The sequence below is a fragment of the Rhamphochromis sp. 'chilingali' genome (genome assembly GCF_963969265.1).
Source record: "Rhamphochromis sp. 'chilingali' genome assembly, chromosome: 22".
Taxonomy (NCBI): domain Eukaryota; kingdom Metazoa; phylum Chordata; class Actinopteri; order Cichliformes; family Cichlidae; genus Rhamphochromis; species Rhamphochromis sp. 'chilingali'.
In genome coordinates, this window is record NC_137950.1 from 13,520,600 (window position 1) to 13,807,626 (window position 287,027).

The following is a 287,027-nucleotide window of genomic DNA, read 5'->3' on the forward strand; positions in this document are numbered from 1 at the left end:
ATGTCTCTTAAAAATATCAACAAAACAAAATGCTCCTTCCTCACGAAGTGCTCGTGTTCCCCTCCGAAAAAAAATGTCAGGGTTGAGAATAAAATATGGTCCTGGTTCAATTAGAAAAAATAGCTGCATTTTTCTTAAATATGTACAATGTTGGTATTTCACTTAAAATGCTATATAAAAAAATAGATTTGCTATGGTGCCCACCTCTGTAGAGAGTTAACAGTGCAATAGAAACCGTATTTCCAGTCCACTCCCCCGTCGACCACCACCACCGCCGCCACCACCACCACTACTACTACTTCCTTCCTTAGAGAGAATCAGCACGAACACTTGCACTCTGAGATGATTGGGTATTGCACCTGTATCCACGTACAGTATTTCTGTTTTAGAAAGCCTTGACAATACCACCGGAGGAAAACCTTGGTGATTGACTTGACGGGTTTGCAAGACATCCCCTCGGGGAAGGAGCACGAGCGCTCAGAGAAACAGTTTCCCTCTTTCATGTAACGTGGCCAGAACCTCACACCCAAATCTTTCCAGGTGTACACAACCGGGCAGTGCGTATAGGTCCACAGCCACTGCAGGAATTTCCTACGGGCTTTCTTGCCCACTTTTAGCCGCTTTCCATAGGGGGTCTCTGTGAGGTCCAGCTTTTTAATATCGTTGGGCATGGGCCCCTGCAGCTTCACCTGGTTATCTGGCGCGGAGAAGTTCACCAGCATGGGGGGGCTGATGGACATGAAATTGGGGTCAAAGTTACTGCCGAGTCTTTTCCGCAGAGTCCTCTCGACCAAGTCCTGCTCCCGGGGGTCGTACTCCGGGTCCGGGTCCTCCTTCAGGTCGGGCACGGGGAGGTGATCGCTGGGCGAAGGGCGGAAGTGATCGCTGGGCGAAGGGCGGAGGCGAAGGTAATGCTGGGAAACTCCGAGGTGAACGCAAACCAGCGCGTAAACGAACAGCGTTTGAGAGAAGCCCATAATTCCTCTTGTTCAACGCACGGGCTCTTCTCGCGTGAATAATACTCAGTTCTTTTCCCGGTTACTGTGTTCTGTGGAGTCACCAGCCCGGGGCTTCATAAATAGTAGAAGTTCAGTCACCAGCAAGGCGATACTTTTAATAGACCACGTCGGGTTTGAATGACATGGAGCGGAGTGCTTTGCTTTTTAGGGCTCCTTCAACTTTGCAATTTACCCGCTGATGCAAATGTGCAGCATGGAAGCGGGCTACCCCGCTCTCTGCAGAAAGAGTTGAGTCAAAAAAAAAAAGAAAAGAAAAAAGGGAAAACTCGAGCGCCTATTCACGCTCTCTCCTGCTTCACCCCGCTCCTCAGATTCACTTCGGGTTTCTCTCGGTTGTCATGGTTACCCCGAGGACTCGAAGCCACGACGAAACTGTCTGCACTGGATGACAGCGGCCGAGGCGAGAGCTGCATGGACTGAAGTGTTTTCTGAAAGGGACAGAATAGATCCGGAGCTCCCGGGAGAGAAGGGCGCACAAAAGAGCACTTCACCAAGTTTTAAATGTCACGCGCCCGGCAGCGATTGCCAGCCTTGGCCAATGTTATTTTTACGCACGGCTTTTAGAAACGTGGCTTCTCTTAACGTCGCCTGGCGCTCTCAGGTTTGACAAGGTCCCAGAGCGCACAGTCCACGGACCGAGGAGAGGGGGGCGGGGAGTGGGGTAGTCTCTGCAGCCAGTCTCCTGCGGTATTCCAGCCCGTCGATGCGCACTTTCCCTGAAAATGACAGAAAACTTGGAGGAGCCGTGTGGCACAATCTCAGTTTTTTTTTCAGGACGCAACAGCCGCTTATCTTCCCAGAGGATGTTCCAAATCGCAGAGCAGCTCGGTTTTACATGTAAAAGTCTCGCTTGTAATATTCCCACAGAACTCTGGCTTTTGCGTGTAAGTAGTAGAAGTAGAAGAAGAACGATGAAAACACAGCTTTCCAGCGAAATGCAGCCTCACTGCATGTGAAATGCAAACTGCGTAAAGACAGAAAACGTGGTTGGGTCAGAGATCCTCTCAGTGTGGCATCGCTGAATCTTCACAACACCAGCAACAAAATAAAAAATAATAATAAATACATTCAAATAATATTAATTTCAAAAAGAAAAAATCTTCTAATCGCAATGTCGGTGCATGACGAGAGAGTCCATAATCTGCTTTTTTGTTCCCCGGTCTATGAAAGCGGTCAATTCCTTAGGGAGCCTCTCTCCTCCTTTGATAACTGGGTACAGCAGCTACTAAGTCGCTCCTACTTCAGGAGTGTGAGAGACTTGGCGCTGGAGCATTTCTTTGCTTAGGCACACTGTGTGTGAGTGTGTCTGTAGCGAGTGGTGCTCAGTCCCAAGTTAAATATCCCCCTCCGACGGTACAAAGTGTCAGAGGGGCCTGCCCACCCTGGCCACTTTCACTATGATTGACAGCCCCCCCCCCCCCCCCCCCCAACCCTCCCCTCACAACGTGGAAAATATCAGCCACAATGAGGATCAACTGGGTCCTAAAGCACCAGCCTTTTTTTAATCGCATTTAAGAGCAATATTCCCAGACACACAGGATAATACAAGATATTTTTTTAACCCCTCTCTCTTTCTTACACACTGTAAGTATAACAGCAGCTGCTTCTCCTGCGGTTTTCATCAGCAGAGTGTCTCTGATGCACTAATAGGTTCAATGCGCTGTCAATACTCGGCTGAAGTGTAAAAGAGTTTCGTGAACTTTACCATGAAAATGATGGGAAACGTTTGGTAGCTTGTCTGCGGAAAAGGGGCATCACATTCCACCTTTGTTCATCGGGATTTGGGTCTACACAGGAATTGGCCCGTTGAACTCGGGGGTCACAAAATAGGCGCATAATTAAGGGGCTATAAATGGCCGTGGATAACTAAGCGGTACCTTTCCCATGCTAAGCAGTCATTAGGGGAAAATCAACAGAACGTTTTTTTCTTCTTACTATTAAACTATGTTTATTTTCCCATAATCCAAATTAGAACTTACACAAACAAGTGAAATTTATTGATAGTCAAATCGCTTAAACATGTTCGGTAGACGCACTAAACTGATTCAGGAGTCGATCTCCATTCCAATGAACATTTAAACATTTTCAAAACTTTAATAGACTTAAAAAAAGAAAAGAAAATGTAAACATGCTTTGAAATTAAACTTTGCATCAAAAGCTGGTCAAACTCCATCAGCACGCGCTTGCTCTGAATTTAAACCTGACTCTTGGTTTCATTTACCTACGCAGTCTGGATGGGCTGTGATTGTGCTTGTCTTTTGTAGTAGTCACTAGAGGGCGGTGAACTAGCATGGTGAGGACATGAAGCCAGGGGCTCCCCAGACTCGCCCTCACAGTTTGACTACTCATGTTTGAGTCCATGGGGAAAGAATGTTCACTCGTAGTTAGGGTGCAGCTCAAGTGAAATTGCTCAGCAGCTCTGTAATCAAACTTCTAAAAGACTCCACTGAGGGCAAATGAAGTAGTTAACTGGAATCATACTCACTAAGAGTATAATATAAAAAATTCCACAGTTGTGAGATGGAATCATTTTTATCACAAGAAGTGCTGTAATTTCAGTGTCTTGCACAGTTCTTCAACTTCATTATCCAGGTCTAACCAGATGGAAAAAGTTGCCAGCAGTCTTTGGCATCCTGTGAGTAAATTCCCTCTGACCCCCTCCTAACATCTATCCAGACACACAGAGTCATAATCTGGTTAATGATTAGGGTGCCGGTGTAGACAGAACTCAGTGGGCTGCAGGGACAGTGAGGCTGAGCCGGCTACTGTAGTACCGGCTATTCCCATTGTCTTCCTCCACAGCTCTTGGTGTGCTGGACTGAGAGAGAAACCCCATGCCGGGAGAAACACTTCCTGAGTCCCACGCCCAAATACTCTAGAAACCCAGCAATGAGTCAACCCCCATTTACTGGCTAATTACTGGAGATAAAGACAGGGAAAGAAGAGAGGAGGGGACCGGTGGACACAGTGGGGAAGGGTCGAGGTGATGCTGAGCATGTGTGGTGGTGGTGAGTGGGGGAGATGGCAGAGGGGTGGTGGTGATGAAGAAGATGGATTCACCAATGGGGTAAGGGTGGGGGTGAGAGGGTAGTTTTAGTGCTGGATGACAGTTTGCTGTGGAATGGCTAATTAAATAACGGCGTTAAAGGACCCCGGCTCGCTTTAACGAAGCCCGTCAACCTCTGAGGAGCGGGTCAAACTATGGAGGAGAGAGCGGGGAGGGGGTCTGGTGCTGAAAATTGGCCTTGTATAACAAGGGGACTTAGTCCTTTGGTTGTGCAGTGATTGTTCACGCTCCCTTAGGCCTCAATAGGGCGCATGTGAAGGGGTGCTGGGGCAGCGGGGGTGCCCTAAGGCATAGATTTGACTCCCTTCTCCTTTTTCTGCTATGAATGCTATACAGACATACACTCCCACACATAGCTCACCACAAACACTTACACACACTAACACACCTACAGCTCCATACAAAGGCCTTTACCCAAAGTCCAGACAGGAGCTTATGCACTGCAGGGGCACAGCAAGGGGCAGCCCAGGCCAGACTGGCCGACTGTGCCCACTGAGGACTGGTAGAATGGCACAGATGGGTGGATGGAGATGGACAGATTGGAGAGGAGAGAGAGGGGGGAGACTAAACATAAGAAACTCACAAACTAAGACGACAAAATATTACCTGTCAGAAGATTAGTTAAGGAAAGTCATGGAATTTGGCAAGCTGCTGTGGCTATCTGTGGCTTGAGTGGCAGAGATAGAACAAATCCCAGAGGCCACACCCCATCAAATAAAAAGATATGCCCGGAGAACGTCTCATAATTCATTTTGTGTTGTGGCATCTACAGCAGAACACTCTCTGATGGGACTTTGGCAGTCTGACAGATTTCAGAACCAACCAGAGCCTGAACATTTTGTTTTTTTGAGCTGTCAAATCAGTAGAAGCATTTATCAGTATTTCAGATAAATATTTGCAGAAACGTTGAGATTAGAACAACGTCTAATGTGTTGGAAAGTCATTTTAAAAGTGCTTGATGTGACATATTATGTCCTTAGACTTGCGAGACCTGCCTTGCAGCAGCATACACAGAAATGCTCACAATGCAAATACATAGCTTTCACCATTGCTTGTCAATATTGCATATCCCTTTATTCCCCGCTGCCCTGTCATCTTCTCCAGGCTTACTCCCCTCTTCCTTCTCCCCCATATTCGACTCTGTCTCCGAGCTTTAACTGAAAGCAGATGGCTTGGGAAGCATGTCAAAAATCTGTCTCCCGTTAACACTACTTTTGAAGCCCCCCTCCCCGCCTCCCTTCTGCTATATTTTTTTCCCTCTCCCCTAAAATTCATCATAAAGTTATTTTTGCAAAAATATCCAGTAAACAGCATCAAAGTAATATTTTTCCCCCTTTTCCTCTAAGAGAAGAAAAGAAAGCTGAACTAAGTGTAAGGCTTGTTATTGAAAGAGCGCCGCGCCACGCTGTTGTTCAGTCTGAAGTCAATCTGAGCAGGGCCCCGCATCCTTTGTGTCTATTACGGCATTCCAGTCGCGATGGAGAAAATGCTGCTCCATGCGTGATCAAAAGCTGTGATTAATGGTGATCATATCGTAGACAGCTCATTGGCTTTGTGATGTGACTGCGGGGCCCACTTTGAACTCTGAGACTGAAGAACTTGAGCTAAGCCAGGAAACTTTACTGTGGCACAAGCACTGTGAATATGAATGTTTTTCTTTAGGTTTTTGTACGTGTTCAGTCACTCATTACCGAAGCTGTTCAATACCTGAGTTTTCCTTTTTATGAAGATTTCATATGGCGGTGCACATGCAAAGGACGGGGCCTGAAAGCTGAAGTCACATTTCTGTCGTATTGACAGCTAATCCTAAAAAAACAATCCTATGATCGGAAAGTGAAATGAAATTGGAAAAATGAATCTTCTTTTACTTTGTTGAATGCAGTGTTGCTATTGAGGAAAAATTAAGCTCCAGCAATAACAAACACAATGCTGGTTTTCAGCTGTGATGTCACCCATTGGCTGGTGGAATCCCGCTTCTTTGGAAGAGACAAGGTTGCCGCTCACTAATGCAAAATACTAGAACAAGAATAGGCAAACTTAAATATTTTTACATTTGGTGACCAATTACAAGCAGCTGTTGTGACCAATTTGTCACGGATTAGTTGAGCGTGCAACACCCTCGACCTCTGAGCAACCATGTTCAATCTCAAGGTGATTGCACAGGTCGCCTGGTGGGAGGCAACCTGTCTTCTGACAGGCTGCAACCGCTCTGCTATCTGCGTACAGATAGCAAATTAACTCTGTCTTATTTCCATTCAATCCGATGTCATGGCACAGCATGTAATAGACACCGGCATGTCTATTACAAACATTATTAACATATTTACATTGACATACATATTAGCTGCCCAGCTTAATTGTTTCTGACAATTAAGGAACCTGGAATGTACGCCATACGTTTTTTGGATACTACCGACTTTTTTGCTTTAAATATATTATCTCCCCCTGCTGGTAATGCAACTTCTGCATGCATGTCCATTTCATATTCTGGAAATGCAAGCATGAAATGGACACGGTGGACCTGCATGTCTATTACACGTTTTGGTGTGATACCGAGTTTTTCCATTTTATTGCCATCTTTACACAAAACACCTCTGAAGACAGCAGCTGATCACAAGTTGATCAAAGACCTCAGAACCTTTACCAACCTCATAAATCAAGAGAGAATATTAGACTTCTGTGCAGTATTACATAGAGCAGTCGCCCCCTGCTGGGCCCGATAAAGAACTTAGCTTCCTTTTTTCTTACCAACATAGTAAATGGAGCCAACAGCCACATAATCACAGTCTGATAATAATGTCATTCGCTTTTAAAGTAGTCATAGACCAAAGTATTTGTGATTACAAGTCATAATGATTTGATCAAATGTCATGGTAACTTAAAAAAAACAGCTTATTATAAGAGAAAAAACACTGGACCTCAGTGTGGCATCTGTGTAATCTTTAAAGAACTTGCCAACATTTTTCACACGACCTGAAAACGTGTTTGTTTCGGCGCAACAATGAAAATAAGGAGATCGCCCAGTTGGGGCAGCTGTAGCTCAGCATCTACTAATCAGAAGGTTGGTGGTTCAACCTCTGCCTGCTCCAGTCTGCCTCCAGAACTCCTTGGGCAAGATACTAACCCCAAGTTGATCTCCAATGCATCCATTGGAGTATGAATATTTGTAAATGTTAGAGAGCACTTCTGCATAGAAATAGTGCTTTTATGAATGGGTGAATGAGGCATAAGGTCTTCTAAGCAACACGTTTCATGCTGCTAAAAAAAATTAAAAGCTAAGTTTCTATGAAGGACCTGTTCACAATAACTGAATATAGTGTTTTCACAGTTATGCTTTTTATTGAGTTTATAATTACTCATTATCATCATTATTCTGTTTTTATTAGCTTAGAGCAAACCCTTCAGATCTATATGGAGAAGGGTTACTATAGTTTGAATTCGGTGACCTCACATCTACATCAAATCCTACAAACTCCACCTCTGAGTTTTCACCATCCATGAAAAGTTTGAGTATTATTGCTACAGATGACTTTAAAAAAATACCTCTTTCAAGAAAGACTTTATTATTATAAAGTAGCTGCAGTTAAGCAGTGAATAAAAACATGTATTTAACTATTATGTGCTTGTTTCGGCGTTTGTAATGGCCTAGCTGGGTCACTTGGAAATAAGCATTGTTGGTTTCCGTAAGTCATTCCCATTTTTCTTCATGAATCGCTATTTTCCTGTAATGACGCCTGGCAGCTTTTAATTGGCTTTGGCGTGCCCTCACAAAATTCCAGGGTGATTACCCGTATTCACATCATGTAAAATTGAAACAAAAAGAGGATCTCAACAGTTTGAAGCATCCCATGGTCTTCATCTATCCCTCTCCTTTTATATTTGATGCATCCCCTTTTGGAAAACCCCAAGAGTGCCCCCATCCTTCCTCTGTCATATCCTCCTCCTCTGGCTCTCTCACTGTCCCACCCTCCCTTCTTGCCTCCTCGGCCCCCCTCAGATCAGGGAGTGATGAGGGCGGAATTAAATTGATCGCCACCTTCCGGAAAACAACAGGAAAAAACAGCGCATTCCAAACGCCAGGAGGGCGTTCCCCCTGGTCTTCCCTATGGCAGGATGACATCATTGGCCGGCCGCCAACAGCCTGGAGAGAAGGAAAGGCTGAGAGAGAGAGAGAGTGCAAGACAGAGAGATGAATAAAGAAAGCGAGGGGAAAATAAGTAGGATATACGAAATGTCAAGACTCAATGGTGTGTCAAGTGGTGTGTGAATCGGATGCCATGGCAGAGATATGAGAGCCGCAACAGTGTAGTACAGCACAGTTTGTTTCGACACTTAAATAATGTATTTTCAATCTCTGTGAATGCTAAAGCTTTAATCTGTTATTCTAATCTCCTTTTCCATCAGTGAAATCGTTGTTGGCACACTCTATCGATCACCCCCTGGATGCTTGTTAACGGTCTCGATTTACATGAGAAGAGAAATGGAGAAGCAACTACAATGGAATAAAGACTTTAAATGAAAACAATTTGGGTATTTCAAATTCTGCTGTCCCACTTGAAAAGATTACATTTTGAAAAACAATTGTGTTTCAAAATGTGCCATTACCCCCTTTTTTTTTTTTTTATCACTAACTAAAGAGTAATTTCATGTAACCACATGTCTTTCAGAAGCTCTGTCCAACTTAGGTAAACCCTGACCACAAGTAACTGGCAATTCGTTCATTCTCCCGACCACTAAGCCATTGTGTTGCCACAGGCCATCTTGTCGAAATGAAACAGTTTGCCCACAGCCACTGACCACAACAGATGTTCCCTTGCCCGACGCTCTCCGCAGCATGTGTGTTCTGTTGAGTCTAGAGCCAAGATACTTCCATGGACTGGCACTGGGTAACAAAAACAAAGGGAGGGAAATTCTACGATGGTGTCTCCACCAGTCTGTGACGGGCTTCAGAGTGAGGGCGTCCCATTGCACGGACGTGACGGAGCGCATCGGTGTCATGACCCGCTCTCTTTTGGGCAGTTCTCCGAGTGGTAGTGCTGGGATCCTGGTGCCCTTTGGTCCTCTAGTGTGCTTGTGGAACACGCAGGAAGGTACAAGGGTGACGGCCTGCCCAGATGCCAGGAGGACTGGGAAGGCTTTGGGAAATGTCTCGCTGGTGTGTGAGCGCGCAACACTTCTGCTTGGGGGGTTGCCCGCTTGGTTGGGAACTGGACGGAGAGGGATGGTGTCTGACAACAGCCCAAGTGTGCACTCAGTAAGCTCATTTGTGCAAAAGATGTACCAAATGTTGACTCACACTGGTTTGCTAATCAGCAGCCACAAGCCCCTGGAGCCATGTGTAAACAGGAGCGTCTGCCCTTTTTCTGTCACCTTAGGGGGGAACAGAATTAGGCTTGAGAGAGGCAGGTAGGCATGAAAAGTGAGAGTAACGAAGTGCCAGAGTTATGAGATATTAAATTGGTGTGGTAGAAGAACAGCACATCAGTAAAATTCACTTCGACCTCATTAGAGCTAAAGCCGAAACACTCTTAATGTCTTAATCAAGGATTCAAGATCCACCCACCCACCTTTCACTGTAAATAAGAATCTTTTCCTAATTGACTGCCCGCTGAAATAAACATTAGTGAAGGAGTAGCTACAGACAGCAGATTCCCACAAAAATCATTTAAAAAACTGACGCAATGAAGCCGACTTTAGGTAGGAAAAACTTTCTATATCAACATGCTAGAACTGAAGTTAGTGTAAAAATGGTGTGAGATTCTTGTTCTTTAATTCTTCAACTCACACTTTTCTGGCTCAGTTAACCTTAAAACTAGTTTCACTATGAAAGAGGAATCAGAAGAAAAGATATCTCCCTCCATACACTGAGCAGGAGGCAGAAGCTGTTAAATGCATTTACACTCCAATAACTTTCACAAGTCAGAGGGACGTGAAGGGAAAGAGAAAGGGAGAAAAAGTAGATCCATAAAGAGCTACGGATACTATGGATCTGTGCTGGTGTCTGCTTGATAGCCAAACAGGACCGCAGTTGTGCCAATAACCTTGCTGACCTTACTTAAACTTGAATTTGGCCTGATGACAGGTCATGCTTGTTTAAGTCTACTCTTTATTACATGTCCAGATCAAGACACCCTTAAATTCAAAGTGCCACAGCAAACAGTGACTTCAACAATTTTGGCAAAGAAGAACGTCGTGGCATGTGCAGAGCGCTGATCTCAAACCCGTAAATATCTTTGGGATGAGTTGAAGGCCACATCAGTCTATTTTTTCCAGAGAATTAGATTCAAATGACTTCATACCTTGTAATTCATGTGCTAATATTCATTTGTATTACAGGAATTTAATATCGAAGTATAAAATATTATCGTAGAGGTCAATTCATTTTATATAGTAATGTTAAGACCCTATAATAATAGAAAGAAACCTCAACGTTCAGGCAATTGTCTATGATCATGCACTTGGAAACAGTGGGAAGTTCCCTTTTACAGGAAGTAGGAACCACATGGCCGTTTTCACACCTGCTCAATTCAATTCAGTTTTATTTACACAGCACCAAATCACAACAACAGTCACATCAGGGAGCTTTATATTGTATAAACCCTACAATAATACAACAGAGAAAACCCCAAGAATCATACGACCCCTATGAGGAAGCGCTTTGGTGACAGTGGGAAGGAAGAACTCCCTTTTAACAGGAAGAAACCTCCAGCAAACCAGGCTCAGGGAGGGGCGGCCATCTGCTGCGACCGGTTGGAGAAGGAAGACAGGACAAAAGACATGCTGTGGAAGAGAGCCAGATATAATAATAATTAATGATTAAATGCAAAGAGGTGTATAAACACATTTTGAGTGAAAAAGGCTACAATGTGTTAGCAAAAGAGAAAGATGTCAGAGGAACGTGAAAGGAAAATTTACTCCGTTTACTGTGGTTTGAATCAATTGATGAGTTTGTAAACTTGTAGCCAAGTTTGTAAACTTGTAGTGAAAAGAAACCAAATCTCCATGATTTGGTTTCTTTTCACACAGAAAAAAATACAAGTGAACTCCAAGCAAACCAAAACCTGCCACTACAAACCACGTGAGAATGTTTAGTCCGCTCATTGGCCAGATGTGTGTGGGGTGAGAGTGACAAAGGTAAATACAGGAATAAGGTACTGGGTTCTGCACTACTGGAGAACACAGAGAATTAATTTCACGGCAAGTTGCTAGCCTGCACAGACCTTTGCACAATTTTGCACATAGTACCTTACTGCATCCCAGAATACAAACATACGTGGACGTTTTTTAGGGTTCACACCATACGTGAACCACTCTGTAGTTCATCACAAACAGGACCGAGACCAACTCATTTAAAGTGTATCTGTGCAGTTGTTTCCTGGTCTGCACCCTAGTTTGATTACTGTGTTCACATCTGCACAAGTGAACCGCACCAGGGGGAGAAACAAACCAGGGTTCAAGTAAAACGGACTAAACACTGGGCCTGAGCGACCCAAGTACCATTCTTTAGTAGTCCTGTCCAGCATTTCCTTTAAAAAAAACAAAACGATTATAAGCTGTAGTTAAGTTTTACAAACTTTAGTTATAAACTAACTAAATTCCTTAACCTTAAAGTGGAACTATTTTATGTTTGCATGATTTGTACCTCAAAATAGTCCTTGCTTTTCATATACTAGGCCCTGCAGTTCATCCACTACTTGAAACAACCTACGTTTTTAAATTTGCAGTTGATATAACACACAGGTATCTGTCTAATGCTGCTTTTCTCAAACTTCTTGCCAGTATAATTCTGAGACTGTTAAGGTGTTCGATGGAGGATGTAATTGTGAATGTAAAAGTGTAATGAGACAGAGAGAGAGCGAGACAGAATTCAGGAGCCGGGCACCTCTCAGCGTCTGTCTGTTAACAGCGTGTGCATCGTGAATGTGTGTGTATGTGTGAGTGTGCGTGCGTGCGTGGTGTAATTACAGCCAGGTCTCCGGCATGGAGCCCAGTAGAAGTATCGTCAGTCTGTCTGTGGCATGTGGTGGTGGTGCTGCTGACCTCTCCTTTCCTGTCTTCTCCTCTCCTCCTCGCTCACACAGGTGATAAGAGCAATGCTGCTTCTCTGTCCACGTATCAGAAATTAATTGTATTTATTTTTAATGAGCACTGACGGTTTTTATTTTTGTGGACTGCATGCTTATTGCTTGGAGCATGTTAGAAAGGCAAAGAAACCAGCAATCGGTCAGCTCCAGTCACTATTACCTGACACAGTGTCCATGGTGGTGTCACTGTCAGCCATTTCTAACTTGCTGCTCTCTTGGAGTCAGCCTACATTTCTACTTTAAGGGTTGCTTGAATAAAAGTCGGTTATTTAGATGTGAAAGTGAAGTCATGTTGGATAATTTGAAGGCGTCATCTGCAAATCATATGTGCTTCTACTGTTTGTTCCAACATTAGGCCGAGAGGTTTTAGTTTTTTGTTGGAAATTTGCGGAGCTGGTTTTACATGTATAGCACAGATTATAGACTGGAATAGAGGTGAATATCAGCTTTTTGTTTAATGTTTGGTCGGTTGACATTAATGTAAGGTTCTGGTTCTCAACCAGGCCTTGAAGTGAAGCTGAGATGGAGGTGCGTGCCGCACAGCTCTATTATTTTTGCGTGAGCGTACTGATAACAGCACCCAAAGAAGCGTGTCGGAGAGGCCGTCTGTAAATTGTGCGTGTCTTTGTTTGCGTGTACAGTCTGTGTGTTCCAGCAACCGCGTCAGTGACGAGGAATGTCACAAGACATCGCAAATCCTAATGATCAACATCGTGATGCTGTGTTACATGTGCTGCGTGGTTAGTGCACATTAACCCAAGGCTGCCTCTGTTGTGGTGAGACGAGGGTTTCGTGCCAGGCATCGGACAAAAAAGGAGATGAAAGTGCTCAGAGGTGACATTCCACGGGAAGTCATTTTATTCCTTTGAACGTTGAATCAAAAAACGTGTCAGTGACAGTTTGCAGTGGAAACATTTGAAACCGCTTAAATGTCTAAAAATGCTGATTCTTTGATGCTTTTGAAATGCGATTCTTTAATCACTGTGGAAGGCGGGGGGAAAACACACACACACACACACACAAGCACAAAAATTAAAGTTGACGCATCTCCAGAAACCACAATGTGTCTAAGTGTGAATGGCAGATAGCTCAGGTAAACATTTTCAGAGTGTGTGTGTGCATATTTGCGCCCCCCCTTTCCAAACCCCCTTCCCAAACGCATACACACTGCATCCAGGGGGATTTATTTGACCCCTTATTGCCAGCGGTGAGCCTGTGGTGGAGATGAAAGCATGCCTTCCCAGTGTGGCCCCAGTTTCTATAGCTATGGACACAGGCTCACACTGGTCAGAGACAATAGAGGGGCCCTGCCACTCGCCCCTTGCCAGAGCCCTCTCCTCTCCCCACCCCATCCGTCACCGCAATCATATTTTCAAAACAATAACACAGCCGGGGTGGGAGTGGGGAGAAAGCATGATTGAAGTGTGTGCATGTTTGATCTGCTAGTATGCGAGTGTGTGTGTCTTTTGTGCGTATATACATGTGTGTTGTTATTTTTAGGCACGCGTTCGGTTTCAGGCCGAGTGCGAACATGCTCATTTGACTTGTGTCTGTGGCTCCGTGCATGCAGTTTAAAAGCAACTGCTTGCAGGCATGCGTTTGTGTGTGTGTGTGCGTACAGATGCAAGCGCGTTGGTGAGTGTGTGAGCTGGGCCTTTGATGGCATGGCCGGAGCGTGCCTAATGTGACTGCTTGCTGGGGTGGGGTGGAATCAGAGGGGTGGCAACGTTGAGCCTCTTGCCCTCATACTGTCTATCCTGCAGCAGCCCAATGCTCCCCCGCAAACTTGAAAGGACCAAAGGAATCCCCCCCCTAAACCCCCTTGACAACCCACCACTCCCCCACCCTGTGTTTTCAGAAAGCATGACATCATCCTTTGCACAAAGGCGGCTGGAGAGGTGGTCAATATGGATGCACAAACGGGCTACAAATTAAAGGAACGCCAATCTAAAAAGTTTTAGTAAGTTTTTGGGTCATTGGGTGCCACCAGAACAAATGTTTGGAGAGTCAAAGATTAACTCACTGTAGAGTTCAAGGATTGTTCTTGCTTCTAAATCCTAATATTTACTCTTTCTTTCTTTCTTTCTTTCTTTCTTTCTTTCTTTCTTTCTTTCTTTCTTTCTTTCTTTCTTTCTTTCTTTCTTTTACTCTGAGATACCTTTCGATATATCTTTAATTCTGCGGACCTTCTTTTTTCAGTAACCAAGACTGATAGGAAATATATTGCTTTCAGGTCCAGACATAGGGTTTTGAACGGAGCACAGAATACGTCTTGACAGATTCTTTTGCTGCCCCTTCCTGCTCTCACCAGTGTCTGCATTTCTTTTTGTTTCTGTCCACAGTGTTGGCTTTCCTCGTACCAACCTTCTGGCAACTCGGAGAAAACCTAAGCTGTTATTTTCCCCAGGGAGACGAATGCTTGGAAGACAAACAAATTGCTTCAGGTCTGTGCAGTTAATGACTGAGGGTGAATGCTTAATGAATTTTCTTTTTTTCTTCTTCTCGTGTGACCGGAAGTTTTATATTAAGATGTGACCCTTTTTCCTTTAATGTAGCCATATTATTAACTAGTTAACTAGTTAATGACCAAGTAATTACAATAATAACCACTACTTGATGAGCAGTCTCCTGGACTGAAAACTGAATCTGAGCAAAGTGCTAAAAAAAACTGCAGTTCCTTAAATGTCCACTTGAGACTGGCTCTAAAAAATGAGTCAGTCCCATAGACTCCAGTGTTAAAAACGCCCAAATTTAAACATATTTACAACCAGATGATGATAATCCATCCATTCCTTCAAAATATAATTAAGGCTTACAGTTATTTATGCTTAAAGTAGCAAAATTAGACAAAATAGCTAGCTGTAATCACTGAACTGGACTTCTCATGATTTTGGTGCCATTTGGAGCAATTTTGCTGAACTCAACTAAAAAATACGTGTTTTTTGTTTTTTTGTTTGTTTGTTTGTTTGGCCTGTCCACAGAGTTTGTGCTGCAGTTTTGGGTCAGTGAAACTGCATGTGTTTTTTAATTAGCACTAATTAGGATGTTTGTGTCTGTGTGATGTATCTATACAGATGACAGCTCAGCCTAAAAATAAGTTAGTGACATTTGTGGTGGATACATCCATATTCCATCTACAATCCGTGGTTAATATGGGAAATTGTTTATCATTTCAAGCTCCTTGAAAACGGTGTTAACACAATTACAACTTTTTCTTTGTAGAGAAAGAACTGAATTGGAGTCAGATGTCTGAGAGCATAAGAAGAAAATAAGATATTCTCCTGTCATGACTTTGTTAAAAGGAGAGAATACAAACCTTTGTGACACCGAGAGCTGCAGTGAGCTCAATCAAAGCCACCTGCATGCCTAATGTCATGGCCACTGACTTGTGACTGACACACACACACACACACACACACACACACACACACACACACACACACACACACACACACACACACACACACGTACGCAATCCTGCAGTGACACTTCGGAGGTTAAAAAAAACACAAAATGTGCACACACAAATTCTTTGCTATTCTCTCCTTTCCCTGCGCTCTCTCTCTATCTCTGCCTTTGTCAGACACACTTTCGGCTCGTACAAGTGCTGCTTAGAGGTGAGGGCCCGTCGCCCTTGCCTGTTTAATGGGCCGTCCGTTTGCCAACTGTTCCTTTGAGGGGGCCAGTGCGTCGGGCGTCGGAGCAGGGATTTGGGAGGGAGGGCCGATGCCGCTGGATCAGACAGATGGAGGGGGGTCCGGCTCCATTCATTTAACTCTATGAGAACAACAGAGCCCCACTTCAAACAACAAGAACGCAACCTGCTGGCCCCATCGTCTGCCATGCACAGGCACGCACATGCTGCAACACATGCACACACGCACATGCTTTTATTAAAGCTTTCTTAATGCGTGTTTGATCTGATGTGTCTTAAATCTAAAATCTATCCCGACTCAATACCTCAAGATAAAGTTGTCACCACTGCTGTTCACAATGCCTGTGTAGCTCATCTGCCTCCCTGACACACAAGCACACACACACATATGCACAGCGGGCAGGCTCCGCAATGCCCATCCCTGTTCCCAGCCCTTCTTTTCCTGGGACTCCCTCCTCTGCTACCACCCAGCCCCCCCGAATTCACTGGCACTTCCAAAAAGCTCCGAGGCGCCAGCGGAGCGGGGCTCATCTCTTGGGAACAATAAAGCCAGATCTTCATAAAAACTTCAAAAAGGCCTCGCCAAGTGTTTTATAGGTGCTTTAAAGGTTTATGGGCCCTGGGGAGGGAGGGAGGGAGGGAGAGAAATGAATGATGCAGTAGTAGGCTTCACTTTTCCCACCCACTGCACGCATACACAACACAAGAACACACACACATGGCATCATGCACACGCATATATGCCACTGCTGATCTGCCAGTAAGTGCCGGGCTGAAATCAGCTGGTGGTAGGCAGGGCATGGCAGGGGGTGGTTGTGGATGAGGGAAAGGGTGAAAAGGGGTGGGGGTGGAGGGTGGAACAGGTGATCATGGACTAGAAAAGCGCTATACAAATGCCGGCCATTTACCATTTACCATTTATCAGTCGGGGTAGAAAAGGAACATGAAGATGAAAGACGGATGCCAGTGCAGCAGCGTGCATTTCAAATACTTGCAGTTAGAATTTCTATTATTTTCAAGCTCAGACACTTTTGTATATATTCAATGTCACATTTGCAGACAGTGAGAAATTAACTGACTTGTTGGACTGGTACGCCCACTTGTACTTCATGTAAAGCCTGCGTGTTTATGTGTAGTTGTCAGGCTGAGGTGTAGTCCAAGCTTAATCCCCAACGACCTCAGGATGGGTTAAGAGTCAGAGCAGATTAAAGTCCACAGTCTGCACACCATCAAAATACACTGGATGCTGTTTTTTAGGTGGACCTCTTTTAGCCGCACAGAACAGGAGCAGGGACTCACATGCAATTAGCTGTTTGAACTCTTCAACTTCCAGTACACAAGCTTAACAGAGTCCTACTTCTGTGCCAGCTAAAGTGCTGATGAAATCACCTATCAAATGATTCCCCCTAGATACATAGCTTCACATCGCCACATGTGGATGCTTATATTTTGATGAGTCACTGGGCCTGTGCTGAGCGCATTGCACATTCAGTCTCTTTTATGAGCATGAATAGGCACTATTCAAGGTGTTTTTGGAATGTTTGGGTTTTTTTGTAGTTATTCAGATATACGCCAGGGGTTATATTTAGCTCGTGTCTTCCTGGAGTCAGAAGGTTTAAAATTAGGAGGTGTCAGAATTCCAGCACAATTCTTAAGTTACTGTCAATAAACGGTAAGGGGCTGCTCTTAAAGGCGTAGCGTGCTGGCAAGGGTGAATTATAGCACGATATAGGTGTAATAAAGTGCTTGGGAAAGTGTGTATGGATTTGTCATAATATAGTGTAAATCTGCTACATACATGCACATACATGCACAGTTACACATCTACACATCTCAAGATTCCTGAGTCTTTGCTCTGTGTGTGTTGTGCATCGGTGTGGGTTTGTGCGTCCATCTCCACATTAGTGTTTGTAGGATCTGTTGACAGCAAAGCATGCAGCATTTTATTTGCTCAAGGGCTGAAAAAACACATGGCGTTAGCAAGGGAGTGCTGTGATTTGAGCCTGCTGAAAGCAGCCTGGCCAGCCAGAATTCAACCATGGTTCAGCTGCACATATTAATACACTGTATGAAAACACACAAGATTAATCAGTGTGCATGTATAAATGCATATTTTACTGCCATGCAGATGGGCTTTAAGGTTTAGATAGATAGATAGATAGATAGATAGATAGATAGATAGATAGATAGATAGATAGATAGATAGATAGATAGATAGATAGATAGATAGATAGATAGATAGATAGATAGATAGATAGATAGATAGATCAGGCAGACATGGGGGGCAGTCAGTGGTATCAATTCCTTTATCCTCCAGGCCTGTATACTTTTACCAAATGCGGCCCAGCATTATTGTGCACCAGGAGGAACCCAGGACCCACTGCACCATTATATAGGGGCTGACAATGGGTACAAGAATTTCAACCTGATACATAATGGCAGTCAGGTTGCAGTTGCCTGTAGGGGCCTGTGCATCCTCCATGGATATGCCTCACTGACCCAACAACAAACCCATTGTGAATGATGTTGCAGGACACATAATTCTCCACGGCTTCCCAAGACGCTTTCATGTTTGTCACATGCTCAGCGTGAACCTGTTCTCATCTGTAAAGGCACAGGTCCAGTGGACCTGCCAATTCTATGGCAAATGCCAATTAGGGTCCACAGTGCAAGGCAGTGAGCACAGGGCCCACTAGAGGATGTCGGGTGCTCAGGTACCCGTCATGAAGTCTGTTTCTGATTGCTTGGTCAGAGGCATTCACACCAGTGGCAGAGATCATTTCGTAGCTCTGGCAGGGCTCATCCTGTTCCTTCTTGCACGAAGGAGCAGATACTTGATGGGTTAAGGACCTACTTAAGGACCTTGATTTCTGACTCAACATTTGAGTGGCATTTGACAGACTTTAAGAACACATTAAATCCACCTTCCCAACATTTCTAGTTCCCATTATCTACCACTGCTCTGTCGTACAATCCTTTGGTTCCTATTGGTTGTGGGGTAGACCCTTGGTGGATTGGTCCTCTTGCACAACTCTTGGTCGTTCAATCAAACTGGAAATTTGGAGCCCAAAACAGCACTTTAGCCATGTTTCTTGAGGTGTTACTGTTCCTGTCTTGTGCTAGGGTGTAGTTGGCTCCCATCAGGAAATGCTATTGTTACAGGGGACATCTATTCTGAAATGCATCACTACTATAAAGCTTATGCTTGTAAATGGGTGTATGAAATTTGTGAGTCTTCTCTAGGGCAGCCGAATGAATTTTTCTTACAGTCTTTCTTCACAGAGAATACTTCTTTTTCATAAAAGACATATCTGTCGCTGAATTTGTTTTAATTTAATTCAAAACGTGATGCTTGCGCTTGAATTTGGATTATATAATATATGAGTGTTCATCCATGGAGAGTTTACTCTGTTTGCCTTATATGGCTCTTCCCTCTCCACTTATAGGCTAAGATTCAGAGTGCAGCTGCCCACCATTCAGTTTTCATCAACTGGGTGGCAAAGAACGGTGAGGTCATTTCAATATAGCAACAAGAGCCCTCTATTTGTCACCCTCATTCATATCAGATGAATGAATGGCTTTTGGGAATGTATCATGCATGTGGCTGAAACGTCAAACTAAAAGAATAAGCCCCACAGAATCAGATCTACACACACTTGAAATACAAGCTTGCTTGGTCCTTCTAGCTAAAAATGTCAGTGACGCTGACAGAGTTTTCAGCTTTCACAAACTAGTGCAGTTCATTTGTAGAGTGGACAATCTGTGAAACAGGAAGTGTAAAAAGGTAATATCACATAAAAGAAGTTGTTATTGCTCAGTGGGACACACATGAAGGTCAGAGGCTTCCTACACTTGTGTGCGGCAATAACAAGAGAAGAAACCACAAAAACAACCAAGGCTTTCATTTTGTAATATTCATTTATTGTTCAATAAAAATAGATTTTAAAAAAGTGACGTGATGTCTCCTTCATGACTTTGCCTGATGCATCTGCCAACTCCTTGTAAACATGGTGCCTAACTCTTTTTTTTTTTTTTTTTGGACTGGAAAGGGAATTTTTTCTGAAAAGAAAGAAAGAAAAACAACAACCAGCCTGCTACTTCTCTGATCTTTGACCTCTGTTATGATAACCCGTCTTACATTTACTTTCACATTTAGGGCCGATACAGTACATTCATCCACACTGGTCTCGTTCGTCTATATACATAGTTCAGTTTCTGGCTGTGTGATTTGTTTTTGCAGATGGCCCTCGTAAAAACGGCTTTATACAGTTCGAATAAAGAAGACATCTAGGCGCTAACACAAGAGTTCAAGCCATCAGTAAAACCAATTACAACTTATTAGAACAACAGTTTGTCTTAAGACATCTTTATACAGTAGTTACAAGTAAACAAAAGGAGTACGGAAAGTAAGTTGAGTCTGTAAACACTTTGAAAGACACCACTGTTGGCTCCCTCTGTGAAAGCTTCAATGGCATCTTGTGAACCTGGAATGCTACAGTAACTGAGGCCAGGTCCACCGACTTCATCAAACTCTCCTCCTTTGGACCTTTCTGGTGCTACATTTGAAAATTCTGCAGGTCACTGTGACGGTAAGACGTTGCTGAGCTTGGCTGACATTTTAGAAGAGGAAACCTATTTATCATAGGCTGAAAATAGCTGAGAGGGGGGAAAAACTTCCTGTTAGAATGAGATACTGTAAACTATGCACAGACTGCTGTCTTTCAAGTGTTTCAGTAGTTTATCTAAAAAAAAAAAGAAGAAAGTGTAGATTGGTAAGAGGCCCAATTCATTAAGAATGAATAGGGGTTAATAAGAAAAATACAGGTCTCCATGAGAATTGCCTTTGCTGAGACAATTTATGTGTCGTGGGGAATTTCTCGATGGAGCTTTATGTATAGCAAGATTGCTAGCATTATTGCTGGTAGCATCTCCGAGTTACAACAAATGGAATTATAATTTTAAAAAAAAGAAGAAGAGATGGTGTTTTGTACCTGTATGGGATTCTAAAAGTCCCAAACGCTTTCTACAGGAAATAAGGCTGAAATTGTAATGTATAATTTAGAATGAAGAAATCTCCATTCTGGCTTTTAAGTTCTGATTGATAAGAAGTTTGAAGGAATATTTTTGATGTTATATTTTGGAGGTAGAGTAGATTTAAGAACATTATGTAACATTTGCCGAGGATAGGCAACAGTGACCTCTGTGGCCACAAGTGGTAATTACAGTCAAAGCAACAATATACAAATTCCCATACTTGAACTGCTTCTTTGGTGCAGTTTACCAACATACAGCAGAAGCCAGTATTAGAAGTTATACAGTAAGCTGAGTGAAGCAGATGATTTTTTAAATTTAACTGAGATGTGAAAATGTTTCTGATGTGGGCATCTTCAAAAACCAGTGAGTCAACAGCTTTGCTATGTGCACGAGTATAAGTCATAACAAGCCAGCCATTACTTTTTAACTGCAAGACCGAGAGCAAGAATGTGCGCTTGGCATCAGTTGTTTTATTTAACTGAGCGCTTTGCCAAACCCAAATTTACTTTTGATGTCAAAGTTGTCTTATGTGCAGCGTGATTCAGTCACACTAGAGTAAAAATAGGATGGTAACCTCCTTGTAAATAAAAAAAAAAAAATCAGTGGCTACCGAGTGATTGTGCTGATTGTTTTCTTTTTTTTTGTTTTTGTTTGCAGTGACAATGCTTGATTGCAGGCTAGGTTGCACACCTGGTCACCTGGTGGAGGCAACTTGTCTCCAAACAGTTGGTGTCTGACTCAGACTCACTGTAGTCACTCTCATACAGATTGTCAAAGGTTTGCAACTAGCTGGCATGTAATTTATAAACAAAGACAGACCATCAATGCGTTGTCATCAATGCGAGTCAGTCAGTGAGTGCAATTTGCCTGTGACGCGTCACCAAGCACGTGTGTCATTTTGTAGTTGAATTGCCAACCAGCATCAACAACATTATTGTTTGTGAAGGAATCTGATTTTTTCTTTTTGTCTATGAGATTCTGGCTGAACTCTGAATGGAAGTAGCTGATGTTAATTTCTGTTTAATTAGAATTTTTGTGCATCTACATGTAACAGATATGCGAATTTTGTCAATTTATCGCAGTAAATCACTGTGTTGTTACTAATAGATTCCGTATAGATTCCTAATGACTTTATCTTATTGCAATTTTACATCTTTGACATCATCAAAGATGGCGACTGACTCCAAGTGGTTGCAGACCTGGGTCTGATCTCAATATTGTAACATTAGTCTATGACTCCATGATGTGACTACCAAGCTACCTTGTGTTGGCTAGCTGAAGACCCAATTGGTGTTGCGTGATGTAGTCCCACAAAGTGTTACGCAAATTTTGTGGGAGATTGTACCTGATCAACCAGAATTACAGTGCAAGAACAGATGGGAATACCACTATACTCTTGAATTAAGTTGAGAGCAGCTGTTCAATGCAGAATTCATGGTCCCGTGTCTGTATCCATTTGCGTAGGTATTTGGCTACGCAGAGTGAAGAATTTTGGGCATGCAGCTTATGCAGTCCACCAGAGTGTGCTATCCTCTAAAACCCAACAGTGTACAGCCCAATGGGGATATAGAGTGAATACTGAGCAGCTGAAAAGTGGGCACTCTATTTCATTTCAGCTCTTCATAGGTTATAGTGTCAGTCTTACCCAAAACTGGCTGGTGTACCAAGCTGATGGAGTAGTCTTATAGACAGCATAAAAGATGGAGGTAGTTTCTGGTATTAATAAGTAAAACTAAGATAAAGTCCTTTAAACCTTCATTCTTTCTAACTGCCACCAGGGGGTGTTACCTGTGGTTGCAAAAAGACTTCTGGTCCCATAGAGGAGTCTGGGACAACTCTCTGACTTGACTTGACCTCTGTAAACACTTTCCAGCTGACTTTATGGTCTCAGTCACTGATTTTGGTTAGAGTTCATTTTGTAAATCTTGGTGGTACGGTGTTTCAGAAATGAATATACCCAGGGTATGTTTATTGGCGATGGACTTTTTATTGACGAGTGCTTAGCAGTCACCAATCACACCTGGTGGCAGACCCATGGCAATGGTGGCAGGAGACAAAACTCGTCGCGCGATCTCCAGCTCCTGCAGTCTGCATGGAGAAGCATTTTTGGGCAAAATACTGAACTCCAAGTTTCCCTCGATTAATACATCAGAATGTGAGCGTGCATGTGAATTTTAGTGCTTAGGCACTGAATAATAGTACTGTATAAATGTGTGTGTTACTGGGTGAATGATTTAATAAAAAGTATAGTAAGTAAAGTAAAAAAGTGCTCAATTTGAGTAGAGTGGTCTTTGAGGTTAAAATGTGATGTTATGGTAGCTGTTTCCATCTTTTATACTGTCTATGAGTAGTCCGTGGACCAGGTGTTCCACAGATTTTTGACACTGCCCCCTGGTGACAGGAAACTGCAACAACATGCAGATGGTGGTCTGATAAACTGTGTGTAGGACCAACACATAACCTTAAAGCCTCCTATTAATACAAATACGAATGGCTCGATCAGTTGGCCACGAGTCTCGCTTTGTAGAAATGTAAAAAAAAACAAACGAGTCCCTTTGCTGGAGTCGTTTCATGTGTAACACAGTTTAAAGCAGAGTCAGACATGGTTTGGGATATACTGTGTAGTGTGCATCTTACAAATGGTGGGCCTCTTAACAACCCTTTGGGATAACTTGTTCTAGACTGAAGTGCACCGTTTTCTGTTGCATCTGGGAACACCACTGAATCAAACACAACAAAACACTGAACTAGTTAACTCTGAGCACAGCATGACTACAGTACTTGAAATGTACTCGGCACAAATCTGGAAGGTTTGCATGCTTTTTTTTCTCCATTAATTAGAATAACAAAAAAAAAGGAGAGAGTAAAAAGTATTGCTTGTTTTTTCTCTGTTTTGAAAACCCAAATCAGCTGGTTTTATTTTGTGTTTCTCCACAAGATGATCATATCGGTTAGCTACACTGTGACTAAGTCTACTACACAGCAGACTTGTTGCTGCAAAAGGGAGAAAAGGAGCACCGGAGTTAGTGCTGGGGTTTATGTGATGTAACCTCCACCCTCCTTCCTATTCACTCTTTTTTCCCCCTCACTCTCACTCTCTATCATGCTCTCAATTCCTTGGCTGCTTGCTGCTAGACAGTACAGTGGCCAAGAGCAGTTGAGTGACAAGTTGACGGGCCAAATCGTCGGGTCCATTGCATCCCCGAGCAGAGACGCCAGCCACCTCTGTACTTCTCCCCTTCCTTCCTGCCTCCTGGGCTAAGTCCAGAGCCCACATCCTGGGAACATGGGGCCGGACGGCTGGAGCCGACAGCACAATAAGAGGGTTCATAGGAAAAGCCGTGTCCGCGTGTGGCTGGGAGGCGCTGATGCTGCCCATGTCATTTTGGCAGCTCGCACGGCTCTATCTGCTGGCCTCAATCACGCCAAAAGTCAAAGAGACGCTCCATTAATCTCGCTCAGCATCACAATCTTTTACCCAATGACTTCTGACAGCACAAAAAAAATAGTTTCTCTTTGTTCTACTGTTATTGTTCATTTGGTGTCCATATGAGGGTCTCTGATGTTCATCAACAAAAAAAGAAAGGTTCTACGTATGGGAGAACAGATTTCATGGAAACAGATTCTCGGAGTAGCATTTCAGATAACCAGAACACAGCAGAAAATATGACAACATGATATAGCTGCAGCCGAAGACAGTATCAACACAGTGAGAGGGAAAAAATTGTAGAGTTTAGGAGCCTGCAGACAGCGTGACAGTTCAGTACGTTTATCAAAACAGAATCTCGGCACGGGGTGAACTCTTAAGATTTGCCCCTCTCACTTCTGGGAAGTATCACACTGTGGTGGCCCGGCTGTGTTTGAGGGCTAGTGGCGAATACTCCTTAATACGAACACACAGTTTGCCCCTCAGCCAGGGGTTTTGAAGCTCCAGGGGACAGAAGTCGTCCTGTAACCACTTCTCTCTGTCGTCCACAACCAGCACGAGGCCGAAGTGCTTCAGCTGTTCAGGACTGTAGTAAACACACTGCTCCTGTTCGTCACCGTTTTCACTGCTTCCCATCATGCGCCGGGACACGACGTTCATCTCCTGCACCACCAGCTGGACCATCTCCCGTGCGGATGTGCCTGGAGTTACACAAAGCTGAAATGTAGGAGGAGATATTAGCGTTTGCCAAAACAAACACAAGGCGCTCTGAGTGAAAATCCCTGGAAAATGAATCAATACCTTGACGCTGGTCTCCTTTGGCAGACCTGTGCGGTACTGCGGGTAGACTCTGAGTGTGGCATGACAGCCTTTCCTGAGAGCAGCAGGTGATGGTGAGGCGAGTCTCTGAGTGCCGCTGTCTTCTGATAATGTGCGTGCCGGCGGAAGCCGTGACAGGCAGCGCTCAGCGGAACAGCAGCGGTCTACTGATGAGGGCCGGTGCCATCTTCGCTGCGGTGAGGTGGAAGGTGAAGGGCAAGTAGTGTGGTAGGAGTAAGGCTGCTGGTGGGCGGAAGGGAACTCCAGACTGCTGGTCCTCACGCAGAAGGCCTGCCTCTTCTCTGTGATGTGCAAAAGCTCAATCTGCCTGCTGGGCAAGATGAAGTCACTGTCAAACAGCTCCGGAGCCCCCCTTCGCCTTTCTCCTCCACATCGAAAGCCTCCACCTCCTCCACACCTCTCTCCTTCCCTCCCGTGCTGCGGCTCTGATGCTTGGAGGACGTCTGGTGTGGAATCCCGCAGAGCTCCCCCTCCACGTCCACCCCCGCTGAGATGCATTCCTCCTCCTGAGCCGCCCCCGTCGATGCGCAGGAAACCACGGGGCTCCAGGGGCGCAGAGGACGAGAGAGGTGAAGGGGGCAACAGGTCCAGCTCTCGGGGGCTCTGGGCACGACTGGAGTCATAGTCACTGTCGGTAGTGAGGAAAACTTCAGAGGAGCCTTCCTCATCTGAGAGTCCAGCAAAATCTAAAGGGTGCAAGAAAAGAAAGAAATTTATAAATGAGTACAATAATTCCACAATATCACATTTTCTGGTATAAAAAAAATTGCTCATGTACAAAAAATATCTTTTGGAACCACACGAATCAGACGTCTTTCTGACCTGAGTGCTTACGGCATCGTTCGGGTGAAGGCATAGGAGAGGGCATGAAGTCTGGCTGAGATGAGGTAGAGGGAGGCTTGTCAGGCATCACCTCTTTAGAGAAGTCAATTATCCAGCTTACAGAGATGCCTCCTGTCGGCTGCTTGTAGCGGGCGTACTGCAAGGCATCCATAATCCATCTCACATCCCGCCACACCTCCTCCATTTGCTTTGGGAAAGTTATTAAGATCATAAGTTACAGTGACGTCTAATACTGTGCTACTCTGGGATTGTCCATCATAATGGGATATTTACACCTAGACTATGCTACAGGCTCGGATAAATCACAAATAGCTGACATGCTGACAGTATGTCATACCTGCATGTGTTCCTGAACTTGTTGGTGTTTCTTCTTGGCAACGAGGAGCTCAGCTTCAGAGAAGGCCTCCCGTAGTGCCTGCTGAGACATGAGGGACTCCAGCTCCAGCAAGGCGGACACCCTGCAGTACTGGCCGATGAAACTGGGGCAATAGGCATTAAAGTGCACTGAGGAAGAAAAGAAATCCAATAAGACCCAAAAGCAGAAATATAAAATCTTCTGAAATAGAGAAACACATATAGTAACAGCAGTTTTTCAAATATTTCTTTTATATAATACTGCATAAAATTTTATAAACTAACCCAATTCAAAGATCTGCAGCGGCAGTGTGAGGAAGCCGGAGCGCGGGGAGTATGGATTATTCTGACCGGGAGCCGTGCAGACTTCATCTGAAGGTGGCAGGAGGAGGAGGAAACACACTTTCTCCCCAAACTCCAACACTTCCTGGCTGTAGATACGGAAGTCCTGTGCCTAAACACAAAGAGACAGGTGATCTCTGTGGGTCTCTGGCTCCACAGGTATCGATGTACGCTTAGTTGAAGTCCTTTAGGACTGTAAAAATGTGACATAATACAGATATTTATATTTAAATCTTAAGCTTTCATTTGAATATATATGCAGTGTTGTTTGTGTACAAGAACTTTGTGGCAGAGGAATTGTTTTCAGGTTGTTTGACATCCTGTCTGTGAACATTAAGTCTCACGGACAGAAAATTAAATTTGGCAAAATGTTCAATGCAGTTCGGTTCTATTTACATAACAGTTGCCTTAAGTGCTTAATATTGTAAAGTAAACCCTATGATATTACAGAGAAACCCAACAATCATAGGACCCCATATGAGCAAGCATTTTGGCGACAGTGGGAAAGAAAAACTCCCTTTTAACAAGAAGAAACCTCCGGCAGAACCACGTTCAGGGATAGCTATCTGCCACAACCCGTTGGGGGTAAACACTTTGCTGTGTTGGTTCTGGAGGTCAATATTCAAGGTCGCTGTACCCTCATCCAATTAGATTCTCTCTGTATCTTAAAGAAATCCTACAACTGGGAGGTTGTAATAATTGGTTGATATTCTAAGAGTCATTTCTACTTTCCTTTGATAAACACAGTAAAGATCAAGTAATTGAGCCCAAGTTTATTAAGATTTACAGAGTATGGATCATAGAGTGCTATTTAAATCAATTTTATACGTTTCAGTATTTTAATAGCAGAATTAGGAACCAATAAAAAACCTTGTATAACAAAAAGCGACCTCATTGGGGGTTACCTTATCACACTCTTACACTTACACTTTAAACTGATTTACAAAGATTTCCCTACATGAGTGATTCATACCTTTAAGTCTCCAGTTCTTCATTCTTATAACAGTTAAATAAAAGACTTTGAGCAATAGTCCTTCAAGCTTCCTGAAGGTCTTTCAAACATTTTTTGGACATTGGCTGCTTTTTCACTCATTTTTAGTCCTGACCATTTTCAGAGGAATTTTGTTTTGTTTGTTAAGCCACTTAACACTGACTTGTGGATCATTCAAGCATTAAAAAAAAATCACCAAAGTAAAGGGATAAACCAGTGATGTGTCTGGTGATGTGTGGGGTCATCTTGACAGAATGGAACAAAAAGTAGCCAAAATGCAAAGAAGAGCTTTGAGTGTCATTCAATGTTCCATTTTTCTAGCAAAATACAAAGAAATAGGAGGCGGCTCAAGATTGTGACAGTGTGTATGTATCAACACAGTGCATATTTATCTTCATAGTCATGTAACTTTTAATAGCAGTGAAGTTTATGGTGCTGGCGCTCCTCCATTTGAACAGTTGGTGGGAAAAGTCAAATGGACAATGACTGCCATTGTGCAGGAATTCAAACCATGTTCTTTTAGAGAAATCATGTAGAATTAGTGGTCTAACCAGCGCTGCCTCAATTTCCACTGGAGTCATTTTAAAGAGCTTTCTGCTTCTGCTGCTGCCTGACTCGCTGTATGCTTCCCCAGGTTCTACGCATCAGTCAAAATCACTTTTACTAAACAAATTGTGGACTCACTCACTAAATAGATACAGTTGTCTTGTTCTGACCTGATTGCCAGGAATGTTGATGTGAGCTATCAGGTCCTTGATGGCATTACGCAGGTCCTGTAGGAGGCGATGGGGAGCACTCTGTACATCATGGTCCATTTCCAGTGACTCCTCCAGAGAGCTGAGGGCCTGAAGCCACTGCCACTCCTCTCTGGAATATCACAGAAACAACTCCTTTATTGTTTTGCTAGTTTAGTTTAGTTCTTGCTTTTGAAATTTATCAGCCTAACCAGCAGGACTGCAATTCAATTACACATTAGGTAATGCGTGATCCCAACCTGGACACATTGCTGTTGTCTCGAATTTTGGTATGACAGAGCACGTTGGGGAGTTTCTGGGGCACCAGTGCTCTTATCTGCTCCACCGATGTACACAACTTCAGGTAGCCCAGATATAAGCCTGGAGACAAAAGCTTCCTGCTACGCCTGTGGTACGCCAGCTTCTCCTAGAAACAGCAGACAGGGTGTCCCTTAAGACTTTTCATTGCATTTTAATACCACTAAAACAAACATACACAAGATGGAAATACAGAGTAAATTTAAGACGTAATGCAGTCTGCATGTCTTTTATTAAAAGAAACTAGACTAAGGGGCGTATTCGTGATAGCCTTGTGGGCAAGGTAGCCCAAATGCTCACTGTTTTGGGAATCCTTCCACATCTTCAGCTGGTATTTCAATGTAACTGGCATAACATCCTTCAGCCGTATACCTTGCCTGAGTGGGCCATCTAAGACAAAGTTAGCTGGCAAGCTCTGACCAGCCACATCCTTCTTGAGCTCCATTCTCCTCAATGGTTCTCCTCAGTTCTTTAATGGGAAATGAGGTAATGGCCTCATCAACCAGAGCTTAGCACTTGACTTCCTTCCTCATGACAAGCTGATAGCAATCATTATCAAGCCATTTGCCATTAAATGTGTATCTTCTAACTTCTGTCAACTAGCATTGACTAGAACTGGCCAGTCTTTACTTGACCTCCCTGCTGGGAATATGCATCAGTGAGTTTTGTATTTTAGTACATTTTTAGACATAGTCTGCCACAATTAAGGTACCAAATGTATTTAATCAGTCCGGTGTTACTGTTAGCTGTTTACAAACTCAAATGGTCGGCCAAACTACGTATAAGCTGTGGTTTTGTTTTTAGAGCAAAAAAGAACCAGGCACATGTTATGGCTAAACACCATTTTTACCTTCAGTGTCTGGTGTCCACTTATGTTCACTGACAGTGCTAGGATAAATCATCATCAGTTCATCTCTGTGATTTGGTGCTCTGCAACTGGAAAAAAACCTCTACCAGACTCTGGACTGTTCCTGTTCCAAAAGTAGCATGGCCGTAACACTGTTGTCACACTGCATGACCTAAAGGTATGCAGGGGGTAAAAATAGCAGCATTGTATGGTGGAATTTCCACCCAAACTGAACTAAAACTGTGGAATTCAGTACCTTTTTCTTTATAGAAGTAATTTTTAACTCTATGAAAGTAAGTGTTGAACGGGGTGAATTACATGATGGCTGTGCTTTTAATTTTTTCTCCGTAAGCATCCTCTCATTCAGTAGTCCTGTTTTTATGTTTCGCTGTTCAGTTAGTCTTGGATGCTTTTCATGTTGTTCCAGCGTGTTTAAAGTGGAAGTCAGTCCTGCAGAATAGCCCATCAGCACATTTTTTCGCATTTCATCATATAATTTGTTCATAACTGGCCACAAAACAAATATTTCAGTGAGCTGTGGTTTTGCCAAAGGGAATCTTCGCTATTGTTTTGGAACCACAGGACAAAACCAGTGTGCTTTAGAGGCCAAACAGCATTGCAACAATGGCATCAGGTTTACTAAGTTATATAGACAAAATCAACTTGTGGTTTACTTCCAGATTGTTTTTTGGTTGGTTTTTTTTGCTGAACTAAACAGCCACACTGAATTAGTTATATAACACTAAATAACAACAGTTACACGGTTAGATCATCATCGTCTCCAACATGCTGAAAGTTTAAACTGCTACTTGCTGAATAAGCGGCTTTAAAACGTGAAGCGACTTCAAGATGGTTACGTTTACATGTTGAGCTGTCACAGATTGACCTGACGTTTGGCATTTTAATTAATCTGATGACAAGTCTGCTCAGTATGCTGAATGGCCTAATAATGACAGTGACAAATGGAAGAGCAGAGTCACGGTGATTAATGTTTGTCTAAATAAAGGGTGTCTGCACAAACAGAACTTGTAATTGGAAGCAGATTTCAATTTAAAGTCCTATTGTTCCTGCCTCGGTGCCTCATGTCTGTCAGGCTGTGTTTGGTTTTCTGTGAATGAGAGCCTCAGCGATTCCACTAAATACATGTTTCGGGGCATTTTGTTGTCGACAAAGCCCTTTATTCGACGTGCTTTGATCTGGCCACATCCTCGGGTAACATAAATGCAACATAAACTGCTGTGGAAGCGTTCTTTGACCAAAACAAAAGCAAAAAATAGCCCAATGTACAAAACTGAGGTAACTCCTAATCACTGCCAGCCCACTTCTCTACAATATGGGAGCCAATCAGCTTGTTTTGAAGAGAGTGGATATCTGGACAACACACAACACACTGACATGAGAGGTAAGATTGTGTAAAATTTCATCTTGTATGTCCCGATTCTGCACATTCACATGCAGATACTGTCTACAAAGATGCCTGCTGTCATGGTCCCATGGTTTTGTGTTATTTCTGAGTTTTGGTTTCTGTTTGAAAACCGCTTGTTGATTTTTTTTTTTTATATTTCTGTGCGAGCCAATTACATGTTACAATTACACAGTAATATCTTAAGACCTGCCGGACTCACATGAAGTGTGATGAGGAGCATGTCCAGCGCAGTGGGCTCTTCGGGGGATGATATAGATTTTCGTTGGAGCTGCAGTTTACAAAGCTGCGTCCAGCGTACCCCGTCAAGGTTGGGAGACGCATTCATGTCCTTCAGCAGCACCAACAGGGCGTTACCATGCTTGTCTTTGATCGGCTCAAAATATACCTGACCAAGATCCTGGGTTCCCAGAGCTCCCTGATAAAAAAAACATCAGATAATATTTCCTAAAATGTTTCACACTGAGCTCATATGATCACAGCCGCCATAATTTACTCATAAAACTATTAGACTACCTGTAGATGGGAGACGGCCTGCAGCATCTTGAGGCGAGTCTGCAGAGTGCATGAACACGACGTCTGGGAAGGACCGAGGCACTGCTGCAGCCACGAAATTTCCTCCCATAGATAGGACACCTGTTGCGGGATAGGAATCATAATAAGGGGCATTGTAATCATTTGTGCAAATGCATAGATATGTGACTGTCAAGTTAAACTGTGGTCCATGCACCTTAGTAAACCATAGAAAGTCCTGCATCAGTGAGCTTGAATACGAATCTTCAATCTCCACAATAGGAATCTGCTCCTCTGGAGTCACCAACACGTTGTCGTCTCTGTAGAATATGGACGCCAGATAGAGACCTCTGGAAGGAAACGCAGAAAAAATGTGTGTATGAGTATTTAATACAGCTCTGAATGTTTAAATGTCAAAAAACACTAGAATCAGTACTTTGCTGTTTTATGTAAATGTACATCGTAAAAAGGTATCTTCCACAGCGTGTCTTTTATCCTGTCTTCCTCCCCTCAACCCTATAAACGGTCACAGCAGACGGCCGCCCCTCCCTGAGCCTGGTTCTGCCGGAGGTTTCTTCCTGTTAAAAGGGGGTTTTCCTTATCCCTGTCACCAAGTGCTTGCTCATAGTAGGTAGTTTGATTGTTGGGATTTTCTCTCTATTACTCTAGGGTGTTTACCTTGCAGTATAAAGGACCTTGAGGTGACTGTTGCGGTGATTTGGTGCTATATAAATAAACCTGAACTAAAAATCTGGCGGGAGAGTGTAAAAATAAAATGACAAATTACACACCAGATTTGTTAAACATATAGTTAAAAGCCTAGGACATGGAGTGCTCTAATTTTTACGCCACGGTTCAAGGATAAACTCTCTTCTACCTTTTCAAACTTTTGACAAATTTGTTGGTGGGCTGGAAAAGGTGCCGCAGGCTCTTGGACACTGAGTGCTTCCTGCTTTGTGGTGGAGCTTTGCATTGCTCTGTGTGAAAAAACACAGGAAAAAAACAGAAAGGATTAAGCTAATTCCATAGCAACAACAGAGTCAGATTACCTGAATAACTATTCCAATGCCCTTGATGCTTAAAATCACAAATAGCATACCAGACACAATAGAGCCGTGACTCTGACTGGTTTTCTCTCTAAACTGGTGTCTACTCCTGTCCTAACTAAGCCCAGTGGCAGGCTGTTACCAGAGTTACCTAACTGACAACAAACCTGACACATCCAACATCGCGGTCAGAGTGGAATATTTCTTGACATGCTCTCCAGTGGTGCGGTACCATTTGACAGTCAAGCTGGCTGCCAGCAGCAGAGTATGGGCCTAAAGGGAACTGCTTACTCTCAGGTCCCAGAGGAGCTGTGTGTACATGTGTGTGTGTCTGTGTGTGTTTACCTGTACACGCTATAGCTGCTGGAGCATGGCAAGCCTCGAGCAATAGCCATACGCGCAGAGTCAAGGAGCTGTCGTAATTTGTGTGTGTGTACGTCTGTATGTGTCTTAAGCCTTCGCCGCTCACCTACAGGGGAGGTCAGTCAAGTCTGTGGGGACGTGTTTATTTTTAGTGGACCAGGAGGGGGTTGGAGGCCAGAGCGAGAGAGGTGAATGCATATCTATATGTGTGCGTTTGTAAGGGTGCTTGTTGGTGAGATAACGCACCTCCCCACTCATTAGAAACCATGAGTCCCAAAACCCTTTACAGACCCCCCCTGCCCAGCTCCCCACAGGTGAGGTAACTCCAGCCCCAAGCCACTTAAAGTCAATAAACCTCCCCATTCAGGGCCCAAGAAGAACTAATTTTCTCTTCAGGTGGATGAGTTGAGGTGTAGTAACCAGAAAAAAAAGCACCATTCGACCCTTCTCACCTCCCCAAATTTCGCTCCACTCGCGACTCTGTTCAGCTCCAGCCTTGCCAGGCCTCAGTCGCTCTTTGACACTGAGTAAGAGAGACAAGAAGGGCTGACTGCTGGGGTGCCTGGGTTAGTCAAGACTTCTTTCACAGTTTAATTAATAGTGTTTGGACAAGAGGGAGAAGGTGGTGTGGGCTTTGAGCCGGGCTGCGATGGCGGGGGGGTGCGTACATGGACATGTAGGGGAGTCAAGAGTTGAAAGCGAGAGCATGTACTTGAATATTTGCGTCTGCTCGTGTACACGCGTACCCGTGTGTGAGCCTGTCTATCTTTATGTGTGTGTATATATGTGAGGACAGTAGACAGGGCGACTGGTGGGCTGCAGGGGGCGAGAGGGGGAGGCAGCAGTAGTCAGTGTTAATTTATGCCCTCTCCAGACTCCAGCCCGGGACTTGTCTCTTACAGGAATAACAAACATGACCCCAGGACACGCCACCTCGACTACCGTGTCTGAACTCTCAAACTCAATCAGCCACCGTCTGAAGAACCAAGAGCCACTCAATACCGGCTATTATATTGCATCTTGCCCTGTTGCAAATATGGTCTAGCCACAGTGGACAATAGTAAGTGGGTGAGTGTGTTTGGGCGTGTGGGTGTGAGAGAAAAAGAGGGACAACTTGCTCAAGGCTAAGTGCAGTTTGCCGTCATGTAAAAAGAGGCAGTGTGGATAGGTTTTGACACTTATGGGACCAGCTTACAGCCAGCAGTGTTTAGGGATATAAACAGCTTGAGTGTGAGAGAAGCTGATCTGCATTTTGTCACAGAGAGGGAGAGGTATTCAACCGAGAAACGGCTGAGTCATGGAAAGACTCGTGAGGGATGGGGAGGGGTTGCCGAGACAGACGGGAGGGTATTATTTTTGAGGCGACGTGTCACCTTAATATGTACGGCCTGAGATTGTAAAGTGTCTGTCATGCTGAGATGAAACACAGCAACCTGTTACACCTGTGATTTCAACTCTGCATCGTTGTGTTTCTTTGCGCAGGAAAAAGAATGCTCATGAAACATGAAGTCGTGCCAGTATTAAACACTGATCTTAAGGTTAAGTTTAAAACACCTTTGAAATTTGGTTGGGCTTCAAATACTTCAAGCTCTCATATTAGTTTTTAGTCTTTCTGGGGGAAAACAGCCCCTTCGAATTGGTCAAAAAGTTGTTGATACCATGGCAGACACAGTGGCGGTGAGCTTCTTTTATCTGCCCAAGTAGCTGGTCCAATGACTCCTTCTGTCCTCTCTGACGAGGAGCGCGGCCATCAATGTCCCTCCAACCTTCAGGGAGATGAAATAAAGAAAGAAAAACTGTTATACAACAACTTGTTACTGCAATTATCTAATCAGCCAATCATGTAGTGGCAAATCTATGGATTTAGGCATGTAGACGACCTGCTGAAGTTCAAACTAATAGGAAGGCAACAGTTACTCAAATAACCACTTGTTACAACCAATGTATGCAGAAGAGCATCTCTGTTTGAACAATACACTGGATCTTGATGACAGAAGAACACCCCTGTCAACTAAGAACAAGAAATTGAAGCTATGATTCCCAGAGAAGATTTGAAAAATGTTTCCCAGTCCGTTGAGTTCTGAAAGCATGGATCCAACCTGCCTTTTATCCTTGGGTTATGATGCTGCTGTTGGAGTAATGGGGTGGGAGACATCTTCTTGTCACGCTTTGGGCATCTTAGTACCAACTGAACTTTTAAACACCACAGTCTACCAGATTATTGTTGCTGACCATGTCCATCCCTCTATGACCACAGGGTACTCATTTTCTGATAGCTGTCTCCAGCTGTGTCACTAAGTTCAAATCAACTAGATTCTTTAACATGACAATGATTTCGCTATACTTAAAGGGCCTCCACAGTCTCCAGATCTCAGTCCAATAGAGCAGCTTTTGGGTGTGGTAGAACTGAAGATTTGCATCAAGAGTGTACAGCCGAGACAGCTGTAGCAACTGCGTGATGCTGTCATGTCACCAAAATCTCTGAGAAATGCTTACAGCTCCTTATTGAATCTATGTGACAGGTCTGAAGCCAAAAGGATGTCATGGTGTAACTGACAAAGTGGCCAGTGAGTGTATATTTATCAAGACTCACAGAGCTCATACATAATAGGTGTTTTTAGCGGAAACCAACATGACGAAATTAGGGTACTGGTTCGTTTACACACATTGGTCTAGAGTTAGCTTTTTTTTTAGCATTTTTAGTTGTACCATGATCAAAATTTATACAAATATTTATGGCCCTATGGCGACATTATGTGGTTTTAAGTCCATCTATCCGTCCCTCCGTCCATCCGTCCATCCATCACCTTGACTGTTTACCCCAGTTGGGTCACAGGGTGCTGAAGCCTGGTCAAAAAGCAGGCTGGATGCTCCCTGGACAGCTTATAAGTCCATCTCAGGGTTAACACGGAGAGACAATCAATATACCTACAGGCAAGGTAGAACCACCAGCAACTTATTCAGGCAATCGAAGAACTTGCAAACTTCACTGAGAGAAAAAAAAAGCCTACAGTATAATAGCAACACCAAATGGTAACCACTCCAACACTATGCCACTCAGGCTAACATCTTATTTCACGTTTTTTTTTTTTTAATTAGTGCAAAACTGTCAATTGTACTGTCATGAAATGTGGTACAAAGATTAATGTTCAGCAAGTTTTTTTAATGAAACAAAATTATTGTTGATTTATGAAAATGGTCTTTTTTTAATTCTATTTTGGACACTGAAAAACAGGAATGTTTCTGTCATTTAACTGTTTACCTATTAATCAACTATATCAGTGTAGTATGAATGGCTGTGGGGGAGGTCTTTATCAGCAGGAAAACCTGTAAAACTTATAAAAAGACAGGTAAAAGTCCCAAAAAATATCTGCTCTCCGTACTTTACAAAGCTGTCAAGTGGGGTGGATTGGAGCCGTTGCTGGGCCGATTCTGACCACCAGGCCTTACATTTGACACCCCTGGCTTATAGTACCACCTTACTTGAGCTGCTCGAATGGCAATGGCCATTTTGTCTATATTGGACACATAAGCTGAATGTGCTTAACATAAAAGAAAAATTAGTAAGAAAATTAGCAGAAATGAGCTGACATATTATTATTATTACAAACTAAACTGGTATATAATTGAGTTTTAGGGTTGTCAGCTACTTCATATTTTGTGTTTGAAAGCTCACTGGCTTTTATAACCAGAGGCTAGTGAGAAGAAGGAAACTAAGCTGATAGTAGACTGTTTTAATAGTGGACCGTTATCAGTTATGGAATGATAAAATTACAGGTAATTAATAAACTCTCAGCAATTTACATTTTATTAAAAACAGCACTTATTTTGTATAAATTATACTTGATGTGACATTAATATCCAGGTAAGATCAGACCCATATAGTCACATTCTCTGCTGGACAGGCAGATCCCCTGAGCACCACTGATTTTGGGTTCAGGACTGAACATGTGCACAGAGATTCTGACGTAGTGCTCCTGCCACCTTGACAGCATCTGAGGAACGTTAATGTACCACAAACTTAACTGTACCCCCAAAACGCTAAATATTCTCATTCCTCTGTCTTTTCGTGTTTCGTCTTTCCCTGTGATGGAGGCACACTTACACAAAAACACCTACTTACAGTACACTGTATTACAAACACACACTTGGCCTTCTCTGCTCATAGATGACCAGCTCTGCAGAAATCCTTCTCCCTTATGCATTAGAACCAGAGGATGTGTCAACGATAACCCACCCCCAACCAACATCAACTCCAACCCACCCCCCACTCCCTCTCCTGGAGCCCCCCGGGGGGTGCATGGGGCTGAAACACGGTGAGGTCTATTCCCGGAAAGGTGCCTGTCCCGACAAGACAAGCGGGCCCTTTAATGGGCGTCCACGGCCCGGTATAAGGCCCCCACTGTTGGGGCCGCGCCGCGCGCTACAGCACAGACATACAAATATTTCCAGTGGTAGGCCCAAATGGAAAACACAAACACGCAACATCGAAATTAGCTCTGGGAGAGGGGAGGGAGAGCGGTGGGACAGTAGAAAAAAAAAGGAGAGGGGGAAGCCTAGTTTCACAAACTTGCTGAAAAACACTGTGTGCTGATGAGGACAAACATGTTCATGTGTTCTCCAGATGTGCCACGAGCGTGCCAGTGTGCCCACAGCAATGCTACCTATGCTCACGCTCTTACAAAAGGTGCATTTTGCATCTGCAACAGTCAGAAGAGTCCTTTCACAAATCTCAAAAACATGGAAACGTAAAAATTTCACACAAACTAAAGAAAGAGACAGATGGACTGAAGGAAAGGGAGAAAGAGGGTCAGAGCTGGAGCGGTCAACAGCTCAGCTGTTGCACATGACTCCACGGTTAATTTCTTGGCTGAACCCGGGTGGCTTCTCCTGGCAGCTGGGCCCAAGCAGCATCCCGAGGCTACTGTTACACTCACTAACATCCGCAGTGAGGGTCCCACAACCCGCCCAGCCGCCCTGGCAGAGCTGGAGGAGAGTCCAGCTGTCATCCCTCTAGTGATGGCACAGCAAAATTGGAATGACACCAGCGTGACAAATTCAATTAACAAAATTAGGCGATGCCCGGGTCATTTTATGTGTAAGACTACGAAACAAATCACTTATGCAAGACAAACATACACACACACACCACAGTTATTAATTTAGTGAGGTGAGCCAAAACCTTGTAGAGCAAGGGGCACGTTTTGAAATCACCCTAAATTTGGAGCTTTATGTTTAGCTTTGTGTAAAATTTAGACACAGGCTTTAAAATACTCATATTTATACAAAGAAAATAGACAACTTACTGGAAGGTGCAGCACAGGCCGGTGTGGAAATTTTCCAAGGTCCCCAGCCCTTCATGTTGTACGCTGACACCTGCACGTAGTAATAGGTCCCCTGGGAGGAGAGCAGATAGGACACTTACGACAGAATCTGCTTGCGTGTGGCAACAACCGAAAAGGAAGTGTTTCTGTAAATGACCATCTGCATGCATGTGTGGAGCTCAGTGCATCTCTGTCTCCCAGCGTGCAGACGGCGAGCCCCTGCCTCTCCTTTCTCAGCCAGATCAATCACACCAGCCGCCAAAACTCACTGGCCTTGCCTTGACCCCTGTTCTTTTTTGACAGGAGTGAGCTTTAGCTGGTAGTGGGGGTCTTAAATGGGGGATGGGTCTTCCCTCACATAATAACTAACAACCAGTGGAGTGTCCATTTGTCTCCATGTCCGTTTAAAAAATGCCACCCATAAATCAGGTGGCAGGCTACCAAGCTGCTCTTTTTTATCATTTTGGCAGCTGCCTGCAAATATCGCTTACGGGTGGTCAGGAGGGAATAGGGTTTGGTGTGACGCTTAACATATACAGTAAAGAAGGGTCCAGGGCTGTGTGTAACAATACCAGGGCCCTTCCTGTGAGAGAATAGCTACAAGCTATTCTACAAGCTACAGCTGGAGAACCTGCAGCATAGTGCTGCTTAAACTATGGTGATAAAATGTGATTGGAACATTTTATCTGTAAGTTGGAAGGAATCTGTAAGTGCTTCAGCTCATGGAAATGTGCATGAAGAAAAACAACAACAATGTGCCGGCAGAAACTTACAGATGTTAGTCCAGTAATGTTGCACTCGAGTTGAGTGGCATCATCCACTATCATCTCACCCAGCAGAGGACTAAACGAAGGATTACCGCTCCAGCTCACTTCAAACATACACAAACACAAACATTTTTCATTAGTTATCAAACACTAGTCATTACTTTACAGTAGAATTACATTGCTTTTCCTTGTTTTCTTTAATTAATATGCTTTTACAGTAATGAATGCTTACACTGAACACGCCCACTATGGGTTTAGAATAATAATGCATGCACAAGAAAACCCCTATGAGCCAAAAGCTTCAGGCTGTTGGAGCTTTATGATGTCAAAGAGAGCGGATGTCCTTAATATTGTCATCTCAGGGACAAATGTCCCACCCACTGTCCATTTTACCCAATGGACTGCCAATCAGAAGAAAGCTGTGTCCTTTAAGGGAGAGAAGCAACAACAGCTTGTTTCAGGCAAACAGGCCAAGTAGAGATTAAATAAGGATTTTGAACTGTGGGCCATGCAAAGCTACTCTCCAATAGTCCAAGAATAAAAAGCTTGGAGCTGGAAATGAACCTAATATGTCCACTTGTAACTCTACATATTGTAATACTGAGTGGTTTGTTCTAAATGAAGTGGCTGGTCTGGTGTGACGGCCGACCTTTGTATTTGGTAACCACAGCAGAGTTGACACAAAGAGGTTCCTGGAAGTCAACTTTTAGACTGGTGCTGCTGCTGACAGACAGGGAAACTACACTGGGAGCATCTGGAGGACCTGGAGAGACAGAGGACCAGAGAGAAGGCCGGGTAAATAAGCAGAGTACACACAAGAATACACAACAGTCAGATTACTGTAATGGGATCTTTTACATGTTTTGATCTGTGCACAGTGCACTCACTCAGTTTGAGAGGGTTTGATATGCAGTGAAATTGTGTATGATGGTAAAATCAAAGCATTTAAAGGCAGCGCAGCTTCATCTTTACCCTATAATCTTCACAAACCGATATAAGCTTAACACAAGTATGTCACAGATTCTCACTGTGGATATAACAGCACAGACATTAACCTTCAACCTGTGCTTTATTACTTTCACGTGCATTCACACATGCCCATCAAATTACATGAGTAATGTAGAATTAAAAGGCGGGAAAAGATCTTTTTTACATCAAAATGCACATTGGTGTGGGTACAAGGGAGGAGTGTCTGCTTTCTGAAGAGGGGGGCGGGTTAGCTGTCTGCCACTAAGCGTGTCACGAAATGCCTATAACAAATTAAAGCAGGAATACAGGCGTGTTATGTTTGTGCACACACATACATGCCACATAGTTGTGTGTTCGGCTTCCCAGTGTGGAAGCCATTAAGTCAGCCCAGACAGAATGACAGCAGAGGGGGAAAAGGGGTGCAAAAAAAACAAACAAACAAAAAGAAAACCAAAGATGACTGCTGGACTGCAGGAGTGATTCAGGCGGCAAACTTTTATCGGCTGGTTAGCATGTGAAAAAAAAAAAAATCTAAATCAACTTGAAGCCTTACTGGCATGCTCAAAGCCTGTCTGCATGCGTCGGAAGAGCCGGAGCCTCCACTCCCAAGCTTTTAGCTGGCGCTCACGGTCAGATCCCTCCCGCTCACCGGGACCCTCATTCCGCACCTGGGGCTGTAGCTCCAACACTCGCTGCTCGGCCTCCTGCACCAGAGTGGCCAAATGAACCGCTCGGCCCTCCAGACTCACAACTAAGAGGGAAACACAGTGAGAGGGGGAATGTCAGCAGATAATTTTAGTATCAAAACAAGAAGCATTTTATCACACGAGACTCTTTTATTGCCAAACCAAATACATGATCTCTGTTCCACGAACAGGGGATAGAGATCATTCTCATGTTTGGGTATTATTATTATTATTATTTGATATGTGAATGTTTCCATGAAGAAAAACATGTTCTAAATTATTTACACTGTATTTTATTAAGAGATTGGACGATGCGCAGGCTTAGATAGCGCTAGAAACCCATCTGTCGCCCGCAACGGTGCAAATTTCTTATGAAGGCCGCTCTCTTGCTCCCTTTTTTTAATGCCTTTGTTTGCCCAAAATACTGCGGCAGATTCCACAATAAACAGCATTTAATATAATTAAGCAGTCTCTCTTTTGGGCAATGACATCACCTCGAAAATGACACCAAAAATGGGGCAATGAAAGTGAGAGGGGTGAGAGAGGGAGGAGTGCTCTTCATGTGCGGTTAGAGGGGAAAACAAAACGGTGGGAACGTGCATGGGCATCGCTTTAAAGCGCCATTGTAAAAGCTATTTTTCTGCAAATGTGCGGAAAAAAGTCAACTAAAACTATAATAACGCCACAGGCTGCTAGGACCAGAAGATACTTTCCAAAAAGGGGAGAGGGGTTTCAAAGGCATCGCTAGAGCAGACGAGCTGTAACCCAGGGCCGAGCGGTCGCTCATAGTGACCGGTGGTGTTAACGCAGAGATCAACGGTGCTCCGATTTGCAAATGCATCGCTGTAGATCGTACAAATCAAATTACAGGACAAGTGACGTAAAGCTGCTAAAGGTCAAAGAGGACAGCGAGATACTGTACTCCTCCTGCAAGCGGCTGGTCATTTCTTGGAGTGTTTGGGACCGGTGTGTGTCTATGTTTAGTCTGTGTGGTCTGTGTTTGTTCATTGTAGATTCCACTGTTGAGCGTTAGATTCCACTGTTGACAGTAAGTTTAAAGCTCCGTGTCAAAATGTCCATCTGGGTGTTTAATTCTGCGGCTCTCTCTGTGTCTCCTCGGTGGCTGGGAGCTTCTCTTTTTCAACCTTGAGCGTCTCTTCTGGGTGTCACCTCTGTCGTACTCTGCAGACACTCATGTGAAAACTTGAAGGCAGTTCTTTGCTTTTATTTTTTTTAAAGGGATTACGTGAAGGTCAGGGTCGAATTAGGTTAGGACAGAATTATTACTGAGGATCCTTGGACATGGACTATAGCTTGGATGGAAACAATCAAAATAATAATAATAACAATATTGGTTCACGTTGATTTATAATTCCAGCTCCTCTGGGCTTAGAAAAAGGCCCAGAAGCTGTCATGAATGTGTATGTGTGTCTTGATTTGTCCTTATTTCACATTAAGGCTTTGTCTTGTTGAGAGCCACTAAGGGATTAATAGTGTGAAGATGAAGTTGCTTTTGAGAGCGTGTTTGTCTTTGCCTGTCCTTGTCTCTCTGGTAACCACACACTGTGTAGTCAAGCATGGCAATAACAATAAGCGCCATAATCAATTCCTTTTAAAGTTCAAGGAAAAGTCTGCATCATCTATTGCGTCAATTATCCTCAGATGGCGTTTTGAGCATGTTCTCGAAAAAACAAAGCTTTGACTTTCATTATGTCCCGTCGTTTGCTTCGTTTGTTTCTCTATTTATGTCTTTTTGCGGACAGCGCGCACGGCCCGCTGTCTCGTGAGTTATTGGGGTTCTGGAGAGAGAGCACAATCAAACACTAAACTTTAGTAAACACCACTTTCCATTCAAGTGTTTTCAATTTAATGATACCTTTATAAGACGTCTGGCTCGGTTCTTGAAAAAAATGAAGTGTGTGTTTGTGTGTGTGTGTAAGTGTAAGTACAAACACAAACAGCCTAGGAGCCTTACTGGCGAGTTGTAATCATTAACAGAGGAAGGCGGCGGCGGCTCACCAGATCACAAACAATTAAAAGTGCTTACGCAGATGACTAATATTGCATCACAATGGCTGCCCCTCTGTTGCCTCTAATATGTTTTCACTGGCAGCAGAAAGCAGAAATAGATGTGTGAAACTGTCAGTAGAGTGAGGATAAATCCATTACTGGTGTGAATGAAAGGAGACTGTGTAATGTTTTAACACCTGCAGTTGATTTACATGACGCTGATATTGCTGGTTCAATACAACAGTTCTCCCTTAATCAAACGCCACCCTCTGCCTTGGCTACTTGGCATGAGAGGACACGGAAGACATTTGAGAAACGATAACAGGTTGGTTGTGTCTGTAACAGAAGATGAGAAACACACGGTTTTGGAGCCAGAGGTACCCGCAGAGGTTCAGGGAGAGAAAAGACCGAAACTACAGCACAGCGATGAATGCACTGAGATCGAAAGAGAGAAAAGAACACAATCTCTCATCATTCACACCTTTATGGTAGTTTCTAAGCTTGCTGCAATCCAAAATCAGCAAAGCTGATTAGAAAGCAGCAGTATATTGCTTTCCCCCGGTGTAACAGAGGGAAATCCCACTTTCAGAGTGTCGCTGACTTCTGATCATTTCCCTGGGAGAAGCGCTCCCCTGACTTCAAAGCTCTTACTGAAGTGGCGCTTGTAATTTCCAGTCTCCAGTGTGGGAGCAGAGCACAAATTAAGCCTCCAGAACTAATTAAAACCGTCATGATAAGCTGTCTGCTCGAGGCAAAGACACAAAACCTAATGACAATTGCCTCTGCAGCAGCGTCTCGATTTGTTTTGAGTACACAGAAGTGAGTGCTCAGTTCAAGTGCACGCAGGCAAAGAGGAAGGCTTGAGTTCAAGCTGGGGAAACGCCAAGTCCAAGACAGGTTTATGCTCATATTCTAACTGTAACTGTCTAATTCTTGTTTTCACATGTGTGTGTGTGTGTGTTTAGATCCTATTCCAACAAAAGAAAAACATTCTTCTTATTTCATAAAAAGATCACGTGGAAAATAATGCATAGGTTTTCTCTTCCCACCGTTTAAAAATACTAAATTTATACATTTGTTTTGTAGGTTAATTCCTGCAACTTTAATTTCAGTGAGCACCAGACTGCACGCGCATGTGTTTATGCAGTATTATAACACTATGAAAAGATGAAACTTTATTTGTTTTGTTAACATTATCGTGAGCTTAAACCATCACTACCAGCAGGTACGCTCTGCTTCTCTACTCACAGTGGGGGCTCTCCTTGGCACCGGCTCGCAGCAGAAGCTTAGCCATGGGCACATTATTGGTCATGATGGCGATATCAAGGGGCAGGAGCCCCTCGCTGTTAGGAGTGTTGAGATCCAGCTCCTCCAGACTGTACTGTGAGAGAAGGAGCTGTACCAGGTCCAACTCTTGATGTTCCACTGCCTCAAAAAGAGCTTCATTACTCTGAAACTGTAATAATGAATGTTAGGAATGAATAAAAATGAATAGGAAAGTTCTTTGCAGTGCAAACATGGAAAACGCCATTTTTCTTCATGCTTTCTGTGTTGCTATACAGTAAATAGATATTTGGGTGTGCAACGCCAATACCTGAGACTATTCAAGTCTACGTGTTTTCCCCGACTATTTTTAGATTACAATGTTCCTGGGCTTATTATTTTTTCCCTCTCCCTCGCTCTCTGACTTACTATGGTGGTTTTGCGGAGCCTCTCCTTGTCTCCTCCCCGTCCTGACACCACACTGTCCTCCAGAGCAGGGGGGTTGGTGCCCACGCGGAACTTTCCAGACAAATTGCGGTAAAGGCGGCGAGCAGCACTCGGTGAGGACAAGCTGGCAGACTTGCGAGCCGAGACTGGCTGGTGGGCCTGGTCCCCTCTCATGGGCTGCGTCATTTTGGCCGAGTCAGCCCTATGGGAAAGATGGATGCATGGGAGACATGAGTGATAGGTGGGAGTAAGAAACAGAATCTGACATCTGGTACGATACATCACGCTGTAGGAGAAAGAGGGGAAAGAAAAGGTGCTGAGTACAAAATTCACTATGTGTTCGCTTCTCAAGTCTACCATAATATCTTACATCTTTGGGAAAGGTCACTGAAGTCATGACCAGCTGCTATAGCAATAGAGGAACAAAATACAAGGGAAGCAGAAACAAGCATTTTAGTTTACACTTACAGGTTTATCGAGATTCTACTTTATAAAATCAGTTTCTGCTTATAGAAACCAGCACATAAACTGCACAGCCGGCAGAAGGACCGGCGAGACCCCCATACAGAAGATAGGTCACATCAGTGGCAATGCATGCAACACTGATTGCTTAGAATGAGGGTTGCAAATTGGCTTGCAGACACACATCTGTGGGCAGTGCTAAAGCAACGTAATTAGTGCACTTTGTACGAGATTTGTCTATCAACTCAGAAGCTGATGCCGAGCTTCACTTTGCGGCCTAATTAACGCTAAGCTCTGTTATATTACCCAGTGGGAGTGGGGGCTAAAACACCAACGATCGAAAGCATGGTGATACATTACACTGATTTGCCAGATGGGCACCATGCTGACATTATCAGCTCTTACTCGCAGGTGGTGCACAGTCATCCTAAACTGGCAATGCCAGCCTTGGTAGCCGGTTTGCCAACGCTGCTCTGCAATATCATACGTTAGTCAAAAAGATCATCATCTCTTGCTGATGGTTTCTTGGCATGACTGGTATGAAGATTATACTGTTCCCTCTCCATTTTGCCATGGGAACTATGTGGACGGCAGTGTGTTTCTGGGGAGAGTCTGGCATGTAGCGCTCTCACACACTCAGCTGCTGAAGGAAATGTCATCAGGACTCTCCGGGCGCTGGTGATAAACTCTGTGTCGGGTCCCACCAAAGAGAAGCAGAGAGATAACTGAATTCCTCAAGGACGCCTTTTCAGCAGCCCTAGCTCTTGTTTAGTACACCTCTCCCGATATCTTATGAACTTGTTCCTCCTCCAATCATCTCCTCCCCACTCCGTCTAACGCCTACCCTTCTTTCTATTGCTGTTTCACTCTTACTCTTTATCCCCGTACTGTTTATATTTCCCAGTATTTCCCAAATTCTCTCCACACTGTCATCACCATGATTCAACACTTAATCCCGCATGTTTATAAACAACTAATTATCTGCTAATTGTCCACGCTGATTATTAAATAAACAAGTAGGTTTCCATGTGAGGTGTAAGATAACAACTAAGCAAAAACTTAGTAAGTAGATGAGAAATTTAACTGTTGCCTTGCTTGGTTACCTCAAAAAATGCTCACTTGTTGGCAGCCACACTGAGAAACATCATCAGATAAATACTGGTGATGTTGTTAAAAAGATAATGGTACTGGTTGAAGACACTACTGTAAATAAAGCTGTTAGTTTGGGCCATCTTGACACATGCCAAGAACAGATTTGCAAAGGTGAGAACATCTGTAGGAAAAATGTTATTTATACTCCCGCTCCACAATGGACGTGTGAGCCCAAATGAGTGTGCATACATACACACACTAACCCTCCCCCAACACACGTAGTTCGTACAACAGCTGACAGCGGCCTGCATTGTAGACTTTAAAGCGGGTCCAAGCCCCCGCAACAAGGCCTTTTTCACATGGCCAATACACCTAAAATACCCCCGATCCCCGTCCCTTCCCGCTCCGTCCCATCCATCTCCACTCCATCCCGTAATAGAGGCCTTATTTTAGACATCCTCGTGTTCCCGGCTGGGTCTAACCTATTCCAGGGTTCCAGATAAAGCGCGGCAGGTATTTGGAATAATTTTTCCATGGGCCTGGCCCGGAAGATAAAACAAGAGATATATTTGTAATGCGTGTGCTGGTATCCCATTTCAAAGAGAAAGCCCATTGGAATCCAGCTCCAGGCTTATTGTTATTTGCCTGAGATGGAACAGCCGACTTTTTTCTGTCGGCAGGATGGTGCCCCATCACTCTCTGACGACATTAGGGTGTGTGTAATGCGCTCTGTGTGTGTGCCCTGTGCTTTCAAAGGGATGTTGCATCCTACACATGAAATGGGGATGTCATTCCCCAATGACACAGCGCCCACACTAGAGAGAGAGAGAGATGAAACGTATAATGAATGGAGCCATTTAAAAATTATAAATAAATCAAATCAAATCCTAACAATTAAGCGTCACAGAAACAGAATCTATGATGAATGTATGTACGAACACCCTTGGAGAAACTATAGTACTGTGCAAAAGTCTTGAGCCATCTCTCATTTCAAGGAGCCAGACTTTGTTGTAAGGCTTTCTGACAGTCTTTCAACGTTTTTCTTTGGACATTGGCTGCTTTTTCACTCATTTTCAGTCCAGTCCTCCTGCCTGACCATTTTCATGTTTTTTTCCCCTCAGACAGCTACTTAACACTGACCTAACCCAAGGGATGAACCAGGGTTGTGTCCCACATAACAGACAACCTAGTGGAAAAAAGCATAATTTGTACTTGATGAAACAAAGTTATCAAAGATCTGACATAGGGCCTGAGAAATGCATCTGGTTCTTCAGAAGACCCATCTAATCTTCACAGTGGAAGGGTGGCTGTAAAAAAGCCACTCTTAGGAAAGGGAAGCAGGGAATAGGGCATCGAGGGCCGGTGTCCTGCAGGTTTTAGATGTGTCCTTTTTCCATTGCAGCTGATTTAAATGGCTAAATTACCTCCTCAACCTGTCTTGAAGTTCTCCAGAGGCCTGGTAATGAACTGATTCAGGTGTGTACACCCAGGGTGAGATCTAAAACCTGCAGGACACCGGCCCTCGAGGTCTGGAATTGGCTGGGCTAAGGTATGCCAAACTACACAAGAACAGAAATTTCTGGTTAAATCTGTCACGAGTCTGTATGAAGGAAGGCAGGAGAGAGGTACAAAAGTGAAGGCCTAAAGCCATGTGTAAACACGGTAGAGGCTCAGTCATAGTTTAGGGCTCAGCCAGTGGTGTTGGAGATCTTTTCAAAGTTGATTAAATTATATGGGCTATTTTGAGACTTTTGCACAGTAGTTTAATCATACTGAATACTGATGACCTGTCTATCAGTGACCTTAGTGTTGACTGAACATGAATGCACGTGTTTGGGCAGCTCAGATAAATGCTGAAAAAAAATCATTAAAACAACGAGTAGCATATTAAAACTGAAAAACTGACAGTTAAAGTTGGTGAAATTCACACTGATGCTGTTTCTGTTATAAAGTGGTAAATGCCAGGCATGTCCGCACCTTAAAGACCTCTAGGGCCCGGCAGTATGGCCCAAGAGAACAGTTTCTCCGACAATAAACATGAAGAACCAGATGTGCAAACTCAGACTCACAACACACAAATAACCATGCTTGAACCTACTTGAACTTGAACAAATCCAGACAGCGACTATTGCACACAATTTCCTACTGTTTTACCAGTTTTTGGGAAGCAGGAAGCAGTTGTTCTGGGAAACCAAAAGTCTCAACCTAAAAGCCAAGCTCCACGCTTGGCTCTTGATCAGTGCCACATCAAATACACCGAGCATGCTGCTGTGAACATCTATTAGGCCCACAAAAAAAATTAACACCCCCAAGTTGCAAACACACGTACATGCAGCATCCGCTTTATCAAACCATATCAAAAACAGCTTGGGCCTCCAGTCAGTGAGTCACATGTAAACAGAAACTTCACAAACACAGGGACACGGAGTCTAGACATTCACTTACTGTTTGACCGAAAGTCAAGATGGGAAAAACTATTATTTAAAGAAATGGTAAATAATTGTCAGTTAAAGCATTTGGGAGCCAACCGTAAACACGCAAATACCAGCATTTGTGTGCAGAAGGGCGTTTCACTGAACCTGGTAGCAGAATGGATAAACAGCAACTTCAATGAATCCATCCAACCGGGGGTGACAGATTCACCCATCCTCTCAATAATAATAATAATAATGATAATATATTTTCTAGCAATCAATCTACCCGCAGCCACAACAGCTGTTCTTGTTCTGGTGGTTCAGTCTTGTGAGATTTGGGAATGAAAACACGTTCCCTCTCCCTCACCGTCACCAGCTTTGATTCCGACACATTTTTGCTGTTCCCCTCTCTTCCTTTGTTTCCCCTTCTTTCACACACAATTAGTTTGCCTCCTCTTCTTGTCACATAGTAACACGTTTTTGCCATTAGCTGCGCAAGTAACTCGGGGAAAAATTCAAAACAGTTGCTCGGATGTTTGTAACGAGGTAATGCACAAATAGTTAGGACAAATAGGAACGAGAATGCAAGAAGAAAAATGTTGTTGGCCACTGCTTTGTATTCCTATAAACACAGATAATGTCAAGATAAACTGGAAACAGTGGAAAATCTCTTTATATAACCACAATTTGCTATTGCAAAGTATGCATGTGCGTACATACGTGCCAGAAAAGGACATTACAGAGAGTGCTGCTCAAATTAGCTACAGCAGCACAAAGGAGGATCTATTGACAGTGAGGAGCAGACTACATAATTGCAGTAAAGCAAAGAGAACAGTACAAATAGATATGGACAGTGCTGTTTAAAAGGTTTGCCCTTAAAAGAGGCCCAGTATGCTACCTAAGGAGCAAACAGTCATTTGTTTTCCTTTCTTTCTTAAAATCACCTTAACATCCCTCTCTATCTCCATCCACACCCTCTCCCACTTCTCTCGCCCCCTTTTCCCACTCAACCCATCAAGGCCATCCAGTCCCAGTGTCTTCACCTTCAGTCTCTAATGCCACTCGCTCAAACTCCTTACTATGGCTAGTCAACTCCTACGAGAGCACATTAATGTGATTCCTGTTTGGCGGTGTACTTCTAACTGAAATTACTACGTATTACTCGACGTGTATAAGGTGATTGTCTCGACAAAATAACTGGAGACGGATGGATGGGTAGAGAAAGATGCAGAAATGGCAATAAGCAGCAGCAGAAGGACGGCGCTTGGGGAAAACAAGGTGGCGGGGAGTGAGGGAGGTATACGGGCGAAAGGAGAAAGTCACACAAACTCGTGCGCTCGCTCACACGCGCAAACACACACATACACAGAGTACGCTGGCTGCTCTAAATGTGGCTTGTAGAAGGAAATTCTGAAATCTGAGTCTTGGCACCAGACAGGCTGGAAGCAGCCAGGCTGCTAGAGGGAGAGCGAGAGAGAGAGAGAAAGTGGGGTTGGGTGGGAGGGAGGGTGGGTGGGCGGATTGGGAGGACGAGGGGAGTATTGCTAGAATTGCCTTGGCTCTTATCAGCTTATAGGCAACATGAGGCCACTGCAACACTCAGCCACATGCAGCCCCTCGTGCATACCGCATGATTTTGCAGAGACGATCAGAACAAGTCTACGACTCTTTTGGGTCAGAGTCTGTGTGTGAGGATTTACTGAGGGATGTATCAGGTGTGTGCATCCATTAAAAATAAAACACTTTTTTTTACAGTAATTCTTAAGGCAGAGTCAAATGTGGGTGGAATATCATTCCTGATATGCATTCAAAAAGAGGTCAAGTGGCCTGTAAGCAGCGCACCCAAGATTTGTAGTATATTAGAATGAAGTCATTGAGATGACAAACAGCACTGATAAGTGCAGAGTAAACATTGCTGTGTTTAATGAAGGGCTGCAGACAGCAACACTGAGTCTGGATTCTGCTGCGGATTCTGTTGTTTACATTAGAATAACACTGCAGCTTCAACTTTCCCGTTTTCATAATCTAGAGGCGCTACCTCATATATCACTGTTCTTGTAAAGTGGTATTTATTTGGTATTGTTAGCTCTGAGTGAGTCAGGGCTGCATTCTTGTAACCTATCTCGCACGGAGATAAAATCCGGGAAACTTGACTGTGATGAGCCCAAGTCTGTGCCGCCGACTGATACACGTCTGGTGTAACAGTCAAACAATTACTGAGCAGAAAAACAATTCACCACATGTAACTTACTTTCACATGTGTGCATATTTATTAAGCTGCCACAAAACCGTGCTTCATCCTCCCTCATTTTCTTTTTCTCATTTCTGCTTTTTCCACTCTTTTTTCCTCGCTTTCTCTTCTCCTCCCTTGGGAGAGTGGCAGAGAAGGGCTAGGCGGTCTGCTGTATGTTTAACCTTTGAAGTGGGCCTGCTGTGCCGAGCAAGGCCTGCCACCTGTTGGCTCTGTGTGTGCGCATGTGTTATGTGTGTGTGTGTACGCAGAGGTAAATCTCTCTAATTTTGATGAGCAGAGACAACAGCGGAGTCACCATGGGGATGTGATGTGGCGGGCGGTGGCCGACGTTCTCAGGAGGGAATGGGGGTGGACTTGCAAGGTGGGATCACCCACACACAAACATACACAAAACCCCCTCCCCTGTCAGAGGCTTGGTGACACTGTGTCTCCCACGGCGATCGTGGGTCCAGCCTGGGTGGCTCCAGACCTTCTGTATGTCTCTCAGTATGCATGTGTGTGTCTGAGTGTGTGTGTTTGTGTGTGACACCAATGGGGTTCCTGCCTGGGCCACCATATGCCACCCACCCAGCCAGAGAGAGGCTCTGGGCAGATGGGGGGGGGGGGAGACCCTCGGCGACTGAAGCCACCAGTTGGCTCATTCTCTCAGTCACACGCCGGTCGGGCGCCATGTTTAAAGTCCCACGGCTATTTATCTGGGCTAGGGATGGAGGGAGGTGGTCGGATGGGTGGGGAGACCATTCTTACTGTGATAGATGCTTTGTAAAAAATGATAACACACATTCTCACACACATGTGCACTGTCCAAACTGGATGGACAGATGAATGATAGAGAGGATGGAAACACGAATGACATCATTGTGAGTGTCTGTGTGTGTCTGTTTGAGAAAATCACACATATATTATTATTATCCTTTATTTATCCAGGTGAAAGAAATTTAACTCTCATTTCCGAGAAAGACCTGGCCATATGCGAAAACAAACAAAAATATTAAACGCTGCACTGTACGCACGCACACACACACACACACAACCACATGCAAAGACATTTCCATGACTACACAGTGTGCTGATAGAGGAGGCACAACATGTTTGTGTGAAACAGCGAGTTTGGTTGTGAAACAACGCCACGATGCCACAAGCCGCATCATTCACATTCCACAGTGTGTCCTCTCTCCTGTCTTCCTCACCTCACCTCCAACCAGTCACAACAGATGCGCATCCCTGAGCCTGGTTCTGCCAGAGTTTTCTTCCTGTTAAAAGGGAGTTTTTCCTTCCCACAGTCACCAAGCGCTTGCTCATAGGGGGTTGTCTGATTGTTGGGGTTTTCTCTGGAGGTGGAACACTAAACTGTGCATAGCAGGAACATTATTAAATAACAATATAAACATTGTTGATCATTTAACGGAGACAAAAATCTGATGATGTGAGATAAACTTGGCTACTGCTAGCTGAGTGAGAGCTGGAAAATGAAAAGGAGAAAAAAGAGCTAAGAACAAATCCACTGATTTGTAAGTAAATTCGACTCTTTCCTGATTTTCAGAGTGCAAATTATTTTCCAAGACTACTTTAAATGAGGGGGTATAGTTCCTCAAGACTTGGCTGATTGCATAATTTTATTAACCATGCGTGATTATACTCTAACTCTCTGCACACGTATGCACAAGGAGAAACCAACACACTGACGCTACACATTTCTCTCGCGCTCTATCCAAGCTCTCAGTCTAGTTTTTAGATCTTTTCACCACTCTCTCTTGCTGTCTCTTTCCATCATCTTTTCAATCTGTCTTTTCATCTACTTCAGTCTCAATCAGTCAACCTCTCTCCAGTTTTCTTCTCTCTCCTTCTCTTCTTACCTATTTCAGTCTTCTCTGACTTTCCCAACTTCACCGTTTAAGTCTCACTCCCTCCTTCCCATTACACTCCATCCCTACTCCAGTCTTTCTGTGCCTGCGTGCTGAGTTGAGGTTTGGAGTGGAAACTAGAGTATCAAGTCCGAGACACACAGGACAAGAGGGAGCCAGCCTCATAAATCTCCCTTAGCGCAGCCCACAGCATCCAGTCGGGATTGTGTATGAGTGTGCTGCTGGTGCACGCACGGCTGAGGCTGGACATATATGTTTATATGTATTTGACACAACATTGTTAATCTGCTCAAGTGCATTTTTTTGCAAGCGTGTCTTTTTCTTTCACGTGCTTTGTGTCCGTGTTTATGTATGAGCATGAATGTGTAAGCAACCTTGGACTTATTCAAAAGCAGAGCTAGCAGAAATTCTGCACCTGCATGTGGACCAGAATCTGTAGTCTCATCCCACCAACAACTCAACCTCAACAAATGAACCTTGCGGCTCAATATTCAGAGAAAATTCTTTCACGCATTAAAAATAGTGTACAAAAGTCACTCGCCTTTTTTCAACTTGTTTCCCCTTATTGATTTCTTTTTATGCTAGAGCAAATAGTATATATTTTTTGCTGCCATCTTAAAAAAAGAAAGGAAAACTATCTGGACTTTGACTGGGCAACTGTAACCATGATTCTTTTCTTTTGTCAGCCATTCTATTGCAGATTAGCCTCTGCATTATGGCCGAACATCTCCACTTTGGTCTCATCTTTCTAAATGCCGTTGTTCCAGAAGTCTTGTGGTTTGTTCAGTTACAACTTTTCAAACCCAAGCTGTGCTGCCATGTTCTTTTTAAACAGAAGAAGCTTTCTCCTGGCAACCCTGTCAAACAAGCCACACTTGCTCAGCTGTTTTCTAATTGTACCGTCATGAAAGTTAACATGCTAAGTGAGGCCTGGAGTCTGACATGTAACTGTTTGTTTTCTGGGGGATTTCTCTGAGGATTGGATGGTCTAACCTTGGGGTGAATTTGTGGAGTCCTCACTGCAGAATGATGGACTTCTATAATCTTTCTCAGATTAATGGGCAGCAATCACCACTTCTTTAAGATCCCTACAAACTGGCAAAACCTTTACTTTTATAAAGGTGCTGATGATCAATTAACCAAGTCATCTGATGGCTGCTACTCTTAACTCCTGTGGAGGCAGTAAACCTGTGTTAAGCTTTACTTTGATGCTGATGGCTGGTCACTTGCAAACACTTCAGGCTTTAGTTGCCTAGGTAACAGTTTGTATGTCAATTAACAGTATCTCACATTTTCATTAGTAGTCACTTCAATCGCTCATGTGGAAGCTTCTCTGAACCGTCTTACTCAGGTCCCACCTCTCCAGTGGTTCTTTTGCCCATAGTCACTTGAAGTTGCTCAACATTTCTCGCTCTCTCTGCAAATCACTTTGTGGGCGTACTTAGCTTTGTTTTAGCTTGACTCTAGGCTCTATAATAGCTTCAACTATATGTGTGCAGTCCACACAGGGTTTAGCATAATTAGTTTCCACGTGTCAAAAGCTTTTCAGTGTTTAAAACAATTTAATTCAGTCACAGAGCAGGAATAAAGTGTCACACATTCCAACAGAAGCAGGAGTCCACCCCACTCAGCAGTGATTTTTAACAGATCTTTAACATGTTCCGATCAAAATTTCTAAAGAGAAAAATCACAGGCATTTATAACCTCCTCATTAGTCCGTTTCGTTTGAACTGACAGCTCTCGGCTACAGAAGAAAGGAGAAAAATTTACAGAGAGAACGAAAATAAAAAGGAAAAAGCGAGGAATAATAAATCAAATTAGAACCAAATGCGGCAAGTGGCACAATCTCCAAAACCACTTTACACCCGGGCCCCCTGAGCATTGTCCTCCTTTTACCACTAAGACTTTGGTGATTTCTTAGTACTCTTTTTTTATTCCCTTTGTACACATTTCATAAGGATTAACACTTGGTAGCTCCCATTCACCCCTACACACCCAAAACAGCGCTAAGTATTACAATATGTGTTTGCTCATGTATGTGTGTGAGCATGAATAAGAAGGAGATATTTGAGTTAATATATTGACCGAGGGATAGGGCAGGCCAGTTTCTCTCCTAACATCAAAGTTCAGACGTCATCCTCAGAGTGCCGTCAGCTTGGAGTGATTCCTGAAGACACGGTGGCACCAGGCAGAGCGGAGGGCCTTCGGGGGATTGAGAGAATTTAAGCCTTCTAGCGCACGCTGACTAAAAACACAAGACAATCAAACACTTTCTGGTGTCGTACCAACTGCGCTCCTTCCTTTTCCAACTTTAATTTGTGAAGTGGATATAGTTTGATTACCAAACGTGGATGTTTAAGTACTTATGTATAGAGTTTCCTCGCCACGAGTACTGCAGGGGAAATGTTTTGGGAAATAAAAACTGCTTGGCTGATAGACATGGCTGTTTCTCTATTGCACTCAAGGGTTTTGGTGAAGGGTTAGAACTGCCTCTCTGTCACTATTAGAGAATAAAGTAATGAAGACTTACTTGCCGGCCTAGTGTTGCATCAGAAGCAGCATCCCTTTACAGCTCCAGTATTAACTCTCAGACTCTACCAGATGTCTCCTGTGTTCACGTAATACACAAAAAACAAGATAGCAAATACGCACACCAGTGCTAATCAAGACACCCCCATGCGATCTCAGAGGTCTGAAGCCTGAGTTTGAATGCTGATCTCATTACATGAAACTTTGTTCATGTTTAATATTGTAACCATTGCAACCATATACATTTTTTAAATAACGAAAAGCAGTCTTTTTATCTAAATAACAGATTTCCCCAAAGCCACCGTTTTAATTAAACATTCTGATTTCCATTGTATTTGCAGTGACTAGTAAAAGAAGATCAAATCAATCTTTGGCAATCATAAATTGTAACAGCTACCCTCTTATTTTGCCTTTAACACTTCTTAAAACTCTCACTCTCCACCCTCCTTCCACTATTTTCTCCAACCACATCCCCAGAGGCCATTTACTATGATTACCAATAACAATAACACTGCCATTATCTTTTACTATTGCATTTTCCCAAGGCTCTGCCAGCCTTTACAGACTTTAAGCTACAAAACGGCTCCCGTTTCAAGCTTGTATATGGGCTGCCTTGGCTCAGAATTCCCTTAATAGTCGCAGTTTGTTTGGGTATCTGACATGAATCGACATAAATGGCAATGGCCCACTAAATAAGATAGTAAAGCTTTAAGCCACCTGAGTCAGCCTTACTCCAGAGTGCTGCTGGCTGCTTTCCAGCTTGGTGTTTTATACAACCTTTGTTTCACTTTATAGTTAGAAGTTTTATTTTGAAAGCAGGGGGCAATGAGCAGAAAAACATAATGAAACCTTAATTTAAGAGCATATTTTTGTGGATAAAATCCTACATATTACACATTGATTACGGGGACACACATTCCAGGGAATTTGTTTTACTGCGTCTGGTTAAGAACACACAAGATTCTTCACTGATTAGTAAGGCTTGGAAAAATGGAAAACAATTACAGACTGCTGAGCTCTACTGGAAGATCAGCATGCAAAACATACAAAACGCCTTACTGTCCGAAAATTATACAGTACTATGCTAAATTCTTAAGCTTACCCTCCTCTCTTCGTTTAGCTGATCCCTTTAGGGTTCATCATAGCAGATCAACTCCCACCATCTAACCCTGTCCTTTTCACCCTAACCTTTATTTTTCTAAGAAAAGTGGAAAATTGTAAAGTGCACACATACATTGAAATAAAAAATATAAACGAGCTGGCAAGTCATTATTTTGTATGGCCATCTGTATTCTTCAACACAGCCTGAACTCTATTACGCAGATATTGGGGTAATTTCTTTAAGTAGTCTTCAGGAATAGTTCTCCAGGCGTCCTGAAGGACATTCAAAGCTCTTCTTTGGATGTTTCTGCCTTTTGTTTTGATCTCTGTCAAGATGATCCCACACTGTCTCAATAATATTGAGGTTCAGGCTCTGGGGAGGCCAGTCCATGACGGATAGTGCTCCATTGTGTGTTTTTCTATTCTGGCATGCTTTTACTGCATTGGCAGTGTGTTTGGGGTCATAGTCATTCTGAAAAATGAAGCTGTTGCCAATCACACTCTTTCTAGACTGTACTGGAAGTGACTGGTGTGATTTGGTGCTCCATAAATTAAACTGAATTGAATTAAATTGAGTGGTGTATTAAAATGTGATGGTATGTTTTTGGCATTCATAATTCCATCAGTTTTGACAAGCTCTCCAACACTACTGGCTGAACTGCATCCTTAAACCATGTCGGAGTCCTCACTTTAGACGCTCATTGCTGTACCTCTGTCCTGGCTTTCTCCATCCACAGTGACAAGGATTTGAGCCAAAAGTTTCACATTTGGATTTATCACTCCATCACACCTGCTGATTTTTCTTATTTAATTCAGACTTTTTTCCCTGTTTTCACTTCCTCAAGAATTGCTTTTTGACAGCCACCCTTCCACTTAAGACTATTTCTAATGAGCAGTTAACTGATTAGCTGAAGGGGCATCTCTTAAGCCCTCTCTCAGTTCTCTTTATCCTATTTCTCAAGCACATGACTCCATCGTGTTCATCGGCTTTAGATAGCTTTTAAGGGTTGCAATTTCTTCTTTTGGCTCACAATTATCCAGTTTCATTACATTTTTGGGACACATTCCATGCTATGCCAAAATATATTTAGATTTCTGTGTTTGTATAGACCAGAGGTGGGCAAGTCCAGGCCTCGAGGGCCGGTGTCCTGTGGGTTTTAGATGCGTCTTTGATCCAACACAGCTGATTTAAATGGCTAAATTACCTCCTCAACATGTCTTGAAGTTCTCCAGAGGCTTGGTAATGAACTCACCTCTGGTATAGACAGAACAAAGGTTCAACCCTTGAACTGAGTGTCTTCTTTAATCCTTAAATAATTCATAGGTCTGTGTTAAGTGGCTTAGCAAAAAACCTCAAAATCATCTAAAAATTGTTGGGTATAAGAAATGGACTGAAAATAAGTGGAAAAAGTAGCCAATGCCCAAAGAAAAGCTTTGAAAGATCTTCAGAAAGCCTGGAGAACTACAGACCAGACCAAGCCTGGTTTCTTCAAAGCAAATTACAAAGACATGAGGGGTGACTCAAGAATTTTGCACAGTACTGTATATATGGAAGAACTTTCATGAGTAATTGCAACTCATCACTGCGAACTACGCTAGGCAACATGGCATGAAACCACATAACATCACATACTTAACAAGTACACTGCTTAATCATGAATATTTTTGTGATGACATTTATCCCTGAGAAGTTCTCATTAACAATGATTAAAGCAAGACAGATTGTTTAGACTACAGGAAGTGCTGTAAATGTTGAACACTTTCAAATATGCAACTGACTGACACACATGTTTTCCTTTGGAGTCTGTTGATCACTATGCATTCCAGAGACGCTTTTTTGGCCCTGTCAAAGTTGGACCAACCTTGTTTCACCTCCCTGTAGCATGACTCAGGCCTCAACCTTGAATCTCTCCCCCTGGGGACCCCTTATTTATGATGTCACAAAAGGCCAGTCACACTCCTGTAACAGTGGCAGGGCCCGCAAAAAGTCAAAATCCAGCTGTAGTCAAGCCCCCCCTCATCCCTCTTGTAAATGAGCATGTCCAATCTACCCACTGAGTTTCATTAAAACCAGACCACATCAATCAGGGCCTGAACTTTAAAGGCCAGGTCCCTTCTCAAGCAGCATGGAAGAAAAACATGGAGCTGTTAAAGTAAAAGACCTCACACTGCACATACACTCTAACGCTCATTCACTTAACACCACATTTCTGCTGGCGGACCACACATCGCAATACTAGTCCGAGACCACACAGTTGGTCTCATAAGGCCAACAAAAGACCTCGTAAGACCTCACACCAGGCCCTAGCACGATTCGATAGGACCTCAGAAATTTAACACACCTGTAACTCCACAAAATGTAAAGTAACTGCCGAATAGCTACTGTAGTCCCTGCACAGTAATCATCGACCTAGAAAAATCTGGTGATTGGGGATTTTCTTACTTGACAAAATTGAGTGCAAAGGAAGTGTAAGGTCCTCTTAAACCTGTGCCTGTGCTCCCAAATGTAGGGAAAGCACAAAGGAAGAGCCAAGAATACATAGCAGGAAACTCAGGAGGCATGTCAGATGGACGAAAGGCAGGATCAATGGGCAGATAAATGAGTGTAAGCCAGGCAACAAGAGGGGAGACTGGGAAGGATTCCCATGGGTGGGGACTGGAAGGCAGCCTCGCAATGGAAAGCTTTCAAACTCCTTTCATCGGGTGCCTGAAGACTGGAGCTTTACAAGAGCAAGATGAGCCGGCGCCACTGGAGCATCTTGGCGCTCTTCAACGAAACCCAGACGCAGAGACAGAACAGGACCCTATCACCACTTTGCCCACCCTTTGCTCCCACCCCAGCCCCCCCCCCCCCCAGTTTTCATCAACCTGAGACTTGACTTTGTAAACAGACATGACTCATTGCAGTTGTCTCTCTTTTCTTACATGTTATTTTTATTCAAAATTATACCCGTAACAACACTTAATATTTCACTTTACTAAATATTCTTTGCAGTGTGATACGTGTTTAGACCTTTTGCTACTGCTTCTTGCAATTTTTCATAATTTTTAACAGAAGATGAAAAAAACAGAAGTACAGCCTTTGACTTTTAGTGAAAGCATGTGAGTTCAGAAATTGCGAGACGGTCTTACCAGTCGACACTAAGAGATCGTCTCCTGTAGGATGGAGGCCTTTCTGATGAAGTCTTCTCTGCCTTCGCTGGTCGCTCTTTGAGGGATAGACGATGAGTAAATTTGGAGATTCCCGACTCTGACCTGGGCAACAGAAAAATTACAAAGAATAAGACTTAGTAGGACTGATTTAGACAAAGATCTTGGCCTACTTGCTTGGCAAGTCTTAAGAAATCTTTTCTCTTCTTTGACATGTATTATACATTCTTACACAGAAGTTCAGAAGCACTTAATATACTGCCAGGGTCAGCTTGCCCTGGTGCTTCACTGTTAACAACACCTTTTACTCAGCACTTAATATAAAAAATGGCTAATAAGAAACAAGCACAGGGACTGACATATAGCTGGTTTGCCAAAAAGTGTTCAGCAGAGGTTAAATACTGGCAGAGAGCATGAATATCTGAGAAAGATCGATTCACTCATGCCTCAGACTAAACTAGTTTTGCAGAAAGCGCACAATACTCAGTGGGAATGTAGTCCACGAAGTTGACAAACAGCGTAACAATGCTTCAGCTCCCAGAGGAAACATTAGGTTTCAGGGAAAGCCGCATACTTCCTGCCTCATTTTCTCGAAATCTTTTTCCACACGAAAAAAAAGTCAAACACATTTTAATATCCTCTACTGGGCTGCCAATGTCCCAGTTCAACTTTTTACTCAAAATTAAAAACAGGAAATGTAATATTCCATTCCAGCCCGGACACATTTGATGAGACTCAGCATTGCAATATTGCTGTGGTAACACTGGGGACTAATCAAAATGTAATATTATTCTCTATCAAAGAGCCAGGCTTGTAGAGGAACACCGCTGGAGGAGCACGTCATGTAAAAATTCTCAACAATTATTAAGCAAACTTTTAGATCAACATGGCCAAAGTGGACAACGATCCAAAGATAATTTTAAGGCAATTCAAAACCCTGCAGAAAAAAAAATACAGATGAGACAGGATTACATAGATGATGCCCAGGCGTTGTGCAGGATTATCCCCTTTCCCAATCTCACACACATGCTTTTTCCATTTCATTATGAAATGGTAAAACAATAATAATGGCTCATACATATTCACACACGTACATAGATCTCCTCTCAACCTGAGCCAAAAAGCATTTTAGTCTCCATGGTGAGCTCTGTTGGAGACAAACTACATGAATGGTTAGATCAAGATTTGTGCAGATGACAGAGGCGCTTCTTGCCACTCAAAAACAAGACTTGCATCTGCCATCACTCTTGTGGATTTATGTGAGATGCTTCAGAAATTACTGTGAGCATAAGGCTTTGATAAAAGAAAAGATTAATAAAAGCATATACAACAGTTCATGGCATTACCGGATTGCTGAAAAGTGAGACGTGATATGGATGAATGAGAGTGTGGTGATTCACCCCGTTCCACCTAATTAAACTGCTTGAATGGCATAAGATCACGTGTATTTTTATTAATTTTTTACTTTTGATGAAGACGTCTGAGAGGCTTTTGAATGAGTAATTTGTATGATTTTGCCCAGGAGACTGCTTTGTTGTACAAAGGAGACAGAAGGTCTGAGTGTATCCTGACAAGTGTAATGCATCTATGAGGGAGGACTCAGATCTAAGAGAATGATTACTTAAAAACATGAAATTTGGATCCAGACCTTTGTTGCATCACAGACCTTTACATATTCCCCATTGCTGCAAATGAAAGACTGATGTGAGCTTGAAAATTCAATTCAGTGAAACATTACAAGATAACCTGCCTCTCTGACTTCTTCTTCTGATTTCTTTCTTCTTTTTTTAAAGTTATAATAAGAAAGACTTTTAGTTTAAAAACACAACAGCAATTTAAAAATAAATGAAATACAGTGACACTGTTGTTAACATGCTAACCAGCCAGTAGTAACATAAAACTCAAATTAGATTTCAAACTGAGACAACTAGAATTTGACCGATATAAGATTTCAAGACCAAATCTAATAGTTTGGTGATTTAAATCAAATAGTGCAACTTTTCTTTCTTTTAGACACACGAAACATAAACAGATTTATCTAACATGTTTTATGTGAATTATTATTTGATACGTGTTATGTGTATTATATATTTATAAGTCATTACTTAGATAACATGACTACGCAGTTTCATAAGTAATGCATGACTTTATTGTAACAAGTTGTTTAAGAATCAGTTATTCTTTGTCTGACTGTTGTTGCTTTTGGTGTTCTTGTTGACAAATAGGGAAGTTGCAGTGTGCACTCTGGTGGACAAACTATGTAACCTCAACACTCATAAAATGGTTGAAGGGTGTTTCACCTATCACTTCTTTAGTTTTTACAAATATTGTCATCGGCTGTTATAAATGCTAATGCCAATATTTCGGCAAACAAAGCTAATTGCCCGACCCCCGCCTTTATACACTATATTGACAGAAGTATCCACTTGTCTGCCTTCACATGCATATGAACTTGAGTGACATTCTATTCTTAATCTATATGGTTTAATATGATGTTGACCCATGCTTGACATATAACCAATGTTTAGGAGTGTGTTTATGGGAATTTTTGAGCATTTTCCTGGAAGAGCATTTGTGAGATCAGACACTGATGCTGAATAAGAAGGTCTGGACCACAATTTTCCACTCCAATTCATTGAGGTCAGGACTCTGTGCAGGTCAGTCAAGTTCTTTCACAACAAACTTGCTCATCCATGTCATTATGGACCTTTGCTTTGTGCACTGGTGTTCAGTCATGTTGGAACAGTAAGGGGGCATCCCCAAACCTCTCCAACAAAGTTGGGAGCATAAAATTGTCCAAAATGCGTTGGCATGCTGAAGCATTACGAGTTCTTTTCATTGGAACGAAGGCCGCATGAAGTTTGGCGGTCTGCAGCGATAGACTCTGCAGAACGTTGGCCACTATGAACCTGGACATTACCTGATCCCATTCTGTGATTTTGCATGGCCTACAATCCTAGTTACTGTTGTTTCCAATCACTTCCACTTTTTTATAATACCACTAACAGTTGACTGTGGAATATTTTGTAAAGAGGAAATTTTACAACTGGACTGTCGCACAGGTGGCATTCCACAGTGGAATTCACCGAGCTCCTGAGCGCGACTCGTTCTTTCACAAATGTTCGTAGAAGCAATCTGCATGCCTATGTGCTTGACTTTTTACCCCCGTGGTCATGGAAGTGAGTGGAACATCTGAATTCAGTGATTTGGATGGGTGAGTGAACACGTCTGGCAATATAGTGTATACCAGTCAGGGTTGAGAGACAACCTTATGTCTATTCTGCCCTCAGTATAGACATATTTATCACTTTTACATCTTAACCAGTGAACAAAATGAAAAGGAACTACTGGAGAGCGGCATGGCCAACAGATAAGATGGATGATTAAGGCTTTTTTTTGGCTTAACATGGACAACCACTCTCTTGCTACACTTAACACTCCTTCCCACTCTCTTTTTGACATTTCCTTCCATTAGGCAATGCCGAAAACTAGAGGCCCGGTCTCCTCTGCAAGCCAACGTTAACCCGCAGATCAGATTTCTGTGCTTTGGCAGTGTCTTCTACACTGATGTCAATGTTAAAACTCAAGTATATGAACACCAAGATGAAAGTGATTTCTGCATCTCAGGGCTGATTAAAGGGGTAATTTCTTCAACCTCTTCTCCTACACCATTTTCTACACATTGTGCCTTTAAAAAGACATGAAGACAAACATCTAATGTGACTAATTAATTACCAGTGTTATTTTCCCCCTCATTCCAACCAGTCCACATCCAGGACAGGCACCATTAACCAACAAAGAAAGTTTTCCTTCGTAATTGCAAAACATTTCTTTTTGATTAAAGACAACTTCTGAAAATTTGCTCTGATGCTGTGCAAGTTATTTCTCTTCAGACCAGCTGCCATAAGCTGAGATGAAAATGCAGTTCTTGTTCAAAATGACCTCATGCTATGGCTTATCTAGTAGAATAACAACAAGCCTTACTGCCTGTGTTCCCACTCCTACACCCTCAACTACTGTTTCCTGACCCAACGCCAACATCTCCAAAGAGCTGGTTGACCTCTAAGACAAAGAGACATATTTTCCTGTATGAATCACACAAATGGGGTGTGGGATTTTAGTCATATGGCAGAGAAACCCCTAATTGACGGCATTAAGCTAGGCTGGGCTTCTTCTTCTTCTTCAAGGGCTTTTAATTAAATTAGCACACAGGCTACTGCCAACAACTGACGCTGATGTCTGTTTTCATAAAGTGTGGACTTGACTAGTCTGTAAAATTCTGATTTATGAATAGATTTCAGGAGCGAGGGGTTTGGCTCATCATCGGTTGTTAATGAGTGATTTACTTTTTATGGATCTAATACGTTTATTTGGTGATTTACATAAAGAATTCAGTGTAAAAACTTCAAACAAACCTTTGGATCAAATGCATGACATGTACTGACCGTAGGATAAAAACTTCAATGCCATGAAAACACATAGGATCATGACTTCAAAGACACGGGGACCAGTGGACACAGAAGAGGACTCAGGGAATCCCTTTGAGGGGTTTACAGGAAAACTGCACATGCGAAGCAGGTGGGTCTGAGTGGAGGGGGATCTGCTGGCAACTGGCTGCCCCTTGGCTCCCTGAGAGCGTCAATGCTGGCTCCACCCCATGCAGCTGTCCCTGATAACATCACCACAGAAGGCATATTGCGATGATGCAATCCCCTTGGAGGCCCAGGATATCCCGGTCGATTATCCTCTCATCAGAATTACATTTTCTCTTTCATTTTCCTGGTGTTGATTACAGTTAGAAAAATCAATGATTTGATTGATCATTTTTCATTACAAAATTGACACTGGAGGAGGGTGGGTTATCCACACGCAACCGATGACATTTTTAATCTATACCACGACCATGAAAATGCAGACAAAGGAACGAGATGACGCAAATGCACTTGCTGAGCTTCCCTGTCCTCTTTGAAAACTTCTGAATGGCGTCATACCTGTGTGTCAGTCCTCTTTTGCTTGAAACATAGAACATAGAAAAACAACAAGCACTCCGCCAAAGCAGCTCATTCTTTGGGCAAAATGTACTTTTAAGTTGTTCTGTTCTATTCTTTTGGAGTTTAAGAATCTGGTAGTGCAGTATGAACGTGTAGCATTCATTTAATTGTTTAGTAAATCTGTTTAAATACTTCTTTTATTTAAAAAAAAAAGTTATTCAGGAACATCGTACATGCATTCAAACTGTTGTGTATTCAAAAAGTTATAACCTGTGACTGTACTGTACATAAAAAAGTGATAATAAAATAACATGGCAATAAGAAACTGTTTTAATAGCTCTATATAGCAATTTAAGAACTTTGACCGTCAGATCAAAGTGACAATTTACCTTGAAGGAAAAGTCAGAGGTCAAATATGACATTTCTAAAATCTTTATACAATACTCTCTATATGTTGACAATATGCACCACAATTGTAAGAATCATAGTTTCTAGTTTTTAAGTCTTTTTGTCAGTTTTCAAACAATAAAGCACTAAGTTGACTTTGAAGAACTTCTTGGATATGAGCCGAATATTACTGGATTGTTAGCATGACTCCACTCTACACCCCGACAAACTTTGATCAGAACTCATTCAAAAGTTGTCTAATGACACGCACGCAACCAAAAAAAACTTCTTGGAGGAGCTAACTGAGTTATTTCAGCCTCCGTAAAGCATGGATACAGAACACTCTCTGAGCAAAAACCATGTGTGCGCTGACAGGATCCCCTGCAGTGGATGCTTTCTTTTCTACTGTTGTCTTTGATTGCATCCATATATGTATATTCATATGAATTCTTTCGTTATTATTTTTTAGATTTTATGTGAATCTGTTGTGCAGCAGGTGAAGGTGGAGGAATCCATTTTATCTTTATACATACCAACCCATATACTGTTTTACTTTATATCTTTTACCTGCAATGCAGGGGTGTCAAAATCAGTTTAGCTTGTAGACCACATGCGGCCCCTTTGATTTTAAGTGGGTCAAACCAGTGAAGTTGTCTTTTTCTGTTATTGCAAAATTTAACTACACATTTAATTCTTGAGCTACAGTACATCTCTTTTATACTGTGCTAGTAAATCAAAGAAAACTATCAGCGTGACTCTTTGGGGTTAACGTATAAGAAATCAGTGCATTAAAAATGTTCTGGTAGCTCATTGCCCAGACTGTTCTGTAATTCAGTAAGTTTTTTTTAAAATTCCACATAGGAGGTTATCAGTTATCAGAAAATTATCAGTAGGAAAAGTTGTAAATCTTATGAAAATACAGTTAAAAGTCCAAAAATCTATGCCCTCCTTCACTTTTTCCAAAGCCTTCTGGGATTAGAGTCTTTACCAGACAGTTGCTGAAACATCTCATCAACTGTTTGACGGATGGCCTCGAAAATGTAAAGAGACTTGTGGTTATAAGAAAATAAAGCCTAAAGAATTTGGTAATGCCCTGACTTTTCTTCTAGCACAAAACATTAGGTTCAAATTCTTGCATATTAATGAAATCTCTTGCCAACTACCGGATGGATTGTTTTAAGCTTCACTATAGATATCCTTACCCTGAGGATGAGTCCTAATAACATGTGGTTCCCATATTGATGGATTGACATTAATTTTTGTACAGCCATGCATAGCTCGAAGACATTGTGTTCTAATCACTTTCAGTTATCTGTTGCTTTCCCTCTAGTTCACTATGGGCCCGAAATGTTTCAACAGCTTTGTGATGGATTTCTATAAAATCCAGATACTCGATGCAGAATGAACCGTAATAACGTAGCACCCAGTTTTCTATTTAAACTGCTTACATATAGAGAATTTTAAAGCTCAAATGCTGACAAAATTCTAGTCTTGGTGGTTCTTTAAGCATTAACTGGCTAATGTTAGCATTTTTTTTTTACTAAGATAGTACAGACCCTGGCCTCAAGTGGCTACCTGTACATACTGTAGCTGCTAGTGATCTAATCTCAATAAAATTAAGTACAGGTGGAAAAAAAACATTGGTGATGCAATCTGATTAAAGAAATCTCAATTTTGAGATGAAACAGCTACCAGTAGGAGCAAAGACAACTTTTTTAAGAAGCAACATTGTTGGAACTAAAAGTCCAGTCTCCCAGTTTGTCTGCGTTCCCAACTGCTTTTACCACAAAAATCTCAATAACTACAACAGTGACAACCATTCCAATAATATATTCCTCCTATTTGAAAGCCTACCACTGCCTCACTCCAATGTGACTTAGATTATCCACTCACCAGTAAGTTTTCCCAATCCTGTAGCACAAAAGTGCTTTTGTCAGCACTGAATGGCTTGTGTGATGATACTGAGAAAATGTTGACCTGCGATTACATGCACACCTCCAGCCGTTACACACACATTCATAGTGTCACTGCGACAGATTGCTTTCTTGCAAACAACTCACCTAATGCCACTTTTCAGCTCTTGTTCTGTTGCCATGGCAGCAATTAACCGTTCAGAGGTATTCATGTGCAGAAGCTCTGCTAAAGAACTAATTGTTCTCACTCAGAGTACACAAAGCTACAGACGGTGCACTTTGACCCCCGCTTACAGCCTCAGTAACCCACTATTCGAGAGCAGAGTTAAGACTATATGGAATTCTAAAAATCAATGAAGCTTAAATGTGTTTAACATTGTAGAGTTACAGTGCAGACACTATTAACCTATTTTATTACTTTTAATGGTTAAAAATACATCTTTATAAATTATTAATAAACATAAACAAACCCGATTGACCAAGTTCCCAAGCTGGTTGGCCGAAAGTTGCAAAAAAATCCCCAAAAGAGAACATGATTTTACTGGGGGGTTTTTTCTATTTGAATTTTAGATTTTACATAACATATCTGAATCCTCTAAAGAATGTAAAATCAAACTCCTTCTAGAAATCTCTTGCCTATGTACCCTCTCTAAATAAAAAAGAAGCATGCCATAACTTTAAAGTCCAAATAACTGACACATTGCAAGGCAATAACTGGTGGTACATAAGAAAAAATAACTCTAAAAATGCTCAAATTTATAAACCGCACTGTGGTCTTAGTGGATGTATCTTCAGTGATATATCAGTACAGCAAATTAGTTCTCTGTTCTGCTTTCCCTCTTTTTGAGCTTTGCCTGCAGGTCAGTTCAATTTACCCTTATTTACTTGATAAGCACCACCTTGATGAGTCATTAAGTCACCACTCTAGAAAGTCAAATTAAGGGTGAATTCATTAATAGTGTCAACATGTTTTAACACATGGTCAATACATGTGCCTAACATGCAAAAAAATCCCGGTTCAGGACCAGAAGGAGACTGAAATCCCTGGAAGGGCTGCGGTAGGAAGGTCATCCGGTGTATAAGCTTGTGCCAAATCAAATATGCACATCCATCTGCTGTTGCAACCCCTTGTGAAGAAGGGAGAAGCCAAAATAAGCTCAGTTTATCAATAACTGCACCACATCAGGAAGCGATACAATATCCCCTCACCCAAACAATTTGGTGACTTAAGGTTATCAAAGTAATTTTATTCAACTTATCAACTCAATCTGCCTCATCCCATGCTATGGATATGCTAAGACCAGAAAACTACATTTTTACTATCATAAGCCTGTGCCCTTGCACCAGTCAGTCAATGCAACAATGGCTCTGTCTCACACATTTCCTGCTTCAGGTGTTGACTGACTCTTTGGTGCCATTTTTGCCATTAGGAATTCTTCCACAGACCTTTTTTGTCCTAAAATGTGTTGAAATGTCTCCATCCGTGTAATGTCTCTGGTAAGATTATTCTTAAATACTGTTTTTTTGTATCCGTCCACACGTTTTATTTACATATTTGATAGATCTGATTTGGGAAATATTGTGACAAGCATGCTCTGCATAGCTTCTCAAATCATAAAGAGGGTTTTGTGTGAGATGTGTTTATAAAGGGATCCAATTGAAACCAGCAGAATGCTATGCATTACACAATCTATGTGGTCTGTCTGAGGTTACACTGCCCTTAACCACTGATCTTATGTCAGATTACTAAGGCACAGACACTACAGTAAATCATGAGCATGACAGACAAATACCTGACCCTGTTGGAGCAATTATGGGCAATGGCTCCCTACCTAAAACAACTATTTTGGAAAGTAGGGAAAACAAAGCGCTAGGATTGCTTTCATCTGTGTCTCCCGCTATGGCTTCTTATCCCTGCCAATGGAACACTAATACGCCAAAAAAGAATGTAGCCCCCCCGACCAGTACAAGAGATACAGGCAAAAGAAGTGCATGCAAGCTCAAATGCTCATAAGCGAGTGCGTACACGTACACAAACATAGTTTAATTGATGAACGTACCCCTCAATGTGTTTCATTAGGCAAACAAAAAGGCTTTCAGTGGTCCAATCATAAAAGAACACAGCCAAGCTATGAACATTGCTAATTAAAATGTGCTCAAAGAACGCCTTGTATTCCACTCACCATCCCCATCCAAACCCAAGTCTGTGTGCATGTCTCTCTAACATGGTCGGGGCTGCTTTTATTTCACTTGGACTGAAGTCTCACTAATAAAATACTGATATTTCTTCAAGCTAACAAGCTTTCCCTTTGGTTATATTGTCTGAGTGTAATGCTCAACCATTGGTAGCTGCGATGGTCAATAAATAAGAAGCAATAACACAGAAACTTTTTGAATATTGCCTGATACAATTTGGATAGCTTTTCGTTGTCATCATAAAACTGTCTAAATAAATGCGTCAGAATTATACAAGGGAGTCAAAACAGCGATATGTAGTTTGGAAGCATAATTCTTCGAGCACCCACATGTTCCAAAGGAGAGAGGAGGCCTTTAGGAGTCAGTTCACTGCCTTGACAAATAAATCCTAATGATCTAATCACAACGCTACGTGCCAAAGGAAGGGACTCTGTTATCGTCCTACGTGCATCTTCTCATATGTTGCCCATCCACCCACTGCGATAAACAGAGATATTTCCATCTTGGCTTTTTTCCCTCCATTCCTTCATTTGCACATCTCTGAGTCACAGTCATCGTTTCATCTTCTTCTTCTTCTTTTTTTCAAACGTCTCTCTTTTATTACTTTGCTCTCTCGCTCCTGTTTTCCGCAGAGTCGGCACATACAGAACTCGTCAGGGAGACAAAAATGAGGGAGGAATCCAGCGCTGCTTTTCACTTCGGTTGGCTCCCTGTGGTGTTGGGTTTGATACCATTCCCTCTGTGTCCCCCCTCTCTGTTTGATGTGTGGCATAAGGCTGACTCAACACAGCCAGATATACAGATGATGGATTTGCAGTAGAATTAATGTTGAGTTGAGCTGACAAGCACATGGAAGCCAGCAAATTATTAGAGTCTGTAGTTGGAATACCATGCCACTGAGAAAGGACGGGCAAAGCAAACAGTACCACAGACAGTTTTCACTTTCCACCCGCACTCGGTTAGGTGGGATGAGATAATTGTGAATATAATTTGGGGGAAACTGATCTGGGCTAAATGGCTATCACGTTGGGTAGACATGGTAACACTCAGCCGAACCTCATAATACCCCAGATGTCTGTGCCAGTTACAGGTGTCCCGAATCCAACGTGAGCCAAGGCACTGACCCAGTCAGTCATTAGTGAGACACAATCAAGGAAATACATACAGTACCATAATAATATTTACATGTCTCGGCAGCTGGTTTCATCTGATTTATAACCTGTAAGCCTCATTACTGACGCCACCCTCATCAGTTTACATGACCCACTAATAATGCTGCACAGAATCTTACAATTATCCTCTTAATCTTCATATAAAACTCCACATAATAGTCCAGCTGGCCTCCTGTGAGACACAGAAAAGCTGATAAAACTTTGTGGAGCCTGTATCTTAACCCCCTGTGCTGTTACATTCAGTACTGGAGCACTGCTGCGGGTCTGCAGAGCCTCATGTCTGACTAGTTGACTAATTAAGTGAGGGTTTGGAAAAGCGTGAATATACAGAGTGTCTATGTATTTCAGACTTGGTGTCTTTACAAATTACAGTAAATTGAAGATTTCTAGGCCTAGCCTGCTGGAGATGGACACCCCGCTAGTATCATGTTTAAGGCCTAACACTGACACACAAGCTCACGGCATCCCACTTTTCCCTATCCACCCACAATTGAGCATGGCGTCGAGATTCCAATCAGGGTTGAGCCAGCAGACTGAGAGGATTATTTATGCTGGAAGGGATAAGGAAACCTCGAAGAGGGAGAGACATGTGTTTGTGTGTTTATAGCAATTCTATACTTGTGAGAACCAAAGATTAAATATTTAGGCAAAATTTACCAAAGTTACTTTTTCCTCCAGTCTCCACTTACAAAATAAATTTATTTAGTTGAATATCTGGTAAATAGTTAACACACTGTAGCAAGAGCTAGATATAGAAGCTGGGAAAATATGCATATTAACATCTACAACTAGACAAACCTTGAACATCACGCACGTAGAACGCATGGTGTGAAGGACTATTTTTTGTTTCTAGAAGATGCATTTAGATCTGATGGCTAAACACTTTTATTTGACTGCAAATCGCTTTTAATTAAGAGGTCTGTAGAAAACTGTGAAAGTGAAAGCAGTGGACTGTTGATTACATTTTTTTAATGTTTGTGAGATGTGCAACATACTAGGACCAGTTTTGTTCTGATGCAAAGATTTGTAGCTATAGGAAGATGTGAAATGAGTATTTTGTATGTGAAACAGTTTTTTTCACTGAAATCTGTGAATTATTGTGATGAATAATCGTTATCACATTGATCATTTTGGCTGTATTCATGCAGTCGGGGTGGAAAATTTTAGTACAGCTACTTTATTCTGCAACACAGATTGAAATCTCATATTTAAGCTTTCTTTACATTTCTTTAAGGGATTTCAAGAATAGTTCTCCAGGGTTCTTGAAGAACATTCAAAGCTCTTCTTTGGATGCTGGCTGCCTTTTGTTCTGTTTTCTGTTAAGATAATCCCACACTGCTTCGATAATGTTGAGCTCCGGTCTTTGGGGAGACTAATCCATGACTGATAGAGACCATTTAGATGTTATTGCATGGTGCAAAATGAAGATTGCCACAGCCACTGGCTGAAATAAGCTCTATACCATAACAAAGCCTCCACTGTGTTTACAAATGGTTTTAGACACACTCTGTCGTACCGCTCTACTGACCTCATCCATACATAACAATGACAATGATGATGATTTGAATCAAGAAATTCAAATGTGGATTCATCTCTCCACCTGTTGCCACCAATTTTCAGTCCAGTTCTTGTCTAACCTGGTATCCCTCAGCCTTTTCTTCCTGCCTCACTTCCATAAGAAAGGCTTTTGTACAGCCACTATTCAGTCTCATCAGAGACCATTTCTGATGAGGCTTCAGCAAACAGTAGACGGGTCCCCTCGGGCCATTTGGATCTCTCAGATCCTGTATCAGGTCTTTATTGGATATGTTTGTCTGTTTTTTTTTTAAGGACACTGCACACCATACAAAGATATGCCAAGTTTTCAGCTAACAGCTCTTTGGGAATCACCTTGTAGGTGCTAAAATACAAATTTGTCCCTCTCGACCTGTGTTATGTGTGGTATTTTTCAAATATTGATCTAAAGAAATGGGAAGAAATTATGTGTTTTTGTGACAGTCAGCAACAAAGCACCCAACGACACAATTTAAAACGGGCTCTTTGTCTGTTATATGTAGACACAACAGTGATTCATACCATGACCTGATTGTTCTTTAATGCTTGAATGATTCATAGGTCAGCATTAAGTGGCTTAACAAAAAAACAGCTTTCCGGTGAAAATGGTCAGGCACAAAGACCATATCATGGTCCCCATGTTAATCCTCGTGTTTAGATTCTTAGGGTTATTTAAGGTTTTTATTTTGATTTATATTCCTTCCTGAGCATCATAAGCATTTACTCCTTGTCATGTTGATCTACTTAATGTTTAACATTCGTGGAGATATTATTCCCCTCTGGGTTTCCCCTTTCTGTTGTTGTTCCTGCTACACTTCGGTAATCCTTCGCTTCCTGTGTTTTGGCTTTAGTTTTACTCCCCTTCTGTCTCATTGTCTTACCTTTTTGTGATTATTCTCACATGTCTCATTTCTCACAGCTGATTCCACTCATCATTTAGCCTTCCACGTATAAACTGTCCTGTCTCCCCTTGTCTTTTGTCGATTTGTCTGTAATCTTACCCCGTGTGTTTCCCCTCTGTGATCTCATGCGGATGCTGTTGCCTTGCTTTTGGACTTGCTGTGGAGTTCTGCTATTTAGTTTACTGGACCTTGCTACAGCCTAAATAAACGACTTGCCTTTTGTTGTTGGAGCTCTGCCTCTCTGGGTCCTCGAACGACATAAATCATGACAGAAAATGAGTGACAATGAGTGAAAAAGCAGCCAATGTCCAAAGAAAAACTCTGACAGAGCTTCAGGAAGCCTGGAGAACTGTTGCTCAAGGCCACTTAAAAATATACTTAAAAGTCTGCTTTCTTGAATGCAAAATGTAAAAACATGGAGGGTGGGGTAGTTCAAGACATTTGCACAGTACTCTACACGTAGATCACAAACTAGAGTGCCATTTTAAGAAACTGTCACAATTTGAGGATAATTATGCAAGTCCTGCAGTCTTTTGCATACCCATGCACTCATGGGAACTCAAATTACTGTCATTGAGGAGGTTTTTAATGTCTTCTAAATACTTAACTGGTCTAAAAACATTACTTCTTGTCAGCAGCTAAATTATGAGGGATTCCTGAAAACAGGGGCTTTCATCATGGTCACCATGGTTTCCATTCTGGGAAGAGGTGAGATGGAGAATGGATTTCATCCTACTTTCCTTCAGTCATAGGTCAACAAAGGGAAATTCTTCCATAATAGGAAAACAGAAACGTAAGAAATGCAGTTCGGTTTGGTTTCTTAATTAATCCAGAAGTCGCCTGTTGAGAGGAAAAAAAAAACTTGATGGTCTTTGAGTGACCTTGTATTTGTGATCAGAGTTAAAACGCTGCATTGGCCTATTTGTAGAAAAGAAGAAGAAGAAGAAGAAAAAGCTTAATCCTGAAATGATGGTTGCAGTTGTAAGCCAGCAAACTATGAGAATCCAAAGTGTTGAGATGTTTTTGGGAAAGCTGATCAAATTTTGATGTGTGGTTTCAATACTGGTTGGAGAGGTTTGGTAAAGGCCTTGTTGTGCAACATGACAGAAAGAAATTTTCCCTAAGAACTCCCTTAGCTGGTGTGGTTGCAGGGATGGAGTGTTTTTATGTGAGTTCGTGCTTTTGTATTGAAAGTTAGAATGGAAAAGGCTCTGCTCCGTAGAACAGCAATGTTCAAGTACTCTAAATCATGCTCTCCCTTAACGACTCTCCCTTCGCATTATCTTTCTCTTTCTTTACTTTGCACACTCACCTACATGCAAATACACAATTACAGCCTCGATGCTTTACCAACAACAATGGCTGTCTCTCCCCGCTCCATTCCTTGGCCTGGCAGCCTGTTGTTGGGAAGTTCTCAAACAACCCAACCTCACTGCAGCCAAACCACATCAAATACAACACGCAAACACGCAGTAGTGTAAATTCTGCTAACAGCGTGCCCTTTTCATGTAATGAAACAACACTGGATAAATACTGTAGGTACAAACACGCAGGCAAAACATGTGCGCGCACATATTCGCACTGGATCAACTGTACAAATAGTCCCGAGCTCAGACAGTCAGCCAGCAGCAGTCTCCTCCAGCCCGCTGAGTTAGCTCCCACTCTTACCACCATTACCACTATTGTAAATAATCCTCAGTATGTATTTACTTGGGGATTTCAGAAACCTGAAAAAAAGAAAAAAGAATGAGGCGAAAAGAAAAAAAACCCTGGAAAAATGAAGGAATGTGTTTCACGTCGGTCAGTCAGCGGGAACCCTCATGCCTTATTGTGTTTCTGCTAGAATTTGCTTTGGATTGCTTTGGGAGATGAGATTGAGTCGTGCGGTGGATATTCACTCCATATCTGTGGACTCTGAGTTTGCTCGTTATGTTTTTTGCTTTTCTTTTTTCCAACTAATGCTAAAAGGGGGAATGGAAAGACGTGACGGCCGAGGTCTTTACAGCATGTAGGGCACACTGCGGTGGATCGTGAGATCATTGAAATCATGACCTGTTAAGTGTTTCACTCTGAAGTGTATATATATATATATATGTACATATACACACACATATATATATATATATATATATATATATATATATATATATATATATGTATTTTTTTTTTTCTTCTCATCATAAGTTATTCCTACATCACCTACATATGAGAACAATTGCATGACGTGCTCCCATGAAGAATTAATCTAATCAAATTCTCTCTAAATTCTTCTCACCATGAAGGGACAGAAGTGTCTCCCAGCCTCTATGATGCCACAACTCAGATCCCTTATTATTCCACCCTGCCGTCTGTGTACAGTACGGGGAGCATAGACAAGCTACATAAAACCAAATTTTTGAAAACTATTTATAGTACAAGCTTTCACAAAGCTTATTGGACAATAAGAAGCCTACAAACAACAACATAGTGCAAAATCAGATACCAAATAAGGTGCACAAGTCTAACACCACAAGATGAAATATTTGTTTTGCTTTCCATGCAGTAGCAGATCTAGGGGTCTGTCAAAAGCTCTGTTTTCAGGGACCTAAAATGCCAATTATATGAAAACAAAACACCAAAACTCATACCTGCGTATGTCCAGATAAGACCTAAACCAATTAATATGGTTGGCAATTTCAATGCCAAAAACTAAAAAGGCAAATAACCAAAGCAATAACAGCTAATTGGCCATTAAATATACTTTTACCACTTTTATTTTTTTCTGCTTTGGGCAGAAACCTCCATGCCTCAGAGTTTGTGGAAAGCAGATATAAAAATTAATGTAATGTGAGACATTTTGGTACATCTGGTATTAAGCTTTGCAGAAGGGATCTCAATCACTTGTAAATGATGCAGCGATTACCAGCTAAAGCACATAAAAAGAAGTTTTGAGTGATGCAACATCAATAAGCTTCCCTTCACAAGCACAGCAGATCGAAAGAACATTAGCAAAAGATCTACATGAGATGACTGGTCATGTGGTCCTTTATGGTGTTTAATTAACTATAGAAAAAGAGGTTTTAAGATATTTCAAGCCTGACTGTAGCTTAATGGTAGCGCCTTTGTACACTAATGTTCACATTCACAATGGGAAGCAGAAAAGAAAAGGCAGAAAACAAAGGAAATGATCGTTAATACGGAGGAGGAAAACATAATGCAGGTTTAACATTAAAGAGCACATACTCAGCAACACAGACAATGTCTGTCACATACTTACATTTTTTTTGAGACAGAATGAACGTCTGTTATCGTTTGTGCCTCAGGTTAATGATCAGATTTAGCACAGAAACATGTATTTCATGATGTTGATGTCTGTGCCCATGATGTTCCCCGTGTACTCTGCTCTATCATCACTTCCGCTTATTCGCTTGTTTGTCACAAATCAGTGTGCGGTAGAGTAGAAATCAAGCAGCTCTCTTTCCCTTAGCCTAGGCCAGACTTCTGTCACTTGACATCCAGCGATGGCCATGCTGATGCGTCTCTTGAATACAGCTGCTTGTCTCCTGGCAACAGATGCCTCCAACTCCGGCACACTGAGTGCTCACAGCGCCGGCACAACCGGCATGTAACAAACACCAGATATGACAAACAGTATGCATAAAATCTATAATGAATTAAATCAGCGGTCCCCAACCCCTGGGCCTCGGACTGGTACCAGTCCGTGAGTCGTTTGGTACCGGGCCGCGAGAGTTGAGGCTCAGGTGTGAAATGTATGATTTTCAGGGTTTTTATCGGTTTTCAGCGTTATTTTGTTATCGTTTTTATCGTTTTTATCGTTAACTCGGTTTTCCTGGGTCTTTTCACTTGCGTTATGAATAAATCTTCTTTTTTTTCGGTACCGGTACTAGTTTTATTTTGTTGTATTTATCCGCGACACCTTAAAGGCCGGTCCGTGAAAATATTGTCGAGCTTAAACCGGTCCGTGGCGCAAAAAAGGTCGGGGACCGCTGAATTAAATCACACCTCAAAATCTACTGAAGTGGAAAATATGATACAAAAGTATCATTTATGGAAAAAATAGCCTAAAAAATGTAAAAGATATATTTGAGTAGACTTCTTTATCAAATACTGACTGATATTTATGTGTTTCATATGTAACTTCAGAAGTGCATAAACACATGTGTTTCTATGTGAAGGTATATGCACTGGCAAATGCAAAGATACATAGTAGTGATTGCATTCGATGCATGCTAATATGTGCAGAACCTGTGGCTGATAACGCTCCCTGTGTTTACTTACTGAAAATGGGTGACGTGAAGCTCTACAGTTTATGTAGTCTGATGTTCTCCTTCTTGTAAATTACATTTATTTAGCAATTTTTTTGTCCCTCTCTAAATTCTGGAAAATCCAAAGAGTACAACACTGAAAAACTGGAGTGACTGAGAATTAATATTGTTGTGGAATGGATTACTGGTCACGCACAGACATGAAGGGATTTACTGGCACCTTAATGAATCTGATGAAACTGTCTAGTAACGCTGATTACCTTAAACGAGTAAAAACTCAGCTGTCTAATGTTGTTCTTACCACACTTGGGAATTAAGACAGAGTCAGTTATGTAACACATTGTACCAAGTTCTATTTTTACGGCAGCATACGGCAGAATGTGCGTTCGTGGTTAGACGTGTCCAAACCAGTAGTGCTGATTTCAAGAACTAAATCTAGGAAGTGAAATCTGTAACACAAGGATGCGAGGGAATGGTGTGCAGACAGGTAAAGGTGAAGTAAATGAAGGGACTTACTTCTTATTCTGATTCTCCTTTCGGTCAGCTGAGCCCAGACTCTGGAAATAATTAAAGAAAAAGAGAGATCAGAAATGCTTTCAAGGATTTCCCGTCTTTAAGGATTCAAAGAGAAGTCTCCTGTACATACTGTGAAACAATGGGATGGTTCAGAGGTTCTAAACCTAATAAACTTCATGAAGACTGATTTGTTACATTAGTGGAGGTTTGTCTGCACTGGAGGCATAAAGGGTTACATCAAAAAGGCTCTGTACACAGTTGGCAACCACCTGCTCAACAGCGGAGACTTTCTGGTAATAGCAGTAATAATACAGTAGAAATTAATAATTAATTAATTAATATTATTAGTTAAAAAAAGCATGAAAATCAACCAAAGCATCAGTTGGTTAGTTATTCCCAATCAAGTCACACGTTGAGCTATCTTTTCTGTTCTCTTAACTGAGTTTCGATTATTAGACTTGAAGTGATCCAACTACCTTCTAGGCAACACCAATCAAATGATCATCAACATCCAGTAAGTGCCAATTACGTCAGTAACGACCTGGCCTCCAATGAAAAACAATAAGCTCTCTGGATAAAATTACAAACACTTATCCCATGGATTTGCTTTATTTGCACGCATTCATCAAACCGTGGCGTCTTCATGCAAGGTGGCGCGCGCGGTCGTTTTAAAGGAAGCGAGGGAGAATAAACGTAGAGGGAGCGAGTTTAAAAGCCATTTTCCCGATGATGAAGTCAACCGAGTTTAGAAACTCGAAAGACAAAACGAATACACCCCGCCGGCTTGCCTCAACGGGGGATGTTTGAATGCATCCCTCTGGCAAAGCCACACACAATGACACAAAACACATCTATAGCGGACGTCTATAAACCCTGCTGTCTGCATCCTTCTGAGGTGTATTGCGCTCAAAGGAGATGCATGCTGAGACAGCGCATACACAGAAATACCGGCACACAAACACAAACAACTGGCCTTAAGCTGTAGACAATTTTGGAGTGAAATTTTGTTGCTATTTTGCATATTTACCTTTGGGAAAGATACTAATCTTGACTCTTAAATGTTAAAAGCGCTGTGGAGAAAAAAGTGGGGAATCTGAACGCCCTGAGGGAGCCGACCAAACAAATACTGTCAGTCAACACACTTAAACCCACTGCATTTCAATTTGACCCATCTATTCTCTGTGGTATAATCACAGGGGACTACAAGGAAATGTTTCTGTCTTCTGGGAATTAAAAAAAAACCCTCCGATGCTCAATGGATTACAAGACCATGAGCTTTAAAATTGCTCTAATATCCAAGATCCACTTAAAGCTAATGCTAGCAGGTTAATACACTACAATATTAAACATAACAATGGGTACAAGGCTCACTCTAACATTTTCAAGAATACCAAAAGACTGTAAGTGTGTAAGTTCACCTATAGGAAGAACATTTTACTGTGCATCTTGAGACACTTGTCAGTTGTTTATGTTTTGCTTTTAAAGAGCCAGACTTTCTTGCAATTTTTTAAGGTGGTCTTGAGCAACAGTTCTCCAGGCTTTTTGAAGTTTTACCAAAGATTTACTTTGAAATTTGGCTGTTTTTTCACTCATTTTCAGTCTGGTCTTTGTACCTGACCATTTTCTCAGGACTTATTGTTTGTTAATCCACTTAACACTGACTTATGAATCACCTGGGCATAAAAAAGCACCCAATCAAATGGACAAATAAGTGTTGCGTCTACACATTTGACACATCTTTAGTCGAATCTACATAAACTCAGTAACAGTCTGACATCTACAGCAGATAAACAGTATCTGAAAGTCATGTTATTATTAAATAGGGAATAAAATGCACACAGAAACCTAAGACATCTGGCCCTTCAGTTGAGCCATCTACTATTAGTCAAAGCCTCATTAGAAATAGTAAAGATGGCTGTTAAGAAGACATTCTTAAGGACAGGATAGAGGGAGAAAAGGCTCACATGTTCCAAACAAAAATTCCTCTGAAAATCAGGTCTTATGAAGTGATGAATCCAAATCATATTTTTGGTTTGAATCAGCAATCCACCCTGCAATACAATCTGGAGTGTCTGATTGGCAGCGGCTTCATTTTTCAGCATTACAGTGGTTTCAGACACACTCCTAATGCAACACAAACACCATCAGTCATGGATTAGCCTCCCCAGAGCCCGGACGGACCTCCACATTATTGAAGCAGTGTGAGATCATCTTCACACAGAACAGAACAAAAGGCAGAAACATCCAAAGAAGAGCCTTCAAGAAGCCTGGAGAACTATTCCTGAAGACTACTTAAAGACATTAAAAGAAAGCTAGGAGCTTTCAGAGGCTGTGCCGAAAAATAATGGTCATTTTACATTTTATCTGAACTGTCTTAAATGCAAACAACACAAACAATCAGTTTGCTCTGTGAAGCTCAAAAAGATGCAAACGTTTGAAAAAAGCATCCCCTTCCTTTTAATCTCAACCTGAACATCACAGAAGTGTTTTTCTCTTTCTTTTTTGGAGTGTGTGTGTGTGTGTGTGTGTGTGTGTGTGTGTGTGTGTGTGTGTGTGTGTGTGTGTGTGTGTGTGTGTGTGTGTGTGAGTGTGTGAGTGAGTGTGTGAGTGTGTGCTTTCATGTAAGCAGTGTGAGCTGACATTTTGACCAGCCAGTGACTTTTCTACTCTGGCGCTCAGAGTGTGTGGATATGAGTGTGTGTGCTTTTATGTGCTCACTGCTATGACATTTTGACCAGCCTCTCTGTGCATACATGTTTGCATACAAGTTTCATCCTGATGGAGGGGACAGGATACACCACACAGAGTGATTAACCTTTCACCTGCCAGCTCGCCCACAGTGCCTTCAGGTAGTACCACTCTCCCAAGAGGGATGAGGGCAGGTGGGTGTGCATCATTTGAAAGACAGCTCTGCAGGGGGTGAAGGAGGGCTATTTTAGAACCTTAGAACATTAATGACTCGCAGCTAAATTGTCTGCACACGAATATCACTACAGCATTACACAATATTAGTATTTTACACTCATATTCCTATTTTTAACATTAGATTGCCTCTTTTAAATCTTCAAATCAATTTTCAAGCACACCGAAAGTAAGAGAAGAAGGATCATCCCTCGTATTTGAGCCATTACAGCATCTGTCCCTATTACACTTTTATTGTTTTATCTTGGCTGCTCATTAGTTTTACTTTCAGTACCTGAAATCTAGCATAAGAAAAAAAACCGAACAAATAAAATCAGTCAAACAATCAGTCGCTCAGTCTGCACCTGCTCACCTCTTTCTCCCTGTAGCCACAGAAAGCATCACCAGCAGTCAGCTGAGGTAAAATACAGGATGAGTTATAATCACCACTCCTTTACCAAACCTTCAGCCTACATCAACATGAGCAGCGTGCATCGCACCTGACAACTGCTGACTATTTCTGGAATGTATGGAAAAAATTCATCTGGCTTTTCCTGTCAGCTGTGCATAAAGGTGCTGTAATTACTGATATGAAAGAGACCACACGGAGCGGTCAGGAGTCTGATAGCAATAAATACAAAACAAGCAACCAGTTAAAAAAAAAAAAATCAATATCTCAGCAGCGTGTTTGAATAGGAAGGTGTGTGAGCACATACCTTTACAGTACCCAGCACCCCCTGGTTTCTGCTGGTAAATCACATTCACACCATATTCTAAATGTTTTAAAAGCACAGACATGTTTATCTCTAAATATTTCCTCATTAGCAAAACAAAAAAAGAGTGAAACATGAACTACACATAAAGTAAAAATGCACAGGCAGCTGGCAAACTATATTTGCAAAATCTGTATGCACTATTTGCAAACACACACAGAGACACTGACATACCTGCTGAGTCCAACCCAGTAAACCCAGTCGGAGAACGCTATTCCCACTCTCTCCCTGTGTTGCTTCTCACTTCTTCTACAAAACCCGAGGTTCTCACTGCGCCGACTCCGATTGCTGTTCACCTGTTCAACTTCAACTCTTTAGCTCTGTTTCTCCCCCTCGGTGTTCAACTCTCTCTGTTTTCCTGTCTTGCTGTCTGAAGCTTTTGGTCACACGTAAGGTTTGCGAAGCTTGCTCCAGTGGTGGCTGCTACCACCACTGACTTGTTGTACTTTAATTGTAGTTGCTAGGCGATAAGCTTCTCCAATTCGGCACACAGTGTGAAGGGGAGGATGGAAGGGAGGGGGGGGGGAGTGAGAGAATAGGTGGTGGTGGTTGGGGGGGTAAATGCTCATGACACAGCGTAGCCTAAAGAGAAGGATGGACGATTTGCAGGACGGGAGGTAGTTGAGAGATATGCACAAGGAGAGGAGATCTCACATAGCAGGTGCACTTCCTTGTTTTCTTTTAGCGGCCACTGAGTGCAACCTGGAGCAGCAGCGCACTCAGAGGATTTGCTGTAAATACTCTACATGGACAACGGATTTTAGAGAATTCCTGTGTGCACATTTCCTCACCCTTTTTTTCTGTTTTATTAAGACATTGTTCTTTTCATATAGCACTGCATTATGTTTGAAAGGACAACTGAGAGCTCAGGTCAACAGCAATTAGTTTGTTATCTGTCTGAGTACTTTACCCCAACCCAACCTAAACCTTGCTTTTGAAGTACACAGGTTTCTAAAGCTGATAAACTATTTAAATCAATTGTTTTTCTGTTTGCAATATGTTATCTAGCCTATCTCTATCACAGCGTGGTGCTACTGTTCTGCCTTGTTAACAAAAATCAGGACCTGTCTTTTAATCTATCTATCTATCTATCTATCTATCTATCTATCTATCTATCTATCTATCTATCTATCTATCTATCTATCTATCGTAGTTTGTCACCACTACACATGATTAAAAATATATTTAATCATGTTTCTGACAAATAATGTTTCTGAGTCAGGGTTGAGAATCATAGCTTCCTTTATTGCTTAAACTAAGAACTGGTGTTTCCCACATGCCACTGACTCACACTGAACTTACTGGCTTGTAATACTCTCAAGGCATTCCCTGCAGGGATGATACTCTAGTAACTCACCGAACCCCACTAACTGGAAAGCCTCATTTACTGTGTGTCATCACTGTTACATTATCATTATTGATTTAAAATGAGTCCTTTGGCTTTTATTCTAAAGAATCAATTGTAAGTCACTCACCGTAACCAGCAGGACTACAGAAAAGCACGTATAACTTAAATATTAAGTTATTTGTTTGGTCTCTATTACAGATGTAGGTTATTCTCTAAAAGAACATATATAGTATTCCTTAAATAATGATGGCGTTCTTCTGTTGTTAGATTGGATTTTTGTTTTTTTCTTCAGATTTTGGGGGGAAATGTGTCTGGCAATGCATCATGTATGACGTCTGCAGGACACACAGTGGTGACTTCTTGACCCAGAGTTCAAAGGAATTGTTCAAGACTATTTAGCCATCTTTAAACATGCATTACAGGCCTGAACTTTCAGAAATTACCCACCGGATGTGGGTGAATGTGAGAACAGACGTCTGATGGAATCTTTACCAGCTCTCTGGTACAAAATACAAAGTGATTGCCCATGGCACTGATTTGCACTGATGCGAGAATGGCGAAGATAATAACCCAATGGAGTCACAGTGAGCAAGCGGGCATCATGTGTTCTGTGCTCCTCCGGGCAGGTCCCTAGGACCAATCACATGGAAGTAAACCATTTCCTGCTATGTCTTAAACTCGACATTGTCCAAAGATCTTGCATGGAAATGGCTTTAGAGACATGGAAACCTGCATGTCTAAACAAAATACTATAGCAAACGCCCCCACCATGCTTAAGACTTATCTCTGGTTGATGTTAATATAAGTCAGTACAGTAATAAAATCTACCTTGTCCTTAGCTGTTTTGGTTAAGTTTTTGTGTGTACGTAAAGGTGCATGCAAGTGTTATTCACCACTATTTGCAAAATAGGCTGGATGAATCTGTAAAGCACCAACCAGACTCACAAGATTTTTTGCTTGGTGAGTGTTGGATGGGATAAACCTCTGCCTCCACATCAGTCTGACTTTAGACAGTTATTAGACTGAAAACAATGAATGGTTGCTTTCAATGCCAGAATGGTCATACAGCATTGATTTATAACTTTAGCTACAAAAATTTAAAATAATTTTGGAAGATGGGGACTTGAGGACAAGATGGTTCAGTGGCTCAGTACTGTTTCCTCATAGCAACAAAGTCCTGGGTTTAAACCTGGTGGCTTGTTGTCGACCGTGTACAGTCCAATGACATCCATGCTAAGTTAATTTGTGATTCAGAATTGGCTGTACCCAGCCTGCACCCCATCTGGGGCAAATTCCAGGCCCCATGCAACCCTGAATGGATGAGTGATAGAAAAATTGATGGATATATCCCAAATTATCCATTCAGAGTATCAGTTTGTCCATATTATCAGACAACTTTTATCCATTTGCTGAGCTATCTATTTTTACAAAAATTCAAAGAGTAATAAAAGGACAGGAGAAACACCCTTCAACTATGTTATGAATGTTGATAATGTATAGTTTGACCACTAGAGGGCACTCTACAAATTAACCTGTTGGAACGCCACAAGCGTGCATTCTTAAATCATCAAATATCCATTTCGGTCTTAAAGATTAGATATCAGTTGGGACTTTTTCTTTTGTTGTTTCTTGTGAAGCATTAAGCGGCAGCTACCTGTGGATTACTGATCATGAATAATTGTCAAAAGCTGGAGGATTCTCTGGGAAATTCTAAGACATTTCTGCTTAAGCAGCTTGTTTACCCACATTTACACTTCTAATTCCAGATGCACACTCTCATTAATAATTCTAGCTTTAAGATAAATTTATCATAACAAATATGAGATCATGTATGACAGGACAACACAAAGGGGGTGAGTTTTCTCACCCCCAATTTGTGCAAGCACAGTATACCTTCAAAAAGAGTGGACTTGGTTACAGACCCTGCATGGCTTTTTGCATTCACCCAGCAGAAAACTTGTGAGCTTGGCTGCTAATCTCTACATGTGTGCGAGGGTTGTGCAAGTGGCAGTAAATCCTTGCTCGTGTGTTCGTGATATTTGCTCATGATAATTTTTTATTGTTTGCCTCGCTCATGAGAGAAATTAAACGCCATATAAATGTAAATGTAGGAGACAGAGCATATATGTGCGTGTGTGCATGGTGTACTCTGACTCACTGTGTGTTTTCAGTGCCTGTGGCTGTGGGCACACACAAATCTCTGCCACCTCATTGTCTAGGTGAGCAATGTAAGCATTCTGCCACCCGAGCTGAATAGTGGACATTACTCATAGCTGTTGGAAAAGTCAACCATATTGCCAATGTTCTGAAAGGCCATGCAGGAAATACTGTCACACTTTCTTTTTTTATCCTTCCATTTCCCATTGTGTCCCTCCACCCCCTCCACCCCATCTTGTTTTACTCCAAAAAATAAAATCCACCTGCCAATTTCAGCCTCTGAGACTAGAGGAGAGGCAAGCAACCCGCTCGCAAAACTGAGGGGGCCGTAGCAGGTTGTCCAAACACCTGCCAGTCAAGTGAGGCTTTTCTAACAATAGCTCACACACACAATACACGCAAATGCAAATGCGCACACCTCTCGCTGTCATACTTCTACGCCTCCAAACTCACATTTAGCAACATCCTTTAAGGGCTCTCAGTGGGTTCCTGGTAGCCCTTTAGTAAATCACTCCTGTGCAACCTTGTGGGAGAAAGTGTGACAGCTGACTTGGCGACACACTACATGCCCCCGCAAGCCTCCCAGTGACAGTTTGAAGAAAATACGACAAATAGTAATTAGTCAGACCTAAATTTGGAGTATTTCTGCTGGATTTGTTGAAATGTGTGTTTAAAAGTTGATTCGATTTGCTGTACGATATATTTTGCTGCTGATGGAGTGATAAAAGCACTCTAATCTGTCTAGAGAAAGTAGAAAGACATTCATTACTGCAGCTTTATCACTTGGAACATTTCACAGTGCCAAATGAATAAAAAAAATGCACAAACAGTTTCACTTCCAACGCTGTGTCCAACAACCAATAATTGGCCTTCAAATTAGCCAAGCTGTGACTTTTAGGACATGTAGAGCTGTAACTGCTGTGCTTTTTGTGCGTGATCAGTTGGCAGATTCGGAGGATAAAAATTCTGCATGCTATGGCAACAAGGCACAACCCAATTAGAGGCTCCCAGTCCATTAGCAGCCGGGAGCCTCCTACACATTGTGTTTGGCTAGGGGGGGAAAAAAAGGTCAAGAAGGTGAAAAAGAGGTTGAGTTTAAAACGAAAGGAAACAGCTTAGATAGAAATTGTCAGGTAGGAAAAAGAAGCAATGTGCGGTAAAACTGAGAAAAAAAGGTCAAAATTTTTGGTCTCATTATAACCAGACAAGGGTACAAAAATACACTTTCTGTTCTGCAACACTCGACAGGTGTTTTGAGGTTTAAATAAGCGTCTCATAAACCAAAACAGTTCAAATAATTTACAGGTCTGTTAACAAAATACAAAGAAAAATATACTCAGTCGAATGCAAGGGTGAGGATGCAGAGAGTGCGTTCCTTCTTGTGCTAATCATTTTCCACTGTGCTGTTAGACAGAATTATTAGGGCTCTTAAAAAACTCAGACACTTCTATGACAGAAATAAAAAGGGAAGGGAAACAGATGTCATCGGACAGGCAGATGTATTAACAGCAGGACAAATGGACAGAACTGACATGAAAAGCTAGTTGGAAAGGTACGCATGTGCAGATGGGGAAACATGGTGCAAAATCACTGCTGTTGTTGCACATGTGTGTTGTGATTTCTGATTTCCCTGACCAATCAGAGCACGTCAGCCATACCGGGTGATGAGCGAGTGACAGGCTGGGTCTTCTCCCCCTTTTACCTCACTGTCTCCAGTTTTATAATGTCATTATTTGTATAGGATTCCCCCTCCCAGATCTTGTGGTCGGGGGACCAAAGGGACCAAAACATGGCTCATAAATCAACACAGCAGAGACTATGGATATTTACCCATAAATCATTGCGGCGGAGCCACCTACAATCAGACTAATAGGGCTGGAAGACGTGCTGTCATCCAGGCCATGATGTCATCAAGCCCGAGCCTTATGGTGTTGATGTTGGTAGTGGGTCATTGGTACTGTGTGTGTGTGTATGGGGGGGAGATGCTGAGGGTGGGGGGTGGGGGGGGGGGTGTCTGAGTATGTGGTGGTAGGTCTACAGTTCTGCTTATGTAAGTGTCTGTGGTGAGTGTGTGTGTGGTGTATGTGGGAGGCAGGATGTCTGTTTATATGGGTTTGTGTGTACTGGGGTGGCCAATGTGTGTGTGTGTGAGCACGTGTATGAAGATTTGTCTGTCAGTACATACTTTCATCATGTGCATGCATTTGTGTTACACCGATCTTTACACTGTCATATGCACACGCTCAACTCGCACATTGAAAAGCACTCAAACACTGACATGCAGACACACACACACACACACATTAGTCTTGTGGTTATTGCTGGCTTACAATGGGTGTGGGATTCCATAGAGAAAATCTAAACAAGTCGAGCGGTTAGCACGGGTCTGCCACGTTTCCACACAATGGTGCTCATTGACATAAATAACTGAGGACTTTGTGAAATGAGACACCCATTAACTTCTCCTCCATAGATAATTGTCCATTAGATGTTGGAAGAGCATTGCATTGAGAAATAACTCAACTCTGACGCTAAAATGCAACTTGTAATAATAAAAAAAAAAAAAGAAGTCACATTGTGAAAGCGGCCTGGAATCCGTTAAGATGGGTTGGCTTTTTTTGTACTATCACCCAGCCAAGCACTTGGATTATCAACAAAGAAAATTATGGCTTGTTTTAGGAGCCTGTGCCTATGCCTTTGAACATGGAAAAGATGACAACAAGGGGGAAAAAAAGGAGACAAAGATGAAGAGGACTGCAAATTAGAAAATGAGAAGAAAGGCAAATATAAATTATTGTAGAAGAAAGCGAAAAATGCAGTCAAAGAAACACAAGCAGCAGAGAAAAATGAAGTATTTTCAAATCAAAGAAAAATATGAACAAAGCGCAGGAGTTCCTAGTTATTTCTTTGCTTCTTGAAAGTAAATATAACCAATTATGATGACTAATAAATGTCCGCAACACGTTGAGCACTGACGTCACCCCTGACGTAGACACTGGTAACAATAGCCTTCACCTTTGATGAACCAGCTTTGTTGTCGGACCCACGTATTCTCCCTACCCTGATGTGCCCATATCAGTGCTTCACTTCCACTTACTGTCATACGCCTCACTCTGTGCGCGTGCTCTGGTTGGATGCGTCACAGGAACATGAAGATAGGACAAATGATCCAAAGTACAATGACTCATTCACAAAAACGAAATGCCTCCTGCCTACGTCGCTCCGAGCGTACCACACACAGTAGCAAAGCAGGCGCAGCAATAAGGGGTGAGTCAATTCTGATTAAACTATTGTGACGATAACAATCTGCACGGATCATCTCTGAGGTGAAAAACAGATCTTACAGGCAATGACACGCATCAGTCGGGCCGACATTAGTTGTCAGCATTTCGTCTCAGATTCTAGGCGATTCCTTTGAAGTTGTTGGGAAGCCGTGCCACAGAAACTTTAGCCCAAAGTGAAGCGCTTGGTCACATCTGTGATTTAACATCCACAAACTTGTCCTTCAAACCTTGGTGCTCACACAAATGGGTGACAAATGAAAAGAAAAAACAACAGTCGGTGTCTTAGCGAAGCCACCGGAACAGAAAAATACTCTTACGTGGTCCTCAATGATAGAGATGGAGAGTGCGCTCTAACACTGGTCACGATTTTTCCTATCTGTGTTCATTTCTGGCTAAGATATGATAGATGTGACTCCAAAGGCCCGAACAAATGATTCACATCATTTCCATACTTATCAAACCATTCAGGGACCCTCCTGTGTGCCCAATGGACTGTGATAAGGCCATCCCAAACAAGTCCACTTCCTTTATGATGGAAAAACTTCATCAAAGGATAAAAGTAATCACTCCAAACAAATTTGACCCTTTGTTGTAAGGGGACAGCAGGACCCAACTCGCTCAAGCACAACACTGTGGAGTCAGTTTTTCTTTGTCATCCATCCGTATGTATATACAGAAAACACACTGCATGGTCACACACATGCACTTCGCACATTCCACTTACTCATGCCAATGGCAATGGCTCTATTTATTTTCCCTCATTAGTTTTAAATGGCCCATCCAGACATTACTGTGGCCCCTGCTTTTAATCATGAATGCTGGCGTCGTCCTCTTTGATGTCCTTATTCAGTCTGCTGGCCAACCAGCAAGCCAACGTATCTACTGCCTTCCTTTTCTGCTACCGCAAACTGCAAATTCTGCTGAACTCTTCTTAGTTCTTTCTTAGACTGAATCACACATCAATCAAAAATAATCTAAAGCATTGATGCACTGATGAAAATTACAGGACAGTTTAAGTACAGCTTTACTGGTCAATGTAATATAAACACTCACTGCTTAGCAGAAGGCTAACCTCTACTGTAATTTTACGGCAATCGTGGACGATTTGACTGATCAAATGTTTTTAACTAAACTTTCTCTTGACAATTTGTAGTTATCAGAGATCCATGACAGTTGATGATTCAGGCATACAGGGACTATACTTATTCCAGTAAGTTCATCGACATTTCCAGCCTTTTTCCACATTCCTTTCAGAAATTCAAAGGATAAGGCATCACGAGGGTACAGTGTCCTGAAGTCACCACCTCACAGCAACAAGTCTCATAGAAATTTGGACAACTTGCAACTCTGCCTGACAAGTTTGATTTTAGTTTGTTACATCTGATATGACATTTGAGCGTTGTCAAAGCATGCATGCTAACATAGAGTAAATGGATGAAAGCTGTATGGGATAAGTTGTGGGTAAGATTACACTGCGTACAAATGAATGCGGTTTAGGTTGCTGGCAGTTTCTATAATGAGCACAAGACTTCATATCATCAATGCAAAGATCAGGAGAAAGCATTTTCTTAACTATCCAGTTTATGGTTATGGGGGAGGGCTATCACTATGAATCACTGCATGAGAGGTGGGGTACACCCTGATCAGAATGGTCAACCATTGCAGGGCTAACACATAGAGACAGACAGCCACGCTTACTCACGTTTAAACATACAGCCAATCTGAGACTATCAGTTAATCTAACAAGCATGTCTTTGGACTGGGGGAGGAAGCTGGAGAATCCAGGGACTATGCAGAGGATGCAAACTCCACACAGAAGAACTCCAGCTGGCCAGCAGGTGACAATGTGGAACCTTTTTGCCGTGAGACAAAAGTCCAAACCACTGTGCCACCTGCATTAAACATGACATATGAAAACATGCTGATACTCTTGAATATGTGTGTTCCAACTTGAAGGCTCACTGCGAATACAAAGGAGGCATATTCTTTAGTGGTCTTTGCTTAAGTGGACAAAAAGACTTCTTAGATTTTGATAGAAGGAAAAGAAACTCACTGCTTTCACCAACAAGGGGAGAAATAATTATTGGACCCCTTGCTGAATCTGTGAATTTGCTCTCAAAGAAATGAACGGTTGCTTATTTTTATGGTAGTTTCATGTTAATGCAGAGAGACAGAAAAAGCACATTAGATAAACATAATAAGCTGATTTTCATGTCATTGAGTGAAATGAACATTTAATCCTCTGCAACCCAGCCAGAATTATGCCTCCCGCAGATTGGCTGATTGCAATCAATCAATAATTACAGATACTCCTGATCACAACAATGTGTACAAAGTACACCTGTCCACAGAACCAGTTTCTTCCATTCCAACCTCCACCACCTGCACAAGGCTGGAATGAGCTACAACACCATCAGGAAGAAGCTTAGTGAGAAAGTGACAACTGTTGGTGTGATTATTCAGAGAGGGAAGAAATATCAAATGCCCATCAGCGGCCCTCCAAGATCTTTCCTTATGGGATGATGATGACTATGAGAAAGTTGGTGGGCCAGCCCAAAACTACACGGGATGACCACAGTCCCAGCTGCCTTCAGACACCCACTACACTGTAATGGATTGAAATCTCAAGAAGGCAGCCTGTATTAAGTTTACCATTGAACCAAAGTGGTCTCGGCAGAAAGTGCTCATTAAAATGAAACTACTGAAAAAAAATTATAGAAGTCTAAGTTTGCAAACTTAGAAATTCACAGGCAGGGTTTTAAATAATAATTTCTCCCACTGTACATTTAATTAAATGTACTTTATCCATGTTGATGCATTGTAAAATGAATTTACACCCCCCCTTGTGACATCACCAGTCTATGTAGTGTTTGTATTCAGCATAGCAGGGGGTTGGCCCACAGACACCAGGTCCAACAGCTACTAATTAGCTGTTAAGAAGGATAAAAAAGGCTTTGATATGAATGACAACATCACAGCAGGACCCGATTTTGACTGGAGGCCTAAACACACACTGTGAGCAAAAAGGGCACTTCATTGTGGTGCGTACTTGGACTCATGCCTCCATCTCTGATATGCAAAAAAAAAGAAAAAAAAAAGAGAGAGAAAGGGCAGGTGACTAATGGGAAATTTTGGTCAAAATGGTCTGAAAATAACTAACAATTAGTTTTCATTTAGCATTCATGTCATCGTTGTATTTATGTAATCATTCAAATTCACAGATGGAAAGAACCTGGCTTTCTTCTTTATAATCACCGATTCAGAAATGTGCTGTCCAGCATTACACTATAAACTGCAGGCACAGCCTAACGGGCAGCATCTGCTGCGATGCTGCTAGGTGGCACAGTGCTAACAGCAGTAAGTTTGTGTTCCCTCCTGACCCCAGAGTGATTTATTCAATTTTAATACAGCATGTTTGCTTTGGAGCGCGATATGTATTTGGTCATGAGACCATTAATAGACTAGAAAACACGTTGAAAAATGAGCTCGCTGACGTGTGTGTTTGAGCACTGTATGTGCCGGAGTGTGTGCGCCTTTGTGAGTGTGTGTGTGTGTTGCAAGAGTCTTGAGGCCCATGCTGTCACTCAGCCCAGCTCTCAGGGTGGTCTAAACACTGAGCCTTTTTGACTGAGTCACACACGCACGCACACGCACACACACAGACGTGCATGCACAAACATACGCAGACAAACAAACAAACACTCACTGGTGTACATGTAATAACATACATAACAAAGTATACATAAATATATGGCCATATATATGACCATAATGAAGCAATCAAATAACCTCAGCGCTTCCCCCTCTTCCTGTCCCAAACCGTACGCCTAAATATACCGCGGCGGACTCCATCGCGTAGAGGCAGAAACGGCGAGTCCAGAGGAAAGGACCAGCGCTCTGCACAGTGACCCTTTCATGCTTCACATTTCTTGTGGCGAATGGTTTCACAGGAAGGATGCTAAGTTTGACAGCATGGTGTATTAGCCAGTAAGTGGCTGTCATTTGGCACCTTTTTTTCTGGCAAGTCAGCGAGGCGACCATTAACAACCATTCTCTCACCAGAAGAAGACAGTTGAGGCGAAACCTCTCGATACCCAGTTTTTTCCAAAAGCCACCCAAGCTTAGGCTGTTTTGGCTCTTCAGTCAATTGCATTACAGTGGCATTGATTAGAATCTGTTTCTCCTTAGCCCAGCGAGTAATAAAGCTCATCCCCAAAAGCACGACAATTTCACATTTGCTCGTTCAGCAGTTTTGACGATTTCACAAGTCGGAGTATCTGAGATGACAGCATTTCTTGTAATCAGCACTCAGCCGTGACAGCTTCGAATCTAAATATTTGCCTCCTTTAGCTCCACCAGTTGCCACTTCAGAGACAAACTGCATTATGATTGCTTGCAGGATCGTGGTGTTAAACAAAAAAAAAGAAAAAATGATCAAATGGGAGAGCGCGAAAGAAAAGGGGGTCTCTTTGAGCCTGTGTGTATAATTGGAGCGGGGAAACATGGAATGCAAGCCGTGCAACATGAAAGTGGTGCAAAAGGTCCCGGTGTTGTGTTTGGTGACGAGAAGTGAATACTCCTGTCATTACCAACCAGAACAAAAATGTAGATGTGTAACCAGAGTGTCAACAGACTAGCAACAAAGAGATAGGATCGAAAATAGGTTCAAACGTGAGAAAATGTCTGAGCACGGCACCATGGATTGATTTTTCCATATACTCCAAAAAGACAACAAGCCACAAAGTGAATGCAAAAGTGATTTAGTGGGGCTATTAGCACTGAAGTATCTGGATTAGCTCTACTTTCGTCTTCCAGGTGAGGGGGAAATGAGTCATTAATATCTGAGCCATGCTACATGCTTCTCTTGCAGCATCACAGCTTGCACGGAGGGGAAATGCCCGGCTCCCCTCCCTTTCCCGGTATTAGACAACCACCGAACAAATACTGCAAATGAGCCCCACTTCCCCCACAAAATGGTAATAAGCCATAATTGCCTGTAATCTGAATACATTAGTTCTAAGAGGGTCCTGTTGCTTTTGTGTGCAATCATGGTAGAGCTTGAGCACTAAAATACGATGATAAGAAACATGTATCTTTGTCTGCAGGCAAGAAGGGGTCTGATTTTGGTCTGCCTCATCAATTATATGTTGCATGTTTCATTAACCAACGAGATTAGCTTGCACATAGAACCTTTCCAGAGAAAAAACCCACAAAGATTTTACACTTTCTGTAAGTTAAAGATTTACCAATCAAAGAAAAAACTAAAAAAACACATCATTGTCAGCCTCTTCGGACCTGAGCTCACTTATATTGAACTTAATGTTTTACTTTATTGCCTCCATGGTGAATCCAGAATGGGAGGCAAAGCCTTCAGCTTTCTGTGGAACCCGCACCCAGCTTGGATTCAGGAAACAGACACCCCCCTCTGCTTTGGATTTGGCTTGAAGTGTTCCATTTTGAGAAAGCACATAGTTAGGATGGATCAGGTGACCCTGAAGTCCTCCATTAATTATGCTGCAAAAAGCCTAGGCCGCTGCAAGTTTCCCAGAGTGTTTCTTCTCCACTCACCTCTTTTCACTAACACGGTTTATACACCTCTCTGCATTTAATAATTAGTTATTATTAATCTCTGGCTCTCTTCCACAGCATGTCTTTTATCCTGTCTTCCTTCTCTCACCCCAAGCGGTCACAGCAGATAACCACCCCTCCCTGAGCCTGGTTCAGCCTGATGTTTCGTCCTGTTAAAAGGATGTTTTGTTGCCAAATGCAACGACAGCTCATAGGGGTTAATTTGATTGTTGGAGGTTTTCTCTGTATTACCTTACAATATCAATATTAAGAATCCATAATGTCTGAAGAAAAAATAAAGTCAAACATCAAAAGTCAACATCTGTGATAATATGTGTAAAGACCTCACTGATTATGTACCATATATACAGAGTGTGGAGATCATATACTGCCATCCACATGAAACTTGGATGGGAGTACAGAAAGCCCCCATGGAAAAGCCTTGCTTCTACTAGCAATGGCACATTGTGATCAATAAATATTACAACAGCATGGCTATAGAGCAGAACAGGTGCTAAACTGCTCTTCCTTATCTCCGAAGCAGCTAAAATTATTTCAAAACTGCAGCAATTAGTCAGTTCCCTAATGCTTAGAGTGCTGATAAAGGAAGGGATAATGCAGCACAGCAGCAAACCCGCTCTTGTCCAAATGAGCCTTTGCAAGGTGTTGCATTACATTTCTAATAGCATTTTACAAAGCCTTCCAATCGTTTTGGAAATGTTGCTGCAGATTAACCAGGCTGCAAATTAAAAAAAGAAGAAGAAGAAGAACTGGGGTTTTGCCGAGACACGAGAGACAATGTGAAATTGAAGCTGACTGCCACGGACAAAAGACAGATCGCATTTGACATGATATGCATTCAAGCCTTGACTTTATTATCCCACATAACTTCTTTACTTAGTTGGTGTTTTCCAATGATGGATGGTTGCACTGCTGTTTTTCTGTTGGTACGCAGTTATGCAAAAAAATAAAAACAAAAACACAAAAACAACCTGCCAGCATTTCTTAAAACTCGGAGGGTAAGTACAGGACAGTCAGAGGAAGAACCCATTTAAATTGTAGTCTGCATCCACTTTAGTTATGTTTTTTTAACAAGGCAAGATAACGTCCTGGACTTGCATGCTCTGAGTTGCTGTTTGTTTGGAGTTGTATGTTCCCCTCCGTCTGGAGGTTGGCATGCCTTCTTTCTGTTTCTCCTTTCATTTTCTCATTGCGCTCCTTTCTTTCTCTCCGACTCTCTAGAGTGAGCGGCGCCATTGTGTGCTTGCGGCTTGTTTACGAGGAACACTGATTCACCCGTGAGGTTTGGCTTGCTCGTACCCGAAGTGTGAGGCGGGGAGGGGGGGGAAGAAATATGAATGAATTTACTCCAGTACTCTATTTCTACCCTTTTATTCCCAAATTCTCCCATCAGCGTTCTTCCTCTCTACATGCTGATATCTCGAGTCGCACTTTTCCACTGCGCGCGCGTCAGTGAGTGTGTGTTTGCGCAGAGCCAGACGGGCGGCCAACACTGGCCAGAGGCTCATTTTTGTGGCCGGGCAAGTGTGTATCCCGACGGCTTGCAGGCGTCTCGGGGGCCAGCTCCTCCTTCCAGCTCCATTCCCTCACCCCGGGGCCTCTCCAGAGAGCCTTTGCGACCCAGCCACTGCTTAGTCATTTCGAGATTCTCCAGCACACAATCAGCACTTGGTTTCCAGCATTTATTAAGAGTGACAGACTGCGATTGTGAGACCTGTTGAGAAGAAGAGGATGAGGAGGGGGAGAGGGAGGGGGGGGGGAGGGGGGGGGGGGGGAGTCAAGTATTCAAAAACTGGAAAGAACATTGAGAGCGGGTTTCACGGCTCAGCTGGCAATGGGAAGTCTTGGACTAAGATGTAATGATATCGCTCCAAAAATGTCAAGGTTAAAAATGTCTGCCTGTCTGCCTCCCTAGTTGCTGACGGCCATGTTCTCTATCTCTCATGTGCAATCCCGGTGGTTGCCATAGAGACCCGCAATATCGCCTATTCTGGGACACTAGCTGGATGTTAAGAGAGTAAACCAGCAGAAAGTCAAACACGCTAAACCAGGGCTGAAGTCTATATTTATCCCCACCAGGGAAGAAAACGTGCAAACACCCCCACCCCACCCCAAGAAATGTTGTAACTATAGAAACTTTGTTGGTTATTAATATCCACAACATGTATGACAACAACTGGCAGCCAGCGACTGGGCTCTTTTGTGTCCATAAGTGGGTCTGTGACCGTGTACACGTGGCAAACAAATAAAATGGCACACGGTTTTCAGGAAGTTCAGAGGCTCAGGACATCAACGAAGGAAGGGGGTGGTGTTTGATTTCTCGCTGACACAAGAGGAAAAGGTCGGGGGGTTGATGAGCGAGACCAAAAGGGGGAGCGAGAGGGAGAGACAGGGCATGGAGACAGCAGCATCCTCTGCTTCACACCTCATCTTTCCCACAGTATTTGGTTTGTTTACAAGCAGGAGTCAGTGACAGGTTCATTCCTTGTATCCCAGCCCGATGCCAGGCAGGAGGCAGTCAGCCTGGACTCTGAGGTCTTTCTGCCAATCAGTGGGCCACATGGGCCAGAATAACAACAAGCTGGGATTTCCATGTCGTCACAACCTCCCCCCTTTCCCACCAATGACTGACACTAATCTTTTCCATTTCCTCTTTGCTGTCTCATACTCCAGCTCCCCCCTTATCGCATCCATTTTGGGAAAGCCTTCATCACTCCGAGGGGCAACAGTAACCGTGCAAGATCAGGAACCTTACTGGAGATCTGTCCAACCCCACCCCCACCCCCCTCCCATCTCTTACATCTAATCGTTTCTGCAGTTTGTGCTGGTTTGGCATTAGTGTCCGGATGCTGATACCTAAGACAGCAAACCCGACCCCTGCTGACTCCACACAGCCACATATCCCCAGAAACAACCCCCAGCTAACAGTTTAGCCTGAAATCGCAACAACCATCTCCCTCCTAAGTCTGATCTACTTATCCCCTTCCCTTCAGTTATTTGTTTTTCTTGCCATCTGATGGCCTCTACTATACAGTATCTGTGTGTACGGAGACATCCGTGAATGGCCAGCTATTCTGGGCATGTGGAACATGGCATGTGCCGGATCACATCCATGAGATCTCAACTACCATACCACGCTTACCATCCCCTGCTAAAGCATTTATACAGCCTGGCTCAGGTGTCTTGCCCAGTAGTCGCAGAGTCTGGAAAACATTTTGCTTTGTCACAAAAGGCCAGAAGCTTTTCTGGTGCACCACAAGGGTGGCCCAGGGTGGCCAGACAAGCCCTGGCAGTCTCATCAACCTATTCCAAGTAAACTTCCAAAAAGTGCAATCCTAATCCTCTTAGGTGTTTGAGTGTGGTTTAAAAGTATCTATGATTATGAGCACGAGAGTGATCCAGTGTGTCAGTGTTACGAGTCTTCCTGCTTTGCAAAAACAGATCAAGAGAGCAACAGAAAAACTGAAGAGAAGCACTTGGAGAGACAATTGGGCCTGAGATATTCTGTGTTCTCCATAACATGCCTTTGAATCGTTTGAAAGAAAAAACAAATTACCACAGTCTCTGCAGAGCTACAGCTCTTGTAAATAATCCGAGTCTGGGCGCCACCTCAGAATCCCAGCCTGGTCCCTGGCCTGATGGGTACCATGTCAGTTCAAGAGGAGGGAGTGGGGGTGGCTGTTGGAAGAGGAAAGACTGAGGCGAGGAAAGGAGGGTGAAAGAGGGGAGGAGGTAGAGGGGTATCCGGGCCTGCTCTTGCATCATCGTTTTAGCACTACTTATCAAATGCTGCCTGGGTAAGAGAGCAGGCTACATGCATATAAGTCAAGGAACTGAACAGGCACTAGTCCCTCTTTCACTCTTTTGTCACACGTTTTTAGAGTCAATCAACAACGTTTGCTTGATTACATCCCAAATTCTTGAGCACGCTTTGAGAAAAACATGGAAAAATTCTTCTCTGCATGCTTTCTAAACAGAAACTAATGTTTCAGTACAGACATCGTTAATCCTTACAGCAATTACAAGGACTTATTGTCACAGCTAACCCAGCAGCACAGTGTTTTCCCACCAAAATGAACCACTCAACACACACTTTTTCTCACACCATAACAAATCTTTGTAGGGTTTACCTGCGTCCAGTCTTCTTCTTTCCAACCTTTAATGGCATATTGCTACATATCTTGGCACATTACTGCCACCTGTAGATGACTTGAATTAAAAGTAAAGATGGAGAAGTGGCACCTCAGTGTTTTATGTGCCACATATTTGAAACAAGGCTTATGCAGCTTAATCAAGGTAGAAGACCTCACTGTTTGCAATAAATTCCATTGTTTAGTTACTCCTTGCTCTGCATTGTACTATATTCCAAGTTTTACGTTGCTTTTAGATTTGACCTTGACATTCTTTATATAAAGCACATTTAATTGCTTTGTTAAAATGTACTATACAAATAAATTTGTCTTACTTGAATAATCTGGAGCCATTTGTAAGGCTGAGTATAGCATACATGTGCGTGCGTGCATTTTTGAAAATGAAAATATACCAAAAAGACTTAATACACTGGGTGGGAGATTTTCCCATTACAAGGGATGTCAGAGATTTCAGGTCTGGTCCATTACTTCCAAAACAAAGAATGTTTATAGGCTAGAGAAGGGTCTAGCTGAGTATGAATATGGAAAATTGTCCTGTTTTAAACATGCATGGCTTAATAGAAAGAAAGAAGGCATAGGGGAGACATGAGAGAGAATGTGTGAAAGATGAAAGCCAGTGAAAACCCTGAGGTCATATAAGAACATACTACTAGGTCAATGAGACAAACGGGAAAGAAGAAAAACAGATGCAAATCATACTGTATAGTACAAAAAAACACTGCTCCTGGACTCCAGCTTGCAAGCATGCAGAACACTTGTGCTTATTGTCAAGCGTGTCACAGTGGATGTGACACACAAACATGTGTGTCTCCATCGCACGCAACTTGTGAAATGAGGTTGCAATGACAAGTGTTATAAGTGCTCCACATTTTACAGTGCTCGCAGCAGCAGCAATCATGTCCAGACCAATATAACACAAATGTGGGAGAATGAACTCTAACACAGGGCTAAACATTCAGGAATTCAGATTTTACAATCTCGCTTTCTTGGTTAAACACATCGCCCCAAAACTTTTGCAACTGCTAAACTTTGGAATGTCGTAATACTCGCAAGTTAAGCTCAGCTCATCTTATTATCTGATTCCCAGATGTGCAAATTGTAACCAGCAACAAAGAGAAAACATGTGATGAAACAGAATTTTGTCTCACAGATCAAATTTACACAAAGTAAAAGAAAAATGATGATTTGAACAGACATGAAAACGAGCTAACCTGACATGAATCACAGACCTTATTTGATGGAGCTATAATAAAAGAAAGACACTACACCTTCTTTTACAAATCAGGACCTAATAAAGACAAATGTACTTCTTATTAGGACTACACCAAAATACAGAAGCGGTGGATGAATGGTTAAGTACGCCCTATGATTCAATAGCTTGTAGAACCACCTTTAACAGTAATAGCTTGAAGTAATGCTTGACTTTATCCATCAGTCACATTGATCTCGTCTCTCCAAAGGACATTATTCCAGAACTCAAGTTGCTCAAATGCAACTTCGCAAACTTGAGGTGTGCTGCAATGTTATTTTTAGAGACAAGAGGCTTTCTCCTGGCAACCCTTCCAAACAAGCCATACTTGTTCAGTCTCATCATTTAACATGACGACTCAGGTCTGTAGAGTCTGAGATGCAGATCTTGGGCTTTTTGTGTTTTTTGCACTTTTTCTGAGCACTGCACAGTGAATGTGTTGGGACGTCGACTCCTGGGAAGATTGGCACAGAGCTCCATAATTTCTATTGCTGCAGAATGCTGGACTTCAAATCTTTGGGAAATTATTTTAGAACTGTTTGCTGACGTCTTTCCCCCTTGGCATTGTGTTAACAAACACCTGAATGCTTCAGACCAGCAAACTGCCAAAATGTATGTGTAGTTTTATAGAGGTGCTCACACTTGATGATGATCAGTTTCACATCTTGCTGGCTTGACTACTTTAAGCTACAGAGAAAATGCAAAAGTTTCCTTAACCCAGGTAACTGGAAATGAGAGAGTGTCTTCCATGTAGCCGGCCCTATCCTTTCAGACTTCTCTCATCCAGGCCTCTTGCCTGGCTTCATTCAGAGTTTGGCAGCACAGACTTGAATAGAAGGAGAAAACTGAGTGAGTTCTATCTTCAGGTCGCTACCGAGGAAACGCTACATCATCACTATTGAGACATCCATGATATCAAGTCATTAACAGCATACCTTTAACATTATAAAGCTGCACATACTGTATGTAACATACACTTGTGCTGTATGTGTGAATGTATCTCAGCTCTTGACTTTTAGTAAATGTGGCAGGTGTAGAGGAGAGCAGCAAGCAGACAGACACAGTTCATTTAGAGTGGAGATAAAAGAAAGCACTCTGGCTTTCTTTGTTATATCCTGCTGGTGTGTGGTTTACAATACACTGCAGTTAATTGATACTGTGTGTATTAGTTTATTGTTTGCAGTTAATTTGTGTGGTACTGCAGCACAGCAGTTGCGGTAAAGCTGTGGCTGTTCACAGCAGTTTGTCAGCCTCTAGTGGTTACCTGTAGAACTTTCAGCTGACACTGTAGTAGCAGATTTCAGCTGCTGGAGCTCCTCTTTGGCTACTTACACTGTCTGCAATAAGACTGAACAACTGAGAAGGCAAAGCCCAACTAGTTAGTCCAGTGATTCCTTATCCTTTACTAAAACTGAGTCTTTATTAAAAAGTGTAACAACATTTTAAGTGTGCATTTTCATTAGATGACTATGGGGTCGTCAATAGCAACATGACTCCTATGTGTTTGATTATATTTTTCTTGTCAGCGTCTCCTAAAAGTGACGACGTGTTGCCGATTAACACAATGTTCACTTCCGTTTATGAAATCTGAGTCATACTTCCTGTGCGCTGAAAGGCTGAAACGGTGAGATTCTCTCGCCTTTTACATCATTTCATACACCAGCTTCCATTCATTAAGTCATTCATCTTTCACACTCATCTCTCCTTCTGTTTCATACTTCTGTGTCACTGTCCCCAGCGGGTTAGTGCCTCGAAGTTCCATCTGTCAGCACCATCCAGGAGGGGTGACAGAGCGGATGAGGCCCAGGGGAGACACATCAAACGTTGGATGCTGGCCTTGGTTTTCTCCCCCCGCCCTCCCTGTCTCCACCTCTATTTGAGTTTGCTGGCCCCTCCATCTGTCTGCGCATGATTTGGAGCTGGCTGTCGCAGGAAGGAAAGAAAGGACCTCCACCAATGACAAATGACAATCTCAGAATAAACACGCCGGAGAGGGAGGGGATGAGAAATAGAGCTGAATCACTCTTTCATCATCCATCAGTCTCTGTTGGTCTACTCATTAACCTCTGGTCTCTGCCCATGACTCTCTTCTGGTGCCTGTCACTCATTTTCTCTCATTCTCTCACTCTTGTAATCATATCGGGCAATTTGTCCTTTTGCAGCTAGACTGACAAGTTTGGCACATTTCATCTTGTACGGAGTTATACCTGAAAAGTCTCAGTTTGATTTTAATCACAAAACACTGAAAGTTATTCTACAGCAGTACAACTTATGAGTGCATACCAACAGTACACCAGCTCGCGCTCTACTCTAGCTCTCAGCACTAGCTAAAACCTGTAGCCAAGATGCCGAGCCCCCCTGATCCCAGTGCCGGCTCAACCAAGCACACACATGACAGATGCCTACTCTGCTGCAACGCAGGCATTCAGAGCATCTCCTCCAACACCAAAGGCATATTCCTTTTATAACCAGCAGGGATTAGGGCCCAATGGAGGAAGCTAGCATGTGCACCGGCCTTAAGCGGCTTGCAGATAAAAAAGCATCTCAAATTGAATCAATAACCACCAGCCGCCAACTAATCCTGGCTAGCCCCCATAAACACCACTGCAGCAGTCCCTCTCTGCCAATGCCTTAGCCCTGCTCCACCACTCCCAAGCTCCCCTTCATCTTTTTATAACTGAACCCAAGTGGCCATGCAGGGCTGCTCAGGTGAGGGCTTTTTAAGCAGGGTAGGGTGAGATGTATATTCAGAGCACAAGGGGGATGAAGGGGTACACTTGTTCGCCCAGGTAATCCATGGGCAGACAGGCCAGCTTTGGATTGCACGGTGACGGGCAGCTGGAGAAAAGTGGACAGCTGATGTAGGTCGAGCCCATCCGCAGCACGCCAGACGGGATAAAGAGATATAAGCCCCACCATGCTCAGAGCTCCCCCCCATCCCCCGAACATAGACCCGTGTCATTCCAAATCTCTTTCATCTTCTAACCCAGCGGGTGCTAAAGCAAACTTTCCACATTGGCTCTCCAGGGTCTGGGCATTATGGAATTGCAAAAAGATATGCTCTCTTTTCTCAGTGCCTCAAAGGAGTGCCGCACTCCTTCAGTGATGGAGTCATTCAACGGGTGTGAATGATGCAGACACCGTTTTAAACGGGCAATAACTGCATGAAATTCACCAGAGTAAAAGATCCAATTAATTTTAAAAAACTGCATTGTGTTTACCTTTCACCAAACAGGTTAAGTTCCTTGAGCTCTAAAAACATGGCACTACAATGTAGTGTTTAAACAGGAAAAATCCCATGTTTGACACCAGAAAGAGACACAAATCCCTCAAGCACCGGCTTTGTAACTTCATCGCATAGACGCTTCCATTTGTGTCACCATTACTACCCTGGTTTCAGCTGCACTCAGACCAAACCTCTACATCAGTGCTGATAAATGAGAAGTCAAAATCAGAGGCAAAGACATTGCCGAGCTTTTGTTGTTGTTTTTTTTCCACAGTCCTTTCCACAAAGTTTCATCTTTTCATAGTGTTGCAACATCACCCTCTCTGTAGTCTCTGAATCTCTGAGCTTAATGGTGGAAAAAATCAGACACAAACGCACAATAATGCCGTAAACTCAACTGCGGCTACAGCAGCACAACACGGCAGATTACGAAACTCAAGAGCTGCACGACCTGCAGAAGTGGCCGTCAACTATGTCGTCGGTGCCATTCGCGAGACGCCGCATGTCGGGTATAACGCGCCCCTTAGGGGGTGCACCAAGGACGGGCACAATTTTGCAAAATCAAATCTGTGGAAGCATCTGCTGTAAATTAGGGAGCAACCGAAAGAAGCTGCTGGTTGAGCTCTAGAACACTATTCGCAGAAAAAGTCAGGGCCTCAAACTATACAGACAGTGGGCGGTGTGTCGTACTGCGAAAACATTACTCTATTCACAGAAATTGGAGAAGTGGAAGAAGATGGATGGGATGGACAATACTGCATATTTATCAGTATTACACTTTTCAGCAGAAGCAGTGCTGCACAGCTAGGCATACTAAGTGTGGGGATCCCTGTGTTTCTATTCTAGCCACTTCATGTCTTTTTTGCCACTATCCCCTTTTATCTCCTTGACAGCTCAGTTTTTCATTTCAGACGTTTAGAAAAACTTAGTGTGGGTCACTTAGTCTGTTGGCAATACATCATCAGCTTTTTGCTAGGAGACAGAAATGACAAGAAGGCACCATCATGAAACACAAAGTCAGTGGAAAGCCATGAATTGTTTTTTCTTCCACTGTGGGCAGGACATGAATGTGTACTGTCTCTATTCCCATGGTGTTAAATAAAGACTTTGCTTGCAAATATAAGCGACATGTTTTTACAGTAAAATCAATTTGTCATCTGCTTTTATAGCTCACAAGCCCTCAGTGTCAGCTCACTCACACACACACACACACACACACTCCTCACAGCCTTCTTCTTTCTCCCATCTAAATTATTATCATTTTCCCTCTTTAAATTTTGGGTTGGGGCAGAAGATGCAAGCTAAGACGAGGATCAAGCCGTGGAGTGGTGGGATTTCCAAGCTGTCAGGAAAACTCAGCAAATCCTATCCCCAGGCCACTGGCTCCACACAGGAATGCGGGTTGTCCACTTTAATTGTGCTTTTCTCCCGATCCCCATCTTGCAAAATCAAATTTCCCTTTTCCCACTTGTGCATTCCCTGAGGAGCCTGGTGTAACATATTTAAACGCTAACTCGAGGCCACATATAAAAGTCAGAGAGAGCTTAAAAAGAGGAGGTTTCGATAGTTAGATAACCGAAAACTTCAAAGTCAAAAGGACTATAAGAGACAGTCGGACAGTAAATCAGGGAGACACTTCAAAGTAAGCTATGGAAACAGTCGTGCAGATGGATGGATGGATGCATGGATGGATGGATGCAGGGATGGCAGAAAGAAGAAAGAGAAGGATCACAAAATGATTCAGAGAGAGCACACAAAACCAACACCACCAACAGAACACCCTAACAATAAGCTGCATATGAACTAGAACTATCAATGTAGAAAAAGTATGATCATTGGTCTCTCTCTCTTTCTCACACACACACACACATACACACACACATACACACACGCACACATGCAGCTGTTGTTAACAGCCAGCCAGGGAGGCTGACAGAAAGGCAGACAGACAAATAGAGTGAGAGATCTCCATGTGAAAGACAAAGGAGGGTACAGTAGTGGGTAGCAGCAGGCAGCAGCCAAGGGAGACTTCATTAGTGAGGTCAGTGCCCCAGGGTACTTAGTGTAACACTGGAGGCCTATGCACCCACCCCCCCGGCCCTATGCCGAGGTGGATATTGCATCTTTGCGATAACATCTCCCTACATAGGAGGGGGGCCCCAGCATCACAGCATAAAGACCCCTGTTTTCGGCAAGTTTGAAATAAGGCTTTGTTCCCCCAAGGCCGCGGTCCCCTCCCCCCACCACCTTCTCCTCCTACTCTTTCCTCTTGGGTGGGCCAGAGACTCTCCAAAAAACTGAGCAACTTGTGTCTGGGGATAGACCCCCCCTCCCCAACACCACCAACACCACTACCACCACCCTCTGCAGATATACACAAACGCACAAAAACACACTCACACGGGCGCATATACAGGCATGTGCACACTTACACACACATATCTTCCACCGGCCTCAACCCCCTGATCCAGACAGTGGCGTCCCCTGGCTTTTGGCCACGTCTGTGTGGAGTGGTTGGTGAGAGAGGTGGAGAGCCTAGGCTTCATGGGGGGAACTGCTCCAGGAGAGAGGCCTTGGTGGGCTCATCTCACCCAAGGGAGAGTAGGAGGGGGGTGGGGGGGCACAGAGAGGTGTGTGTGTGTGTGTATGTGAAGGCCTGAGGGGGCCTAGCCCTGGTCAAAGGTGCCTGGCTGCCTGGGCACTCCAGGGAGCTCCAGAGACAGGCAACCTTTACATGGAGCCTCCATTAGTACAGACGCTCCACAGTCAGTTACATGCAGTTTACTGTAAAAGCTCTCACTGCTCATCAATAGCCATACACACGCTCAGACATGCACAGACCATAATAGTAACATTCATGAATCTGCACGTTCATTTTTTTTTTTTTTTTTACCAGCGACTTCACACCAGCTAACAAAACCAAGCAAGCCTCACACGAGTGTATGCTAAGAGGCTTTGTCAAGGTCTTACTGTAGGATGGACAGTATAAATATCCCTGTTGTGATGCTGAGATGGGTTGCCAGGTAGGAAAGACATGCACACCCCCCATTTATACCCGCATCTGCTAGTGGATTTATAGGACCTTTAAAACGGATCAATCATTTTCCACTCCCAGGTCTCTACACCTCTCATCCACTCTCTCTTCACTTTCCTTTTTGATTCTACTGTCGGAGCGCACATGCAAAAAAAAAAAAAAAAAAAAGAAGAAGGAGGGAGTGGGGTTACACGTGTGCATTTTGCATCTAATGTAACATAGCCGTATGTGCGCCCATGCCTGCAACTCTTTGCGTGTGTACGTATGTGCACAAGGCAGTATGCGCTTAGTGGCTCAGTCAACTACCAGCGCTCGGCGCTTTAATGTTCATTATCACTTGTTTTATAGTGGAATATTTAAGTCAGGGGGCCTTGGCGTGGCTACGGCTATAGTTAGAGAACAAAGGAAAGCGCTGGGGGTGTCAGGAGGGTGTGGCATGCCGGAGCACAGCATAGAGCTTTTCAGTAAGTGTTGCACCCCACACTTCATGGAAAGCCAGGGGGGCTGGCCAGACCAGCCATGCAGGCAGACGGAGCTAAATTCAACTCATTCCCGTATTAATGGGAGCTTATGTGCCATTCCACCTCACTGAAGAGGGCATTAGCTAGAGCCAGACAGCCAGGATACACCTCAAAATATCTCATCTCTCTGGCCCACTCTGTCTCTCTTGCATTCTGTATTTTTCCTTACATGTGGGTTTGGCAGCGCGGTCGGTTACGCTAAGTCTGTGTCTGTTCAGTAGACTGCTCTGTCTAAAACTCAGCAATTTCTATTCACTGCATATAAAGCCCTGGGTAAACTAAATAAGAATGTCATCTGCTTGCCATAAAAGTGGTTTGGCAGGACAGTCACATCACTTAAGACATAAATAGAAAGGTAGGCAGGCTTCTCAGACAGAATGGATCTATAATGCAATGAGGCTTGGGCTTTTTTTCCACCTGCAGAAAATTTAGGTAATAGTGATATACTGTGTCTATCTGGAAGTTTGCTTTTGCTCTCCGGTTATGGATATGACATGATGTTTGGTCCCTCTGGCACAGGGTGAGATGGACTTTCCAGGCCTGTGATGAAAACCTCTTGACACTCCTGCAAAGTGCACATACATTTCACTGGAGCTGGGTCAAACTGAGGGCCACTGTCACTTACTGTGTCGCTGAGTATAATTTAAAAGAAGCACATCATTCACTTCAGACGGAGCAATTAAATTATATTTGACACTGGCTCTCTCTGCAATGTGCTTTACAGTGCTTGGCTCTCTCACATCAGTGCTGTTTCTCTGATGATTATGTCCGTGCCAAGATAGTTTTTTCCCCTTTTGCCTCAAATTGTTTTGAAGCGTGTTGTTCTGCTTTTAATTGTCTTCAACTGGTTTGTTTTTTCGCTCTCCCTTTTGTTTAGGGATTTCTGTGTATACATACACATACACTGGAACATCGAAAGACATTCATTGTATAACAGGCAATTTTGTGTGTGTGTGTGTGTGTGTGTGTGTGTGTGTGTGTGTGTGTGTGTGTGTGTGTGCGGTGCAATGGAACGAGCTGAAGAGTTATTAGCTGGCAGGGATAATTGGGCTCTATGTAGGTGGCATGACCCAGCTGTCTGCAGCAGGAAGGCCCAGAGCTGAGCGTGACCTCAACTGCTGACCTTACAAATGCAATACAGTGACCTCTGACCCTCCCCACATTAAAGAGACAGTGTTGTCTTTCTGCAGTCAGCCAGCAAATTGGAGCACAAGAGGCCAGAGAATCTTCTCCTGCTCTGTTTGTTCAGACTGGGGTTGCATCCTGTTGTATTGTCATCGGAATCTCTGTGAGAAATATCACTGCATGGCTGCAAGGTGCATTTTAAAGAATTTTTCCCCCATACGTCTCACCTCTCCTCCTCGACCCACTCCTTTTTTTTAACACAGTGTACCACCTATATGTAACTAACTGTATAAATGAGGTAAACCTGGGGTGGGGCAACGAGAAAGATATCACTAAACTCTTCTACATGGCATTTCATGACCCATGACACTGCTACCACATCAGAATTATAGCCAGTAAAAAGGTTCTTCATAAAGTAGCAGAGGTGCATTTTTCAGGTGAAACAGGTTGTTTTTACATTACACTTGCTGACTCTTGATTAGTACAGACCTATTGACACATTAGCGTGCAAAACTTTTTCCCGTCCCTCATTATCCCTCTTAATATTTGACACATTTTCAGTCCAGTCCCTGTACTTGATCATTTTCAGAAGAATGTTTTTTGTTTGTTAAGCCTCGTCACTTATCACATGAATCCCTCAAGCATAAAAAGTCAAATAACTCAAGGGATGAATCTGTGTTGTGTCAACGCATAACATCTCAGTATGATATGAATTGTGTCCAAAAACAAGAAGTGGCAGGCTTACAAATCTATCTACAGCAGGTGAACAACGCCTGGGTCTTCAGCTGAGAAATTTATTGTCCACTAAAGCCTCATCAGAAATGTTCTCAGTGCAAGATTGGTTGTCAAAAATCCCTTCTTAAGGAAGGCAAACACGGAGAAAATGCTGAGGTATGCCACAGTGAACAAGAACTGGATGGAAAATCTGTGGCAGCAGGTGGCATGGATCGTCTACAACCATGTGTAAAACATGGTGGAGGCTCTGTCAAGGGTTGGGATTACAAGTGATCCAGTAGTGTTGGGGGTCTTGATCAAGAGTTCCATCAGATTTTGATCCACCATGTGATACCATGTGAAAAGCTTCTGACTTGTAACAGGTTATTTTTCTATATGAAAATGATCCCAAACGCACTACCTTCAGAGAACAGAACTAAAGGCTGCCAACATCCAAAGAAGAGCTTTTAACATCCTTCTGGAGCGTTGAGGACTATAGATCTGCCTAAGAGGGTTCAGGATGTGTTGAAGAATAAAGGAGGTCAACACAAATACAGAATTTCAAGCAAATGAGAATTTAACACACTCTGTTTTTGCCTTATTTGATGTTTTTCCATGCATGTTTGCAGAGGTTTCAATAAATCTCTGGATTCTATTTCCCGTGTTCCTACCAAAATATAATGAAATAAGAAGAACTTCGGATTTTTGCACAGCACTGAGCAAAAAAACCACAACGTTGAAAAGAAAAACGAAACATCATAAAGGAACATTCCGCAGGATGTAACTATTATGTCTTTTTTGTTGTTGTTGTTGCTCCTGGAAAAACACAAGAATTTCATCTCTTCTATCATCCAATCATCACAAACAGGTTATTTAGTTTGTTGTGTTGGAAAAATAAACTAAGCGTGAATGTTTCTCAGGGACCAAGCTGAGTGTGGCATCAACAAAATTCCAAACGCGAGTCACCGATCCGTGCAGTGCTCGCACACAAGAAAGACACGCACAAAGACGCAGCCATACACCTACATCTTTATTTTTGGATACAGTCTCTCAAGAGATCACCCCTGTTGCCTCTCTGTGCATCAGTCACTGAGGGGGTAGGTAGGCCTCCCCTGGGGACATTAGAGAGAAAGATATCTGTCAAGATGGAAGCGGTGCTCCCTTAGGCTGCCACTGAGCGACAAGTGTGTCCCTTTCCCTGCCCTCCTGTATCACAATACTGCTGTTGAGTGACTGGAAAGCCCTAATGGATGTAGGTATCTGCTGTTACTCTGATCTTCTATAAAAGCCCCCGGTGAAAAAAAAGATAAAGGAAAAACCAGAGGGAGGGGGAGAGCATGTGTGGGTATAATGTAATGTGTATATGTAGGAACTCCTTTGATGGGGAAATGCGCCTGACTTGGTAGCCTGTGAGTTAGTGTGAAGAAATATAATGAGGACATATGTGGGTGCACAGAAAAAAAGTGTGTGTGTTTCAGTGTCCAGCATACATTAAATGTGTGTGTTAGGTCATTAGTAGGACTTTAAAGGCTTGGCATCGCCACTGAAATGCGCAATAAACCAGAGGAATTCAACAACTCACAAGGTCATCGAGGAAAAAAAAGATTTAACAGCTAATTCATCATCTAGATGACGGGGGGTTTTTAAGCATCCAACCCCCCCAAAAGCCACTTTTTGTTTCATGCAGCTTCACAGAGTGGTCAACCTTACTACAGAATTACTATTATTATTATTTTTTCAGCATATTCAGCATAAATGCTTTCACTGATTGTACAGGCGATATTCAAGAGTTTGCCACCAAGTCAGTCGTCAGAAAATAGCCAGGTCTCCGTCAATTTAACCTTTCCATTGGGGGCCGTCTACAAGAGGTGCAAAGTGTGGAAATTTATTCTGTACCACCCCTCCGAACAAATCAACAGAGAATACTGTTTCCACTCAGGAAAGAACTCTTCACATCTCAGATATTCTTACGGCATCTTATTTTCTGGGTCTCACATGCCCGCTTGCTCGCACGGACCACCCTGGTTCATTCCACCCCATCTTTCATTTCACAGCCCAAATCCCTCTTTCCTTTTCACTTCATCCTGTCCATATCCTCCTTCATCCCAGTGCTCTTCTCTGTCTTGCCTGTCACAGATTTTTTTCTCACCTCCTCTCCCTGTTGTTTTTTCGTTGTTTACTGCACATCCATCTGCCCTCTTGAGCTGCGTACTGTCTGCAGCCTGAATGAGCTACCAAAGAAGGAAAACCATGGGTGCCATATGAAGTGGCAGCTTCAGTGCACCATATCTAGGAGATGTCCAGGTACTCTATGGATTAAGAAAAATTGCAATTCATATAAATAAAGAACTTAAATGCAACTTTCTGTGCAGACTCACATTAAGTAAGAGTAAAACAAGCAGTGTTGTGTCGGGTAGTACATATGTAGAGTACACATGCTACCCATTAAGGGATAAGAGGGGTAAGATGGCATTAATTGATCTCCATAGGGAAACGTTTTCTCTGCACTTCATTCTTACAAAGCGCTGGGAGCAGTCAACAGTCATAGTAGGGCCCACTTTACAGCTCCAGATGAATCTGGAGTGAAGGGGACAACAACAGAAGACTCTATCTAGCATGTTTATCCATCTGATTTATATGAGGATGTACTTCCTGAGGCAGCTGAAGAAATTCAACCTGCCAACACGGACGATGATGCAATTCTACACTGCAATCATCGAGTCCATCCTCACCTCCTCCATCACCGTGTGGTACGCTGGAGCCACTATCAGGGACAAACAGAGACTGCAGCGTGTTGTGCGCTCTGCTGAGAAGGTGATTGGCTGCAGACTCCCATCTCTGCAGGACCTGTACACCTCCAGGACACTGCGGCGTGCAGCCCGGATCTCAGCTGACCCTTCTCACCCTGGACACAGTCTGTTTGACCTGCTCCCCTCAGGCAGGAGGCTCTGGTCCATTCGCACCAGAACCTCTCGCCACAAGAACAGTTTCTTCCCCTCTGCTGTTGGACACATGAACAATAACCACATGATTGTCCCAGCCACTAACACATGACCCTACGCTGTGTCACTGCATCATTTCATGTTTGGCACTGATCACCACCTGCACTCATGTATATATCTTTCTACGTAGCACTCATAATTCTTATTCTCATGTATATATCTCATGTATATCTCATGCACATATCTTTCTTTCTACATAGCACTTTAATTCTTATTGTCTGCACTGAAGCACCGCAGCAATTTCCTAATGTTGTAAACCTCAACATCTGGCAATAAACCCATTCTGATTCTGATTCTGATGCTATGCCTGGTTATAGTATTGTGCAAAAGGTTCAAACCAACCCTAGAAAAATGGGAAGTAGGTGCAGCAATTTATTGAAACTTGTACAAACATTAATGGAAATAAAGTACATACGGCAAAAATATTGCCTTTTAATGAACTTGAGAGTCAACATTTGGTATGGCCGCCTTTAATCTTCAACAGAGTCTGAACTCTCTTAGGCAGCTTTGTTGTAATTTCTTTAAGTAGTCTTCAGGAACAGTTCTCCAGGCTTCTTAGCAAACTTTGAAAGTTCTTATTTGGATGCTTAATGAACTTTGTTTTGTTCTCTGTAAAGATGAGCCCTCACTAAAGTTGAAGTCTGGACTCTGGGGAGGCCAATCCATGAAAGACCTTAAGAAAGGCTGGAGAACTACTGATTTAGGACACTTGAAAAATAACCAGAAATTTGGGTACCATGAAAGGAAGCTTAAAAAAATCTGGTTCAAGGCTTTTGTACAGTACTGTATTACTACGTGAAGATATCTGCTTATACAGAAGCAACCATGGGCATGAATTCTATAGTTCATTGATTACAAAAGGTCTTTCCAAGTCTGTAAAAACAGGCTACCCTGGTCTTTGGTATCAATGTCTCTGCAAATTCACTTCACTTTGGGTCCTGTTTTCTCTGTCTTGTGTCCCTTGCACTAGCTGTAGCATATTTCATGAATACTTCATTATAATCATTATTTTTGCGCTCTAAACGGAGGAGGAGATGTGACCTTTAATAAAAACTGTTGACTCTCTTTACTACCTCTCCATGCCTCCCTTTAGTCAAAGATGATCTTATCAAAAAGGGGGATAAAAGAGTGAAGGAGAGGAGAGTGGAGATAAAGTGTGAATGGCAAATGGAGAAAACAGAAAGGTGGCTGTAAAATAAAAAAAAAGAAAAACAAAAAGGTACAGGTAAAAAAAAAGAATTAAATAAAAAATACTGAACTAAGGGGTGGAAATAAAAAGACACTGAGCGATATACAGATCTGACAGAGTGCAGCTAAAGGCAGAGTGGATAGCTCGGCCTATTGTTTCAGGCTAATTTCATGGGATCAAACCAAAGCACAGCCCCAGACACAGACAGAGCTACAGCAATCTGCTAGGAAATCTCCCCTCTAATTGGCCCCATGGAAAAGGCAACTGCCTGCGCACTGCTGCTTGCTCTTGACTGCTGCACCTCCCTACATAACCGACTACACCAGCAGCAGCTAGGCCTTCCAATCAATCAGCACAGCGACAGCTAGCCCTGTGTACCAATAAAGACATCACACAGGGCTAACAGTAAGCGATTAATTTGTAATGCTGGAACACTGTGTGTCAGTTTTAGATGAGAAAGGGGGGAAAAACAAGGATTTCACTGTCTATCAGCCAGTCTGATGGATGAAAACACTGCCAGACTGGGGGACAAGGAGTGAAAACTTGACAGGGATCGACTGTGTCTCTTTGTATCTCTATGTGGATGCATGGGTGGGACAATAAGGGGGAGAGAGGATTTGATTTGAAAGGGTTTATTTTGAAAGAACACAGCAGCTGAAGGAGGGAGATCGAACAGAAAGCTCCATACGATGGGTTTACAAGTATCTTTCTCTTTGTCCGACTTCCCCTCGCTCACCTACACGTCATTGTTGTTCCCTCCATCTTTCCTCACACTCTTAATCTACATCTTGATAATGTGCAAGTTTTTCTTGCATGTGTGCAAGAAAAAATACTTTTACATTAAATCACTCTGCCGAACATCAGCAAAGATAGGCAGGCAATACAGTGAAAATACACGACAAGGAAAAGTCAGAGGTTAAATGGCGAGCTTCGGCATAATCTTGTACAGAGAGCCTGCCAGGGCCCGATAGAGGCGACAGTCCCTTTCTGGGGTGACTCATTGTTTCCGAGGCGTTTCATATGCATCGCATTAGGAGACAAAACACAAAACAGAGTCCTCTGCTGCCTTCCTCGCTCCTTTTTCCCAGGCTTCTATCTCATCCTCTGTTCCTTCTCAGCATTCTCCTGCTCTTATTTTGATTCGGCACTCAGGCAGTCGCATGCATCATCTTCACCTCGCTCTTCATCATGTTTCCCACTTTGTTTCTTCTGCTTCTATAAATGCCAGTCTGCTCCTTTTTCATTTCACTTAATGAAACGAAAAAGGAGTCGGTAAGAAATGTCAAACGCACCAGTTACTGTGCTTGTCAATCAGTTTTATATATTTTTCGACATATTTCCTTAGCTTCGCTCACTCAGTGTTTTGTTACCATTTCAGGAGCCAACTGTTTTTCGTCTGGTATTTCTTCACCTGTCTAGTTGATAGTGTGGCTCAGAGAACTTGGTTATCAGATCACTAAAAGGCACCCAATCTGCCAGACACACATGTATATGTCACATGTTAGGTTATTGATTTTTTTAACCTCTTTTTCTGTGCCAAGATATCGTTTAGTACTTAAAACCTTGCTACTGACAAGCCAGTATTTCTACTGGCCTGTGATCATAATCTGGGTTTTCCCTTTTCCGTTCAAGTCCAGTAAAGTTAAGAAATATACACTGTATATAAAAGATGATTGTAGTCAGACTGAAAGCTTCAGCTGTAGCATTTTGACTGTCTCTATTTTGTTGTTTTCTTTGGAGTCACAAGTGTCCAAATACAGAGGAATGCCCCATTATCAGCGTTCAAGGTGCATCCCAACATCTTATAGATGCATCACATGGACACCGCTTTATATGTACCATATAAATCAAATACAGTGGAACCCCGACTTACGAATACCCCATTTAACGAAAAATTCAAGTTACGAAGGCACTTAACGGCAATATTTCTGCCCGTGTTATGGCAAAATGCCCGCGTAACGAAATCCGCTGGCTCTGATTGGCTGAGCCCAGAATGCCCAGAATGCCCACAATGCCTTCCGAATCATGTGAGAAACCCTTGGCTTTCGTACTTGCGCTTTGCTGTTCCACTTGAACGACGTATTGTTGTTGCAGTTAGCAATTAGCCTATAGCCTATTGTTCACTCAAAAGGCGCGATGGGTGCTTGGACTTACGAAAATTTTCGACTTACGAAAGAGCCTCGGGAACGAATTCATTTCATAAGTCGGGGTTCCACTGTACTAGCAACTAATTCATGATAACAGTGCAATTAATATCAAAGCAAGCCTGACTGATTTTGTATTGTTAAGGCTAATACTGACACCAGTATTTAGTGATCATAAATATATCAAAATTAGTCATGGATTACTTGTTTATGCTGTTTATGCTGTTTGTGGCGTTGCAACAGTGTGCTGCCAAAAGAGTGTCCTCTGGTGGACACACTATGGAACATTAACATTCATAGGATGGTAGAAGGGTGTTTCTCTGCTCTCTTCTTTACTTTTTAAAAATTTCACTTACTGGCTGTTACAAATGTTATATCGATATATTAGCAAACAGCTAATGTTGGCAGATATATCAGCGGAACATTCACACACTGGTGGAGGCAAACCACAGTTGTAGCCACAGCTGCTCTGGGGCAGACTGACAGGGCCCCTCTGGCCATCACCAGTAAGCAGTAGGTGAAGTGTCTTGCCCAAGCACACAATGACCAGGACAGACAGAGCTGGGGATTGAACCAGCAACCTTCCGGTTAAGACGAGCTTCCCAACCCCTGAACCACGGTAGCCCCGAGTGCCAGTTGCAAGCTTGGGGTGGGGTGCATCAGGAATGAGGTCACAACCGCTGTGGAGAAAGATGGCAGCGTAACATCACAGTCAATGACTCGCATTTTGGGGCCCAGCCTCTAGCGGCCACTCGGGGAACTGCAGCTTTTGCTACTCTCGCGATGGTTTGCTGCTTCTTGGCAAAGTTATCAGTATCTCTGACATGTTTAAGAAAACCACTGACAGTAGAAGTGGATGAAAACTCCAGCCAAGTTGCCCAAAAAAACATGCCTCAGTGTGTACGAGTCCATGTGTGCAGTGATATGTGTGTGTGTCTCCGATGACAGGCGCTCTTAGTGACTTACAGTATGTGTATGTGTGTGTTATGAGAGCGTATGGGAGATGGGGGGGGGGGGGGGGGGGAGGAGGGGTAAACCCTTCTAAATATGCATCTTAATGGCTGCTCTGTTCCCACCATTCACATTCACACAAGTGATGGAGAGAGAGCGTGGGGGCGAGAGGAGCGGCGGACGTGGAGAAGAGGTGCTGTGTGTTTTCAAGTGGCCAGCCAAGACAGGGACAGAAAGGACAGAATGGTATAAGCAAACGTCAACAGGAGACGAGCTATGAGAGGAGTCGCCATACCTGACTCCTTCAACCGTGACCCCATTCCATATTGACACACACTCACACACATACACAGGCCTCAGCAGCAGTAGTATTGAGGAGCAAGAGTGGAGAACTACCCTCCTCAGGCAGTGGCTGTTTGTCGCTAAATGAAGGCCAGCATTCTTTGGTTTCCTAGGGAGCTGGGTGCCTGCCAGTCCCCCGGCCACTGAGTGCCATTTTATTAAGAACAAAATGGAGCCCCTATGAAAGGAGCCCAGCACTGAGCCTGCATAGGTCTCACTGAGCTAAGCCTCGGCATAAACAAACACCACCTTAAAGAGACAGGCTTGCAGAAAATAAGGGACGGCAGGGCCCCTCAAGAGGCCCTCTAAGAGACAGAAACAGCTGTGGGAGTGGCAGAGGCCATTATTGATAACCAGGAATCCCCTTAGAGAGACAAGGTGAAGGGTGGAAGAACAGAAGAGGGCTATGGGAAAAAGCCTGTTAGGATTTGAGGGAACTCAATTGTTTTAGGAGAGTACCAGTGATTCAGTAAGTTTCAGTTCCAGAGAACATCCACACCTGCCAACCAAGAGCACTAATCTGGGGTAGCAGTAGGTACAGGCTCACCAGAACTGGTACAAGGGTCACAATTTGTTATTAAAAGCATAAATCCGTAAATCCAACCTGCCTTTTGTACCATTGCGACTGGTTTGTTGACACAAGGCATGTTCAATCCACGGGTTTCTGCTTTTGAAGCCAAGGAACTATTACCATGCATAAAAAAATAAAGAAATATAAACTGTTCTGTCAAACTACACAGAACCGAGGATCTTTTTTTGGGATCCCTGCACTGCTCCTCGCCCTCCCTTCAAATGATACACGACATATTTCACTTGTCGAGGAGATATTTGTTTAAGATTAGTACAGATGTATACGGGTCAATCCAAATATCCAATTCATCACGCAACCAGGAGGGGTCAGTAACAGAGTTTATATTCAGGCTCACTATCTATATATGTGTGTGTAAGTGAAGGTGAGAGTGTGTTTAAATGTGAGAGTGAGGGGAAAGCAGAACTTCCTTTCTGCAGTACGTGTGTGCAGATTTTTTTTCTTAGAAAAACAGCTGATATAATTCTTTGACTTTAAACCTGTGCATTACTGGTTACTGTAAACCATACCTTGCCACTTTTAAGAATCTTTTGTGCATCACATTAACACATTTCTGCGTTTTTGTTCTTGCCATTTCACACTGTTTTGCTCTCATTGTGAGTAAAATAAAATAGACTTTAACATAGAAACACTGAGTGCAAAGACTCACTGGTGCAGGGGTGGGTTAGGAGGTAAAACACACGTTTTCAACACTAAGGTCAGCAGCTCCAACTGCTGGTCCCAACCTTGGCAGGCAGCAACTTTTTGTGTGGTTTTTTTTGTCAACCGAACTTGACAACTCAATCTATCATCCTTCATTCTGAGACACAGTTTAAGGCAAACACTCGAGAAAAACTGATGCGATGTGATGACACGAGCCAAAACACAGAGTTCAAGGAGAACATTTCGAGAGGAGAATGTGAGACTGTGAGAGTTTAAGCTGCTTTATGGTTTTCTGCGTCGGTCCTGTGCACAGTATTGCAGACTGTGCTTTACATGTTGTAGCTGTGTACACTGAAAAAATTGAAAGATTTCTGGTTTGAAACTTTAGATTTCACTTTAACTAAAATTAAAAATGACTTGCTGCGGAAAACAATTTGTCCTTAAATAAAGCTGTACAAATCTGAGAAAGGCGATGGTGTCACGTCACTGTGTGACATCACTGACATCGCTCGCCATAACAGTGACGTTTACCCCACCTCTCACCCCAAGGCACTTGGTACCCCCCCCCCCCCCTCCCGTCCCTGAATTGGATAAGCGAAAGAAGTCGGAGGGATGGATGGACGGATGGATTCTTTCCCTTCACAGTGCACTCTGCTGTCACACCCTTTCCTGTTAAGGTGTATTTTCTTTAACCGATTCTTACCATTTTACCCACGCAGCGCACCTTTTATTGGAGAAATGAAAGCATTCTGTGCGAAATCCTTCATATCTAGCTAGCCAAATACACCAGGGGAAAAAATGTGATACAGTAAAGTTCACTGTGGTTCCCCAGCTGCACCAAGGCCGATCAGCAAGCACTCCAGCGGGTGGTGAAAGAAGCTGGCAGAATTATTGGAACAAGTCTGCCAGAGATCAGTAATATCTTCCCCACTCGCTGTCTGAGGAGGGTGCACAGTATCCTGCGGGACCAACATCACCCTGCGCACCACCTTTTCCATCTGCTGCCCTCAGGGAGAAGGTACAGGTCTATACAGGCCAGAACATCCAGACTGGCCAACAGCCTGTATCCACAGGCTGTGAGGCTCCTGAACTCTCTGCCCCCCTCTCACGGACAATAACCATATCCAACTTCTTAATAGCAATGAACTGGTCTGCATTGGTGCATCATATCTTTATTCTCTTCCCCCTCCTGCCCCCCCCCCCCCTTTCTTAAATAGATAACTATCATATCTGATATCATATCTCACAGTACAATAATATTGAATGGGTTGCATTGTTGTATTTTGTCATGTTTCTCAGGTCTTTGTCTGAATTTCTACGAACATTATTGCTAAGGATTGTCTTATTGCATTGGAGTCACACTGGGTTAAATATGTACACTTGGGTTTTAAGGGGTATTTATTATTTTCTTCTTTTTTTTTTTTTGGGTTGTATGGAAGCCCCAAACGCAATTTCATTGTTCTTGACAATGACAATAAATAAATAAATACTAAATACTAAATACTAATTTAGCTTGCCCACAGTTGCTGAGTATCTGCAAACCACTTTGCAACCCTCATGCACCCCAGTCCCTCAACAAGAAGAACTGTCCAGATGAATTCTATGTCTGTATTTTCCCAAACATTTTTTAATGCCACCAATGAATACCTACATACGCAAAAAGAAACGTGTTCCCAGGGATCTGCAGATCAGCGCTTCCCCTCCTGTTTCTCAATCACAGACACACGATAAAAACACACACACAAAGTATGATGGGACCAGAGCCAACATCTGTCTTTGATATTATTTAACCAACCGCTTATTGTGAGAGCCCACCAGCACCACGGATGGCGTCTAGAGCTGTGTGTGTGTGTGTGTGTGTGTTAATCTATGAATGCGCTCCGGTGTCCATTCAGACGCTTTGGCAGGCCCGGCGTCGTTTTGTTACATCGTTTAAGGGCCGAGCCGCACGCATGTGTGCGTACGCTGGTGCGTTTGCTCGGTATGTGTGTCGGCATTTCTGAGAATGTGACTGCATACCAGTGCGCAATGTGTGTTTCCACAGACATGTGAGAACAGTGTGAGTGTGTGCGGTGGCGATCCCCCTCCACAGTGAAAGCCGCAGCCTCAAACCACATCAGAGAGTGTGTGGGAGACAGAATGACAAGGCCAGGAACCAGCCAGCGTCTGCCTGAAGCCACACACAGGCACACACACACACACATACACTCGCACTTACACATCAACTTATTGACACATACTGTCCCTTACGCGCTCTATTTCGCCGCCTAACACACACACACACATGCACGCAAACACATTTAACACCAACCGTCATTAGACCACAAGTCCTAACCAGTGGTCACCGTTTAGGCCAAGGATGCAATAGAGGGAGATGTTTATGTTTGCATACTCATAGACGGGCATTAACAGAGCGGAGAGGAAAATAGGCCATCTACCGTAAATGTGTTTTTGTTTTCATCAGTGTGCGGGTTAAATAAAAATATCTGATTTACAGCCATCTCGCCGGGCAGAGAAATAAAAAGCAAAGACGCAATAAACAGGAAAAACAAACAGAACACAGATATGCATATTCTTACATGCGCATATTACGCAGGCAAAATATGCAGCCATTCATATTCATGAACACCCCGACAAGCACATACCAGCAGAAGACAGGCGTGCTATGATGGTACTCGCCTTCTTTTCCCTTTTTCTTTCTTTCTTTTTTTTTTTTACAAACACAAACACGTTGCCGTTGCCAGCCAAAGGCCATTCGTGCAATTTCTCACGCTGACACAAGCACACGCACACACATAGACACACACACACAGGGACAAAGATGTGGCGCAAGTGTAGGTCATCCATGGGTGAGTGAAAGCTAGAAGCGGTGTTTTTCCTTGCGGTGGACACACATCAATTTCAAGGAAATTGCTCGCCCCATTATTGGAAAGTGTTACCGGAATGTCAATTAAGGGGGAAGTTTTTAACCTCGCACCACACAAATAAACAGTGCGCCCCGCTCCCCCTTATTAAAGGCGGTGTCAGTGCAGACAGAGAGTCTGGACGGGGGCAGAGGGGAGGGAAGGAGGAGATGAAGGGAGCGAGGGAGGCCCAGAGAAAGGGAGACGAGGAGACAGGAGATTTTTTTTTGGTGCTCTCAAAGAAATGCTTTTGGCCCCGCTTTTGTGCCGGAGGGCCCTAGACCCTGAGAACCACTCAAAACCTGGGTTCTGGCCCTGGCTCAGGCCCACTTAAGGTTGACCTCATCAGGCAGGGATCAGCTTGACAGGTGGTTGGCTCTCGGTAGGTGCAACAGCGGGAGACCAATAAAAAGGAGGGGTCAAGGCGAGGAAAGAGCAGGTCACAGAGACACAGATGGAAAAGAGAGTCAGAGGGGAAGAAGGCAAAACTAAGACAAGTGTGGTATAAGTGATAGGTGCGGAAAAGGAGCGACAGAGGGAAGAAGACCGATGTCAGTTATTAAGGAGGTCAGATGAGATGGAATATGCAAAGGAGGAGCGGGGGGAGGGGTGGAGGTGAAGGGGTAGTTTGTTTTGTGCAGGATTACTTGAAAAATACAGTGGGCACAGTGCAAATAAACATTGCAGGGGGAAGAGGAAGACACAGGCAAAATTGTTGCAAACACATACAGAAAATTAGCTGACCATTAAAAACAACTTCAAACAAGACATTCAAAAGCAGCAAGAGAGCCAATACGACCATACTGAGAGTCAGGCTGGAGTAGATGTGGTAGATTACCTTATAGGGTCAGGCAATTAGGCGATTATAACAGCTACGAGCGGCTGGTTGGGTCCACAGCCAGTTGTTGTGTCCACTGGGATTCTTTTTAACTTGTAAAGTGCAATCGCTGATCAGGACTCGAGGTCGTACCACCTTTTTTTTTATCTTTTTGAGTTTAATTACGAGAGCTGGAGAGCTGTACACTGACACTGACAGAGGAATGTGTGACGGCAGGCGCTGTATGGTGAAAGGTTTCTTGCAGAGCAACGAACCAGTTTAGAAGTTTGTGTGTTTGACAAATTTCTGAGCTGATTAGGTATCTTGATGCATGTCATCCTCGCCCATGCATATGCATACATATATGTTAGTTCCTGTAGGGGCTGTCAGGCATCCTTCATGTGTTTGCTTTATTTAAGTCTGTCCATTCTCCCCCTATAACAAAACACTAGTGCGAACACTAGTTTTTCACAACGGCCAGCTAGAAAACACAAGACAGCCCTATGACCTGTGTATAGGAAAGATAGATCGACACAGCAGCAAATCTCTTATACGCTGATTTCATGGTCCTCACATGACCTGCTCAAACAGTACCCAAATAGTACAGGCTCTTAATGCCCAAAGCATATGAAGAGTACTGACTGACTTTTGAGAATAATCTAGAAAGACAAGGCAGAGACCCGGTCGACATCAAAACAGGTATCCTCGATTGATGCTTTACTGAACAAAGCCTCCAAAGCTGGGTGGAGTGCGCTCAGATGGCTCCAGGGGGTCTAAGTCTGCAAGCTCGCAGGCATGTGAAATGCCTTTACACAGCCAGTGTGTGGGCCTCTGTTTGGAAAAGGGTTTGCCAAGAGCCCCATCACCATAACAGATGAACAGCTGCTGAGAGGCTTTTCCATATAGCCCTGTGAGAACACACGCCGCCCCCCCCCAAAAAAAAAAAACCTGATGCAATTTCTCTTCTCGCTCTGAATGGAAAAGGTATTGAACGAGAGGGCACGACTGCAGAACTACTCGTATCCTGCAGTAATAATAAACAACTTGGGTGGGAGCGGGCATAATCTCTTGAATTATGTTTTACCATCCAGTAAGCACGGCTACACGTTCGGGGAGTCAGAAAATGTTTAAATGTCAAGCTGAGTGAGGGGGAAATCCAAAAAACTTCCCAGAGCGCAGTGTCCATGGTTATAATATTTTACACAACGTAAGCATGGAAGTGTTAGAATAAAAATATACAGAGCATACAGTATTTAATGCTGTGCATGGTAGGCTAAGGGGGATTTTAAGGGGAAAATCTCTCAGTGTAAAATGTTTAAGGAGAACATAATCAAGTGGTAGTAAGTCGGGAGGTGTTCAAGACCACACCCCATTCCCTGCATCCAGGTCATTGATACCTACTGGCAACTGGAGAGTCAGGCCACAGGTTAACCTGATGCAGAGTTAAAGGCTGGGCAACATCACGCCACCATCCTGCTGTAGGGCTGCGGGAGGTTGGGGATTAAGGAAAGACACAAACTTCAGTGTCTGTTTCTGCAGCGGTGAAGGCCGGGGAAAACAGAACAAGAGATTTCAAATCTGGTAAGCACAATGCCTAAAATACAGCCAGTGGTTAGGATGTTTGATAGCTTAGAGGGTTTAAATAGGCGCATGGGAGAAAGGAAGGGAAAAAAATGGGGGGGGGGGGGGGGGGGGGGAACAAAGGAGATTATCATACATCATCATTAGTGAACTACAGACTCCACAGTAATCCGCTGCAAGAGCTCCGATGTCAATAAGGAACCGAAATCCCGGGTCTGAGTGCAAAAAGAACCAAAGAGAGATGGAGATGGGGATGAGAGAGGTTCTTTACACAGGTATTTCACCAAAAAGAAGTCCGGCATATTCAAATAACAGGATGTTTTTTGCTTATGTTTGTAGGTAAAACAGCCATACTGTGGTTCTGATCTTTGGCCATGCTCAAGTGCATGAAAGTGGATGGAAAGAGCAACAGTTGATGCTGTAAAGAGGAGGGTATGCCTGAAAATGGGGATGAATTATATGTGTAGACGTGAGTGTGCACGGGCATCTGAGTAATAGCGTATGAGTGTGTACCAAAATAAAAAGCCAAGTGTAACCAAGCAGACTACGAATGTTCCAGACTCCAGCCACTAATGCAGGTAATTAAAAATGATGTGTTGAAATCAGTTTGCATTAAGAGACACTCCACAAAACCCATTTTGCTGCGGCTGCCGTTGTTTGTTTGCAGTCATTAATCGTTTTACTGCTTTAACCCGTCCCACATCTGCATTGCGGGGGAGAGTGACAGGAAAGACGGAGGGTGAGAGAGGCTCGCAGTGCAAGCACAAGCTCATGAGCCAGACAGTCGCTTTGTGGGGCTCGGCTCGGTGAGACACCGGTAAGCGCCCCTGATTGTCAAATCGGCGCTCAGCGCGGGAATGCTGAGCACACAAAAACAGCACTGTTTCATTGACACAAAGTGGCCAAGAGCTTGGCTTCTCCTTCCCCCTTTCTGCCTGCTGCTGTGCATTCCAATAAAAGTCTCCATAGATAATGAATGCTAGTAGACTGTCCGCAGCCAAAGCTTGGCTCCGATGGCAGTCCACTGTGGTGTCTGTGTGTTAGTCATCTCAGGATGAATGAGTCACCAGAGAGAAACCTCAAGCACCACCCAGGTAACAGTTCAGTCACACAGGCAGTGAACACAGCAGCGAGATGAAGGAGAGACAGCCTGTCAGGCAGGAACTCTATTCTGTGGGATCGTGATGCCACCTTGTGGTCTCCAGAAGAATGAACACAGAAGGCAGACGCACAGAGACACAAACATTGGGGAATGTTATCAATGAGACTAGTATTAAATAGAGCAGTGTGCAAAAACTGTTGAGCTACACCTTGTTTCTGTATATTCTGCAAGGAAAATGGGAAATAGGTGCACTGATTTATTAAAACGTGCAAATTTACACTGTATGCACACAGTATATAAGGCAAAAATAATTCAAACATGCTTGAACATCAATATTTGGTATGACCACCTTTATTATTACAGAGCCTAAAATCTCTTATGTAACTTTTTTTGTCATTTCTTTAAGTAGTCTTCAGGAATAGGTCTCCAGGCTTCTTGAAGGACATTCAAAGCTCTTGTTTGAATGTCGACTGGCTTTTGTTTTGTTCTCTGTCAAGATGATCCCACACTGCTTCAGTAAGGTGTGCGTCCAGGCTCTGGGGAGGCCAATCCATGACTGACAGTGCTACATTGTGTGTTTGGGATCATTGTCGTGCTGAAAAATGACACCAGTGCCAATCAGATGCTTTCCAGACCGTATTCCATGGTGAATCAAATCTAATGACACTTTTCTGTGTTCATAATTCCATCGATTTTGAGAGGATTCCCAAAATCACAGACCCCAAACCATGACAGAGCCTCCTTACACACAGCTATAGATGCTCACTGTTATACCTCTCTCCTCACATACCTCTGTACATACTGAGGATATGTAATTTGGCATACGTGGGGGACACACACAGTGTTTTCGGATCACTCTATGGCAATCCCTTTGTTGGTGTAAAAATGACTGTTTTATGCCTGTTAAGCTGTAATATCGTTGGCATTTTTCCTAGGGTTTCCCAGCAACAAAGTTCCTAAAGATATCATTTTAAATTGTTTCTTTGATAAGTTGTCTGTCATGTGCAGACACGGCACTGATCCTTGAGTTAGGTGGGTTTTTTATGTTTGAATGAGGTCAGATGTTGAGTTGCTTCAAAAAGTTTTCAAAAATCATTGTCAGGTAAAAGCTTCAGAAAGTCTGGAGGACTATTGATCAAGATCGCTGAAACAGACTGACTGGTTTCTTGGAAGCAAAATATAAAGACATGATGGGTGGCTTTATATTTGACGGTACGACACCCCTGGTACTCCAGTGTGCACTTAATGATTTGAGTAAAATATATTTTTGTAGTAAGATGTAGTAACCTTGAGCTGAGTAGATAGAGAGTCAGTCAGAATGAGAGAAAACAGCAAAGGACTGGAGATCCTTTAAATAATCTTTAAAGAGACAAGACAAGCTCTCGTGTGCTTTACAGCTAGTTGATACAAGATAAACTTGAAGAGAGCACCAAAGACCGGAGAATAAGATGAAAGGGCATCTCATGATAGATCTTACAGTGATCTCAAAGTGAAAGAAAAGTGAAGGTGTTTTCACCCAGCACTTCATCTTTTCGTGCCCTCATCGTTATACAGCTGGTTGAGTTTTCATATTGGCAATTTGGGATCAAGAGCAGGCTAATCTTGAAGAAAAATCCTCACTGCACCAGAATCTCTGATCAAAGACAGCAGAGTATGAAATCGTGGCCTAAACCACGATAACAGAACTAAGCCTGCAAAATGTGATGAAAAACCTCCCAACAAGCAAACACGACAAACCATTCTGGATGCGCAGAAGCTGGATTATCTAACGTATATGTAACAATAATTACTGGTGCACATAGAGCTGCAGTTTGCTATAGAGGCAGGCATAAAAAAATTGTTCAGCCATTTGGCAATCATTTTTCAGGGGGTGATTTACCAAGTTACAAGTTCCTGGGGTCCAAATTAAAACTATACATCAAGACAGTTTAAAACAGTATTAACATTACTCGGGACAACAATGACGATCAGCACTGAGTTAAGTTCCACAGGTGCTGCTTTAGTGAACCTGTGTGATTTTATCTGTTTATCAGAGGGCCCGACCTCTGCACACAGCAGTTTATAATAATTGTTTATGAATATTAGAGCAAAACAGGGCAAAAAAAGAAAAATGAGAATTAGCTCCCATAACCACTTCTTCCTCTGCCTCCATGTTGGCCACACCGTCAGACTAATTACCCCAGTAATCACTGTGTTAACATTATAAAGGGCCTTGAGGCTGCACTCCTCTATCCTATTTCAACTGAAGTTAGTCAGCCAGAGGAAATTATGAAGCTCTCAAAGTGCTGCTGCTGTCCTTTTTAACTCCGTCATCTCTGGCTTTAGGTGATGTTGGCACAGTGAATACAAAAATATGACATTATTGCAATCATGCTCACAACATGACTTCCCAGGCTGAGACCCTTACCTACTTTTGTACTGGGTTTTACCCATTACCAGTGATCTATCATTGTGAAATGCCTGGCCCATGCCTAAACCAATGTTCAGAAAACAATTTTGTCAGTGTCTGAAGCCTAATCTGGGGTTTTTATTTTGTTTTTGCTGTTATTTATTCCTCCTTTTGTGCCAGAGAACAAAGAAATCTCATCCTACATATTTATGAATCTGGATCCCAGATATAAAGACAGCAAAACAGACGGGACACGGATAAACATTGGCCTCTGCCACCGGTGAATGCCAGCTTGTTTGCCAACAGGCCAGTGGCAATTAACAAGGTGATTACACACTGCTCTATGAATTAACAATTAACAAAGCTGAGTATCTATGTTATCCTGGCAACTTCATGTGGTACCAGAACATGAAAAAATCCCATGCAGACAATTTGTCGAATCATTACCATAATGATTCGACAAATCGTCTGCATGATTTGTTTTCTTCAATGTGACCTTGAAGAAAACGGTGATGCACTGATTTCTTCAAGGTCACATCTTACCTCTTGTTTAACTCTGGCCTATCATAACGCTGCTGATTTTTCTCATATATAGCGATGGATTCTCTTAAAGTAGCTCTTAAATCTAAGCTAAACAGCAGGTACACAACTCTGGCCCCACCTGCTGTTCAAACCTTCTGTTTGCACAGGGCAGCAAATCAGAAAAAAGTTGCCCAAAACGGAGGGTGGCTTTAATCTAGAGGCCCTTGTTTCACACAGAAATGTGGGGGGTACATCAATGCCCAGTCAGAAAAACAATGACCCATGAATAATGCAAAGCTGCTTTAACAGAGTCCAAAGAATACAAATAAGGAGCTGGAAATGAGCAGAACTGGTCCACTTTAAGCGCTGAAAGCCTGACTGATAAAACACTTTATGTAATAAAGTAAAAACAATAAAGAATCAATTAAGGCTTGAAGAATAAAAGCTGTGAGCTCTGAGGCTGAGTAGCCACAAACAGACAAACAAAAACACACAGTGTTGCCCTTCAGCCTCCTAGCAGACGCTTCTGTGCTATGAATTTGAATTTGAGGTGACAACTTTCTTAAGTTAGATTTTCAGAAACCTTGCCCTAACCCTACCTGCACGTATGGTATGAATTTGAAAATCCTACCTCACTTGCTTCTCAAGTTCTTGTGTTCAAAAACGTGGGTTTTTAGGCCGCCGCCTGCCTGCCCACAAACCTAGCAGGTGGACAACAACATCAGCCTTTTTTACAGCTGAGGGGTAAACACTCTAGGTAGTTATTAAAACAAAACTAGCCCTAAAATAAAGTCAATTCTGGGATTCTCAGGAAATTGTTACCAACAATAGGTGCTCATTCTTGCCCTCTAGTGGACAAGAATCCCACAGACCTACGTCGAATCAGTAATGAGAAAAAAAATGCGTTTGCTGGATTTACGGCTAACAAAAGCATCCAGTGTGATCTATTTTGAGATCACTGAGGTACACAAGCCATCTTAGGATACATCAGATGGTGGCTTAGCAATGAAAACAAATGGAAAGCTCCATGAGCCACGTGAAAAGAACACAGTCCATCCAAACAGGGTTTTATCTTTTTTGTCTGTAGCGTAAATTTGTCTCAGACAGATGGGGAATAAACTAAACGGCTGTCGAGCACGGAGAGTTTCAAACTGTGAAGATGCTTCTGTCCTCGCTTGCTAATTCCAAACACAACTAGGAAGGCTCATTCTTATTATGAACACAATATATTCTGTGTTCTCGGATTCACCAATCACCACAAGTGTTTTGTGAGCAGACGGTCAGTCAGGGTATACACCAAGAGTAGAATAAATGTAAATCAGCTGCTTCGTAGACCCCCCGCACTCACCACCTCAGCTCAATGCTTTTCGTTCGAGGTGTAAACAGGCTGACTTACAAATAGATAAAGTGGCGAAGCAGACGTCACAGAAACACTTGTGGTCTTTATCTAAGCCTCGCCAGTGGCCTTTAAATGTCTGATTTTTCAGAGTATTTCTCATGTGTGTTAAGTGTGTTTTTATGAGCTATTATGTGCGAGCACACTCTGTGCCCGTTTCCTGATAACATAAAAGAGCTTAGCCGCAGGCGGCGATATCAAGTTTCTCAAACCAATCCAGGCGACCCAGAGCCTTTGACCAAAGCAGCATGCTGAATATAATTCGCCTTATTCAACAGTCTAGATACCACTGAGATTCCTGCCAGTACAGTATCAGGACTCCTGCCACCATGCGAGGAGCACATCCACGTACGTGATTTGGTTGAAATCTCTCTTGTGGTGTTTCCTGTGGGTTTCCGGTGAATATGGAAATGATGAAAAACAATTATTTGCGTTCCCTGTGCTTTTTTTGTGTGTGTAATTTTTAATATATTGCTTTAATAGAGAATCTATGTGAGTCACCAGAGGATGTGTCAGACCAAAGTGCAGCGAATACGCACGAACATCCCATTATGTAGTTACAGCCATTCAAACAACAGAAATGATACGATCTGTACTTTGATTATGTGGTTAGTCAGCCTCTTAGCTTGCTGTCAGTAGGCTTTGAGTGCATTTGCACGTCAGCCACACATTTAAATAAATAAAGGACACACAGGCACATACATGCATACATATTTACACTGCATAGGCAGCATGTCAAGAGATGAAATTACAGCAGATAGAAACAATAACTGTTGAAAGGCACACTGCTGTCAGTGGAGAAAATGATCCTTCCTGCAAATACAATTTGCAATCCCTTTGTAATATTACAGTAATATTACTCTTGTACACTGCAAACAGTCCAACTACATCATCTGTGGTTTGCATATGGCTTAAACAGGCTTAAAATGTGTTTTTCTACACAAAACCACAAAAACTGTGCAGCTGTTACCTAATGTACACAGCCTTATGTACTGACATAAGGTAAAAAAAATTCAATTTTTCTAACAGGCTTGAAAGTCAAGGCTGTTTTACCTCTTTCATGACCTCCTACAAACATTTTGACCCATCACTCCATAAGACCTGAGTTTCATCCCAGTTCTTGTGTAATTTTGCGTACCTCCGCCTTTTCTCCCTCTTGACAGCCACTCTTCCACTGAGAACATTTCTGATGACGCTTCAGGGCAACAGCTAATAGCTCTTTGGCAAACACCTATTGAGTGCTAACATACTATTTTATACCTCTCTTACTGTGGTATTTTTCATAAATTCAGTTAATGAAATGGGAAAAAATCTTGTGTTTTGCAACAAGTTTCTTAATACATAATACTCATATACTCATATTTGCAAATTATGGTAGACTGAATCATTCATCACTGTAAAGTCAGATTACTCATGATTTAGCTGGTCACTCTCCCCCGGGCTCTCTCAGCAGAGTGTCTGCAAAGAAAGTGGAGAGAGCTGCATCTGTGCAGCTTTGCTCCTCCAACTTTGCCACATAGCATGCTGTAAGAAAGGTGACAGCTAACTGAGGGCGTTATACAACTGTGGGAAACTCTGGATTTTATATATGCAGAACTGCAGAGTTTCTTGACTGTGTAGCTCAACAAGTAAAAGTTGACAAAAGTGCGAGGTGTTTTCGGTATCCCGGTGAGCGAGACACATTTTCACTCACAAGTGTACAGCTTGTAACAATATAAAGAAAGGTCAATAAGGGTCGTAAAAGCCACGAGCTGCTTCTGTTCTGGGTAGAGCACGTGATTAGTGGTGTTTCAGTCTAAAATACAAAACAGCTTTACCGTGACAGTTGTTGCTGAACAGATAGCACTGCCTGTTGACCTGAAGACCCTGAAGATAGGCCCTCACAGAGTGTGACAGTTTAAAGGGAGATGGCATTGATATCGTTACAACAGGTAATTAACTCGGACCATAATGTAGAGTTTGGCAGCCTTACAAACACGGGTTACTTTCTCTCCTTCTGTTCTCTTACTCCTACCTGAAAAGCTTTAGTCTTTTCTTTTTTGTTACAATAATTACAATTCCATATTTAGTCCAAAGAATGAAAAACACTGAAACATTTTTCCTTTAAACACCTAATCCGCCTCCATTAGTATCTCCGAAAGATACTGTAGATTACTTCTAACATGCGTGCCAGCAGGCAGGCCTTCTGCAGTGTGGGCCGACTTGCGCTAATATTAAGGCATTGTTTCTCTGCTGTGTCACAGTCAACCTCCATAGCACAACACTAAATACTGCAGCACAACAGTTGTTTGCATGAGGCAGCAGGCTGAGGCGTAGTTGTTTTTGTCACGGCAATTTTCGCGTCGCTCTGGAGAGCATACAAGTGTTGAGCAACAACACGGCTCTGAATGTTTTATCTGTGTATCCGCAAACGAAAAAGAAAAGACTGAGTGATACAGAGAGAAGACAACATATTTAAAGCAGGTATGATGCAGTAGTAAAGTACATTTGACATTTCCTCAATTACAGTGTACTAGAAGACAATACAATGTGAACTCTCACCCCAAAACACCCGCGGCAGGTCATCAGATCCAGTGCTGTTCCCATTTCTAGTAAAGATGGCCAACTGTTTAAATGTGATGGAAGTTAATAAAATGAACTTCTTCCCTTCTATTTTCAGCCCGACTATTGTGACCACGAACTGATCTGACACCAAACTGTTGATTGGCTCAAGTGTATGAAAGGAAAATAAAAAATGGCTAATCCCATTTAAAGTTCAGTTAAGTATATTCTTGTGATCCACATCCAGCAGTATGCCAGAGAAAAAACACCCCACACACACCTTAAATTCTCCCACTGAGCTATCCACTAACCTGTCCTGGTCTCCTGTTGCGCCTGTGACACCCGAGAATCAATTACAACGCTTCAGCTGGTAATGAGGTCTCCAATTACCTGATCCACAGGCTAACGGACAATATACAGGTCTTTAATCTTTCATGCGCCTTCAACAAGCCCGCTGCACTCGTCTGGCAGCATTTCCCCCCAAAGATCTGACGCAACCAACACTGTTACATGCAGCTTACGGAATTAAGCTCAAATCAAAACATCATTTTAAGCAGCAAGTGGGGTAATTATACTTTACTAATTACCGTAGATAAAATGAAAAGGACCAGGGACCAGTAATTTTGGAAGCTTGAAATTAGCCAGCAGCTTTGGGTTTCCTAAGCTGACCACTTGATGGATGTCATTTTAATTGCCAAAGCTCCAAAACTGGAGTAGCTACAGTCCTCCCTATATATATATATAAAATAGACTTTATTTATTTTTACCTATTGTTTCAACTTTAACAGAATAAACTTGAGTATATATGCAAGACTAAAGTAAAATAGGTAGCATGTCAGCTAAATTCATTGTGTTTTTTGCGGTATTGTTTCCATTTTTTAGCTGCACTGTGGTGCAGTAGTTAGCACTGTTGCCCCTTTCTGTTTACATTTTGCATGTTCTCTGCAAGTGCTTGGCTTCTTCCAAAACTCATGCAATTAAAGGGGTTAGGTTAATTCTTAATTGCCTATAGGTGTGAATGTGAGTGTGAATAGTTGTCTGTCTCCCTGTGTTGGACCTGTGACAGACTGGTGACCTGTCCAGGGCGTACCTCGCGTCTCACCCTAAAGTAGCTGGGTTAGGCCCCAGCCCGCCTGTGACCCTGAATCGGATAAGCAGAAGAGAACGGATGGATGGATGGATGGATGGATGGATGGATGGATTTTGCACCATTTTGCACCTTATGCTGTATTCTCAGGACTGTCAGCCCTAGATTTTTTCCTTGCACTCTCCTCTTTATCAGCTTTGATCACCATAGTTTCTCTTGCTCATTATCTTTCATGTATCAGGACAACAAAGCTTTAAAGCGATAACTTGTTTTTTGGGGGTTGTTTTTATCATCACATGTTAACAGTCGCCTTCCCTCAGGGTGACGAGCAGGATTTATTTGGTAAAGTTGAAAATAGCCACAGAGTCACAAGCACACAGCTGTATAAATTAATTAAAGATAAGGAAAGAGCGAGTGGGACGAGCTGTCTTCATTTGGGAGCTGCTGTGAATGTCTGCATGAAGCTGCACTCACAGCAAGTGAGAAAACTTAAGTCATGCTCTGCCGAACGGCCATATGTTCTGTGGCCGGAAAAACCTTTAATCCTAAGTGCCTATTTAAATGAGCCGGCTTTGAGATGTGTGAAAAAAGGGGATGAAGGAAACAACGCCATGATGATACAGGATTTAGCTGGACACGGCTGGGTGGGACCGAATCAAATAACAGGAAGTGAAGGAATCAAACTTACAAACTTCCTCTTTAGCTTTCCCTTCCCACGGTTCTGTTTGCCCTCGACCGCAGTCACTGCGCCAAAGTCGGAGCCCATGTCTAGGTGCTCATCGGCTGACATGCTCTTGCGCAGGTAAGCAGCCCGCGCCCGGAAATGGGAGAACGGCGACTGGGAGCGTGGACGGGCCTCGGTGCAGCCGCTAGTCTCATTGTCACCTTCCATGTCATCCTCCAAACGCCAAAGCTCCCCTGGATGAAAACAAAAAGACAAATTGAAAGACAAATTGTCTTTAATTTGTCTTAACTGAAGACAAATAAAGACATCACAGTGGCATTACATGAAGGCAACAATAAGAAGAAAGGAGAAGAAGGGAGAAAAAAGACAGGAGAATAAATGAGAGCAGGACCGACTGGACCGTGCGCAATTACTGGAAACTCACTCTACAAATTCTGAGCTATCATCCCTGATTGCTTCCATAAAACATTTCCAGAAAGTAATTTAGCTTCCTTTATAGGTAAAATACTTTATAACCGCAGCATTATTCTCACCATGCCTCCTGAACAGCGTGATTATGATTTCATATGCTGGACAGAGAGGGCGTTTTTCTCCAAAGCGCTGACATGATGTCTGAGTTCTCACAGTCACACCACAGAGATGGATGAGTGCTGTCAGAAACTGCCTCAGCTCCACTAATCAGAGACAACTTCCATCGCTCTGCATTTGACGGACGTCTTGTCGCATCCCGTCTGCGGCATCTGACCAACGGCATTCAAAAAAAACACGCAGCCATATGCTGAGTAAGCAAAATCAGCCGTCTTCATCAAGGTATTAACAACGACAGCAGTGAAACGTGCTCATGATTCAAATATCATCTCAAATTATAGTAGGAAAATGAGCACACAGTGTACTTCCCAGCCCCCAATGAATCACTGTATAAGGTTAAGAAGGTCAAAGTCGCAGACATTTCTCTGCTGTAAATACTTTTATTAAAACATCAGATAATTGAGTGCAGTCAGGACCACTGGAGTCAAAACCAGAAAAATATATAAAAACTGGTATTTATATGTTTTTCAGTCTATTTGGCTGTAATGCATTTATATGGCTCTGTTCTGGAGAGCCTCCCCGCTCTTCCAAGTGCACCTCTCCTCACATCCATGTGCATATGTGGAAAGCTGGAAAGGTGCAGAGAGCAGCAACAAGAGCCCATCAGAGAACCAAACAGGTATTAATGACGACAGACATGACAGAGCAGAGAGGCTGCAGTGCAAAAACTCCCTTTTTCAGACAGGAGCATTCCTAAATCTGTTTATGTGATATCGTTACCTCATATTACACCATTTCACTCTTTAGTTGGGTCTCTTTAATGCAAATTTTAGTGATTTTCTTTACTGCAGGATTGTGTCGTATGATTGCATTTGGTTTTTACTGTTTCTTTTATTATTTATGTGGATAATTTCTTGAGAGCCTGTCTGTAAACCAAAAGTTTATCAGCAGGGACGATAAATAAAGAAATGAGAAATGAGGTGGAAAGCCACTAAAATCTTTTATATAGGCTTTCCTGTCAGGTTCATTAAGTTACAGTCCAGTATATTTATTTTAAAGAAAAATATATTAGTTATATGCATTAAATGGGCTACATTTATATTCACACTTTATTAGGTACACCTTACTAATACCAGGCTGGATCTCCTCTTGTCTTCAGAACTGCTGTCAACAAGATGCTGGAAACATCCTTTTTAATTGGCTCCTTGGGGATAAAGTGTTTTTGAATTTGAATGTCCTCAGACATGATGGCATCACACAGTTGCTGCAGATTTGTTAAATGCACTTCCACAATGGGAATCTCCTGTTCCTCCACATCCCAAAGGTGCTCAACTGGATTGAGATTTGGTGGATGTGGAGGTCATTTGAGTACAGTCAACTCAGCAGAAGTCCACACCAGGTGGTCTTCCACTGCTATACACCATCTGCTTCGAGCTTTAATGCATTGTGAATTCAGAGATGCTCTTCTGCATACCTTGGTTGTAAGTAGTAGGAATCTTTTCAGTTTCTATTGCCTACCTATAAGCTTGACAAAATCTGGTCATTCTCCCCTGACCTCTGGCACCAGTAAGGCATTTTCGAACTGCCTCTCACTGGATATTTTCTCTCTTGTGTGTTGTGTGGGAAACTCCCAGCAAATACTCAAACCAGCACCAATAACCATGCCATGTTACAAGTCACCCAAATCCGCTTTCTTCTCCGTTTAGATGACGTTTGAACCTTAACAAGTCGCCTTGACCATGTCTACATGCCAAATTGCACCGAGCTGCTTGGCTGATTAGTTATTTGCATTAATAAGCAGTTGAACTGATCCACTGAACATTTCTTATTGGTTACACAAATTTATGTAGCACTTAACTGTATAGATACAGTGGCTCCAGTGCAGTGGTTTTTACATTTGCATAACAATTGAAAGATCCCCAGTTTAATCCTGGGAGGATCAAAGAAGAGCACACTGCTTGGACACATGTGGAGATACCTGCTGTGGTGACAGCTTGTGATTAAGCGAGGAGCTGAAAAGTCATTTTTGTGTTATTTATTTATTTTTATTTTTTGGTACACACATAGCTCTTTTTCCCCTCACGCCCTGGGGCTCAAACCTCTGGAGGCACCCCGCTCTACCTCCCGAGCCACAGCTGCTGTGATTCATTATTCATTATATCCATTATTAAAAGAGTAAAACTGCAGCTCTTTTGGCAGTGAGTGTTTTGTGTGAGCTTATGAATGATCTCCAGAGTGTGAAATATAACCTGTGTATCAGTTCCACAGTCTGAGCCGCAGCCAAAGCCGGGCCAAATAATAAAAGCAACAAAATGACTGAGCCTGATCCCTAATACAGGATGTTGCTTAAATCCACAAACCGAATGCAGCTGGATTATTAAACAACTTGGATTTTTAGAAAAAAGTTGTCTGCATACCGAGACATAAACAGAGGTAGAGAGAGAAAGAAAGAGGGAGGCAGCATCATGGTCGATGACAGTGGTCGCTAGGCAACAAGCAGCCACGTGAGACCAAACTCTCTCTCAATTTGATATTTTCAGCAGAGCAGGAGCCGTGGAAGAAAAAAAATAGGCAGAGAGACAGACACCAACACGCCATCAGACCCAGATAATTAGTCTAGATGTAAAAGGACATAAGATGGAAGCACTTGGACTAAATCAACCAATCACTGACAGAGAGCTGAGTTATTAGACGTAGTAAAGGGGAAGATTTATCAGATCAGAGCAGCGAGGGCTCGGGATTCACTCGATGCTACTCGGCCAAAGTGGGTTAGTGATGACATTCACATAGTTCAAACTGCAGCCAAAATAGGACAGAGAAATGTAACGAGAGGGAGGAAAAGGGAAGCAGGGATACTGGAAGTCTCTTTCAGAGACAATGGATTCACTTCTGCCATGTTCACTTTATTCACTTTAGTCATGAATTTTAACAAATAAGCTCTCTTATTGTATTAAATGTAGTTTATTACTGAACCTAAACATCTAAGTAACTTTAATGCATTTATTAAAAAAAAACCCACTTTCATACCACCATAGATGGAAGTGGCGATATTATTCTTTTTTAAAGTTCCAGATTTGTATTCTTAGAGTAGCTTTTACATGATTCACAGATCGAAATAATCCTCACACAGGCCCTCAGTTCACTCTTTCTGAAACAGGACATTTATTCTCCGTCACTTTTCCTATTACGCTACGCTCCATAAAAGGCAATGCTACCAGTGTAGGAAAACCTTAACTCTCTATATATTAAGTCTCCTTCATTTTAATAGTTCACTTATAATATAAATAGTAAAAAACATCAGTAGGTTAAAGCAGACCAGACTGCAAGCAGACCAGCAATGAACTGAAGAAACACCTGTGAGTTAAAGCTCAGGGCACAGCCGAGCAGTCTCACACAGGAGCTGGTGGTAACTAAAGTTGTCGCCTCGCTTTAGTCATCCGCAAAGTGTGCAGATCAGCTGCGTCCTCAGTGAACTAGAAAAGAGAGCACTGGCATGAGTTGTTTTTTTTGGGTTTTTTTACAGTATTTTGATGTGAATTATTTTGAACACAATGTGAATTTCTCATTTTTAATAATCACGGTCAAATCCAGTTTATTGTGACAACACCAGTTTCTTGTATGTAGAAGGTTTTTACAGATGGGTGGGTCTGCCGTACTCGCAACTAAGGCTATGACCATAATAATCATATCAGTTCTTAATGACATCACACAGAGCCAAAAGTAGAAAACAGCCGTCCGATTATTTTAGTATATTCACCTATGGTATCAATTAGAAACTCCTACATTGGCTCGTTCTTGAGTTATCCCATTAAGTTGCAATATATTTGACCTCTCAGGGCCACCGTAGAATAGTCTGTCCTCAACGAAGTGGCGCACAGGAGGTGAGAAGCATGGAAATGCTGATGTTATCACTGACAGAACCTTGTTCAGTATTTTCTTCTACACCATAACAAATATCATTCGCACAGCTTTCTATGAAATATCATGATATCATTTTGAGCCTACATCTCAAATAGTAGGTCCACCTTAACATAAATCAACCTCAGAAAGGTTTACTTTCAGGTTGCTTGATCTTATTATTTATAATTTTCTGTACACATGTATCATGTGAGGTCCCATTCACATTGATTGAAATTTGTACCAGCACTGACTGCAGAGCCGGGAGACAGCGAAAGAAGACAGAAGCCAATCAAGAAAGAGGGGAGGCAAAATAAAGCCCTTGCTGTATCAGCATCTCGTCCCCTCTAAGCCCTCTCACGCACTCTGAAATGAGCCGCTCCACAATGACCTTCACGGTGAAGAGAACGAAAATATCAGATATCTTCTGGATGAGATTTTTTTTTCATTACAATGTGAGCAGCTGTTTTAGCTCATTTCAAAGTTTTTACCGCCTATGTTGCTGCCTGCGTCTCTGCCAATCCAGTGGGACTGAGTGACTTCAAGAGGAACCTATTTTTTTCTTATTTTATTTAGGTCTTCCTCTCTGATGCTGGCTGCGTCTTTTTTGGAGTTACATACTTCTTGCAGTTTCAGGATGAGCTCCTGTGCAGATTTCTCTTGTATTAAACATCACAAGTGAGAATGATAACGTGGTATTTTCCACCTTAATCCAACATTTGAAATGTGCCAAAAGTCATCTCTTCTCTCAGAGCTCCATGCTGTCAAGCTGAGTGACATCAGTCAGCAGTGATAGTGAAAGTGTATGTCTATCAATACGTGTGAATGAGGAGACAAGCGTTAGGATGTCTAGCTCGATGTCTAGCCTTGATCTTTAGCTTTGAGCTCTGGTTTGATGGTGCTTGGCTTGTTCAGGGTTGAAGGGAAGATTAGTTTCCAAATCAGGCACTTTGAAAAAGTATCTGAGCTGCTTGAAGAAATTAGAAATGCACTGCCTAAATAGCACAAGCACAGATTTCATGAGAAATGATTTAAATTGGCCATAATGTTTAGTTTTTGTCTTAACAGATAATCAAAGGTTTGCATTAATTCACTCGCATTAAATCGAAATTTCCCTGATTCATTTCTCTCCTGCCTTCAGTTTCAGGTGTCTGCTATTGTGGTGTTTCTATAGAAGAGCTCTTTTTGATCTATACAAATCAAAGCCCAACTGTGAAGGGCTTTCTTTCACATAAAAATTCCTGCCACCTATAAATGTTTTCATCCTCAAAAAAAGCCCTCATTTGTCTTTAAGATGAAAGCCTTCGCTGTCAGCGGGCTTACACCGTCAGAATTCTCCATGACAGTTTCCCCTCTCCTGGGAGGGAGCAGCGTTTGATTCCTACACAAGAGGAGGAGAGAAGAGAGAAAACAGTGAAAAGATATACACTGTTTTCTCTTGTACATGCAGCTGCTGAGACAGATGGCTGCTGGGCGCTCTCAGCCAAGTGAAGCATAAGACAGGATATCACAGAACCAATGCAGGTGTGGGCATTTGAACAGAAATAAGAAGACTTTAGCTTAAGCTTTTACTGCCCTTTAAACTCTTGTATCGCCGCCACAAGATCATTTTCAAATAACTAACCCTTTGAGTTGCGCTCAGGCCAGAGACTGCCGTTTCATGGTGAAAAATGAAAGACAGAGCAAAGTTCACCAAGAAAAAAAGAGCACTTCTAGGTTAAACCCAAGTGGCAAATTTCATACAGGGTGCCTTTACACTTGCTCAGTATCTGCAAGCTGCTTTGCAACCCACCTCTGCCACACTTCCTCCTTTTCATGCTGTTTCTTACTTTATCCATGCCAAGTATGTTTTGAGCAGGGGTCTTGCTGCTGCTGCTTTCCTCACCTCCATCTTTCCATAGATACACCATAGACAGGTGGAGAGGTCCTACCACAGGGTCAATTTTCCCTCAAATTACTGCAGATTGAAATTATAATCACCTTTTTCAAACAAAAGTGGTCATGGCCTGACCACAAAGTGGTTAATTGCATCACTTTGATTCTAACAAGTCGCTTGATATTGTTTCTCCAAACTCTGTTAGCTGAAAAAAAATAAGCTAGCTGTGTGGTGCTAGCTTCCATTCTGTCTTTACCTGCAGGTGGCAAAGTGCAGGCCTTTGAGTGGCTGGTGGCAACTGGAGGATTCTTCATGCGCGGAGGACTCCCGCCAATGAGATCAGAGTGGTGGACCCTGGAGACCGTTGGAGACTGGGGGATGCTGGGGAGGGTACGCGACTTAGCCAGTATGGGTCTCTGTAGCTTCCTTTCCAGCGACCTGCATAGACAGCATAAATGGTCAATTACACGGATCGTTACAATACCACAGCCAAATCCAACATCAGCACTAACACTGACTCAGGCACATACTGGTAGACAAATACAACTTACTGTTAATGAGCAACGAAAGCATCTTTGCCAATCAATAGCTAAATTGCTTCCACCTCAGTATAATCAACCCGAAGGTCATTTGGAACACTAGAACAGTAGATCGATAGTGGACTGAACACTGTCCAATGGGACGCAAATCAATGGCTACAATCACAAGATCGGCTTAACAAATTGGTGACAAGCACACATCCAGGCTTACTTGTGTCTTTTTTATGTTAATATTTTCTCACAGGAGACTGCGTTCCTTGTGCTCTCACAGCCGTGCTGCGTTAGACTGCAACAGATGACTGATATTACATACAAATCCTCTCTGAAACATTTGTGTCTCATTTATAATAGAGACTAAGAATCTGAAAACAACAAACTCGGTACTGACTCAGTGCATTGAGTCCACCTCCAACGCCACTTCCGATCAGATTGATGTGCTGAGATTTAATGAAACGTGGCCGGCATAGCAGACATCAGCCTGGTGGAGCTGGAAGACATCTGACCTCCAGACTTTAGCGTGACAAGCCTGGGTACTAAACACATGATCCCCAGCTGAAAATGAGTTGAAGACATGCAAGCTGAATTCTCAGAGGCTGATTTTTCCTGAAAGCTTCAGGGGAAAGTTTTTATCTGTGATTAAATGTGTGTTTTGTTTTAATATATACACAAATGTATATATATATTATCTCATATCATATAATATGAGATAACTGTTTCATTTTGAGCATTTTGAAGATGAAACAAGACAACCACTTGCAGATTTGGACAACAAAACAAGCTGTTAAATTTCATAAGCCGGCATAATGGTGTGTCATTACACCAGCATATGCCTTAGAGAGCAAGTGTGCCTGCATGCAAATTTCAAACCTCTCTGTCTTTTTGGGTGTTTTTCATTTTTCCTCTCTCATTTGCCGTCTAGTCCTGTTTGTTTCATTGTGATTTGTCAGCCCTGCAACCCAGATTACGTTCCAAAAACTAACAACAGTTCCACATTTTATTATGTGGAACTGTTGTTGACAATTAGAATTGCAGTTTTGCAATTATTTATAAGGTCTGAGGCAGAAATTAACTTTACTAATTTGCTGGGAAATAAACACGAGAGTTAAATGTTGCAGTACTGTGCAAAAGTCTCGAGTGACTCCTCATCCTTTTGTATTTTGCTCCCAAAGAGCCAGACTTTTATTGTCATTGTTTAAGAGTTCTTGAGCCATAGTTCTCCAGGCCTTGTACCTGACCATTTTCAGAGGAATCTATTTTTGTTTGCTAATACTTGCCTATGAATAATTCAAACATTAATAAGGCACCTAACTCAAGGGCTGAGCCAATGTTGTGTCTACACATAACAGACACCTTGGCAAAAAAAAACAAAAAAACATTTAAAAATATATCTTCAGGCACTTTGTTACTAGCAGCCTGTGCAAAAACACATTATTTATTCCCATTCTTTAGTTGAATCTATGAAAAGATATGAAAAGAAAAGTCACAGTTTGGCAGGTATTAAATATTTTTGCACCAACAAGGATATCAAATTGCCATATTTCAGTATGCTGCGCACTGTGTCCTCAAAACAACTGAAGAAACCGAAACCATGCAATACCATCTGAAAAGCATCTGATTCACAAAAACTTTTTTCAGCATGGCAGCAATCCAAAACACACTGACAATACAATAAAAGCATATCTGCTTAGAAAAACACAATGCAAAACAATCAGTCACGGCCTCCCCAGACCCCAAACTCATCATTATTGAAGAAGAGCTTGCAATGTCCTTCCTGAAGACTACTTAAAGAGATGACAAGAAAGCTTTCCTAATAGGGTTCAGTGTTTAGAAATGAAGGTGGTCATACCAAATATCGACTCTCAAGCTCAACAGAATTGTACAAACTCTGTGTTTGGCTTATATACACTCTCTATGTTTGCACTTTTTAGTGAATCGCTGCACCTATTTCTCATCTCCACAGTAAAATCTAAAGAAATGAAGAGTGACTTTTGCAGATGACTGCAGATCATTTACTAAGCATGAATGATGACTCGACCGTCTTGAGTTCTTGGCAGGCAACCTTACGGTGATTACAGGACTGCCCATATGAGCTAATGTAAACATCTTGTTTGTAAGTGTTCCCATTCAAAAGATTCAAAAACATGTACTCTACAGATAAATCTGCCTGTTACCACCAGAGCAGGTAGAGTAAGGTAAGAGCTCTTAAAGGGCTGGAAAAAGCAGAGGCTTGTGCAGCATGTACGCATCAATCACAGTCTAGATTCATTCAGCAGACATCAACCAAGGCCTCAATAAACTAAATAGGTTGAGTGAACCACACAATAAAAACGAGAATGAAATTCTGTATTCTGTATAACAAAATTCTATAACCTCTTCAAATGTTTCAGAGAAGCTCACAGCCACTGATTCAAATCATATACCATCTTATTCCATTAAATTTATGTTGTCTCCACTGTGCTGCTGTTTATGTCGTGCTGTTTTTCTGCTTCATGGGACATTTATTTTTATGTATCTGTCATGGTCCTGGGTCATTTTGACCCAGTGTTCTTAGTTTTTCTGTAGTTTTGTATTTTGTTTCTTATGTCCATTGGATTGTTTGGTTTGGTATTTGGATTCCCCCTGTGTCCATGTTTTTATTGTGGTGTTTGCTCTGGTACCGTGTTCCCATCCTATGTGTTCTGTGTTCTCCTCATCCCCTCGTATTCATCCTTCTTCTCTGCCTCTCTCTCTGCCTCTCTCTCTCCGTGCTCATCTCTGTGTACTGTGTTGTGTTTAAGGTCCACATCTTGGTGTCAGTATCGTCAGTTTCGTGTCCTCCCTGCTCGGCCATGAGTAATTGTCTTCAGCTGTGTTCCCCGTGTGTTCCCACTTCCCTCGTTACCTTCTGTGTATTTATGTCAGAGTGTCCCTTTGTTCTGTGTTGCGTCGTCCCTCTAGGTTGTGTGCATTTTCCGTGTCTTCCCAGCGCCTCAGCTTTTAGATGCTCCCAGTATAGTTTTGTATGACTTCTTATGTTCCTGTTAATAAAGACCGGCCTTTGAGTTCATCCCCGTGTGTCTAGAGCCGTGCATTTGGGTCCTCTCTTGCCTTCACACAGCCGCCGCATGACAGAACGACGCAACCACGAAATGGACCCAGCAGGCTCCGCCCGTGAGGGAGATATTCTCCGTGTACAGAGTCTGGTGCAACGAATAACCCACGCCTCGGACTCACGGACAATTTCCGTCGGACTTAACGCCATAAAGGCAATAATCGAGGGAAACCCTTTCCTTCAGCAGCTCACCTGCTATGAAGGCTTTATCGACGAATTGAGCCGAGCTAAGGAGGCATTACAAGCCCGTGAGCTGGCAGACAGTGTCCGTTCCCGGGATTCCACGCCACAGCGACTGCAGACGGAGATCTCCGCCCATCAGCCGCCGCAGCAGCAGCAAACTAAGCTCGCCGCGACGGTACCGCAGCAGCAGACGGGGCTCTCGGTGTCGCAACAGCAGCTGCTAAAACGAGAGGGTTTTTTGGCGCCGCTGCCGCAGAGCCCTTCTCCATCCCCTCTCAGCTCTGACCGTCGCTCTCCCGCTGCTCTCCTAGCAGCGATGTGGTCGGATGATGAAGAGGAGACCGTCACCCCCGCATCATCACCGGTTTCCCCCGTCACCCCCGTTCCCTCATTAAGGAGGAGACGCCGTCGCCGGTCCTCTCCTCAGTCGGATTCCGGGACTACTGGGCAGCCGGCTGGGGTGAGTGACAAAGACACTTTCTCTGTTCACTCTGAGGCTAGTTCTCACTACTCTGAATGCAGGAATGCAAACTCTGTGACTCTTGCCGTAGACGCTAAAGGCTCACGGTCTGTAAACGTTGAATCTGAACCCGAACTTCTTATGAACCATTGTACTGCCCGGAGGGTCAACTCAGAGACAGTTTCTCCTACGTTTGGACTCATATTCGAGAAAGACCATCCTTCGCTAGTGTTTCCTAGGTCTAAAAACTCGAAGTCAGCATTTCCTGAGTTAGAGACACCTGTTTCTGTGCCCTTTACCTGTGTGTCTGCTGAGGATGATTGTTTTGCAGTTAAGCTCACCCCTGGGGCTTTACTACCTGCCCCCTTAGATGGTAAAACAGTAAAATCCAAGACTGTAAATGTTCCTGTGATAGCTCGACCCCAGCTCGTTGCTTCTGAGCCATCACCCCCGGGGATTGTCCATTCTGACGTATGTACTGATTCAAATGTTCTTGAGTCAGGGGGCTCTACACCCACCACTGTTTACCCTAGGTTTACTGCTTCCGGCGATCCGGTGGTAAAAGACTTTGCTTCATCTGCCTCTCCGGTGCACAGACCTATGTTTACATCGGCTATTAACCCCTCCTCTGTCAGTATAAGTACGGTTAGCTCCGAAGAAAGAAGCTCTAAGACTGTTGGTGCATCAGCTGATCACATTTCTCTAGAGTCTGTACACACTGAAGGTGATGCATTAGTGCCTGTAAGCTACAGCTTTAGTACACTTAACGCTACGAAGTCAGAGCGCTGTTCCTCATCCGCTCACTCAGGGCAGGGAATCGATCTCTTGCAGACTGTTCTTTCTAGGCCCGCCTCCCAGGCCCCTTGTGTTCTAGGGATAGCTGCGGCCCAGCACTCACCTGCACCTGTCTCAATTCCCCAGGTGAGGGGGGCTGGCGCCCAGCTGGTCCCTGTTCCGGTTTCCGGGTCAACTGAGGCTCTGCTGGTCCCTGCACCCGTATCGGCTCCTCAGGTGGGGACAGCAGCCGCCCAGTCCCTGCCGAAATCTGTGCCAACCGCTGAGGTGGGGCCCGCCAGGACCCAGCCAGTCTCTGCACCTGTACCTACTCCTCAGGTGGGAGCGACTGGTGTCCAGCAGGTGCCTGCACCTTTCAACTGCGTTGTAGGCCCAGGGGAACTGACACTGCCACCTGTCCTACATCCGCTCCCACACCCATCATTGCACTCAGCTGCACAGGATGCCCCTCAGTCAGTCATTCAACCCATAACCCTGCCATTAATACACTCTGTAGCTGAGCCACTAGCCGCCCGACCCGCAGCCACTTCAGCCACTCCTCCACCCGTCACACCTCCACTACAACCATCACTGCAGTCTCTAGCGCAGTCTCCTGCAGCTCTGCTTTCCCCAGTGCAGTCTCCAGTGTCCCCAGTGCAGTCTCCAGTGTCCCCAGTGCAGCCTCCTGCAGCCCTGCTTTCCCCGGTGCAGTCTCCAGTGTCCCCAGTGCAGCCTCCTTTAGCACAGTCACCCACTCAACCACCAGCACCACAACCGTCACTACCTCTAGTTCGTTCCCCTGTGAAGTCATTAACTCCACCACCTACTGCACTCTCACCACCACCGTTACTACAGACATCAGTTCAGTCCCCTGTGCAGTCATTTACTTCTCCACCGTTAGCAGCTCAGGTCCCCGTGTGTCCAGCAGCTCAGGTCCCCGTGTGTCCAGCAGCTCAGGTCCCCGTGTGTCCAGCGGCTCAGCTCGCACCTGAACCTTTGGCCCAGTTCCCCGTAGCAGTGCAGTTTTCTAGCCAGCTTAACGTTGAGCCCGGGGTCCCAATTCTCTCTGGCTCTACATCGGCTCCTGCTGGAAGCTCGGATGAGCTCATCCAGCACTCCGCGGCTCCCGTGCCGCCATCTACCTCGTCCGCTGGGGGTTCCAGTGAGCCCAGCCAGCACCTCCTCGTCTCCGCTGGAGGGTCCGAGGGGCCCGTTCAGCCTCCTGTCTCCGCTGGAGGGTCCGAGGAGCCCGTTCAGCCACCTGTCTCCGCTGGAGGGCCCGAGGAGCCCGTTCAGCCACCTGTCTCCGCTGGAGGGCCCGAGGAGCCCGTTCAGCCTTCTGCCACGTCAGCTGGAGGGCCCGAGGAGCCTGTTCAGCCTTCTGCCTCTGCTACGCCTGGCCCAGCCTCAGAGTCCTCGTCCCCGTCTGGCCCGGCCTCAGAGTCCTCGTCCCCGTCTGGCCCGGCCTCAGCCTCTGCAGCTCCGCCTGGTCCGGCCTCAGCCTCTGCAGCTCCGCCTGGTCCGGCCTCAGCCTCTGCAGCTCCGCCTGGTCCGGCCTCAGCCTCTGCAACCTCGTCTGGTCCGGCCTCTGAGTCTTCGTCCTCGTCTGGTCCAGCCTCCGAGTCTTCGTCCTCGTCTCGTCCAGCCTCCGAGTCTTCGTCCTCGTCTGGTCCAGCCTCAGACTGTGCTTCGCCTGGTCCGGCCCCCGCATCGCCACCGTCTGGTCCTGCCTCGTCTGGTCCTGCCTCGTCTGGTCCTGCCTCGACTGGTCCTGTGCCCACCAGGCCATGGCCAGCACGCCTGAGACTGGAGGGCCGCCGCTGCCTTCCGCGCGGTCGGCCCCCTGAACTGCTCCGTCGTCTCCTTCGCCATCGCCGCTGCCTTCCGCACGGCCGGCCTCCGGACCAGCTCTGTCACCTGTGCCACCCACCTGGTCGGCCCCCCGACCGTGTGACCCGTGAACTCTTGTGCCTGTGGTCTCTGGGTCGGCCCCCTGAACTTTATTTGACCTTTGGTCTTGTGCTCCTGTGTTTTCTGTTGTTCGTTTTTGTTTTTTGTTCCGAGCCCTCCGTCCTAGGCCCCCGCCGCCCGCCCTGGGTCGTTTTCTGTTTGGTTTTTGTTTTCCTGTGTTTTGGGCTGTCTGGAGCCAGCCCTTGAGGGGGGGGTACTGTCATGGTCCTGGGTCATGTTCTTAGTTTTTCTGTAGTTTTGTATTTTGTTTCTTATGTCCATTGGATTGTTTGGTTTGGTATTTGGATTCCCCCTGTGTCCATGTTTTTATTGTGGTGTTTGCTCTGGTACTGTGTTCCCATCCTATGTGTTCTGTGTTCTCCTCATCCCCTCGTATTCATCCTTCTTCTCTGCCTCTCTCTCTGCCTCTCTCTCTCTCCGTGCTCATCTCTGTGTACTGTGTTGTGTTTAAGGTCCACATCTTGGTGTCAGTATCGTCAGTTTCGTGTCCTCCCTGCTCGGCCATGAGTAATTGTCTTCAGCTGTGTTCCCCGTGTGTTCCCACTTCCCTCGTTACCTTCTGTGTATTTATGTCAGAGTGTCCCTTTGTTCTGTGTTGCGTCGTCCCTCTAGGTTGTGTGCATTTTCCGTGTCTTCCCAGCGCCTCAGCTTTTAGTTGCTCCCAGTATAGTTTTGTATGACTTCTTATGTTCCTGTTAATAAAGACCGGCCTTTGAGTTCATCCCCGTGTGTCTAGAGCCGTGCATTTGGGTCCTCTCTTGCCTTCACACAGCCGCCGCATGACAGAATCATAATGTGTTTCTAACTGTTATGCTCAGCAGAACAGGAGCCTGCTGTAAACCACTTTAAATTGAGTCAGGCCAGTTAAACATGACTTATTTAATGTAATAAATGGAATGATTGAAGGGATAAAAACGCCTGGGCGGACTAAGTGACAAACAGAAGCATCGTGTGTACCATTTTGTGTACATTACCGAAGGATGGGCATTAACTTGTTCATCACAGAATGATTTGCCATCGGCAATCATTCACTGTGGGCTGGCTGAAGCAAATGAATCACTGTATACTCCCATTACTGTATAGTAAAGTTGCCCGTTTAATCCAATTAAACATTTCCTGTGCCGATTTGACACACAAGCAGCTGTAACTGGTAACTGTCTGCCAGGCTTCACTTCCACTAATTCGACTCTACCTCTCGACAGTGTTTGAGGGGCTGGTGCATCTTGGAGCGTTGTTATGCAATTATCAGGCAAACAACATGGTCTGCCGTGAGGTTACTTGTACTAAGAGATTGTCCAAGAAGTCGATGTGCTCTAGTTTCAAGGAGTATTTTATTTGCATGCAATTAACAGGTATCTGTGTTCCTGACAAGCACACATACTGTCATGGTCCTGGGCCATGTTGGCCTAGTATTCTTAGTTTTTGTGTGTTTTGTATTTTGTTCCCTATTTATGCCTTGGTTCCTAGGTTATTTAGTTAAGATGTTCCTTATTTGGTTACCTCCTGTGTGCCCCTGTGTATCTGTGAGCCCTCGTCTCTCCTTGTGTTTTATTCCATGTTTTCCCCAGCCCGTTATGTCTGTGTTCTCCCCGTGCTCTCTCTCCTCCTGTCTGAACCTCCGTGTACTTCCTGTTTTACTTTGACAGTCTCTCGTCAGTATGCGTCATGTTGTGTTCACTCCTGCCCTGTCTCGTTATGGTTATCTGTGTCAGCTGTGTTCCCCATGTGTTCCCACTTCCCTCGTTAACCCTCTGTGTATTTATGTCTGCGTCTCCCTCAGTTCGGTGTCGCGTTCTCCCTCATGCTGTGTGTGATTCTCCCTGTGTTTCTTGGTGAGCTTTATATTTAGTTTTTCCCAGTTTAGTTTTGTATTACCCGTGATCTGCCTTTCCAGCAATAAAGCTGTGCTCTCTGAGCTTATTCCCCGTGTCCCCGTGAGTGTGCGTTTGGGTCCTCTCCTGCATGCCACACAGCCGAATCATGACACATACAGTCTATTGATGCAACTTGCTAACCAAGCAGATAGCTTAGAGTTAATCTCATGTCTTATCCAGTTATGTTGATTTCTTGCTCCAAAAATAACAAGATATCAGCAGCTAAAAAGCTTAAAATTATGCTTTTCCAGCTGGACCTCATAAATCAACTGGCCTCATCACTATGGATACATCCATCTTTCTGGTAAATGTATCCTTTTAAAGAACACTTTTTGAGCTGTTACATTTAATTTGACCTCAAATGCAATGCAAAAATCCCGGGTGTCAAAAAATGTCTCCTATGTGGTCCGAAACAGGGTGAAAGGCTGGTAACCGTGGCGATACAAATTCAGAAAATGAACAAATTTCATCAAATATCATCAATCTGATGTAAGCCAGACATTAAAGCCTTTCTTCTACACACAGGATCATATCTAATCCATTAAAGAGCTTGCCTTTACGAAAGAAGATTATTAGTCATTAATTAATTCATGAGGAAATCCAATGCTGCAGCTTTATTAAGAAGTGCATGCACTCAGCGGTGAATAGGAGTCTTTTTGGTACCAGCATGTTTTTACAAGCCACTTCAGTAAAACTCAAGTGTGCTGTGTTTGAGGGGGGATACTTATGTTCTCTTTTAATTCCCTTCGATCGCTGGCTCAGGATATGCGGCGTAAGCTCGGGGTTTACTCGGCGCTAGGGAGCTATCAGGTAAACCAACAGCGGGTGCAAAGTCAGCACATCTGCAGGTTTGAGAGGCAAAGCGCTGCCGGCAAGGAAACCCCCCCCTCTGTCCCCTTCTGGCTGCCTCTGCCTCAATTTTATCCCACAACTTAGACATTCACATTACTCACACTCTCATTACACATACATATAGGATCTTGGGGGTGGGCACGATACACGGAGTCCAAAGTACCATCAGGGTGTACACCCCACCCCTGGCATCGTTGCCCACCTCTCAATTTTAAATACACGTAGACATTGAGGGCTAGCAGGAGGGACCATGCGCTTACCTGCTGCTCTCTGGCAGGTAGCTCCAAGCCCTCCTGGGTTTTAAATGCACCTTAGAACACACATGCATCAACACTACAATGAGCGGGTGGAGGGAGGTTCGGAGTCTTCTCTCACCCCCGTTCTCTGCGACCTGCTGGAGCAGGGGGGCTAGGAGGAGGAGGAGTTGACCGTCCGACTGCGGTCTGGAGTGTGGAGCCTTCCTGCTGCTGCGGAGTCGGGGTGGTCTGCCTCCCCCCACCGCAGGGAAAAGGGAAACACCACCTGGGTCTGGGTGCAGTTCCCCCCTCCAGGGGCGGGGGCACCTAGACCCGGTTTGTAGAGTACGCTTGGGGAGTGTGATCGTGTGTACAATGTCTCTTTATGTCTGTCTCCACGTTGGTTGAGTGTGGAGTAAGTGCATATGAGAGCATGAGGGTGGGAATGGATGTTTGTATCTGTGTGTGCCTGTATGTCTGTGTCTATATGTCAGGTTGGGTGTCAGGCGCCACCTCTCTGGGGACATCTCAGGCCCTCCAGGGTTTGGAGGCCTATCTCCCCCTACCACCACTTTCCCTGCCAGTGGCGGACCCCCTCAGACATCGGTGCGTTGGTGGTTCTTTGTGTCCGGGGATGGGCGTCCAGGTACACACCGGCTCACTCCTTGGCGGCCGCTTATCGGGGCCTGGAGCCTGGGGCTCGCTCGGGCCACTTCGGAGGTGGGGTGCCCCCGGCCTCTCGGCCTGGGGCTCGGTCACTCAGGCGCAGCTGGCTGCCGGCGGAGCTCACGGGCGCGTCACTGCAACTCCCCCTGGCTTCTGCTCCGCGGCTGCTGAGTGAGCCCTCATCTGGGACTCTCCTCAGCTCTTTCCGGGACAGTGGCGCAGCTGCCCCTCTGTTGGTCTTCCTTGGTCTCTTGTGTTCTGGGGGCCTCTGGATGTCTGGAGTTTTGATCTCCTCCACACCTGCTTCACGCCCTGGAGGACGGGGCTGTGGCCCCCCCACACCCTCTAGCAGATTATTACATGAAGGAACCTTTTAAAAAAAACAACAACAAGCGCGTCCATGCTCACAGGTGTACACACTGGTGATCACACCCACAAACTACACCCTTTTTGGCTCCTACCTCAAAGCACACTGTGTTCTGTTGATCTTATGTGCTGCACAATAATGTTTAACATTTAGTATTTACTGTCATATTCCCATATATCATTGTGATGTTGTTTATTCTATTACGCGTTCTCTTCTGCTTGCTTTCTTTTTTCTTTCTCAGCAGGTGACCCAGGTGATTGATATATGCATTTTTTTTCTCTGCCCGTTCTGTTGGTTTTTGTCTTTTGCCCTTCTCCCCCGTCCCTCTTCTCAGCTGTTTCTCTTTCCCTCTTTCTTTCTCCCCTTCTTTCCCCCAGTCAAGTCTGTCCCGTATTCAGTAAGTGAAAATAAAATAAACAATAAAAGGTGAATCAAATGGACCATTACGGCAAGGCTGGGATGGTCAGTTTGGTAAAGTAAATCCGTTGGGCATCTTTCTTTGCCTTTAGACAACAATTCTGATGGCAAAAGAGCCAAACGGGACAGGCCAAAAAAAAAAAAAAAAAAAAAAAAGGAAACCGAGAGCTAAAAGAAAACACGGGTGGTGAATTTGTGAATGTTTGACACTGACAAACCGCGTGTTGTGTAATACTTTAACGCTGACTACGGTATATACATGTGTGCAGGACTTACACAAATAGAAACTTTGATAGTAATGCAAACTGAAAGCTCTCTTACTCCTCGGCAATCCATACTGACTTGCATGAAAAAGCATCTGCCCGAGGTGCGCGCACACACATCTCTTCTCAGTGAGCATAAGATGAAATAACTCAGAGTCCACGGGTAAACAAATGCACACACATACAACTGCACTGACACACACGTGCGCAAACACAGTTGTTGGCCTCCCACCAGCACATCATGATGATAACACACTGTGCTGAACAGCCGGCCCAGGCCACTCTGACAATTTGGGCTTCACTCATCCAACAAACCTGTTGCTTAGCGACTCTGACTACAAACGGGGGAGACGAGAGATCGCCGGAGAGGCTTATTCTTGCTTCCCAGCAGCAATTTATACTTTCATAAAAACAGCGTCTCGCCCAGGGTTGCGAGCATCAAGTGCACCACGTTTTGTGGGGTGTTTCTTTTTTCTTTTTTTTTGTCACCGAATTTATTATCGCTTATATTTTAGTCGAGCTTTCTTTGGCAGTGTACATTTGTGCGAGCGCTCTGAGTGAAATAAAATGACACTACAACAAATGGGTGACATTTTTTTTCTTAGAAATAACAGAAGAATGCATGAAGAAGAACATTAATTAAAGATGTGGAGGGGCTCACGAGGAAAAAAGGTCACCATGCAGAGAGATCTTGACCAGGAGTCAAACTTCTGACCTTATGATTGAAAAGCAATGTTTTTATGTGGTGTGGGTGGTTTGTGGGCTACAATGTTACTCCTGGATTGGCATCATCAAGCCTTAACAATTAAACTGATTTTGCAACAGTGTTTGAGAAAGACAGGGACTTGTGGTGAATTTGTGGTTCTGTGGATGTGTCCTTCAGTGTTGGAATTGGTATTGGTCTACAGAGAGCTTAGCATGCGTGCAACCTACACACATGTGCGTTGAACTTTGGTTGAAAAGTGGTCCGGAACAGGAAAGTGGGAGAAGCACAGACGGTGGCTACAGAGGACAGTTTTCATTGTTTTTAGCATCCGGCTTCACTTCAGCTCTCTGTGTGTTAAAAGTGTGTGCAGCGCAACAGCACAAGAAGTTGAAGGACATTGCACCCTTAGCTTCGATGTCCTTCTGAATCGATCATGAGTTAAACCTGCCCTAAAGTACACCTTGCATTTTGAATCTAATGAAGCAGTAATATACAAAATGAGCATCACGTTTTATTCCATAGGATAAGAAACTAACACATGAGACCACACGCTTATGGATAAAGTGTTTCATGAGGTCATAAATCAGGTGATAAGTTGGATCCTTTTCTCACAGATTTATATACAAACAGACTTCATTATGCAACAAGAGGAGCCGCCACCTGCTGGCGATTAGAGCAAGTGCAGGTTCAAGGCACTTCAGCATCGAGGCGTGTAAGCTCTGTCTACTTTTTATAGCCATCCTCTGGTAAAAACAGAATCACGTGTTTGAGTGGTGTTGTGTTTTAAGCACTCACCCGGTTTGTTTTCCTTGTTTTTTTTGGGGTGGAAGGAGCACTTCTCTATATCTTTGAACGCTTGACTTAACATGAAAAGACTGCAAAAAAAGCCTCTGTTCTCTGTCTCAGTGCAGACTAAAATTAGATTTGTTTCTACAAGAACACATTCTGGTACAACAGAAGCACAGCAATTTGTATTAGTGACCTATATTAATTCCAAAAGTAGCACGTGCAGTGCCTTCAGTCCTTTTTGGTAATCTGATGTGAAACTGTTGAAGTATTTTTCCATTGAATGCTATGTAAGGGTTCTTCCAGCCTCAGAATGGGTCTCTGGGAGTAAATACACACAGCAGTAAGTCTGATCACCACATGCGCAAAGGCATTTAACAGAAAACGGTGTTTGATTAAAACAAATGTACACTATGCTTAGGTAGATGAAGCGCTAGCTAATAAAAGACATTGGAGGATGGGTTATGAAGACTTTTGAAGAAACATCCTATGCTGGGGATAGAGATGGGGGTTGGCTGTGCTGGTGAATGTAGCTGCGTAGAAAGAACTATCTATGGTGCTGAACTGACTTAAAGCACACTCGCAGAGCACAGCAAGTGCACATCCTCATACTTGTTTACACACGTGCCCACGTTTTCATGCTCCGAACTTCAGTTCCAAACTTTTGCTCTTCTTGTCTTCACATGCTTTCATGAATTTGTCTTCTTAACAATTTTATAGATTTTCGAAAGATTGTAATCCACAGAAATCACAGACCTGTGATGTAAGTGTAATATTTATTTTATTGTTGAGTTTAAATGTAACTAATTGAGAAGAAATTGGTCAAAAAGAAATAAGAGCAGATTAAGTGACAAGCGGGAGAAAAGGCTATTCTACATTACGTAAAGATGGACATTAACTTGTTCATTACAGACTGACTCACCATTACCCATCATTCACTGTGGACTGACCTTCTTGTCACTATACATTATGCTAATGGTTGTACCTGAGAGGGGCCATGCAGCAGTAAAAGACGACTGAAAATACAGCATGTCTCATGTAGTAAGGAAATTTTGCAGTTAAAGCCTTTAGCACTTTGAAATCATGCTTTTCTTACAAGGGATGTAATCAGAACCAGTACTTCTGATATCTTTAAATACCAAAATTCATTGTTTTTTGTGATTGTGCTGTTTTGTAGTTTTTCCTGTACATACTGAGCCTGCAGATCTTCCCGGACTGACAGCGGCAGTATTGTAGTCTTGTCTAGTCAAGTCTCCATTGGCTAACATATTTAGAATCGCCAACGTTGCATAAATTCTTAAAGCTGTGTTGACACTGGAAATTACGGGGCAACCAGCAACCACAGAAAGCAAATGACTTTCAATGACATGAAGCATCTACGGACAACGGGAAATGGGCGGGACCTGAGATAATGTTTTTTCAACTTCCAATTCCGTGTTAACTCACATAGCACAAAGCATTTCCAAGGTACCGCTGTCTGAACACATTCAGCTCCACCTAGACGTTATCACGTGCGCTTCACGTTACCGTAACTCCTCAACCATTTTGAACAAGAGAGAAAATTCAAACGGTTCCTGAAAGATGAGATTACTTCATAACTTTACAGCCAATATTTAAAAAATAAGTCCAGGTGCCATGTATGATACTTGGGTGTTAAAGGGTTAGGGAGTTTATGTTTAAGTACATAGATCACTCTTTTTTTCTTTGCTACTGTGATACTGAATTAGGTATTGAGAGTCACGTAACTCTACTGGCACTGGTAACAGCCACTGAATATCTGCATCTGTGACATGATGATTTCTAATAGTAATATGGACGACTTACGAGGGCTGTGCGACCCGCGCTCATTGTTTTAAACTAGTAAGTAGGCTGGTTTGTTGCTGGACTAGCGGACAGTCTCCATTCTGCCCGCTAGAGAGCCATTCTTGCTGTGCCTCAGGTTTCCATCACTCTCACTCTTCGCTCTCTTCACCTGCTGGGTACATCTTTTGCAGCGGCTCTGGTGTCACAATCAAGCCTTCATTATCCCCGGACATTTTGTACCCAGTACGTTCTGTAATTAGCATTTACTTCGAGTGTCTATCGCCTGTTTGAAAAGGTACATATTAGGGGTGCAACGATACACAAAATTCACGGTTCGGTTCGGTTCGATACTTTGGTGTCACGGTTCGATATTTTTTCGATACAAAAAAAATGTTCATGCCTTTTTAATTTGTCATTTATTAAAATTATAAATATATATTTTAACTCAAAAGTACAGTTTTTAAATTTAACCCTAACCCTTGTGCGCGTTTTTTATTTTGACAGCGAATGCGCACCTGCGGACCACTTATGTGCAGCCCTGGTTATTTAGCTCGTCATATTGCAGCCACAGAAATTCTTTTGTCCATGAAACCATAAAGCTGCACTTTCTTTTTGCCTTATAGTCTCATTTGTCATAACTTCTCCGTTTTGTGGTAAGCTTTTCTTTGGCTGTCACTTCTTCACCCTGACCTGTCTTATTTGGCTCAGCAGAACTAAAATATATATACTGCTACTTTTACACACAACTCACATAAGCTCAGCGATTCTCTGCGCGATCAACCTCTCACATGTTTAAGCTTGCTGCGGGAGATTTCACTTGTCATGTTTGCATAGTAAGCTAACGATTAATAAAACGATGTCAGAGGAATTGGTGCACAAATTATCATCACTCACAGATCAGTGCTGTCATTGCAAAGTGAAAGCAAAAAAACAAGCGCAAATTCAAACGCGATTTCAATATGTCACATATTGACAGTGGCTCACCGATGCCAATGACATAATTACCCAGCTACATTTCTGAAAGAATGCAAAAGCATTGACATATATTTTTCCTACAATAGCCCGACGGGCAGGGCAGAGAGATTTTTGTAGCCCGACTGGAAAGATCGCTAGCTCCAGGACGTCGGGCTAGCGATTTTGCAAGCCCTGTATCTGATTGAGGAATCACTCATCTTTGGAAAAGAGAGTTTATTACAGAGAAATGTCTCTTTCCAAAATAAAAGCTATACTATCCGCTTCTTCTGGGCTATATTCTCAGCAGCATAAGGAGAATCACGTGCTAACAGCTGTCTAAATGACTCGGCTAAAGTTAGTAGCATGCTTGTTGTTTTTGTCTTTGCACTAGGATGATGTCGGTGTAAATGTACAGTCATATTCGTTGTGTTCCCACTAGTGCTTTCAGGTTAATCTCGTTGAAATGACCTTAACGCCACAACACGGCAAATCTCCGTTAACGAGCTACCGCCGATCGCCCCGTGCATGGGGCTAGACGGCCAACACGTTAACGAGCTAACTGCGCTAACACACTAGTTCACACCAATGTAATTAAGCATTGCATGGCACATCCAACATACTGTTTTACTTTAGTCCATGACTCGCTTACCTTCAGGGTCATACGTCACATGAAAACCAAAATAATTCCAAACGCCAGATCTGAATGAGGGTGGGGGAGGTCCATCTTGCAAGGAGAGCTTAACTTCTGTCTCGCTAGCTTGCCCTGCGCTCTTCCTCCTGACTATGCTGTCTGTGTTGAGCGCTCAGTGGATCTGCGCTCGACAGTGCAGCCTAGGCGGAGTAGTCGAACGCAGATTCACTGAGCGCTCAACACAGACAGCATCGTCAGAAGGAAAGTTGATAAAATAAATTACAAATGTTGTATTGTTCGATACATATGCGTACCGAACCGAAAGCACTGTATCGAACGGTTCAATATCAATACGAATATCGTTGCACCCCTAGTACATATCTCACTGAACTCTATCAATCACAAAGCTTTTCTAGACAGACAAGTACAGCATGAGCTCTTTGTTAGACAACTGTAATGCTGGAGATTACTGAGGCCAGATTTTCATTCATTCACTGAAAACAGAACATTGTTTGATAGCTGTCCCTGCTGAAGTCACCCTCTTTCTCTGCAACCATTAATAAATAATACATCAATCTCTATTTTTGGCCATTTTATTGCCCTTTCCCCCCCTCTTCCCTGCTCCTATTCATTTAAAGGCAAAAGAGACAGCTCCAACTTCAACAAAAAAAGTCTTGTAGCAACTCTGATAGCCTCAAACCCCTCTGGCTCCTCCTTTATACACGACAGTGTACCGAGAGAACAAGCATGAGAGTGGGGCAATACAGAGGGAAAGAGAATGATAAAAGAGGCCGAGCGAGAAAGACTGAAAGTAAGACTGGAAGAGATTGAGGGGCGTAGGAAGCGGGTGGCTTGTGAGAAAGAGACAGTGAGTGGGAGAGACAGAGACAAAGAGACTGTGGGGATGAGAGATACTGGATTTGTAATGGCAGGGAATGTGAGTCTTTTTTTTTTTTAAATACACCAGATGTCCACCCACGTTAACACTTCTCCTGTGAGAACGATACGAGATTTGATGGATATATTTTCAAAGTCTAGAGTAGTGGCACTGGTGGGAGTTTTTCACACTGGGGCTCTGATTTTCATTTTTATGCTGGTTGTATAATTTAACACTGACTCAGACGTAATTTTGGGTTCTTGTTAAGAGCAAGGCAAGGTTGATCATTAGAAGGACAGTCGTGCCGGTAAGCAGAAATAGAAACACAGAGCTCTAAACTTAGCGTCGAAGTTTTCTCGTTTTCTTTCGGGGCATTTAGTTTAACGGTAATCAGAGTGAATAACGTTGCCTTTCAGAATTCAGGACGCTAATTGCAGCGCTGCAGTACACAGCAAGAAGTTGTTAGATCTTAGTAGAGCCACGCAAATTGAGTTTGCAGGAGGGTGTGGACAGCTTCTGTTTGACACAAACAAAATTAGCACTGTTGCGGAGGAAGCAATATTTCTAAATCCATCTTCATTATGAATTACAAGACCAATCCGAGAACTAGAATTGAAGAAGTAGAGTTTGATTGAATGTGAATTGTGGTCACATTCTTCTCTTTCTCCCTAAGCTACCACATTGGAAAAATGGTTCTGTAAAACACCACATCATCATTTGGGTACAACATGTAATAACGTAATCAATTTATCCTATTACATATTTGTAAAATGTTTTTCTAATTAGTGGATGAATTCTTAAGTGAGAACAAAAACTTGTTTTGCTGTCAAGGTAACCTCGATCACCGAACGCCAAATTACAGCCGGTTCATCTCTGAGTCAGAGCAGATGTTTGTGCCAGATGTAATGACATTTCTTCCAGGTGGTTCCGAGATATTGCATTGGCAACAAACGGGGCAGTAGTGGGGGTCAGAACACGATGTCACGGTGACCGTTGCCTTCGACGACGGGAAATTGAATCGATTCATTCTCGAGTGCTGAAATTTGAGCAGCCTTTAAGAGATATTGCATTCGGGTGGAAGGTTTGACCGGCTGGACGGTTAACCAGAAAAGCTAATAACAGTCCTGTTTTTGAGATTACTGTAATTTAGAAGATGAAAAGTAATTTAAATCTAGATTACCAGGGAGATGCCAGAGTAGACCATAGACTTGTGACATTGATGTTAGTTCTTCAAACTAAAAACTAAAAACCTGACTTATTGGCACCTGTAAATTTGTCTTTGGAGATCAATAACAGCAACAGTTGTGGTTGTAAATACGTGCGTGTGTGGTAAAAATAAGGTGAAGTGGGTAGACTTGGCCAAGAAGGACTCTTTGCGTCTCCTTCTCTATATGGAGCCTATTGACTTCCTCTCTATTTTTGTTCTGTGCAAACGCTCCATATTCAACTGCACGACAGTGGAAAGAATCTATAGTAGCTACCACCATGCCTGACAGCAGCTATCCGCCGCACCTCCACACTTATGTAACTCGAAGCTTACTCACATGCATACAAGCACATGTTTACATGCACATACAGGTACACAGTCGCTTTAAAGCCTCACAGTCCTGCAAAACATACAATTTGCATGTGGGCTGGCTCATTCATTTCATTTTCGTTTAGATGTTTTTCAGAATGTTACATACATATATTACACTCCCTTCAGTATATATCTGACTGATATTACTTAACCATTAAACCCTGACACACATGTAGAGGTGCAAGTGTGTGACCAAGTGGCGCACACCCTCGAACCTCTCATGTGCACATGCTCATTCTGTTGCACTGAAAGTCACAAGATACAGCCAAGTGGCAATGTTTACAGCCTGGAGACAACAGTATATACCAACCAGGCATAGTGACACACACACACACACACACACACACACACACACACACACACACACACACACACACACACACACACACACACACACACACACACACACACACACACACGACTTACCTGGCCTCGGCCACAGTGCAGCAGTAACTGCCACTGCGCTGCGAGCTTCTTCCCACCCGCAGCTCCTCTCGAGACTTACGGCGATTAAAGTAGTCTGTGAGTTTCCCAAAACTCGCCATCTTTTTCGCTTGTCGCTCAACTCCACCTCCCCGTCTCTCCTTTTTTTTTCGCTTATTTTTTTAATGTTGATCCGTAAAATAAGGAAAGATTCTCTTCTACAAAGCTCCACTGTGCACGACCTCTTGACTCACAGTCTGCCTTGCTCTACTTCTACCTGGATTCAGTTGTGCAGTTTGGCATCAGCTGCAGGTCCGACTTCCCCCGTGCTCCTTCATCCCTTTTTGCCAGAACACTTGTGCAGAAGAACGAGGGCTCTGCCTTTCCCTGCCTCTAACTCCCCTTTCGATCCGTCTGCTGCCGCACACGGTGCTTGTACGCTGATTCTCTTAAAATAGTAACGTTTGTAACTGCCTACCAATCGACACAGCAGGAGCAGTGTCTCCCCCAGTGGACAGCAGACAAGAAGGAGGAGTGGGAGAGAGAGAGAGAGGAAGAGAGAAATGACAGAGAAAGGGAGGGTTCCTCAGTGTCTGTCTTCTTGTGTGCTGAAGGAAGCAGGGCTGGTGGGAGAACATGAGCTGCTATGATGCTTGTACCTAAGCCCACCCCCCTCTTTCTCACTCCAAGTCTCTCTGTTTTTTAGTGCATATTGGCTGTGATGCCCAATTGTGCGCTCTCTCTCTCTCTCTGTCTCTCTCGCTCCCTCTCGCACACACACTCTCTCTCTCTCTCTCTCTAATGCATGCATTCTTTCACACACAACCCTTCGACTCTCGGTGAGCAGAATCACGGCGTTCAAGCAAAGCTGGTGAGCAGGTGCCAGCGGTTGAGCATTTGGGTTCATCACTCTGTCTCCAGCTTCGATCTCTCTCTTCTTTTCCACCCCTGTTTCTCTCCCTTTGTCGCGGACACACACACACACACACACACACACTCGGATTCAACCTAAAGTGCACCTGCTCCACCATGATAACTTTCTCCAATTGTTTGTCTTTCAATTATTTGCAGCTGAGTGTCTTCAACCCTGATTTTTTTTTTCTTACCAGTAATGAAATGGAAGCAGATTTAGCTAGGACCACCAGCTGGTGGACACATATATTGAGAAAATTAAAGACAATAGCAGGATGACAGGGACAATAAGGCAAGTGCAGCAAGAAAAAAAAATATGAGGATGGATGAAAAAGAGGTATGGAGTGAGGGCTATTTGTGAAGTGCCTTTTTGTGATTCACTGTGTATATATGTGTGTCTCCCTCCCACACATCCTGACAGCTACCTACTCTGTCTATTCACTGTCTCACCCTGACTACATTTTTCATTTTTATCTCCAAACATGTGATTGTGACCTCATTGTTTCTACCTCAACCATAAAACTCGCTCATTTGCATCTTTTCCTGATCCAGCGGGCTCTAAAGTATGCCCATGACATTTACAGGTAATGGACGGCATGGGCACAAATAACCAACACTGCAATAATCAGCTGCTTCTCCACTGAGCCTCTCATCCTGCAGTTTGGACGCCAGGTCATTAGTAACGGTAGTTTCTGTTCTACTCTCCCCCTTTGACAAGTTCTTAAGAACCCTTTACTACAGGTTCCAACAGAGGTATCTTTCACCCCTATGTCCTCTTAGAGAGTTAAAACAGCAACTTCTCAGGAAAAATGATACCAGAGGCGGTCTTAAAGTAAGGGGATTGTCCATTGCTAAACTGAACAGCTAAACAGTTTTTACATCGGAAACACTGTAAATATTAATGTTATGCATGATTAGAGGCATATTTCAGTTTCTTCAGCAACTACAATTGGTTGTTTTTTCCTGACTGGAATTAGCATCCTATTTAGTATTGCATTGTTGATGCACCTTGCTAGACAATCTAGTTAGCTAGTGCAAGCACTAGCCCACAAAACTGCTGAGAAAAAACCACGTGTCTAATCGTTGCACAAAGTTGCATTAATAAAATTGGAATAATTGCACCACAGGATTTTGTATTAGTCCAAGTAAAAGAATTTGTCTTCAAAGGCATGTCTGTGTTTTTGGTACATATTACGTCATGGGGATCTAAGGGTCCTGGAGTAAATCTCCAAGAAATGAATGAAAGTCAGTGTAATGCCCTCTGAAGTCATGTGTGTGTGTATATGTGTGCATGTGCATGATGTTTGTTGCACTGTGATTCCACACTGAAGTTAATGTTGTGTGAAAGGTGTGGGCTGTGTGCTTGCAGGTTCCTCTGCTGAAGAGTTCGGCTTATTGATCGGTCTCCCCTGTCTCCGTCTCTCTGAAAAATTCTCTTCATTCCATGCTTCTCTGTTATGATCTACACTAGGGCTGGGCGATATATCGAGTTTTTTAAAAATATCGATATATTTTCATACGAGATATAAGATGTGACAATATCGTTTATATCGATATAGTCTATGTTACGTTGTGGAGCCGCAGGTTTGCCTCTCTTTCGTCCACTTTTGTCTCTACGAAACGTTACTCGCCCTCGCCTCTCCTTCACTGAACACAACTCCGCCTCCCCCATAGCTTCACCTGCAGGCAATGACAAGATGAAAGCGGAAAATCTCCGCTAGCGAGTTACCGCGGATCGCCCCGTGCGTGGGGCTGGACGGCGTCAACGTGTTAGCGAGCTAACCGCGCTAACGACATGCAGCCCGAAGGGGCTGCACGGCCTAAGATCCTTTCATTTTCTCAAAACTCGACAGTGCGCCTTATGTATGAATTCTGGTTGTGCTTACTGACCGCGAACCGATTTTATGTGGTGCACAGCGCTCAGCAATCTGTCAAAAAATGTTTTAATATGACTTTGCTAAGCTACGGAGCTGCACCGCTTGATGGAGCCGCCTCGCGGAGTGATACGTACTGTGCTTCAACGTAATATTACCGTACTGTGTGTGTATAAGGACCACAAATGGCACCTGTTCAGAGACGTGGTGCAGCTGTGAAATCTGTCTCTTTGTTATTATGCTCAGCTTCTATTAGTTTACATTTTGACTGCACAATTGTGAGCTTTTTGTTATGCACAAAAACAACATTGTTTTCTTTTATTTATGGACCATGATTATTTAATAAATGCTGATAATTTATTTATGAGTAATTTCTTCATGTACATCTACGCTGTATGTAAAGAAAATGCCCGTGTGACATCTGGGACACAGTGTGACTAAGAACTCTCTTTTTGTTCTTAACTTATGGCTTTTTAAAAAAAAAATATTGAGATATATATCTTATATCGCCATGCAGCTAAAAAATATCGAGATATGAATTTTGGGTCATATCGCCCAGCCCTAATCTACACTACCCCTCCCGCAACAACCCATTGATCTGAGAAACAGCGTGGTCTGGCTGTATTGCCCAGCAGGCATGCTAATATTTGAGTTCAAATGTCAGAGAGACACAGAGAACACTGACAAAAAAGACGCCGATGAGCTTTAAAGTAGAGATGGCACGATACCACTTTTTTATGTCCGATACCGATATCATAAATTTGGATATCTGCCGATACCGATATGAATCTGATATAGTGTTTTTTAATCAACAAAACTGTTTTTTTAAATATCTTGCTGCATTTTGTATAAGTTCATACTCAAGTTTAAAACAACAACTACACTAAAGCTATTCTGTTATACCTGTATGCAAAAAAAAATATTTCATAGTTCAGCAATACTGATCAATCTAATAAACTTAAACCTACACCATCCTCCCTATTCTGGTATTTTAAAGAGTACTTAGCATAAATATTAAGCAACCTAACTAATAGGGTTCCAACTCCCAGCAACAACAAAAATAAATAAATAAAAAATAGGGAACCACCCCTCACGCGCCACCTCATGATGCTTAATCGACGTAATCAACCTTAATTTGATGCAGTGTGAAAAAAAATGCACAGAAATCAATTATTTTTCAAGAAATATTAAATAGATTCAACATCTTTCTTCAACAAAATTGCAGACTGCACAGATGGTACCTTCCCAAAGGAAAAAGTACTATAGCTTACTAGGGTATATATATTAGACTTAATAGTTACTATATACAGTAATTGACTTCTATTCATTTTACATCAAATTGAAACTTTGGGTGTCAGATAATTATTTATTAAAAGCTAGACATTTTAAATGAGAATAAGAAAGAAAAGTATGTCTTTGTGCCCCCTTTTCCCTGTTAATGCCCTATCGGCCCCCCTGGCTAAACTTTGCTAGATCCGCCCCTGCACAGTTACCAGCGTCAGCTACGTAGAAAAAGATCCTCGAGTAGAAAGTAATATTAAATACATTCTAACAATAGCTGATCAAGCTTAAACGTGCTGCTGTTGTTCAGCCCCTGGTTTCCTCTTTCTGGTGCAAAGTGGGCCAAAAGCAAACAAGAGACACGGACTCGCGACAGAAAAGCCGATCAGCTGATCGTTAAGCAGTTTCATGATTGAAGTAGCAGCAGGAGAGGCAGTCGCTTGTTAAGCTTAACGCAGGAATGCTTTACAAACATTCAGAGATGGACTTACACACTTGCTGTACTTCTCTCGGGATAACTTTGTCAGAGATGAAATGCCGGGTTGCTAGCGAAGCTCCAAATGCTATCCAGACCACCGACAGGTCCCGCATGCCACAGCCTCTCTATCACGTGATGCATACTGCTCCGACGTGCTAACGTTCTGAGGTGAGTTACGGCGTGTTGCAAGTTTTGTGAGGTGCTTTCGTGATATTTAATGGATCGGATTACATTTTTTATTTTTCTCCGATATCCGATCCAGTAATTTAGGTCAGTATCGGACCGATACCGATACGTAATATCGGATCGGTCCATCTCTACTTTAAAGGATGTAAATTTCACCTCTTTGCTGATGACAAAATGTTATTCTGTAATAAAATCCCTGTGATGGGAGCATACGCATTTTGAAAGTCAATTCGGGAGTTTTATGTAACAACAACAAAAATGTTATTTGTTAGTGTTTCCAGAGATTTGAACCCATAATTGGAAGAGACACAATGACATTTCTGCAGAACTAACAGAAGAATATATTTCTTCGCTCATTTTCTTCCACTTGCCCGGATTCCATTTGCACTGACAGCAGGCCAAGCAGGATATTCCAAGCATCCTTTTTCCCAGCAATGCTTTCCAGGGTGATCCCAAGCCACTCCCAGGCCAGACAAGACATTTAATCTCTCCAGCAAAGTTCTGGATCCACCCCCGGGTCTCCTCCCAGTTGGGTGTGTCTGAAAAAACTCCATATAGAGAGTTCAGAAGGCACCCCAATCAACAGCAAGAACCACAACAAGAAGGAGTAGCGCCTCTACCCAACTCCAACCACACACACCCATATTTTGTTTTCAAGCGGTTTATTTCACACCTCAAACATGTAGTAAGCAATTAAACAAATAAAAGTAAACTGCAATAAATTACAGGTAGTAATAAAATACACTAACTCTTTTATGCTACGTCCACACCTACACGGGTATTTTTGAAAACGCAGCTATTTCTATGCGCCACACGTAAACAGCGTTTCGAATCACTGAAAACTGAGATTTTTTAGAACTCTGTTTTTGCGTTTACGTGTGGACGAGGAATGCAGAGTTTGTCACACAACGCCAAAGGTATGTGCCTTTTTTTTACGTCACGATGTGCGCCACGTTATTGTTTACATGAGATGAATTTCTGCAATGGCAGATAGAGACAAAATACTGTTAATCTGACTATCTTGAGTTTTTACACGCTTACATATACACACGCAGTTACTGTCCCTCCATTTAGAAAGGCAGAGGCGTCACGGTGTGATTATTTTAGGTGTAGTTTCCTGTGTAATAACATTCAATATTACTATCAATACATTTTTCAAAAAATGCCTCTCTATGCAAAATGGGTTTAAAAACATAAACAACTGTGGGATCCTGTTTGTCTGTGATTTGAACCGGGGGAAGGGCGGATCCATATAGTTTGGCTACAAGTCAGTGTCCCCCATCACATGCTACACGTTTGACACCTGATCATTTAATAGCATAAATTTTATCTGAGTGATTCATTGAGGTCCCTCATTCTTCCCATTTTGCTCCGTTTAAAACAAAAATGATTCTGCATTGTTTAAAATGAAACTTTTAATCACTGGGTGGGTTTTAATTAGGCTCTGTCTCTATGCTCATAAGGCTGAATTCCATTTAATTAAATATTTACCAATGTAATTTTGATATGGTTTTATGAATAGTGAATCGATTTGCAGACACATAAATGCCTACAGTATTTAGCAGAAAAATAGAAATTTTGGATGATGATTGTGTACGCTCGAGCTAAATAGCAATAGAGAGAAAAGAGAGAACAGGAAAGAGTTTGAGCCGCAGAGACAGTGAAATAAAGAGCTCAAAGGATTGAGGGAAAAGTGAGTGAATCTTGACAAAAAAGGGATACAGAAGCAATGGCGAGAACTCCAAGCCTCTAAGGAGAATTTACCACCACAGTGAGGAAGAGCTGAGCTCCAACTATTGACAGCTTTAGTCTGCGTTTGGCTCTGAAATGGCTTTGGCTGATGAATAAGTCATGCAATGCTGTTTTTTAGGGCTATTTTCATTCAAACATAAAAACATGCTCACTTTAACTATATCCATTTGGGAACACAATACTTGGCTTGCAAAAGTTGCTTTCATTGAACTAAAATGGTTATGAGGTCTTCTCAAACTTTTAATTACGATTAAAAATACATAGGTCTATTTAGCTGTTGGGGCAAAGTGTGAACTACATTACTCCCTACAGGTTTTATTCTGTACATATTCTCAGAGAAATCTGATTTTCATAAAGAGTGAGTTTATGTGCATTTATGGAAGAAGTGTGCCTGCTTTCACAGACCAGCTATAAAGAACAGTCGTCGGCAACTGAAGTGAGTCCCTCCAGCGATGGGCATGCTCAGTACATACTCTAACTTGGCCCTTTGGTCACTCTTTTTTTAAAAGAAATAAATGTATTTGACATATATATATACATATATATATATATATATACATATATATATATATATATATATATATATATGTACATATATATATATATATATATATATATATATATATATACATATATATATATATATATATATATATATATATATATATATATATACATATACATATATATATATATATATATATATATATATATATATATATATATATATATATATATATATATATGCACATATATGTATTGCTCATAAATCAAAAATGGTGTAGCAAATGAGGCATAAAATGCAACAATGTAATCAATAGTGACTTATGACACACTGAAATATTCATAGTGTGCTCGAGTTCAGACACCTTGATACATCATTCCTCCCCGCCAGCTCATTTGGCAAGAGAGAAACAGCCACAGAGAAAGTGAGAGACAGTTTAAGAAAGCTTCTTCCTGTAATTACTGCAGCAGCACTCTGAAGCTTCCCCTACTGGGATCAGTCAGACAGCACCATTCATAAGAAACACGCACAGAAGCCATTTGCAGTAAAAGGAACGCCGTCATTCTGGAGCACACCAGTTGAATCTTTGATAGTCTCTGGAATGATAAGCACTCTGCACAGAAAGACACACGCTCACACACACTACACGCCAAGGATGAACACTGCCACCATCTTTATGAGTCATCATTAAGGGCCCTGCAAAGCTGCCCCAGGACATCCAAAAGATATAAGCTCCTTTTTTCCATCGCCTCCCCTTCATTTCAGCTTCGGTGATGCAGTAGTTTGCACCGTTCTCTCTCAGCGAAAACTCTCTGGGTCAAAAGCTTCTGGTCGTGGTCAGGGTTTTCTATTTTGCAGTTTGTTCCCATCGGTTACTCCAGCTTCCTCCCACAGTCCAAACACTTGCATGTTAGGCTAACGGGTGATTCTGAATTAGCCGCAGGGCTGGATGTGAGTGTGGTAGGTATCATCTTGTTATGGATTGGCAACGTGTCCAGCTTTAACAATGCTCCAAAGAGAGTGACTGGATGCTACAAAGTGTGCACAATGTGCATGATGGACAGCAAACAGATATAAAATTTGTTGGCACGGATGTTTAGAAAGTGCAGCTCCCAGCAGGGTGCTGATGCCAGTCCACATGAACATTTAAAGGAGGTTCATAAAAGAAATCACAGATTACGATGTGTTTAAGTTAGAACTCATTGGTAACAAATCAGTACCAGTATTTAGTACCATGCTTTGTGACACGCACACTTGCGTTTCTTTTTCTTGCCTATTTAAAAGGTATCTGTGTAATTTTGTGCACACTGAGAAGTAGGAAGGTTTAAAAGGATGAATGTCAACTAACTCACTACCTCAAAATTCTGAATCTTAAACTTTGAACGAGAGCTAATTTATTATAATCTGTGTGAACTGAACTTGTTCAGGGGTGTCATTCAAAGACAATATGCCTGAGCATGTGTGTGTGTGTGTGTGTGTGTGTGTGTGTGTGTGTGTGTGTGTGTGTGTGTGTGTGTGTGTGTGTGTATTACATTAACTACATAGCTCAAGGGTGTATGGAACAAGCTGCAGCTGCGTACCACATAATTCATCTACCTCTCTGCATCTATTTTGCAAAGGGGAAGATTGAGGGATACGAAATACTGTCTACAATACTCTGCTGTCTTGCTTTCACATTTACTTGTATGCATACATATGTGTGCTCGCCAGAAGGTCTTTCAAACAGCTTAATCGAACACTGGCCTGTTAACAGCTGTTAAAATACAGAGACGGCACAAAATTGTTTCTGTCAAGAGTACTTATAAGCAGTCATATATTTTTTGTTGTTTGCGTTCTGCCCACCAGCAAAAATACTATTTGATTTTCACTGGAAACTATTCAACTGAAATCGGTCCCAAATTGTTCAAATGACTGGCAAAGACATGTGGCCTGCTAGCTCTAAGTAAGCAGGCAAAAAGAGTATGGAGCACTGCCACCAGCTTCTGGAAAAAGTAGCACATTACACTTTACGCATTACTGTTGGTAATGTGTAATGTTTTATTCGCAAAAACCAAAATAAAAAACTGTCTTTTTCTTTCAGAGAAATGACACATAAACACAACATTTATTATCTGTAGTTATTTATGTATTTGTTTGTTTGTCTGTCGGACTCTGCTCGGATAAGTTTTTTTTTTTTTTTTTAAGGTTTGCAGTGTTCCTAAAATATGTCATCAACAGGGAAGTTGCAGAATGCCCTCTAGTGGACAAACTATGTCAACATGGCTGAAGGGTGTTTTTTTCCCCGTCTCCTCTTTTTCTTTTTCATTTATTGGCAACGATAAATGCCAATACCAACAGATTTGCGAAAACTCAATACTGGTCGATATCAGTTTTAACTCAGAGATCTAAGTCAGATTGATTCTGCAAAGAAATTAGATGATTATTCAGCCAAAGGCTCTGAATATTTTTAGGAATAATGGTCAGCAATTGCCTTTTTATGAGGCAATGTGAAAAAGCAAAAGGTTTGACAAGTGTGAGCGAATGCGGTGTCTGAGATGGTCATATCCAGGGCATACTTTCTTAAATGCTCTACAAATGCATTCCCACACCGGCCCAACACTGCAGGGAAGCTGAACACATATAACACAGAACAATGAATTATCATTTTACACTCTCATGCCGACCTTTTGACTTCTTTTTCTGTGTTCCAGATCTGCCACGGACGAAAAGCAGCTGCTTGTTAGAGGGGCTGTATATCTAGAGCCCCATTGCCAAGTGATCCTTGCCATTTGGCCACTGGGCTCTGTGTTGGGTTGATATTCAGTTTGGGCTTGTCTGGCATCATTTGAAATGCCTTACTTAAAAGTGACTTGGGGCAAACCTGGAAAGTTTAGTTCCTGTTACTTTGCATTTGTTTAAATCTGTCTCTTAAGGCGATGGAAGCTGGGTTTACCATTTTATCATTAACCACTTTCTCTGTGGTTTTGTAGCAAAGACCTGCAGGTTCTGTCGCTTTAGTTTGATTATGTAGCTTAGGGCTTTTATTTTTTATTAGGTTTTGCGTATGTTGTTTTGCTGCATGAGGAGACCCTGAAGTTTAGTCACTTCCTTCTTTTGTTCATTTTCACTCCTTAACATATTTGTCTTAATTATCACTTTGTAAATAAATGTTGACTCACTGCCAGTGTTCAGTATTTAGAATTTTGTAACTTACTAAGACCCATCTTTGCTTCTCACTGTGCCACCCCGAACATAATAACTGCTCTGTCTGAGGTGGACATATTTAGAATATCCCCCAATTCAGACCACATACAGATCCAAGACAGAAGATGCAGAAAAAGCAGAAAAAGCACATGATTTCCACTTTAAAACTTTTTATTTCGATGTCCTACGCAGACTCAACAACACTGGAAAGCAGGAACACCTACACGCACCACAGTGAAATGTCATATTCCTCTAATTTAACCATCATCAGAAAGACAAATGGAAATGCTCTGCCTGAAGGCTGAGGAACTAGACAGCCCTTCTGTCTCCTCTTCTTTGCCTCCATAATTTCCTCATTTTAGCCCATCTATCCATCTTTTTCTCTTTCACTATATGACAGCACCCCACCCCTGTCTGCATAATGCCAGGAGATACACTATAATCCAGGGAATAGCTAGCCCTAGGAGGGTGGTCTAAATAAAAGATGAATTCATGTAAGTATTGGTTGCTGACTCTGAATTTCTCTTCTCCTTGACCTGTAAAACTACTGATGAAACATCTCTTCCAGGTTGCAAGTCAAAACTGCTTCTTGATGTCAAAAACATGTAATTTCAAGGTGTTCGTAGAAATGACAAGGTAAAAAGAACTGTAGTAGAAGATTAAAACAATTCCAGCCCCACCTCTAGAAGTCTGCTGATCTCAGAAGTGGTTCCCCGTTTATTCTCTAGTGATTAGGAAGTAAATCAATACTTATCGGTAGAGCTTCACTGACATGATTTAGCCTGGATATAGCTTCATAACAGCAGGTTAGAAACATGACTGAAAGGACTTTACAAGTTCCTGTAAAGCTGTTTGTAAGCATCTAGGCTTCAGCTCTGATTACATAGCTGCAAAATTTCATTCAGTTCACACCGAGTACCTGATAGCATGTAAGAGCTCTGCATTAGGACTATATTCTGGGTCAAAGTGCGTTTTAGTCATTGTTGTCTTGAATTTATGATTTTCAGTGTGCAAAATGCAACGATGCTGATGTATGATGATGTCATTTAATTTGACTGTGAAGAAAATGTGATAAATGGCTTGTTTTCCCATTATTGCTTTAAATCACGTTAGTATTAGATTTATATTAAATTTATTCTGCCTTGCTGCAGTTTCATGTCAGCATCTCTTGCATATAGCAGATATAATCAGTACTTGTGACACACACACACACACGCGTTGCCAGTGGTCGCATGTCTGCACTCTGAAAATAAATGTGCGCGTACGGAGCTGCTACACTGATTCATCGTCATCTCAAAGTGAGAGAAAACAGAAGGAGGGTATTTCTGTCTGTTAGTTTGAGTTTCAAACTGGAGCCTGATGTAGCATCAACATCTTGTTACAGAGATGGTTTATCACTATCTCTCCTCAGCTTTTTGTTTCGGCACGTGTTTGCTGGTGAAAGGGTGTCGAGATGGAGTGGTGAAGAGCGATGGAGAGATAGGTGAGTGTTTTACAACTAAAAAAGGTACAAAGCTATCATCACGGAAAACGGGAGGTCCACTGGGAAGAAGATGGATGATCTCAGAGCACCAATTAAAAGGCAATAAAAGGGAACAACTTTGCCATGATGTAACAGACATCATGGCAAAGAATAATGAAAACTGAGGCTGATATAACTACACAAATACAGACACAGGGGGCAACCGGAGGAGGAGGAAACATCTGAGAAACTAGATACAGCTCAACCAAATCAGATGAGGAGACAAGGGGAAAATATAACTAAAGGTAAGACGCAAAAGATGCAAGACTATCAAAATAGCAAAAAACACCCGAACACCCAATACAGACACAAAGACTTAACAAGTTATAAAAAGATACTAGTTAGTAGGGCTCGGCCATATCATACCGTTCACCGATATGGCCGAGCCCTACGGCCCTACGGCCATATGGCCGGTAATATGGCCGGTAATATGGCCGGTAATACTTCACTTCATGTGCTTAAAATGGAAGGCTTTTTGTGCTCACCTAAAACCTTTAAGCTTGTCTTTTGCTAACTTGTGTAGAACTTCAATCTTAAGACGTGTACTGCCACAGCAACACAAACACAGCAGCAATAGGCAGAAATTTCCCTTCTACTGTATGATACCCGTGTCTTATCATTGCCTACAGTTAGGCAATGATAAGAAAATGAAATATCGCGATAGAATATGGGTAAAACACGCATGCGTAGTGCCTTTGTTTTTATACGCAGATGGCGGAAAAAGCATGGCGGCGACAGAGAATGAGAAGGGCGAAAGCGGATCGTTGAATGAAACAGATGAACCAGAATTGGTTTGTAAAAGCCCTGCGGCAGACTGGCGTCCCGTCCAGGGTGTACCCTGCCTCTCGCCCTATGACAGCTGGGATGGGCTCCAGCGCCCCCCGCGACCCTGAAAAGGATAAGCGGAAGCGAATGGATGGATGGATGGATGGTTTGTAAAAATGGCGCAACTTCAGTGGTGTGGAACTGGTTTGGCTTTGGTGTATCCATCAGATACACACAAAGGCACAATTTTTGGTAGAGCATGCAAGCGGGCTGTCGTTATTACCGTGTTTTTCAGAAAATAAAGTACACTTAAAATCAATCTTTTGATTTTCTGAAAAATCGACAGTGCCCCTTATAGTCCGGTGTGCCTTATGTATAAACTCTGGTTGTGCTTACTTACCTCCAACCGATTTTATGTGGTACACGGCGCTCAAAAATCTGTCAAAAAATGTTCTAGTATGACTTTCGTAAGCTATGAAGCCGCACCACTTGATGGATTGTCGGAGCATTACGGCTGCAGGAGCCTCGCGGAGTGATAGGTACTGTGCTTCAACATAATATTACCGTATTGTGTGTGTGTACAACCTCTTTTTAAGTTTTGTGGATATTATATATGGTTATGCTCAGGATGTGTCGGCCACTTTCCACTGGAAATGCCTTTTGGTTAAACTGTCAGCAAGTAATTTGCATTTGAACTGTTAAATTTTTTATATAACTTTGATGCACATAAAAAACAGCTGCTTGTTTAAGCGAAAATACATTGATGGGGTCGCTAATACTTCACTTCATGTGCTTAAAATGGAAGGCTTTTTGTGCTCACCTAAAACCTTTAAGCTTGTCTTTTGCTAACTTGTGTAGAACTTCAATCTTAAGACATGTGTACTGCCACAGCAACACAAACACAGCAGCAATAGGCAGAAATTTCCCTTCTACTGTATGATACCCATCTACCCATTTTCTTAACCGCTTATCCAGTTCAGTGTCACAGAGGCAGCTGGAGTTTATCTCAGCTGACTGGGATAGGAAAGAGGCAGGCTACATCCTGGACATGTCCTATTGTAAGACATGACTTCTAACACTCTTCATGCAAAATTCAATACTCTTCTGAGTCAGAAACCCCTAGAGGACTCTATAGCTTTTTTCCTTCTTTCCCTCTCCCTCTTTCAGTCAAGTAACTCACATTCACACAGCAGCTAAGTATGTTCACTGCTGTCCTTTTTTAACGACACATAAACACTTCAGACATCCTCACATACACACACACACAGTCTTTGTTTAGATGGAAGCTGACCACTGCTTCTGTTTTTGCTCATGTCTGATGTCCAGCTGACTACCCTTCATGATTCATTATGCGGCAGTTCAGTGGGATATGCACTCCGCTGAGTGCGCTTCCTCGTTGCCTTCATTGTCTGAAGAATGATTAGGCTGCCACTGCTGTATCTATTTGTGTGTGCGAGTGCACATGTGGAGGTGGGGTGTTCGATGTGCAGCGAGTGCTCTTCCATTGGCGTTCGCAATAACCCAAACCAAAAACACACTCAGAATTTCTGGGGACAAGCGAGCCATGTTTGGTGTCAAAACTCCACTTCAAGGTACAATAACAGAAAAGGACAACCGGGAATCAAAGGGGGGCGCTGATGCATTACTGTTTAAGCGTGTGCACATGGGAGTGTTTGCAGCAGGGGTTGACAGGGTACTGAGATCGTGTCTGTCTTAAGAACACAGGCATGAGACCTCCCGGGTATGTTGTTCGCACGTCCTTGGAGAATCACACCCAGCAGCTTACACGTGGACAGATAGGACGCACAAACACAGTCGCTCCCTGCGAGGCAGCAGTAATCCATCTTCTCAGCCCGAATGCATGCAGCACACTTCCACTCAGCATGATGCCTAGAGATGAGAACAACGTAAACAGGCACCTCAAGTTGTTTAGTTGTGACAAAGATCAAAGAAAGAAACACGGCAGCTAAGACAAAAAACAAGCATGCTGATCTGACGTCAACGCCATTAGGCCTAATAAATCCTGAACTCAACAAGACAGCTAAAATATTCCCTCAGACAGCAGCCACTTTGCCAGTGACGCGTCTCAGCTTTCACTTCACAGTAAGGCTGTGTATTTTGCACCAAGTAAGAGGGGGTGTGTGGTAGGGTAACGCTTTATTTTTTGTAGAGCGTAACTAAGTGAGTACCGAGAGCTGGAACCCATAAATCATCATCATCAAAAACAATTCACATAAATAAAGCAGTGCAAAGGCCATAAGTACCAGCACCAGTTTGTCTGTGCAGCCAGCACTGCTTCTGTGTGACAGAGTAGTCCTGAATGGCCCAGTTAGAGCCAGTTATATTTCCCCAGTGACAAAAAGTATTTGCTCAGCTCATCACAGTAGAGTTTAGGAAATAAATATCTTGAATCTTCTACTAAGCTTCATAGTTATCTGTTCATTCGCAAAAAACAAATAAAACCCACTGTAACATAAAAGCATAAAGAGCTACTAAACGTTAGTGTTATTCATGCAGAAATACACATTTTACAAGACGTCCAGTAGCCTCCTGTCTCCTTTGTGAGCAGTTATGTATTAATTTTACATTCGTCATCTGCCTGCCTCAGTTCTGAAGAGCCTGACTCCCAGGCGTCCACTTTCTGACATCGGCCTAGGGTGTTTGTTTTCCTTAAAGCACTTTTATAGGGCATGAGAACCCCTTAATAGACAGCAGGCTTCAATTTCTTAACACTGACTTCTTTATCAGATTGCTGCCAGCTTACTCTCAGTGGAGGTAATTCAATTCAGTTAAAAAAGGAGCCTGTACATTTACTCTGGTCAGCTGTTCCAGACAAATGATTCTGCTGTGTGCAAAGACAAATGACCCATTAAAGCATCTAAAACACTGCTGCACCTTCTGCGATCATTTTTTCCCTTTTTTTTTTCTTTTGCCCAAGACATAAGTCACATTTAAACCCTGGATTAAGCTCTTCAAATGATTTCATGTCATTTTCTAGATAAAAAATGTACTTACTCAAGATAAACAGTCCAGTGAAGAATGACCCTGACTGCTATAATCAATTACATGACGTCCCCGTCAACGTGATGATGATGACAAATAGTAAGATTAGACACATTGGCAAATGAAGTAAATAGTATTGATCCTCTTGTCATAATGCATTATTCTGCTGGAAAGCCTTGGGTACATGCATTTATATGGTTGTCATTTTTACATGTACCAACAACAAGAGTACTGCAGTCCAAACTTGGCACTTATTTAAAGCAAAGACCTCTACAGTTGGTCACTGTGCCCTGCCACACCGCAAAATGTAATCATGACGAGCACAAGGAACACGACAAACAGGCCAGGGCACTGACTCAGTTTCAACGCTCCTCTACAAGCCAATCAGATGGAGCATTTTAACAAATCCAATCTGCAGACCCTGCTGCCAGCATCAAGATGGTCCAAGACCACGATGCTCTCCTAGGTTAATACCCAGAGGGGTCAAAGCTATTTTTGGCAGGACAAGATATATACAATGTAAAATAAAATCACTGTACATTTATCTAGACAATTTTGTCTGGCCTAAATGTTTCCTTAAACAGATTATTCTTGTTTTTTATGTATTTAAAAGAACCATGCCAAATCTATGTATTTGACCTACTGCTGACTAGTCTTCTTTTCCTTATTTCTTAAGTAGTGTTGCTCCAAAATAGGTAACCAGGCTCTTCCTGTCTTGTGCAAACATACATGGAAGTATATAAGCAAAACGTTTGGACAATTCAAACGAGCTTGAAAGTCAATATTTGGTATGACCACTTATATGCTGCAACACAGACTGAATTCACTTAGGCAAACTTTCTTGTAATTTCTTTAAGTAGTCATCAGGAATGGTTCTCCCGCCTTCTTGAAGGACATTCAAAGCTCTTCTGTGGATGTTGGCTGCCTTTTTTTCTGTTCTCTGTCAAGATGATCCTTCACTTCCTCAAATATGTTGAGGTCATGTTGAGGTTGTGCAAACCATGATTGATAGTGTTCCACGACATATCCAGATATGTTTTTACTGCAATGGCAGTCTGTTTGGGATCACTGTCATGCTAAAAATGGTGCTGCTAATCAGACAATCTGATGGTACTTTTTTGCTTTCATAACTCCATAAATTTTGACAAGATTCCCAACACCACGGCCTAAAATCTAGTCCCAAACCATGACAGAGCCTCCACCTTCTGTTTTACAGAAGGCTGTAGACACTTAATGTTGGACACCACTTCTGACCTCGTACATTTTGACGACAAGGTCACTTCAGTAGACCTTTTGCCACTGATTTTCAGTCCAATTTTGTGTAATTTGGCATACCTCAACCTTTTCTCCATGTTTCCCATTCTTAAACATGGCTTCTTGACAGCTACCCTTCCACTGAGATCATTTCTGATGAGGCTTTAGTGAACAGTAGATGGATCAATTGTAGTGCCAGATACACCTCTCAATACTTTTTTGATGGATTTTCTATTTCTTAAGAACATGAATTTCAGATACTGTTCATCTACTGTAGGTTGTTTTTAGGCCTTCCACATCTTCTTTTATCCTCCACTTGCCTGTTTTCCTCACATTCCTCGTTTGAAGCTTTGTAAGATCCCAAAAGACGGAAGGAATAAGTAGTAGGGTTTAAGAGTGTAATAACGGACTGAAACAGAAGATGGCAGCACTGCATGTACAAGGATGCCAGCTGCCGTTAAGCCCTGAAGAAGAAGAAGTAGTGTCCGGTATCGTAGCTGTGTCCAAATTCAGGCACAGCATCCTCCTGTGCCTGCATTTGTAGGCCGATTACGTTACAGCGACACGATGAAGACTGTCCAAATTTGAAGACTCCGACAAATGCGGCCGACAAATGCGCCCTTCATTTCCCCAGATTTGAAGGATGGGTCGGGTGTATACTTCGTGGCCCAACCTATCAAAGAATTCATAGCGCGGCCCTGCTCAGTTTCCAACAATAGCGGCAGCTAGTTCGTTTTAATATTACTCTTATTATTCTTTCTGGGTCACAAAATAAACGTTTAACATATTTTCAGGCGAGAATGTAGCTGTGTAAACTTCAGATATCTGCTTGGTTTATCAAGACACCACATGTTTTCAAAAGCACTTTCGGAGACGTCTGTTACCCACCAGCTCGTTAGCTAGCGGGGGTTCAAGGCTCACTAGAGCCGGTGAGAACACCGGACTCCCGGCAAATCGCTTTCAAACCCACCGCCGTCTTTCACTACTCAGGTTAAACATGATGTATAAGTCACTTAGATAACTTAAAAATGTTATTGTTTGGCTTATTTCAGTATATTCTTTGTTCCTTAGTAAATCAGTTTGGCTGAGATTAAAGTTATAGTTTTTACACAGCTGAATAAATGTCAAGCAGACAACTGATTATCAGAAGTGTGAGATGCTCGAGAATATACTCGTGTCCTGTTATATCTCAGATAGCAAGGAGCAGACAGCTGAGTTTATTAAACTCCACCGAAACAATCTGCAAATTTCATTAAAATGTAATAAACTATGATCTTGTCTTTATTTTTAGTCAGCACGTACCTTAAGCACTTAAAGCTGTAAGCTAATGATAGTCATATAAGAGCAGGTGCATGCTGGTGCAATAAGCTGTACGTTTTACGTCCAATGGATGCATGATCTGATTAGTCGACTAATCGCAAAAATAATCGGTGACTAGTCGACTATCAAAATAATCATTTGTGGCAGCCCTACAGTCAAACTGCATTATCTTTGGCCTTTTCTTTTAGTCATTGAAAGTAGAAAGAAAGTGTTGCATTGTTATGCCTCAATGATTCACAAGCCATTTTTAAGTCCTCTGGAAATGGTCAGGTACAAGGTCGGGACCTTCACAAAAGCTGGAACTATGATAAGAAAGTCTGGCTTCTTGGAAGCAAAATATAAAGAAATGAAGGATGCCTCAAGACTTTAGCACAGTACTAATACTACTGTGACAAAACAATTTTAAGACAGTTTAGGAGCGCTAACACCTGCAATTAGGTGTGAACCAGCGACAGGCTATGTCATGGGATATTAAACAGTGCAATCTAATATTAAACCACACTTGTTCAGGAAACATCTAAGTGATCTCAGATATCAATGTTCCAGGCATTTTGTTAGAGCAACTATACAAATGAAAAAGTAAGCCTCTTAGGAATTCAAAACTACATGAAGACAGAGGAAATGTTATGAGGCATTAAAATGGAAAGGCCATTATCGCCCACTCTCCCAAACTCCAATATTTGAAATATAGAATACTGATGAGTTAATCAATAAACTGGCAACATCAATCAACTAACAAACATCTTTTCTTAAAAGGCTTATTGTATAATTAGATTAAAAATGGGACTTGCCAAATGAATTCACACAAAGAAACGCTAATAGGATTAATTCCTCATGGTAAATGGTTGCATCGCCCTCTGTTGGTTGAGTACCTAAATCTAAATAACCACAAATATAACAAGTTTTCATTATTATGCTTGGCCTTATCTTATCAAGACTGAGTCAACAAAACATTAATTGGAATGCGCCGAGTGTCAAACAATTACTGACTCCGCTTTATCTGGAAAACACAAACTCTATTACACCGGTGATGATTATAATAAATAATGTTGTGTGTTTCTCTGTACTCAGGCACAACGATAGAGTGGAAGGACAGAAATATGGTGTCTTTGGGTGCATTCACGCAAGACCAAACACACACACACACACACACACACACACACACACACACACACACACACACACACACACACACACACACACACACACACACACACACTATCGGGAACAACAGAGAAAGTATTTGCTGTCAGAACCATGTGTACAAGCTTGAGTGTATGTGTGTGAACATGCATGGGGGTGCGTTTATAGCCCCCTTGCCTGTTGCCATGACTCACCAATGAGTCACAAGCCAGGGAGTGCGAAGTTGCGCAAATCAGGAGCCCTTCTTTGTCACTTCATAGTTTGGCATGGTGCAGCAGCAGGTCGGTGACGTAATCTAATCATTAAGAGAAAGCTAGACATCCTGGCATGGGAGTCATAGGTGTCAGAAAGGGAGGAGGGCTGATTCAACAATCACTGACTCAATATGAGACACGAGTAGGGCTGACACTTGGTTACTGTAAATGAATGGTCTCACTTGACAGGTTGGAGTGTAGGGAGCTGAAGGGAAAGCAAGCAGGCACGCATCCCTTTCTAGGCCCAGTCACAGGTATGAATTATACATTCTGCGTCCATGCCGGTGAAAGATATGTATAATGAAATCCCACCATGGATCGTGTGATTCACACACACACACACACACACACACACACACACACACACACACACACACACACACAGCGCTTACTGTATGTGCACACAGCCCAGAAACACAATGCCAATCCTGTTTCAGCTATCTGCAGAATGAGCTGAGGAGTGAAGATAGAACTCCCATGGCTCTTATCACACTCTGCCCAGCTACAGCAGCGTTGACAAGACGAGAACCGCACATGTTTGCAGAGGAAACTACTGTGCGTTGAATGAAGGAAAGCAGGTTTTCAGAGGATAACAGCACATTATAAAAGCTGAGTCTGAGCTAGATGGCATGACGCTGAGCTAAGAGTTTTTGCATTCGCAAAGTGGACAAAAGGCATTTAGGGTCAGATAAATCACCTGCCCATCCCCCAACAACATTCAGATGGTGTGGTTACTGCTCTTCTGCACCATCCTTTCCAGGCTTTTTTAAACTTTCTGCTGACTCGCTGTTCAAAGAGGAAACGTAGCCACAGAGTTTACGAATAATGGCGCGCCTTCATTGAATTCGAGATGCGACTGCTCCCAAGCGTATTCATGTTATATGTGGGTTGCTTTGTATTGCCTGCCCTCTTTGGTTCAGAGAGCCTTGCAAGATTGTTTATCCAACCCTCACTTTCGCAGAACTGCCTCTATCAAATCAAAGAGCCAACCTTTCGCATGCTGGACGATGATGAGTTCTGTTTAGCTAAGAATAGAAAATAACAAGATTTCTAAATGCACAGACATGCACCACAACAACCTGCCTCACCAAAATATCCAAAACATGCAGAAAGACAAAAGATGTGTTTAGATGTCACCACTGTTTAATCACTTATAAATATCCTTAAATCAAAGTCTTTGAAACATTTGGCCCCTGAAGTTTCTTATTAAGGCATCTTATTTACAGTTCCCAAAATGCTTGGTGAGCTGATGTAATCTCTTAGTAGATGCAGTATAGCTATACACCGCCAAACACAATGCCATGCATGCAGCTGAAGCTTGGGCAACAACAGTTCCAGGAAGCACCAAAATAGAGACAGGACGTTCATTTAGTAAACACAATAAAGCATGTCAGCAATCTGTGTAAAACAAGCTGTCAAATAAGATAAAGAAAGACATGATCTGTCTTACTCTATGAGTTGCTCCATTCCAGCACCCTGAGGCTCCAGTGGCTCCTCAGGTGGGGATTTGTAGTCCTCCTTTTTACACCCACTTGTTTATTTCCTGGAAGCAGAGAAACAAGTGTGTTATTCCGAAAGTGCATTAGAAGAAAAGGCCTGTATTTATCGACAGTTATTTTTACAGTAGGGTGAAATTCCTTTGTTTTCCCAGTTAGGAAGCTGAGGTCAGCAGCACACTGTAAACAATGTAAAACAGAGGGAAATGCTGAACAAGCACATGTGGGCCTATCTTTAAGTCATACATCAAAATCATCATTCATTTTAAAGCTGAAGGTGATTTTTTCCTTCAAGCTATCGGTCTTGTAGTTTGCATGTCCTCTGTATCTGTCAACCTCTCCGTGTTTTTTTAAGGGCCTCTCAAGCCCAGTGAGATCTTGAGGTGTTGAGTTTCAACGTTATCGTCATGCTGTGTGATTTATGATGGAAACAGAGCATAGGGCTGGTTTCTGTGTCCTTTGTGAATTTCTCTGAATGTTACACTACTACTACCAAGTATCGCAGCCTTCTACTTACACATCATGAATCTGAATAGGTGTTTAAAGCCCATAAACACGATCAGGACTATCAGGTCTTTTCTTACATCCATTTACAACTGGTTAATTACATGATTTGTACGTTTAGTGTAGCAATGGAACTGACTTTCAAAAAGTTAATTCTGTTCCCGTTTTCAGTGGGAGAAACGTTTCGTCGCTCATCCAACTGACTTCTTCAGTCTCCATTGACTGCAGGTTTCCCCAACCTTACAGTACATTTGCACAATGACTAAAACTAGCACCACTGATGAACAATGGGCCACACGGTCAGTTTCTTGATCATTAATATGCAATTTGTCATGACCATTGATCAATGGCCGTAAGTAGCATTCACAGAGAGTGGGGGAATGGCTGCAATCACAGCATTGTAAGATGGTGACAGATGTACCCTTAGTCCCCCTCCTCGATTCAGAGATGGTCTTTCCCTTTTCACGTAACCTCATTGACTCCTCGCTCAAACCAGAGTTCCTCCCTGTCCAGGATGTGTACATCCTCATCATTGAAAGAGTGGCCACTCGCCTATAAGTATGAATAGACTGCAGAGTCCTGGCATGATGAGTTAGCTCTTCTGTGTTGTGCCATCCACTTAGCCAGAGGTTAAGGAGGAAACACTTACAGACATTTTTTCTGGCAAGTCCAAAGGCCCAAAGATCCATGTAACTGTGATATATAACAAATCAAGTCATTTTATGCTTAGAGTACATTTAAAGATCTATCTGTCTTTATTAGTGAAAAACACTGTTGTAAAGCAAAAATACCCTGTAAATACTATCATTACTGTAGATAACTATGTATTTTTACTTTATATTACATGTAGTTAAACCTATGGGTTCATTTATAGAAGGAAAACAATAAAGTTGTTATTAGTTAACCTTCAGTTAAAGTTAGTAGTGTTAAATGGCAACAACTAAAAAACAATAAAGCAAGCATAACACTGGATGACATGATAAATAGAGATGCCCTTGTTGACCAGCCAGGGACCAGAATCAACTGATTGCCAGTGTTATCGGCCTTGACCAGTGACTGAAAGATCAGCTAGCAAGCCTGTGCACAACAAGCACAGGAACACAGGCAGACAGTCCTCAGTGTGAGTCCTCACTCAACACAGATTCTCAAATGTTTTTTGAATGTTTAGAACAGCAACCCAAATCAAACACTTAAATTACCTTCACACAGCAGAAAACAAACAACAAACAGCAAAACAGAAACTAACAAAGGCAGAGTAGCTAAAGCTAAAGCTATCAAGAGCTCAGAGCCAGCTACAAGCTAGCAGCCTCAATATAAGCAAAGAGTCAAAGAAGTTGCAAGGAAAATTCTGGAGATTCGTGAAACAAAGAAAAGGGTCCGTGTCCTGTTATCTGGTGAAGCTATAAACATACAGAAAAATATGTCAGGCAAAACTTGTAAACTAGCACATAATGACAAAACAAGCAAATCTGGTCTCAGTTTCAGAACTGCGAAACCCAGACCATAGGTCTTAAGATTAAGCCCAATCTGAATATGCTTGAGAGTTTAGTTTTTAGTTTTTAGTCGACTTTTGAAAGTCTTTAGTGGAAAAAGATCCCCATAGCCCTTTTAGGGACATTTAAAGAAGCAAAAATGTTTTTATAATTAATCCTATACTATTGCCAATATTACTATACTAGGGCAGACACGCTCATGTTTGCCAGTGAAGAGTCAAGCTGTAGTATTTGAGCCAAATGCAATCATGATAATTTGGGACTTCCAGCATATAAAGGATTTTAGTACAGCAGTGGATCTATTAGAAGTATAGGTGAACTTTCCAAAGGTTATTAAAAGAAAATAAGTGTTTAAGATTAGCTAAAAGCATTACAAGAAAAAAAATGAATCAAATCACAAAGGCTGAGATTTACAATATGGTACCAAGGAAGGTTTTTTCTAAATAAGTAACTGTTACTCAACAATTAAATTACTAAAACAGTTGCTCTTTCATTTCCTGTGATTGACTAATCAAGTTACTGCTGCAGGTCTACAGTGACAGTTATTCTTTTCTTTTTCTTCACACATACACAGCTCAACTTGAATCAGTACAATGCGCATGAATCTAATCAATAGCTTTCATGTAAATGTCAGGCAATTATGCAGAGCTGCAGCACCTGGATAAACTGCATATGGGTGCTAACACCTCTTTCGCCCCGAGCCTGCATGTTAATTAAGCTGAACATCTGGCGAGAGGAAAAACACACTGTCGGATTGAACCGACGGGATGCTGCCTTGATCCAAAGTGCTGAATGTTTTGGAAGGTGAACTTCAGTTACATTTTTGATGTGCTTATTTCCCTGTGCCAAGATCTACTGCAGTCCAAAAAAATAAAATAAAAATACAGGGATTAGGAGCCAATCTTTTGCTGATGGTAGGAAATCTCTGGCTAAGAAAAGACAGCGGATGCTGAAATGTGCTGTAAGGTCAAGTTCCTACTTTTAACTGAATACATCATACTGATATCACAGAGGAGGGCATTGGGATTACATGACATGCAATGAAGTTATTAGTTTGTTTTTATTTTTACGTCTGATGTGGCAAACCGTACTAAACTGAGACTAATGTGCCCTGGAATGGACTGATTGTGATAAAGAAACAAAAATAAATGGAGACTTCCACCGAGCATAAATGCCCTTGTGCTCTTTGTTTGGGGAACCAGTCGATTGAGTTTTTGTGTCCCAGCATGGCAGAGTTTGGTCAACAGACAGACAACCAGACAAAGCAATTTATACCAGCTGTTCACAGATAAAAAGAACAACAATACATCAAACAGCAAGAACAAAAGACGACTCCACAACAGAGCAAAGTGTTATTGACTCACTGGTATCTCGGCTTTATTATCGCTCTCTAGTTCTGCCAGCACTAGCTAGATTTTGATAATCCTACTGTATGATGATAAAAGATTAAAGCAACATTTAAAAACGGCATGTTTTATTTCTCTTTTCACATATTTGTAAGGTATACACCTTTCCTTTCCTTCCACCTAGTCATGCATACTTGATCCATGCTGTACGGTAAGCAGGAGCAGTAGCCAGCCGCTGCCTGCCTGTCCCATCAAACATGCATAAGAAACAGATGTATCTTTGATGTAGGTTTGTTCATGTTGCCCCCGTGTGCATGAGTGTGTGAATGAGTGTGTGTGCTTGTATGTTTAGTGTCTCTTTTTTTTCTTCTTTTTTTTAAATGTGCTTCCAGGCCCTACGGGCACAAGCTAGGCTGAGGAGATGCAGCTGCATGCCCCGACACACAAGCAGAGACGGAAGGTTGCCACAGATCCAAGGGAGGATAAATGATCGATGCAGCCATGCATTATCTTTGAAAGCATGATTCCTATTGAGGAAAGGAAGTATGCAACTGTAATAGCTCCTGTTATTAAAACTATACCATTATGCATTCATTCCAGGTTTTGTTCAGCCTGCTTCAGATTAGCACAAGTGGTGCTCTACTGTACTATATTTTAAAGGCTTAACCATGAATATGTTTGCCTTTTGCACTGACAGTCAAGGAAGCTTTGAGAATAGGCACCAATAAATTCATACCTTCATATATCCATAAAGAGAGAACTATTGTGGAATATAATTATTATTTTAAAGGTATATTTAGGGATCCTAGTACTCACAGCTTGGACTGTATTCAGAGGTTACTAATGTTAGAGTATTTCGCTGGCACTGCACTTAATGACAAGCATGGCACCGGTTCACGAGACACTCATCTTTAAGCACCTGGAATAGTGAAAACTTCCCTTGCACAAGACTGTAAACAAGCATAACCATGAGTCATCTGAGCGAAAAGCTTTCCTATCCTGCGTGTTGCCAGCTTCATTCCAGCCAGTAGGTCCCAATTTGCTCCGTCTGGTGTGTCTGCTGTATGACTGAACTGTAGTTACCCTCCACCCACCTTCAAAAACCCCCACCCGTAAGTTGATGACCACCTAATGTTACCCAGTCCTCAGTTTCCTACCATCTACACACAAATGCAAACATACCGTAGTGTAACACATGTATTTATTTTGTCATTCACACAGCTACTACTTCCATTCTCTCTCTCTCTCTCTCTCTCTCTCTCTCTCTCACACACACACACACACACACACACACACACACACACACACACACACACACACACACACATCTTTTTCCTTTTCCCCTAAGACAATTGTGTGTTGCTAACTCTCTATTGTAGAAGCCAGTCATTTCCACATGTGTGCTGACCATAAAGCAGCAAAGGGCCGACTAAAAGCATCCTTTTCCTGACTGGCAGGGTCACAATCTGCCTCATATAAACACAGGACACACCTTAGCCCAACAGATTCCACATATCCTTCTGACCTCGTTACCTCCCCCGAAGTGCTCCTCTTTCCACTGACACAGGATACTAATAAATAAATGTTGACAAAGCCGCTTTTTTTTTTTTTTGGTTTTGTTTTGTTTGTTTGTTTGTTTGTTTTTTATATCTTTCTCGTTGACGGGTAAAAGACAAAAAAAGAACACTCTTTGGGGTTTTTTAATTAAAAAAAAAAGTTTAAAAGCAAAGCTAAGCCGGGGTCCTTTTGTGTCTCTCAACGTGCCTCGCGCAGGGTTTCCCTAGCATTGTCATGACAACTGTGTGTACGCACCGACACTGGCCTTTGAAAACAATACACCCACAAAAAGTTGACTGAAGTGGGCCAGCTAAGATTTTTTTAAATGAAAAAAATCGTCCAGAAAACAGAGTGAAGCAGAGATATTAAGCGGAAAGGAAATGAATAGCGAACAAGTGCACAAGTGGGGACAAAAAGTGTAAGATGCAGTCATTTCCATACCTTCTTGTCGAAGAAGTATTTGTTTCCTTTTCAACTATTCCCGGGTGCCGTTCTTGTTAGCTAGAGTCAAGCGACTACTTAGCTTTTGTCACTGTGTTCTAAACAATTAGTTTGTGACACCGGTAATGTGTAGCGAGCCGTAGCAGCACGAGAAACAACTCCACCAAGCTGTAACTTTTCTCCGCCCCGGACTGCCTGCTTCTGTCTATCGGGGGGGATGCTTCGCTCCGCCTAGCTCAACCCTGAAGATAAATCACTGTGATCCACCGGATTTCAACTTTGTGTCTCCTTGCTGGTGGCAACATGTCTCTCCCCCCCGTAAAATTACACAGTATGCTATTTATAATTAGCGAGTTTCTTTAATCCCATTATATTTACCGCTTTTTTTAGTGCAAAATCGAAGCCACTATTTGTGCCCCGTCTCCAGGCCAGAGTCAATTGTGATGATTGATTTCGGACAGGACAATTATATTAATAAGAGTTTAATGGGTTTTAGACTTTGCCCCGCTTCTTCATTAGCGAATCGGCTTAATCCTTTGAACTTTCCTTGTTCAAACAACCCGAGTGACACAGACATTAAAAGAATCCAGACTCACTCAACTGAATGCTTCACATGCTACCCTTTACTCCAAAGACATTTACATCTCTCCCCTGTTTTAAAGGGACAGCAGACTAAGATGGAGTGGAAGGGCCACAGCAACACTGGCACAGTGTGGTGATAAGAGGACGCTGAAGAGAATGCAGAAAACTGAAGCTTGTCAGATTGAAAAAAGCACATTAACTTGAGAGTTGGCTGGATTTGTAAAAAATAAAATAGCTGGCAATGGACAGATGCAAGATATACACGGTTACACCCAGTATCAACAACAAAGAGGATGTATGTTGTATCATAAGACACAGTGATAAAGTTATTTCACTAACTCATCAACACAAGACATTTTGTAAAGGGTAAACCCAGCCATGCTAGGGTTTAGCGTACTGAATCAAAACTAGCTATGTGTTTTGTTTGTTTTTAATTTAAATGCCCACAATTGTACGGAAGTAACAATCATGTTGTATATTATGTGTAATATATTTACACAAATGTTTGAAGTGCACTCACCAGCTTTTGTGTGTATTATCATGATGTTATTGAAAAGGATAAGATTATGTTTAATTAAGTGTCCTCACACAGACACACACATGCACACACACCTGCTCTTGTCTCCTTCCTGTCTCTCATCTCCTTCTCTGCTCCCCCAGAAGACTGAGCGAACTAGTGAGCCCTTCCTTTCACTGAATCAAAAAAATAATGCCGTACATAACAGTTTGACCGGCATGAACTAGTAGTTCTTTTTTAAAGTGATTCTCAAAGACCTTTTAGCCAAGAACTTGGTATATCTTGGTATAGTCAATTGAAGAAACTGGACAAGTGGAGGATAAAAGAAGAGGTCTCTGCCTTAAAAACAAAAACAAACAAACAAACAAAAAAAACAGCAGCAGCAAAAACCTGACACAGGACCTGAGACACCCATCTGACCCTTTAGCTGACCCATCTCCTGTTCACTGAAACACACACACACACACACACACACCTCTTCTTGTCTTATTCTTCTCCCACAAACACATTTTCTCCTCTGCTTTCTACCCTTTCTGTGTGGAGTTTTCCTGTACTTGTGTGGGTTTTCTCCACATACTCCAGCTTCCTGCCATGGTTACTGGGCGATTCTAAATTGGCTGTAGGTGTGACTGTGAGTGTGCATCAATAAAGACTAGGGTCAAAATTATAAGAAAGAAAGTCATCAGAGTCCCTCCTGAGACCAGCTTTATGGAGGTAAAGTTGTAGATCAGCAATAATAGGAGTCTGATGACAAGATATGGTATGCAAAGTTGTCAAATATCACAAAGTACATAATTACACTGTAGGTAGCTACTTACAAATTTATATTTTTGTCTTTAATTTTAAAAGAACATTAAGTTTTGGAGCCAACATGGTTCATACTGTTAACCACTAGATAGCATCAGCGTGCCACTAGCTGGCACTGATACTAATACCATAAATAGGACTATACAAAATCTTACAGTGTTCAAATTACTTTAGCAAAGGTTGAAGGCTAGGTGTGCAGTGCATTCTTAAACACAATTCACTCCCAAGTAATAACAATAATCTCAAGAACTGAAGCAATCAACAAAGAAAATATTTACCCCATAGAATTCTACAGGACTGGAAATCTTTTTACAACCATATCTCCCCATCCGGTGGCCTTGCAGCAGAATGCAAGTTTTTAGACTATTGGCTTAATTTAATCAACCAGGAAGCTAGCTAGCATCCATGTTTGATAGTGTTTATGACTTGGATGTAATATTTTACATGAGAGTGGATGGAGCAAGTGTGCGTGCACCTAGCTGCAGGGAGCAGACTTTATCACTATTCATTACTTTATTGTCTCCTAATCACAATCTTTTATTTATTTTGGGATGATTTATTTGACCTCAAACATACCTTGATGGTAGTTTTTGTTGGTTGTTAATTACTTTTGCATTAATTTTAATATTTTAACCTAAACACTGCTGAAGTAGCTGAATACGTTTGTTTTTTTTAAAGTCATATTTAAAAAAGAAACCCTCTGCACCATATTTCCTGCCTTTTAATCCAGGATTTTGCAGAATAACATTCTCGTCTGGCAAACATCAAATCCTGCAAAGCTTCTGTGTCTCACTGTCGTTTGATATGAATGCCTTTATCATATACGGGGGAAACACATGCAGCTGACTGATAAATTAAGAGAAAGCCCTTAATAACTGAAGATTCTTCCAGACAATATATGATGGATGAATTTATCGTACAAAAAATGAAAAGCATCTTTTTCACCTCCAAAGGAGACTTCTTTGAAGTAACACATCAAGGATCTCCATTAGTAACATTAGAACACAAATGTAGAAAGCACTTTTTTGTGGGCTCCAATTTTCTATGTGGCCTCAACTGTATTTTTAAGGCTACTGCCATTTTAATTTGGGGGGTAAGGGAAGGGGGGACAATCAAGCTTGGTTAACAAGATCTGTCAGCAGACTGTGCAGGTTCAGTGTACAGGCACAGATACTTGCTAATTAGCTCAACTATTAGAAAAACTAGAATTTCAGTATATAAAACAGACTTCTTGAACAATCTGTTACCAAAATGAACTGCACAGCAAGTCAACTAATTTATCAATATTTCTTACCAGAGCTCCAATTCATTTATATAGCACATTAGAATATGTCTAGGACTGTCTAGCAGCCAATACATGAAACACCTGACTGTTAGCGTTTACGTCTCTAATAATGCAGGAGATCAATATCCGACCAATATCCTTTCTTTAAAAAAAAAAAATCAGGCTGTAAATATGTTCATTTCTGCCATAAAAATTAACACGAGTCTGTGTCGACTGACTTGCTTTTTGAACCAGCCTTATTTGAAGTATTGCAATCTCTTTAGTTCCCTTCATTTGTTTGCTTCAAAGTTTCAGTTTAGTGGGAACATGTTTTGTAAGAATGGTCTCTGCCACATTAGGCTTCCTGACTTGTAAGTCTAAGTCAAGCAACAGTAAATTGTTCTAATGTTCATAATGACCCATCACCAATATAATGTTTTTGAAACAATTATAATGCCATATAATATATACTTATTTAAAATAAGAGTAAATCTGATTTTTTATTGTAGAAGCCATGGCGTCAGGGTCAAGGGTTCTTCACTGTCAATTGACATTGTCATCTTTCACCAGGTTGTTATCAGCCTCCCCTCCGTAATCATCATGTTTTTAATCACAGTTTTTATATGTAGGCAATGCGTCGTTGCCAGGAACAGCAAGCTGGGTGAGGTTATGGAAGGACACAGTTATAAGTGACTTTAGTCTTAGTTAGCAAAGTGTGACAGCAGAAAACACAAGCTGTCACACTTTGCTGGGCACTGAAACAGAACCTGGCATATAAAAGGGCCTAGTGATGCCATATAATGCATCATTAGTATTATTATATATGCTACAGCTTTCTCTAACTCAAGGTTTTAAAATGTATTGAATATTTCTATATAGAGCAATTATAGAACATTTTTATTACAGTCAATTTACAGTATGCTCAGGCTGAACATAAACAACAAAGGCAGTCTCATTTCATGTACTTTAGGTTTTGTAATTCCTTTGGCAAAATTATTGGCTGTTTTATATGTTTTATGGTTAGGTGAAAAAGAAAGCTTATACAAGACTCTGTATTCCTGTGAAAAACTTTGTACAGGCCATGGTTCAGTAGCTTGTAGGTCTACCTGTAGCAGCAAAAACTGAAGTAATCATTTTCTGTATGACTATTAGTCTCTTGCATCATTGTGGAGGAATTTTGGGTCTCTCTTCTTTACAACATTGCTTCAGTTCATTGAGGTTTGCGGGCAGTTGTATATGCACTGCTCTTTTAAGGTCCCATCACAGCATTTCAATGGAGATTGAATAGAATTCTTTTCTCTTTCAGCTATTCTGTTGTAGATTTGCTGCTGTGCTTGACATCATTGTCCTGTTGGATTATCCAGTTTCAGCTAAGTTTTAGCTGTCGGGACAGACAGCCTCACATTGTACTCTAGAATCATTTGGGATACAGAGGGTTCATGGTTGACTCAGTGACTGCGAGGTGGTTAGGTGCTGTTGCTGAAAAACAAACCCAAGTCATCAACCTTCCTCCTTGTGTTTGACAGTTCGTATGAGGCGTTCGTGCAGATATGCTGTGCTTGTTTTTTTTTTTTTTTTAACCATTTGGTATTAATCATTGTATTAACACACACCTGAATGCTTCAGACCAATATACTACCAAATGCTGCTGCTTATAGAGGTGCTCAAACTTGTTGATGATCAGTTAATCAAGTGCATTTGATTAGCAGCACCTGGCTGCTACTTACCTGCTTAATTCCTATGGAAGCAGAAAGGATGTACTTAGTTTTTAATAGTTTTTCATTCAGTAACACCTGTTTAAATTATTAGATTTTTTTTTCACATTGCTTACATCTGCATCTGTGATCAAGGACAACTTGGGGATGTCTTTTTATGGTGATGGGAAGAATATTTACCTCTAATTAAACTTTTACCATGTGTGACTCAGAGTTAGAGTTTACAATACACTGATACTTCCTGTTGTCCAGTTTCTATGTTCAGGTAGTTTCAACTTCTCATTATCTTAGATGTTTAGCCATCATGAACATGTTACCTCACATTCTGCGATGTCTACTGGCTACATAGTTTCTACATGAACTACATGTGGGCTACATGTGAACTACATATGAGCTACATAGAAATCATAGCTGAAGGTTGTTTTTAAGGGTGATCCCACTTACTCCGGATCTGCAGCGCAGGAACTCCTCTAAATTTCTGTCTGTTTAGAACCACAGTACACTTACACAAAATTTGTCTTGAAGAAATGCATAATATAATCATCACCAAGAGTGATTTCTGTCCTTACAAGCCTAATACCAAGCTGTCAGGATCTGGTAATGGGTTCACTGTAATGGGGTCAGCCCCATACACAAGAAACTGTGATGCACTGTGTATTCTGACACCTTTCTGTTTGAACCAGCATGAACTTTTTTAGCAGTTTGAGGTACAGTAGGTTGTCTCTGCGATTCAACCACATGGGGCAGCCTTTTAACTCCCCAATGCATCAATAAGCCTTGATCGCCCATGACCATGCAGAGTATACAATTCCAACAAGCTTCAAAGTCAATAATTGGCATGACCGCCTTTATTATTCAACACAGTCTGAATTCCCTTAGGCAGGCTATCTTGTATCTTCTTTAAGTAGTCCTCATGAATAATTCTCCAGGCATCTTAAAGGACATTTCAAAGCTCTGCTTCTTGTTCTAATACAGGGGTGTTAAACTTATTTACCACTTTATCACGCGGAGAAATGGCTTACTTAAGATAAAAATTAGCTGTATGTGGCCCACAATATAAAATGAGTTTGGTATCCCTGATTTAGTCCTCACTAGGCCATAAAACTCAATGAACAAGTGGAAACAAGCTGGAATGAAAAACAACGCATGACAAATCTGTCACAGCATGATGAGGAGATACAAGGTTTAACTTTTGCAGGATGCTGATGAATGGATGAATCTCAGGCGTGCAGGATAATTGGACATCGAGGTTAGAACTCATCAGTGAGAACTGATATTGTTAAAGAAAGAGAGAGACACAGCAACAAAGAAATCACAGGAAACAATGTGAGGAAGATCCCCCCCAAAAACTGTAGAGACACAGTTTTACCAGATGTTCTCTGCTGTTGTCTGGATTCTGAAATGGGAGAAATAATAATATTGAGCAGAAACAATGAGAGGACAGGACATCAGAGATTGATGTTGTGTGTGTGAACCATGTTTGTATGTTTTTAGGTTTTAAGTTGTTTTTGTTGGTTTCATTAAAGTGATTTGAGACCATCAAAATGAAACATTCTGTTAAAGCCCAACTCTCATTTTATTCTGATGTGTACATTATATGTTGATGACTCTATTCTTTAATGGGGAAAATCCATCAACCATATCAACCAAAGTAACTTCATCACTGATATCATTTCTAGAGGCTGATGAAAGGTTGGAAATGCTGCACCATCCTTATGATTTCCCAAAAAGGTGTCCTTCTTTCCCGCGGTGCTACGCCCTGAAAGTACACTTATAGTTTTAGCAAATTACAAGAGGATCATTATTATTATTTAACAGTTGGAAGGTGGATATGGTGAATGATGGATGATGATGGAGAGAAAGATCAGTGAGCGTTGATTTAAGAGAGGTGGAGGAAGAGATGGAGAAGTGGAACAGAATGGAATGGAGGCCAGGTGGAGAAAGGAGGGATGTGGAAGCGACTGTTGTCCAGCCTGCTGAACCCCCAGCAGCCTCGTGCGCACTCTTGTCAGCAGAATGTTTCCTGTTTCTGGTCACCCAGGACCAGGAGCCTTTTTTCTTTTTCTCCGGCTCTTTCTCCCATTTTATTTTTTTCTTCTTTTTCCTTTCTTTGCTTTTTTTCTTGGCCTCCTCCTCGTCACCTGATGTGGATCTGAAGAGCCTGAAGCTTTTTTCTTTTTCTTCTGATGTTCCACGAGTTCTGTTTTTGTTCCACAGTTTATTATTTTAAACTACATTATTTATTTTATTCTTCGGCTAAAACACTGCACAATTTTGCAGCTGTTCTGTCTTGTCCTTTTGAGTTTCTCTGTTTTTTTATATTTTGCCTCTCATTGTATGTTTTGAGTATTTCAGAATTTCTGGCCTCCACTTCTTTGTGCTTTTTTACCAGTTTTTCGTAATCTTGCACTTGTTTTATTTTCTCCTGCTGCATTTCTGTTCTGCAGCTGTTGGTTCTTCATCTCAAATGCTTTACATTTCTGCTGCAGTTCTTGTTTTTCTTCTATTTGTTTGCTTTGCTGAAATTGCTTGTAGTCATGTGTATCATGATCATGATGTATCATGTATTGTGTGTGCATCTTTCAACTTCGCTTCCAGCTCTGCCACTTCCAGATGCATCTTTCCCTCCATTATTTGGTATATGTGCTCCAGCTGTTTATGTTTTTCTTCCAGCTGTGCATGCTGACTTTTTATGCTGTCCATCTCTTGTAGCTGCATAAAGATTATTCTTCTCTTCCAGATCTTTGTATTTGTGCTCCAATTCTTGCATCTCTTCCAGATGTTTTTTATTCTGAAATTACTTCTGTTCTTTTCGAACACAACTTGGATGTGTGCATTGTTAAGGTTTTACCATATCCACGTTCTCATGCTTCAATATATGGTTTTCCTCTTCTAGCTGTTTGTTTTTTTCCTCAAGTAGCTTACATTTCCCCCCCATGTTTTTCTAAAATCTGCAAAGGTATCTGCATGAAAGAAATTTCTTACAGAGGTTTTACAGAGGTTACAGAGGTTTTATTAGAGACATAGGTAATTGTCTTGCAATTTGACATAATTTGTAAAAGTTAAAAAATTTCTTTAGTATTGAAAAGCAGAAATTAGGCTTTCTTGTCAGAGGTCATTTTTGGGGAAAACACGAAAAGAAAACCACCGATCGACAACATTGTACACAACAGTAGACTGGTGTGTAGTATGCAAGTGAATAGTGCAGAAAATAGAGATTTTTGATGGAAAACTGGTCTCAAAGCACATTGAGAAATAGAGCTGTGCAGGACGTGCGATTCTATTGTGGTGGAAACAAGACAGAGTAGGAGATTCATTACAATCTTTTTCAGATGTGAAGCGTAGTTTTGGTGTTCTTTTGCTGTTGATTCAATGAATTGTGTGATGCAACCTGCCCTTTCAGGATCTATGAGAGGTCCTTTTTCTGCTCCCGACATGTCTGTGTAGGTGTCATCGGATGAACAAGAGGATCCGTTGATGTTTCTGTGGATACCACTCGTCTATATTTAAATAACAAAACTGGAGGGGAAACCCATTAAACCAGATATTGTCCCTCTCCCCTCTGATAGGCACTGGTGCTTTACAAACTCGAACATTAGACAACCAACCAACCACGTTCCTTGTTGACAGAAGATGGCGCTAAACATGTTTTTAAAACGTTAACTTTAAACACGTATTTCTTAAATCCAGCTTCACAGACAGTGTGACATGTATGTCAATTTTTGAGAGCAGGGCTCAGTGATGTAAAGTAGCCTTTATATGTGTAGCATTTTATGTCCCTTTAATAATTGAGATGAAATTATTTCGCATACGTTTGACAACTCTGGTCTAATAGTCCTGAAGAGATACTGAAGAGATAATCAGTGTTACTCACTCATTTGGCAGTGGTCAGAATGCTATGCCTGTAAAGCTGAAGATCATATCTTTTGCATTGCAATATTAGCCTCCCTGGCCTGGGTGGCTTCTACCGACGGTCCGAAACAATAATTTCAGATGTGGTTCATACCATTGACCACTGGATGGCGATACAGTGCCGCTAGCTGGTTTCGAGACTAATAAGATTAAAATGTACCATTTATCATAAGAAGGACCTTTGTACAGTATAAGCTAGAAAAAATGAAAGAAAAACACGAAATCTTAAAGGTTCTGCGTAAACTCGCTTTAGCAAGTCATTAAATATATCTTTATTACATATTTGCATTAGGCGACGGTGACCGTACCCGGATATCCTTGTTGAAAGATCCGCGTTAATCACGGGAAATGGAGTTTTCCATTTTGGCATTCTCCTTTTCTTCTTACGTAATTTTACTTGCGGTTAGCTTTAGATAACAGCCCTTGGTACGTATTTAGCGTACGACTTGATCGCTGTTTGCTCTTTAGAATTCCCCCCTCCTTCCTCTCCGAGCTGTTTGAGGTAAACCGACGCGGTCGCATCAGTATCGATAATACACGACGGAGTGGAAATAAGCGCACATACGCGTGTTTGACACAGATATGTTAGGTATGAGTCGACGGCAGAGAGCTGGGAGCTGACTAACGACCGGGAAGCTCGGCGAGTGAAGAACAAAACCGGGGGAGAACTTACCGTTTCCATGGCTGTGAAAAGTTAACGTACAGACGACTGAAAACGGGATTAATTCCTCTTCAGCCGAAACGAGGTAAGAACAACCGGTGTCTGAGAGTACTTCACCAAGTGGGGTAATGTCAGGGAGGGTCGGTAATGTCGGCCAAATTTGAGAATAAGAGTGTCTTTGTGTGTAAGGTTCCCCCCGGCAGTAGCAGCAGGCGGCTGTGTCCTCGTCTCAATGGGATTGTTCAGAGTTTTCGTCTGGCTGCTTTAGTGACAGAGCTGGCAGGCTTACACTTTGGACACAAATAGATTGATTATGTGAGAGAGCCCCGTGTATTTAACAGTCGGAGTTTATTCACCTCACCTCACAAGGAGAGACATTAAGTCCCCATAACAGCGCTGACATTTGTTCTTTAACCCTGCCTGCTTGGGGCAGCAGGGTTAGGGGAGGGAGATAAGGCAGGAACCAGACATACTGCAGCCTGGGGTACACATTAACTTGCTCGTGGGCACTCCAGCTGGTTGGACAATATTACGAATGTGTGTGTGTGTCTTGAGGCCTGGACTGTGGCAATAGTCTGAAGTTTTGTCGTTAGAGTGTCAATAAAAGGTGTTTTGTTTTTATACCTGGAATGATCATGAAGGGTTAATTATTCCTGCTGTGCTTTGTTCACTGGTGGGAGTAAATATAGTGTCAGCCCGAACACGCTGGGTTGTGTAGAAATGACAGTTTACAATGTACTGTGAAAATCAGCTCACATCCCACCTCCTTTCCCCTTTTTCCCCCCAGTGGGTCCCTGGAGATTAGAAATGAAACCTAATCTCTCTCACCCCTGTCTCTGTCTCTCGCTCTCTGGCACTAACTGTGTCAGCTGTTGGTGCTGACTTGCAGTGGAACAGGTGGTGCTTGGACAGGTGCACCCATAACAAAGGGTTGCAGTCCCTTGACTCCTTCCTCTCTTACCCCTTCTCTCTCTCTTTCTCCCTCTCCCTCTCTTTTTTGCCAGATCTGCACTCTTTAGTAACCCATCTATCTATTACAGTACTACAGTGATGATGATTTCTCCTGTCTCAGTCAGTGTGACTCAGTGAGCTTAAGTGAAACCACTCCAGTGTTGTTGTGTAAGCAGCGTTTCATTTTTGGAAATGGAATTGTATTACTAATACAGTAAGCTCCCTGTTTACGTCTTTCCGCGAGAAGCAGTTGGTCTTGAGCAACACCCTCCGGTGTCGAGCTTGGACTTGAGTCTACATCAGCAGCTGCATTACATACTGTAGGCTTGCTTGTTCACTGGAATTGTAATTGGAACATTTCCAGACAAACCAGTTTATGTCTTTACACATTCCACTGAGGAGTCATGAAGATTACACCCTTGCAGTTACAAAAAGCTGAGGTCCAGACAGATAATTGGCCATGCAGTCAGTCTCTCCACGATCTGTAGCTCAGGTAGACTTAACTTTATTAAAGAAGAAAATGGAGAAAAAGCAAAAAAAAAAAAAGATGTGGTTTGAGCCTGTTAATGTTCTGGCCACTCCTGTGTTTTCATGTGTGTATTTTGCTGGTGAACACTGAGTTCAAAGATAGAGGAAGGGATCAGGAATGAGGGCAGCAAAGTTACATGAAGTGGAAGAGAGCAGTGGGGGAAGTTTGAAGGCTTATCTCAGTAATGTGCAGGGACAGTTGAGCAGTGATGAGTGTTGCAGTCACCGCTGTCTTCTGCTTTAACCCTTCAGTGCTCTGCCTGCAAGTGACCAAAGGAGAAATCTGTCTCCGGAAACCAACAGAAAAACACATAACATTTAGGCTAGACAGCTGTAACAGTGTGTATTGTTCTTATTCTCGTGCTCTCCTACGGCTGGCATGCCTCATCTTGCCCCTGTGCTGCCGTACACACTCATTACTAACGTCGCTCCTATTCACAATAATGAGCGAGACCTCTAAAGCTTGGACTCTACTGGGGTTTATTTAAATCTCTTGAACGCAGCCTTCCAGCTTTGCTCTGCTCGCCAGGGCCAGTGCGCCTGCGCTCTACCGACACTCCAGTAATCCGCTGGAGGAGATTGCATCCTCGTCCACTGCGCTCAGGCTATCAGTGAGGGAGACTTAAAACATGGAAAAATACATAACGGGAGCATGGGAGGCTGGGAACGCGTAGCGGGACCCAGATGTAGAAGCATTATGGGGAGGAGCGGCTTTTACACTGCGAACAAGCTCACATCCAAGGCGATAACGGGACCGGGGCGAGGATGTCTCCTGATGTAAGGCAGCGAGGCTCAGCGACTAACATCCCAAACGCTGGAAATATGAGATGAGCGCACGCAGGAGTGGAGCCGGCGGAAGATGGTGAAATTTGCGACCGAGTGCTCCTTCTTCTTCTTTCTCCTGCCTGGACGAACGAAACATCTTCGGGTATTCACGCTTCTCCCAAAGCCTGCGGATCGCTTCCTGCTTCATGCACATTACTCTCCATGGCCCTGTGTACCGCTGTGGAAACTGATCACCTTTTTTCTTTCTTTTTCAAATGAGTAACGCTTTGCAGTTATGCTAACAGGACTTAGTTGAAAGCTCACATACGCGTGTGTTTTTAGTGTGACGTTCACCGAACCCGTAAAGCCAAACTACGGATCCGATCCCATGCGAGCGACCCGTGGGCACAGCGATCAGCTAATACTTGATGCCTATCAAAGCTCAAGCAGACCAGGGAGCACCGGGGTGTTTACAAACTGTCGATACTCCTAAAATCACCCATGCAAATGTAGTTAGTCTCTGACGCCGTGGCTGTGGGGATACTCCTTTCCCTGTGTCGCTTCGCATGCATAGACCTGCTATGACAAACTGGCAACCCCGCATAAATCCGAGCGCAAGATGATGAACTGAAGTGGCCTGCCTAGGCTGTGGGATCAGACAGAAATTAAGCTGTGACTCTCAGACAGAAGAATCTAGGATCATCTCCAGTCCTTGTGCTGGCACAGCACCGCAGCATGACACGGAGCATTGCTCTCGGGTGTTTACTTGGATATTGCTCAAAAGTTGAAACTGAGTTGTAAACATGTTCGTGCTGTGACAGCTGTTGAGGTAAACACGCCCGTGGCCGGTGTTGCTTTGAGATTTAATTCACGTGAAGTGCAGGGATTCTGCACATTTCCGAATTGATCTGTGTGAAATGGCCCTTCCTCACGCTTTCAAACATTATGTTTTCTCCTGTGAGAGAAATGCAGCTGGGCTGTTTTACTGGTAAACCTCCACAGCAGCTGTTAGTCAGACTGAATGTCTGAAAGGGGACACTTGGCTATTTGCATACTTGTAGTGTTGCCAACACTGCTCCCACGAAATGCGATGCATTGATTTCCTTCTTGCAAATAACTTTTGTGTGACTCTCTCCCCCCCCCCCCCCCCCCCCCCCCTTCTACAACATCATCTGTGCCACTACTAATCTGCAACATTATCAGCTAACTTCATGGACAGTGGGGTCATCTTGGTGTCCTTTTGCGAGTTTATCTTAAACGTAACACTTTTTGGAGGTGTCTGGTTTTGTTGCTGCAAAGTTTTAAGACAGTGAACACTTTTACGTGCACACGTTTTCCTTTTCCTTTTTTTTGAGACATTTTTCCGAGCATGTGTGAAAGGAAGAGGAAGCAGCACAAGACTTTTGCTGCACAGGCTGGGGAGATGTGTGAGAATGAACACGCAAGGAATTATGAGTGGCACTATGGAAGACTTGGTGCAGAGTGTTACAAGCTTAAAGTCTACAAAAGGGAGAATTACAAGGCTTTGCTGTGAGAAAATTGTATTTTCTCCTCTGTGACGCCAGCTGTTCCATTGGAATCGCCGCTTCTTGCCTCAATTTACTGTTTGAATTGAGAACTTCCACCCTGTTGTGGATACTTGGCCACCTGCAAGTTAAACTCATTTGAGTACCCTTCTTCTTCTTTTTTCTATTTGCCATCCTGTTGCTGTTTTTTTTCTTTTCTTTTTTTGTTATAAATACTTTCTTTCCCAGAGGGATCCTTGGTGTTATTTGAAGGAGGAAATTCTTCATATTCGTAGCTGAAAATTGCCAACGGGAAGCAAAGACCACATGATAAGGGTTGTTTGTGTTCTTCTGAAGGCTTCCTGTGTGCCCAACTGGGTGCAACAGTGGATCCCTTGTCATATTTGGTGCTTTAGGGAAATACAAAGAAAGAAAACCCCCAAAACAGAAAAAACAACATTTAGAAACTAACTTCTTATCTCCGTGGTGATGGGGAGTTCAGCCTCGTCTCTCACTGCAGAGACCGAGTCGGACCATGGCTTTCGAAGTACCCCCTACCCTTCGTCACCCCCTGTGGGCTGGCTCAGGAACAGCCACAGCAGCCCCGTGTGGGGTACCACCTTCATCACACGGCAGCAGCAGCAGCCGTTGCCTCATCGAGAGCGCAGGTAAGGGGCAGCGCTGTCTAACCAATCAAGCACTTCTCTCACATTGAGCACACTCGGGTCGGGTCGGGGGCAGTTAATGGCAGCCTTAAAGAGGTATTTAATTTTTGCAATTGAGTGATGCTGCTCATTTGCGTTGTTGGCTTAAGAAATGTGCTGCGCTCTCTTTTATAGTCTTACAGAAACGCTTACTGAGGATTCGCTAACCCCTCAGCTATGGATCAAATCCACTGTCTCATCAAAGCTTATCTAATCAAAGCCTGCATTTTGATGTTTTTCTATGATGCACCCAAAATCTGACTAAGCCGGATTTGTCAAACAAAATCCCACCTCCTCCTAGCTCGGCTGTACAGTATGTGCTGCAAATGAGGCAGGGCAGAGGGGACTGAATGGGCAGATGGAATGACCTAGGCTCAGTGAAACCAATGCAATGAAACCCTGCCAAAGGATTAATTAAAATATGAATTTAGTGTGATCATGGATATCTATTTGTTGACCCACAAAATAACCCTTTCTGTGTTTTAGAGGCTCCTCAGTTTGCCCGTCAAACATAGCTGTGAGTTTTCAGAGTAAAACACAGATTTTTCAGAGTTTTGGGTTGAGAAAGGTTTATGTGTAGCTGAACAAACTCCTTTGTGGAAGAGACAACGCTATTCCTTTTTGTATGAATAAGATAGATTCACTCAGTGCATCTGCAAGAAAGGCTGCATTAATCCATTGTTCTGGTGTGTGCCTTCTGAATCTCTGATTCGCTGTCAGAACAGCGGCACACAGGAGTTTGTGAGAAGCTTTGAATGTGCCGCACATCTGGCAGTTTTGACTGACTTTCTTCCAAAGCCTGATCTTCCCAACCGCCCTCACAGAAACCTATTTAGAAGTGTTTCCAGTTTTCCTCCTGCCTTTTTTTTCCCTCTTTTTTTAAATTTATTTATTTTTTTTAGGTCATGTCTCCCGGAACAAGAACAGGCAGTTGATATCGACCGTCTGCAGTGTATTGAAGTTGTTGCTGAGTCACTCAGGGCATCATGGTCTGGTTGTTAGTTATTGATTTTCAGAGAGGCCGATCACATTTCCCCACAATGGATGTCATTATTTATTCAGCAATCAGTCTCCAGTTGGGCTTTCATCTTTCTTGATTCCTGCCCACTGCTGTCGATGCTTTGCTTGCAGTTGCTCCACGTTTAACAGTTAAGTCTGTCAAGGCTTCCTTGTCTTATTGTTTCAAGGTTCTCTTGGGGTTTTTTTGTTTCTTTTTTTTGTTTCTTTTGTTTTATTTAACCATGAAGCAGAAGTCTGGAGATGTAGGCTCTCTTTTGTGAGTGTTGTAGGCCAAGATAAGGAACCAGGCGTGTTTTTCAATGCCCAGGCTCGAGCATTGCTCCGTAAATATTGCTGAATTCATGATTAAAACTTAAATCTGGCTCGTACTGTCAGTGTAGTTTGACATCATACAGTTTATTTGCTTTTCATTCAGCAGAATCTTTTGTTTGTGCATCTCTGTAGCAACAAGACTGTGCCTTCAGCACCAATCAGACTACACTCTCAGTCAGTCGAGTGCATGCAGTCCGTTTCTGTCTGCTGCTGGAAGGCATGGAGGGACACACACACACACACACACACACACACACACACACACACACACACGCACACACAGACAATAGATGTTTTAGAAAGACATTGCCGTACCACTTGAACGTGCTCTCTCATCTACCCCACTCACCCTCTCTCTCATGTTCACTCAGTCTTTTGTCCATGTACACACCACTGTGTGAGCCTAACAACGTTAGGCAAGCTTTGCTGAGCTGTGACAGAGCATGAAATATAGAAACAACAGTACACCATGAGCCCAGCTAAACTTCAGCAATTCTCTTACGCTTTATTCTCTAATATATTGCCCTATAAACCATTTTCTTTCCCTCCTTTTTCTTTCTTTTTTCCCTCTACCTTGGAGACTGCATGAACAGACTTGTCCTTGAGTAATTTCAGTTTGTTTGCGTCCAGCAGTAAACCCCATTGACTTTGGGAAGTGTTTTTGTGTGCCTTGATTCAGCACCTCAGCTGTGAAGGTTCACTCATGATAACAGCCCACTTATCACACAGAGATGTGCAACATAAGTGCACTTGTGCACACTCCCAAAATGGGACATTTAATAGCATTGCTGGCTTCATTAATCCTTTAAAGCAGTGGCGTTCTGTCGTTCAGACGTTAATGTGGCTCACAGCTCAAATTCAGTGAGGGTGACAGAACTAGCCACAGTAGCCACATGATGTTATAAACTGTTTGAGATCTGATGGCGCGTCAAGTGACACTTACTGCATTAGGTACACATGCATCTTAACATGGCAGCTGTAAATTGGTAGCTAATTTGATAATTGAAGAGGGTATAGGAAACAGATCTATTGATAGTCTTTGGGACTAATATACTAATCATTAAATGTGAGGAAAAAAATGTCAGACTAAGTGACTTGGATGAAAGTAAGAAAACAAGCCAGAAGACAGAAACATTTTAGCACACTTTTAGCAATGTGGTTAAGTGTTGTCTCTGCATTTGGATTTAGAGTCTCTTAATCACATTCTTCGATAATCAGATTGTTTTTAAATGCGGCTTGAATGTGAAATGTGGCGTTCAGCCCAGTGCATGAAATTGTACACTGATCAGTCTGCTGAGTGTGTCTAACATTAGCTGTGCCAGCACCCGCAGCCTTCTTTCCATGCAGGTTGATATCCATGCACCTCTGCAGAATAAGCTCAACTGTCTGACGTGAAATACACAAAATTACTCTGTTTAAGGGCTGTCTACACGGGAGGACAAGAGAAGTTAAACTCTTCTCAAACTTTAGGCTACTCATTGTAATTTGTATAGTATTTTTTCTCTCTCTTGTTTTCTTTTCTAAATGTACTTGTATATTGTTCACATGTTGAAATAAATTACCAATCAATCAATCAAGCAGCTACCAATGAGAGTGAAGGAAACTATTGACTGACACACGATTGGGTTGTAAATATGTGTGTACACATTCTTACCCAGGCATCACAGCCTGAAGCATCCACCATATGTGTACGTGACTTTAGATCCCAATCTATGAGGTTATGACTGTTGTCCAGTGTGTAACTGTGTACAACTCTCTTCCTTCTAAGCGCACATGGAAGGATTCTAAGGCTTTCTGATGCTGGAGGTATTAAAAAAAAAAAGGAAAAAAAGAAAATAGGCTTTTGTAAACAGCTGGAATTAACACATTTTTCCAGCTCCTCTTATTTTTTTGGCAAACCGGACATTTACATCTTTACTCTGGTCTATAACCTACTCGTTACTGCAGTAAAAATGCTTGAGTAAGTAAGCTAGTATTTTCACATCTGTAATGGATCTGAGATTTCAGAGCAAAGTAAATGAAGGAAAAACTGAACATATATGAGAAGAGTTTAATGACTTTTGGAGAGGGGTTTTGTGTGTGCCTCCGGCAGCTTAATGGGGCACAAACTGTGTCTTTTGTGCTCTCTGTGCTGTTTATGTACAAGTGTGGTGCCGAACTTGAGAAAAAAGAAAAAGATTTTTGGGTAAAGCGTCAGCTTTGAGACTTCCTCTTATTTGTTGCGAGAGATTCATGTGGCAGTGTGAAAAAGACTGAGAAAAGGTGTCTCACGCCAAAAGTGTGAAAGTTTACATGCCTGTGTTTCAGTTTATTTATTTATTTTTGAATTTCTTACGTTGTTACTTTTCAGGTCATTCTCCAAAGCGATTTAGCGAGCCAGCAAACTCACAAATATACAGGAGAGAAATGCACACTCTGTTAATGTGACTGCTTGTCTTCAGATAAGATGAATGTTATAAAGGAAGCCAGTGTTATGCAACTTTGGAATCTCAGTCATGACGCTATTGTAATTACGGCAGCGCAGTTAAGTTTTATCACAGTGCTTATAGTGTGAAGTCACAAATGTGACTGCTTCATTGCATTTCAGCCGCATACTCCTAGCATCCTACGTTACACGTCGCATTACGGGGGCCCTAAGGTCGGTGTCTGCTCTCTGCAGAGTTGCTCCCAGTCTCTGCTGTCCCAGCATGATGGATGACGGCGTTTATTGCGACCGCGTTCCACTGGCTGTGCTCTCTTTAATTGGATTAAAACAGGTCCACTTGGGCTCAACAAGCATGGTCGCTGGCCGCGTTTATGTCTGAATTATTTCAGCCTGTTCTCTCCCTTGCCGTTGCCTCATCTGATGGAGACAGGGCCGCGTCAGGACAGTCCCCAACCAGAATAGACTTGGCATGGAAGCGTTGTCTCACAGCGTGGCTTTCTGTGGAAAACAGTGCAGGGATGCAGCAGGGGAAAAGAAGGAGGAGGAAAAAAAACAAAAACGCCCGTTGGCTCTGCAAATGACATGATTCCAGATTTCCCCACTCTTGTTGCCATGGAAATGTGTAACATATGTTCAGTAACCTAATTCCACTGGGCCCAAGATAAGACGGCACATAATAACCTGTCTGTCTCGCACAGAACGAAAACTCTGCTGCTGCTGAATTACACCTATGGAGAAAGGGTATAATTCACGTTAATGTTAATGGTTTCACGTAGAAACTAGTGCTTTCCCGTGGCAGGTGGTTTTTGCTGGTCTGCCTTCCCGGGTTAGATTTGTGTCGCAGTAACAGGGGTGGAACTGTTTTAGAAGTTGCCCCCGGGCTCAAGGCACAGCTGCGTCAGCAGTGTCCTCGGCCCCTTCAGATTTGGGTGCCCCCAGGAACTTCAGATTAGCTCTGTGCCCCTGCCATCTCTTTCCCTTCTTCCTCTCTGATTCTGGAGCTTCCTGCTAGCTTCCTGCTTGCGCTCACTTTGCTCCATTACTGATGTCTGTTGCAACCCAGTCAGACAGTTTCCTCTGTTTAAAGATTCAAATGTCTGAAGCTGTCTCCACCGCTGACAGATTCACCCATCAAAAAACGAGCGCTGGTCGTGAAATATTCACCGAGGGCACAGCGAGAGGTCAGAAGCCGCTGTTATTGTTTCATTCCTTTTCTCCATTTTTTCCTTTCTCACTGGTATTTGCAGAAGTGATTGGTAGTTCTTAAATCAGTGTGATAATACATATATGGTTTGAGTCCTTCATCATAAGTAGTGTGAACTAAAAAGTGAGAATACAAATGTTGAAACTGATCAGAAATTCACACACTGATTTACTCTGTTTAGAAGCAAAGGTTATATTGTGTAAAGCTTCCAATAATATTTAGGTTTCATAACAAGGGAATGTGTGTTTAATTTTTAAAGTTGCTCTCAGTGTATAGTTTCTCCCGTACTTTCTGGCTGCCTAAGGGCAATTTCTCAAAAGAGCTCGTCTGGTATGAGTCTTTGTACCACTGTCAACATCTTAAAATTGCCCATCTTAATGTTCTATCTCAAGAAGTCTTGGAAAGACTTAATTAAAACTTTCTGAATTATATTTCTATTGTCCCGTGTGATTAAGGCTTTGCTGTCTCCAATCCTTTGTATCACGTCACCAAGTTTCTTTTTAACTGCTGGTGCTCTAGATTACTGCAAACAAGTATCACTTAATGGCTTATCTCTGCAAAAAAACCCATAAGGGTTGATGTGAGTGAGTCATATTCATCACAGAATTACCTGTCATGTAGGAAAAAAAACAGGTTCCTGTTAATCGGTGACCCTGACTCATCAGTTTCTTCAGAAAACAGAAAGAACTTCCACGTAACAGAAATGTATCTTCTTTTTTTTTTAAGGAGGAACACGTACTCTAGTCTTGTAAGTGAGAAAAGTACTTTAATAAAGTCAAAAAGTTCCTGTCTGTGAGACTGTTACAGGCAGGCTGCATTCATTACTGATGGGGGTTAAAATAAATTCTCGGTTTTCTCGAGTGTGGCAGAGATGGTGTAAAAGTGCTGATCTAATCCCCGTCACAGCACACAGGGTGTGTTCAGAAGCAGCAGAATGTTTCAGCTTTCATTATCCATTTTTACAGCTCGTCTGATCCAAGGACATATTGGTGTCTGATTAGGGCTGGGCGATATATCGAGTTTTTTAAAAATATCGATATATTTTCATACGAGATATAAGATGTGACAATATCGTTTATATCGATATAGTCTATGTTACGTTGTGGAGCCGCAGGTTTGCCTCTCTTTCGTCCACTTTTGTCTCTACGAAACGTTACTCGCCCTCGCCTCTCCTTCACTGAACACAACTCCGCCTCCCCCATAGCTTCACCTGCAGGCAATGACAAGATGAAAGCGGAAAATCTCCGTTAGCGAGTTACCGCGGATCGCCCCGTGCGTGGGGCTGGACGGCGTCAACGTGTTAGCGAGCTAACCGCGCTAACGACATGCAGCCCGAAGGGGCTGCACGGCCTAAGATCCTTTCATTTTCTCAAAACTCGACAGTGCGCCTTATGTATGAATTCTGGTTGTGCTTACTGACCGCGAACCGATTTTATGTGGTGCACAGCGCTCAGCAATCTGTCAAAAAATGTTTTAATATGACTTTGCTAAGCTAAGGAGCTGCACCGCTTGATGGAGCCGCCTCGCGGAGTGATACGTACTGTGCTTCAACGTAATATTACCGTACTGTGTGTGTATAAGGACCACAAATGGCACCTGTTCAGAGACGTGGTGCAGCTGTGAAATCTGTCTCTTTGTTATTATGCTCAGCTTCTATTAGTTTACATTTTGACTGCACAATTGTGAGCTTTTTGTTATGCACAAAAACAACATTGTTTTCTTTTATTTATGGACCATGATTATTTAATAAATGCTGATAATTTATTTATGAGTAATTTCTTCATGTACATCTACGCTGTATGTAAAGAAAATGCCCGTGTGACATCTCGGACACAGTGTGACTAAGAACTCTCTTTTTGTTCTTAACTTATGGCTTTTTAAAAAAAAAAAATTGAGATATATATCTTATATCGCCATGCAGCTAAAAAATATCGAGATATGAATTTTGGGTCATATCGCCCAGCCCTATGTCTGATAGGTCTCTCTTTTTTTCTCTCCAATAAAAAGCTCTGTGCTGTCGAAGAAGAGTTGCCACTCCTACTGCCTGCCAGTACTGTTTGCATGTAAGAGGTAAAAAAAAATAATATAAAAAGTACAAATAGGAATGCCAGGGCTCTGAAACCCTGCTGACAGTTATGAAAATCACCCCCATTTTCTCTTCTACTTTAAAAACATCTATCTGTTCATCTTCAAGTGCACAGCAACCAAGACTTTTTTTCTAACATTATATAAGTTTTAAGTTTCTATATTTCCACTTCTCTCCCTGCGCTCACTCAAAAAAAACAAAAAAACCCATCTGAATATTTACCACCAGAGAAGCCTCACTTTGAGTGTGTTTGTGTGGGAGCTACATCTGGAGCCTGTCTTGCAGTTCAAAACAGTCACGCTCTCCTGAGACATCCAGGCTTACATGGCCTATTAAAGTCATTCCTGATAAACTTGCGTTGTAATAAAACTGGTTTCCAAGAAAGTAAAACAACTGTGGAGATTGTTTACATTCGACGGACCTTATCATAGGAGTTTAATCCTGTGGGAAAATAAGCTTTGGCAATTTAAAAAAGTATAACACACCGGACTGCACTGTAGCCTTAATTATTTGCATTATTGATCATTTATTAGGTTTAACAGACCTCATGTTAGTGCAAGGAAGCCCTGATATTGAACTATCGATGGAGACATTTATATTGAGTTATTGATTGATGCTTTTACTTTGAATTACACTGTAAAATGAGAGAAATTGACTTTAACCCTGTAAAGCCTGAACCATGAAAAAATTACCAGGAAATTCAAGTTTGTTGTTTTTGCTTTCTTTTTTTATAAATTGAGTATTTAAAAAATAATTATAAAAAGAAATTAAATTAAAAAATTTTATATAGATTTTAGTTTGTATCATATTTTACATCCAGTATTTTTTGGCAATTTATTATCCAAAAAATTATAGTGCAATTAATTTGGGTTTTTGGAGGGAATAAAAATCAAACATGATGTAGTTTTTGAGACTTCCATCAGAAATGACACAATTTGGTGTTACAGGGTTTAAAGTATTGTGACATAGTATACAAAAAACAGTCCAGAATGTCCCAAAAGGTTGATTCTGTTCATCTGGACATAGTGTTTTCAGCGGTGAGCTCCTCACTGCCCCATTGTTCATTCAGTGGGCTAGTTTCAGTCATTGTGCAAATGTATTGTTTATAGGGTTAGGAAAACCTGCAGTCAGCTGAGACTGAAGAAGTCACTTGGATGAATTGTTTCTCCCACTGAAAACACTTGGTCCAAATGAACAGAACCAACCTTTTGGGATTTACTTACCTGGATGATTAAGCATGAATTATTGGGGTTTAATAACAATGCAAATAGTCAGTTGCAGCATATTCTCAAAGTATGAAATTAAAAACTCAACTACGTTTACTAGAAACTGTCGATGGACACACCCATGTTGTCCTGCGCTGTAGGAGGAAGAGCTTCCAACAGCACTGAAGGAGCAGGTTTCACTGGCTGACTGGCCAGGTCGCACCTTCTACTACTGTGTGGCTCACTGAGCCAGGGTTTTCCCATCATAGCCTTGGAGGTTTGGTGGATGATTACTTGGGGCAAAAGGGTGTGTTTTGTGTGCAGCGCAGGCATCAAAAGCTGAAACTGAAAGTTTTTTTTGTTGTTTTTAAATATATTTGTGAGTAATGGCACACAGTAAATTACAATAACAAACACTTGAAGTATTTGGAAAGTCTGGTTGTTCTTGATTCCATCATTGCTTGGATGTTTTCATGTTTTGTTTTTGTCGGGATTCTCGGCTTACGTCTTTGGCCAGCTTTCACCACAGGAAGTAAAGTCTGAAAAGAGCTCAGTTACACTAACATGTTTAGTGCAGTGATCTAACAGGTAACTTAAAAATAATGCAGAATTCTTGTGGCCCTTAATACACTATAAATGCCTTTTTACTAAAGCACACTGTTAAAGAACACTTTTTTGCAAGTTTGAAAAATCTGTACTTTGAGGATCCTGACTGAAATATCAGATTTTCAAAACTGATTCTGATATTTTAAAATATCAGAATTTCAATCCCAGAAACAAATTTGTCATGTCAAGTTATTTATTTACTTGTCTAGCCTCAGACCCTACTCAGCTGGCATGTTGCCAACTGTGATGTTGCAGAGTGCCCCCTGGTGGATAAGCTATGCATCGTCAACACTCGTAATATTTTTGAAGGGTGTTTTTTCAGTCTCTTCTTTTATTTCTTAATTTTCATTTATTGGCCGTTTATAAATGCCAATACCAGTGGATCAGCAAATGGCTAATATCCTCACTGATATGGGTCATGCGGTGCTACTTTGCATGCACAGAGCTAGAGCTGTCACTACAAAGTTAGTCTTCCCAGGAATACTATATTCCAGAGTAAACAAATTATGCAAACACTCTCACACTGTGCTGCTTTTGGTTCTAATTTCCAGTCAAAAAAAAAAAAAAAGATTATTTTCATTTTTTTTTTTTTTTTTTTTGTAGTAGTGCACACTAGTCTGTTATTAGTCACTTGTGTTGCATTGCTCTTCCTCATATACTGCACAGTTACAGGAACAGGTTTTATTTATGTTTGAGCAACAACCATGAACGTAAATGCTACAGGCGCTTCGGTTATGATGACCTGTTAATATCTAAACTCATTCAGTCCATGGTCACACACATCCTGGAAATCACATCCTTAAGAGTCAGAGTCCAGAGTTTACATACCTGAAAAAGTGATAACGAATCTGCTGAGTTTGAAGTTGAGCACAGTTGATCAAAGTTAGAGGCCAGCAATTCCTACTTGGACACATCAAGTAGAAAAAGCACAAGTAGAAATTCACTGATTGCAAGCAAAATTTCAAAAACGAGTCCTAACGATGTTAAATGCTCTGATTTAAGTGAATGAGTAATTAAGTGCCGAAAATTAAAGCGATTGTATGAAAATGTTAAATTAGGCAGCTGCGTCGTGCTACCTGAATTTAAATGTGAGACACTAAATTTGCAAGATTTTTCTCACACTGTTTCTCTGTTGTCTTGCATGCTGTGTAAGAGCAGCAGCTACATTTACAATTCTTCCCGTCAGACAGGCGTGTAAGGTGTACTGGCAGGCTCGAACCAGCAGTGTATGCATTTGGATACATTATTAAATAGGAGCACCCCACAGCGGAGCAAGTTTGCTTCACCTCATTCAGAAACTGAGCTCAGCTTAGATAGATTTGATAGAAAAATTCCTTCACTTTAACAAAATCAAATTGGCTCGCAGGCAGCCAACTCTATTTGATATTCACTGGATCAGTGTTTCACTACAAGCTGCACACAAATGTACCGACACCAACCTACAGCTGGAGTCTGCGTTTTGTCTGCCAAGTATGTTTTCATACCAGAGAGCTGACTCGGTATGTTCCTTTCAGATATATGTCCCAAGTGCACGCACATGATAAGAAACGTATCAGCTGGCACTCAGGCAGGCAGCAAGAATTTTGAGTAAACATTATGTTGAGGTCATGGGATTCTGTATAGTTGCTGCGTAGTTAGTTAATGTTTGTTGTCAAGGCTTTGAGGAAACGTGTGTTTTGCAAAAAAATTTCAAGCTCAGCTAGACAAACTGTCATAGAGCCTGAATGACACTTGCGCTACGGTAACTGACAGGCCATCTGTCATTTAATATCTCTGAAGTGCTGACTGACTCGCTTTATATTTCTGCTCGGTCCTGTGTCAGACTTCATTTATTAGACAGCAGGTTAAATGCTTGAATTGTGGGAAGCTGACATTTTTGGCACGTTTTTAGATAAGAATAAAAATCACAATGCCTGCACTGTACAGAAGAACTGACACTGTACTATAAGACAAATACGGTGAGTACTACAAATGCAAAAATTAAAATGTTAAAGTGGTCAGTCATTAAGGAGCTAGGCTACCAACAGCAGCCACAGTTTCTGTGCTGATAACATCCTTTTTTTTTTCTTTTTTTTTTTGTGGCCATGCTTATGTTTGTGTTGAATGAGTAAATCAGGAGCACTGCGCCTCTAATGGCCAGTGGCGATTCCACACCTTCCCCTCAGGCCCTGGGCTCGGGGCCAACCTTGGAAAGGCAGTGCTAATGACTGTCGCACAAAGGCCAAATGTCTCACAGCGAGGCAGGGAGAGACTGGCAAGATTCTCCTCGTTTGATCTCGCATTAGAGTTCAGTATGTATAATGAATCCAAGTAGCCAGAGCCATAGGTGGCCTTAGACACAGTTATCAGTGATTTTGTAGCATTTCTTAAAGCCTTTCTGACATCTCTTGTATCCAGGGTGCTGTAGATACTGATCATCTTGACTATGTTTGCTGTTTGTAGGTACTCTTATCTAAACCCTGAAGACTTCCTTGTAGACACCTGAGTTGTGGAAGTTAATTTACTCTTTTTATGCAATATTACAGACTTGCTCATTTTCCACTAAGACATTTTATACTTGTACTCTTTATAACAGTCTGCTGAAACTTTGATTGTCTGACACCCAGTGAAGTGTTGAGAAATCACCGCAGGGTTATAGATGTTTTTACTTAAGTGAAATTCCAGTTTCAGAGAAACCACTTTATGGGCAGCAGGCTTCATTGAGGGCCTCATTGCAGAAAGATAGGCTTTCTAGAGGTGAGGGTGCTCTTCTATTCTCTTCCTCTTCAGTGTAAGCTACTGGCTGACTGCCCAGGTCTGCGACACAGAGGAGCTGAAGTGGGCACTTTTAGACCAGCTCCAGTGAGCACAGGGCCAAGGACAAAAGGTGTGTGCATGTGTCTGTGTGTATGTGTGTGCGTGCTGCACACTTTTGTTAGTGACTGGAACATGTACATTAAAAACATCCTTTTAAGTATGGTCCAGGGATCACAGGCTATAGTACTTCATCCTCTGCTGCACGCATGTATTGTACATATAGTCCTGTGCAAGTCTTGACCCACCCCTCAATTCTTTATATAGTTTGTTTCCAAGCAGCCAGACTTTATTTAAATGTTTTAAAAAAATGGGTTAAGCCGTAGTTCTCCAGGCCTGTGAATCATTCTTCCTCTTACATTGCAGAGTTACAGGAATCCTGGTTTCATTTATGTTTGAACAGCTCTGAACATGACCTCTGATCGAAAGTCCTCAAATGCTACAGGAGTACTTTTTATAGGTTCCTGTTAATATTGAAACTCTTAATGTCTCTTGTCACCTGTACAAAAAAGCCAAAGAGAACACAAATTGATAGGCATGTAATAGTATTTTTGCACCAACAAGGTGTTTATTGAAAGAGCTGAAATTGTGTGCCACAAAATGTGTCCTTAAATGATTTGGGGAAACTGCACAAGTGGTGGGCAAAAGAAAAGGTAGCCGGCCTTTAAAAAATAAAGATTTGAAAATTTGGCTTAAATTATTGTCAGTTTGTACAACTGGTGAGTGTCTCCACTTATTTGTACAACATGGCGGAGGCTCTGTCATGGTTTGGGGCTGCATTTTACCCAGTGGTGTTGGGGATCCCGTCAAAACTGATTCAATTATGAACACACTGAAGGACTATCAGATTTTGAACAACAATTCAATTTCCATCGGGAAAGTATCTCAATTGACAACAGCTTGACCATGATCCCAAACAAACTACCAGTACAATAACATCATACCTGGATGGAAAAACACATGAGTCATGGATCGGCCTCCCCAGAGCCCAGACTTCAGCATTATTGAAGCAGTGAGGGATCATCTGGACAGAGAACAGAACAAAAGGCAGAAACATCCAAAGAAGAGCTTTGATTGTCCTTCAAGAAGTCTGGAGAACTATTCCTGAAGACTACTAAAAAAAACAAAAGCTTGACTAAGAAAGTTCAGACTTGGTTGAAGAATAAAGGTGCTTCTTAGAATTGTACAAACTCTGATTTTGATTTATATATAGTATTTCCATGTGTGTTTGAATATGCAATAAGTGAAGGGTAGCTCAAAACTTTTGAAAAGTACTGTACTGGGTGTGCACATAGTACAGTCAAAATGCATTGAGAACCCCAATTGAGAGGTTATAGTTGTTCATCACACCGTACTGGGTGAGAGGTAAATACCGCTTCTTATAACTAGTATCAATAAGATAATTTTAAAAAATCCTTGAGGCTGATCACTTTAATAAAAAGCTTTCATGGTGTCAGCTAAAGATGGAAATATAATGAATCTGTGATCCCTGTGCTCCAGTGAGAACCACATCAATTGCTTTGACAAATTCTCCACGTGGCTGACACTGCAACTTTGCTCTCTTGCTGTAGATGAAAGAGGCCTGACAGTTATAAATGTCCACAGGGTAGAATCTGTCATCAAACATGAGGTGTTGACACTTGTTGTCGTCATTGATGTTTGCGGCACTCAGATACGCAGACCTTTAGAGAGCCAAACATGATGTAAACATGTGCCATCCCAGCTGGCACAGTGCTGCCACTTAATTCAACTACTTTTAGCATAGCTGCTGAAGGTGCGGAGACAGGGCTGTAGTCTCAGGACACACCACAGACCTTTATTTTCTTTTTTTCTTTTTTTTGTGGTTAGATGAACAATGTCAGTTATGTCCTTAATATTATTACTCAATGAACATTACTTCATTGGCACCCCTTTTTTGTTAGTGGCTAGAAGGGCACTTAATATTGCAGAGCAGCCATGAAGACATTGCAGATAAATGCAGTGATAAAAGCGTTTGTGTGCTTTTAAAGAAAAAGTGTGTTCTATGTTTTGTTTATCATTAGAAGGCTGAATTTACTCCTTACAGTGTGGACTTCAGGGGTGCTAAAGGCTACTATTTGCTTCTGCTTCTATAGTTTTGCTATCCTGAGAAAACACACAAATGTAGGTGGACAATAAAACTAGCAGCAGTGCTGCATCTATGGATAAATATAGCTAGATGCCTGCATTCATGCAAGCATACAACCAAGCAGCGAGGACCCACACACTCAAGAGACAACTAAAGTAACACGTTCACATTTCTTCCTGCTTGTCATTTCCCTCTTTACCTCTGGGAGAAGGGATGACAAGAGGAACAGACATTGCGCTGGGAGCAAGAGGTCGTCTGTAAGAGGTCCCCCTGGGATCTGGGGATTCGCTTGATTTGAAAGGTTTAATGAAGTTGAACTAAAGGCAGTTGGCTGGCCGTGACACATGGCACTTCAGGGGAGAGGAGCAGGACCCAGGCACTCCAAACTGCCGTGTCAGCAACAAGGAATTATCAGAATATGCTTTTATAGAAAAAGTTTGTTTTACATCGAGTCTCAGATCTCACTATAACTTCTGTATGCCCAGCTGTTTGTCTGTTTTTCACCTGCCTTGACAGTCATTTATCCAGTCCACTTTGTGGGTGCATTGGTGGGGACTTTAGCAATTGCACTACTGAGTTTAAGGTCATTGGTTCTCATGTTTTGGCTAAAGGTTGTCCTGTGTTACCATTGTTTCCAGTACACTTACTGCTACCTGCTACACACTGTGGGTGTGGTGTTTGTTTGGCGTCACAATTAAGTGCCAAACCCCTACCCCAACCTAGAGCTTGCAATCCTGTGACTGTAGAGCAGCTGTCTTCCTGGTTTGCTTGATATGCACCTGGAGTTCTCCCTTTTTTATTTGGGCTATTTTTAAAGCTAATAAATTGTCAGGTGTTTTAGATTACTTTTAATTATGATTCATTTGCCCAATTAGAACCTGACCGATATTTTTAAGACCAATACCATTGGTCTATAAATGAAAAAAAGCAACAAATGCATTATTGCAATGGGAATGCAGAGCTGAAGTACAAAAATGTCTGCTCTGATTGTAAAGGTTTCAGGCTCGTGCCCTAAACGAAATCTTTTAACACAGCACATGTAGTTCTCCAACCAAAATATCACACAGAAGATCAACAAGCTTCAGTGACTTTGAGGGCAACATGTTCTCTGCTGGGGTCAATGTGAAAAACACTGAAGTATCCTAGCTCTTGGCACCTTCCCCTCAGCTATCCTAGAATCCCCACATTACCTTCTCTGTTGGTGTTCACACATGAGCAGCCTGAGTGACACTGACATTTATGGGTTTGTCCAGATAGAAACCGTGTCCGTCCCTTGGGGCTGTCCCTCTTCAATCCGCCCCCACCCCAACCCTCTCTGCTGCACAGTTGGAAGTATCCGACTGTGCTGCCTTCCCTCCAAGCCCCTAATATACCCTCTATCAATAAGTCAGATTGACTGAACTGCAGGCACTCAGAAAGGATTGTACACACGTCAATCCACAGTAACAGACTCCTTTTTAGGTTTTAGTTTGCGAGAGGTGGAAAGAAACCGAGGGGCCCGAATAGATGGATTTCTTTCTGTGCTGTTTTCTCTGTTTGAGTCCTCTTAAGATATGTGGATAGTAGCGAGCTTTAAATTTGCTGTAACTCCAGTGGCATGAATGACTTGCCATTTAAAATATGCCTGAGTCATAAGCGCTGTGAGAATTAATAGACTCATCCATTTGAGATTCATTTGGGCAAGAGATTGACGTGACCTTAAGTTGCTCCCATCTACCCTGCATTAACATTCACTGAGAGGGGAGAGAGCCGCTAATATGAAGTGGAAAAGATTGTGTGTGTGTGTGTGTGTGTGTGTGTGTGTGTGTGTGTGTGTGTGTGTGTGTTCTCTGTTTTGTTTTGTTTTTTTGTTTTTTTTTCTTTTTTCCCCTCCTCCTCTCTCTCGCCTGTGTTTTAGTGAGTGTCAGTTAGGGAAACTCAAGCAACACTGTCCTAGTATTCTGAGGCGATAGCAGCCTCCTCTCCTCTCTTCTCGCTCCTCCTCACTGTGCGCTGTCTCCCTGGCTCTAATCAGGTGGCCATTGTGTATGGATTTACTGCCCTCAGTGCCCCCAGGAGGGAGATTTGATTTTTTTCCCCTTTCCCCCCCTGCACTGACTAATCTTTCCCTCTTGCGCTGTATTTTTCTATTCTACTCTTTCTGCCTCTCCTCGTCTTGCGTTTTCTGGGTTGTTTTTGCTGTTTGCTCTTTTCTTCCTTTACGTGATCACCCTGAATTCTCTGGCTTTTTCCATAAGAAAAATCTTGTCACGTTTCCTTCTCTTCTCCCTTGCTCTGCTGACACTTTAAGCTTCGCTTGACTGAAATAGCTTGCGCGTTTATGCAGCAATATAGTTAATATGCATCTATTTTTGCCAAGCACTTATATGGCAAAATGTATTACTGACTGATTTGTTTGGTTCATTCTGTTCTGACTCATTGTTTTTTCTCCTTTTTTTTCCCAGCCACTCTCACTCTCCAGGCTCCATGGCAGCAGCGGTGCAAGGCAGTGAGTGGTCATGTGGGCGCTGTACTTTCTTAAATGCCGGTGCAGCACCTCGCTGTTCTATCTGTGAGGCGCCACGCCAGAAACCCGACCTCAACCAGATCCTGCGCCTCAGCAGCACTGAGGAACACCGCTGGACCTGTCCCCGCTGTACCCTCAATAACCCGCAGGGATCTGGAGCCTGCTCGGTCTGTGGCTTTGGTCCATCACCCGCCACTCACACACCTCCTACGACCACCATAGCTGCCACTGCCAATGGTCTCCCTTCTGCTCCCACTGAGCCCCCAACACCCACGATCACCCCCACAGTGCTACTTGAGCCCCATGGACAGCATCCAGCTAAGGAGGAAGTGTTTCGGCGGTCTGAGAGCAATGGAGAGGTGGGTGGTCAGGAGGGTCAGCAGGCGGGCTGGGCTTGTCCTCGGTGCACACTTCACAACACCCCTGTGGCGCTTTCATGCTCAGCCTGTGGTGGGCCTAGAAAACTGTCTCTGCCTAAAATCCCCCCAGAAGCGCTGGTAGTGCCTGAGGTGCGCACGCCAGTATTGGGCTTTCCTGTTCACACAGCCGCTTCGGCCCCGCTACTGATTGACCTAACAGATGACTCCCCCCCAGCCCCGCCCTGTGATCCTCAAGAAGCTCCCCATGTGTCTTCACAGGCCCTCGCCTCCACCTTTACTTCATTCTCCTCCCTCCAGAACAATCCTGTGCCTCGCAGCAGGCGAGAGGTACCGCCTCCGGGACGCCCACCGAACCCAGGAACCAACACTCCCAGCCCCACTTCCCCTTCAGCTGCCAGTGTGCCACCCCAACCTGGCCCACAGAGGCCAGCTAAGCCCAAGCACGCCCAGCCCCAGGAACCTTCTTACCCCAGCAAGCGCCTCAGTATCTTGGAGGAAGAAGAGTCTCAGCACCACCCACTGACGCCCCACCTACCTGTTGCTTCCACATCAGCCTCTACCTGGAAGTGCCCTAGCTGCTCCGTGGCCAACCAAGGCAGCTCAGCGAAGTGCGAGACCTGCAGATCGTCAAGGGGTGGTGCTGACCTCATCGACCTAGTAGGCTGTGAAACCGTACGTTTTACCCCAGCAAGCCCCTCGAGCCCGGACTTTAGCACATGGGCCTGCTCTAAGTGCACCTTGCGCAACCCTACAGGTGCTCCCAAGTGCTCAGCTTGTGGTTCTTCAAAGCTGCATGGCTTCCAGGAGCAGCAGGTGCCTCTACCCCGCTGCTGTACACATTGTGGCCTCCCAGTGGGGCCTGGTACTGCATCTTGCTCCTGCACACCTTCCTCTTCTTCATCATCCTCAGGTCATAAAATACGTAAACAGGCCCGGGGCTTTCCTTCATCCTCTTCTGCCGTTGCCTCCTCTGGTTCTTCTTCGTCCTCCACCTCATCTAGCCTCCAGGAGAAGGTAGGACAGTGGAGCTGTCCAGCATGCACGCTGCTCAATGATATCAAAGCCAAGAACTGCGCAGCATGCCACACACCCCAGCAGTACCTCACCCTTCGCAAGGTGGTTAAACCTCTGAAGAGAAGGGAGAGCATGCATGTAGAGGCGCGACGACGGAATGATGAGGGCGAGGCAAAGGAGCTTTGGGAGAACATAGTCAGCTTCTGCCGGGAGGTAAGAGAAAAATGTTGCTGTTAGTAATTATTGAGAATTTGAGGCTGCTTCTGGAGTGTGGTTGTACACTATTCGTTCTAGTTCCTTTGAGTTAGTCATGTCATGAGTCAACTTTTTTTTTTTTTTCTTACTTTGCATGCATGTGAATGTCCTGACTTTGAGACATCAAAGGCTGCTTAATTTCAATGTGTAATGCATCAGAGGGAACACATTGCCTTTCAGAGCACAGTTCTCTCATTGTATTTCCTCTTTTTGTGCTGTCATTGTTCCCACTACTTTAATATCTCTAATTTCAGAGAAATGTCAATAGGTTTTGTTATTGCCATGTTTCTGCTTGCTTCCTTAGCTGGGTTTTTAACGACCACACAGTGAATCTTTACCACCTAAATGAACTACGGATATGGAGAGTCTAATGTTTATAACCAGATTACCTCTGGCCCTCAGCTGCAGTGAAGTCACTTCACAGAATTTTGAAATTCTGTTTGACGACTGTGACTCTTGTGTCAGGAGGATTGCATTATTTTGGTTTGATTGTGTCTTTTGATTGTTCTGATTGTTATGTTCAAGCAGCAATCTCCAAGGCTGAAAATGAAGCCAAGGTGGAAGTGCCAAAAACAGTTTCTGTAATGGCCACTTGAGGATTGCTCCAAAATGAGTCCATTCTAGTAAATTCTCTTATTAAATTGCCCAACAGCAGAAGTCAATCTTTTTGGTATCAAAACATGTTTTGGTCACAACAGTTGTATTGCTGTGCTCCCCCACCCCCCCAATTGTTTCACCAGTTTATTAGGACTCACTGTAACTGATGCGTCTCCTTTGACTGACAGGTGGATGCTGTTTCAGCTTTAAGCTAGGCATCTCCTCAGCTAATACGAGCCCCTGAACTGGACTTGCAAACCATGTTTGTGGTGTTGGTCTCTTTAAGAGTATTTTTCTATGCAATTATTAGGCAAATATTATTTTAATCACACTAACAGCATTCTAGTTCCCAAAATCCAAAAATGCCATTGTACAAAATGATAACTCTTCATTGCTGGAACTTGAACCAATGGGTGATGTCCATCTTTTTTTTTCTGTCCAGCTGTAGCTTAGTTTGTATTTTGGAGAGATTTTACACTGCTTAATGAAATATATTTCCTTTCACTGTGTCGGAGCAGACCTCTCAGTAAGAGATAAGAAATATCATTATGAATGTAATTTCCTTTTAAAACAAAACTAAGTACTTTAATTTTACCAAGGTCGGGACAGACAGCAAGAAGTCCTTCTATAGCACACTCAAAACAAATATCACACTGCAAAAAGTTAATTATGATGTTTTTACTGAATTGAAAAAGAACATACTTATAGTAATTATGTTTTTAAAGAGAATATCTCAACCCTCAACATAACTAGCTTAACAGGAGAGTTCAGCTAGCTTCTCCGTTGTAAATGTTGTGCCGAAAAACCTCTAGTTTGTGACAGGAATATTCTTTCTGGATTAAAATGACTTGATGTCATTCATTTTTGAAATATGATTGACAGATTAAAGATCAACAAGTCAATTTACAACAGTTTAATTACAGGCAGTCATTTTTTGGCAAATGCTAGAAATCACTTTTTGGTATGACACCAGATGATTGATGTTGTTTAGTTTTTCTCATCCCGAGCCTGAGTCTTCACCGTAGCCCAGGGCCTCATACCACTTATCTGTGCCATGATGTAAGCAACCCTGACATCGGTTCTTTATATCAAACTGGTTCAGGCTCACTTTATCTCTGCAGTGCCCAACCTTTGATAAGCCTGTATTATGTTATCATGGATAAGCTACTCAGGCCTATCAGAAAGGTTCATTTGAAACCATTTAAGACCGCCAGCACCTGCTCGGGAGACCGACCTGATTGGTCTAATTACACCTCAGGAAAATGAGGGCATTGCAGAATGTTAGACCGTTTAGATTCAGCTAAGTTTCCAGCCGGCTTTTATTCTGTGAATTTATTTGGGTGTCAGATGTGTGCCCATTTACTACACCAGCATGACACCTATCCTGCCATGTTTACAATAGCATAAAGTGAGCCTTCGAATGCATTATTAATGCCTTCTTTGAAAGTCACAGGGCTCACTGCTGCAAGCGTGGGAGGGAAGTTGGCTCGGTAGGAAGGAAGGATATCGGAGATCCCTCATCCCCACCTTCTCCTCTTCTAATTTCATCATTTAAGCTACGCTTTCTTTTATCGTCTGTCTTTTTCTCCTCAAATATTTTACGTCTGCCCTTTCTCGAGCTCTTCAAAGTACTTCATCTTCCTTTTATCCCATCTCCTTCCATCACATCTATCCCCACATGCTCATCCTGTTCTGCTAATACCTCAAAATACACTTTCCCCTTGCCACCCACTACACCCCTCCACCCCCATTCCACCCTCTCCACACGACTGCACTCTATTCTCCACTGTAGTAGTCAGTGTGAGCCTGGATGTGTGTGTGCGCATGTGTATTTGCTAAGGTGAACGTAGGGCTGGCCTATTTTTAGCAACGGAGTTGGAGTGGAGGGGAGCACAAATGATATACTTCCCTATAGTGAACGTAATCACTGACGGCATCAACTGCTGCATCTCGGGTTCACGGGCCAAAGAGATTAAGGTGGGGTAAATTGGTAAACAAGAGGTGCTAGTCTCTCTCATCCATCTCTGCCAAGGCACGAGCACTTGCCAAGCACCAAAATGCCAGTGGTGAAAATTTAATAATGATTAAAGCTTTTTGTTTAGGCTGTAACAGGATGTGCAGTACAGTTTGACAGCAAGAATGGAGGGACCGCTTCAGAGCACCTGTTTTTTCTCTGCTGTTTTGTAACTGGACCAAACTGGAACTGGAGTTTGTTTTTGTTTTTTATAAAAAATATTCTCCGCTCACCTGAGTGTGGTTGCTTTCTCTTGCCTCTTTTGCTTTTTTGACTCTTCCTGATTGGTTGTGAGGGTGAGAGGCACGTGTGCGTGTGCATGGTGCTAATGCCTGAGAGCAGTCTGCTTACTCACTGTGCCAAACAAATAAATGCTGCTAACAGCCATCAACTTAACTTGTGAACTGCTTTTTGCTGTTCCCTTTCCGTGCTATGCAATAAAACCAGGCCACATTGCAGCGGATTGTTCTTCTCTTTACTACTCTTCATACTACTTAGTTGCTTAATTTTGTGCCATATTATCAAGGACCTTCTTGCCAGGCTTGCGCTGCTTGTTACAGTATTGTGCATGGAAGGCTTTTTTTTTTCTTCTTCTTTTTCATAAAATATGCTTTCAAGATGCTAATTTTGTAGCTTGGGTATCAGAATGAGACTGACACAGCCTTGTATGGCTGCCAGTTCTGAGTCTGGAAATGATGGGAAAGCAGCTGGTTTTCCTAGCTCAGCACTGAGTTGGCTGATTGCAGTGTTTGCATGCTTACATGTGCACGGCGATGGAAACGGAGGTGGCAAGACAGCCAGCGAGAATTATCCTGTAGAGTCCACAACACCAGAATCCTGATTTAGGAAATTGCTTTATACGTGGTTATAATTCCTAATTTTACACTCTGCTGAAGTCAGATTGTTTAAACTTTGATGCTTGGATTGTAGAATATTCGATATGAGGAATTAATGCTAATTCAAGGTTAATCTCACATTAAATACACACTGCATCTTAATAGAGATGTGACGCAAGTTAAAAAGGGAAATACGATCTAAATTGCCTTTCTAAGGTGTTGAGCCTCCATTCTTTCCAAATATATATTTTTTATTTTTTATTTTTTTTTAACGATAATAACAGTGGAAAGTCTTGTGTAACACGTCTAAGGAGCCTTTAAATGAAACCAAATGCTTACAAGAACAGCACAATGGGTCTGCTGCTCCTCTCACTGTAGGGATCCCAGTCTGTCCCAGCTGTCATAGGGTGCTGGAGAAGTTGCCAGGTTAACGCATAGAATCAGACAACCATTCAGACTTTACATACATGCCCACAGCCAATTAACTTAACAAGCATGCCTTTAGACTGTGGAAGGATCCTATAGAGGCACAGGTAGAGCTCCACACAGAAGAGAAAAATGGTTGTTTTGAACCAAGAATGTAAGGATCAAACATTGATTTTAATTTTTTTGTTAGAGGATCATACAGATGATAAATTGAGTCCAGACTGCAGTGGATGGATACATAATCTGGTAGGTTTTGGTAGCGCAAATGCGCACATCAGTAGCAGCATTAAAGTGTGTCTGTGTAGGTTCCCTGTCATCCAGTTTATTGTAGTCTTAAGAGATTGGGGGGGGGGGGAAGAAGAAGACAAATAGATTAAAGTTTTAAAAGACATTTCACCTCTATTCCAAGAGGATACGAGCTACTTTTTTCAAGCTCTTCGGACCAACATTAAAATAATTCATATAATATTGTTTTCATTCTTAAAATAGAGACTATAGAACTGTAAATGTGAGGGTTTCCATACATTTCACATGAAGTAAAAAAGAAAATGTTTCCTGTTTTACATCAAGCTCAGAGGAAAATCAGCTCAACTGGGGTTAGAGCAGTTTGTATGTAACAAGTCAGACTCTTTAACCCTTGGTCGCTGATCATAGTTGTCTTTCTCATGTCTGTTAACATACAGACTGTATTCTTTGAATTGCATTAGTTGGAATTTCAGGATCTGTGTGTATGCAGGGACAAAGCTTTGATCTTCACCTCTGTGTTAAATTGATATCAACCGAAAAAAGCCTTGCGATAACAGCCTGCACATGGGTCACAAATAAACCTGTGAACTACAGAATCGATAAGCTACGTGACGACCTTGGATGGCCAGGGTGGTAAGGAAGCCTTCAAATGACTCTGTCTAGTAGCAAATGCTGCATCCAGGCTACAGAATTGGATTGTGGGGGATGGTTACCAATTGATTCGCTTCACTCTAACTGCCAGTGGGGTGCCCGCTTTACATCACCCCTCCGCCTGCCTTGCTATGCAACTGGCCGAGTCCACTTCTGACACGGCAGATGGGAAACTGGATAGGGGTTTGGCGTGTGTGGCTGTTTGCCATCTCAGGTTTGTACAGGAGAGTTTTAGATGGGCAGATAGTGTGTCAGGTTCGGTGTCTGGATCTGTTAAAGTATCCGTGTAGTTCTACTCCTGTGTACAGTAGCGGGGCAGTGTTAGAACCCATCATGTAATTTAAAATGCGGTGTACTCTGCAGGGGAATGTGCCAGAAAGCAAGAAGCTCCAAATGTTTGAAAGTGATTTGCATTTTTGTGCCACATCCTGGTTAGGAGAGTACAAGATGCCACAGTTGGGCTTTTACTGTGCACATAATAATCTCACGTGGAAAGTGGAAAGAATAACAAGTAAATGTGGAAGGCAGTAATTCACCCTCACTCAAAGCATAATCCAGGGCTTGTGTGATGGTCTGTACTGTCCTGCAAATCATGTGAAATTGCAGGATAGTTGGTTCTTTAAAAACTTGCATTAGCAGTTTGAAATGCTTCAGGTCCTCACACAAGATCCTTTTAAGAGTGATCATATTTTAAAATGGATTTTGGAGTTTAAAGATGAGGTGTTTTCATGTTCAGTAGTTTTCATGTTCAGTAGTTTCACTCCTTTGTCTCTCTGCCTTCTTTCGCTCTGTCTTTTCCTCCTCTTTCTCAGAATTCAGTGAACTTTGTGGATGACAGTTTTCCCCCCGGACCTCGATCTGTCGGCTTCCCAGAGGGCGACAGCGTCCAGCAGCGAATCAAAAAGTGGCTGCGTCCCCACGAGATCAACTGCAGCAATTTCAAAGACCGAGGAGTCAAGTGGTCCGTGTTCCGCACACCAAGGCCCTCGGACATCCTCCAAGGACTTCTTGGAAACTGCTGGTAAGCTGATACACCTGAACATAAGAACACACAGGACACTGATCGTTTAAGATAACCTTATAAAAAACCAAAACAAAAAAGGCGTTGTTGATTCATGGTTTGATTGGAGACAAAATAGAATAGCAGCAGATCCTCAAAGCAACAGGAAATTTTTCATTCCGTTAAGTCTCTGTTCAGTTTCTGAGAAAGGTCAGAGGAATGCAAAGCAGACAACAGCCAACACTTCTCTGTGTGCGTCTGTCAGAGTCTGCTTTCAATGGACACTGCCGCTGTGAGCTAGAGATGGCGTGGCAGTGAAACAGTAATTGAAGAGGATTAAAGAGAGAAACTTAAAAAACAAAGCAAAAAAATCAAAGGAAAGAAGGTAAGCATGAAATGAAAGGTTGAGCACAGCAGACAGATGTACAGATACATGTGACAGGGAGATTATTCACAGTAATGTGGTCCTGGACACATGCTTTATCTCCCTGCCCTTGTTCTGGGTGCCCTTTGGGGTTTATGTGTGTGTATGCTGTTGTCATCCATCATCTTCCTGTAAGCATAAACGTACACACACACACACGCACACACACAAAATAACAACAAAGCACAGTCAGTCAGGAAGTTGTCCCCAGTACAACTTTTCGCTTCATCACCAGCGCACACAGCTTATCAAAAATAACCCTCCCCTGAGCAGAATCCTCTCACTCGAAACAGGATGTAACCCAAATTCTTTGTCATTGGCTTCGTCTCCCCCACTCTCTCACTCTCTCACACATGCTCACACTTGTCCTAATAAACCAACAAACAGCCCAGCTTCTGCCAGCCCAGCCAACCAGTGACGGCAGAAGAAAGTCGTGCCAGTCGCCTCTGTCCTTGAGTACGGCTGCAGTACAGGCCAACATCAGAGTTCACATTATGACGCGGCTAATTGGATTTTCATTGGATTCCTTTTGTTTTTTGGCCAATTTGTATTTCATCAGTGACTGAATGGGTTGATCGGCCGTGCTCAGCTGACACTTAAACAGATGGAATATAGCTTTAGTAATGCCGCCACACAAGAGCTTCACTCTATAAAATAATGTGCAGACTGAAAGCAGCATTCCTTTTATCTTTTCAGATATTGCTGCAGTACTGCCAGAGGCAAAAGTAGCTGCTCAATTTGACAATTTTTTTTTAAACTTTTTTGCTTTTTTTGTTGATAGAAGAATCAAACTAGTGCATGTACAGCAGTGAGTCTGCGGCGTGCAGAGGCAAATACCTTTAGCTCATTGTCCCCTCCAAAAAGACCTTTCTTTGCAGAGCCATTTCATTAATAGTGTTTAAAGATCTCTCTACATTTTCCGATGAACTAATGTACACTTTAAACTCTCTTCCCTTTCAAGTCGAGTCCTCATGTCCCCAGCTGTGATTCCCCAGTGTAAAGAATTACCATTTTCCACATCTATCTGGATTTTTGATTAGCTAATTTCTCTTGCAAGTTAATTAGAGGAAGCAAGCCTGTTTGTCTTTGCTGTGGGGTGTATTAAGAGTAATGGGGAGGTAACCAGAAGGCACAGAAGCTTGACTCATCAAATGTGATTGATTTTCAATGAGGGCTAATTATGTATATATGTATAAAAAAAAAAAAAGTCTTTCATAAGTGTTTGAGGCACTCTGTTCAGGAGAATGCTTTAATTCCACATTTAGACTTTAATAGCAGCTTCTCAGTTTTTTTCCATTCCTATCTAATCACATCAGTTGACGTTCCTAAACCATGTCTGTCTCTTTGACGGAAGACGGCGCTCATTCAGCCATTCACTTGTCCATCACACTCAGCTGATCATTTATGTGGTTTCTCTGCCTAATTCACATTTTCTTCGTGCCTCGTTTTAGTCGCGTCTGTCCGTCCTGATGTGACGTTTCATTTTCCAGTTCATTGATTTTTATCGGGTCTCTAGGTTCCTGAGTGCACTCGCTGTGCTGGCAGAGCGTCCAGAGCTCGTGGAGAGGGTGATGATCACCAGGACCATTTGTCCAGAGGGGGCTTACCAGGTTCGGCTATGTAAAGACGGGACCTGGACGACGGTGCTGGTGGACGACATGTTGCCCTGCGACGATTACGGCTACCTTCTGTTTTCCCAGGTAAGTGCAATGCAGAAAGGTGTTTATGCTGATACTGTAAACAGACAAGAGGGAATTTTAGATAGACATATACAAAATGGATAAATACTCAAACAACTGTCTGAAATTTTGGGGAAATAAATATTGCAGATCTGTGTATTAAGTTGGGAATTCTTAATACGCAAAAAATAAAGAAAAACATGATATGTCCCATATTAATTGCTCCAGATCTCTGAAACATGAGGGTAAATTACTGCCGGTGAGAACTGACAGATCCAAGACTTTGGTAAAGACCTTCTCATCCCTTAGTTTGACCCTGAAAACGAGTGCGTTTCGTGGGCAACTCTTAAAAAGAATTACATTTGACTTGGTGAACCCTGAAAAATAAGCAATTAATTAGTTCAAGTTAGTTGATTATGTATTTCTTATCACAAGCACATCTCAAAGGACCCCAGTGAAGAGAAGAATCTAATTAATGAACAGCCAACAATTACGGGTCAAATGAGGTACTGAATTATGCAACGAATAAAGCACAGGCAAATAAAAGCAGGCATTCATGCGTACGGGAGAGACACACTGCGACAGCGTGACACCTTATCTACACCTTATCATGACTCCAACAAACGTCATCTTTTCAAAGAAGACAAAGGAGCAAAACAAGAGGGTAGAAGTCGTGCTCGGTGAGGCAGTGACCTCTGAGCAAGCAAGAAATGCTGGAAAAACACTGCACATGCACATTAACAGATAAAAAAAGAGCAAATAAGAGATCCTACCTCTGTTATCAGGTTATCATTTTCATTGACCTTTAGATAGAGGAAACTAACCCAGAGACAACATCCTGCTCCCTTTCTCAATGAGTCATACTCAGGCTGATGTTTCCTCTCTTACTTTTTACAATCATTCCAGGCTCAGAGGAAGCAGTTATGGGTGGCGCTGATTGAGAAGGCCCTGGCCAAACTCCACGGTTCCTACTTTGCCCTGCAGGCAGGGCGTGCTATTGAGGGTCTGGCCACGCTGACAGGGGCTCCGTGTGACTCCCTCATGCTTCAGGTCAGCTCCACGAACCCGCGAGAGGAACCCATCGATACAGACCTCATCTGGGCCAAGATGCTTAGCTCCAAAGAGGCTGGGTAAGAGAGGGAGTAAAGGTGGTTCAGTTTAAAAGGAGCATATAAAATAATAAACCTTGTTTGAAAACACTTTGAACCAATATTCTCTGATCAAAACTACAAACAGGGGCACTACAAAGGTGGTGAATGCCAATTTAGAGCATGTGTCCATAATAAAAGTTGTGCCAGTCATCACTTTGATACACGAGCTTTCAAAGCAACATGAGACAAATAGTGCAACTCCCAAGGGGCCATTTCATCTGCGTCCAAACTGCAGGTCCATCTGCCAGAATGATTATTTATTTTATCAAAAGCAGTGTACTAATGAAGACTTCACTCACGTACTATGGTAAACAGAGACAAAGTTCATCACTGATGATGTTTGGTCTCAAACAGAGGCACATCAGTGGGATTAATTAGTGACATATACTAAAAACTACTATTGTTTTTGTTTTCTGTTACTGTGTCTGCCCAACCTCGAGGTTAAAGTTTTAAATTTACGTGTTTTGTTTTTTTTTTTTTGTTTTTCTCCCTGGTTACTGAGTAGTAATTGCATTAGTGTCCTAATGTCATTTCTTGTCTTTTAGGTTTCTTATGGGAGCGTCTTGCGGAGGAGGCAACATGAAGGTAGACGATGCTGTTTACGAGTCGTTGGGTCTGAGACCTCGACATGCATATTCCATTTTGGACGTACGAGATGTCCAGGGTTACAGGTACAGGTGTCCTCTGTTGTTCTGAACATGCCTCCTTATTGCAAATGTATCTTCTTAGAAATCCTTCATACACCATTAATAAATGTATCTGGGCCGTCATCAGTCAGTGTTATTATTTGGTGGCTAGAACATGAACAAGCCCACGAGCCATATGTTGAGCATCACAGAACCCGGTGGCTTGCCAGTAGAGAACGGGTGCACAACAGATCTGTATGATTGCTCTGTTTGGAGCAGCACTGGGAATCCACACAATTCCTTGCACTATAAGAACATATATGTCTTCTTTGTAATAATCACACACACAGAAAAGTCTGGGGCAGAATCTTTGACTATCATAAATAACTGGAACATCGTATGGATTAAAAAAGCGAGTTTAGTCCTCTTGTCTGTTCATCCTCTATTATAACTCTGCCTCTCCTCTCCTCTGTTCTCCAGATGCATTTTAGGAATTAAGTCATCCTTCATCATGGCGTACTGAAATTGATTTCCGGGTCACAGTCTAGAAGGACGGAGGACTGAGGAGGCACAAATTAGAAAAATGAGAAAAGCCTAATGAAGGCTTTTTCCTTCTTACCTGTGAGGAAAAAATTTGACAGTAGCCAGAAATCCCAGAAGTAATTTGCTTAAAACCCACACGCAGCCACTTTCATTTACTGCCATAAAGCAATCAGAGTGGAAGGCTTGGGCTAGACTTGGCCACAGGGCTAGATCCAAAACGAGTTACAATCCTCCTGCTAGGAGCCCCGAGGAGATAAAAAGCACTCCAGAAACGATGAACCACTTTGTTACTTTTTTTTCCTGGAAAATACAGATTCTCCAATATGTTATTCTGTTATGCCCCTTGTGTTTTCTACAGTATGGAGGAGGCGGTAAAATAAAAAGGGTTGTTAAAAAGCAGCAAGTCATCCATAAAAGGAATAATATGACTGTGCAGAGATGGGGGTTGCTGCTTTGACTGAAAGCTGTTGTCACATTTACTGCTTGCTGAATCTGTCTCTCTCGCTGTTTCCGTTATCTTCCTGCCTCCAGGTTGCTGCGGCTGCGTAACCCTTGGGGTCGCTTCTCGTGGAATGGCAGCTGGTCAGACGAGTGGGCAGACTGGCCTCAGCACCTCCGCCATGAGCTGATGGCGCACGGCAGTAGTGAAGGGGTCTTCTGGATGGAGTACACTGACTTTATAAAGTAATTATCATTAGCGCAGCATAAGTGTGATCTTTTTTTTCCTTTTCTTTTTTTGGGTGGTCATGCTGAAATCATTTTGGTTAATCTCTCTATACCCTAGTAACCCTTGAATTCCTACAGTTATGTATAATAAGGCTATTTTGTTGTCATCACTGTCATGTTTGCTTTCACAGTCAGTGACTGTACCTGCTGGCACAATAGACCAGTGGCTGTGACCGCTAGGCTACGCTCACAGATTTCTTGTGTTTATTCCAAACATACTCTCATTAGAAGACTTTCTGTTCGATTTACCCACCACTAGCTGCTTAGAATTGGTTGAATGAGTTAAAGAGTCCTTTATCGTACCGTGATGGACACACGTAATGTGTTAAACGTGACGGACTGTTTGGCAATCTCACGCCTCTGTGGATTTTACTGACCATCTGGTATTGACACCAAACTGAGTTACAGTGTTTTTGTTGTCGTTCCATTTTGCTTGCTGACAAGCGCATCATACACTGGTTTCCACAACATGTTGTTATTAAGAATTGTGGAGGGGGGGATTTGGCAGGCAGCGGCTTAGGCTTGTCATGGCTTTCAGTTTGTTTTGTCATATTAGACTAATCCTGTCACTCAGTCATATACAGCATTGATAGTGACTAGTTTTTCTCTATCTGTGTTTTGCTGCATGCTGACATGCGCTTCTAGTTATCACATGGAAAAATAGTCACAGTTTTTATTCAAGTATTTCTATAAATGCTATTTTCTTTGTCATATAAAAAACGAGTGTGTTCTTAAATAGTGCTTTTTTACTTACTTTGATCACTCAAATCAGTTTCTTACTTCAAGCCTCATTCACCCATTTACACAGGCCTTTTATTTTTTACTTATAACCAAACATTCACACACTGATGCATTGGCAGCAGATATGGGTTCTCTAACTTGTCCGAGGATACAACACGGAGGCTTGAAGAGCAAATAATCAAACCACCTTCCGATTAGTAGACGACCCGCTTTACCACCTGAGTTACAGCCACCCTTAACCCCCTATATATTTATTATAAACACCCCTGTTCTGTACTCTACTGTTACAATAGATGGATACTCATACTGGCCACAGTAGGAAACAGTGATGAGCTCAAACCTCAGGCTAGCTCTGTATGGTCAGTGAAACTAATGTCCCCAATAAGGCCATCTCTGTTACACACCTCTGCCTGTCCACACAACAACCTCATCCATCTGTTGTTTAAACAGCATAGCCCCCATGACCATGATCACCACATTTTTAAAAACTTCAACATCAGCGTTTTGGTGGCTGCTGTGTTTTCTTTTCGCTGTCAGAAGTTCCCATAATTGGATTAAAGACTGTAGTGCTAAGTTATCAGCTAAAGCTAGCTAGCTTGTTAGCGAGCTTCATTTGTAATCTGTATGGCTGCAATGCAAGGACACATATAAGCTAATTAGGGCTAAGTAATAGACTAACAGAGAAACTGGAATTTCACTTATTAAAACTGAAGCACAAACTTCTTCTTGAAAGGTGGGTACCACAGAGAAAGCCATATTATTAGGTAATCCACTACGGAAGCTTTAGCTTTATTGCTACGGTCTGTGGGGACTGCCCCTTGGTTTACCAGGAGCAGCCAATCGGTTGAAAGTTGGGTTACAGTTGAGGAGAGAGAAGTTGCTTGTTTCAGGCAGAGAGCAGAATGAGGCACATGAGCAAAGTCATGCAAAGCAACTCTAGTGGAGCCAAAGAATAATGACGCGGAGCTGGAAATGGCTATAATGGGGCCCTTTTACAAGCAACTCAAATGGCCATAATATTTGAAGAAAACTGAACCGAATCCAAATTACAAATGTAATAAAGCTTAAATATAATCTACCATTCACCAAAATGATATTTCATGGGTAATTGAATAAATGGACAAGACTCCACTTGCATAGGAAGTTTCTTTTTTTTTAAAAAAAATAACTGTCAGCAAAAAGAACTGAAGAATGGAGGAAGTTCACAACATGAGCAGCTTGACGTAGGGCTAAATTGTCTGTACAGTGCATTTGTCTCTCTGAATTTATTGCTCTTGTTGTATTATGAAGGAGGAGGGACATGAATAACAATGTGGCTGTCCTCCTGAACAACTCCAACCTGAAAAATGTGTTCAGCCTAGATGAGAATCCCATATGTCTTTGGGCTATTTATTGTTTTCTCTGACAGGCAAATAATCTCTCAGCTTTGTACTACATGACAAACTTGCAGCCAGCATCTCCCTAGACTTGTTTTCAGTGTGAAAAAGAAAAAGCGGTCAGCTTCTCGGACAAGCAAGGCCCTTAAATTGGCCCATCAAGTAAACAACCAGGGCCGATGTTGATCATTGATAACATTCCTGGAAGGTGGCTAGACACAAAAGCGAACTAAATACAAACAAGAGGATTCATCAGCAGACGTGTTTGTCTTTTCTGATCAAAGCTGAGCGTAAAACTTAAGCGTTCCCTCTTTTTCCTCCTCTCGCTTCTTCCTGATTGACAACAAGACAAAAGTAAGATGTAAGACTGTTGTCAGACCGAGGTTAGGAAGTGATGAAACACTGAAAAACAGACTGAAAGTAAGGAAGAGAGTCTCCCGTGGGGCCGATGTCTTTGAAGAAAGAGGTCTGATATGCTAGCAAGGTAAATTGTGTTTGTACAGGGATGCCCTCAGAGGCTATGCTAACGTTAAAGAGTTGCCTGTGATGCATACAAATAATCGTAGCTCATGACAAGAGGAGATCAACCGGTCACACTGCTAGCATCTCAGAGGAACAGGCTCTTATGCAGGTCTTTTTTCTTTCTTCTTCTTCTTTTTTTTTTAATTTTTATAAACATGTACATAGGGCTGCTCAATTAATCGAATTTTAATCACGATTACGATCTGGGCTTTCAACGATCATTAAAAATGACTGAGCCGATTATTAGCCCCTCCCTCATTTATCCGCGACACCTTAAAGGCCGGTCCGTGAAAATATTGTCGGGCATAAACCGTCCGTGGTGCAAAAAAGGTTGGAGACCGCTGATTAAGAGGACCCGAGGGAAGCTCGGAAAGCTAAGCAGAAGTTATTTGGAGAGTGACTGCCGTTGGTTGAAAAGAGAGTTTAAAAAAAAAAAAAACTAAAGTGGTGTTGCACACTATTTTATATTATTTTTTTAAAGTTATTGTTAACCCTTTAAAGCCGGTCAGAGCAGCACGCTCCGTTTTGCGTAACTATTTTTAAATCCCTGTAGAACCTGAACAGTGTAAGCTAGCGCAATAATTTGTTTTGCATATGAAACCGGAGGAGTTGTACTTACATCTGATGCCATCAGCTTGTCCTCGGTCACGGTTTCGTTCCACATATAGCTTTGCAAAAATTGCATAAAAAGCGCTTGCAGGAACAAAAACATAATATTCCAGAAACACGCTTTGCCGATCCTATCAGCTGTTCGTAACACTTCCCACAGTGAAATTATGCACATGCTGTTTTCTTTGCAAATTTGCATCATAGGATTGTTTTTTGTTTTTCCTGCAGTATATAAAAATTGCTGTATCTCCAAAATAAAACTATGAAGACACTCAAAATAAATTTCCTGTGGTGGGAAACTATTTTTTGCAACTTTATTGTATTTAAAGTTTTGAGGGATAAACCTCTTAAATTTCTCCAAGTAGAAATATATGTAAACAAAACAAAAGCGATTTTCAATTTTTTTTAGTTTATTGCACTTTTTTGCAATTTATGTAATTACTATGGACTTAATGCATACATATTATTAAAATATGGGCTATAACAGTTGTATTGATGTATAGCAACTTGAAATGCTCCCACAAATGGCACTACAGCATGTAAAAAAAATAAATAATATAAGCTCTGGTGGACTTGGTTCTATAGTAGGTCTTAAAGGGTTAAATAAATATCGTCAAATTTCAGTGAAAATAATCGTGATTATCATTTTTGCCATAATCGAGCAGCCCTACATGTACATTTTTTCCCCTTCCCATAGGTACTTTGACTCAGTGGACATTTGTAAGATCCACTCTGACTGGCAGGAGGTGAGACTACAAGGCTGCTTCCCCAGCAAAGCCAATGGGCCAGTCACGGTCACAGCTCTCACTGTGCTGGAGAGGACGGCACTGGAGTTTGCTCTTTTCCAAGAGGGAAGCAGGTAAATAGGACTCTAATCTAAATCTTTCAGTACCCACACATTTTTCCTCCTTGCCCTTTTTTCTCCTAAGCCTCTTCCTCTTCTCTCCAGGCGCTCCGACACAGCCGACAGCCACCTGCTGGACCTGTGCATCATGGTCTTCCGTGCCTCCTTTGGTAGTGGCAACAAGCTGACTCTGGGCCGCCTAATGGCCCACAGCAAGCGAGCAGTGAAGAAATTTGTTGGCTGTGATGTTATGCTGGAGCCAGGGGAGTATGCTGTTGTCTGCTGCGCCTTCAATCACTGGCAGATGAATGTCAGCAGCACAGGGGGTCCACCCACACCCAGTAAGTGTACAGATGCATTGGTCACAGGCAGGGCTTTAGTGTTCTTGCTTGTGAATGTTCGCTTAATGACGAAGGAACTTTAAAAAAAAAAAAAAAAAACAAACTTTAATTTTTGTCTTCATTAATTGTTCTCCCCTCCTTCCCAGTCTCTAGCCCCACCAGTGGAGCAGTACGGCGGCCCAGCCAGGACTTCCCCGGCTACATCCTGGCCATTTACAGCTCTCGTCAGGTGATGGTGGAGCAGGTGGAAGCGACCGCGACCACATTGGCCGACGCGATTATTCTACTCACAGAAAACAAAGGCGAAAGACACGAGGTTAGAAACACCCATTCCAGAAAAAGAGAAGTAGTAAAGCTGCAATAATGCAAACCATATTTGTGTTACTTGCTACAGTCAAGTGAAAAAGGTTTTCACAGAACTCTGTGGGGTCCTGTTAAAAATTAAATATACTCCATGGTTCAGCAGCTACAACTTGGGGGAAAAAATTTTTTTTTCTATATGACTTTATCCCTTTCTTGTTGTGGAGGAATTTGTGGAGCCTGACTGTTCTTATCACTATTAACCACAAATAGCTCAGTTCAGAAAAAATCTTTAAGATTCCTTCCTAGTAGAATTACATGAGGTAAAGAGTTTAGGTCTAAACCGCAGCGCTTCCATCTTTTGGAGGTCTGGACTTTGACTGGGCCATTGCAGTCATTCTCTCATAGAGTTGCTACTGTGCTTGTGATCATTATAGCCAGTTTTGACAAAGATGTATTTAGTTTTTCTCAGGACTGCAGAGAATTCTCTATATAGTTGTAGGGTTTTGTCTCTCTTTGTACCCCCAATCTCCTTCTCACACGCACGCAGTTTTATTGCCTTTCAGTATAATATTACAGTCCAGATGATAAGTATTTGGAAAGTTTTTCTTTTTTATCTCCGGGCTGTGCGCTTCAGCAATTTATTTTGAAGTGAAAGACTACTGCCTGAACGTGTCTGATTTAATTTAAATGTGTTGGAATGAAAATACACAAGTAGATAAAGCTTTTAACACATTGGGATAACCAAAGTAATCAGATAGTTTAACCAACCAAAACCATCATATTTAGTAGATAGTAGCTGTGACAAAGGCATTGGGGATAGCCTTTGTCACAGGTACTATCAGCTTTTTTTATGTGGGGTCTCTTTCACTTTAGTGTGGTTTTAGCTGTTCATTAGCACTTTAACTCGTCTATGATATTCCACTTAGTCACCCTGAAGAGCCTGTTTTGACAGTTGGGTAGTACAGCAGGATGCTGAACTGTCCTCTACAGAGTTTGGCTGAATTTGGGCAATCCTCCCACAAGAATACACTAACAGGATGGAGTATTCTGTCCAGAATGCTCCAACCTACCTCACAGCATTTATCCTGTTGCGTCTAAACATCAGTAACTCACTGTGTTCCTGGTCTATTGGCAGCCATGCTGTACAAGACCAGATCATATTAGAAGTACCTCCATCTCATCTTTGACAGACGAGATAGCTCACTTTGTGTTGTGAGCTCTTCTCTTTTACCCCTCCACTCGTTTCCTTTTTTCAGAACTTGTATAAGAGTTGTTTTTTGGTTTATTGTCCATAGAAGTTAGTTCCACAGCCCTGCATCACAGTTTTTTGGGGGTTTCTTTTGTATTTTTCCTTTGTTTTAACGTATGTGCACACTTTCTTAAGATGGGCCCAACGTCTTTGGTTGCATTAATTCCATAAATTAGTAAATAATGGGGTTGAAAAAGTACATCTGAAACATTAAGAAACATTTAATAGTCTATTGTCCAATCACTATTGGACCACTATCTCCAATTTGGACAGTCTATTAAAAGGAATTCCACATACAAATCTTTGTATATGATGCTGACCTCCTCAAGCTAAAGCACAGAGCCTGCAGAACAAAAACAAATGCACAACAGTCTAAATCCTCACAGTCAGAATGGTTCATACTCATCAATCTGAGGCATCTTACACGCTTGCAAGTCCTGTTCTGCCTTCACACGTGCACGTTTCTGTGCGTTACCTCTTGCACGAGCTCGCGCACGGCCGTTCATACCCAAGGAAACAAATCCTCCTGGCTCTTCAGAACAATGCTTTCCTGAAAGCGCCTGTCACATTTGGTGAATATTTTAGAGGATGGCAGAGCTTTTTAAACACTTGAGATCATCTTTGTTAAATCATTCAGCTCTTCAGAAATTCACAGCTGAGCACTCAGGAGCACATTGCAGCCAGTGCGTCAGCTGTAGCGTTTTAGCAATACAGTTAAATGAAGATTTTCAGTTATTATTAATAAATAATTTGAGCAGTCCCGAGCTGTGAAGAAAGGAGAGCTTTGTGTTAAGAGCAGATAGAGTACAAGTATTGCCCAAAGCTATTTTTCAGACACTGGATGGCATTGCTTGTGCAATTGGACGTGACAGCAAATGACAGCAGCTAAAGTAGTTTAGCTGCACTTGTGTTTGCTTTACTACAAATACAAGTGGCCCTAAAAGAGAACAGCAGCCACTGTTAGAGAGGTAAAGTGGCAGCTGAATGCAGAATGTTTTTTTTTTTTAAATCATTATTATTATTATTATTGCATTTTAATAATATTAAACTGATTGCACAGAAGTATTTTTTCTCCATTGAAGCTACTTTGTATTAAGCACATTTCTTCCTATTTCAAAAGCATTTTAAGAGCATTTATGAGCCATACTTACAGAAATGTAGCCACCTCTCTGTAGATAGTTGCCGCAATGCTCTGTAAATCTATGGAATTATAAATACTGTATATATAAACTGTACTATATGGAAGTATATTATACTGTATATATACTATACTATATGGAAATTTAGGATTCTCTATATATATAATACTATATGTATACAATGTGGAAACATGCATACTATACTTAATGAAAACATAGGATATCCTATGGTTGGAAATATAGAATTCTGTATACTATACTATGTGAGTGCTTTATAGGATACTGTATATATATACTATACTGTATTCTTACTAAATAGAAATGTAGGATACCGTGTTCTGTATTTTGCTGACGTAGTATCAGTGGTGCTAGCTTTGCACAAGTGGTGAAATCTGAGGTTTGTATTTAGAAAACAACCCTTCTGCTTTGAAAAATGAAAAAAAAAAACAAGCTTGTTTCCTTGTGTGCTCTCAGGGCCGTGAGGGCATGACATGCTACTACCTGACCCACGGCTGGGCAGGTCTCATCGTGGTGGTGGAAAACCGCCACCCCAAGTACTACCTCCACGTCTCCTGTGACTGCACTGACAGCTTCAACGTGGTGTCCACACGCGGCAGCCTCAAGACCATCGACAGCGTCCCGCCTTTACACAGGTACACAAACCACTCTCTCTTTTCCTCACTTGCGCACAAAGTCAGAAAAGATAACAAGTGCACAGATTAAATTCTCCGGGAACATTTAGGTGCAGCAAATATCCACCACACTTACATGCTTATATAAACACAGTGATCTCACAGGATTAGTGCGCTGTGTTTCTTAATAAACTACCCCAGGCTGGTCTCAGCACAGTTAATATCTGCTTTTGTTTTCTGCTGGTCTCTATTGTGTTTCTCGCACTTCTCCAGGCAGATAGATGCTGGGAGAATCAAGCGTGCAGAAGCCGTTTACATGTTATTAGTTTTCTGTTTAACAGCATGAAATCTTCCAATAAGGGAAAATTGAGGGCTTTACCTGTCACAAAGTTACAGCCCATATAATGGCAAACTGTAAAAAGTCACCATGCATGAAGCTGCTCTTGTCATTTTCTCCATCTAAAAAGAACATAGTGTCACTTTGCTTGCCTAAAAAGCTACTATCGCAAACTATCACAGTCTCATATTTCGCTCACTTGCTTTATACGATTCATAGGTGAAAGCATTTAGTGGCAATGTAATCATTCAAAAGAAGACCATATCCAATTCATATTCATAGAGGTGTGAGTAGCACAGTCATGGGCAGCAAGCCTTTATTATTTCTCACCATATGTCACCATATTATCCCAGTTTGTCTTGAAAACAGAATGAATCATGGGTTCTGATTAATCAGCTTGGTTTTCTCCACATGTGGGTTTAGCTTCTTCGAGCAGTTCTCACATCACTTCAATTCAGTTAATTGAAACTCATTTTAATTATTTTGACGAGGGAGTGGGATGAAACGACTGTGGCGCTCTTGTCCGTCAGCAGCCATCGGATAACTGTTGTAGCCGTTTGTTTTGCCACTTTTCGTCAGAAGCTGTAGCTGCACTTTTTAAATTTTCTTCCATTAATGCATGATTAAATTAAATGACGCTGCACTTTTCTCCTGAATGACGAAGGAGAAATGATGCTGGAGAGTTGAACCAATTCCCCCCTGTGGTTGTTTTCAGTCTCTTACTTTTGTTTCATACACAAGGCACGATTGAAGACCACTGTGTTTGTATTCACTCTACCTGCATTTAAATGTCAACAACAATAGCTCGAAGGCTCTCTCTCTCTCCCTGCAGGCAGGTGCTGGTGGTGCTTTCTCAGCTGGAGGGAAATGCCGGCTTCTCCATCACCCACCGCCTGGCTCACCGCAAGGCAGCCCAGGCCTCCCTGGGAGACTGGACCCCCACCAAGGCCACACACAGCCCCCAGCTCACCCCGGACATTGACGGCCTGCACCGACCCCGGCCTCTATGACCACCGCCCACGGCCTCTATGACCACCGCCCACTTTATCCCAGACTCACTTGCTCTAGTCCAATAAACTGTCAGACCACTGGAAAAATCAGACAAGGTTAGGCACAGTGTGTGGATCCCTAAAATGCAGAGAAAGATGCGTTTTTTTGCATCTCTTTGGTGGTGCATCTGAATGTGAAGCATGACGGGAGAGGGAAACGTTTAGTTGCTCTCTTCCTAACGCTCCATGGATGCTCGAGATTTTGTCCGGACTGCACATGCTCTGTCTGTCCCTTGCCAACTGGATGTGCCATTTGAGGATAAAATGAGCGACAGGGGAGTACTAAAAAAACCAAACAAACAAAAAACCCCACAATATTTCACCCCGGCACCTGAGAGGATCCAGTTCTGACTACTTAACATTCTGGACATTTTGTATAGCTGGCAGCACCTGCTGTATGTGAAACAGATGTCAGGCCTCAGTTTGGTATGCTTGGAGATGACCCTGCTTTCAATGAGCTTCAAAAAAAAAAAAAAAAGCCGGGGTGAGGTGCTGAAACTACTGAGCCATTGACCGGCCCACGGACCATGAGCCAACCACCAGATCAGACACTTCCCCCTCCCCCCGTGTCGTCCACCAAGACTGCTAACAAAGTGGGCAGACTTCTGGGGGGGGTTTATCGCCCCTATCCTCAGTGCGGTACTTTATGAGCCAAACCCCAGTGATTTTACCCATGAAACATACATGTCCTGTATTTTTACATTTTTGGAAAACATCTCAGTGTGAGTTTAACTTGTTTTATACACAACCCTCATTGCCTCTTGTCCATATTTGTGTTAGGGTTTTTTTGAGGTTGTAGACAAAGCCATCATTCATAAGGTACTGTTCCCTCTCCGTGGCACAATCTCTAGCTCAGGACCAAACCTGTGATTTGTACAGTAAGCTGGATTGGCAGGTGGATGGTGCCCAAGAAGCTGCAATAGCATCTTTTCACTGTTGTCTCCACTGTTTGTGATGTTAGTGGGGTCATGTTTGTAGAGACTGTAAGGTTTTTATCTTGTGAAATACTGAGCCGTGATGGAATCACCTGGCCTCAGTTTAGGGTCTCATCGCTGGAGGGCTTCTCGTCCACTTCAGAAGACAGTTTATATCTTTCCCCATGAATTAAAATTTATGTGTATGGCACCTCCTCCCAGTCATCGCCCTCCTGCATATTACATGAGTCTTACACTTGAGGTTTATAACACCCAGCAAATTGCATCTGATCTTGTTTGGTACAGAAGGTGAGTTTAGTGTCTGTTTCCCACGCTTGCACAGTTTGCCAGCATGTCAGTTTGTACTATAACGTGCTTAGGGAGTACTGGAGTCGCTATTGGCTGTTTGAACAGCCAGTTTGCCATGGGGGAGCTCTTAAGAGGAGCTGCCGAGTTTACTTTGGGAGGGCAGGGACCACTTTTGTTTGCTTGGGTGCAGCGCGAGCGTCTGGGCAATCCTCCCACAAGAATACACTGACAGCTTGTTAGCAACAACACAGAGTCCTCGTGAAATAACAAATGATCATTTTGTCAGACTCGGTGCACACACAGCGAGACAGGAAAGAGACCCCCGAGATGGGTTGTGACACAGAAAATAGTTCTCTCTGAGTGTGCTCGTTCAAGGGATAGCTGTTTTACGTAGGTCCTTATATATAGGGTCACGGTTTTTTGTTTTTTTTTCCCCAGTGTCAAAGCCATTACTCCTCATTCATCATGCCCTCACCATGGCAACATAGATGTCTCATCAGACAGAGGGGAACAATTAACATGGTACTATAGAGACAGGATTGAGTGGGAGACTTTTTATTTTAAAAACGATGTCTTACTGTTAATTTTGTGGTGAAATGGAGAAAAACTTGAAACCTAATAAGCAAAAATCCAGCAGCATTCATACAGTTAATGATTAAAAGGGAGAACATTTGATTTATTTATTTTTTTGTTGTTGTTTTTTGTATCTAAATCATTTTAAATGTAAAGAAATTACAATTTTATCATATCATTCATATCATCTCATTTTTCTCCTTTTACTTTTAAAATCATTGATGCTAAATGGCTGCGCTGTGTCCCGATGCTTGCAGTGCAACGTTTGTTTTTAACGAAACCCAGAGCTCAAGTAACTGTAAATATGCTTTCCAAAGAAACATCAATGTGTAATGACCACTTTCAGATGTGCGTCCCCATCTGGCCCTGTGTGCATGTGTGAGAATGTGCGGTCGCAGCCACGTAGCTGCTTCAGTCCCTGTGTCTTAATTTATTCATACAAGTGATTTGCAGCCCTGTTTTTCTGAAGCTGATGAATGACAGATAAAGGAATGTAACGAGGCTTTTACAGCTTCACTCTGAGCCCAGATGGATTGACGTGAACCTGCACTGAAACGACTGCGAAGGCACCTCAAAATCAAGCGTCTCTGCTGGATCACTTTTACTTTTTACAGGAGTTTTAAGTTTTGTTTGCTGGTCTTCTGTTAGGTCCTGTCCGTAGCTCTTCTGTGCTTTAGGAGCGCCCCCTGCTGCTGAATAGAAAACAACCAGAGAAGAGGTGGTCACTGACAGACCCATCCAACCCCCCCTTTTTTTCCTTTCCTCCTTTTTCTTTTTTTGACCCTCATTGTAAATTGTACAATTTAGACAGAAAACTGAAAACTTAAGTCAGACTAAAGATTTAAAAGCAAAAAATGACCGTTTGAAAAAAGAAATTAAAATATGATAGTAGATACAAAAAAGTAACCTAATGCTGAAAATAATGAACTCTAAAGAATGTGATATATATATATATAAATATATATATATAGACATATAAATATATTTTATTGATCCTCTTTTTTTGGGAGCGGGGACGTGGTATATGTGTACAAAAATATGTATGTTTAATTTTCAATCTCAGGTTCCAATGGACCAAATAAAAAATTTTTTAAAAATGAAAAGGCTTTGGTGATTATTACGAAGTAGTATTTCCTTTATGTATACAGATTTATTTATTTATTTTTAGTTTTTGGAACTCATAGAAATAACCTGATGCATGCGCATATTTAATTTTTTTTCCTGTTCAGGAAAAAAATAAAATAAAAAGATGAAGTCAAAGCTTTCAAGCTGCAGGGGAAAAAGCACTGACTAATTGAAAGAGCAGTGTATTTCCATATCAAACGTGGTTGGTTTTTTTTTTTTTTTTTTTTTTTAAGCATATACATTGGTTTCTTCACTTTTCACTGAGCTTTACAGATCTGTTTTCTGGTGTGTTTATCAGTTTCTAGCCTGTAATGTGCATCGTTTTCATCTCTGAGCCCCCTCTCCCCTGCTGAGAGCATATTTTTTTAGAACATCTCTTTGGTACATAAACTACTTTAACATACAGCCTTCCTCCTCTCTCACCCCATCCTAATTTAGCTGATTTGAATCTTCACCCACCCCTCCCTTCTCTCCCTCCTTTTTCTAAAAATGACCTGCTCCCCACTCCACTCCTCACTTTTTGGCTCCTGCACCCACCTCCAAGGCAACCCCTCCCTGCCCAAATCATCCAGTCCCCCCCACATCCTCTTCATTTAACCTCATATGACAGGAGTCCCCAACCCTCCCACTTTGGCTCACTTTTGCAAAACCCAGCAGACACACCAGAAAGGCTCTCCGAGGTTGTGACATCCAGCATAAGGAGCTGTCAGCCCCTTTCTAGAATCATCTAGGAGGAAGCCTCTTCTAATTTGGAAACGAACAAAGGTACGGCCACGATCATATCTTCTAACATAGCCAGGGCATCTTCATCGTTAGCAGCAATGCTCAGACTAGTGAAAGGTCTGTGTACGCTAAAATGCAAACAGTGGTCAGACCAATGAGGAGAGAAAAGTGAAAACTTGCCCTTCTCATGGGAAACCTGTTCACTTCTAAGCCCTAGCTTCCCTGCTGCTGTGCAGATATGAAATAACCAATTAGATATAAGCCTCTGAGTTTAGTCTGCACACATGATTAAGGTTAAATCACCCCAGTACATGATATGAAATTGAAAAGATGCAGTATCCCCTCAGAGTGGAAGGAAACTTTTCCGGGAAAGAGGACTGCTGTGAGTAAAGACTAGGGTCTCTGTGTGAGAGGGGGAATTTATTGTGCTGTTCTCAACAGAATATTGTGTATTGCTGCAAACTGCTTGAGGTTTAGTGCGAGGGGAACGTTTTCAGCTGCTTCCAGACAGGTAGATATATTTGATCGCAAAAAAAAAAAACACGAGTGGGGAAATTACAGCCATACATTATCATTATTTTAAGCACAAATTCAACACTTGCTTCCAGTAAATTCTAAAGAAGGACGGAAGGAGGTATGTGAGCTAGAGATGTAGGAGTGCCACCACCAGATGATCACATTTCTCGCCCATCCTGTCCAGCTAATAAATCATTTGATATTCAACCCGCGGAGGGCACGGGATGTGAGGATTTCCATGAAGGGCAGAGGTACAATGACTCACCTCGAAGAGCATGCCTAAATAGAGCCTTGGCTTGTCTCAGATTTGTGTGAGCTTCTTGTCATGAGAGTTCTCATCGGGGCTTTCAGGTCAGCGAGTGTAACTGAGGACAAGGTTTGTGTGTTTCCTTCACAGCATTTCACATAAGTGAAAGGAAGGAATGTGTATGAGGCTGATTAATGTAAGGCCACTTTCACTGTGGCTTGGTGAAAATCTGGGTCTCAAACAGTCCAGTACACCTGCTAACCCAGTCATCATAAAACAGTCAGTGCAGTGCGAGTGTAGTGTGGTGGTTGGGTTGGGTTGGGTAGTAAAAAATAATACTTGAGTGGCATGGAACGGTATGTGTCCCTGCACCAAAGTCCCCATTTACAGCCCTGCTTCTTCTCATTTGTCAGTCTGACCACTGGCTCTGCTCTGTGTCTGTTACTAAGCAGATAACAACACACAAAATATAAACCAGCATGTTTAAACTGAAGACCTGGTGTTAATAAACCATGCAGTGCATATGTTTATATAGTTATTTAATGCTTCGTTCTTCTCCAGTAGAAAGTGTAGGCCATAATAATGGCATCCCAGATCCCTGCACTGCCACAGTCCTACACTCCGGGGACTGACAGCGTCTTTTCTGACCAGTCTGGCTTTTACTCTCTGGACTCCAACGTACCTGGACTCTCAAAGGTGATTCTCAACAAGCTCAACCTGAAGGACTATGGAGAATACAGGTTTCCAATTTTCATTTTTTCTTCTTTTTTTCCAACGTTCATAACACCCAGACTGCTTTGATTGGTTACGCTTTAGAAATTTGCACAAATTTCACATGTCCTACGTGCTCAAAAGTTGCCCTTTATGTCACTTTAACACCACAGATTCTTGAGCATGTGTCTTGCTTGGCAAATGATTTAGTGTCTGACTCTAATCAGGGCTGTACTCGAAGGGAAGGCTAGAGGAATCTCATTCCGCAACTACAAAGAGATGTTCCAGAGGATGGAGGAAACTTTCAAGTTCTGCGCCGGCTGTAACGAACTCCCCGAACATCTCGCCGAGGGACAGACCCTGAAGCGCTGCGTGAAGTGAGTGCAAACTGCACCCTGTTGCGTTTGATTTACAGTATTCTGTCATTAACGCCGATTAACAGCAATCGTTGTTTACAGTCTGAATATTTTCTGGAAATTAAATCTCCACTGTTCTCTGGACATTTCTGTCACCACACAGCCAGGATCTTGTTTTGATGTTGTTGTCCAATAGCTGTCATGTGTGAGGCATTACCAGCTGCCGCTGTATCAGCAACGGAATGATAAGCCACCCAAGTGTGGACAGCACTACAGAGGTGGATAATGGCCAATGGCAAATATAGCTAAGTCCCCTGACTGTGATTCATCTCTCTGCAACTCTGCAGCTTATTAAGAGCAGCTTAATGCAGTTCATATGTCACACCATCAGAGAGAGTGCTCAAGGAGAATATTGAGGAAAAAGCAGCAGAAAACACTGCAGTGCATTTTCGTGAGCTCCTAATTGTTTTTGTGCCTCGTTTTTCTTTGGCCCTCCGGCTCCCTGCTTCTTTTTTGCGTCCTTTCCCATCTCTGATTCATGCCGACTCATTCATGCTGTCGTACAGGCGCGTTCCCTTGAAATTCTCAGCTGCCTCTGCCTCTAACCTCTTACCAGTAGCAGGAGGCATTTAGGCGCACAAAAAACGGAAATGCTGACAAGTTATACCCTCGAGACCTTTGACATTAGAATTACCACCAGCGTTAAATCAGTAGTGCTGACTTTCTAATGCCGTCCTAATCCTCATTCTTTTTCGCTTTCCTCTGTTTATTAATCTCTTGGGAAATGGTTCACACTTTAACTTTCAAGGGCACCTTGTTTTTCTCACCCGTGTTTTGAGTCACTTCTTCTACTTATAAGCCTCTTTTGGAGAATTAGTACTAGCATTAGTATTAGCAAAGTGCACCGTGCTGGAACACGGTGGCTGATAAATGATTTTATGTAAATGTGGGGTGCCTCTAAGGCTGCAAATGGCTGCAAGGTAAAGTAATATAGTCTCCCAATGCAGCAGCTGCTGCTGGCTGTCAGACCACTACGCCAACACATTGCCTCATCATCATGCATGCTGTGTGACAACACAAAGGCCTGCATCCTTACTGAGAGGTCATAAATGCCTGCTTTTACCTAGTATGCCCCTGTTTTATTTATTTATTTATTTTTTCCCCCAGCAGCTGCCAAAAGCAGGTCAGAATTCATCTTCAGTCTCATTAGTTTCTCACTGCACAGGAAGGTCAACATATTGGTTCTGCATGTAAGAAGCTATTTGTGACTTGGCACAAGCAAAACATTCTAACTGGTGGCCTAGTAATTAAGGAGCTCTCTTGATATACATTACGCTGCATGGAGTACTCATAAATATTTTTACTCTTTAGCTAATACTTAGCATGAAATACCTAAAAGCTTAGATAGTTTAGCGTAATACAAAATTAGAACCAGTAGGGTGACCAGAACCCAACATGCTAAATGTAAAATAAAGTGTGTGTTTCTGCAGGACTTGTGGTGCCTTACATTTTCCCACCCTGGGAGTACCGTAGGCAGCATGAGATGGTGATATAGTCACCTGTGGGAGACACAAGATGACAACCTTTGCCACTATCTTCACAGACATTAAATAAAAGCTGGGTTTTCAGAAACTAGAGACAAACAAAATGTGCAGGATTGTCTCAGTAGGTGAGAAGGGAGGGAAAGGTATAAAAATACTGTGCGCTTACCTGCTTACCCTACTATATTTCCATGCTCACCTTCTGAGTGTGGCTTTTCTTGGCAATAGATTGGACTTTTTGAGCTTAAATTAGGAAATCCATATACAGCCAAGTATGCAGTCCTGCGAAAGTCTAAGAACACCACATCATTGTTTTGGCTAGCTTAAAGAACCACTGCTAGCAGCAATAACTTGAAGTGATCGCTTTCTGTGTGACTTTATCAACCTCTTGCATTGTTGTGGAGGAATTATGGCACTCTGTTTTTATAATGCTACTGTCATCAATATTTAAGCTGCAAAATGAGACCTGTAGAGTCTGAGAGGTAGCTAACTGCAAATAGCACTGACATTTCATGGTCTGACCTTGGGGTGAGGATGGTCGGACAACCACCACTGAAAAGATTGCAGCATTGTGTTAAACATGTACCTGAATGTTCCAAAACAAACTGCTGAAGGTGGAGAACAGTAGAAGTATGGAGAATTACAGTTTCACAAATAAAGTAATGCTTTTGCTTACCGTCTTCTTCTTCCCCACACCAGTTTTTCACTATGTTACCATTGTTCTTCGGTTTTCCACCAGGTGTTTGAATGTATACTACTGCACTAAGGACTGTCAAAGAAAGGACTGGGCTCAGCATAAAAAGGTTTGCAAGATATTGTGGCTGGTGGCAATTGACAGACTAGTGGAGTGGCTAATGTTCACAGGTGAGAAATTAAAAGGTGGTGCTGCTGAAATGAATTCACATCTCCATGGCTTAAATTTTCCTTTTCTTGAGAAAAAATTATATTTCAGCCTGCTTTTTGAAAGCTGTATCATATATATCAACACATTTGTACCCCTCCCTCACCAAAAAATGGGCTCATTGCCTCGGGACAGCAATGTGCAGTTTTCTGTATATTTATGAAGTAGATTTGTTTGCTTTTATATCCTGCCACTCAGCGCTCCTAAAAATAATAACACTCTCTGATCGGAGTCACTACTCCAACACACTTGAGTCGAATAATCACAACAAGCAGCCCCAAGGACCTGAGTTTGGAAGCGCTGTTTTCCTGTTATCCCCGTAAGAAAAATGGTCTAATGGCATAATGATGCCCTGAGGCAACGAACCAGAAAAAGCTGTTTTAGTAAATACATGAAATCCAAATCTGTCTTTAAACAAACAACTATACTTGGTCACATATTCATGCATATACACACATTGTCTTGTTATAGTTATTTCAATTTTGAACATGCATACATATGATATTAGTTTTAGCAGTAGCTAACATTGAGTTGCATGCAGAATTAGTTCCTGAAAGGACTGTTCCACTCCCAGGTCAAAGGGCAGATCCTCTTCTACTGGTTATTTTACTTATTACAGTGACGTGTTATGAAATAAAGTAAATTGTAGATTGTAAAGGACAGTGTAATAAACAATTATGTGGTTTGTTGCCTACCTGGGCAACTCCACACCATAGAGTCATGAGGTTTCTAATCTGAGATGAAAATCAAGAGAAATTACACAAAGGAAACGCCTGAAAGACAACGAGTGAGACAGAGAAGTGAAATTTTTCTCTCCTAAATTTCTGTCATAGTTGACCAGTGTTTTGCTATCTGACTTTAAAAGCCTCTGTGGACCTACAAACTTTGTAGCTCAATCATAGTATTGTACCACTGTTACAGGAGACCTCCCCATCCCTACTGAGAAGTGGACCAAGTCAGCTGGTGAGGTGAAGAACTGGGACGACTGGCTTTCCAAGCAGGGGGATCTTACACCACGCCTGAACACGGTCTTGTCCGGTGCCAACATGGCGGCCCTTTGGAAAAACGCCTCCAGACCTCGACCGGATGATGCTGACCTGCGACAATCCTTATGGCGAATTCAGAGCGAGTTCCTCTCTCGAGTTCTCACGGTGGGCTTGGCCGTGCAGCACTTTAAACTGGACCCATATGACAAACCAGTCACTGTTCACCTAGTGGGGACATCTCACAATGAAACCATGGGAGCCAGACTGACCGACTACGATGAGCTGAACCACATGTTCCCTGGACACCAGGGGATCGAAATAGTCATGGTGGGGCCTGAGGTGGTGGACGGCCCCATCATGAGACCTCCTCTCAGGGCATTTGGCCCCAAGCACAGAGTCTACATCAGCGCCTACAAGGCTCTTTACCATCAGTTCTGGGAGGATATGGTGGTTAAACAGGAAGCAGCCAAGCCGGACCTGGTGGTTGGATTTCATCCTGGTATGTATTCTAATAATCCCACAAGACCTCAACGAAGAGTGCAATTTTGAGAGAATTTTAACAGTGGCCTGAATTGAAAATGAATTTAGATTAAGACCTTAATGACTGCTGCAGCTATTTTGGACTGAAGCGATGGCTTGTCTTCCTCTACATGTGTTTGGCAGCTACTTCCTTCAGAGAACAGAGAAAGCAGGAAACCTGTAGCTCACTGGATCTGGCCCATTCATTAGTGCCAGGCCTTTATTGGGGATTTGGGTGATTAAGGGGAGCAGCTGTAAAAGAGTTTGGCTTGAGATAGCTGGAGTCAGCATAATGTTAGTAAGCTCTCCTTTTGAAGAAGTGTCTCAGTCTATCACTGCCTGCCCTCTCGTGTGCAAAGTCATTGATTTGAAGCCGTCGGGGGACAGCTACATTTAAAGCTTTTGGAGTAGAACACAAAGGGTAACTGAAAGTCTTGACACCTACTTCCCCGTTTATACACTTTCACTGACAACCACCTCATTAAAGCCGCACTATAACCCAACGCCCTTTTAAGCTTTTGCACTGAGTCTGTTCTTTGACCTTTTAACCTGCAAATCAGCAGTAAAGCCCCAACCCAAAATGCACCTGTAACCCTGGCTCGGTTATCGCTACAGGCTCCAGTGGAGCTAAATATACAGGAATCAGTCATCCTGAGAGTAAACTGCCTGAGAGCCTGGCTGCAATTCATACTGCAAAGCTGGCAGAGCACTGCATTATGACACTGTTTAGGTGATAGGCGCGCAGGCAGCGTGACGAAAGGAGTAAAAAAGAAGGTGTGTGTGTGTGTGTGTGTGTGTGTGTGTATGTGCTGAAGTCACAAGAGAATGAGAACCGGGGGAAAGGGAAAGCTACTAGAAAAACACATTTACAAAATAAACTATGGAGATATTGACCTTTGAGAATAAGAGGGAGAAGGTAATGTCAGCTTTCAGAAAGAAGATTGATGTGGGATATGTAACATTAACCATACAGGGATACAACGCCCCCAAAACAGGTGCCTCATAAATGCAAAAAAAACCATCCAGACTTCTTTTTGTTGTCCGTGATATAAACTGGATTTTCACAGCTATATAACACTTTCTTGTTGCCTGGTTTTTTGTTTTTTTTTTAAAGTCTATTATCATTAATAATTACCATATGGCCCGAATTTACTGCTGCCAGGCAATTATGGCAGTCGTTACCAGTCAGGCTGTAGCCTGTCTTTGTCGCTTTGTCTCCTGGGGTATGGTTTAAACCTCTAAACGCTTACTCCGTGTTAACAGCTTTCTCGTCACGATAAGTAACCGCTGGGGTGTTCATATCATGGAGTGCATTAGTGAAATTGAAATCGCCCTCCACCTCCAGTTTGAGTTCCCGGGAAAGATGAGGCGCTTGATAACATGACGCCATCTCTGTGCCACGCTGTCACATTTCTTGTATACACCCCCCGGTATCTGCAAACATGTTTCTCACATGTCCACTTTCCCGTTAATGCTGAGTAAGATATAACCACGTCCTTCTCTGTGGTAAAATAATAATAATGCAAGCACAGGAAAATTCTCTTGTTTGCTCGGTTTTGTCTCACTCGGGGACACTTAAGCTGGATGGATTTACAGTATTTGCTGCCATGGCAGGCTGGAACCTCACTAATCCGGTTGAAGGGCAAACTTTTCACCATAATACCCCATCGCCACCCCGCACCACAAAAATCTGACTTCTGATATAAACCCGAGTCGGGGGAAAGTGACATCTGTCAGTTAATATACCCGAGGATTATGCAAGCAGCCCGTCCTAAATGTAGCCGGACTGCTGTGACTGTCTGTGTGACTGACTGGCGAGTACCACACATTTTCAGCTGGTGTGATGCTGAAAAGAAAGATTTAACAAGCTTCCCAATGTCCAGCTAAAGCTCACAAACGAGGTCCGCTTGCTTGTGGCAAAGCTGCCGTCTTCACATCGACACCACAGGTGTGTCAGCATCAGTGAAGCTGGATTATATAATGCTGTTTACTTCAGACCTCAATCCTGACACTGACACTGCAATACACACCTGTCAATAAACTGCTGCGGAGGAACACGACAGCCAGAGATTCCTTGGTTTATTAATGAGATTAGGTATGCCCAGAAGGGATTGTAATCAAGCTAACAAGAGAAACACATGGTTTGCTGGAGCCTAATCAAGTGTACTCTGTTCCATCTTTACCTCATTGACCAAAAGGAGACTGAGACTGACTGTTTTCTCTGTCAGTTTGTTGTTTTAATCTTTTAGCTTCCAGATGCCTCATTTTTTTAAAGAGTGGAGCATCTAGCAGGAATAAGACGCACATATTTACTTTACCAGGATTATATTGGAGGATGGGAAAAGATGAAAGGAAGATAGAAGTGCACTCTTGTTTTAACAGTGTAGTGGGTAACAGGCCATAAGCAAATGTGATACTAATTATTTAATATTTCTAATAATTAGCATGTTTGTGAACGTACAGCATACAGGTTCACGTGTTTGTTTTTAACTCAGGGTTCCACGCTAACCAGGGTCTGATAGAGGGTTGGCTGCCCACTCTGCTGCTGCTCAGAGACTATAACATCCCTTCCTTCTTCACCATGTTCAGGTAAGTCATGCTTCTGTGGCTCTAATTGCTTGGATTGCATTTTATGTAGCAGGCTTAATAAAACCTCTCACTCTCTTGAATATTTGAAATTCTTTGCGCTTGAGGGACTTCATTAACTCGTTTTGTATACCATCTGCTAACTCCAGAAAAAAAGAAAGTCAGAACTGTCGGAGATTGTTGATGAACATACAGTGCTATGCAAAACTTTTCATTTCTTTATGTTTTGATAGAAAAATTAGAAATAGGTTCCACATTTTATTGAGATGTGCAAACACACATGGAATTACACTACAGAAGGCAAAAGCAGAGTTTGTATAATTCTAAGGAACTCAAATGTCAATATTTGGACCACCTTTATTCTTCAACACAGCCTGAATTCATCATTACATTTAGGATCTGTTGCCTCCTCTTATGTTTAATATGTCAAGAAACCTTAAGAACGGCTCCCTGACAGCCACCCTTCCACTGAGACCATTTCTGATGAGGCTTTTGTGAACAGTAGATGATCCACTGATGGTCCAGATGCCTTGTTCAGGTCATGTGTCAGGTCTTCGCTGGATTTCTTCCTATTTCTTAAGGCCATAGCTATCGGATTCTGTTCATCTGCTGCAGATATGCATTTTTAGGGCCTGACACTTTAGCCCAGTTTTCTGCTCTACTGCTTACCTAGCTGCCTTCATTACCTTCGGATAGTTATCTCTTAAACATTATTCCTCTATACCTGTTTCCAATTTAGTTTTTTTGTTTCTTTACAAAGGCCAAGTAGAAGAAAAGATTTGTTTCTTTTACAGCAGGAGCTCTAAACAGAATCCCCCCTTGTAGAGTATAACGGGATGAAATTGCACAGTTCTGATACTCCAGTCTTTCACCCTTTGTTGATGCCGTTTTGCCAAAACGTCTGTTTTCTTGTAGCCGTTTGTGTTTCTTAAGCACTCACGATTCACACGCACAATAAAACTAAACTTCAACCTAAATTTGAGTATTTTCACACCTCTTTTGTCTCCACAGTGAGATGGAGCTCAAGTACTCACTGGAGATTCTGCTGGAGCTGGAGATGCACATCAGGGACAGTGGGCCCAATCCATTCACCTCACAGAAACCAGAGCAGGTCCAAGCCTGTCCTAACAAACCCCTCGTCTACTGCAACTCTCATTACGTCAGTTTCCAGGGACTGCTTCCACAAGAAGACCTTGAGGGCCGAGGTGCAGATGTTTAGAGTCCACAGTGAAACCTATGAAGGTAACTCAAAGCCTTCTTTTTGGACCTGACAGATTTGCAGGTTTCCTAAAGTCCTTGGGGGACTTTCTGCAACCTGTCAGAGATGGCCATAACTCTGCTGGACACTGAATCATACCTCTGGCATTGGGAGTGAAGGAAAAATAATCTTCACTCCTTCCAGAGTGTGCTAAAAACTATCTTTTAATTCTGATATGTTTACCTAATGAGGAAGAAGCCAGCAGTGTTTGGGGGGGTAAAGCACCAGCGGATCCCAGAGGTTTCTACTCGCTTCATTATGCAGGGTGACATGACGACTGTTGGATATGAAGAGTCACTGTTGTACCTACATTATGTGACCAAAATTAGCTTCATCGTCACTTAACGACTTCCTGTGATTTGTTCTGCGGCACGAGCGAATTCCCAAACATCACGCTGGCTGCACACGAATTTAACACACAATCTCAAATAACGCCTATATAAATGACAGCATTATCAAAGAAGCTGAGGTTCCTTTGAGATTTGTGATGGTTGTGAGTTTTTCTACTTTATCGTGTGGATTTGTCTCTGCTTTGTTGCTCAAATTTGAGTCTTTAGTTCTTGAAAAAGAGTTGTGCTGACAGCAGAGAGCTCTACTGATGCACATTAAAGTAACATTTCTTTATCAATGCCTCTGTTTACTGTGTGTTGTCTTTTATTAAGGTTTATCATCATGTCTAATAGCATTTTTAATGGTGGTAATCACTTAAGCGTGGTAAAATATAATAAACACACCATTACTGTTTTGATTACAGGCCCAGTATTGCTGTATTGTAATGTATATTTTTTTAAAACTAGGGTATTAAAGGATATTTTCACATGTGCTAAACGGAGGTCTGTATTGGCAAGTGAGTTTTATTTGACAGGTATGTTTTATTTACTGTGGAATAAACAACAATTACCATACATTAACCTTCACTCTCTCCTAGCCCATCTGCCTCTCTTAAAAAACATCACGAGCCCCGTTTTTCAAATAATCATAAAACAATTTATAGCCAGTCTGAAACCATCGGACACAAAACTGAACAATGCTTTTTAAAATTAACACTATTATGTTATAAAGCATGGACAAAAAGCCGAATTCTGCCCTCAGTAGCAAATGGCACATAGATCCACCGTAAAGAAAAATGTATTGTTTCATCCTCATTCAAAATGTTGATCTGGTGTCATTTCCCCACACAACCATCTCTAACTGTCACAGAAGACTTTTTTAAAAAGAGAAAATATCCAGTGAGCATCGGCTCTCTGAACAAAATGAAGTGCGTGGGGAACAGAAGAGCACATCTGGCATCACTCCTGTCAGCTAGGAACAGAAAACTGAGACTACACTTCACACACGCTCACTGAAATTAGACAACAGATGATTGCAAAAGCATTTCCTGGTCAGATGAGTCTCAAATGCCGCAGCCTACCTGAGCAATTACTACTGACCGTGTCCACTTCTTTATGACCACAGTGTACTCATCTTCTAATGATTGCTTCCAGCACGATAACAAAACTCAAAACATCTGAAACCGGTTTCTTGAACATGACAATTAGTTCTCTTTATTCAAATGGCCTCCACAGCCACCAGCTCGCAATCCAGTCGAGAACTGTCAGGATGTGGATGTATAGGAGATTCTCATCATGGATGTGAAACCATCAAATCTGCAGCAACGGATCTGTTACTATGTTAATATGGACCAAAATCTACCTTGTTGACTCCGGAATGAAGAATTAAAGTCGATCGCAGGTGTACCTAACAAAGTGACTTGTGAACATACATTAGAAACAATTCAAGCATAAAATCTAAATGATAAAAGTCTTTATTAATTTAGAATCGCCCTTTTTTTTGGGTCAAAATGTTGCTTTCACTGATGGATACAAATAAATCTATTTGACGCCGTTTCTAGAGAGCAGGCCTGGTGGGGCGACACTGACCTCTAGTGGATAGAAGTTGTAACACAAAGCTATAGGAAAACAAGTCATTAAGAGGCCCAAGGCATGTTTTGGACTAGTGGAAACAGTGTTTCTTTATAGCTTTCTGCCTGATTGGCTTTATTCTCTTTATATCATTTCATTTTCAGGGGAAAAATGTATTCAGGTTTAGGCAAAAATCTTCTATTAGGCTATGTGTAAATACCAGAAGTACATACTCTGGGCCAGGTTTACTATTGAAACCATGGGCAATAAATCAGTTATAAAAATAATAATAAAGTAATTTGGGGTGAAAATATATCAAACCCACAAATTATTGCAATCGATAAATAAACAACCGTAACACCATAAATGCAATGATAAATTAAATTTTTAGGGGGTTGTTACGTCATAAAACCTACTCGTACATCTACTCATTCATTCATGCATTTTACCTCCTCATGTGAGTCTGGCTCTTGTGAAGTCAGGAATGGTCTGGAGTTGTCAGACGTTTCTAGAAGGCAGAGCACAGGTGCTATATCTGGCACTGCAGCCCCCCAACAGACCGCTCACGTATCATAAAAGCAGAGGAGCAGCAGCAGAGGAAGCAGCTGAAAAGCGTCTGTGTCACACTCATTTGCTCGGTTCGAGATGACGGAAACCGAGAGGTAAGTGGAATGTGTGGAGTCCAGTTTTATTAAATGTACATTTATTTTCACAGAGCACTGTGAAAGTGGCCGATGAGTGAAAGCACATGCGGGAGGAGCGGGGCCTTCACCGACAGCGTGAAGTTTGAATTGCCATTTTCAGTCTTGAAACAGTGAGGTAGTGGAAGCCTGTTTCAAGACTTTCTTTATGGGTTCACTGTGTATAAAACATACCTTATATACAGTATATGGTTTTTCCACTTGTTCCAAGTTGTAAACATGAAGCTTAAAGCAAAAAACACTCTTCCCACCCACCACTGAGAAAAGAACTGAAGGTTACAGCATGAATATAAGAGTATGATGAACACATGGCATGATGTTTGTCATCTTCAGGCTCTGATCAGCTGTATCCCATTGATCTTTAAGAATTTGAATCTTCCTTTCCAGGGCTGTTCAGCAGACCAAGGGTAAAAGCATGACTTTCCGGTCCCAAAAAGAGATGTTTGAGAAGATGGAGGAATCTTTCAAAATCTGTGCTTATTGTGAAAAGCGACCGAATGAACTTTCCAACCCACAGAAGCTAAAGCGTTGCTCCAGGTAAAGAGAGAGTAAAAAAGCAGCGTATTCAGATTTTATCCAGTGAGTTTGTACTGCCAGTACAGACCAGATCTTTTCTTCCTCTCCAGGTGTCTGAATGCTTACTACTGCTGTAAAGAGTGTCAGAAGGAAGACTGGCCCAAGCACAAGAAGTCCTGCTCACAGCTGCGACTGGCTGCCATCGACAGAGTTGTGGAGTGGCTTGTGTTTAAAGGTAAATTGCAGATTCTTCCAATTATTCCAAAAATGGAATAAAGTATCCGACATAGTGGGTTGCTTCAAATGTCTGATTTAGCAGATTTTCTTCGACTACATGCCGTGTCTGACCCAACCCCAGAGGGAAACTGAGGGTTTTGTGTGAATGTGTAAACTGCTATGATATTTTTTATTTTACAATATTATGCTAAAGTAATAATGTGAATTTAAAACAAAAAACTAACAAACCGTTTTAACCTTGCTCAAACTGCCAGTTTTATTTGTCTTCAGGAGACCTCCCGTTTCCTACAGAAAAATGGTCCAAATCCCAGTCCGAGGTAAAAGGTTTCGATGACTGGCTCTCCATGCAGGGAGATCTCACAGCACGCCTCGATCCCATTTTAAATGGAAAAAACATGAACGACTTGTGGTCCAACGCTGGTCGGCCTCGGCCAGATGATGACGATCTGAAGCAGTCGCTGTGGAGGGTTTGCAGCGAGTTCTTCTCCAGGCCTCTGACAATAGCCTGGGGGATGAGGCTGTTTGGTCTAAACCCTTTATCCAAACCTCTCACCATTCACCTGGTGGGAGCAGGCCACACTGAGACTCTGTCAGCCAGACTGACCGACTACGATGAGCTGAACAACATGTTCCCCGGACACCAGGGGATCGAAATAGTCATGGTGGGGCCTGAGGTGGTGGACGGCCCCATTGTGAGGCCTCCCCTCAGAGCTTTTGGACCCAAACAGAGAGTCTACATCAGCGCCTACAAGGGCCTCTACCATCAGTTCTGGGAGGAGCTGGTGGAGAAAGAGGAGGCAGCCAAGCCAGATTTGGTGGTTGGATTTCATCCTGGTGAGAAATTTTTTTTCTCCCTTATATAAACACATAATAGTGTGTCTGTTTCTTACTGAGCAATAAAAAGTTAAGAGATCTTATTCATTATTTGGTTTTCTTTCCTTCCTATTTTAAATGTATTTATTTATTTTTATTAAGGATTTGATGCCAGCCAAGGTCTGGACGAGGGTTGGCTTCCAACTCTCCTGCTTCTCAGAGATTATGAAATTCCTTCTCTCTTCACTGCTCTCACGTGAGTGACATTTTGACCTTATTACATTTATATTTAGTTTTCAGGTTCTTTAACTTTTTTTGGTTACATTTCTGTTTTATGATATTTTATTGCTAAAGGGAAACATTGCGATCCACACCGCATTATTTTACTTCAGATATGAAGTTACTGCTGTCTAGAATAGTTAAAATGAGCTCAGCTTCTCTCAACTACTACATTAATGTTCTGTTTACATGTTAGTTCATCAATAATAATCAAATATAGTACAACATTAACTAAGAAAACCTTGGCTGTTCTACATGACGAGGACTTTTGATAGTATTGTTATGGCATGCTAATGCTACTTAAAGCTACAGTGTGTTGGATAACAATCCTAATTTGTTTAATGGGAGTAAGAATATTCCTAGCGGCGTGTATTTAGGGATAAGATTACTCACCATCACAGTCAGCAGCTGAAACTGCTGCAGTAAAACCCAGCAAGTTCAAGACTAATGCCAAACATTACATCTTCAGAATTAAATCCAGAATACATCTTCAGTATTTGGATTATCAAGAATTAAGGAGCAGCTTTTTCAGCCAATGAGGAATCTTGGCCTTGTATAACCTCAGTGAGTGGGAATATGCACCTGCAGCTTTGGAGAACTACTCATTCCAACAGATCTTTAACGCACTGATGCTGATAATATGGGACAATGGGGGGGAAAAAAGAGTGCTTTGTCCATCACTGGAAAGGCACAGCCCACGCGGCCTGTGAGGAGCACCGGGTCATTTGCATTTACAAGCGCTGATGCTGATACAGCCAGACAGTGAGAATACCTCAGCTACACAGGCGTGGCAGAATAAATAAGAGATCTGTGAGGGGTTTTAAGTAAGAACCTGAGCAACTAATTCTGGGGAAATGAGAAGATCCTGCGTTAAGTGGCGTCATGTGGGATCTTCAGTTTAATAAGCTATACTGTAACAGTCAGTTTTACATTCTAATCAGGTGACATGCTTGTCAGTTTCATTATTGTATTATACATTATATCTTACAAGTGCACAGCAGTCTGCCGAGCCTAAACTTTCTGCTGCTTCTGCTCTTTTATCACTGAGAGCTAATGTGCCCATTTGCCATGCTTTGCTGCGTGTAATGTCTGCTGATCATGTCTGCTTGTTCTCCGTCTGCAGTGAGACAGAGATGACCTACTCTTTGCAAATTCTGCTGGAGCTGGAAATGGACATGAAAGGAAGTGGAGCCAACCCTTTTGCATCACTAAAGCCAGAAGTTGTGGATTCATGTGCCCACAAACCTCCGGTCTACTGCAACTCCCACTACTTCTGTTTTCAGGGTCTGCTGGAGACTGTGGAGTTTGAAGAACCAGAGGACGCCTGAATAACAGCAGCGTGCTGACTCTTCCAGCTTTGGGACTATAAAGTTCTGTTTTTATGTGAACTTTAACTATTTTCTTAAAGTAGTTTAAAAAAAATACTACTTAATGTGTACATTTGCTGAATAGGTTCTGCCTGATGGCTACTTACTATGCAATGTCCCTGCTGCATTTGCATTCTCACTATCCCAGTTTGATGGCATTCAGCAGCCACGGTGATGACATTTGACTATACTGCCTATTATTGTGTGTAGAGGGTACAATGTTATAGTAATAGTTTGCTTTCTTCTGTGGTTTTAATCTTTTGGTTATGGCCTCTTTTTTCATCTGCTGTTACAATAACCATGATGTGATAAAAGTAACTTTTCATTAACATTGTCACCTTGTGCTTTTTAATTAAAAAGGACAATATGTCAAAAGTTTTTCAGGCACTAAATTTATTATTTTTGCAACATCTTAAAACAAAAATCACTCAATCAGTTTTCTCTAGGCAGAGGAAATGAAACGTGCAGCACATTTGTAGCAAGAACGAAGCATAAACCCCCCTAAACTGTATTCATACGTACAAAGATTTTAAATAGGTGATTGTCACCAACCAGGAATGATCACAATAGTGCGCACAGTCAGGAATATATGATAAATAGCAGGTCAGAGCTTGTCGTGATTATGAATACTATATAATATTGAATCAGATAAGTGGATTTCAACATAAGTAGCTGCAGGTGGAAAATGACAAGGACTGCTGTAAAAGTATTCTGTTAATAAGAGCGTGGTAGTAAGGAGCTGTGAGATAACACAAATGTTATTGTGGGGGAGATAAAACTTACAATCAGACAGTGAGGCAGAGGGAGGACACATGAAACTGACTCATGCCTCACTTCAAATACTCATTGTGCATTTCAGTTTGACAAAACATAACAAAGCAATATTCAAATACTCAATTTTATAATGGTAAAAATACAGAAACTATAAAAACAGAAATTATAATCCACATTCATGGTATTGTAGAGCTATCTGTCAAGCTACCCAACAATGATATCCTGAAGTGCTGATGCAGATTAAACACAAGTGTGTTATAGCCATATGCTTTAGTCTATTTACATGGACCTCAATATACCAGTTTCAGAAAGCATTATAGAAACTCAAAAATGAGATTTTAACCCTTTTTTTTTTGGTGTTTGTTAACCTGAAGTACAACTTAAAAGAATTTTGATTGACAAAGAAAGGCACCAGTTTATGGGCGTTTAAAGCCACAGATACCAAGCAGAGTGAAAATGAGGTCCAGTACGAATAGAATGAGGTTGACATAGGTGAAAAAGGCAACCATGAACTGAATGGCCCATATGCAATAGCTGGGTGGACAGTCACTGGGGCGAGGGTTGTGTCTGAACATAAAAATGGGCCACATGATAGCAGTAAATACATAGAGCACAACGGAGATGACCAGGAATATAAAGACAAACCTGTCCAGATTAAAAGGCAAGCAATTCTTGAGTTTCTTGAGGATGTTGGTGGCAATGATTATAGGGATAATGGGAAATGGAATGGCGTATGCTATAACACACAAGATCAGAGGGAAGGAGTCTCTGTAACCGGTCAGGGACACAAAAATCATGCAGCTCACGAAAGCCTCCATAACTTTCATGAATCCAGGTAGGGCGGACAGGTAGCTCCCCGTACTCTTATCGAAGATCTTGTCCTTCACCACTTCGAGTATGTAGACGATGCCGGACAAGAAAGCAAATATGCTCACAATCCACCCGTGCAGGCATGTCCGGCAGATGTAGAAATTGGCATAGAAAATAGCAACGCTGACAGTCATAAGCGCGGAGGACATGGCCATCCCTGTGGTGAAATCTCTCCAGTCCAGGCAAAGTTTGAGCAGTGGGTCAAGCATGAACATCTCAATGATGGTGATGATGAGGGTCATGATGGGACAGAAAGACCAGGCAAACATGGCGTAGTTCCAGTAGGTATGGCTGCTCCCTCCTCTGAAGGCACTTATGACAAATGTAACCAGACACAGTAATATCTGAGCCATGTGCAGCCCTCCTCGCCCGGACATCAGAGTGGAAGGAGTGAACACAGCCTGCGACACTGTGTTCTTAATATCATCAAGTATTCCCATCTCTTTAAACTGAACCGAACAACTGTTAAAATAGCTGCGTAACCTATGTATGAGCTCCCAGGTTGCTCTAAGCACCCACTGAGGTATGTTTGATCTATGCTTTCCGTTCCTTCACAGCCCTGTTTTCCATGCAATCTTTTATTGCCTTTCATTTTGCATAACTTTCTGGGACTGATCTCAGTGTAGTGATAAATGTCTGTCACAGCATATGGAAAGGATATGAAAAGTTACAGAATGTCAACAGTGTGTAAAACCATGGTTTCCCAGAGAACGCCGTTTGTTTTGGAATCATTAGTGTAACTCTTTCAATATATTCTGGTTCTTTTTTAACCAGAATTATTCAAAAAGACCCAGTGTAACATCATAAAATAAAAGGCCAGCAGAAGATGCACAAGATGCACATGCCCACTCAGGAACTTCTGTCAGCTATCTCTGATGAAAAGATTATTTTTGAATTCTAACACATATAGTTAAATGCAGATCTGTGAAAGCCACTGAGTGTCATTCCCTCGAAACACTGTTAAGTGCAGGGGGACTATTTTGATTTCCAAAAAAGAGGACATTTGGCCCAGTCATGAAGAACGTTAATAATGCTGTTTGCTTAAAGAAAATTTTAATATACTCAAACGATGCCTTTTCTATGTGGTTAATGAATGGTGAAATAAAAAATGTCATATAGGGTTTACAAGACAACAAGTGCAAAAAGATAACTGAAAAACCTCTGGAATTAAATAATGGTACAGAAGTAAGGCCTCATCTGTATAAGAAAAATGACCAGTACCGGGACGGTATGAGGGAAATTTCTTTTGCAGTTCGTCTGAAAAGCTGCATTTGCGCTTTCGCATCTTTTAAACATCATCAGGCGTGCTCTGTCACGTCTGTGAGGCTGAACAACCACTCACAAAGCAGCAGTTCTGGGATGACGTCGCACATATGGATCCTCTGTAGGCCTATAGAAAAACCATTTTCATCAATCTCGAAAATCCCCCCGGACATCCCTGACGGAACGTGAAAAGTGTACATGTCCGGGGAAAAGAGGACGGTTGGTCACCTTAGTTTAGTTTAGTTTAGTTTAGTTTAGTTTAGTTTAGTGCTCTCTCTGCCCTGTCTTAGAAACCACACTTTTTCCTGTGGAGGCAATGTAATCTGAGGAGCTCAAATTGATGCAGAAGACACTGCCAGTGCCAAAGTGCCTTTTGACTTTGCTTCATGTGATCTGTGTGTTTGTGACCACTTAGGCTTTCTCTGAGAATAATCTGTGAATTGATTTGTTGACCAGCCTCTGCTGTTTGTTCTTGTGTTAGTTAGTAGTAGCAGCCTGGCACATATTTTAAGATTAATCATTAATCAAAACCTTTTGTTTTTGCTAGTGATTGTGTCTCACTGTCTCCTTTTCTAGACAATTGTGTTACTTCTCCACATGTCCTGGACTTAAGTGAACATAACTCTTGGCCCACCTCCTGGTCAAGATGAAAGCATGGCAAATCAGAGATTCCAGACCCCGGAACAGATTAGGAAAAAGTCTTGTTTATGGTCCAGGTTAAATATGTTTGAAATTCTTCAAACATGTGGGTAAGAAAAGCTTTTTACCCACAATTAAAGCATATGCCACATTTCTATTTGACAGTTTATAGTAGGAGTCACAATGTTATTTTGTTGGTTTCATATCCAAAGAAACTCAAAATAATAATAATAATAATGATGATGATGAAGATAACAATGCTACTACTACTACTAATAATAATGCTCAGATTATGACTTCATGTAGACTTCATACAGATCCCCGTGCAGTTCATCCATAAAAATTGTCCGTGCAATCCTGTAATTACTGATCCTTATTCCAGTGTTATGAACATATGTCAGCACTAAGTTTGGGTCCATACCTTCTGCCTAATTTACCGCCTATCATATCTATGTGCTCGCGTGCAGCCTTGTTCATCACTTCTCAGGATCTGCTTTCATCTCACCCGTCTAATCCTCTAACTCCTCTGTTTCCTGTTAACAAGGTAAGGTTAAGAGTGAAGAGTTTAGGGCAGCTGAAGTACAGTTTGAACAGTTCATCTGACACTGATGGATTAATGTTCCCAGGAGAGTATAGAGAAGGGGAAAATCTCCTGGAACGAGAAGAACGTTAATGACATGCAGTGGTTGCAGCACTGAAGGACAAGATTGAGGAAGGGACCAGAGAACCCTATAGAGGCCCACAGTGTTAGTGACACTACATACTGATTGTCATGGTCTGGGTGAGTGCCGGGTTTTTCCACAGAGTCGCCGTTTCCACCCCTAAGCTGAGTCACTGCATTCATGTGTGTTTCCACGCCTGCCGGCAATAGAGCTGCCGGTATTTAATACCAGCACTTACCATCACTCTTCGCCAAGTCTTCAGCTAACCGCAGTTAGTGCTAGCCGTCATAGTTATTAGAAGAACTACTCATCGGATCATCTCTGTCAGTACCACGCCACCCGGACCACTTACCCCTCCTTTGCCTATTCTCCACCTGTTACTCTGCTTCCTTTTGCTTCTCTGCAGCGGTGGTCCTCATCCCAACTGTCATTAAAGGTGTGGCTCTTGCTGTTTTCGCAGTTGGTTCTGGCCCTCTTATTTGACGTCTCAAAGATGTTTTCATCTGGCTTCCTCTTACTTGGCGAGATGGAATTCTGTGTCCTGTAGCCACTGGTTGAGCAGGATGGACCCCTAGAACAGTGGTTTTTCTTTTGGTCATGATCTGACCTTTCATGTTGGTACAGTGTTTTTCTGTGCACATCTTTCCAATCAGTCTTTTTTCTTTTAAGCTCTGCATCACTCATATCCTTTTTATCTACTTCCAGATGCTTTTTTTTACACAGTGCTTTCATTGGAATTGTCTCAGCATTTTTACTCTGACTGGGCCTGATGAGATTGGGGCTGTTCCTCTGAGTTGAAGGGAGAAAACCGTTTTGGCTGCGGGGGCTCACTAGTGTTTTTCTCTCCGCTGCAGAGGGAGGGAAGTTCCTTTGGGCAGGTTGTCTGGTGTCAGAGGTGGGCTGGTGTGGAGACTCTGTCCTGCTATCTGACGCCTCGTTCTTCTTTGTCCTTAAGTAGTTTATGTGTTCATAACAGGACTCAACATAGGAGCTACACTGGTGCAAGCAGGGCACACTTTTGTAAACGCATAGTCCAGCACCTGATCAGGTGTCATTCGTTTTTTTGGATCGAGGTGAAGCAAGTGCTTTACCATTTCAACAAACATCAGGATATCACACCTTTTTGCAGTTGTATGTGCATAATCCTGATCCTCGATGAGGTGGATATGTAAGAGGCCATCCAGAGAATGTAACTTTATACCTCTTTTTTTAACAAACTGAATCTCAAACTCCTGAAAATATTGTTCAGTTGTCTTGAGTTTCCAGTGGTAGATGTAGGAATTTAACTCTCTGCAGAAAAACGTGGCAGTCTTTTGCCCTTAACATTTTCCCCAGGAGTTGTCCTTGGGTCTCCGTTATGTATCGTAGCATGGCATATTCACTGTATCCAGGGTACAGCAAATAACCAGTGTACAGAGTCACAGCCACGCAGCCCAGAGACTATATGTCTATACAAAGTACGAATGGCTTTCCCCCATGTCCGGGGAAAAGAGGACGGTTGGTCACCCTAGTTAAGTGTATTGGCTATGACAAAAAATAATAAAATATGTTCGGATGTAATGTTTTTAACTTTAATTTTGACTTTGATTGGTAGAATTTTTTAACCTGGGGTTGTCCACTTTCCAAGAAATACCATTTACGGTTCCTTTATCAATGTTTCTGTACGGACCAATTTAATGTGACCCCTCTTCGCCGCTTTATGTGCTACTGTTTTATGAACTGCCCTCAAGATATCATGCTTCTTAAAAAACAAACAGATATTTACACTTTGTTTACAAAGAACGCACATTCCTCAGTCTGTTGATGGGATTTTTATTGGGCAGCCGGCCCGTTTTTTTAGCATTTGTTTTTAGGGGGAAGGTAAATAGAAAGCGCTACAGGAAGTTGTTGTCAGCATTACCACTGCAGTCAGTACTAGTTAGAAATATGTGCTCCCTGTAGTCTTTTAAAGCCGTAAACCTTTGAAAATAACTCTGGAGGAGGCCGTCGCATTGTTGGAACTCTATTTAGTTGTCATGATAATTTCATTTTCGTGGGCTGTTTATTTTATATTCGTGTCGAAGCCGGTGCTGGGGAAAAATTAGCTAGCGTAACGATAGAAATGGGTCGATGACAGAGACTGCAGCGGAAGAGTTTGGCCGAACGAAGCAGCGAGATGGATTTCTCTAAATTCCTGGACGATGATTTCGACGTGAAGGACTGGGTGAATGGTGCCTTCAAGGTGGTGCAGAAGGACGCGCCGGGGAAGGCAGACGCACACGCTGCTACACTGGTCATGAAGCTGCAGGTCTTCATCCAGGAAGTCAACAATGCTATCGAGGGTCAGTAGTTTGCATTGGCCAGTGCGTCTTTAGTGATGTCCTCACCATTGTAATTTGCCTTTATGGCCTACACTGTTAACTTAGTAAACTACGTCCCATTTACAGTTAATGCAGTATGCTACAAGAACATTTCTGCTGCATTTATTGCATTAATATAAACGGCAAAGTCAGTTTTATAAATACTTCTGTAGAACCAATACAATTCAGCTGCCCCACAATCCTCTAAAAAGGACCATAACCACGTGACCATGTGTCTTTGTTGTCATTAAGGACTATGGTTTGTGCATTTGGAAATTGCATGCTGTATGAAATCTTCTGATGACAAATTAAAGGAAAACTTTACAGAAAGAGTCATGGTGTCCCCATCAGCAGGTCATTAGTGAGCACTGAATGGCTTTAGGTGTAGGAAAATTATACGAATCATCTACTGTGGCCTTTACATTCACCAGATCTCTACCTGGACAAACACCCATGAGAAAATGACTTGTTAGACGTGAACACAACACGTAATGAGAAATTGTCTTTGAGAAGATTTATGTTCTATTCATACATCAGTTTAAGAGTTTGTGTATCTAGATCAGAGGTGTCAGAGCTGGCTTAAAATTTGTACTTGTGTAATTTATTACATTTTTTCTTGCTTATAAAGATCTGTTTGTCATGAATAATATACGAAAGTGATAAACAAACAGTTAAATGACATAAAAATTTAATTTGTTTTCACTATTGACTATAGAACTTTCTGTTAATTACCAGAAACCTTCTGTTGTAAAATTACAGGTCAGTCTGGCCAATAAACTACCAGAACATTTTCTGGTTTTCTTTTACCTTTAGTTCTTCAATTCAGTTTTAGCTCCAAATCACAACAACCATCGCCTCAAGGCACTTTATATTGTAAGGTAGATCTTACAATAATACATACAGAGAAAAACCTAACAACCATATGACCCCCAATGAGCAAGCACATTGGCAACAGTGCGAAGGAAAAACTCCCTTTAAACAGGAAGAAACCTCCAGCAGAAACCTCCACCTCAGGGAGGGACGGCAATGTGCTGTGACCGGTTGAAAGAAGGAAGCCATGATAAAAGACGTGCTGTGGAAGAGAGCCAGAGATTAATAAAAAGTATGATTTAGTATGATGAGGTCTGTTTAAGCCCTAATTATTATTATTGTTATTGTTGTTATTGTTAACTTTTATTTAATCAGGAAAGAAATAAACTCTTGAGATTAAAAATGTCTTTTCAGTTGTTGACACCTTTCTTACACTTCCTACAGAAGCTTTTCTTTATCATGTAGGAAAAACTAACAAATACTGTTGAAATTGGATTCCCTTTTCCATGACATCTCAGCTAAATATGTAAAACTTCTTTTCACTAACAGAAAGGGAAGTTTACAGTTTACTGAGTTTACAGAGTTGGTGGGTTTCTACATTACGATATCAAGCGCCATGGCATTTGTATTTATACTGTGTACCAGTACTGCATGGATAAAATTGTGTTGAATTTAACTATGACATGTTAAAAAGTTAGAGTTGTGTTTTCATTTGTTGTGTAGAGAGCAGTAACCAAGCCCTTCAAAATATGCCCCGAGTGCTGAGAGATGTGGAGGCTTTGAAACAGGAGGCCTCTTTTCTAAAGGAGCAAATGGTCATGGTTAAAGAGGACATCAAGAAATTTGAGCAGGAGACAGTGCAGTCCATGCAGGTGTGTGCACAGTTCCAATACTTACTTGAAGTGTATTCAGGATTTAAATGTGATCTAGTGCATTAGGAGAACATGTATACATACTTTGTATATTGTGTTTTTGAAATAATTTGCTTAATAGTAAGCATTATAATAGTGAAAGTCTAGCACTGGACTCAAATGTGCAGAGTACTCCATACTTCTGAGGCTTGAACTGTATGTTTCATGCATATTTTCAACCAGGTCCTGGTGGAGATAGATCAGGTGAAGAGTCGAATGCAGCTGGCAGCTGAAGCGTTGCAGGAAGCAGACAAATGGAGCACACTGAGTGCAGACATTGAGGAGACCTTCAAAACACAGGTATGAAAGAAAGACTCTGCCGCAGAGCTTTTCTTGGTTTGTTTCTGCCTGCCTTGCTGCTTACCAATTATGAACTGATGTGACTCACACTGGCTCATATGCGTGTTAGAGATCAGAATATTGGAGCACTTTAATCTTGTTATTTAATCTAACTTTCTGAGTGTACTCAACACATCCTGTAAACTGATCCACTGTAGAGTCAAACCTCTTCCAAGGCACTGGATGAGTAATGTGTAATTACAGTGCTATTGTAATTAGCTTTTTATCCTTTGAAAGCTAATTATATAATATTACGATATTGTGCAGATGTTGACGGTAACGATAGTAATCATATTTTCCTTTTTTCAGGACTTTAAAGTAATTTCTTCTAAGCTAACCAGCATGCAGAACAGTCTGGCCATGCTAGTGGACACACCAGACTACTCTGATAAGTGTGTTCACCTGGAGGCTTTGAAAAACAGACTGGAGGCCATGGCCAGCCCACAGATAGTAGCAACGTTTAATTCCATGTCTGTAGGTAAGAACCCCAGAGAAAGTGTTGTTTCTTGAATTTATTCAGTGCTTACTGTTTTGGTTTGCTGTAGTTTGCTTACACTGTACAAACATCACATGCTTTTGCCTCTCTGCAGACCAAGCCAAGCTGTTTGTTAAAGTCTTCACAGAGATCGACAGAATGCCGCAGCTTCTTGCGTACTACTACAAGTGTCACAAGGTAGGCACCACTGCATCTCTGTGACCTATAAATCTCTGCAAAGGCATATTCTGATATATTTGCTTCTGTGCATGACTGTCTGTTTTGCTGTTCTCAGGGCCAGTTGCTGAGTATATGGCAGGATCTCTCCCAGAGCGAGCTCAATCTGAATCAGCAGCTGTCTGAATTCTACGACACCTTGCTCTCCACTTGGCACGGCCAAATACAGTGGAGCAGCCAGGTGAGATGGACTGCAGTACCAAGATCGACACCTGATGGGTTTTACTTTGCTAACACTCTGTAGTGCTAATTTTTTTTTTTATCTTGGATTCACACAGGTGTTCAAGAAGCCTTATGAAGTGGTGACAGTGTTGTTGATACAGTCTCTGGGGGCCATGGTGCCATCCATACCTGTGTGCTTGAGCACGGCCATGGAGCGGGCAGCCCAAGAGGAGCGTCTGGGGACTCTGCTGGAGCTCCATCACACCACGTCCACCTTTGGACACAACCTTGAAGCAGCCATGCTGCCACACCTGGGTATGCACCTGAACCATATGTGTAAATACTGCTCATGGAAGATGACAACATAAAGTGTTCTCTTCATGTTTGGTCTTATTTCTGCTGCAGGTGAACATAACCTCTTGAAGCTGAGTGAGCTGGTCTGTGCGCTGTATGATCCCTATAAATCTTATCAGCTACATTATGGAGATCTGGAGGAAGCTCACCTTCTCATCCAGATCAGCGCCGTGCCTTTGGTTAGAGCACACCAGAAACTCAACCATGGAAATAACCAGAATTTTTGCAGTAATTACTTGTAGTCTGATCTTTATCCAAATCATAATTATACACTGAACTAACTAACTAATTATAACTGAACTAACAACAGAAAGAGTTGTGAACCTGTTTGCTAACAACTTGTCAAGTTGTCAGTCAGGTGTTCCAGTTACTGAGAGATTTGAAGTGTTGTTGTGCCCCTCAAACAAAGTTTACTTGCTGATAAAGTCTGCTGTTGCCTAGAAAGACTGGTAGGACCTATCGTCTGTGAAAACAAGTTTCACTTCTCCTTAGAATAGATGCATGAAGTCAGAAGCTAAATGGATGTTTAAAAAGAATCCACCCAAAAACTGTTTACAGATGAATGAAAGTCATGACTGTTCCTAAACTCCATGGGATGAGGATTACAGGAGAAGTGCATCATGTAAAACTGAACGAGGTTAGAAAAACAGCAAAAAGGGAAAAAGTGAGGAATAGCTGCAGAACTCCTCCAGCACAATTATTTTGAGGACTTATTATTTGCAGCAAAACGACACAAAGTTTTGAAGGAAACAAGGCACTAAACACCGCCATCACTGGAGTGTTTATTAAATCATCTCACAAATGACAAAATTAATTAAATATCAATTTGCATATCTGGCTTTTAATTTGCATAATTTTGCTACATCTGGCATTTTTGTGCAATTTATTCAGGCTTTTAAGGAAAACATAGATCACACTGATGATGTAGAAATCTAAAAAAACTCGCCATTACAGGGTTAAGTTGCTGAGATTCATAAGCTAAAAATGTGTTTGTATGTAGCAGTGACACTAATATAGTCCATTTTGTCCTGTTTTGCACATTCCACTACAGGAACACGGGGAGGTAATTGATTGCGTAGAAGAGTTGAGCCACTCGGTAGGCAAGTTGTTTGGCCTGGCTGGTGCTGCTGTGGACCGCTGTGTCAGACTGACTGATGGACTTGCAGTGTGTGGCCTCCTCAAAGCTCTCAAAGCCCTCTTCACCAAGTAAAGAGCCTCTACTCACACTCACATACGCCACATACTGCATGGATTGCTACAGATATGTTTTATCTCTAGATATAGTTTGTCTGATTTTAGCATTACTGTAGATGATTCACCAGCTTTGACGTGGTGCTGATTCTAGGTATGTGTCAGACTTTTCCACAACACTCCAGTCGATCAGGAAGAAGTGTAAGCTTGAGGACACACCAAGTTCATCGGTTTTCCAGGAGGACTGGACGGCTTTCCAGAACTCAGTCAGGTTATTACCTTTTTAAAAAACAAAAAAAACAACAAACCCTTTTGTTATAATTCACATGGATTGAAAATAATTGCATGAAAAAAGCTGTCTTCTTGCTTTAAAAAACAATATTGTTGTTTGCAGGATCATTTCCACATGTGGAGAGTTGCTTAGACAATGTGGGGCCTTTGAACAACAGCTGTCAAACAAGTGAGTGAATCTTTTTACTGAATGAATATTTTTACCCAATGACAGTGAGCACACAGTCAAGAAGCTGATCTGGAATTTTAAAGAAAATGTCTACTTTGCGATCTGTCCCATAGGATCCTGGCCACGGCAGGTAAGTACTTGTCAGAGTCGTACAGCCCACGCAGCCTGGCAGGCATCCAGGAGGCCACTTCCACAGAAAGGAAGAGTGCCACCAAAAACCCTTGGCAAGAATACAACTACCTTCAGAGGGGAAATGTGGCTGAATACAACAATCTGATGGAACTTCTTTACTCGTTAAAGGTGTGGCAGTTTTCTGTATTGAACCCTTACACTTGGTTTATCAGGGTCCTTCTGTAGCTGTTCTTCTTACCCGACACTTCCTCCTATTTCTGCTTGTCCCTCGCAGGAGAAAGGCACAGGTAACTCCAACTTGTTAGCAGAGCCTAGGACAGCTCTGACCAGACTCAATCAACAGGCCAACCAGCTGGCCTTTGACTCGGTCTTCATGCAGATCAAGCACCAGCTCTGCCTCGTCTCCAAGATGGAGGTGTCAAGTTTCTGCGTTATTTAATTTCAAATAAGGATCAAGATGATTTGAGTGAATGTGTGCTGAAAGCTTTTGGATTGAGTTTGCGCACTCGAGTGGTGGATGTGCCGTATCCGTTTAATCTGTTTGATTTGTGCTTCGTGTTTAAGAGTCAAGAATCACCTGGTCTTGGAGAGAGCTACACGGAGGACCTGCCTAATTTCAGCCTGTCACCCCAAGAGTACATCACTAATGTTAGTGAACTTTCATTTGATAAATATAAATAAACAGGATACAGTGGCATTTGTACATATTTACAGAGACCATATGACTTTTCCCTCCACATAGATAGGACAGTACCTGATGTCTCTCCCACTCCACTTGGAGCCTTTTGTGACACAAGAGGACCCGGCTTTAGAGATGGCCTTACATGCTGGGAAGCTGCCTTTCCCTCCAGAGCAAGGTTACTGAAAATTATCCCCCTCAATTTTCCCTAAAGTCAAAGACACTTGAGTGACAACTCAACTCATTTGAAGAGGAGATGTCTTGTAATCTGGTGCCCTTCTCAAAGACCACCTCCTTCTGTTTCAGGTGATGAGCTTACTGAGCTGGACAACACAGCAGACTACTGGTTGGGCTCCATTGCTCGGGCAACCATGCAGACCTACTGTGATGCCATTTTACTGATCCCCCAGCTGAGCACTCATTCCACTAAACAACTGGCCACGGATATCGGTACAGTAGCTAAAATGCGGGACAGATGACGTACTCCTTCTCATGGGGATCAATTGAAATTCACGATAGCCCGAAATTATATCTGAACATTTGTGTTTGTGCTCCACAGACTATCTGAGTAACGTGATGGACGCCCTGGGCCTGCAGCCGTCTCGCACCCTGCAAAATATCGTAACTCTACTTAGGACTAAACCACAAGACTACAGACAGACTGCCAAGCTGTTGCCTCGACGACTGACGTCCACTATCGCTGCACTTCGGAGCATCGACTACTAAGACAAAAGCAAAAGGACTCGATAGGTTGCATGGCTTCAAGGGCGGCCCTGGGGACGTCCTGTGCTGTAAACAAACAGAAGAATGTGATGTTAATATCAGCTGGTTTACATGTTACAGTTCCCCAAATATCATAGTGGCTAATCTCGCTGACAGCTGCAGCATTTAAAGACGTTTGTGTCTAAATATGGCATTTATGGGACGAGATTCAAATAAGGGCAGGTCTGACCTTTTTTTTTTTTTTTTTTTTTTTAATTTTCATTTTTTTTTAACTGATTAATGTTTGTGAGTTTGAAATGATGATGTCTCACCAGTGACGACGCCTTCAAGTGAAACCAAAAGGGGAATGTGTCTTGACTTGTCATTTTTCACTTCTGCATTTATAAGACGGGGGCAGCTTCAGAGCATTTAAATCTACTTAAACAAGTCTGTCATGCTAATGAATAAATCGTAATTATTAAATTATATTTAGGTAATAATAGTGACAAACTTTATTCATTTCTGGTAATTTAACTTTGAAAATAAGGGAGAAAGTGATCTGTCTCTGTTGAGGTTGTGGGTGGGCTGAACTGGTGACATGGTTAATATTTTTACATGCAGTATGGTGGAAACGTGTATATAAAACATGGATGTAAACACTGTAGTGTGGCTATGTGTATTATTTTAATTCAGTGGACTGAATCAAGCGCTGAATGAGGATCCCTCAGTGGTAAACTGTGTATTGCGTTGTATGTTCCACTTCCTACCTTTAAGACATGAAAATTGGCTTGTCTGTCACGGTTAATTGTCAGGGGACTCGAGTAGGCAAAGAAGACTTTGCTGTAAAGCTCTTTTCACACATTTAAACTACTGAAAATGTGGACGAATCAGGTCGGACAGTTTTGCAGTTGTCCCTTATCGCAGCAGGAGATGGAGTGTGCAGCTTTGGGCTCATGCTACAGTTACATTTAAAAAAAATGGTGGTTGGAGACTGTGGCAAGACCCAAATTAGAGTGACCCTGTGATATGAAATTGTGGCCTGGTTGCTTTTGCATCTGAGATGCTGTCAGTTGCCATCTTCAAAGCAACTTATGTGAGTCGAAATGGCGATGGAACTGAATCAGTTTGAGTGAATGAGGTACGCAATGATAACTCTATGAACTACTTAAATTCAGAGTCCACCCAGGACCTTAAATTTGAAACACAAATGTCTCAACTTTGCTTTTATATGGTAATATAACAAGAACACAACCAACTGAGTCCCTTAATGAAAACCTCAGGGACATGTTGCACTCATCAGTACAGACTCACTCAGGTTGTTTGCAGTTTGTTGGCAATTGTCTGCGTTTATAAATTAAAGGGCAGTTATTTGCAAACCCTTGCTAATCTGTCTGAGACTGATGGCAGTCAGTCCACTTTGGATTGCAAGCAGTTGCACATCTATCCAGGTGGGAGGCAACCAATAACAAATAATTGTGGTCCTGTGACCAGTTGGTCCCACACACTTACTTGCAGTCATTCACTAAATGTGAGGAAATGAAATCCACTCATTTTTTTTTCTTTAAGGAGCTCCCCACAGGTATTAGTAGTCTAGTGTGACTGAGTCTTTAGGGAGAATTGCTCTACTTTTGGTGCAGCCATCTGCCCAACCAGCTGCCAGATGGCTACATCCTTCGATCCTGGTTCACCCAAATATGTCTTCCTGTTAAAGAGAAGTTTTTCCTCCCCACTGTTGCCAAATGCTTGCTCATAGGGGATCATGTTATTGTTGGGTAGCTGTGAATATTGTGGGGCCTTTACCTTACAACATCAACTGCCTTGAAACGACTGTTGTCTTGAACTGTCGCTAGGCCCATATAAGTAAAATAAATTCTAATTAATCTGACTTTTCCACGATTTCCCGACATGCCAGTGGCCCAGCAATAGCCTACATTATCGGGAAAAATCAGCTGATAATGAAAATAACTGTGTTGTGTCTTTTGTGTAGCCACTGTAGAACAATCCATAGCAACTGGCAACATTTTTACATAATTTATTTGTTTGTTTGTTTTTTAATTAAATTTTATGGGGTTTTTTAAAACAAAAATTCCTTTGTTGTCCTTTCCCCCCAGCTATAAGCTCAGCTGCAAATAATGTAAAATAATGTGAAAGAGTAATATATTACCACTGTTACCGGATTGGTTGGGATCGGCGTCCGCGCTGTCCACAAACAGACACGGAGCATCATCACATGCCGCTGTACCTGCTCTCCTCCAACATGGACCAGTGTTTGGCCCTGACGTCAGCCGTTACCGCCCTGCCTGCAGTATCGTTACCCACAGATGATGATGGTGGTGATGGAGACGGGAGAAGCGGCCTCGCCGTGAATCTCATTCGGAGGCGGAATTAAGGCGCACGAAGCGGACAAGTATTTAAACAAACAAAAAAAAGGACAACAAACTTTCAGATGGAGAAACGGGAACGTCCGCTTCACGCGTTTGGCGCAGGGAGAGATGCCCCGCAGCAGCCAAACGCCAGGGAGCGGCGCGCTGTGTCGCTTCGGTCGGGGGTTCCTCAGTTTGGCAGCGCGCCCGTGGAGTCGATTTAGGGAAGACGTTCACTTGGTTCATATCTCCGACCCACCGGTTCTCAACGTCAGCGCGGATTCGATGGCCGGGGTCAGAAGAAATACCTTTAAAAGGGTGGAGCTGCGGTTTGTTTAATAATAAATGATGAGGAATTCCGCTCGTCACTCTCAGCCTAATTGCGAGTAGTGGATTTGATGTTTATGTGTGCCTGACACTGATACCCGAGCCCCATCAGCGCCGTGCTTTCTTTTTCCTTTTCCAGCACCCTAACAAAGAAACGGGTGATGATATGTCACCATTTGAAATGACGATGACTGCTGGCGGGTGCGGGACTACCCCTGGCATTCACGTAAAGCGCCCTGATAGCGGCTCTCCGCGGAGGCAGTTTATGCAATCCGACGCAGTGTTGCAAGTGGGCCGATGATTTGATGCTGTACTCTGCTGTCTCCTAATGATATGATCCCAAGAACTGCCAGGCCTTTACGTTTCAGTGAAATATGCTCAGGCCTCCCGTAAAGCACCACAGAGCGGGGAGCTGTCAGTGCGCGGGCACGGGGTGTTTCTCTGAAAAGTGGGGGCCCTCTCTGTAATTAAGGTGTGAAATCGGAGGGGCAGAGAGAGAAAAAAAGCAATCATGTCGAAAGTTGTGAGTAACAAGGAGAAGAAATCCTTCAGCAAAAAGCTGTTCCGGAGGAGCTCGGTGCGCTCCGTGGGGAGCTTTATGAGCAGAGTTCTCCGGACTCTCTCGACTCTGTCTCATTTTGGCACCGACGAGCAGGCCGCCGAGGATGAGACCGACGAGGCAACTTTGCTCCCCAACACCACTGGGGGGTCACTCCCGTCGGATGACAGCGACTGCGGGGGTTTCCCCTTTGGGGATAAGGTGCCCGGTGTCGCCGGGCTCAAGAACCACGGCAACACCTGCTTCATGAACGCTATCTTGCAGTGCCTGAGCAACACAGAGCTCTTTGCTGAGTACCTTGCTTTGGAGCAGTTCAAAGGTGGAGAGACGACAAGCAACAACGAAAAGGCCAAGTCCAACGGGGTGCTGATGCAGAAAAAAGGGGGAGGCCAGCAGCAGCCGGAGACAGGGGAGGTAACCGAGCAGCTGTCCGGACTGGTTCGGGCTCTGTGGACCTTCGAGTACACTCCTCAGCACAGCAGAGACTTTAAGGTAGGTCGTGGAGACCCATATAAAGACCCTCGCTCTGTGTGGGTCTGCACAAGTTTGACAAGCAAGCAGAAAGTGTCCAAAATACACTAGATTTAAGTTGTGTTTCTATTTTATTTTGCAATATTTTTTTTTATTTCTTTGAGCTCCAAATTCAACAGTCATCTAACGTTTGATTAGATATGAGCTTATGGGACAACCAGCTGCACCTTATAGTCCAAGTTTTTGCCTCTTAAGTGCAACTAAGTGAACTTGAGCAACAAACTGAGTCCTACTTTTTAAGTGGTTGGCTACAAATCAATGTGTTTTTTATGTTCTCTAAACTTACATGGTTAGAAGATAAATCTGAGTGTGAACTCCTTAAATATTACAAAGATGATTAGTTTTATATTTTAGATATGCCACTTTGTGTTTCTGACTTTGATCCAGGTGTGATTGTCATACACGGGGCAGCCATATATGCACTTTACAAGCAGTACAGTGTTTATAGTAGAATCCCAGTGATCCGTGAAAAGTCAGTGTTTATAGGACTAACACTTCTTCCTTGTAAATGAAACAGAATCTTGAGCAGAGCTGTATTGAAGCTGACTGTATCAGCTTTTTGCTTCCAGCCTTGTCTGTTTTTCATTGTCATCTCTTAAATCTGCGTCCCGGCGATGAAAAGTTTGCCTGTCACGATCACAAAGATTTGCTTCTGCATAACAAAAGACGTGTTTTCTCACTCATGATGTGTTCTTGAAAAGTTCAATACAAAGTGGAGAGAGACTAAACAGAAACGGGCCATACAGCGCATTCTTTGTTCTTGACAATGTTGCTATTTCTGTCTATTTTCTTCTGCTTTAGTTGCCAGCCAAACTGCAAACAGTCCAGCTGGATATAGATTATTTTCATCATCAGAAGCATTAAACATGTTGAACTGGACATGGACACATGGGTGAATATAACCTTAAAAAAACAGAATAAAACTATGTAGGATTTTTGCAGCATACAAGTGTTTTCTAGTAACATTAGTAACGCTTCCAACTGGTGCTTTTAAAAGTGTCATTTCATAGATATTTGGGAGAACACACACACACACACACACACACACACACACACACACACACACACACACACACACACACACACACACACACACACACACACAGTACAAATGGATCTTTCTCTTCAAATGTCTAAAAAATACTATTACAACCTTAAATGCTGTTAACTGGACTTCAGCAAAGCAAACTTTGTTGTGGTTTGTGTACATTAAAGATGGACATTTGCTAATTTTCCACCTCTTTTCTTAAACCACAATCTGAGCCTAAACTGGAAGCACTTAAAGACCATTAGGGAGATTTAATAAGAACACAAGGGAATTATTTTATCGTCCATTCTCTCTCAGAAGCCGCTGGTTTGAGGATTTGGTTGTAGTACACTACCTAAAATCTCAAAGACTTTGCACAAGTCTGCACTTCTGCACATCTCATCTTAAGATGAGATTTTATTTGTCCAAAGAGTTTGGAAGTTCCTTTGTTATACCAGCTGAACATTAAGTGAAACACACTAAAAAGACTTAACAAAACTGCTTACAAAGTAGAATTGGCATATAGCTAAAAATTTAAATACAATATCACAAAACAAATATCTTAAAAAAAGATCAAAATAAATACAATTATATAAAATAAGTATAAATAAAAAGTGTATTAAATATCTCAAATGTGTAAAAATATCCAATCCAACAAAGAAAAATGAAACAGAATTAAACTAAATGTAGATAAAAGCATAAATATCAGATGACATTGAAGTGGCTTCCTGTAACAGGGTCAAGTGTCAAAGCCAATGCAGTCACTCTACACACAGAGTAAAGTGTTGTGACAGTGCCAACATGAGACATTCAACATTTGTACCCCCCCCCCCCCCCCCCAACAAAACAAAACAAAGCAAATTATATGATGATAATATTGATATGATATTTTTTAAAACCCGTACTGATACTGATATTTGATGATCTAAAAATCCAATATGTCAGCCGATATTTTTTCTTTCAGACCCATGAAATATGAACAGCTTTGCATGACATTCATCGTGTGTAGCTTTTTATGGGCAGTTACTAAGATAATATTTGTCTAATAAGCAAAGTTCTCCAGTTCAAATCTGGGAGAAGATGCAAATCCTAAATCAACCAAAAAAGTAACAAAAACAAAAAAATGGAAAACCATGCAGGGCTATCTGTTGTGGCAACGACTTGCGAATATGGGAGCAGCCAAAAGTAGCTTCTCCTACTAAGATAATTTAAAAAAAAAAACTAAACTTTTTTACTGTTACAATCAGTCTTTGACTACTTTTTTTATGAGTGTTGCTAACAGAGAAGTTGCCCTCTGTTGGATAAACTACTATTTCTCCTGTTTCTCCTTCTAGCTCTTTTTAAAAACTTTTAAACTTTTTCTTTATCAGGTGTTATAAATGCACATACATACATCGTGCACCTTTTAAATACACGGGAAACATAGTTATATTTTTGCTGTGTGGTGGTTTCATTCATTTTATGGCACATTTACTTAACACTTATTTAATCCTTTCAAGCTCAACCTGGTATTTGACATTTAAGTTGAACTACAAGTTCAGCTAAAATCCTGGTCAAATGTACTGCAAAGGTACAAACGAAGGTCAGTAAGAGTCACGCAAAAGTGTTTGAGTGCACAGCCTGGGAAAACAGTTTGTCCTTCCTGGCACTGGGGATTTTTGTAGTGCCTTGTTGGTGTCACTGGTTTTTAATTTAGATTTTGAACTCTGCATTGCAGACCAGAGGTTTGGGGTATGAAATGTGAGGGCACTTATTTGGCAGAAAAAAAGCCAACAACTCAGGCTAATGATGCATTATGAGAAAGATATCACAGCTTTAATGCAGTGCCTCATTTAATATTACTTTTTAAATATTATCACCAACTGATGAATTCAGAATGAAGTTACACAGGCTGAGCATCAGTATCAAGCCACTTTCATACTGATTGGTTATTGGCCTGTTGGCAAAAAACAGCATAAACCAATGGCATTGGCCGATTTTTATCAGCTAGACGTTGACAAACAGTGCGATGAACAATAAAAGACTCTGAAACAGTTCAGCCATTGTTTTTATATCGCACAACGAAGAAAACAGGGAGTAACGACTAAAACCAAATACAGTGGCACTCAGGACAATCAGGACAGTTGCTATTGGCTTAGAATTTCACATTTTGTGCATCCCTAGCTTTGCCCTATGGGAATAACAATCCCATTTTTTTCACAGTGTCTTGTCTGTCGTTAACCAAAAATACACACAGCATAGCAGTTTATAGGGTTCTATTTTTGTGAAGGTGCAGTGTTTAAAAGAGACCTGGGTATTTAGAAAATGAATCACTGATATCATCTCAGATCTCTTTACTTAAAGACAACCTTTGTGGTTGAGCCACACAAGATAGCCTGGCCCTGTTTTTTTTTGCACCATTTTGCACAAAAGCGCTGAGGCTGCTTTTGTAACTGCTCTAAAATAAGGACGACTGTCCCATAGGAGAGGCTGAGCGGCCACACAGTACCCAGTGCCGCTCGTATCTTTGACCTTGTGTGACATTTGATAGCCTCTGCGTGGAGGTGACTTCACAGCTTCCAGCCTGGGCGGCTTTGTAGAGTACGCACTGTTTTGATCTCCAGCAGCTTATTGTTTAAGGTCAAGCTTCAGCCAGTGTCCTTGCTTTAAAAAGCTTGGCCTGACCTTTAGGACTCTGCTAATCGTTGTCCTGATTAAACATAGCTGAATATTTCACAGTTAAGCAAGGTGGAAAAAGGGAACGAGTCGCTCTCTGTGAACTTTTACTACATCTTTGTTTTTTTTGTGCAAGCCACTTAAATCCATCCAATTCCTTGATTTTTCTTTTTTTCTGCTGTTGTCTGCAGAATGTAGTGTCAAAGAGTGCCCTTCAATTCAAGGGCAACTCCCAGCACGATGCCCAAGAATTCCTCCTCTGGTTGCTTGATAGAGTTCATGAAGACCTCAACCAAATTGTCCCCCTGGACAGCAGACTCCCCAGGAAGGTAAACACTGATTTAGATCACAGTTACGTGTTACCGCTGTGTCCTAAAGTAAACAGATATGCAACTGCGCATTCGGTAATTTCTGAACATTTTATTGCTTCTTGACTGCTGCTGTTGTTTATTCTCAGCCTCCAGTAGAAGAAGAAACTGTCCCTGAAGGATCTCCACTACCAGCACCTGGCTCTTTTGTACAGGAGCTGTTTCAGGCACAATACAGGTAAAATTTGCAGTTGCTGGCAGTTGCACATTTGTTTTGACTCTTTAGCACCGTGCTTGTATTACAAAACATACATACGTAGTTAAGAAAATCCTCGACATCCTTTGTTTTCTATGCTGAGAGTAATTGCCCATGTGATAAACATCCAAGTGAAACGCCGATCACAGGTCGAATCCACATTGGTATAGATGAGGATATTTATACACAGCTGTGACTTTGACATCAAACCAAACACTGCAAATGGAAAGCGAGATCACTCATTAGTTTGTGGATTCTTTGCTGTGGATGTTTTATCCTAGAAAGTGTTAAGCAGTGTTAAATAAGAATGAAAATACATTTTCAAGACCATAAACTCACCAGAAAAGTGTTCACTGAACTCATAAATCAAGTGAGAAGTGGAGTCATTTCCTCAGTCTTTACAGACTTCTTTCTGTAACTGGAGCAATTGCCCCCTGCTGGCCATTATTATGATTACAGGTTCAAAGCTGCTGTTGCTTCTTTTTCTTCTTTTTCTTTTCCTTTTATTTAAAGCCCAAGAAACTTAAAATTCAGTTCAGTTTTATTATATGGCACCAATTCACATTAACAGTTGCCTTATATTGTAAGGTAAAAACTCTGCAGTATTAAAAAGAAAACCCCAACAGTCAGATAACCCTGAAAAGCAAACATTTGGCAACAGTGAGAAGAATAAACTTCCTTTTAATGTGAAGAAACCTCCAGTAGAACCAGGATCAGGGAGGGACAGTCATCAGCTGTGAGGAGACAACAGAGGGAGGCAGAATTAAAGACAAATTATGAGAGTTTTATAATTGAGAGTGATTAAATGTAGCAGTGGTGTATAAACATACAGAGATTGAAAAGAGGTCAGGAAAGAAGAAATGCTTAGTGCATGATGGGATGATGGGAAGCCTCCCAGGAGCCTGAGCTTAGGAATAAATTTGATCTGGCTCAACTATTCAGCTTCATATAAGAACATAAAAGTGGTGTCAGTTGTAATTCATTAATTCTCCTTGTTTCTCTGATTAGATCCTCCCTGACTTGCCCTCACTGCCAGAAACAGAGCAACACCTTTGATCCTTTCCTCTGCATCTCACTGCCAATCCCGGTACCTCACACAAGGTAAGGTGACTCTGGGTCTAGTTTAGAAGTAAGACAATCCATCATACAATTAAAAAAAAAGTCCCTGTATCCAAAACTGTAATGAGACAAGATCCTGTCTGAACTCCAAGCTTGGAAACAAAGGGAGTGTCAAACCGAGCCCAGACAAACACTGTGAGAGATGTGACAGGAAAAAGCTAAAATTAGAAGATGCTGTCTATCTTTGGAACATCGGTCCAGTCATGGTTATGAAACAGCCAATTAAATCCAGTCGTTCTGTTGTGCAGGCCCCTGTATGTGACAGTGGTGTATCAAGGAAAGTGCTCCCACTGTATGAGAGTCGGGGTGGCGGTGCCCCTCTCTGGCACCGTGTCCAGGTTGAGACAAGCTGTGGCCCAAGAGACCAAAATACCTGCCCAACAGGTGAGGCCTCATTTAAAACTTTCCTCTTTGTGTTCCTGTTAATGAACCCGCATCAGTAATTTAGTGTTTTGGTTTTTTTTGATTCCCCGTCACTGCTTAGATTGTTCTCACTGAAATGTACTACGATGGCTTCCATCGCTCCTTCTGTGACGATGACGACGACCTCGAGATCATTCAGGAGAGCGACTCCATCTTTGCTTTCGAGACACCCGAGCTGTTCAGACCGGAGCAGATCCGCTCCAAGCGATGTGGTACGACATCCTGTTTACTCACTCTTTGTCTCAGTGTAGTGGGTTGACAAAAACAGGCAAAATGTTTCATTTTTGGGAAGGTAAAGCAGCATGTTGGATTGATTTTTGGAAACACTTCACAAGGGAGCACGTGGGTTTTTCCCCCCCCAACTTGAACTTTTTCTGTGTACGTTTCAGGAAGCCCACATGCCAATCTCAATCAGAACAACTTGAAGTATGGGACAGATAATAACAGGATGGCCACACAAATACAAGAGCCTACAACACCACCTCAGAGTCCCAATAAGAACAGCGGGCAGGCTGAGAAGATCGTCCTGCTGGTGTGCAACAGAGCCTGCGCTGGACAGCAAGGACGCAGGTGCTTTAATGAACAGAGCTGTGTAAGAATTGCAAATTTAATCCACAAATCTTCTAAAACTTGCTGTTTTTCTATTTTCCCCCAGGTTCGGTAATCCATTTATTCTATATTTGGAGCGTACAGTGACCTGGGATGTACTACAGAAAGAGATTTTGGAGAAAATGAGGCATGTTCTGCGCCCTGGAGTCTTTGTACAGGTGCATATTATGACGTAAACACAGCAACCTCACATTGTGATAAGCTTTTAATGAAGATTAAGTTTTTTCTTGTCTTACCCTTGACGCCCTGTAGGTGGGGCCCTTCACTTTGCGTGTGGTAGGAGTGGTTGGAATCACATATCTCTTGCCTCAGGAGGAGCAGCCTCTCTGCCATCCCTCTGTGGAAAGGTAATGCCGCATATCCCCGCTAGGATGCAGTGTTACCCCACCTGAATTTCATTGTAGAAATCCTGTGGCGTGTTCTGTCCAGTTGAAGGTGATTGAAGAGCCTCAGCGAACCTTCATTGGTATTGATGTCAAAATAAATCCTGAGATGTCTGATAGCTTGTCTGGTTCTAATAGATTTTCTTCACAGAGGCTGTCGACCTCTGGGGTTGTTGCATGGATTTTTTTTTTAATGAAAAGAAAGTTGTGAGTGACATTTGCTCCGCTTGTGTTACATGAACAAACAAAGACTCGTTCAAACTAAACTTTAAAACAAAAAACATGGTCACCATCACAAGTTCTGATGATGACTTCAATACTAGGACAATGGTTAATAGCGGCTAGTGGTGAAAATCTAAAACAGAAATTACCTCTAGAGGAGGCGTAAATCTTTCTGTGCTTATGATAATAAATATAATAATGAATTAAAAAACCCAGTTAAATGTGTAAAATTAAACATTTAATGTGTCTCTGGTCTAACTTTTAACAGAGCATACAAGTCCTGTGGTCCTGGAGGACCCCCTCATGTCAAAATTGTTGTTGAGTGGGACAAGGAGACGAAAGACTAGTACGTGACACCCACACGCACACACACACACAAAATTAACACAAGAACTGGACTAAAAAAATGATGGACTGATAGAGTGATGAATCCAAATAAGAGTTTTTGGTTCAAATTGTTGTCTGTAGAAACGGAGGAGGTCAGGTGAGCGGTACAACATTGAGTATTTACAGACATCTGTAAAACCCAGTGGAGGCTCGGTCATGGTTTGAGGCTGTACTTCAGCCAGCAGTGTTGGGGATCTTGTCAAAATTCATGGAAATATAAACGCAGAAATGTACCATCAGATTTTGTTCCACCATGCAACACTATCTGGAAAGTGTCTGATTGGCAGTGACTTTGATTTTCTGCACGGCAATGATCTTAAACTAAATTTCAGTAAATGCAGAGCTCGATAAATAAAAACAGCAACACACAATACAGCACTATCAGTCGTAGACTGGCCTCCCAAAAGCTCAGAACTCAACATTATTGAAGCAGTGTGGGATCATCTTGACAGAGAACAGAACAAAAGGCAGAAACATCCAAGGAAGAGCCTTGAATGTCCTTCAAGAACTCTGAAAAACTATTCCTGAAGACTACTTAAAGAAATTACAAGAGAATAATGAAGAGTCATGATGTTCCCACCAAATATTGACTTTCAAGCTCTTTGGAATTGTACAAACTCTTTTTTTCCCTTATATGCTCTATTTCTATGTGTTTTCTCATATATATAAAACATGTGAAGACATGAGGGGTGACTTTAGCACAGCGCTGTATAGTAACTCTTTTGAAGTTGTGTATTCCCTCTGTGACTTCGGCTGTGTTACGCCCACAGTCTGTTCAAAAGAACTGAGGACGAGTACATCCCCGATGCTGAAAGTGTGCGGCAAGCGAAGGAGCAGCATCTGCAGCCTCAGACCTGCTCACTCGCCCAGTGCTTTCAACTCTACACCAAAGAGGAACAGGTATGCTGGTGTGACCTGCACAAAAAATATTACTGATACTGATTAAAATATATATATTTCCCCTTGCATGCAGGGGTGCAGAGCGTAAAGCCTGTTTTGTGCTTAAAGTTTGCCACTTTAAAGCGTTTTCACATTAATTTCAGCTTGCTCCTGATGATGCATGGCGCTGTCCACACTGTAAGCAGCTTCAGCAAGGCAGCATCAAACTCAGCCTGTGGACCCTGCCAGACATCCTCATACTTCACCTGAAACGCTTCAGACAGGTGCAAGATTGTATCTTTTCATACGATGTAAGTAAAAAACAAAAAAAACCCCAAACTTAAACGTATTGCTTCTACAGGACGGGGATCGGCGAATGAAGATGCAGAACATGGTGAAGTTCCCGCTTACGGGCATGGACATGGCACCTCATATGGTAAAGAGAAGCCAGAGCAGCTGGAGTCTGCCCTCCCACTGGTCGCCATGGAGACGGCCGTACGGGATGGGTCGTGATCCAGAGGACTACCTTTATGACCTGTATGCGGTGTGTAACCATCATGGGACCATGCAGGGAGGACATTACACAGGTGAGGAAGCACCATATCCAGCTGGGTACAGAAGCTCTCCAGGATATTTATGTTGTTTTATTTCATTGTGTCTTGTAGCTCACTGTAAGAACTCCATCGATGGGCAGTGGTACTGCTTTGATGATAGCGATGTTCATCCCATATCTGAAGATGAGGTCTGCAAGCAGACTGCTTACATCTTGTTTTATCAACGACGTGCAACTATCCCGTCCTGGTCTGCCAACAGTTCTGTGGGAGGTAATTTGTGACAATGTTACTGTGTGCAGACTCATGTCCAATATGCAAGAAAAAGCATTTGGCAATAAACCCATAAAAAGGAACACAATTTTGAGTCATTTTCTCATGCACCTAAATGGTAAATGGACTGGTGCTAGTATATCACCTTTCTAACATTTGCACACACTCTCACATGGATGCATTGGGGGAAACCTGAGGTTCAGGATCCTGCACAAGTGGGCTGAAGGAGTTAGAGATCGGTCCACCGACTGTGATTTGTAGGCGACCTGGTTTTACCACTGTTGCTATATTATTCCTTGGAAGTTCCTTTATAAACACTTACACTAGCACATCTGTTAAAACAGTGCAGAGGGCAAACATTCAAACTGATTCAAATTTGCTGTGGATGATCAATGCTGGTGATGAGTGCTCGGTCTGTGGCTACCACTGAGCACTTTCAGCAGTTTATGTACTCTACAGTTTCAAAGCCTGAAGATGGAGCATCGTGCAGGGAGCAGGTGGTTCTTCTTCTTTTTTCCTCAGCAGTCATGAGATTAAGCACTGGGAATTCATCCTCCAGGGTGTGACTGTGGTGTTTGAAGGGAAACACTGTGGAGAACTCCACTGTGTGGTGGCATACAAACCCACTGGTTAGATTTGCTTCCCTGTGACTTTGCACACTTGCCCAAAATGAAAATAATTTTTAAGGGCTCCTGTTTTCAGACACTGAGAGAAATCCGGCTCACATCACAGAGATCTAAAAGTAGAAGGTCTGAAGGTTCATGAGCAGATGACCTTAAAGGTTTTTGATATTTATTTTTTATGTGCTGTATCCTGGAACTTTTTTATTGCACCTCATACCTCACATATTAAATTATCCTGTAATGCTCATAATATATAGATGTTCAACCACTGTCTGTCTGTTTGGCCTCTCAGGTTCCACCAGTTCCTCTTTGTGTGAGCACTGGATTAGTCGGCTGATAGGAAGTCGTCCACCTAGCCAAGCCTCATCAGGGTCCTCCAGACGCACCTCGCTGGCCTCTCTTTCTGAGTCTGCTGAGTTTGCTGGTGAACGGAGTGAAGATGATGGTAAAGAACACTAATATCACACAATTACATGTGTTTTTTTCAGCTGACAAGCATGACTATTTTCTTAATGCATGTTCTCTCCCCTGCAGGTTTATCTTCCAGACCAGCAGTGAGAGGCATGCAAAGGCAAACTTTCTCCTCAAGATCTTCCATCGCAAGTCCCTTAGCACTGAGTGAAAACGGTGCTAAACCATCCTGGCCCCACTCTGCTAAGCTCCAGCTTCGTTCCAACTCTCCCTCACGCTTCTCCCTGGAGTCCCACTCCTCCTCCCCAGTACTGGAAAGGATAGGAGAGGTGGTTGATACCAAGCAGTCTACCTCCTGCTTCACTGGGTCACCGAAGTTAGATAAACTGTCAGGGGGCAAGTCGGCTATTGGTGCTTTGGAGAGTAATGGAGGCGCTAAAAGGCTGATAGAGCAGGTGCACTCGAAAGCTGTGCTGCAGGCAGATCAGAGGAGCTCCATCCAGGCAGGAGATAACAACAATTTACTGGCTGGGGCTGAACAGGTCAGTCCAAGACATGGTGCAGCTGCAAAGGAGGTGAAACCAAGGACTGTGGCCGTGGACAGCAGCGGTGTCAAAAGGTCCTCTGCCAAGACTGGGCTGGAGAGCGAAAAGAGCCCAAAGAAGCGCGCTGCCACCTCCTCGACGTCATCCAGCTCTCTCTCTCCTGCATCTCCGGCCATTGATAAGTCACAGTCTCGAACACAATCCAAAAGCGCAGCGGCACCATCAACGCCAAAAGACAAAAGCGATGGAAGCACTAAAATTTGCAAGGGCGGCTCCTCCAGAACAGCAACCCCCTCTAAAAAAGGATCATCCCAAACCACGGAGGTATTACATCCTGAGTTGGCTGCACAGAAAAAGAGTGGATCTCCCGGATTACAAAACTCACACCCTCAGAGGAGGACATCACCCAGAGGGGTTAGTGAGAAAAGCTCCGCTTCAGGAAGGAACAGAGCAGCAGACAGGAGCACTAGCCGTGAATCGTCACGGACCAATACGGCGTTAGAGAAGAAAGTTAGCCATGGAGGTCCTCCCTCCAGGCTGAGCGCTGCTAGTAGAGCTGAGGGCAGGCCAGGCAAGGCTATGGAAGACAGAGCAGCAGCCCGGAGCTCAAGCAGTAGCTCCTCCATTACTAGTCTCCGATCCTCAAGTGTAGGTGTTTCCTCTTTAAATACAGCTCCACCGCTAAGAGGCCCCCAGAGGAGCAGTAAGACAGAGGACAAAGGTTTGTCCTTCTTTAAAACTGCTCTGAGGCCTAAAGAGACCCGGAAACCAAGTGATAGCGGCAAAGCAGGGGCAGGAGAGGGGAAAGGAAGTCCAGAGGAGAGTGGTGGGAGCGCATCTAGAGAAGGAGTCCCGCACGGAGCGAGCAAAAAAACATTGTGCGTGGCCTCGGAGTCCAACGCGAGCACAGCCAAAGACAAGGAGTCCTCTAAGGCATCAAGTTCCGCCAAGCACTCACTGCTGCCCTCCACAAAATCAAAGCTTTCTGGAGCAGAAACAGCAGCTCAGTCTCCTGCCACTGCAAAGGACCCTTCAAAGAAAGAGCCGGCTAAAAAGACATTACAGTCCAGAAAGATCCCCATCAACTCCACACAAACTAGCCAGAAATCCAAGTGATGTTACTCCGAGGGTCTGAAAAACAATCTCTCTAAAGTGCAGCTCTGAGGTGTTTTTCTGTTTCTTTTTAACCATCAAACCAGACACAAAGCATGTCTGGCAAAACAACTTTGAAGCACCTGTAGCTTTTCAGTGGTCACTGAATACCAGCTGCCATATTGGACACCTCTTGCCCACATTGTTAAATAGTTATTTAGGAATGGATTTTAACAGAAGCACTTTGTATGGATTGCATTGATTTTCAGGCGTATTATACTGTGTTGTAAATAAGCATGGGCTTGTGTTTAAATTATTGCCTTGTTCTGTCTGTAGCATCGTCGGGAGAAGAGCAGCTCATAGCGAGAATAAAAGTCACTTTGCACAAGTTGGAAAGTGGATGCGGAAAGGAGAAAGGAACTTTTCAAACACGGACTCACTCAGTCACCAAAGGAAGTTTACTGGCAATTTTTAACATGCTGATGCAGCAAATTATTTTCAAGAGAAGATCTTTACGTACAGCTCTCCTCCAGTATCGAGAGCCATTATGTCAACGACAAACATCAGTGCCTCAGATAATCGCAGAGAAGTATTTAATCGAAAGTTGTGTAACTGCAGGTGTTGGTAAATTTGTAACTCGATTTTAATATTTATCAAGCACTGAAAATGTCATTTCAAGTAAAACACAATAACGCCTGTTTAGTGCGAACCGCTGTTTACATGTGCTCTTTTTTGACGTAGTAATTCTGCAATAGCCTTTAAAAAAACAAACAGAAAAAAACAAAGTTTTTCTTCTTTTTTTATTCGACCACATTCTGACTGTCGCCAAGAAGCTGAGGAGTGAAACGTGCGTCATCAGTGTCTAACGTCTGGAGATCCTCGGTCCACCATGGTTCTTAACATTTGTGTTTATTAACCTGTAATAACCCCTCAAAACCACCCCTGCCCTCCAGCTGCTGACGCCAACACTTAACTGCGGTGCCCAGGTTCCCTTGTGGGGAATCGAGCCTCTTCAGACTGCCAGACGTCTCCAAACATTCCTCCCAGACGAACACAGGGTTAATGTACAAAAAAACCGCATAAACAACATGCTCAAAGACAGCCTGTCCTCTGTCTTCACATGCCACATCACAGCTTGTGCGCATCTTAGCTTGCAATACAGAGTAGTACTCCGCAGAACGCACTGACTGTAGACCCGAGAAAAAGAGATCACTATTCCTGAAGTATGTGACAGTTGTTGCATGATAAATTGCTTATGCATGCACTTAACTATGCAAGCAGATTCTTGTAAATGCCCACACTGAGTATGTAGAAGTGCCACTCTTGTTGGATGTGTATTTATTTCCAAGTATATATATGTATATGTACATGTATATATATATATCTATATATTTATATATGTATATATATATATATTAATTATTATTATTATTATTTTTTTTTTTTTCAAAGGCCAGCATCGGAGAGCATGTAAAGGCATCTTTATTAAAGCTTTGTTTGCACATTTCCTCAGAGTAATATAGAGTTCATATGAATGAAGGTTTTCTGTAGTGTATTCATTTGTCTCATGTTTCCCCCTCGAAACAAACACTCACAGTTGCACTTATTTTTTTAAACAGTTTTCATGACTTTTGCAGCAAAAATGCTGCTGCAGCTTTCGGATTGTGTTACAGTCGGATCACTTTTAACTGGTTAATATTAGCAGAGCTATATTTGCCCCAGGATGGGAGTGTTTTATGATAGACCCAGTGACAGGCTTGTTGTCTGGGTTTAAAGGGGCATTAGTGGTCTGTGTAGTTCCAGAGACATCTGCTGTAAAGATGTCTGCCTCTTCTTTAGTGAAATGGAGCTGTGGCCCTCACCGTGCCCAAAAATCACAGATTTTAAAAGCTCGGCAGCAGAAATCTGATGTAGTGCAAAGAAAGAAGTTCCAGCATGAAACTGCTTGTGAGGATTTTTATTTGTATTTTTTTTTATTTGTATTTTTTTTTTAAGTAACCTTGTGACTTACATTTAGCTGATTTTGGAGTGAACTCTATTTCTGTTCATGCATTTAGACAGATTGTGGCCACTCATGACCAGTCTGCATAACTGTGCTGCTTTTGTCAGAAAAAAACTGATGTGCAGTATACACGTATGCATCTTTTACATAAGATCAAAACATGAACCCTTCTACAAAAACAAAACCCCCCCAAACAAATGCTAATATCTTACAGTGAAACATTGGAAGGCTTCATTAACCTATACAACAGGAACTCTACTTAAGTCAAACCAATCAATGAAAGTTTTAATAATAAAATGATTTACTGAATGTCACATTTAAGGGTGAGTGTATATCACTAGCCACAAACTGCTTTGCGGGCTCTAAGTTTTCAGCACATGCAGTGCAGAATAAATCAAAGATGCTATCTTCAGTGCCTGCTGGCTACAGTTTGTTGATGCTGTGGTATTAAAACCCAACACATGCAGTATATGAACTGGAAAAAAAAAACCTGACCTATGTATGTCGCGCCAGTGTTGATGATATGTCAGCAATGTGGAAATGCAGTACTGTGAGGAATTATTTGTTTACACAAAATGCATGGGAATTATTAAAACCTTTTTATTTTCCCATTTGTATCGAGTCATTTTATTTAAAAAGTGCTGTGTTCGTCTTTTCTGTTGATCTGAGGAGGAAAGTGGGGCGGTGGTAATCACAACTGAAAGCAGGATCAGTGAAAATGCTGTCTCTGTCTCTCTGTTTGCGTGCAGACAGCTTGACCTGCAGGTGCTTTGTTTTTCATTTAGAGTGTTTGTATAACTAGCTTGGGGGACAATTTATTCTTCCATTTCTCATTACCTCCACTTGGTGGTGCTCGGTGTTTGCCTGAAAGTCTCAGAAGAGCCAGAAAAAAACGAGTTAGGGAAATAAAGCAGCACTCGGTGTGAATTTGCTCTTGACAAATGCCCTTCAGTCTGAACTTGTGGGATTATTAAGATATATAAGAGTGTCAGGTCTAATGCTGTCAGCGGGGCAGATGATATGTTATTAAACTACAGCACCATCATTTATTTAGAGCTGATTCAATTGCAGTTTTATTAGTTTGGCCCAAGGCTGGGCATATTAAGAGTTAATGCTGCCTCTTTGTCTTTTCTATTCTTGTAATTTTGTGTAACAGTCATCAGTTTTGGGGATTACATTTTCTGCCGCTCACTTCTCACCTCTTGTGCAGTCAGAAGACTGATGAAATTTTAAAAATTGCCTGGGGTGTGACGGGGCTACAACATGCTTCTCCCCACATGCAGCAGATTTTATACACTTGTAGGAAAGTGTATATTTTCTCTCTTTTTTTGAAACCCTAAAGGACAATGAGAGGCTCTCCTATTTAAATGCACGTATGGACGTAATTAAATTCACCGACTGCAACCCGGCACAGGATCATTCTGTAATGGAGCCAGGCTCTTCTAGTGCCGAAATCAATAATCATTTGCCAATTGTATCACTTCCAAGAGAACATCATTAGCAAGACCTCGGTGGAGAATTCAGCAACTTTTATCAGGATTTAGCACACAAACTGTGACATTACCCTCCGTGACTCCTGAACACAAGGCTGAATTAGTTTACATGTTTTGCTTTTGCTACATTAATGTGCTTGGTGCGTCGTAAAAAAGGCAATCTAATTGTATTGATCAAACCAATCTCGGTATCTTCTGGGGGCCAAATTTAATCCTTAATGCTGCTGCAAATGCTCCAGCGTCCCCGCGCAGGAGCAGGAGAGGAACGGGAGCTTCATGATTTCACTTTTTCACTGCTTGCTGCTTGGATGGATCGATGCATTGACTACTGTGCTGAAGGTGAAATACTCAGTGTGGCCACACACACACACACTTATAAACACCTCTATAACACAACACAACAAATAGAACCAAGTGTAACAGCCATGCAACACTGTGAAACACATCTGACTGGATTTTCATTTTTGGTGCCCGTGTTTGTGTTGGTGTTCCATTGTTTTGTATTAAAATTCATAAGATGCTGCAGTGCTATAATACATCCAGTAGAATCTTGCTATTGGAATGTGTGTTATATGCTAACACACACACACACACACACACACACACACACACACACACACACACACACACACACACACACACACACACACACACACACACACACACACACACACACACCTATATATATTGTATACCTCTCTGCAGTATGACCTTATTATGCAGGACAGTGCTAATTTGTGTTGCATTATGAGCTTTTCTTTCTGTCTTTTTACATTAATGATATGTTTCTTTTTAGTTATTCATTTCCTATCTGATCCAATAATTTAGGGTATATAATCAGCCTCATTTAACTTGCCCAGCATTGTTCCCCTCTGACAGGACAGAAAAGAAAGATGCAGCAGAAAAGTGAAAAGCTTTCAA

The 287,027-nt window shown here is 42.5% G+C and overlaps 8 protein-coding genes across 11 annotated transcripts in view; 5 read left to right on the forward strand and 3 right to left on the reverse strand.

Moving 5' to 3' along the window:
* The window catches only part of nog2 (noggin 2), a 2,796-nt gene extending 451 nt beyond the window's left edge, over positions 1-2,345 (reverse strand). Inside the window, exon 1 of the mRNA XM_080873476.1 lies at positions 1-2,345. This exon is cut by the window's left edge and continues 451 nt beyond it. Coding sequence (XP_080729602.1) covers positions 318-977 — 660 coding nt within the window. The 5' untranslated portion in view covers positions 978-2,345 and the 3' untranslated portion in view covers positions 1-317.
* Positions 2,346-20,562: 18,217 nt separating this feature from the next.
* ankfn1b (ankyrin repeat and fibronectin type III domain containing 1b) lies at positions 20,563-183,312 on the reverse strand. Of its 2 annotated transcripts, XM_080873812.1 has the most exons (24): positions 183,106-183,312; positions 177,719-177,811; positions 137,641-137,822; positions 131,087-131,316; positions 77,130-77,170; positions 59,216-59,338; positions 44,349-44,568; positions 43,905-44,112; positions 40,514-40,711; positions 39,641-39,754; positions 38,998-39,095; positions 38,207-38,297; positions 34,559-34,666; positions 32,369-32,468; positions 31,709-31,841; positions 31,495-31,614; positions 31,181-31,396; positions 28,651-28,817; positions 28,373-28,523; positions 26,609-26,777; positions 26,307-26,473; positions 25,949-26,156; positions 25,088-25,812; positions 20,563-25,003 (listed from the first exon to the last, which is right to left on the reverse strand). In XM_080873812.1, the coding sequence occupies exons 2-24, from the start codon at positions 177,733-177,735 to the stop codon at positions 24,695-24,697; spliced, it is 4,095 nt and encodes a 1,364-aa protein (XP_080729938.1). In that variant the 5' UTR covers positions 177,736-177,811; positions 183,106-183,312; the 3' UTR covers positions 20,563-24,694. The 2 variants fall into 2 exon arrangements, with proteins under 2 accessions (XP_080729938.1, XP_080729939.1); XM_080873813.1 differs by lacking the exons at positions 177,719-177,811; positions 183,106-183,312 and adding an exon at positions 131,617-131,823 and having other exon boundaries at positions 137,641-137,776.
* Positions 183,313-192,360: 9,048 nt separating this feature from the next.
* capn15 (calpain 15) lies at positions 192,361-237,860 on the forward strand. Of its 2 annotated transcripts, none has more exons than XM_080872370.1 (12): positions 192,361-192,648; positions 213,219-214,887; positions 220,512-220,720; positions 222,640-222,823; positions 223,709-223,932; positions 224,499-224,624; positions 225,654-225,806; positions 229,794-229,955; positions 230,046-230,281; positions 230,428-230,597; positions 233,447-233,625; positions 234,774-237,860. In XM_080872370.1, the coding sequence occupies exons 2-12, from the start codon at positions 213,241-213,243 to the stop codon at positions 234,949-234,951; spliced, it is 3,468 nt and encodes a 1,155-aa protein (XP_080728496.1). In that variant the 5' UTR covers positions 192,361-192,648; positions 213,219-213,240; the 3' UTR covers positions 234,952-237,860. The 2 variants fall into 2 exon arrangements, with proteins under 2 accessions (XP_080728496.1, XP_080728495.1); XM_080872369.1 differs by lacking the exon at positions 192,361-192,648 and adding an exon at positions 196,005-196,980.
* A 621-nt stretch (positions 237,861-238,481) lies between these two features.
* mss51 (MSS51 mitochondrial translational activator) lies at positions 238,482-249,107 on the forward strand. 2 transcript variants are annotated; one of them, XM_080872846.1, is made up of 7 exons: positions 238,482-238,676; positions 239,959-240,137; positions 240,336-240,485; positions 242,745-242,869; positions 243,828-244,391; positions 246,907-247,000; positions 248,009-249,107. In XM_080872846.1, exons 2-7 carry the CDS (start codon positions 239,980-239,982, stop codon positions 248,214-248,216), a joined length of 1,299 nt encoding a protein of 432 aa, XP_080728972.1. In that variant the 5' UTR covers positions 238,482-238,676; positions 239,959-239,979; the 3' UTR covers positions 248,217-249,107. The 2 variants fall into 2 exon arrangements, with proteins under 2 accessions (XP_080728972.1, XP_080728973.1); XM_080872847.1 differs by having other exon boundaries at positions 239,962-240,137.
* A 1,572-nt stretch (positions 249,108-250,679) lies between these two features.
* On the forward strand, positions 250,680-254,398 carry LOC308390641 (putative protein MSS51 homolog, mitochondrial). The gene is made up of 6 exons (XM_080872848.1): positions 250,680-250,818; positions 251,245-251,394; positions 251,484-251,608; positions 251,881-252,444; positions 252,586-252,679; positions 253,826-254,398. Exons 1-6 carry the CDS (start codon positions 250,802-250,804, stop codon positions 254,028-254,030), a joined length of 1,155 nt encoding a protein of 384 aa, XP_080728974.1. The 5' UTR covers positions 250,680-250,801; the 3' UTR covers positions 254,031-254,398.
* A 794-nt stretch (positions 254,399-255,192) lies between these two features.
* On the reverse strand, positions 255,193-256,153 carry LOC308390519 (myeloid-associated differentiation marker-like protein 2; the record flags this gene model as incomplete). Its single annotated transcript, XM_080872604.1, has 1 exon — positions 255,193-256,153. One exon carries the CDS (start codon positions 256,151-256,153, stop codon positions 255,260-255,262), a length of 894 nt encoding a protein of 297 aa, XP_080728730.1. The 3' UTR covers positions 255,193-255,259.
* A 3,930-nt stretch (positions 256,154-260,083) lies between these two features.
* cog7 (component of oligomeric golgi complex 7) lies at positions 260,084-267,725 on the forward strand. The gene is made up of 17 exons (XM_080873477.1): positions 260,084-260,598; positions 262,150-262,298; positions 262,521-262,637; positions 262,986-263,154; positions 263,267-263,349; positions 263,447-263,569; positions 263,667-263,865; positions 263,956-264,083; positions 264,956-265,110; positions 265,250-265,366; positions 265,490-265,555; positions 265,669-265,855; positions 265,962-266,102; positions 266,252-266,335; positions 266,430-266,544; positions 266,673-266,816; positions 266,926-267,725. Exons 1-17 carry the CDS (start codon positions 260,433-260,435, stop codon positions 267,090-267,092), a joined length of 2,310 nt encoding a protein of 769 aa, XP_080729603.1. The 5' UTR covers positions 260,084-260,432; the 3' UTR covers positions 267,093-267,725.
* Positions 267,726-269,369: 1,644 nt separating this feature from the next.
* Positions 269,370-283,924, forward strand: LOC308390768 (ubiquitin carboxyl-terminal hydrolase 31-like). Its single transcript, XM_080873042.1, has 16 exons — positions 269,370-270,809; positions 274,722-274,859; positions 274,988-275,076; positions 276,103-276,195; positions 276,462-276,597; positions 276,698-276,848; positions 277,026-277,206; positions 277,292-277,403; positions 277,498-277,592; positions 278,119-278,196; positions 279,008-279,137; positions 279,281-279,400; positions 279,478-279,703; positions 279,782-279,940; positions 280,856-281,008; positions 281,098-283,924. The coding sequence occupies exons 1-16, from the start codon at positions 270,270-270,272 to the stop codon at positions 282,633-282,635; spliced, it is 3,939 nt and encodes a 1,312-aa protein (XP_080729168.1). The 5' UTR covers positions 269,370-270,269; the 3' UTR covers positions 282,636-283,924.
* The last annotated feature ends 3,103 nt before the right edge of the window (positions 283,925-287,027 follow it).

What these genes read in the sequence shown, in the direction of transcription:
- LOC308390768 (XM_080873042.1), top strand. Translation starts at nt 270,270, where the DNA reads ATGTCGAAAGTTGTGAGTAACAAGGAGAAGAAATCCTTCAGCAAAAAG. An exon ending in ACAGCAGACTCCCCAGGAAG is followed by an intron (nt 274,860 to 274,987) that starts GTAAACACTGAT and finishes GTTTATTCTCAG; the next exon opens with CCTCCAGTAGAAGAAGAAAC. An exon ending in GCCCTGGAGTCTTTGTACAG is followed by an intron (nt 277,404 to 277,497) that starts GTGCATATTATG and finishes GACGCCCTGTAG; the next exon opens with GTGGGGCCCTTCACTTTGCG.
- capn15 (XM_080872369.1), top strand. Translation starts at nt 196,802, where the DNA reads ATGGGGAGTTCAGCCTCGTCTCTCACTGCAGAGACCGAGTCGGACCAT. An exon ending in GCTACCTTCTGTTTTCCCAG is followed by an intron (nt 222,824 to 223,708) that starts GTAAGTGCAATG and finishes CAATCATTCCAG; the next exon opens with GCTCAGAGGAAGCAGTTATG. An exon ending in GAGTACACTGACTTTATAAA is followed by an intron (nt 225,807 to 229,793) that starts GTAATTATCATT and finishes CCCTTCCCATAG; the next exon opens with GTACTTTGACTCAGTGGACA.
- mss51 (XM_080872846.1), top strand. Translation starts at nt 239,980, where the DNA reads ATGGCATCCCAGATCCCTGCACTGCCACAGTCCTACACTCCGGGGACT. An exon ending in GGAGTGGCTAATGTTCACAG is followed by an intron (nt 242,870 to 243,827) that starts GTGAGAAATTAA and finishes CCACTGTTACAG; the next exon opens with GAGACCTCCCCATCCCTACT. An exon ending in GGTGGTTGGATTTCATCCTG is followed by an intron (nt 244,392 to 246,906) that starts GTATGTATTCTA and finishes TTTTTAACTCAG; the next exon opens with GGTTCCACGCTAACCAGGGT.
- ankfn1b (XM_080873812.1), bottom strand. An exon ending in TGCCAAGGAGAGCCCCCACT is followed by an intron (nt 40,712 to 43,904) that starts GTGAGTAGAGAA and finishes TTTCCCTCTTAG; the next exon opens with TTGTGAGTCTGGAGGGCCGA. An exon ending in TTTGTCAAAAGTTTGAAAAG is followed by an intron (nt 31,842 to 32,368) that starts GTAGAAGAGAGT and finishes GTTTCCTTCCAG; the next exon opens with AGGTCTCTATCTGGCGTCCA.
- LOC308390641 (XM_080872848.1), top strand. An exon ending in AAGCTAAAGCGTTGCTCCAG is followed by an intron (nt 251,395 to 251,483) that starts GTAAAGAGAGAG and finishes CTTCCTCTCCAG; the next exon opens with GTGTCTGAATGCTTACTACT. An exon ending in GGTGGTTGGATTTCATCCTG is followed by an intron (nt 252,445 to 252,585) that starts GTGAGAAATTTT and finishes ATTTTTATTAAG; the next exon opens with GATTTGATGCCAGCCAAGGT.
- cog7 (XM_080873477.1), top strand. Translation starts at nt 260,433, where the DNA reads ATGGATTTCTCTAAATTCCTGGACGATGATTTCGACGTGAAGGACTGG. An exon ending in AGATCAGCGCCGTGCCTTTG is followed by an intron (nt 264,084 to 264,955) that starts GTTAGAGCACAC and finishes ATTCCACTACAG; the next exon opens with GAACACGGGGAGGTAATTGA. An exon ending in GCCTTTCCCTCCAGAGCAAG is followed by an intron (nt 266,545 to 266,672) that starts GTTACTGAAAAT and finishes CTTCTGTTTCAG; the next exon opens with GTGATGAGCTTACTGAGCTG.